General features: G+C 41.4%; 20 protein-coding genes across 28 annotated transcripts; 10 read left to right on the top strand and 10 right to left on the bottom strand.

Moving 5' to 3' along the window:
* The first annotated feature begins 17484 nt into the window (after window positions 1–17484).
* Window positions 17485–29567, top strand: csf2rb (colony stimulating factor 2 receptor subunit beta). 2 transcript variants are annotated; one of them, XM_028599968.1, is made up of 16 exons: window positions 17485–17563; window positions 19224–19306; window positions 19470–19624; window positions 20323–20440; window positions 20557–20738; window positions 20874–21028; window positions 21537–21681; window positions 22464–22596; window positions 22685–22833; window positions 24740–24879; window positions 24993–25167; window positions 26075–26171; window positions 27967–28033; window positions 28143–28222; window positions 28395–28557; window positions 28979–29567. In XM_028599968.1, the coding sequence occupies exons 3-16, from the start codon at window positions 19510–19512 to the stop codon at window positions 29375–29377; spliced, it is 2118 nt and encodes a 705-aa protein (XP_028455769.1). In that variant the 5' UTR covers window positions 17485–17563; window positions 19224–19306; window positions 19470–19509; the 3' UTR covers window positions 29378–29567. The 2 variants fall into 2 exon arrangements, with proteins under 2 accessions (XP_028455769.1, XP_028455770.1); XM_028599969.1 differs by lacking the exon at window positions 19224–19306 and having other exon boundaries at window positions 17556–17563.
* A 7809-nt stretch (window positions 29568–37376) lies between these two features.
* On the bottom strand, window positions 37377–51088 carry pdgfbb (platelet-derived growth factor beta polypeptide b). Its single transcript, XM_028599484.1, has 8 exons — window positions 50138–51088; window positions 44492–44588; window positions 43690–43746; window positions 42120–42313; window positions 41789–41971; window positions 39759–40566; window positions 39083–39233; window positions 37377–38945 (listed from the first exon to the last, which is right to left on the bottom strand). Exons 1-7 carry the CDS (start codon window positions 50201–50203, stop codon window positions 39100–39102), a joined length of 1539 nt encoding a protein of 512 aa, XP_028455285.1. The 5' UTR covers window positions 50204–51088; the 3' UTR covers window positions 37377–38945; window positions 39083–39099.
* Window positions 51089–86779: 35691 nt separating this feature from the next.
* Window positions 86780–90971, bottom strand: tmem150b (transmembrane protein 150B). The gene is made up of 6 exons (XM_028600711.1): window positions 90907–90971; window positions 89760–89819; window positions 89558–89625; window positions 89139–89266; window positions 88829–89006; window positions 86780–87119 (listed from the first exon to the last, which is right to left on the bottom strand). The coding sequence occupies exons 1-6, from the start codon at window positions 90969–90971 to the stop codon at window positions 86911–86913; spliced, it is 708 nt and encodes a 235-aa protein (XP_028456512.1). The 3' UTR covers window positions 86780–86910.
* Window positions 90972–92806: 1835 nt separating this feature from the next.
* adsl (adenylosuccinate lyase) lies at window positions 92807–105629 on the bottom strand. Its single transcript, XM_028599466.1, has 12 exons — window positions 105143–105629; window positions 99643–99846; window positions 99367–99411; window positions 99026–99105; window positions 97330–97501; window positions 97161–97207; window positions 96802–96892; window positions 96102–96171; window positions 95477–95624; window positions 94237–94417; window positions 93511–93687; window positions 92807–93004 (listed from the first exon to the last, which is right to left on the bottom strand). Exons 1-12 carry the CDS (start codon window positions 105284–105286, stop codon window positions 92918–92920), a joined length of 1446 nt encoding a protein of 481 aa, XP_028455267.1. The 5' UTR covers window positions 105287–105629; the 3' UTR covers window positions 92807–92917.
* Window positions 105148–112735, top strand: si:dkey-110g7.8 (GTPase IMAP family member 8). The gene is made up of 7 exons (XM_028599464.1): window positions 105148–105777; window positions 106340–106957; window positions 107810–108365; window positions 110693–110790; window positions 110913–111044; window positions 111321–111911; window positions 112038–112735. Exons 2-7 carry the CDS (start codon window positions 106927–106929, stop codon window positions 112109–112111), a joined length of 1482 nt encoding a protein of 493 aa, XP_028455265.1. The 5' UTR covers window positions 105148–105777; window positions 106340–106926; the 3' UTR covers window positions 112112–112735.
* Window positions 112736–117700: 4965 nt separating this feature from the next.
* Window positions 117701–120688, bottom strand: atf4b (activating transcription factor 4b). The gene is made up of 3 exons (XM_028600393.1): window positions 120521–120688; window positions 119275–119730; window positions 117701–119115 (listed from the first exon to the last, which is right to left on the bottom strand). The coding sequence occupies exons 2-3, from the start codon at window positions 119624–119626 to the stop codon at window positions 118115–118117; spliced, it is 1353 nt and encodes a 450-aa protein (XP_028456194.1). The 5' UTR covers window positions 119627–119730; window positions 120521–120688; the 3' UTR covers window positions 117701–118114.
* Window positions 120689–120930: 242 nt separating this feature from the next.
* LOC114570147 (uncharacterized) lies at window positions 120931–126648 on the bottom strand. 3 transcript variants are annotated; one of them, XM_028600391.1, is made up of 9 exons: window positions 126613–126648; window positions 125444–125530; window positions 125119–125214; window positions 124628–124723; window positions 123897–124022; window positions 123274–123348; window positions 123092–123131; window positions 122877–122931; window positions 120931–121742 (listed from the first exon to the last, which is right to left on the bottom strand). In XM_028600391.1, the coding sequence occupies exons 1-9, from the start codon at window positions 126631–126633 to the stop codon at window positions 121004–121006; spliced, it is 1335 nt and encodes a 444-aa protein (XP_028456192.1). In that variant the 5' UTR covers window positions 126634–126648; the 3' UTR covers window positions 120931–121003. The 3 variants fall into 3 exon arrangements, with proteins under 3 accessions (XP_028456192.1, XP_028456191.1, XP_028456193.1); XM_028600390.1 differs by having other exon boundaries at window positions 120932–121742; window positions 125414–125530; XM_028600392.1 differs by lacking the exon at window positions 126613–126648 and adding an exon at window positions 126242–126315 and having other exon boundaries at window positions 120932–121742; window positions 125414–125530.
* Window positions 126649–132786: 6138 nt separating this feature from the next.
* Window positions 132787–143667, top strand: napsa (napsin A aspartic peptidase). The gene is made up of 9 exons (XM_028599055.1): window positions 132787–132991; window positions 133353–133506; window positions 135350–135473; window positions 136474–136592; window positions 136757–136956; window positions 137543–137665; window positions 139144–139288; window positions 141332–141430; window positions 142491–143667. Exons 1-9 carry the CDS (start codon window positions 132924–132926, stop codon window positions 142650–142652), a joined length of 1194 nt encoding a protein of 397 aa, XP_028454856.1. The 5' UTR covers window positions 132787–132923; the 3' UTR covers window positions 142653–143667.
* Window positions 143668–145680: 2013 nt separating this feature from the next.
* On the bottom strand, window positions 145681–149194 carry mief1 (mitochondrial elongation factor 1). The gene is made up of 5 exons (XM_028600710.1): window positions 149104–149194; window positions 148669–148822; window positions 148350–148530; window positions 147663–147934; window positions 145681–146982 (listed from the first exon to the last, which is right to left on the bottom strand). Exons 2-5 carry the CDS (start codon window positions 148813–148815, stop codon window positions 146143–146145), a joined length of 1440 nt encoding a protein of 479 aa, XP_028456511.1. The 5' UTR covers window positions 148816–148822; window positions 149104–149194; the 3' UTR covers window positions 145681–146142.
* Window positions 149195–152576: 3382 nt separating this feature from the next.
* On the bottom strand, window positions 152577–159957 carry LOC114569288 (uncharacterized). The gene is made up of 4 exons (XM_028599111.1): window positions 159884–159957; window positions 157794–158256; window positions 157260–157661; window positions 152577–156862 (listed from the first exon to the last, which is right to left on the bottom strand). The coding sequence occupies exons 2-4, from the start codon at window positions 158235–158237 to the stop codon at window positions 152957–152959; spliced, it is 4752 nt and encodes a 1583-aa protein (XP_028454912.1). The 5' UTR covers window positions 158238–158256; window positions 159884–159957; the 3' UTR covers window positions 152577–152956.
* A 5089-nt stretch (window positions 159958–165046) lies between these two features.
* LOC114569287 (asparagine--tRNA ligase-like) lies at window positions 165047–166003 on the top strand. Its single transcript, XM_028599110.1, has one exon. It carries the CDS (start codon window positions 165047–165049, stop codon window positions 166001–166003), a length of 957 nt encoding a protein of 318 aa, XP_028454911.1.
* Window positions 166004–167668: 1665 nt separating this feature from the next.
* mpst (mercaptopyruvate sulfurtransferase) lies at window positions 167669–169612 on the top strand. Its single transcript, XM_028599893.1, has 2 exons — window positions 167669–168314; window positions 168896–169612. The coding sequence occupies exons 1-2, from the start codon at window positions 167726–167728 to the stop codon at window positions 169192–169194; spliced, it is 888 nt and encodes a 295-aa protein (XP_028455694.1). The 5' UTR covers window positions 167669–167725; the 3' UTR covers window positions 169195–169612.
* A 2422-nt stretch (window positions 169613–172034) lies between these two features.
* Window positions 172035–180127, top strand: LOC114569929 (SUMO-conjugating enzyme UBC9). Of its 2 annotated transcripts, none has more exons than XM_028600087.1 (7): window positions 172035–172377; window positions 172659–172744; window positions 173695–173778; window positions 174898–174970; window positions 175746–175855; window positions 176693–176772; window positions 177553–180127. In XM_028600087.1, exons 2-7 carry the CDS (start codon window positions 172679–172681, stop codon window positions 177614–177616), a joined length of 477 nt encoding a protein of 158 aa, XP_028455888.1. In that variant the 5' UTR covers window positions 172035–172377; window positions 172659–172678; the 3' UTR covers window positions 177617–180127. The 2 variants fall into 2 exon arrangements, with proteins under 2 accessions (XP_028455888.1, XP_028455889.1); XM_028600088.1 differs by having other exon boundaries at window positions 172044–172125.
* A 447-nt stretch (window positions 180128–180574) lies between these two features.
* Window positions 180575–183621, top strand: cimip4 (ciliary microtubule inner protein 4). Of its 3 annotated transcripts, none has more exons than XM_028600612.1 (4): window positions 180575–180866; window positions 180966–181089; window positions 183266–183376; window positions 183509–183621. In XM_028600612.1, the coding sequence occupies exons 1-4, from the start codon at window positions 180822–180824 to the stop codon at window positions 183580–183582; spliced, it is 354 nt and encodes a 117-aa protein (XP_028456413.1). In that variant the 5' UTR covers window positions 180575–180821; the 3' UTR covers window positions 183583–183621. The 3 variants fall into 3 exon arrangements, 2 of the variants coding, with proteins under 2 accessions (XP_028456413.1, XP_028456412.1); XM_028600611.1 differs by having other exon boundaries at window positions 183504–183621; XR_003694487.1 differs by lacking the exons at window positions 180575–180866; window positions 180966–181089 and adding an exon at window positions 182550–182589 and having other exon boundaries at window positions 183504–183621.
* Window positions 183622–185522: 1901 nt separating this feature from the next.
* il2rb (interleukin 2 receptor, beta) lies at window positions 185523–198933 on the top strand. 2 transcript variants are annotated; one of them, XM_028600686.1, is made up of 10 exons: window positions 185523–185714; window positions 189867–189964; window positions 190430–190574; window positions 190709–190775; window positions 190968–191061; window positions 191334–191479; window positions 192762–192945; window positions 193927–194029; window positions 194169–194238; window positions 196340–198933. In XM_028600686.1, the coding sequence occupies exons 2-10, from the start codon at window positions 189886–189888 to the stop codon at window positions 197114–197116; spliced, it is 1665 nt and encodes a 554-aa protein (XP_028456487.1). In that variant the 5' UTR covers window positions 185523–185714; window positions 189867–189885; the 3' UTR covers window positions 197117–198933. The 2 variants fall into 2 exon arrangements, with proteins under 2 accessions (XP_028456487.1, XP_028456486.1); XM_028600685.1 differs by lacking the exon at window positions 185523–185714 and adding an exon at window positions 187756–188064.
* A 7856-nt stretch (window positions 198934–206789) lies between these two features.
* On the top strand, window positions 206790–213460 carry c1qtnf6a (C1q and TNF related 6a). Its single transcript, XM_028599984.1, has 3 exons — window positions 206790–206924; window positions 210386–210582; window positions 211600–213460. Exons 2-3 carry the CDS (start codon window positions 210399–210401, stop codon window positions 212151–212153), a joined length of 738 nt encoding a protein of 245 aa, XP_028455785.1. The 5' UTR covers window positions 206790–206924; window positions 210386–210398; the 3' UTR covers window positions 212154–213460.
* A 4144-nt stretch (window positions 213461–217604) lies between these two features.
* Window positions 217605–226011, bottom strand: chst12a (carbohydrate (chondroitin 4) sulfotransferase 12a). Its single transcript, XM_028600203.1, has 5 exons — window positions 225935–226011; window positions 221625–222267; window positions 219612–219764; window positions 219144–219323; window positions 217605–218803 (listed from the first exon to the last, which is right to left on the bottom strand). Exons 2-5 carry the CDS (start codon window positions 221991–221993, stop codon window positions 218255–218257), a joined length of 1251 nt encoding a protein of 416 aa, XP_028456004.1. The 5' UTR covers window positions 221994–222267; window positions 225935–226011; the 3' UTR covers window positions 217605–218254.
* A 2236-nt stretch (window positions 226012–228247) lies between these two features.
* card11 (caspase recruitment domain family, member 11) lies at window positions 228248–252317 on the bottom strand. Its single transcript, XM_028600630.1, has 25 exons — window positions 251947–252317; window positions 244692–244891; window positions 244404–244541; window positions 242954–243130; window positions 240849–240997; window positions 240214–240393; window positions 239990–240136; window positions 237462–237587; window positions 237126–237320; window positions 236835–236990; window positions 236137–236200; window positions 235858–236057; window positions 235033–235139; window positions 234823–234863; window positions 234572–234692; window positions 234277–234478; window positions 233773–233899; window positions 233432–233675; window positions 232821–232902; window positions 232438–232533; window positions 231722–231836; window positions 231307–231489; window positions 230080–230201; window positions 229233–229348; window positions 228248–228630 (listed from the first exon to the last, which is right to left on the bottom strand). Exons 2-25 carry the CDS (start codon window positions 244879–244881, stop codon window positions 228426–228428), a joined length of 3483 nt encoding a protein of 1160 aa, XP_028456431.1. The 5' UTR covers window positions 244882–244891; window positions 251947–252317; the 3' UTR covers window positions 228248–228425.
* Window positions 252318–253999: 1682 nt separating this feature from the next.
* On the top strand, window positions 254000–269872 carry ap5z1 (adaptor related protein complex 5 subunit zeta 1). 2 transcript variants are annotated; one of them, XM_028600601.1, is made up of 18 exons: window positions 254000–254161; window positions 258398–258535; window positions 259325–259505; window positions 260311–260461; window positions 260565–260677; window positions 260792–260966; window positions 261160–261207; window positions 263100–263240; window positions 263426–263463; window positions 263909–264071; window positions 265029–265207; window positions 265336–265478; window positions 265596–265714; window positions 268348–268475; window positions 268595–268692; window positions 268806–268938; window positions 269156–269370; window positions 269471–269872. In XM_028600601.1, exons 1-18 carry the CDS (start codon window positions 254121–254123, stop codon window positions 269721–269723), a joined length of 2457 nt encoding a protein of 818 aa, XP_028456402.1. In that variant the 5' UTR covers window positions 254000–254120; the 3' UTR covers window positions 269724–269872. The 2 variants fall into 2 exon arrangements, with proteins under 2 accessions (XP_028456402.1, XP_028456403.1); XM_028600602.1 differs by lacking the exon at window positions 261160–261207.
* Window positions 269873–269953: 81 nt separating this feature from the next.
* mmd2a (monocyte to macrophage differentiation-associated 2a) lies at window positions 269954–285673 on the bottom strand. Its single transcript, XM_028599958.1, has 7 exons — window positions 285323–285673; window positions 281759–281840; window positions 280411–280571; window positions 275387–275461; window positions 274271–274372; window positions 274021–274090; window positions 269954–271587 (listed from the first exon to the last, which is right to left on the bottom strand). Exons 1-7 carry the CDS (start codon window positions 285349–285351, stop codon window positions 271387–271389), a joined length of 720 nt encoding a protein of 239 aa, XP_028455759.1. The 5' UTR covers window positions 285352–285673; the 3' UTR covers window positions 269954–271386.
* Window positions 285674–285900: the final 227 nt, after the last annotated feature.

Raw genomic sequence — 285900 nt, 5'->3', positions numbered from 1 at the left:
GCTAAATGTACTCGGATGAAAAGATGGCAAAGAAGAGAGAAAGAGAGGAAAGAAAAAAGAAGTTTGAATGGAGGATAATGATATTGTGAAAACCCACTGATCTGTCATGTGCCTTTCAGAAAGTTAAGGGAGGGTGATGTAAATGGTACCATAATGTCACTGACTGCATGCAACCATTACGAAACAACAAGCCACTGGGCACAGACATGTGAAAGGCCCCCCACCCCTCCTATATATATATAGGAGCAAGACACACTGATTGAAAGTCATGCAAGATAATGGTTGCATCCAGGGCTTTAAAATGTCACCCGCCAACCTGCCAAATGCGGGTCAAAATTAACTTTGGCGTGTAACATTTTAAAGTTACTAGCCAATTTGACCAGGCGATGAATGTAGCGAAGCGTCAGTTTGAATCGTCCGGCTGCAGAAACGACGCGACAAGTTTTGTGTGTCTTTGGCTTGGAAATGTAACCTTTATCTGACAACACTGCTTGTAGCGCTAATCCTACCTATTTCCCATGAACACTAGGTTGTGACACGTCAGACAACCGGTGGCTATGTGCCTAGCGTGCATGGTATTGATTACGAGCTATGCTGGAACGGAGAAGACGAACGGAACGGCGCAAAACAAACCAGAGGATCTGAAATTAAGTAGTAAAGTTAGTGAGGAAAAAAAACAAACGTTGGAAAATCTGATGTTGGCTGGTGAAAGCCCTGGCTGCATCATTTGTAGTCTTTTTGAACCTTTTTCTAGATGTTTTACATCTCTTTATAGTCGTTTTTGGTCAGTGTAACGCTTATTAGTTCAATTTTCTAAGCACAAACGGACATTTGGAAGAACAGAAAAATGGGTTCCAATTTTCTGTTTTTATTCAGAGGATCAGCAATTTAGAAAATTACAAATTTGCATATTCCACAAAGTAGAGGAAGAGAATACCATTGCAGTATTGAATAATTGGAGCTCAGATGCAATTTTGTAATTTTCTTAATTTCTGATCCTCTGAATAAAAAACAGAAAATTGGAAAAACAGGTTAAAGATCCAATTTTTTGTCGAGGTGGAAAAAAATGAAAAATTTGATATTTCAACCCATTTTTCTGCTTTTCCAAATGTCCGTTTGTGCTTAGAAAATTGAACTGATAAGAGTTACACTGACCGTTTTGCATCTCTCTGGTGTTTTGTGTTTCTTTATAGTCTTTTTTGTTTGTTTTTGAAGTAGTCTCTGGAGTGGTTTGTGTCTCTTTGTGGGTGATTTGTGACTCTTTGTGCTTGTTTTTGTAGTCATTTTGCATTTCTTTGCGGTCGTTTCAGCCGAGTGAATCCCTCGCTCAATTCACTGAAGAAGCGTAGCATGGTAAAAGACCTTCCGGACATGGTTTTGAGAAAAGGTAGTGATTTACGGGTCAAGTCTTATTCATCTTAGTACAGCGAAGAGGTCCGGGTCAGCTCCGGAGCTCTGGAGCTGACGAGGCGAGGATTCATTTTCTCAAGGTGAGGATTAATTTGCTCAAGGACACTTCAGCAGGGTGGATGATGGCCAACACAGAGCTTAATCTTGGGACTCCTGTCTCGCTTTCAAAAATAGCTTTAGTCAGCTGTTCAGTGGCAGTCCATTTCCACGAAAGCCTACTAAAATCAAGCTTTAAAAAAAAAAAAATGGCCAAAGGCTTCCCTGTAACATGTTGTTTTCCACACACAACGCTGCACCATGGGACTCTCAGGCGAACCATCCTCAAGAATGTGTGTACATAGAGTTTTGCTGCGAGCGAAAGCCCACTTCCATATTTTACGTTTGTAAAATAGATAAAAATACTGTATGGGCGCAGTTCCAGCTTTGAGGGATTTCAAGTTGCTACGTTTTAGTCGACTCCAGAGCTGCAGATCAGACGCTGGCTGTCAGTCGTGCACAAGCACCACCGGCAATACAAGAGCAAGTGAGTGCACACTCTCCGAAGTCAAACAACACAAATTATTTATCATTTGTTGGATTCCAGACTGTTCTCAATGATATCTGGAGCAGAAATTGAGAAAAGTAAGAGAAGTGGTTGTTCTATCATTGCTCCCAGGCTATTGCGTGCATTGTTAAGTGCTCATGTCATTTCAATGGCTGCACGCACCAGCGCTGACACAGGCATACATTTCAATGTGATTTTTAGTCTTGCTTTCATTGTTCTCAAGCAAGTTTGGGAAACAGGCAGTAATGGAAGGCAACTGTGCCTGTGTGTGTGTGTGTGTGTGTGTGTGTGTGTGTGTGTGTGTGTGTGTGTGTGTGTGTGTGTGTGTGTGTGTGTGTGTGTGTGTGTGTGTGTGTGTGTGTTCTGTGATAGAAAGAGAAGGCAAAAATTAATGAGACAAGAGGAAGAGAGCAAGACGTCGCTCCTCCAGCTGTTTATCAGCCCAGAGCACTCTGCTCAGATTAAACTACAACTACTTTATAATTACTATAATGCATTCTTATTGGACAAGTACAGTTTCTTTTTTTTCCTTTTTTTTTTAAAAGTAGTCCAATAATTGACTTTCTCTCTTCCCTCTCCCGCTCTAGTCCCCCCCTCTCCCTCTGAAACACTCACTATTGATCTCATTAATTTACATTACATTCTCATTAGCCTCAAAGACTATTTAGTTTTACACCAGCAGGATGATGGCTGTGCAATGGCGAAAGCAGCACTATTTCTCAACAACAACAGATGGGTCCAATCATTCGGACCATGCTGTGTATAAATACCATAAGGGCTGATTTCGATGAATTAAACTCATATTGTGGTTACCGATCAATTGATATTTTTTGTTTAACCTGTAAAACAAAATCCGCCAAAACAATGATTGCAGATGTCGGATCCAATCCTTGAATATGACTTGTCTGTGTGGAAACCAAACTGCTGCTGCCTGTTTTCAATCGCATGGCTTGTTTATGCTGTGAGAGTTGTTCGGCGTCTTCATAAATGAGATTCCTCTCTCCGAGGTGAAAGCGGAATTCCACCCTAAAACCACATTTTGCAGACGATGCTCTGATCCCTGACTGTGTGAAGCCATCAAAATCTTTAGCATGTGAATTACGTTTACTTAACTCTCGTGCAAAAATGCCAAAAGGGTGAATATGTCTTCATAAAAATCAAACAAAGACCTGTAATTGAGATCATAAACTCATGTTCGGCCCTGTAAGAGCTACAAGGCCAGATTTGTAAGGGCACACAAAGTGGGACAGCAGTAAAGGAGCACTACATCCACAAACAGTGTACAAATTTATACCTTAAGTAAAAAGCTGTGACGTGAAATGAACAACCCTCATCGACCAAAAAAGTAATCTAAACAAACAGGACAGCTGAAGATGTGAAAGGGGAGAGAGAGGGGAAATGCAAACAAAAATATGTAAAAGAATATTACTTTATTATTATCTCTTTTGTTTTCTGCACATTTGCAAACGAGGCTGAACAGGATGTATAGTGGTGGAGCGGTTAGTGGTGAAGAGGAAATACAAGTTTCCTGTTGGTTCACGCTCAGACATGTAAACCATGTCAACCTGTAGTGTATTACTGGAAATTTCAAGCAATTACCTACGCTATTATTGCTTGCTCTCTCCCCGACCTTTAAAACCACCCTCAAAACTCACCTCTTCCGAAAGGCCTACCCCACATAACTCCACTCTCCATCGAATGGAGTGTGTGTGTCTGTGTGTGTGTGTGTGTGTGTGTGTGTGTGTGTGTGTGTGTGTGTGTGTGTGTGTGTGTGTGTGTGTGTGTGTGTGTGTGTAAACACACTGTGGCTGTTGACAGTTCACTTGGTGATGATGGTCTCTGGGACTGATTTTATTTACTGACAGATAAAAATCATTCAAACAGAAAGCGATTTGAACCCCCAGAGGTAGTTTGCTTAAAGGTGCCCTGCCTGTCGTGATGTCTGAAGTTCTACCATTGACTCTGTAACATTTTTTGTGGAAAAAAATGCCTTGGTTACCTTGTGTCAAGCCATTCTAGCATGGTATAGAAAGCCTACAGGAAGACTCAGCTCAATTTCTGCCAGTTCTCATTACAGTTTTTGCCCATTGCTTGAACACATTTTGCAAAACTTCGCTCATTGTGCCAAAACTCTACACACAAGTAAACATGACACAACACTGGGAAATATACCATTCACATCTGTGTCAAATTAAACTCTACTATCAAAACCTAAACTCTGCTATCAAAACCTAACATTTCTTTGTCAAAATGTAACTGACAAAATGACACATACTTGCATCATATGCATACACTTTCAGATCAGGGGGAACACACTAGTCTACTTTATATAAAACACTGCAGTCTTTGATTTTCAGTGTTTATTCAGAAGGCATATTTTCAGGAGGCACATTTTCAAACAACCATTAAAGCATATAGGCCTACTCAATATTGTACATTGCAGCACTGTACATTGCAGTAAGCAAAAAAAAAGAAAAAATAGAAAAAACACTATACTGTAAACACAGAAAATCTATAGGGTTTAAAAATGGTGAGTAATTGGGCAAGTATACCACTTCAAATTGATTGTGGTTGGTGAACCAGGCCTGGACCAGAGCAGCCCGATGGAAACTGCAGACATTATCCCATACCACCACAAACCTGGGCTGATCTGGTCTGTTCTGTATAACTATATTATGGAGAGCATCTAGAAATGTGAGTATATGTCGGCTATTGTATGGACCTAGTTTTGCATGATGATGCAGAAGCCCTCGAAGGCTTATGGCGGTACACAATGTGATATTACCCCCGCGCTGCCCCGGGACATTAACAATTGCCCTGTGGCCAATTACATTACAACCCCGTCGTCTTGTTTTGCTCAGGTCAAATCCAGCTTCATCAATGAAAATGAATTCATGAGGCTGTGCAGCTCCATCCATGGCCACAAAAAAAAACATAGTACTGTACTACAGTGCTACACATACAGAACCCTCACCCCATCACACAGGTACCTGTTTAGCTCTCCGAATGGATCCATGTGGTACTGATATGGTACATATTCAGCTGCTACTGGATTTCACCAATACTGTATTGTAAATGTAAAGGACAGTTACACTTACCCGTACATATTCAGCTCGAAGTCCTTTGACCCGGACACTGTTCCTCTCAAATGGGACCCTGTAGCACTGCTTCATGCTGATGTTGTGTTTTCCCAAGATGCGTCTGATGGTGGTGATGCTCACATGGTTTATGTTGTTGAACACTTGCCTGTCTGCAAGTATTTTCTGTCGTAGCTGGTGGAGACGGATGGCATTGTCTGCCCTCACTAGGTCCACAACGGCAAGTTCCTGCTGTTGTGTGAACAGGCCTTGGCGTCCTCCCCCAGAAGGTCTTCTAGTCATTCTAGAGAAATACAACCACAAATTGTCATCGGTTTGCTTCTTTTTCTTATTGTACTTTACTGTATCACCCACTGTAATGAAACATCTCAATATAAGTAATCATGGTATTTTTCACAAAAACTACCACTTTCGCTGCAAAAGGAGCACCTTGCAGTACCCTGTACACATGATGTGGTAATGTGATATACTGTAGTACAGTGCTGTAAATACCATCTGAGCAGAGTAGAAGGTAGAGAGGTGAAGACTTACCTGTTTTCTAGTCGGAATGTTCTTATTACAGATGCCACTGTGAAGCGGCTTAGATGTGGGTGGACTCTCTGCCCAGCTTCCCTCATAGTCAGCCCATGGTTGATGACATGGTCCACCAAAGTTGCTCTTATATCATCAGAAATAGGGGTCCGTGCATGGCCTCTTTGATCTTGACCTTGTCCTCCTCCTCCTCCTCCTCCTCTTCTTCTTCCTCTTCCTCTTCCTCTTGCTCTACCTCTGCCTCTTGCTCTCCCTCCATCCATGCTTGCAAAGTTCTTGAAATAGCTAAACTGAGGGCTTTTTGTAGCTGGCGGATTGGTATTCACAAGTAAGTGCCTTCAGGTGTGTATTTGAGTGGTTGCAATTACCCGATGTGTTTTTTATTTTGGATACATGTGTTTTCCAAATGGCACCCTGAGATTTCATTTTTGAACGAAGTGTCTTCTGTATGAAATAGAGTGTAGTATGCAGGACCAAGTGTGTTGCATAAAGGAGTAAGTGTGTTGCAGAATTGCAACTAGAGTGCGCAGCGCTTTTGTTTAAGGTATGGGTACATGTGTTTGAGGTATGGTAAAAAAAGCTTCAAATTTGTTACTTTAGTCAAAGCATGGGTCTATAGTGTTCAAGCAACGGGCAAAAACTTTAATATTCAACAAGCTAAGCTGTTTGAATCTGATTGGCTAACAGCTAGCCAATGAGAGCCTGGCTGTCAGAATCCTTTACCCAGCACAACTGGGCGAGCTACTGAATAGTAATGAGCTCAGGCAATACGATGTCAGACTGACCAGCTTTTGTAATTGGCCTGATTTCTCTGCTCATTTCTTACAGAGGAGGTAACAGTTCATGTTTACATTCACCACATAACACAAACACATATGGACCTAACAGATTTCAAAAAATGCAAGTAAAAACGGTTTTGTATGGCAGGGCACCTTTAATTAGATAACCCAAACCTCTGGCACTCAGCAGTTTTTTTTGCTGTCCTGCAAATGTGTCCAATTCAGTCAATTCTTTAGGAATGTAAGGCTTTGTTCACTCAAAATGAGAACAAAATATTTTTGAACAAAGATCGAAATATACCCACTACAATCATTTACATTTTCTAAAATCAGTTATCTTCCATCCATCTAAAGCAGAGATGTCCTACTAAACAGCAGTTGTGGTTTGCGATCACTAGGTGGCACGATTGAGGTTGAAATGGCACTGCTGCGCTGCCTGGAATATTCAAAGTGACTTTACTATAATGTTTAGTTTAGTTTAGTTTAGTTTAGTTTAGTTTAGTTTTTTACTGTTGCATTATTGTATGATTAACTAAGGCATTCACAAGAGTGAACGGCTGAATGATATGAAAATAAGCAAGATGCATGTACAGTAAGAAGTAGAAGAGTGACCTATGTGCAGTATCTTAAAATATGGTGACATGTGCCACATTTTCATGCGGCTTGCAAGAAGTACTTCCTGAGAAGTAACATACTGTGATGCATTGTGCGACACTGAAGTTACAGTCTGATCACTCTACTGGCAATATTCACCTCGCTTTTATGTAGCTCATGTTCTACATAATTTTGGGAAGCACAAGATTTATTTAAGGCAAGCCAAGGCAGCTTTATTTATATAGCACATTTCAGCAACAGGGCAATTCAAAGTGCTTTACATAAAACATTAAAGAGCAGTTAGAAAACAATTAAAAAACAATAATAAACAAATTAAAAACATAAAAAGACAAGAATAAAATTGATAGTGCAGTATAAGAATAAAGGTTACAGTGCAGTATATGAAATTAAAGTTAATAAAATAGATTATTTAAAGATAAGCAACATCAAAAAGAGAGGTCTTTAGCTTAGATTTAAAAGAACTGAGAGTTGCAGCGGACCTACAGGTTTCTGGGAGTTTGTTCCAGATATGTGGAGCATAAAAACTGAACGCTGCTTCCCCCGGTTTAGTTCTGACTCTGGGGACAACAAGTAGACCTGTCCCAGACCACCTGAGAGGTCTGGGTGGGTCATAATGTAGTAACAGATCAGAAATGTATTTTGGCCCTAAACCGTTTAGTGATTTATAAACCAGTAAAAGTATTTTGAAATCAATTCTTTGAGGCACTGGAAGCCAGTGTAGAGACTTCAGTACTGGAGTGATGTGATCCACTTTCTTGGTCTTAGTGAGGACTCGAGCAGCAGCGTTCTGAATCAGCTGCAGCTGTCTGATTGATTTTTTTAGGGAGACCTGTAAAGACACCGTTACAGTAGTCAAGTCTACTGAAGATAAAAGCATGGACAAGTTTTTCCAGATCCTGCTGAGACATAAGCCCTTTAACCCTTGATATATTTTTAAGGTGATAATAGGCAGATTTTTTAATTATCTTAATGTGGCTTTTAAAATTTAGGTCTGAGTCCATGACTACTCCAAGATTTCTTGCTTTGTCTGTTGTTTTTAACATTGTCGTTTGAAGCTGAGCGCTGACTTTCAATCGTTCCTCTTTTGCTCCAAAAACAACCACCTCCGTTTTTTCTTCATTTAATTTAAGAAAGTTCTGGCACATTTAGTGTTACATTTAGTGTTTCTTTGCAAAATACCATATTCTGACATATTTCTTCCCATTGTTCGACCATGCCCGTTGACCATATATCATATCTTGACACCAAAAACCTCAAGCACTTCAGATAAACCGCACATAAAAATCATCGGCTGCCCTCTCCCCCCATTGCAAACAGCTGCTTCCTCTCCAGAGCAACACTTTTTTTTTTGCAATAGACAGTTATCACCCCGGCCTCCATCTCCAGGGAGATGCTACAGGTCCATCAGAACACCAACCACCTTCCTAATCCAGAATCCATATTCTCAATCTACACACACAATGATCCTGCACCCCATATTTCATCAGACTAAGAGTGGCAGACACCAGCAGACTCAACAAACTGATTCACAAGGCCAGTGATGTTGTTGTTGTTGCTGGACTCTTTAAAAACAGTGTCAGAGCGGAGGATGCTGTCCAAAATACACTCCATCCTGGACAACTCCTCCTACCCACTCCACAATACACTGTCAGTCTGAGGAGCACCTTCAGCGACAGACTCAGACACCCACGATGCACCACAGAGCGCCACAGGACATCGTTCTTGCCTGTGGCCATCAAACTTTATAACACCTCTGAGTGTTACACGCTTAGAGTTAAAACTGGTCTCACAGCACGTATCTCCACATCACATCTCAAAATTCTTGGACAATTATGTAGAATAATTACTTGGTGCAATAATGTATCAGCCACAAAGGTGCAAAGGTGTTATTTATTCACTGCTGCTACTTACATTCACACTGTACTTATTTATGTTCGTACTGTATTTATGTTGACTCTGCACTTTATGTTGACACTGCACTACAATATAATTCATACAATCCATTTGAAACAATCTTTTTAACCTAATCTTACTTGTAACCTAATCTCACTTACTTCTACTTAACAGTTTTATTTATTTCTTACTGTAGCTGTTACTTCATTACACTTTTTGACTTGCTATTTTCTTACTCTTATTTTACCTTGAATTTGACTGAGCAACTGCAACTAAATAATTCCCCTGAGGGGATCAATAAAGTATTCTGATATTTCACATTCTGTTGCTCTTTATTATTATTTTTACATTCATTTTACTGATCTGTGCAATACATTTATTATGAACTGTTTTATTAACTACCTGCCCTTATTTTATGTTTTATAATGAATGTTTGTCGTTGATGAGTGTTGTTTTTATATTGTGCATATACGGATGTGTGCAATATATTTTATTTTAAGCACCGCTGGGAGAGGTTCCCACCATTTTGTTGCATTCATTGTAATATAAAGACAATAAAGGCTTCTTCTTTTTCATAAAGAGCTGATATGTACAGATCAGCAAGTTGATTGGCAAGTTCCTCATCGTTTCTGAGAACAAGAGGAAGGTTGATTTTGTTTAAAGGTCTCTAGAGAAAGAAGCTATTCTAGTCTTCTCACCTTCAAACCAACTGTGAAGTGCTAATACTGACAGCTTTAGCAACAGTTGCCCGCGGTTGAATATATGTTTGTATTGCAAGACAACCTGTGCATATGGCCAAGAAAGAAATAGAGGGCATTTCATGTTGTGCACATGGCGTCTAATAGGTTTTACATCTATTTTGATTCAAAACATGTTTCCACTGTACAGTTAATACTGTACGGCAACAGTCGTTAGATTTAAATTAAAGTGTAAAGTATTGCAAATGTGAATTGCGTGAGTCAGCATAGTGGCAGCAGTTGAAATGAGGAATTGTTTTTTGCCATAGCTTCACTCATCATCAACTTTTCTCAAGCTGAGGCATTAAATATGTTCGTTAGCAGGAAGTCAGAGGTCAAGACAGAGAAAGAGAGAGAAAGAGAGAGAGAGAGAGAGAGAGAGAGAGAGAGAGGTCAACTTTGAATAACAAGTAGTGCGAATAAAGAAGTTGATTTGACATGAACTGGCTTTTCGATCTGAAACAATAAACAATAAATTCACCAGCTTTTAGTTTTTTTTAGATCCAGCCATAAACATGTGATGCAGTGCATGCATGTTTCTGGATTTTTTGGCCTGAAAATGTCCTTTACATTTTTCATCTTTGTCACATTCTTTTTGCCGTTTGTTTTTTCTTCCTCATGACTCAAAGGCATCAAGCCAAGACTGCAAGACGACTCGAGACAAGTAAACTGCTGATGTGTCGGACAACATCAAGACTTTAAAGCCATATTGAAATGACGAGTGTAACTGTAGCATACATGTAATGCATAGCGTGCTGCAACAGTGGATCCAATCCAATTGGCAGCAGGGCTGGGTGGGGACAAGACAGTGAGGACTCAAAGAGCTCTTTTTGTATAAAACTGTTAATGTTTCAGAGAAAGAAGATCTGAAAGGCATGTATGAGTCAGAGTTGTTTCTCATTTGTGTTTGAGGAATTAATATTGATTGGTGAAAATGAAAGGGGCTGCAAGTGATGATGCAAACAGAGAAAAGCCTCATTTTTATTTGTGAAATGTTATCCTATTAAATGCAGTCACTCCAAGAATTATTTTATTTATTTATTTTATGTCACACAAGCACAAGTACAATCATGTGAAATACTTTTGCAGGGAGGCTCCATTGAAGTAACACAGTCAGTTCCATTATCTTTATTGTGACTATGATTGCCACTGTTCATCACACCCCCAACCGGCACGGTTAGACACCACCTACCAAGAGCCTGGTCTGTCTGAGGTTTCTTACTAAAAGGAAGTTTTCCTCACCACCCAAGGTTTCTCCCTAAAAGGGAGTTTTTGCGACTGTCGCTCTAAATGCTTGCTCTTGGGGGAATTACTGGAATTGTTGGGTCTTGGTAAATAATAGTGTGTGGTCTACACCTACTCTATCTGTAACTTGTCTTGAGATAACTCTAGTTATGATTTGATACTATAAAAAAAATTGAATTGAATTTAGTGATCGTGTAACAAACATGGGTTGGTGGTTGATCGTGTTCTGACTCACTATTCTTGAAGCGTCCAACCAGTATCTCAACAGAAAGAGAAACAGCAATGAGCTCTCACCCACCTACCAATAACTTACATAAAAGGCAAGGCAAGGCAAGGCAGCTTTATTTGTATAGCACATTTCAGCAACAGGGCAATTCAAAGTGCTTTACATAAAACATTAAAGAGCAGTTAGAAGACAATTAAAAACAATCTAAAAACATTAATAAACAAATTAAAAACATTAAAAGACAAGAATAAAATTGATAGTGCAGTAAAAGTCTTATTAGCTATTATATTTGAAATGTAACTCATACTTTCAACAACATACTCAACATTTACTTACAGCTATCACATACGTGCATTTTTACATGTTACGGGACAAGTCTTCAACGTCACAAATAGCCAAACTTTTTGATAAAGATTTGTTCAGATCTTACCATTACCAACTGGGGTGAATGCATGATCGTTATAAATATATCAAATCCCAATCTGTTTTGAGAAGTCTTTCATAATGTATCTCCCTGTGTGTATGTAGGGGTTGAACAGTGTAAATGTACACTAAAAATGTATTATGTATTCAAAATCTCACTTAAGTAAAAATACACAACTATCAGCAAAATATTATTATACATAATATTATTATTGATGCTTTCAAACGTAAGAGCCAATTTAATGTTGTAGCTGGTTAAGGTGGCTCTAATTTTAACCACTTATATCCTGTTTCTGCAGTTTGCTCTATATTAATACACCATATTTTAGAAGCTGATCATATGTTTTGTTTGTAAAATTATAACAGATAAATGTAGTGGAGTAAAACGTACAATATTTCTTTCTGAACTGTAGTGGAGTAGTATGGGGGAAATATTTATTCATAATTCAAATTGAAAGTCCAAAGAGAAATTGAAAGTCCACAGGGAAAACAAAGCGAGATCAAATTAAAAATATTATTATTTTTTAAATTTTCCATTTGGCTTTGGCTTTTGAATTTCAATTTATCATTGGCTTTTAATTTTCATTTAATATTTGGCTTTTGAATTTCAATTTAACATTGGATTTTAATTTTCATTTAATATTTGGCTTTTGAATTTCAATTTAACATTGGATTTTAATTTTCATTTGGCTTTTGAATTTCAATTTAACATTGGATTTTAATTTTCATTTGGCTTTTGAATTTCAATTTAACATTGGATTTTAATTTTCATTTAATATTTGGCTTTTGAATTTCCATTTAACATTGCCTTTTCATTTGGACTTGACACATGTCAATGTAAATGAGGAGGCGTGGCCCAAAGGCTGGTGGGAGGGTCTGAAACCAAAGGGGTGCAGAGGCACCTTATGAGCAGCAGGGGGAGCTTACTGCTGAGGAGCACACTGTTAAGCATCTGTCTGCAGATTCACCACTAGGCTGGGTCTTGTTTCACATGATAGAAAATGATGATGTAGGCTAAACACAAACCACATTTCATCCTACAACCGTGAAGTTTTCATGTAATTACTATAATTGGGCCCGTGTTAGTGAGGACTAGATTAGGACTGGATTTAAAGCTGATTCTGGTTCCCAACTTCGCCCCAGGTGTGTCTGTTTAAAACACGACTCAGACAACTTCTCTCTTTTGATGTTATATTTAATTTATATATTAAATTTATATATATTTATTTAGCCTACATCATCATTTTCTATCATGTGAAACAAGACCCAGCCTAGTGGTGAATCTGCAGACAGATGCTTAACAGTGTGCTCCTCAGCAGTAAGCTCCTGCTGCTCATAAGGTGCCTCTGCACCCCTTTGGTTTCAGACCCTCCCACCAGCCTTTGGGCCACGCCTCCTCATTTACATTGACATGTGTCAAGTCCAAATGAAAAGGCAATGTTAAATGGAAATTCAAAGCCAAATATTAAATGAAAATTAAAATCCAATGTTAAATTGAAATTCAAAAGCCAAATGAAAATTAAAATCCAATGTTAAATTGAAATTCAAAAGCCAAATATTAAATGAAAATGAAAATCCAATGTTAAATTGAAATTCAAAAGCCAAATGAAAATTAAAATCCAATGTTAAATTGAAATTCAAAAGCCAAATATTAAATGAAAATTAAAATCCAATGTTAAATTGAAATTCAAAAGCCAAATATTAAATTCAAAAGCCAAAGCCAAATGGAAAATTTAAAAAATAATAATATTTTTAATTTGATCTCGCTTTGATTTCCCTTTGGACTTTCAATTTCTCTTTGGACTTTCAATTTGAATTATGAATAAATATTTCCTCCATAGAGTAGAGACCTAAAGTAGCATAAAATAAAAAGATAATCAAGTACAACTACGTCAATATTGTACTGTACCTAAGTACAGTTCTACAGAGTACATTCTAAGTACATTCAAATGTTACTTTACGCCTCTGCAAATATGCTCAATTCATTGATAATGAAATAATATAGATGGGATATTTTAGACTTTTATCTCCATCATCCAGATTATTAATAGATATTTTATCCTGTATACTAAACTATTTTACGCTCTTAACCATCTAATCTAATCTAATCTAATCTAACTCGTGCTTGAATTCTTAAGACAAAATTCTACATTTTACTAACAGAGTTGTGAAACTGTTCCCCCTCAAAAGAAGTGGGTGCACCACATGATCACACTTTGAAGATAAGTTCAAGTACACCCATCTTTGATTGACAGCAGTGAGGTCGGGCCAGTTCTGTGGGGCGTTTAAATTCACTTAAGTAAGACAGTTTAAGGAACAGTAGCTGTACACAATAATATAATTGTGGTCATTTGTAAGTGTTTCAAAATGTAAACAAACATTCTGAGCAGGATATCTTAGAGACAGAGGTTTCGGTTAGATGTGGCAGAGCTAAAACAAAAAAGGAAATGTGCACTTATCTCAAAGCATGCGGTCGATTAACCACTGATACTTCTATTTAGCTGGCAAATCTTCAGTAGGCTGTTTAATGAAACCAAAAGATGTAGCCATGTATCCTCTGTGTAACCAGAAAGTAAAATTGCTTGTGATTTATTGCATTTAAACAGGAAATGTAAAAGTAATGTAACACAACATGTGAGTGGCCTGAGTAAGGTAAAACTGTTCAAATTTAGCAGGTTTCTTGATTCAGCAGATTTTATTTACAGTTGTTTTCTTCTTTCGGCTCAAGTCAACGTCAATTTATAGTAATCTGCTTAAACGTACAATATGTAACTTTCTGCCGCTAGGGGTCGCTCAACCAAAACAATGGATTGTAAACACAGACGTTTGATGACGTTGGGAAGTTGCGTGGAATTATGGAAGTTTTTATTGCTAAACACTATCGTCGATTAGAATGCATCTGTTCACGGACGAGTTTACCCGTTCGAGTTTATTCACGTTACGTTTAGTAACGTTTATTCATGTCATGCTAATAAAATAGCTGCAGTTTCCCCAACATAATTACGTTTTTCTTGATTCAATCTGTATTGGTAGCAACATTAGCGGCTAACGTTAGCAGGTTTTAGCTGCTGGCAATTAGTTAATTAATTTAGCTAGCTAACTGTAGGCAGGCAGACCGGAGTGTTTTAGCCGGCTATATTAGCATTAGATTAATCGTCTATCTATACAGCTAACGTTAACGTTACCTGTGAACTTATTCGTGGGTTAGCGTAGTGCTGCTTTTATCCATGGTCAAAACAATCATACTACTAATAACTTTATGAGCGTGTTGAATGACGTTGTAACCCTATAATGTTATCCACCAAGCATTAGCTAGTATTAACATTAGCTACTTGTCAATCAGCACATACATTGTAGTAACATTAAGCAGGATTAATATTGATATGTATCAATAAATAAAGTTTCTGCTGTATTACTGTGTTGCAAAGTTGCATGTAATTAATCACAAAATGATGCCTTTTGGCAGAAAAAGCAGTGTTACCAGTATTTTTTTCTGTGACATTGTATAATTTACAATTACTCTCGAACGTAGCATCTGGGTGCCCGTGTTTTGACAGAAGTTACGAGTAACTGGTTGGTAAAAGGTTATATGACGCCACTGACGGGCGACCAAATGAAACGTGACGTGTCTGAAATAAAATAACAGATTTCTCTGGGTTTGTCATTTGATGGAAACATTTGGGATAGTGTAACTATACACAACTCAAAAATATATATAATATAGGTATGGTCGTTTTAAGACATTTTAATGCAGAAAAGTTACATATTGTACCTTTAAGGCACTTTACTGCAGTGTTTACATTACATACACTGCTACATATAGCTACATGCTAACATCAGGAAAACCCGTAATCTTGGTTGCTAATGTTAGTAAATTTCTCCAAATTCACATTCCTGCTGGAACATGTCTAGTTGTGTAGTTTCTTATATAGAACCCAGATAGCAAGCACATTTGGGCCGATTCCGGCTGAAAAGCGCTACTGTCGGCTCAGTGTCGGCATCGGAGTAAAGATAATGGGCCAGAGTCGTGCCAACTGTGTACACAACACTTCTGGCTGACATACGGCTTTTTATGAAGAGCCAGTGTCGGCTTAAAGCAGTTTTACTCGCGCTGCCTCATATACAGCGTTTTATAAATGGGCCAGTGTCGGCTGAAAGCAGTTTCACTCGCGCTGGCTCAAATACGGCGTTTTATGAATGGGCCAGTGTCGGCTAAAAGCAGTTTTACTCGCGCTGGCTCAAATACGGCGTTTCATTAATGGGCCAGTGTCGGCTAAAAGCAGTTTTACTCGCGCTGGCTAAAATACGGCGTTGTATTAATGGACCAGTGTCGGCTAAAAGCAGCTTTACTCGCGCTGGCTAAAATACGGCGTTTCATTAATGGGCCAGTGTCGGCTAAAAGCAGCTTTACTCGCGCTGGCTAAAATACGGCGTTTCATTAATGGGCCAGTGTCGGTTAAAAGCAGTTTTACTCGCGCTGGCTCAAATACGGCGTTTTATTAATGGGCCAGTGTCGGCTAGAAGCAGTTGTACTAAGCCTTAATCTGCAATTTTTGGACAAAAGTAGTAGTGTTTTTACCACACCTGCTGTTGGAAAGGTCTTTTCTTTACAGAGCTGTATTACCCACTGTATTACTGAGTTAGCATTAAGGGGAGGTCACATAGGCCTACTGTAGTTTTGCTCAGACAGAAAATCAAAGGTCACATGACATGGTGCTATTTGGATGCTTTTATATAGACCTTAGTGGTCCCCTAATACTGTATCTGAAGTCTCTTTTATATAGACCTTAGTGGTCCCCTAATACTGTATCTGAAGTCTCTTTTATATAGGCCTTAGTGGTCCCCTAATACTGTATCTGAAGTCTCTTTTATATAGGCCTTAGTGGTCCCCTAATACTGTATCTGAAGTCTCTTTGCCGAAATTCAGCCTTGGTGCAGAATTACAGCCATAAGAGCCAGTCCCACAATGAGCTTTCCTTAGGATGTGCCATTTCTGTGTGTGTGGGATGGGGGGCAAGGTGCATGGGGGGTGCTGCCTTGACCAACTGCCACTTTGCTCGTTTGAAAGCCATGATCTCTCTCTCTCTCTCTCTCTCCCTCTCATGGGTGGGCCAAATTCTCTGGGCGGCCAAAGCATAGAAAGGGGAGGTAACCTTTCTCCTTATGACCTCATAAGGTGAAGATTCCAGATCGGCCCATCTCAGCTTTCATTTTCTCAAAGGCATTGACCATTGGCCAGTGGCCATTTCTAGCCACTGGGGGACCATAGGCAGGCTGGGGGAACGCATATTAATGTTAAAAAAACTTCATAAAGTGAAATTTTCATGCCATGTGACCTTTAAATCATTTACAATCCCGTAATTGTCTCTGTTAAAAGCCTGACTTTCACTTTCCCTTTTAGCTTTTAGTTGTTCTTCGTTTAATTTCCTTTTTTTCCTGTGATGGACCTGCCCCAGTATCAGCCATAACCGATAACTTCTAAAATAACATGAAAATACAATTAGGTCTATATAAAGAAATCTCCTGCTTTACCTGGCTCCGCTGACATACGCTAACACAAAAAAATCTGTGACCCGTTAGAATGTGTGACTGTAGCGCAGTCTACCTGCCGCCAATCATTCTGTGACTTTGCAGGAAAAATCGGACCCGGCCAGATGCCTTACTAAAAACTATATAAAAATAGCATTCTTTTCACTGTTAGTCTCGTTTGTTGTTACAGGTCATTTAAGACCATTGTATGAAAAATGACAGATCTTTAGAAACATTAAAAGGTTACACAGTCACTTTAAAGCTTTAGTGAGGAACTTTTTGATATTAGTGAATGGCCGTTACATTCAAGCCATTGCCAAATGAGTTAATACATAGCTAATTAAGACTATCAGCTCCACAAACCGTGAAAGAAGAAGGAAAAATGGCATTAAGTGTCACAGTGGACAGAGAAGGGAAACTGAACTCGTCACAGAGGAAACTCCCACAGAGTTCCCGACAATGGAGGAGCCAGTTGACAAGAAGGCAGCAACAGTGACAGACAGACAGAGGAAATCCAGTCTTCATTATGTGAAGTAAGATCATTTACTGGACACAAATTAAGTCTTGAAAGATTTGTCATATTGCTCACATTTATTCTTTAAATTAATGTTTTCATTTCACAGCTGTAAATTGTCTGTATGCTGTAAATATCACTGTATAAAAGTAGTTCATGTGTATTGATATTCAGCTCTAACATGCCATCATGGTGTCAGGACACGGTAATTAATCTGAAAAGATAGGTTAGGTGAGGAAGGCAAAGCTCTTTATTACAGCTGTTAAAACGTGTTGGGGGAATGAGTGACGACATTTCGACATCCTGTGAGTCAGACGTGACTTGAATTACAGTGAATTTTACAACGAATTTTGTAACACAATGACACTGGAAGAAATGCAACAATTTTGCACGTAAAAGCTGATCATATCGTTCAAAGACCAATGTTAGCGTACACATTTGTAATTTTGTAATTTAATGTAATGTCTACTCAGATGGTTTACGCATATTGTCATTTGTCTATGGTTTTCCATCGGCTTGCATTTGGGTTAATCTCAGTTTGCCTTTGATTTCAACAGGCTGATAGTTTTTCATGTCAGCATTGCTGTCAGACCTGCTGCTGTGCGACCTGCCGCACCACATTTTTTGGTTTCAATGTCAGTTTTGGATTTCCACATTCTCCTGGAGGGGATTTCCCCCAAAACTGCTACTGTAAATAGCAGCTAGAAAGGCAGAAGTGAGGGTGTCTGTTATGCCTGAGTGACCTTTACAAATCCCCCCTTTGTTTTATCATTGAGCTGAAATGACCACATCTCTCTTTCATTTTTCTCCATTTTCTTAACTGTGTTGTCTTTTCATGTTATTTTACTTTCTTTAAATGCATGTTGCTTGCTTTATTTGAAGCTATTCTTACTTAAGAAAGGGTTCTACACATACTAAGATGTTGTGTTCAATGTACTGATTATGTGTGTCACTTGGATCTAATCAACATTGAAAATATTTAGAAATCTTTGTAAGATAATGATTTTATTATTGGGAAGCTATTTAACTGAAAAAAATTATTCCTGGAAAGTAAATAAAGAACTAAACGTGTCACCCTAATGTGTATTCAACATTTCTTAAACATTTCTTTTCGTATTCAGTTTATAGTTATAATCAATAACCATTCAGAATTGTAGAAATGTTGTTGTTTGTTATAAATGTGTTATCCTCCATGGAAGAGAAGCTGTGCTAATGGGGATCCTACAATAAACTAAACTTAATATTATGATTATTAGAACCCGATAAAGAATCTTAATGGATTTTTATTTATTTTTTATTTTAGGGTGCTGGATGGATTTACATTTTGAAACCACACAGTTACTTTAAATAACTGGGCCACTTACAGGTGCTTTTGGGTACAGATAAGCAAATGTTAAAATAAAAATAAAATAATAATCTAAAATAGGAATAAATTGGACACTAACAGCTAAATGGAAACAGAATTATTATCGTACTATTTAAAAAAAATATTTTAAAAAGACTATCAGTCCAGGACAAAATATTTAATTCTAAAATCATGCAGTACTCCACAAAATTTGGGCAAAACTGAGAGAATGTTTTCATTGTACTGTGTCTGCTACGTTGTATCAGCACTGCTAAGATTTAACTGCCCAAGTCCCAGTGAAAGCATGTGAATTTTTATTTATTTTTTCTATCAGGGCCTATCACATGTGAGAAGGAGAGATAAGAGGCAGGCGGATGTGTGGTGACATATCATAATAAGCAGACTCTTAAAGCGGAAGTGAGTACTGGTAGTGTGGTCATGAGTCATTTCTTCATTATTTCTAGTAAATGAACTCTCTCACTCACTCTCTCTCTCTCTCTTTTTTCACTTTATCTGTATATGCCCAACCTCTATGTTATCTACGGACTTTGGGATGATATGAAAACACTCAATTTTATAGAGACCGGCTCAGAAATAAAGAGGGCTCCTACCTGGTGTGTATGTGTGGAATTATGCCTCTCTTCTGGGTTGTGCTTTGGTCAACGCTCCCTCCTCTGGCTCTCTTCTGTGGTCCAGACTGTTGTACCGTCCACGAGAACAGCGGCTTACAGAACGGTAAGTCTCCGCAGTATTCACATTCGGGATTGTTCAGGAATTCATTGTTGAAAATGTCTCAGTTTGAATATTTCAGATTATCAATTGGATAACTGCTCAGCTAAATCTGTATGTTCTGGGATGTGTTTTGTACAGTTTGTGTGATACATTGTATATATAATAATAAATAAAGATATACAAATATAAGGGATAGTTACAATCAGTGGTTGAATGTAACTAAGTACTTTTACTCCACCACATTTCAGAGAGAAAAATAGTACTTTTTACTACACTACCTTCATCCGACAGATAGTTAAATTGCAGATACGCAAATAATGATTCTCCAAACATGTAATCAGCCTCTAAAATGTGATCAATTGTTCAGTGAAAAAAAAGTTAACGTTTTCTTTTCTTATGAAAATTTAAAAAGTGTGCTGAAGTCATATTTAAACCTGTTTTCATTGCAAATCAATTTTTTCATCACACATTAATCATATAATATACAAATGATTCTATACTTTTACTTGAGTAAGATTTTGAATGCAATACTTTTACTTGTAATTGAGTATTTTTTTTACAATGTTGTATAACTACTTATACTTAGGTAAAGAATCTCACAGTTTGTCAACCACTGGTTACAGTATAAATCCCACACAAAACAGTTATTTTGCACAGTAATTGTCCAATTACCTGAAAACATCACATCTTCCTCCCTACAGCGTCTCCACTGCTGGAATCCTTACAGTGCCATAATGATTACGTGTCCTATGTCTACTGCAAGTGGAGGGAACACAAAAACATGAAACTGCAGCTCTGGTTCAAGACAGAAAACAACAGGTAAGGATGTTTAGCTACGAGGTAGGGTGTGGCTGGTTGAAGAGACGTAGCATATAATGTAGGATTATGGGGGGATATTTAAATTGCTGTCCCACGGCTCTGTGTCCTTGTCGCAGGGAGCAGTGTATGCCTCACGGTGCTGAAGTACAAGATGCAAGTGAGCACAGGACTGTCCAATGCAGATACGAAACCCGTGCATTTTCCATTGGCATCCAGCACACTGTCTTCTTCCTCAAGAACAAGACACTCAGCCCTTGCTCATCTGTCCCACACAAGCTTCTGGATCTTTCTCAGCACTGTGAGTTTATCTGTCAACCATAACTGTCACTTGTACTGTGAAGATAATACTGGAAATAAATTGTGCTTATGAGTACAATTTAACACTTAAATACTAATAATTTGTATAACTTGAACCGTTGCCTCTGTTTTTTAGTGAGAGCACGGCCACCAGTGAACCTGTCCACACATGATGAAGGTGATGGAGGCAGACGGCTCAGTTGGTCCAGCGCCTATGCGTCCTCCTCCTCCCTTAACAAAAACCTCACATATCAGCTCAGCTTTAAGACAGACAGACAGGACAACTGGACGGTTAGCATCAAACATACTGTACAATAGCTAACGTTACCCCGCCAGCAGCGTTTGACCACAAGACTCTAGTGGGAAACACGGAGTGGGTTTCAAACGTTTTTTTAGAATGGCATAAGTTTTGTATGCATACAAATTTCTGAAACATTTTGTTTTTAATACATTTATTAGTGAAAACAAAGAAAGAAGAAACGTGTATAAGAGCATGGTCTACAGCCATGCCAGCAGCTCGGTGAGGCTGTAGTTCAACACAAACCTTTAGCTAAATGCCAACGTCAGCATGCTAACACGCTCACAATGATAATGCTAACATGCTGATGTTTAGCAGGTGTAATATTTACCATGTTCACCATGTCAGTTACCATGCTAAAAACTAACAGTATTGTTGACTTTTAGCTAGCTGCTAACCCTAATTCTTTTTTTCCCCACAAACTGAAGCAGAAAAAAAAGTGGTCTACTGTACTTTTGACATTGACTCAAACTCACACATCTATTTTCATTCTGTCCACAGTTTCAGGACGTCACAAACACCAGTATGAAACTGGAGAAGCCGTTGTTGCTTCCGGATCGAAAGTACGAAGCCAGGGTGAGGGCCCGGGCCAGTGTGGGTCAGTGGAGCGACTGGAGTCCCGTGGTGACCTGGAACACTGAACAAGGCAAGTCAAAGAGAGCATTCAGCATCGTTTACAATCTAAATGCAATCTATTAAAAGGTACTCTAAGCGATGTTGGGTGACATTATTCTCGTTGACGTTCAAAATATTTTCAAACTCACCCCCCCCTAACCCCTCTAAGTAAAACTATTTGGCTCAGATATTTCATGTACCACATTACCCTACAAGGGTCTTTTCTTCTAATACAGATCAAGGCAAGGCAAGGCAGCTTTATTTGTATAGCACATTTCAGCAACAAGGCAATTCAAAGTGCTTTATATAAAATATTAAAGAGCAGTTAGAAAACAATTTAAAACAATTTAAAAGCATTAAAAGACAAGAATGAAATGTAAAGAGCAGTTAGAAAACAATTAAAAACAATTTAAAAGCATTAAAAGACAAGAATAAAATGTACAGTGCAGTATGAGAATTTAAAGAAAGAGCAGTTAAAACAATTAAACATATAAAAGATAGGTCTTAAAATCAAACTGCCAGTTTAGGATTGTGGTTCCCAGGTTCTTAGTGAGCTAATGTTGATATGCTGAAGTAGGCCAACGGTCAGCCATAGCTATATTGTTAGCTTCTAGCAAAAAGTCAGGTACTGCTAGGCACTGTTACGCACTGCTAGGCACTGTTAGGCATTGTTAGGCACTGCTATGCACTGTTTTAAGATCAAGCTCCTTATCTCTTTTCCTCACATTTCGAATCTTCTCTCTCTGTCAATTTCCATGAGAAAAGTGAAATTTTGCAGTTGTTGTTATTAGCTCTTTGTCTCTCTGGCTCTAGACACTGGGCAGTTTCCCAGTTTACACTGTGTGCTGGATGGAGAGAAGGAGGTGACGTGTAGCTGGGAGGTGAGCAGAGAGGTGGCTCTCTTCATTACCTATGAGCTGGCATGTCGACGCAACCAGACTGCACTGTAAGTCAACTATACCACCTGGATGAGGCTGAAAAAAAGCATCCAGGTATAATCTTTTCAATCCTCTCCTTATAATCCCTGCCTTCAGGTCTAACAGATGCTGTAAGAACCCAAAAGTCAGCTCTGACCTCAGCAGGGCGGTGATGAGGTACAGCTGCTCGCTGACAGAGCCTTCACATCTGCTGCTGGAGCTCCTACCACTACGCAATGCCAAGACTTTTAAGGCCGACCAACACAGTGAGTGGACACAAGAACGAGGGCACGACATATAGGAGACATTGAGAGTGTTGGGGGGTGATTCATCTGCAGGGAGCTTTGCAGAGCAACTGTGATGTTAATGTGTGTCCCCACCTAGTGTTTGAAGGGCACTACTGCATCCCCATCCCCTTCTGCTTATAACCAAGGCCCAGTTTTTCAAAAACATTTTAAAGGAACATTGGATTGGATCACTGTGATCCAAATCCCAAATTTCAGGATTACCAAATCCTGTTTACCAGAGCCTTAAATGGAACCAGCAGTGTAGCCTAGTGGCTTAGCAAAGAACAACAGGTAGGCAAAATACCGGTGGCCACAAAAAGTTTGTTTTAATTTTAAGAAACAGCAACACTGTAATAAACAGAAACATTTGACATTCCTTATTTTGTTATAATGTTAAATAACAAAACAAAAACAATACTATCCAATAGTCAAAAGTCATTTACAGGACAGATGATTTCCATATCTGCCTTTAGGAGATGTATCTCCATCTGCACTTTTTTTTTGCTGCATTTGTGTAAGCAAGATTTGTTCTTTACCCAGTTCAATTTGTACTTCTGCTCTTTTGGTTTTCCGTTTGCGTGTCATAACTACTTGCGAGTAAAACCCAAGGTGGCATTCAACATAATCCTTGCCTGTATTTTGCATAACATCGCAACCAAGCGTCATGTCCCTCTTGATGACAATTTTGATGGACCTGAGCCTGATGTAGAACCAGAACAGCCAGCCGTGTTCTTACCTAATGAAGGACACACTGGACATGCAATTAGAGATCTAATTGTGAGAAATTACTTTGAACTAGACTACTGTATTTGTTACTGTCACTGCCATTAATATACTGTGGAATTATAGAGCTGTGAGCAACAGTGACATTTATTTAACAGCTGTCAACCATTTTATTTGGTTCGAAAAATCACAACTGAATCCACCCTTCTGATGGGATCAGGATAATCCTGTTTTTTCGGATCAAATATATCCCAAACCGAGTTAAAAGTTTTGAAAAACCCAAAGCGCAGGTTTGATCCAGATCAAACGTAAGATCGGATTACGTGATCTGATCTTAGTTTGGAATCCCTCTTTTGCGTTTGAAAAACCCATTTCCAAGATTTGATCCAATCCGTGATCCGAAATCCCACTGGATTACTTTTGAAAAACTGGGCCCAGGCAATAAGATACAATCAGACAACATGGTTTTGGTTTAGTTTTGTTGTCATAAAACAACTTAAACACCCTTATTTATCCAAATATTCACCAAAAAAACAAACAGACAAAGACTCTTTCCATTTACAGAGAAAAACAAACTCTGATAGATTCAAAGTAGCATCTGGTAAACTGTTCCAAATGACAGCCTCCCCACCCTGAAATTATTTAGATCCAAAAGAGCCATATGTGTTTTGATAAAATATGTGTATACCCAGTATTATACCCATATATTATACCCCATGCTGATCTATAGTAAGCTCAAACTGAATAGACTAGTGTCTGACAATTTTAATTAATTTTTAATTTTAATTATTTAAAATGTGCTATACATAAACGGGTTGTTTTATTGGAATAAGAAATGTAACATATCATCTTATTTTATACAATCTTTAAATTGTGTGTTTTAATGGAAGACCATTAAAGTAGAAATGACTTTCTTAATTGTATCAATTACATTTTCTTGTAACTAACATTTGGAAACATTCTTTTCTATGTAATTAGAGATTAGATTTTGAGACATTTTTGGAACCACAGAGTTACTAGATAGACCCATATCTTAAATTTGATATGATGTTATTGGGGAAATGATGTTGCAAAAATAGGAAAAGCTTTTTGAAAACAAACCAAAAAACAACAAATCTTTCCATCATGGCTCATTTATGCTACAAACTCTCTTGTTGCGCAGTTCGTCCCAACCCCCCGCAGCAGGTAAAGGTGAAGAAGAAAGACATCAACTGGGTGGTGGAATGGACTAAGCCAAACACAGCAAAAATGAAAAAAGTCAGACTGTATTATCAGGTCTGGTATTACATGACACAGGAACAGGTGAGCTTTTATTAAAGTGATTTCCTCCTGTCCAGCTGTACGCCTACATTGCAATCCCTTTATGCTAACCATGAAAAACCATTTAATGGATTCTATATGCATTCGTTTTTCAGGGATCTGATGTCCTGCTGAACACTTCAGTGGGGTCCATGTCAGAGAGCATCCTGGACGCCTCTCTTGTCCCGTCCCAGTGCTACCAGGTCAGGGTCAGGTCGCTGGTCGGCCCTTCCAACTATAAGGGAATTCCCTCTGAATGGACTGATCCTGTGGAGTGGACCTCACATGAGGGTATATACAGTAGCAGCATGCACAAAAATATAGGCAGTGCCAATACATTCCACATGATGTCGAAAGTACATTGTCTAGTTTATTTTTTTTGTTATTTATCTCGAACAATCAACACACTTTAAAAGAGAAAAAAAAAGAAAAAAAATCAAACAAAACAAAGACAAAACACCACATCATCATCATATACATCATATACAAATCAATCCGATTCCGTCAAAGAACAAAAAGAGGTTTCTTCCTAAAAGGGAGTTTTTCCTCGCCACTGTCGTAATTGCCACTGCTAATGCTTGCTCTTGAGGGAATTACTGTAATTGTTGGGGCTTTGTAAAATATAGAGTGTGGTCTAGACCTACTCTATCTGTAAAGTGTCTCGAGATAACTCTTGTTATGATTTGATACTATAAATAAAATTGATTCGAAATGAATATACAGCATACAAAAATTGTAAGTCATACAACAACTGTGTGTACATTCCCATTAATATATGCAGGTCCCCTTTCTGTAATGGTCAAGTAATGTTTTCTTGAATCTATTTTTGAACTGTGTAATATTATGGCTCTGTTTGATTTCATTGTTTAGTGCATTCCACAAGGTCACCCCCTACAAACTGAAATACACATGCTTTTAAGAGTAGTTCGTACCAGAGGTTGTTTAAACAAAAATGTACCTCTTAAATCTCAAATAATATCCCCCTTCATTATCCTTAAACATTGTTCCTATGATACAGAAACAGATGTCACTTATTCTTGTGGGAATTACTTTCTATCCTCTAATTGTGTTTTTTTATTTTTTTAGTGTCCGGGTAATTCAAACGTAAACGACATGGGCCAAAAACAATCATCGCAATACATATCATGAATGATCATCGTCATTATCATCATTACTTCTGTTTTCTGTTCCCTGACAGCCACCTGGTCCCTATCAACCCTGATCTATTTCATCATCAGTGTGTTTGTGGCCGCAGTCTTCCTCACACTCTACTGCACCATTCCGGTTTGTCAAAGGTACTTTATTTATGTAATACTGCATTTGTGCTTCCTCCTAACTACAGCCATCAGATAAATGGGTTAGAGTCATTGACTGCAAATATTAATGGACAACGCATCCAGTTTGTTGAAGTGCTGCAAATGCGGAAGTGCCTTAAACCTGCATTCTGTCTGAATTGCAGCAGGGGGCGACACGTGCAGTTGCAAAAGGAGTTCGGTTTCTGTAGAAGTCTATGAGGAAGTGATCCACTTCTCACTTGATTTATTACCTCTGTAAAAATTTTCATAATCAGTGTATGGTCTCAATCGCTAGTTTTAAGTCTTCTGCAACATGGAAGGATGTTCGTTTTTTTAATTATGGTCTCGTTGATTTTAAAAATCAAATAAAGCAGGGGGTGTTTTAGGGCGTGGCTATGATGTGATTGCCAGTAAAAGTGTGTAACGCAACGTGGCTCCTCCCTCACTCCTCCCTCACTCCTCCCTCTCGTCTAAAATCGTCACATCCGCAACCAGGATGGCTGCGCGTGTAAGCGAAATTACGAATCCCACTATGGCCACGCCAAGACCCGCCCTACGAAGCAGCTCGATTGGTTGGGGTTAGGCATTTGACCTCGAGGGGTTAAGGTTAGGATAGCTGATTGGTCAGGGGATAGGACCTGAACAAATGGGGTTACGTTACCCTGCGTAAGCATGGACGCCTGGCCAATAAATGCTATTGAAGGGCGGGTCTTGGCGTGGCCATGGTAGGATTCATAATATCGCTGCCCGTTAACGGCAAACTCGACGAATAGCAGATCTCCACAAACCAATGGGTGACATCACACATGCTCTGTCCATTAATATTAAAGGTCCCATGGCATGGACATTTCACTTTATGAGTTTTTTTAACATTAATATGAGTTCCCCCAGCCTGCCTATAGTCCCCCAGTGGCTAGAAATGGTGATAGGTGTAAACCGAGCCCTGGGTATCCTGCTCTGCCTTTGAGAAAATGAAAGCTCAGATGGGCCGATCTGGAATCTTCTCCTTATGAGGTCATAAGGAGCAAGGTTACCTCCCCTTTCTCTGCTTTGCCCGCCCAGAGAATTTGGCCCACCCATGAGAGAGAGACATCATGGCTTTCAAACGAGCAAAGTGGCAGTTGGTCAAGGCCACACCTCCACCTTGCGCCCCCCCCCCAGCTAAAGACACAGAAATGGCACATCCTAAGGAAAGCTCATTGAGGGACTGGCTCAAGTGGCTGTAATTCTGCAACAAGTTTGAATTTCGGGAAAGAGACTTCAGATCCAGTATTAGGGGACCACTAAGATCTATATAAAAGAGACTTCAGATACAGTATTAGAGGACCACTAAGGTCTATATAAAAGAGACTTCAGATCCAGTATTAGGGGACCACTAAGATCTATATAAAAGAGACTTCAGATACAGTATTAGGGGACCACTAAGGCCTATATAAAAGAGACTTCAGACACAGTATTAGGGGACCACTAAGGCCTATATAAAAGAGACTTCAGACACAGTATTAGGGGACCACTAAGGTCTATATAAAAGCATCTATGGTTAGAGTACATACACATGAAAAAAATCAATCTAAAATGCAATCAAAGTAAATCTAAAAAGTATAACATTTAATACTAATACCACATTACTTTGCACCGCTACGTACAGATGTTGCCATTATAGAAATGTATTGCTTTGTAAAAGATGAAAAAAAGCACACTAAACAGGCTGTACCTACATGCCAAAGAAGGTGTTGTGAATTACATGATGTTTCATCTTTAATAAAACTCTCTTTTTTATATTTTGAACAAACAGGAGGGCAGTTCTGTGGGTTGACTCAGTTCCGTCTCCTGGCAAAAGCAAAATCCTGTCTCAGTTCAAGGTGAGACTGAATAATTCCACAGTGTGATTGAATTATTTCCATTTCTGCTGTGTGTTTGTCTGACTGTAGTTTGTAATGTGTAAACCCTGATGTACTTTTTGTGATCCAGTCTGGCACCAGCGGGACTTTCATGCAGAATGAGAGCACGGCCATCTGCAAAGTGCTGCGTTTGGACAAAGCGTTGATAAGGTAATGCGTTTCACACTCGACATTACCAGACAGATGATGATAACAAATTGTTCTATCATAAGAAGAAAAGATAGAGAATGTGTGGAATACAGACGTAATCATTCAGGCAAGACATGAAAAGATCCATTACTAGCAATTCTCTGCTCTCTCTCTCTCTATCTCTCTGCTGCAGCTCTTCAGACGCTTTGCTGTGGCCAACCAAGGACACTGAAAATAATTGTCTGGAGCAGGACGGCGGCTGCTGGAAGTGTGATAGCCTGCTCTGCCCTGGTGAGAAGGTTAAAGCCTCTGACACGTCCTCCATGAGCTTCAGCGGGCCGTACATCTTCTGTCAGGTCAGTTACTCCCAGCCAGTTTCAATTGTCAGGTATCCAGAATTTCTCAAGCACTCAAATGCAAATGAGAAATTATTTCTTTAATTGAAATAATGTCAGATAAAATGCTATATTATGACTTGAGTGCTAGGGAAATATGGTGAGAACAGAAACAATTCAGAAGAGCACATACTGATCTAAGTATAGACTGTTGTGTCTATATGTGTCTACATGTGTGTCCTGCTATGAATGCTTTGTTTTTTTGTAATGAGCACACTGCACCGAATTCCTAGCAACTTAGTTGGCATTGAAAAAGCATTCAATCTTGAATCTTATGTCTACTATATATCAGTTTATAGATTAGCAAATGACAATCATCATAGTATTCATTAGTTTGCAGCGATGAAGTGTCACACTGAGCACCATTGTTCCTTTCTGACAGTCACCGGAGCCAAGCTGCAAGTCAACGGATGTCAAACGTGAAGACAAGGAGAAAGAGCAAGAAACCCCATCGGGTGACTCGGCGTCTCCTTCCCCGGTGAATTTCAGCCTTTACGGGGAAGGTTATGTGTGTCTGCCCAGCCGCAGCGTCTCCAGGTCCACACAGGATCTCATATCTCACAGCGAAGCCAGCACAAACACACACAGGCACGACAGCGCTGAGCAAGACCAACAGTGTCCCGATAAGATGGACGGCCAGCCGGGCCTCAGCGAGCCCGCCAGCAGCCACCCACCTCCAGCCTACATCTCAGGACTTTTCACTCCCTGGCCGCAAGGGAGCACCGCACAGCCCTCTGGGTACTGCCACCTCCCCGCAGCTTTCATGAGAGCATCACATTGACCTGCAACGTGCAAGGGAAGAGCACATCAAGGAGGACCTTATGAGGCTTTCTCAGCAGCTATAACAATTAATCAATTTTTTTTTATACACTTTCCACTTTATGTTAAGCTACATCTGCTTCAATGTGGAAGAGATGCATTTATGTGTAATAATAAATAGGTTTTTACTAGGGCTGTCAAAATTAATTAATTAATTAATTAAATTAGTTCATTTTTTAATATTTAACTCGTTAAAAAAAATTAACGAAATTAACGCAGCTGTGTTTGTTTACTTCATGTGGCGGCTGAGAAACGTAATACATCTACATAACAGCAGGCGGCGCTACTCTGTATTGTTGCCCAAGTAATGAAAACCGGCAGCTGATTGGACGAACGCGTCACATGGGTTTGTTTTCTCCGGAAATCCAAAGCCAGACTGTCATGGCGGCCGTTCAGAATACAATCTCATATTGTACTAAAATAGTTCACTGAAACGTGTTTCTGAAAACATTTTAAGCGAGAAATAGGCCGTGCAGTTGCTGAATCTGTCTTCATTTCAGCTCAACAAAGGTCAGTTTCGAAGATTTTCGTCAGATTTTGAGAGACTCTAGTCACCTCATTCCGCTCGCCATTTCCGGGTGAGTCCCGACTGCCCTGCCGCCGACTGAACTCTCGGCTCGTTGGAGATGAACTGAACATAGGCTCGTTGGAGATGAACTGAACATAGGCTCGTTGGAGATGAACTGAACTCTCGGCTCGTTGGAGATGAACTGAACATAGGCTCGTTGGAGATGAACTGAACATAGGCTCGTTGGAGATGAACTGCTCCTCGCCTGTAAAGTAGACGAGAGCAGGCGACAGCAGCCGGGGACGGTGACAAAAATCTGCTCTCAAGTCAAACAGTTTCTAGCCGTTTCAGCAGCCTTCAGCAGGACTAAATAAGCCAAATTGTTGCTGCTGTTGTTCTGAAAGATATTAAACATTCTGAACTTAGCAGAACCTTTCCTTGTTTGGTTTTTTTCTTCATATTTGCAAAGTTAAGTGATTTAGCATTTAAATATCCATTATTATAAGCTTCAGTCTCAATTTAAAAAAGCGATTAATCGCGATTAATTACAGCAAATTGTGCAATTAATTAGTTAATTTTTTTTAATCGATTGACAGCCCTAGTTTTTACACATTTGAAAGGACCCATTTTGCATGTCTTATCAGACCAACATCAGGTTGGATGTCTGACCAATGGAGGGCAGTAGTGAGCTGAGCCTGTGAGGGCAATGCAAGTACAGTAAATCTAAGGGATGGACTTCAGTAGGGCAAACTAAATAATCCTGTCTTTTTGGAAACTTCCTCACACATTCCAGAGCAGAATGAAATAACAATAGCACCTTGAAATCTTATATAATATAAATCAACAGCTTTGCTTGATTGGAATGTTCTATGGTCAGAGAGATTCTCAGAAAAGTAATTATTTACTTCCATGTGTATATTTCCAAGCATGTAAGGCATTGACACACATAATGTACATGTCTAAGCACCGATTCTTAAGAGGTGTGTAGAAACGTCTTCTTTTTTAGAACTTCCTTAAGGCTCTGTCTCTCTCACAAAAGAGGTAAAAAGCAGAACTATGTCAACTGCACTCATGGAAAAAATGTGTAATTTGTGTTGACTGTTGTGTTTGCTGCGGTCATGTATGCATGTTTGCACAACGGTGTGAGTTAGGACCTTGTTGTCAATGTTGAAGCCTATGTGTTGCTGAATGTATATACAGTATATATATATATATATATATATATATATATATATATATATATATATATATACAGTATGCTATCTACATGCTGATGTGCTGATACTGCTATGTTGATTGGCACTGTGATTATGAGACATTTAGAATGAAACTAGAACAAACTAGTGAAAATACTGTATTGTTGAAACTACCTTTAAGGTTATACCTCTTGCAGTTATAAAATAATGTAAGTTTGCTGCACTTTTGTATTGTGATCATTTAAACTTGTAAAATGTGTGTCTACTGAGTGTGTGTGTGTCTGTTTTTTTTTTTTTTTTTAATGGCTTACACACTCATCCCCACAAACATTTTTAAAGTTCTGGGTTTAAAGTTTTCAGGCTGGCTGGCAAACTGCGCAGCATTCACTCAGTTGTCAGTTTATTAGGTACACTTAGCTAAAGCTAAGGTAGTCTGATACAACAGACCTGCAATACATTCTACCTTCATGAAGATAATAATGTTCCGTTTTTGTTGAAACTGTTTTAAAGAGGTGTTATTTCAACTTCATGGTCATTTTGGAGGATGTAGTTTGTGGTGCTGTGGAATTGTAATGCTCTATACAGACAGGTTTTCTTTTAATCATTTTGCCCACTGCATCAATGATTACATCTACTATTAATACGTATTCATATTATTCCACTTAAGATTAAAACAAAACATGAGATATTAAAGCCTGTCGCAACTGACATGCTCAATAATGTAACGACTTCAAAATGTACACAAACATCTCTCCTAACTCTTAAGGGGAAATTACCACAGGTGACAAAATAATATTGACTTCAGATGTGATATTTGTTGTATCAAATCTACACATTAATACGTTTAAATATGCAAAATTGAAATCACATGAATTAGTGTATAGAGTTATTCCTGACTCGTTATATATTATACATACATACAAACATACAACATATGACCCGCATGTCTTTATTTGTTAACAGGTGTAACATTTTCAGGTTAGACGTTGTAATTTGGCAGCTGACTTCCAGATCAGAAGGTGGTTGTCACTGCGAATGCAGAACTGTGTACAGCTAGACCCTCTTTCTCTCACTCACACACACACACACATACACACACACACACACATTCACATTGTACCTAATCTAATTTATTTCTCTGTTTATCTAAACATCTGTCTGGCCTGACAGGGCTGTGCGGAGTATTTAGGGTTCTGACCGTTTTTGGAAGCAAGTGTGAGTTGTAATGCAGTATTACTGTAACACATTTACTGTATATCATGAACATATTGTGCATAAGCGATGCACAAGTCTTTCTTGTCTCTGTAGAGAGAACACAATGCTGGAATTCCAGGCATGTTGATATCGACTTCCTGTGTTTTCAGCACATCGCTAGGTACAACTTCCTGTCTGATGAGGCTGAGGGGCAGTCTGACACACACCGACTGAGTCATGATGCCCCTATGGTGCTAACGCACTCCTGGATTTGGCCAAGACCGTGACAGTGGAAGGCAAGGGTAAGGCGATTCGATGCGTTTTCCCAGCATTCCTGGCTTTTTAAGATGCTCGGCCCCAATAAACAGTCACATTCCTCGCGGTCTCCGTCTGTCGGCTATTGTTCCCTGGAAGGCAAGGATGCTGTGAGTGAGTGAGGGAGTGAGTGAGTGACAAATTCATAAAAGATAAAAGAAAAGGACAAAGGTGTGTGTTGATGGAAAGGCCAGAGTAAGTGTTTATGTGCTCGATGACAGGGGGAGTTGTGTGGTCACCTGTGTACAGCATGTCCCTGTCCTTTGTAGTACATAAAAACAGGAAAATAAAAACGCTGGAAGGTGTAGGGAGTGTGTGGCGCCACACGGATGCTTGTGTAACCTCCTGTTCAAAGGCCTCCGGTTTCCTCGCTACTGTACATCAGGGAATCCAGGTCATATCAAAACACAGACAGTTATGTCTTCGTTTGTTTGTCAGGGCAGTATAGTGTAGTATAGTCGTTGTTGTTCACATACATTTTCCATTTGATTTTTTTCTCCTCAAAGCATCTGAAATACATGTCCTCGTTAACCAAAGCATCCTTTTGATACCACAGATGAGTAATCATAGAAAACCACATGCTCTGTAACACCAACTCATTAAAAACTACCACCATTCACAGCATGGAAGTTTAAAGGAGTTATGCTTTATGACCTTTTCACTATTTCCTGTGGACTAAATTACTTTTTTGTTGATGGAGAAGACCTATAACAAGCATTGATGTTTAAAAATGTACAGTTTCACATTTAAAAAAAAAATGCCCTCTGATAAACGAGATAAGAGAAAAGAAGAATAGAACTTAAACTGGCTTTTAGTTAAGTAACGATGAAGCTGCTCCTGTTCTTCATGGATGCACATTCCCAGAGGCCCACCACATGTTTCAGTGGCTGATTTCACACACAAAAACACACACACACACACACACACACACACACAAGGTTTGTGGCACTATCTTTGTGGGCCCCTAACCCTAACTTTAACCATCACAACTGAATGCCTAACCTTAACCCTTACCCTCACCCTAACCATAACCTTATTCTATCCCTAATCCTAAAACCAAGTCTTAACCCTCAAACAGCCCTTTAAAGTTGTGGGGTCCAGCATTTTGGCCCCACAAAGCTGTCGGGAGCCCACAAGTATACTGGACTCCCGGTTTTTGGACTCCACGAATATAGTTAAACAGGCCCACACACACACACACACATACACACACACACAACTTGTTTCTAGAGACTTACACTGACATTCACCATATCCATACCCTGAAAATGAAAATAAGATGGGACCTTTAACCCCTTAACGCTGTTTGTTCCAAAAGGTGAGATGAGTCCCCACAATGTGACTGTGTGACTTATGTCCCTACAACATGAGTACTGTAAAGCAGGGTTTCTGTAGGTTTCACCATGTCAAATTTAAGACTTTTTAAGACCTTTTTAAGACCATTATGAATGAAATTTAAACAAATAAAATCAGTTTTATACAATCCGAAAGAGACCAATAACACGAAAGCTGATTGGCTTCAAAATAAGATGCATGTTGATCTCATTTGTAGTCACAATACAGCAAATTATATTTGGACTAGCGAAAGAAAGAACTACAACACAACAGAACTAAAAGATAAATCAACACGAAAGCGCTGCAGGAGCATTTCAATGAGCATTAGAGGTAGCGTTACATGGACGTAGGAAAATGAAGACCTGTATTGTGAACAAACAATACTTTAATGGATTTAAGACTTTTTAAGGGCTAAAATGTTGATTTCGAAAGACTTTTTAAGACCCAGCGGAAACCCCGGTAAAGGCATCAGTATGCCCCACCAGTGAAGCCCAACACAGTTAACATTATGTAACAGGCTTTGATTGAAACTAACTCATGATAATGGTTAGGTCACGGTTGATAATCAGTTTTGTCTTAGTTAAATTGATCGCCAGGTTCTGGTCTCGATTGCGTAATTATATTGTTCCATTGGTTGTTTGCTGGTTAGTTAAAAGTGTTGTTGAGACCCAACAAGCCATATCGTCCTTTAAGGTCAATCAGTGAGCTATGGACCATTTCGTGTCTTTAGTCACAGTCTCTGGTTCCTCAGAGACCCTACCCCACACTGTCATGGTGGTTGACCCCTGTGTATGTTTGTCACAGTCAACAAGCCGACACGCACTTCTCTTTCCCGCTCCTGTTTGAAGCACGTGGGGGGAGGGGGGTGGGGGTTGGGGAGCTGCTTGGACACCCGCGGAAAAACAGGCATCCCACCTCCATGCTGAATTTGGAGATGGTCTGCTGTTTAGAAGTAATACGTCCGTGTGAGATTGACAGTAGTGCAGCTGGAAGTAATGCATGAGTTCCAGAATACACATTGAATTTCAGGAGTCACGTACAGGGAGATTTAGGGTGAGGCGCAGATGCTTGAAGCTTAGTGCAAAATTGTCATTTGGCGCAGACATCAAACCTAGTGATTAATGCAAATTCCATCAAGTCAAGACCAAAAACGTGACTCTTTAAGCCCCAAATGTGTGAAGACCATAATTGCAACTGCAATACATGTAAGTAAGCCCCTTAAATATGGTTTAAATCTGAGGACATGTATTGTGTGTGTCAAAGCCATTCCTCGTATGATTTCATTTAGACAGAAGAGTAGATGACTTCTTAACTAGATAATTAGCAGACATAAATGTGCAGCTGGCTGCTGAGTTGGGGAGTTTTTGCAGCCAAGAGTCAAGTTGCTAAATGTGAAAAACAAACCACAAAGAGAGTGTGTGCCAGAGTTCACCTACAGTACATCAACCCCCACTCTTTCTTTTCTCTCCTCCCTTTGTCAGATAGACAAACCTCATTGTGCATCACTGGGGCTAACGTTCGATACAAGGCAGTGCTGAACCTCAAAATGAATTTCAGGAGTCAATATGATGTCTCTGGAGGCTGCAGATGCTCTGTGTAGACACAACATGCCAAACAGGCTTAGTAAACAAATCCACCAGGGTTCATAAGGTGGTATAAAGTCAGAGAGTTCATGATGTCATACAAAAGTCAGGTTTTATCCTTCCTTTTAGAGTTTGGAGTTACAAAAGAACTGTTCTCTGCTTTTGAAATATCTCAGCCATTGGATGAATTGCCATGACATTTGTTACAGACATCCATGATGCTTAGGGGATGAACCCTAACGACTTTGGTGATCCCCTGACTTTATTTTTGGATTTTAATTAAATGCCTTAAAAACTATTGGATGGATTTCCATGAAACTTGTCACATCCATTAATGTGCCCCACAGGATGAATTGTAATCACTTTGGTGATCCCTTCACTTCCTCTAGCACGGTCATCAAGTCAGCATTTAAATTTGATCAAATCTTTAGGTAGATGCTAGATCGTACCAAGTGAACGACAACACAGGCATACTGCGTAGGCATCAACACAGACAATTTAACTCTACCCCTGCTACAACGCGACATTCTAGTGAATAAATATGATGCCAAACGCAGCAATAATCTACTTTATAATTTTACACGTGACTCACTTTATAAGTAACGAAACGTAAACCTTACCCAAACCCTGTCTTCTCATCTAACCCTAACCTTAGTCTATATCCACAACGTTCCGCTCCGGTGCCCCCGGAATTCCGCCGGATGTCCTTCTTTTCGTCCAGATGTCTGTTAGCTTACGCTTTCTTTGTGTTGGAATTTTAAACTCCGGTGGATTTATGAGGAATTATGGTTAACTGCTCCTCAGATCTCTGCAGGGTAAATCCAGACAGCTAGCTAGACAATCTGAGTTTTCTGTTGCACGACTAAAACAACCTTTGAACGAGCAAATCTTCCACCAAAACAAGTTCCGTCCCAAGGCTATTTTGCAGCGGCACCGCCCAAGACGATTGTGATTGGTTTAAAGACATGCCAATAAACCAGAGCACATTTTTCTCCCATCCCGGAGTGCTGCGTGGACTCGCCAGACCCTCCTACGCAGTGCTGTGGAGGAAGGTCTGGCAATGCCAGACTACCCTCACCTTAATCCTAACAACCAGCTAGCATGAAAATAGACACTGAAAATCACTTTTGCTTCATTTGTCTGTTGCTCATCACGTGTTGACATTCATTGTTGGCGCAGCTGAGAGTTTCTTTGAATAGCATATTGCACAACTTTGGCCTTTTGGAAGCTAATTTGTGAATATAGGAGGGTAACTGTTAAAAAAGAATAAACAAACACAAAACAAAAGTAGATCTAAGCACGTTAGCTTCTTATACCCATTTGACAATAGCATTAAGTGACAAAGTTCTCACAAATATTCAGTTTTTTTCATCATATCTTATAATAAAATATACAAAATCAGTAACAGTTGTAAGTTGGCATGGAGAAAGTACAAGCCATGTTTTTCAATAACTTAAGATGTTTGATTGATTATGGATTATTGGTCACAAACAGCATCACCAGTGTGTTTCTACGTCTTGTTACAAATGGAAATATAAAGGACACAAAAACAATATCTACATTTGAAATGTTTGGCTTTTTGATGTACTTGTTTTGACCCTTTTAGTTTTCTGTAATGAAAATGTCAAAAACAATGTGTAGTAGATTAAAGCTATAGTGCGTAGTTTCTGTCTCCCGCATGAGGCGCGTCCACATGATACAAGCCTTCTGTGATTGTGCACGCGACCCCACCCCTCTCCCCCACGCAGTTGCTAGTAGCCAAGGAGGACACGGAGGATTAAAAAAAAAACACGATGGACTCTTCAGAAGAGGTCATTATCTTCACTTGAGTTTCTGCGCGGGAAAGTCACCGGACGCCACAATCTTCTGAACATAGCCATACTGAGAAATACAGAGAGAGGTTTATGGAGTTGATAGCGTTAATTAGCTTTGTATCAACTCCTTTGGTAATAGCTTGAATGAAACGGACGGTCATTAATATCAAAAAGTTACCCACTAAAGCTTTAATTAAACAAAAACAGTAGGGGCACTTAAAGAAAAATGTGTTGTAGGCTAGGTGTCTTTCCCCTCCTCCAAGAGTTCAAAAGGAATGTGATTGTTTCAGTGGAAGAGAGACATGTCTTTATCAATGAGAGAAACAGATACATGCTTCTACATGAGTATTGAGATGCATGACACAAGTGTACAGTAGCTGTAGGCGCAATCCCTTGCACACACTACACCACACACTTAAGCATACAAAACAAACACACAGTTGTTTTTTTTACATATTTTTTTACATAGAAGTTAAACACTGCACGATCCTGGGAGGACACCGAAGGTTTTTATCTTTTTTTTTTTGTTCTGTCTTTCTTTCCGTTTGAACCACCCAGCCATCACAAAGCACTGTTTCGTATCTCAACCACATCTTATATGCAGTATTCGTATAAAAAGTTAATCCACAGTAATGGCAGAGATAAATAAATAGGAAACATAGCACAACGTCAGGTCGCAGGTGTAACGCTATCACCTCGTGTTCAGATAGCACCTTTTTCTTCACACCTACAATGAGATTTTGAAATGCAACATTTTCATGTTTTTACCCTCCAATCACATCTGTGTAATTCCAGTGTTTGCAAGGAGTTAAATACAATTTAATATTGTTAAAGAGAGACCATCACTGTTTTTATGGAGCTAATAAATGATATCAGGCCTTAGTAGGGTAAATCTACACAGCTTTATCATCCCAACACTGAGCCCTCAGTATGAGTTTTATCACACGTGGAAATATACTGCTCATTTTAGTCAACATCCTTTGTTGTTGCAGTCTATCGATGATTGTCTCTAAGATTATCCAATTACAATACAACAGATTCTTCAATGACACAAAATTGTTATGTCCATTTTTCCACCAAATCGTCCGTCATCGTTGTCATCACAAAGGTCTTTCAGCAACAAACGTCTTTTAAACCCTATGTAGACTCGGTTCTGTCAACATACGTATAAGTGCATTTTCTCTCTGTTGATATCAAAGCAAGGTTTCAAAAAGAGTTTTGAAATTGCACCATGTCCACAGTTTTACAGCGATGCAGTTTCACGTCCCCCACAGGTTCTGTGCTCGCACACAATTAGTCAGTTTCCGGGTGAAACTTGTAACTTCATACCAGCAACTGTTGTTGCAGAGCCAAGCATTTTCTTGACCAGGTCCACCTTTTTTTTTATTTATATCCCATTTTCTTCTTGCCCTCCTCTTACTCCACACAGGTGTAGTTACAGGTTCACCAGTCAGTCATTAGTAGTGTTACGGAGGAGATCTCACAAGACGAGCAGGTTACTGACACGTGAATAAATACTTATATGAAGGGAGTCACTCTGCTTCACCTCTGGATCCAAGAAATACACCAAGTTTGCTTTGTGTCCCTGAAGGGGGAAACATAGGAAGACGTATTTTGAACTGCGTACATACTGGCACAGTGAATTGAATATAAAGCACCTTTATAATCAGTAAATATAAATATTACATTCACTTTATTATGTAAATATCCGGGGGAACTCACCTGGCTTTATTTTAGCTTTACATTAGCATTGCTCTCATAGCTGCCTTGCTGATTCGTTTGCGATCCTTCCTCATCCTTTTCTTTGGACGGGCTGGGGGTCTGGGGCCTGCTGGAGCTGATGGCTGCTGTGTAGTTGTCGTAGATGTTGTCGCTGTCGGAATAGGATTTACATATTATTAAAATGACCAAAAGTCTATAACTTTTTCTCTTGCAGCTCTGGTTATTGTTAACGATAGTTAACAGAACAAGAAAAATAAAAACCTGTTAATGAGTTTCCTTTGAGCACATTGTTTTATCAAGACAGTAAATGTTAGTATTCTTTAGGGCTGAACAATTTGGGGGAAAAAAATTATTGCGATTTTCCTGCCAGATATTGCAATTATGATTCAGTTTGCGTTTTTTTAACTACATATTGCACCTTCTACGATCCTGTTAAACAAACTAATACAAAATAAGTGAAAGATCCACTGTTTCTGTAAACAATCAGCATGTATCTTAAGAAAAAACAGTTCATATAATAATGAAAAGAGAGATAAAAAATGTTACTTGCGGTGTTCACGACTAGCTAATCGCATTCTTTCAAATCGCGATTTCCATTTGAAAGCTATTCATCGTTCCGCCCTAGTATTCTTATTTGTGTTTTTAGTAACCCACAGTTTTCAATAACGTATTATACCTGTTTTCTGTGTTGTAGTTGTTTGCAGATGATGATGATGTTTACCATGCAGGTGATGTTGTCTATCCGTTTCCTTTTCTTTCTCCCTTTCCTCCGCTTCACGTTTCATCTGCTGCTGTCTCAGGATCTCCTTCTCTTGGTCCAGCCTCTTGTGGAGAAGTAGAAGCTCTTTTCTCTCCTGCTCCAGTCTTTCCTCCTCAATCTGTAATATCCTCACCACCTCGGGAGTCTCATTGTCTCTTCGTCTCGCCTGTTCTCGTGGCTCTGGATTTGGCTCTTTGGTCGGTCGGAATCTGCTCCCAACTCTCTCACCGGGCGCCTCAGTAGGACTGAGCTTGGCTCGAAGATTCGGAGTGACAGGGTGTGAGGAACCACTCGTTTGGCTCTTTGAAAGTTTGGATCTGTCTTCTTGCCATAATGGACTGTGCGTTTGCGTGCCTTCGTCCCTGCTCTCGTTTCCCTCGTTAACTTCCCCTTCAGTGTTATTGAGCAGCAACAACTCCCCACCTTCAACTAACTGGTTCTTTCCCTCAGCACCATTGTCCACTGAGGAAATGTTGTCCTGATTCTCAGTTTGGTCTTTAGTCCCAAGGAGCCTGGTGGAGTTATGTGCCCAGTGTGGAGCAAAAGGAATAGCCTCTCCAGTGCGAGATGTTTCTTCCCTAACCAGGCTGTATCCTTCTCCAGGCTGAGTGAAGGTGTCTCCTCTGGGGCTCCAGTGATGCTCCAGGAGGTCCTCCAGATGGGCCCTCTGGTTCTGCTTCAGCTCATCCCACTGATGGAGTTCATCCTTGGAGTGCACCTTGACCTTTCACAAAAAAGCAAGTTAAAAAATGTAATTCAGCTAGATCTCCGTTTAGTCCATTGATGCTCAACCAAAGTGTTAGTCCTACACATTTAAAGCTTTAGTGCGTAGCTTTTTGATATTAATGAACATCTATTACATTCAAGCCATTGCCAAAAGTTTGGCAAGTTGCTACAAAACTAATTAAGACTCCTCAGCTCCACAAAAGTTGATTATGCCTTTAATTGTGAAGCAGGTGCCAGAAGTGTTGAGGTATCGTAACAGTGTGTACAAGCTTAGAATAGTCTGGTTTTAATCAAGGTTAGAGTGGATCTATATATGCATTTACACACAAACACTACGTAGTAGGGGTGGAACGGTACATGTATTCATATTGAACCAAAACGGTACGGGCGTCACGGTTCGGTGCATGAAAATATACAGTATAAAAATAAATAAAACTTGCGTGCAAATTAATTAATGTAATGCGGAACTAATGTAATGCGGAACTACTGTTAGATACGCAGGTTCTTTACGGACACATGATCTGTAGCCCTGCCTTGGCTCTGAATCTCTGGCGCGCCGCCTATGTAGCCGAGCTCCGGCAGTTTAAAGAGTTAGAGGACCTGCCGGCCTCTTTCAGATCGCAAGTTTGGGAAAACTTTGGTTTCCCAGTCAGTTACAGTAGTACAGGCAAGAGAGTGACGGATAAGACTGCTGTTGTAGATTAGTGTTACGTTTTCAGCGTCGCGGCTCCGAACCGTAATGAACAGAACAGACGCCTTGTTTCTTCAGGCTAACTATATTAGCTTTAGCCAGGTAGGGCCAGCAGCTTTCTGCGGGAGACGTCATGATAACGTTGCATTAATCAGGTAATTTAGTTTGTCTTTTCAGAGAACAGAGATGCTGATTTACAAGTTACAGATGGAGTCTGGCGATGATGTGGGGTACTTATTGTTTACATCTTACTTTACACACTTCAGGCTGTTGCAGCTAGCTCAGGGGAGAGACTGTATGACAATAGGTGGTATACAGCCTGAGACATGCACAATAAAAAAAAATTGCCTTCTGCATTTTTGTTTTGCTTTTTCCCTCCATTGTACCGATCTCGTACCGAACCGTGATGTCTAAGCCGAGGCATGAACCGAACCGTGACTTCTGTGTACCGTTCCACCCCTACTACGTAGTGCAGTAAAAGCATTCCCCCAACACCAGGTAGGATGCAAATTAGCATTTTATATTGTACCTGTCCATGTCCTTGGTTGAGTGTCTGGTTTCGGTGCTGGTGGTTATGCTGTCTGCGAGATGATTTTTTCTTGGGCGCAGAGGGACGTGGAGCGGGCTGACATCGGCACTCCACATGATCAACCACTGACACCACAGCTTTAGCGTAAGTGGGTCTTTTGTTGATGTACTCGATCTTCATGACCTGGAGAGGTTGAGAAGAAGATGGGAGTCAGATCAGAGTCAATTCTGAGTATAACATAAAGACGGCGCAGCCTTTCCAGGATGTTGTAGATGTGCGTGTTTGGACATTTGTGTCCTGTATGTTTATGTGTGTGTGTGGTAATGCTTACCTGCAAGTATCTGGTGTGCGTGACGACAGGGACGCACTGCAGGCTCTTGGTGTTGCAGCAACCAGAGCAGCGCTGCACCTCGACGCAGGGCGGCCATAACAGGAAGTTAGCGTTGCTACGGTCCAACATCGCCCTGGTGACCTCAACCACCTCTGTACGAACTTTACACAGAGCCTGCTGAGCTGGCTGGGCATCTGAGGGATGAGATATGACTGTGTGTGAGTGTGAGCATGGACGGATTATGAAACAAAGGACCCCTGGGCACTGACCCTGAGCATTTCCCCTACATAAGAAAAAAGTCCTTTTGCATCTCTTTTTAGACAATTTGTATGGTTGTTTTGCATCTCTTTGTCATCACTGTAAGTCTCTTCATAGTTTTTGGTGTCAATTTACAGTTGTTTCTGCATTTCTAGTCATTTTGCATCTCTTTGTTGTCGCTTTGTGTCTCTTTGTTGTTGCATGAGTTTAAGTATGACTGGTTGTATATTTGTTCGTATTAGCATTAGTATTCAGAACATGCATGCATTATAAAAATGATCTTTAACTCTATTTAAATATTGAACTAGCCACTGACTTAGAAAACCTCTTCAATTTGTGTGTTTGTTGAAGCAATAAGTAAAAGACAAAAATCTAAATGCACATGGGACTCCTCATGATTTGCCACCAAAATCTAAACCTTTCAAGTTGCTAAGAGGTCTAATTACTTATTTACAATTCCACTACGCTTACTCATTCATCCACAGTGACTCATCTAGCTTGTTTGCATGGGTATTTTGTACGATAAGAAGCTCTCATCATTGAAGCACAATTCACCATTTTATACAATAGTGGCTTAAGACTTCTTCATCTGCTGCGGATTATAATGTGAAACTCATGCATTTCAAATGAGTATACTACAACTTCTTCAAATCCGACTTGTTTTGATTTTTGCATTGTATTGGTCTGTTACACAGAAACTTGAGGGGCTTTCATTCCACTTTGCATCACTGTTCAATTCTGTTTGAACATACAAGGACACATAAAATATTGGACATAGTTTGGGAGCGGTGATTAATGTAGAGCCATTAGTATCACCTCATGCTAGAGGGAATCCAGGAAAGTCACCCAGACTGTTGTAGATTAGTGTCGAGTAATTCAGACATCTGTTTTATCGTGATTGCGAAAAAAGGTTAATGGGAAGAATTTTACCGTGTCACTAGAGCCATACTTGTCACATCAATCAACTCCCAGGAAGGCAGACTGAACACAACCGCAGTCCTCCACTAATGAGGATGGAGTACTTTTACATTCATGAGGAAAATCAGGAATCCTCCATGTCAGCACTCCAACCTTCTATTAACATGTTTATGAGTATGATATCCACAGTATACACACAGATATCCATCCACACAAACTGTCAGCCATACCATGACAATGCTCTTTAAGATCTAAAGAAGCCACGAGAGTAATAGCAGTGATGTCTCTGTATTTTGTGACGTACAATAAATTCACATGTTGAGAGCAAAAAGAAACCCTTCAACTGCTACACTGTGGGGGAATAAAAAAAGGAAGAAGGGGGGGCTTGGCTCACCGAGGCTCCTTGGTAGTCTATGGCCTCCATTTGCTGCAGAAATCCCGTCCTCCTCATCTGAGACAAAACAATAAACAAACATTATTTGACTTAAATAAACACAATTTATTCATGAATGGTTTGTTTTCGGCATGTGGTTTATATTTTATTCTAAGGCCTTCTAGCGCCCTCTGCATGTATAGAGATAAAACAGGAGCTCAAGACCTTGCATGCACAAGAGGACAAAAACAGGAGAGAGAGACACAAAGAGGGTGTGGGGGTAGTTCACGTCGCTTATGAGCATGCACATGCTGAGAGAGAGAAATAGAGACTGAGATAGAAAGAGTTATAATATTTACTCTAGTGTATTTTTTATGAGGGTGTGTGTGTGTTTCTAAGATCATGCATTCTCCCTGCTCCTTGTTTCTCCGTTTGTTTGTCTGAGTTGTTGATGTTTACAAGTCACAATTCTGGTAGAAAAGTAGCCACTGATTGATAGTTTTCAGTTCCTCATTGCATTGCCCACACGCGGTTTATGTATTATTTAGTGAACTCTTGATCACACGATGTTGAATAAAAAATGCATACAAAAGATTAGGAAACCCACCAGTGTTCTGGTTAGAAATACCATTAATACATTACATTAGAAATGGTTTAGGAAAGATTCAGTTAGCTCCATGTGGTTATAAAGTTGAAAATGGTTAAAATAAAGATTTGGACAGAAAGTTAACTGTGTTAGGATCCATAATACCACCCCAATACGGAGTCCGGTGTCAGCATACTGTATTTATCAACAGTAATATGAGAATGCGCTGGTCTTTACCTACGGAGTCAGTGAGCAGCAGCAGCTGAAGATCCTCTATGGAGGAGATGGGGCTGTTTCTAACCAGCTCCACCAGGGCTGCAGGCAGAGGCTCCCCCTGAAAAACACAATGTATAGGAATTAATATAACAGAGCAAATAAATAACATACATTACTCTGGACCGTCTTAGAACATGATTATGGGAAAAAAGGAAAAGGCACATAACCATTTAGACTTTTTTTTTTTTTTTTAAGAGTGCACAAGACTACAAGAATAGCTTTTTGAGGATTTCCAAACAACTCCTGTGAGGAAATGGAATAAGACTGCAGCACGTCTGGGGCACAAAAAAGGGTGATCAAAATATAAACAAAATGGTATCCCTTCTATCAAAAACCGAGATTACCCGAGATTAGAAACATGAAGCTGCTGTCAGCCTTTAAAACTAAGACTAACATAAGGTTACCTTAAAGTCTGTGATGCTCTCTGGGGCTATGAGAGTGACGGCCGTAAAATACTTCAGTTACGCTGAATTAAAAAAAAAGGGACAAAAAATGCAGATCTTTCTCAAACTCAAATTCAAATTCAGTTTACTGTTACTGTTCAGGCCTTTAAACGTCATCTACACTGACTCGTTCCGCTTATAACAATGGAGGAATGTAACACTCCATGCCATGGTCTGGCTTTTATGTAGTTTTTTTTGTTTTTGGAAGACAATGGTGCTTCATAGCGTGGAGGCTATAAACAATATCAGGTTGTGGCTCCACAGGAAATACTTGATAGTAGGAAAATTCATTTCTGTTTTTTTTTTTTTTTTGTGTGTGTGGATAATAACAAAAGGATAAGATAACACCAGCCTTAGCGCCACACCAGAAACCAAGCAACAGCTCAAAACTGTGACTGTCTGTGGGTTTAACCCCCCCCCCCACCACCCGCCAACCCCCGAGTCATTAATGGTCAAGAGAGCTGAGGGGTGGTTGTTGGTGGTGGTGGTGTGGGGGGGGAGTATTAACCAAAGCAGACACACAATGGTCACTAAGAGCAGGGTGAATGACTATTGGCGTTGTGTCTTCTCATCTGCTAACATTTAGGGGTCAAAGGAGCCAGGAAGGAGTCAGGAAGTGGGGGAAGGAGTGATATGGAGAGGAGAGAAGGGAGGTGCATCTGAAAAAAAGAGGGATAATAGATGAATAAAAGACGGGTTAAAATGGAACGAGGATCAGACGTGGGTCGAGACACGTCCTCACATTGGTTTAAATGCTGTGGATGTGCTTCATTTGGCTCGCGGGCCAATGGAGATGATCTCAAAGGAGCAAATGTGGTCTGGTGATAGTCTTCACTGTCTTATAATTAACATACATAAGCAAATATATATAATATGTGAAAGGTTGCACATCTATTTTTTTTTTTAAACAGTTTGATTTTATAATGGATGTCCAGTCCAGTCAACTGTGTGTACGATTCCCTTCAGGTTCTGGAGAATATAATGAATCCCTACGGGAAGCAGGTTTTAGCCAAAGGAAGCAGCCATCCATGCATGGACATGTATTCTCATCCTGCCCGTACTATACGCCGTTGACTTTCCCACATTGTTGGTTGGCTTTTCATAGAGTCAAATAATACAGCGGGGAAATGCCTGCCGCATTACACTTCCATCTCTGTTTCAGAGCTGTCTTTGCCCCTGAGGAGTCATCATGATGATTTCTTTCCTTCGCCAAACGGAGCAAACCCGTCTGCTTGGCTAATTGTGGCTGATGTTAATTATAGGAAGTGTGCCTTTGTTCACAGTGGTGCCTGCCTGCTGTCATGACAATTTGTGTCTAAGCGGGAAATACTAAATAAACACTTTGGTTCTGATAAACAAAACAGATGTAAACAGATTCAAAATCCACAGACAGAATGTTTAAACACACAATGGTAATCTTCAACGTGCAACCACGGGATCAACATTACGATACATTCAATATATCAAGTTAATAAAATAGGTGCGTAGAAATAAATTTATTATGACCTTTACAAGATCATAAAAGGATGATATCAGTAAGTAACAGCAGGACCCTATTCATTATAAGAGAGACAGCTGTTTGACAGGCATAATACAAATGTTGGCCTGCTGTCAATCTACAGCAACACAGGAGACCTAGCAGTACCACTTCTCAGAACTAGGGCTGGGTATCGTTCAAAAAAATGTTGATACCTGTACCGTTAACCATACCAATTCCTAAACGGTACGGCAAAAGGACTTTTCGATATCAATTTCATAAAACAAAAATAAATTACAACATCACACGTTACGGCACAAATCTTTTCATTTATTTTTCAGCTCCTAAGTGAGCCCCGTCTCTGTGCGTGAAGTAGACATTTTTCCTGCGTGTCTCTACAACGTGTAACGTTAGACAGCCAATCACCAGCATTATTAGATCTTGGTAGAAGCATGCTGCATGCCTATTGGCTCACTGACGCTAATGAGATTTACTCCTTAGGTATTGAAATTGGGTATTGAATGACAAGGCATTTTTCGATACTCAGATACTAAGGAGGTAGTCTATATCTAATCCACTTCCGGGATTGCTCCGGTGCCACTCTTTTCGGCCAGAGGTCCGATACCTTTTGTGTCCTTTGTGTTGGCATTTTAAACTCCGGTGGATTAATGAGGACTATGGTTAACTGCTCCTCAGATCTCTGCAGGGTAAATCCAGACAGCTAGCTAGACTATCTGTCCAATCTCAGTTTTCTGTTGTTCGACTAAAACAACTTTTGAACGGACACATGTTCCATCAAAACAAGTTTCTTCCCGAGGCTATTTTGCCGCCCATGACGATTGTGATCGGTCTAAAGTTATACCAATAAATCAGAGCAGGTTTTTTTCCCATCCCGAAATGCTGTGTGAACTAGCCAGCTAGCCAACTCCGCAGCGCTGTGGAGGAAGGTCTGGCAAAGCGAGACTACTGAGGAGGCAATTCGGTAGGTGCCGACCCAGCCCTACTTAGAACTGTATTGTATAAGCAAACTGCTCCCTATACTGCCATATGATAACATTTCTGTTTTAATATCATGAGAATTCAAGTTGTCCCGTATACTGTTTGCCATTTTACATGGTCCAAAGGAAAATAAATTCTGACATAATTAAGCATTTATCACTTAAAGCAAGCTCCCGTGCCCTGAAGGTTTGTTGGACATATTGAGGAATGCCAGGTACAGGCAGCGGCTGCAGTGGCCAGAGGAGGAGAGGAACATCTAATAGAACATAATTAGGGTGTCGAGTTTGCTGCCGGCGCAGCAGCAGCACACATGTGAGGTTTTCACATGTAATCCCTGAAAGTGCGCCTACACGTGCGCAAAACTGGAACGTGTGGATGAATGTGACTTTAATTAATTCCTTTGTCATAATTTATCTCTGAGTTGGAAAGGCGCCTGATGCAATTAAGGATAATGATGAGTTTGTGTTCGCTAAATGCAAATTCCTCTTTGGTGGTCCACAGCTGAATGTACATATGCACTTCTTCATACATTAGCAGCTTTTAAATTATCATTCACTCTTAAGACTAGACGTGTTTTAAACCCATTCTCTTATGAAGTGTGTGTATGTGATTGAACCTTGCATACAGGCCCCATCATTTCACAGCTGCCATACTATAACTTTAAAATTCGACATGGGGGAATTCCTGGTTGTATACCTCAAAGCCTTTGTAACGTTCTCCCTTCAGAACACTTGGCCTGTCAAATTTGAGTTTTCTTTTACGTGCGCCTACACAGGCCGTAAAATAAAAAGACAGGTTGATGACAGGAATTTAAAGTGCTCTATCATAGCTGTGTTTCACCCTAAATCTAGCGTTATGTGAAGTAGTCATGGTGATGGTAGACTACATGCTTACACTAAACTGTAAGGGTTCAGTGAATTAAAGGAGGAATTAAAGACGCCAGTTCACATCCTGGAAAAACTCTGCTTGTGTTCCCCCCCCTTCTTTTCTAGTGGTTTTACTTTAATTTAAAGCAATATCCATACCCCTCCATCTGTCTGGATGAAAAAAAAGGCAAACTCACAAAGGGTTGTGCCCTCTTTTTGACTTGTTTGAATGTCCACTTCCCATGACTGACTTGTTAACTGTGTGTGTTTGACCCCGTTTAGTTTTAAGTGGCTGAAACTGGTGTTACATTGTGGAGATGAATTTCCTCTGTCGGGAAACACAGATAAAATGTCAACGGAGGCAGAAATGCAGATATAATCTGATTCAATGTGCATCTGAACCTACTTCTATAGACGTTGTTCAGGCAAAAGATGGAAAGATTTTTTTTTTGTGTGTGTTATAAATGAACATAACAATGTCATTTATCATCGAGCCTCACTTGACCTAGACGACACCCTCAGTTAAGTTTGGTCTTCCTGTTTGACCTCAGCAGACGGTCAGACTTTGCTCATCTATCCCACATCCATATATCACTACTGCCTGTTCATTTTCACAAGTTTTAAAGAACACGTTTCACGGACAAATGTGTATTAAAATGGAGCAGCAGTGCAAAAGTGGTTCACTGGAGGTGGAAACGGCAGTAATACATGCATCATCTGTGTCTATATGGCAATATCCCTGTCACAAACTAAACTACACTTTTTGCTCAAAATGTAATGGGGTTCTGCACTTACAACATCACTAATGTATGTTTTAGATACCCGATATTTGGCAAGACAAGTGTTTTAAATTGTGTTGATGCATGACAAATACTTCACACCACAACACACGTTTTGTGTCATCTTGCCTAAATTTCACCCTGGGTGTCAAAAAAGTGTCACCGCAAGTGCGGTATCTCCTGCTCGTCTACTGTAACTAACATTTGGCCTTTGCGGCGTCATGTCACAGTACGATGAATCTCGCTGACTGATTTATGCACTTGCTCAACATCTGGAGCCGCATCCATGAGTGCATCACCCCACCACGTGGGGCATCCAGCTGTAGAATGGCCTATCATGACAGCCTCTGTTTCCTGGCTCATCATCAACCACAGAGGACGAGCTCTGCGTGTGTGTGTGTGTGTGTGTGTGTGTGTGTGTGTGTTTTGCGCCCCTGGGCGTCCATTCATAATGCCAGTTAATGGAAGGAATAACTGTTATTTTCTGCGAGGATGCCACCCCTCTCAGAGGCAATAAAGGAAAGACTGGATTTTTATTATCACACTAGACTGAAGCAGGTGCACTAACTCCAAAGTTAAAACTAACACAATCACCTGGATTTGATATCATGTTGGTGTGTGTGTGTGTGTGTGTGTGTGTGTGTGTGTGTGTGTGTGTGTGTGTGTGTGTGTGTGTGTGTGTGTGTGTGTGGGCGTGCGTGCGTGTGTAAGGAAGGACACATACTCTTGATAACGTTATTCATAATTTAGTCCAAAGGAAAATAAAAAAAATAAAACTATTACTATAGGCCTATACGTGTTCAAGTGTAAAACGTAAAAAAACATACTTTAGGCCAAGTTCATTTTGAAGCAGGCTAATGGCTAAGGCTTAGTGGGAAATTTGCTACATAGAAGCTTTTAAACTGTAGCCTAAGTTTATATTAGCCAGCATACTTTTGTATGACAGTATAGGCTCTATATTGTGTCAGTGCTCGTGTAAAATGTCCGATAAAACTCACTTGGTGCACTAAGTGCTCGTCAAACCGGGACTGACGCCAACTCACCTCGGCTACGCCACACTGCAGACACGCCGCCAGCAACGCGAGCAGCAGCTGGACCCACGAGCTCATCTTGGTGCCCAGCCTCGAGCCTCTTCGATGGACCGGGCATTTATGGAGGCGCGAGAGTCCCTCTCTCCTCAGCACTGCGCGCGCGGGTGGGGGGGACAGCGGCTCGCCCTGTGGAACTGCGCGCGCGTATACGGTCTGTGCACACTGTTGTCTCTCCGTCCGAGATATCCAAAGAAGAAGAAGAAGAAGAAGAAAGCGCTCGAGCTCGCAACGTTTAAGTCCCCCTTGTAAAAAAAAAAAAATAATAATAATAATAGAAGACGAAAATATAGAAAAAGAAGAAAGTCCACCGTTCTGGGTGAATTATAAACCTCCAAGTTTTCAATTCAGGAGTTTCTTCAACGTGTTGTTCAGGCTTATCTATTTAGTTCAACTTGCGCACAAGTGTGCGTTTTCGTCTAAAAGCGCAAAAGGCTACATTTAATTAGCAGAAGACGTAACGACAAGTGACAAACTACACAAGACTAAACTATTCAGGACACTCAGAAAGACCGGCGAAGTTCCAAGGAGTTTCTTCAAAAATATATATATATATTAAAATAATATATCCAATGGACTTCTCTCTTTTCCCAGTGCGTCTCTTTAACCGTGATGCGTCCCGAAAGTCCAGCTCACAGGCTGAACGTCTGAGGAAGAAAAAAAACGTCGCAGGTCAGCACGGTAGTTTGCAGTCCTCTTCTTCCAAGGAGTCTTATCAATGAGCAAAGCGCTGTGTGTCTCGGTGCGCCTCAGCCCTGGACCTGCCTGATTACGCAGCGGTGGTGGCTGTGGTGGTGGTGGTGGTGGTGAAGAGTCTCTCTCCCGCCCCCTGCCTGAAGAATGGGTGATAATCTGCGCATTAAGAAGCGACATTAGTCCACAAACAACCGCCCGTACACCAGCCACTCTGAGCAATATTTCCTCTGCTGTGAATCATTTATGCAGCTATTCCCGAGGCTGGGCCAAGTCCTGTGGGCTTGTCTGTTGATCTGAATTCTGTTTCTGCCACATGATCTGGTTTGAAAGGTTAGTATTATTTACTCTGAGGGTGTAACAAAATATCAACCCAGTGTCAGTGGGTATAATACTTGAGTGGTCTTCTCAGGTTTTGTACTTAAGTTCAGTTTTGAGGTACTTAACTTGAGTATTTCCATGTTGTGGTCCTTTATCTACTCCACTACATTTTTAGAGAGAAATACTGCAATACTCCACTACATTTATTTAACAGCTTTAGTTACTGTTACTCTTTAGCTCTTTAGCTTTGTATATCTAATACAGATAGATATACAAAGCATATGATAAGGTTATAAAAGATGATGCATTGTTGTAGATTAATCTACCCAAGTACTAACTTGACAAACTACAATAGTAAAATGCTTCTTACACATTAATTCATCACTGGTATTAATTATAATATATATGTTGTATTTGTATTTTATTTTATTGACTATTTTTACCATGTTTTTATTGTCTATGCATATTGTAAAGCACTTTGTGACCTTCTCTGTGAAAAGCGCTGTATAAATACATTTTACTTACTTACTTACATAATAATCCAATAATATATGATAATTAAAGAGGTTAGTTTTGGCAATTTCTTCGCTTTTTGATCACAGGTTTCTCTATAGAGCTCCCCCTACAGCTCCGGAATAGGTATTTGGCAACGCTGTCGTAATAACTCATTGGCGACTCTCATGTGCATTTGGTTTCAAAGAAGCCGACGAATGCACGGAGCCATGTCCACTGTCCATGTTCTCCAAATATTACCCTTCTCTCCCAGGTCCGTAACATTATTCTATTTTCCTACAATGGCCTTAGAACGCTGTCGGAGCAGAAGGAACTTGCGTTTGCCAACATCAAGCTAACAAGAAACTCTGTGGCGGATAAAGATTCCGATTCAAAGATACTTACAAGTGCAACAGCAAGAACGCCAGGTCAGCGTCAGATTTGCAGGCTTCCGTTTGTCTCAGTTCTCGCCATTCTGAAAACACAGCTCCGATGTTTACTCGGGTCTGAGTCCATGCTCGGTCAGTCTGCCGTTTCCTCTTCCTCTGTTCCTCCGACAATGCTTTCCTAGCTTTCTGCTTCTTTTTTGCCAGTTCAGCCATGGCGATAGTGTAAAAAACTCCATCGCTACCTTGTGAGCCGGTTCCTGGATGGGGGCGTGTATGTGTGCAGTGCCGTGAAGCAATTTCTTACATTGAGAGACCTGATATCACGCGATACATCCTGACGCTGAGACTGGAGGCTCGCCAGCCAAAAGTTGCGAGGGTGTTTTTTCCGCTCACAGGCGCTAGGGAGGAGCGAGACGACCACCATTCAACCCGAAAAAAAAGTAATATAACCATTCCAATGAATCCGAAGCTGTTCAGTTAAGGTAAATTAAGCTAAAAAAAACAAAACTGCATAGTTCCCCTTTAAACACTCACATTCATTTGTCTGCACCCCAAGTACTTTTACTTATACTGCTTTAAATACATTTAAGTAGCCTACTTTTACTTGAGTAAGATTTTGAATGCAACACTTTACCTTCTAATGGAGTAGTACTTCCCCATTGTGGTAATGCTACTATTAGTATGATTATTGCTAAAATAAAAAAGTCAAAAAGAGTCGATCTCCGAATGCAACTTAAAGATGGAAAGCTCCTAAAGCTTGGTTCCATATAAATCAGGGGTGTCAAACTCAATTCCACCAAGGGCCACACTGCAAAACAAGAGTCAAATCCAGGGCCAGACATGTTTAGGTTATTCACATGCGTAAAAGTCAAGCATCTTTTATTGTATTAAAGATCTTTTTTTTTTTTTTTTGCCTCAAACATTGTTCCTTTGTTGTTTTATTCTATGTTACATTATGAATTCTTTCTTTGCCTATTTATATTCATGGTACCTCGCACATACGATTATGTATTTTTAAGGCATATTGTCTCTGCCTTCCCTGCTCTACCTGTAAAGCACTTTGGGTCAACAGTTGTTCGTTTAAATGTGCTATACAAATAAAATGACTTGACTTGACTTGACTTGAATGTCTCATATAATCTTCTCACTTACAGCTCAGTCAACATAAAGACCCCAAAAAAGTCAACAAAAAAAGTAACTTAGCCATCAAAGAAAAAACAACATCAAAGTTGAAAAAAAGCAACAAAAACGTCATAAAACGGGCCAAAAAACATTGGAAAAAGTGGCAAAAAAAGTCGGAAAAATGGCCTTGTAGTTGAAAAAGGAGCCTCATATAAAAACACAAGATGATGGCGAGCGGAAAAACCAACTGCTAAAGTGATGCAACCTTTTTTTCAGTAAACTCTGTACACAAACAATCGAGGTCATGTGTAGAGCCCCTGGTGATACTTCCAGCAAAGTTCCATGTTGTGTCGACCCTTCTTAGTGTTTTAAAAATAGCGATTATGATGCGATCGTAGCAGCGCCCCTAGCACTCCCATTCAAAACGCCATTTGACCGAAAAAGAAAATACGGTCAATCTTAAAAGTGGCGCTTCCGTCCTAATTATGCTTTTAAACAAAAGTTTGACTCGGGTACATTCACAAAAAGACCCTAGGTTGCATTTTGGCGAGAGTTACGCTTTAAAGGTGTATGATCAACTTGCATCCCGTTGTAATTAATTAAATATGTGTAAAACAAAAGATGCTTTAAGCAAAGTCAACATTTATGAATAACCCATGACCCTAAACTCAGCCTATTGCATAACAGACCTTTATGCAGCTATTGCTGGAGAGGTCACAGGGATAGTTGCCATGCCAACTGACTCTTCTTGTTACCTCAGCATCACCGCTAGCTGGGCTATCAGGAAACAAAAGGTGTTTCTAAATATCACAAGAGTTATTTTCAGAGTCCTGACCTTTGACGGTCACTTATGTTTAGGGAACATTTTTAAACAATGTCTGACGGCGACTCTGCTTGTTGAAACTCAGATGACCCAGGCCCAAATATAGCATATCAGCCAGCCAGCCTTGTGGACTTCTAACGATATGTGACAGGGGAGAAAGAGCAAGAAAGTTTTTATCGTGGAGGTGCGTTCAAGAACAAATCTGCTGAATGATTTCATACGTTGTTTCGACCAAAGGCATTTTAGACCATTTTTTGATCCTCACAGTTCTCTCAAACACTGCAGCAATGAACAATGTCCCCACAGTTAAGTCTTTTCTTCCACTTCAACCATGGCCTGTGAATAATAGGATGCTTTTGTTTTTCTAACAAGAGTCAATGGAGGAAACAGCATGAGCTATGGAGCTATATTTACACTCCGTTTCATATTCACACGTTTGGCCAAGGCCAATGGCAGTATGGGTAACAATTGTGACTAAGGATACCAATGCAATGCAGCACATAGGAAACGGTGGTGATCAAATTGTACAGCAAATCGTCTTGTATAAATAGCTGTAGAAACGTGCATATGTTGCCATTCGTTTTCAGCCTAAAGTTCAAAAGATACTTCCAATTTTTGAAACTGAAAATACATTTTAATACTTTACTCTGGGAAGTCTGTAGACATGACCACGGTGAGTAAAACGTGGGCTTGATTCTCATCACTAATACTATAATGTAATCCTATGTAATCCTATTATCATTGTCGCCAGTTTTACAGCCATGTACACGTCATAACATATTTTTTATTTTATGCTCAGGTTGTGGCTCTTAAAACATGTGTGTGGCGTGTTTGGTTTCTAAGGAGAAGGAAGAGGAGGAGAAGGAAGAGGAGGATGAGGAGGGAGGGGGCAGGTTCTTGACTAGAGGTAGGGATTTTCCCACCGGGACCTGCATTCGTTTCACACGTTAGCGATCTTTCTCTCACAGACACACACTCACACACACACGCTCACACCTGTGACTATAACATCTAACCACAATCCCACAGAGAGAAGGCCATCCATCATTATCTGCAGAGGCAACAACTTAATAAGAAACATTCATAAAAATACTGTACATGCAACTGTATCCTAAGACATGGTACAAGTGGGTTAGGGCACACATGTATCTTAGGAAAGTTAAATTTTGATATATTCAAGCAAATACACTCTTGCATGTGCACACACGCACACGCACACGCATAACTGTACACACAAACACACAGAAACTCAATGGAATTGCACATGAAGAGCATTCACAAACATTAAAGCACTGTTGTGTGGAACAGATCACACCCCTTCAATGGCTCACACACACACACACACACACACACACACACACACACACACACACACACACACACACAAACTCACTGTCCTGAGCTGACAACCAATTTCACCATGAACGAAGGGACAGAGGGCCCTCTATGCTTAACAATTGAGTGACAAATGACAGCACTCGCTCAAATATTTAATAGCCTTTCAGAAGATCCGGAGAAGGTCACAGCACCCTGAACTAATCTCTCGTATTGAACAATGATGCCATTTGATTTTGTGCGTTTTTTCCATCGTTGGCTCAAAAGCTTCAGTTGTTAATTTGACGCAGTAATCGCATAGTTGGGTCCTCTCCCCACAGTCAGCTTTTCTAGATGAAAAACTGTATTTGTACTGTACTGTAATGTACTGTATTTGTGTTGTACAAAAGGGCCATGGGTTTGTGCATGTGTGTGCATGTGTGTGTGTGTGTGTGTGTGTGTGTGCGTGCAGAGGTGCACTTTTGGCTGCTGTCACAAGCATCAAAGTTAAGAGGGGAGACAATTGACCCTCCATAAGACGTGAGGATAGACTCTCTCCAGCGCGTGTCTTTGAGATAATAGAGGATCATGTAGACCCGATGGACTAATGGGAAGTCATTAGTTGGCCCATCGAGCTTCGAGTATGACCGCTCACCCCGGCTCTCAGGTTTCCCAATCTCAGGAGGAGGAATGTGGCTGAATCAGATCAAAAGACAAAACAGAGGAAGATTCAGATGAAAAGACCAGTGGCTGATTGGTTTTCATATTTAGCCACGGCATAAGCACAATAGGTAAAAAAGAAGAAAAAAAAACTCTCTCTGAGCAGTCAGATCACAGTAATAACACAGGTTAGATGTGGGACTTTTATAATGATTGACCAATGATCAGTTTGACAGAGTTAAAGCAGCTCAAAGCCTTCATGTCTCAGCAAGGATCTGTCAACAGCATCTAACGAACGGGTCTGAATGAGAGAGACTGACAGTGAGGAATTGTTGGAATGCACTCTACTGAAACGAGGACGGAGAGAGACGACGGTATGGAAAAGGAAAGACAGACAGACTAAGATAGGCTTTATAAAATGACAGATTAGATTGAAACCCAGAGGAAAAGAGGCACAGAAAAAAAAATGACACAAAAAAAATGACAAAAAAGTCACAGTAAATCTATGTGGAAATATATTGGGGTACATTTATGGAAAAGAACACACAGTCAATTTCTCTCAGAGTTCCTCTGGACAGGAGCCAACAGCAGTCCCTCTGATATTTGTAACCCCGGTGTTGCAACTGAAGCTAATTTAAAGGTCCCATGGCATGAAAATTTCACTTTATGAGTTTTTTTAACATTAATATGAGTTCCCCCAGCCTGCCTATGGTCCCCCAGTGGCTAGAAATGGTGATAGGTGTAAACCGAGCCCTGGGTATCCTGCTCTGAGAAAATGAAAGCTCAGATGGGCCGATCTGGAAGATCAAGGTTACCTCCCCTTTCTCTGCTTTGCCCGCCCTGAGAATTTGGCCCACCCATGAGAGAGAGACATCATGGCTTTCAAACGAGCAAAATGGCAGTTGGTCAAGGCCACCCCCCTTCTCCTCCTCCATAGCTACAGACACAGAAATGGCACATCCTAAGGAAAGCTCATTGTGGGACTGGCTCTAGTGGCTGTAATTCTGCACCAAGGCTGAATTTCAGGAAAGAGACTTCAGATACAGTATTAGGGGACCACTAAGGCCTATATAAAAGAGACTTCAGATACAGTATTAGGGGACCACTAAGGCCTATATAAAAGAGACTTCAGATACAGTATTAGGGGACCACTAAGGTCTATATTAAAGAGACTTCAGATACAGTATTAGGGGACCACTAAGGTCTATATAAAAGAGACTTCAGATACAGTATTAGGGGGACCACTAAGGTCTATATAAAAGAGACTTCAGATACAGTATTAGGGGACCACTAAGGTCTATATAAAAGAGACTTCAGATACAGTATTAGGGGACCACTAAGGTCTATATAAAAGAGACTTCAGATACAGTATTAGGGGACCACTAAGGTCTATATAAAAGAGACTTCAGATACAGTATTAGGGGACCACTAAGGTCTATATTAAAGAGACTTCAGATACAGTATTAGGGGACCACTAAGGTCTATATAAAAGAGACTTCAGATACAGTATTAGGGGACCACTAAGGTCTATATAAAAGAGACTTCAGATACAGTATTAGGGGACCACTAAGGTCTATATAAAAGAGACTTCAGATACAGTATTAGGGGACCACTAAGGTCTATATAAAAGCATCCAAAGAGCATCATGTCATGGGACCTTTAAAGCCATATACTGTAGCTCTCCCAGCTGATATTGACTCTTTCAGGCTGCATCCTATGCCAGTCTGTACCCTCCGTGCAATTAAAGTCACGGTTGACCGCACTCATTACTGCCCCATGGTGTTCTAAGTGCTGCAGTAAACATAGATTTTTTTTTATAGTTCAAGGGGACACCTAAACTTCTGTAACTTATTTATCTGTAAACAAGCATATGGACGTGCAAAACTAACTCATGATGTATTATGTTACAGACAGTACTGACTTTTAATGGGTGTCAATACTCAGCCAAAATATAAGCATTAGTCGGGTCATGTTTTTGGGTTGGATTTATCCAAGAAAATAGCCGTGTCATGTAATCTGATATTAGAAGTCTAAAGGTATATTGGTAATATTGTGGGAAAATAACGTGAATTATCGTTGACATGCATGAAAAATCTTCTAAACGATCACCACAGTAGAAAACCAATTTGTAGATGTTTTAAAAATATGTTTGATGTATTTCTCCAATGGCAGGTTTATGGGCTTACATTGAGATTGTAATTCCCTCATCTAATTCTTTATTTTTCCTTCAAGCTTTGCCAATATTGAGTGTATGTCAACATTTCTTGTCTAATTTAGTTTTATTTCTGTTGGATGAGCATGCTGCTGACGGTGTCATTATGAGGACACTAACAGCTCCAGTGAGGATGGACCACACCGTGCTGCAGAATATAAACACCTCTATGAGGAATGCTTGGTTTTGTTCAGCTCCAAGAGGCTGCATTCAGCAGCATTCCTCTGCCAGCGTCCCCTCCCTGTCCTGGTTCACAGGGGACTTCCCTGCTCTCTACTGTACTACTCTAATGAACACCACGTAGGCTTACTGTACTGTGAATGTCTGTATACTTAATATTGCCATGCACAGGGCACTTTAAGTGATTTATCCTCAAACAAACACTCCAATATACTGGAGGGAATTCAACGCTGTCATTCAAGTGGGAATGTGATCCTTTATTCCCAACATACTGTACATGTGCCAACTTGTCAGTCATAAGTCACATCTATCAATACTGAGCCCACTCCTTGGCTAGTTACTCAATTTCAAAGGCCACATTGCAGTAGGCCTAATACAGGGGTTGGCAACCTGCGGCTACCAAGTCTCACGCAGCTCTTTAGCTCTCCCTGTGGTTTTGAGAAAAAGTTATATGGAAATGAAACTTTGTTATTTTTTTTTACATTTAAAATTGTATTTATTGTTGTTGTAGGCCTAGAGTGATTCTCCATTTAGGCTACATAACATTTCAGTCAAGTAAAATGTGCGTGATATCCTACGTACGTCTACAGCCTGGCGCCTTATCTTCTATAGCTTCTATATATAGACTATAGCTATGGATTACAAATCCAACAAAAACAAAAGTCTTGAAAGAAAATTAAGAAATGAATGCTGCGTAGACAGATTAATTTGCTTGCTGCTGCCTTACCACTATGCTTTATCTGTGGCGAGAAATTGTCAAATTTAAAAAGAAAATAGTAATATTAAAGACATTACCATAGCTGCAAAAAGCAGAGCAGAGCAAAATGTACTTTAAGAGTTGGATCAAATCTACAAACTCCACTACTGCTGCTAGTTTGTAAATTGTGATTGTTCCGAAAAATAAAGATATGCTCATCTCCGCAAAGACCGTCAAAGACAGGGCCATAAAAATTGCAACAAACATCACCATATTAATGAATGCTCATTTAGACCTATAAAGTAATGTTGATTGGCTAATTTACACTTAAATAGACTGTCTTTATAAGGCTCAAATATGTTCTGCGGCTCCCCATAAATTCCCTTTAATTTTTTGGGGCCAAAAATGGCTCTTTTGATAGTAAAGGTTGCTGAGCTCTGGTCTAATGGATAAAAAAATGCAAGCATTAGTGCAAAATGAGCAAAAAGATGTGTGCAAATATAAACATATTAAAGTTATTCTTAAATCAAGATAGATTTTATGATCCGTTTTATCTACTTAATTACATATTCTTTATGTTTGTTTTTAGCTGTGGCTCTAGGAATAGCAACCTCTGTCTGCCACTTTGGTCCAGAATGAAATATCTCTACAACTATTGGATGGATTAGCATTCAATTTGGTATAAACATTCATGATCTCTCTTCAGGATTAATTGTAATAACTTGGGTGGGGGGGGACAGGATTACAGATGAATTTGTAACGGTCAATCTATAAATGCCTCCATGAACTTTGTTTCTCTACGTTTTTGTTTCTGCAAAGTGGCGGAGGCTCCTCCCAGCCGTTCCTGTTTACAAGGTTGCTTCCTGATGACGTTGTGCTGAGTGTGTCATGGTCCGTCATCTGGTATTCCTCTCAGAGAGCAGGACCCCTGTATGTATGCTGTGTGTCTGCGTTTGTGTGTGTGTGTGTGTGTGTGTGTGTGTGTGTGTGTGTGTGTGTGTGTGTGTGTGTGTGTGTGTGTGTGCGTGCGTGCGCAGTGGTGTAGTCTACTTGATACGCAGGTATACGCAGTATACCCACTAAGAAAGCTCCAGGATTTCCATATACCCACTTACAAATGTCCAATGACATTCAACAACATACTTTCCATTATATTTTTGATATATTTTGAATTGTCATGTGTGTTTTTCTTTTTTACATAGGCTAAATAAGGGAATTTCCCCCGTAAATTGGTGCATAAAAGTGTATCTGAATACAGGAAATTAAGTCGTTGATGCTCAAAACTTCCCTGGGGGAGGACACCCTGACCCCTCAGATTCTGTGTTTTTATTAATTGATCCTGCCCTTATGAATTGCTCCACAGGACTTTTTTATCATAGATTTCAGATACACTCCTTCCATCTTTGTGGTTGAGGATCGTCAGCAACCCTTTGGTGACGTGTTCACCTCAGCTGTAGGCTACACATGTTCACATCCTGGAACAGAGGACATGACATTGTTCTCTGACTTTATGAAATGACAAATTTGAAATTGTTGCTGTCATACTGTCATAACCTCACCCGTGGGGCAATAACAAAAATGGGGAATGGACACACAAATGCCAGCAAATAATAAAGTTTTAAAGTTTCTATTTTGACAAAGAAAATAGACCAAAAGGAGCATTAAGTTGTGAGGTGTATTGCTTTAGTAGTGTACAAGTTTTCAACATGTGTTAAACACAGAATATGTGACGTGACTGTGGAGGTTTTGGAGTTGTTTAAAGTCACCTTTATAATACAGTTTTTTTTTTTTTTTTTTTTTTTACATTATTATTTTTTGGGTCATTTTAGGCTTGTATTACATAGCACAGCTGAAGACGGGAAAGGGGGAGGGGGGTGACATGCAGCAAGGTGGAGGGTGGTAGGTTACACCTAAACCAGACACTGGTTATTGTATAAAATGTTTTTCCATTGTGCTGTTCTTGCATTTTTGTATCTATTGTTATCACATGTGCATGGTTGTCTGAAATGTCTGCTGTGATTTGCTACTTCAGTTGCTCTTCTTGCTTTAAATTTGAGGCCACGAAAAGGTGAAATTTACTGATAGATGTTCAGTTTCATAAAAACTCAGTATTAACTCCGCCGGAGGGTCAGAGGGGTAACGATCATTAAAGACCTGCTTTAAAAGTCTTCACAAAGGCCTGCTGGTTAGTAACTATCCTCTATAAGCACCTCAGTGTGCCGTATGAATCCGTGTTAGGTCTGTTTAATGGAAAATAAAGACTCTAAAGATCCACTGTAAAAGTAAAAGGTCAGGAGGTAGCAGGTAATTCATGTGACACAACCACGCTCGACACCTTTGTAATTTGGTAGCGCTTCTCTTTGTTGCTTTGCCATGCAGCTGCGCACCCAAAGTTGAAAATCCTTAGAGCGCCATAAATTTCACAGATGTCAAGTCCTCCGCACAGATTCTTGGAAGGCTTTTATACAGAGCGTGCACACCTGCATTCACAGCCAAATGTATACTGTACAGCACAAACACACACGTGCCTACAAACACTCACCCATCACTGCAGTCACACACACTCGGTGCACGGTATCTCACACATACTTAGTAGGAAGTTTTAATACTTTGGTTGAGCCGAGGACCCTGTAATCAAAGCAAACAATCAGGCAGGTCCAGACAGCACAGGGAACCCTCAGCAAATACCAAACTGCATCCGAAAATGCCTTAAATATCTCTGCCGTACCTGCTTATTACATTATAAAGGTAATTACTTATCCAATGGATTAGAGTGTGGCAAGAGGAGAGAAGAGAAGGAAAAGAGCAAGCAATGTGGCCACTTTCTCTCTAGGTGATTGGAGGTAGAAACGTGTATTGTGGATGAGAAAAGAAACGAGAGTGAGGAAGATGTACTCTCGCACAATACACACATTTAAATATGAAAATGTGTCTGTTACCACAACTTTAAAACAAAGGCTGGGAATATTGTTTTTTTACAGGTAAGTAATGAGATTTTGGTCAGATAGGATTGGTGCAAAGAGGAATGGAGGAGAAATCTGCTGTTGTTAAGTATCCAATAAATAATGCCATGTGGACAGGTTCAGAGCAGGTAGGCCCAGATGAGGGGGGAGGAGGAAGCTTTTTGAATAAAAGGACATAATGGTTTAACAGGGGAGGAGAGGAAATGAGAGGAGTGGTGCTAAATGAGAGGGTGAGAGCGAGGCGTTAGTTGTTAAAGAGCTAGGGAGAGTGGAAACGGGGAAATCCAGGCTTTACCTCCCAGAAGACGGGGCTGGGGGGGGGGGGGGGGGGGTGTTGGCAATGGAGTGTTGGTAGCAGGCAAGAAGAAGACCTGCAACTGACTCTCTAAACTGCCCATGAGGGTCGTTGAGTACAAAACCGTTTGGCGTCTACTGCAGCAGTGATTTCCATCCCCTCCTACTCCAGATACAATGAAAATTGTGTCTGCAAACAATGCCATCTGCAGAGACAGAGTGGGAGAAACTTTGGAGTGGCCCAGTTCAGCTGCACGGCAGCCAGGGAACTGTGTCAAGGATGTGATGTCTGGACAACTACAACAGAGCAGGGCCTCTGTGTTCCTTAGGGAAGGGCCAGTCTACGGTGTGTTTGTGTGTGTGTATGTGTTACTTTGTGCCAGTCTGTCTGAGGTTTTTCTTTTTTTTTCTTTTTTAAGTCAACAAAAATGATTTTCATTATTATTCCTGTTTTTATTTATTTCTTTATTTCTTTATTGTGTCCTGCAGAAAAGCTGTATTTTCTTCGACGGCTTTGAGGGCAGATAGGCGTCGGTATGCTTCTATCAGCTTCTTCAGTTAGCTACTTCCATCACTTTTTGTGACTATGAATACATTTCAAGAGAGACTGTCTAAAAATTTTAACCAGTGTCCCCATATTTAAACCATTATTGCGTCTCACCCCCTCTCAGCTATAAACACTTTTGCCATCCAATTGAGCGTCATGCTAACCAGTTCTTTTGAGCATACCATCACCTTAATGCCTGGTGCAAACTAGAGGATTTTCAAATCTTAATCTTAACCGATTTTAAAAAAACGTGGGAGACCACAGACATACGGACAGGGTTAACTGATTTTTTTTTATATTTTATTCGTGAGAACGCAAAGACCGGACGATCAGCACACAGGACCACACACTTTGCGTTATCCTAGACGATTTCAGAGTGGCGATTCCAGGGACTTTGGATCTCACCGAAACTCAAACACGTAGAGGGGACTGTTTGGGACTTGTTGCACTTATGTGTGCTGTATGTTTTTTTTAAATCGAAGACATGGCTGAGAAGACGGAATCAGCATGGCTTATACATTTTGCAGCACGTGACCTGGAGGTGAGATGGAAATTTAAAAAAAAAGTGTCAAACTGGGCTGGTGCATGCTACTGCTACCAGCTACCGTTAGAATATTGTTTTCTGTACACAAGTGGAGGGGAGAATGAAACTTGTGATCATTAGAAATATAATTATATATTATAATATTAGATATTGGTGATGCTTCCCGGTCAGCTCGCTCTCATTGGCTATTGCGGGTTTCTGCTCCATATTCCATCGCTGTTCCTTTGACACTAGTGGATTCAAAATTGGGAGAGTTCGATCCAGTCGGTAACATTAAGATTATGTCTGTAAACTCTTCAAACGACAGGATAATTTGGTCAGATCATCTGTTCAGACCAACCTCAAATTAAGTACAGCCCTGCGATAGAATATGTCCGTTAAAAGCAGTATCGGTAAACTCACATTTAGCCACGACTTTCTGGTCACTGACGCAACTGGAACACTTGCACAACTTGTCTCCAGTTAACACTGTATTAATTTGGACCTAGAGAGCAATTTGAAAGCGTAGCTGAAAGATAAGCTTTAAAGGTCCAATGTGTGGGAATTTTCCTTCTTCAAACTTGCCGGGGCCGGGAAGCTACGATACCCATTAGCAGCATTAGCAGCGAACAGTGAAAACGCTAAAGGCGGAGCAGTACGTCCTGTATGTCCCTTACCGGCTAACGTATTTCAAGATGGCGCATGAATATGGAGCGTCTACCCCAGTTTCATGCAAATGCAAATGTAAAATTTCAAGCCAAAAAGGAATACTTGGAATTGATGGTGGTGGTAAATATTTATGAAAAAGGACAAGTTTGTGAACGGGCAACACAGATTTTGAGAATGACAAACTAAACAGGTTACACACTGGACCTTTGCTCTGCTAACTCACAAACCAGCTTGTTCTAAAGCAGCTCAATCGCGATGATGCTTCACTGACGTGTAAACCGGAACTCTCTCTTCCGCGGCCTTCTTCCTGGACTTCACATGGCTTCAACAGCAGCTGCTCAGCCTCTCTCTCTCTCTCTCTCTCTCTCTGTTTAATTCCCCTCCTCATCCTGCCTCTCCTCTCCCTCTTCTTCCCCTTCCCTCCTCTGGGTTTGTTTGTTCTCCCTCAGCTCCCAGGTGTTTTCCTGCACGGCTAAGCTCCTCTTCCGCTCTGGCTCAGGTACAGCATGGCGATTGCTTCCCCTCGCGGCGACGCACGACACGCTGATCAATACACACACGCGTGACACATCGTTTAAATGTTAAATCAGAGCCATAAATCACACGCACATACCAAAAGTATGTCTCTCTCACACACACACACACACACACACACACACACACACACACACACACACACACACACACACACACACACACACACACACACACACAAGCTGCCTCACTCTTTCTCCCTCATCCAACAATAACACAACAAACCTTGCTTCCTGTGCGTGGGCGAACAATAGTGGGATAGCTTTGATGGCCAGAGGTGGTTTGTTGTAGATACTTACCCTTATCAGCCCCCGCATCGCCAGATCAGCTATAGATCCTGTCAGCATCCCATAGTATGGAACAGTTTTATTCTTTGAGCGCTGTCAGGATGTCAGGATGTATGGACGACGTGCAACTGCATTAACAGACAGCACATCAAAAAAATGGCTTGTTATTGCAAGCGTTCTCTAATTAGCTTAGGTGATTTCAAGAGTGTATGCATATTGTTATGAATATCCCCACGCTAGCCAGTTACATGTAAAGTGATTTTGTTCTAAATACCGACCCTATGAGTGTTACAGCTTAGTCTTATTCTATAGTTTTTTTTTCCCGATCATTTACAGTTTACCTCTCCCAGCTGAATATTTTGTTGGTACGTGCCTGATTTCACAAAGCATTCGCTTTTTATACGAGGTACTTGCAACAGTTTAAACTCATTTGTCATTGTCAAGCTGCACTAATCAATATTCTATATTGAAAAAATAATCAAATGACTATATGTACGGTATGTGATAGGGTTCGCACGTAGTGATGAACAAACAGAATTAGCATCAAGGTGTTTCCCACAGCGCTATGAAGCTTTTTAAGCATATTTCAGCTCATTTCTTTTTATAGTTTTATGACCCACAACTTTAATGTTTTAGTTTGTTTAAGCATTGAGCACCACAAGCCGAGAGCCATTTAGTCATATCATATTGGAGAGAAGACAGACATCTCTACTGCCGATATATCTCCAACACTGGGCAACTCACACCAAAACAATCTAAATCACGTGTCAAACTCAAGGCCCGCGGGCCAAATCCGGCCCCTCGCACATTGTGATCCGGCCCGCATATCAATTTAGGTTCACAATAAATTTCGGCCCGCCTGGTCGTGCGCCAAACCAAAAACATGGGAAACTGTTTTTCAACTTTTACGCGACACTCAAAGCAGAATTTGGCAAATTTGCCGACTTTGAGACTCAGAATTTCCCCCAGAAGCAGAGAGTTTGCATATTCAGGCTGTGAGACAGGCTGTTGTGAGTCAGCTGGGTGGTAGCCTACTTAGAAAATGTAATCATTGTTTTGCTCGATTTGCTAAATTCTAGGATGGCTTTGGAACTTTTTTGCTCATTTTTTCAGGGCTTTATGTGGACCAAACTGTAAGTGAGAAGACTATATGATACATATCTGGCCCTTGGTGCGATTCTGTTTTTCCAGTGTGGCCCTTAAGAAAATTGAGTTTGACACCCCTGATCTAGAGTGATAAATAGCACTAAAGGAAAGAGGAAAAATAAGTTTTTTTATGTTAGTTGTTCATCATATCAATAGGTTGTTTAGGTAATTTAGTAACCTCATCAACTCTGGACTCCCCCATTGTGCTGCACATCCAGGTTTAATAATATAGACAACCAAGTACAACGTTTTCCTCAATAGCTGTCAAATATTGTGTTGGCTTTCATGATATAACTCTATCTTATACTCCTGTATTAAATGCATTTTATCCTGGTTGGATTGAGATATTTAGTTCACCATACTAGCACATATTTGTTCACACACACATATGCACACGTCCTCACAAGGTTAGAGAATACATATTACATTACATTACATTACATGTCCTTTAGCTGACGCTTTTATCCAAAGCGACTTACAATTGTTACATATCAGAGGTCACACACCTCTGGAGCAACTAGGGGTTAGGTGTCTTGTTCAGGGACACATTGGTCATATGGGGGACATACATATGGGGGACATACACAAACACCAACACACATGTTCCATCTCATCAACACATACACACACACACACACATCATATAGGGTTCAGAGTTTCAGCATTTTCGTAAAAACAATAAAAGTACACAAACACATGTAAACTCAGCAATACATAAAGCATACAGACTCAGCAACTAATCACACACACACACATACACACTGTCCTCTGTCCCCTCGTTCCTCTACCTCTGTTGTCTCACTCTCTCCATGTGTATCAATACTACCATTGATTCAATGAGGCACAGGCGTTAACGGGGTCAGAGCTGTGTTGGGATATCAGTTGCCCCTGGCAACATCTCCATCGGTCCGCCCCCACATCCTACATGCAGCCCCTGTCTCTTTTGTCCATGCACTGCACCCCATACCCAATGATGCACCGTGTGTTTGTGGATGTGTGTATCACTATGGAGCTCTGGCTGACAGCAGCTGTGTGCGGCTGTTCAAGTGTGTGTGTGAACGGCTGCGTGTGTGTTCTGCGTGGGAGAAAGGAGGCGATGAGTCATAGCACACATACCACCAGGACACAACAGCTCCCCCTGTTGCCGGGGCAGGGGAAGCCCCAGAGGTGTGGGTGTATTGTCTGGGAGAACAGAGCTGACCGTGACATCATAGGACGTCTCGCTCCTACACCAGTCAGTTGACAGGGGGGGGATGAGGAGGAGGAGGAGGAGGAGGAGGAGGAGGGGGGGGGGAACAGGTGGAGGCAGTGGTTCTTTCTTTCTTAACGTTTCTTAACAGACTGGTGAAAGCAGAATCTGTCACTCATTCTTGAGTTGTAGTACCGTAATACTTTGAGAACTGCAGCTATCATCAGCTATTAACTTTTATGAATGAGCCTCACTGTTTTTATTTCAGTAGGATTTAACAAGAGCACTGATTGAGATGTGATGCCGAGGGAAGAAAACTCTTACTGTTGGAACTTACTATGACATCTACTTGGTGTGTGTGTGTGTGTGTGCGTGTGTGTGTGTGTGAGATCATATTTATTCATTCTCCCATGTAATGCGGTTGCATCAGTCACTGATGATATCATTTTCGTGTGTTGATAAAATCATTTTAAAAATGTGTAGTTTTATTACCTCCGCAAAGAAGGTTATGTTTTTGGTTCGGTTTGTCCAATTCCTTGTTTGTTTGATTTTGTGTGTGTTTTTCTGGTTGTCTGTTAGCAGGGTTACCTGCTACTAAAGTACTGGCCTGATTTCCATGAAACTTGATGGAAGGGTGTAGCATGGGCCAAGGGAGCGGATCCGGATCCGAATTACGAGGCGGATGCACAAATAATTTTTCCCTTTGTTAAGATTGCGAGATGTGGGCATTGTGAGGGCAGTTGTGCTGCATTCATGAGGTTTCTGCGCTAGGGTTGGGTACCGAAACCCGGTTCCGCAACGGGTAGGAATCAGACCGGATTAGAACGCAAATTTCGGTTCCACTTAATGTGTCGACTGAAATATTTTCCCTCTGTCGCTCCGAAACAGACCTAAAAATAGCACACTTTCTTTGTAGTCTGCCATTAGCTAGCTACCGTAAATATAGGCTACTTTTAAAATGCCACATTTTCCCCTCTGGGCTCACCAAAGCGGACGTAAAAGCATATTAACCATTCACTGCACATGATCGCTAGTAAACATATTGCACTTGTTCTGCTAGTCTATCTTTAGCAAGCTAGCTTTTAGTGTATTTAAAATGCATAAAGCAAAGCGGTTGAAAGCTTTAAACTCCATAAAAGAGCATTTCTTTGATGTCATTTTTCAGTTTTTCAAGAATCGGTTTAGGAATCGGAATCGTTTTAAAAGTACCAGTTCGGCATCGGAATCGTAAAAATCCAAACAATACCCAACCCTAGTCTGCTCTCCCCGAGTGGCCTAGTTAATTTAGGTTGTTTTTTTTTGCTTGACTCATCTAAGTGTTAGCTTTGTTTTTTTGTTTTTTTTAAATGGTGCAAAGAAAAATAATAATTCTTACTGTGACATAGTGGAATACAGAACAATTACTGCAACATGTAGGCCATTAAAATGTATTTTAAAAAGGCACATGCCATGCTGCTACACTATAGTGTTGTATCTGTTTTTAGTGTTACATGATGTCACAACATGGTGGCAACAAGTGATTTCAGAAAGTGTAACATGTAAACGTATGATTCAAACATTGAAATCAGACACCGTTCGTGCGTGCGTGCGTGCGTGCGTGCGTGAGAAAGAGAAAGACAGGTCCAGTAAGTGCGAAACAGCATGTATCGCTCTTCAAGCCTCTGTACCTTTGTTGTAAGCCGGCCCAGTTCACTAAAACACAACAGACACACATTTCTACACAAGGACAGGACCCGCGCACGCGCATCAACTCAAACACATGCACACGCAGCAGGGAGAGGAAACTGCAACACAATGATAAGGTCTGGAAACACAATGGGCTCAGCAGTGCACAGACAGAAGCCAGGACCAGTTTAGCTCGGAAAGGTCAACAAGCCTCTCCAAGCTTTCATTCAGTTCCCCTAGTTATTATTGTTCCACATTATAATGATTACTCTGATGGCCTTTATTTTGCAAATGTGGGAGCCATCCAGAAATACCAAAGAAATATGAAAATGCTGGCCGTACCAGCAAGGAGAGAAAGGGGGGCGTACTAATTCTGGAGGGTGAACTTCTTTGACGTCAAGTTTCCCATGGATCGGCCCAGCCTTGGATTGGACTTCAGGTTCATCTGAGATCTCTGGTGCGGGGTCAATATACTGCTCATCTGCTTGTATCCACACAAAAGACTAATCCTTTCTATCAAGATAGTGAACGTACTATTAGACAAAATAGAAGAGCGTGACATACTATTTTGGTTTGTTATTTGTATATTTGGTATTTGGTTTGTTGAATTGCAGCAAATTGTCAACAAATGTCAGATAATAAAATATACTTTAAAGCTGCACTTGTTTTTTTAAAGATTATTTTTGGGGGCTTTTCCCTTTATTTTGAAAGTGGATAGACCAGAAAGAGGGAGAGAGATGGGGGATGACACGCAGCAAAGGGCTGCAGGTCGGATTTGAACCATGCGCCGCTGCAGGACTCAACCAACATGGGGTGCACTTACTAGGTGAGCTAGAGGCCACCCCACGCTGCATTTTTGTAGTGTCTGTAATTTGTGTCTGATAGCATTTCTACAAAATGAGTAGAAAGCAACACACACACCACTTGCTTTATCTCCTTTGTGTTGCAGGGAATTAATTCCAATTTCAAGAGTGCAACATGTTAACATTTGATTCAAGCATTGAAATCAGAAACTATGTGCATGCATATATATATATATATATATATATATATATATATATATATATATATATATATATATATATATATATATACACACACACACACACACACACACACTCCGTTCAAAAGTTTGGGGTCACTTAAATACTTAGTATTGGGGTTTTTTTTAATCAGGGCAGCAGTTTTCAGATGACATTATGTGCTTACATAATTGCAAAAGGGTTCTCGACTGCTGTAGAAAGAAGTGGCTGATCTTTAATGCAATATCTACATTGCCCATTATCAGCAACCATTCATGCAATGTTCCCAAGGCACGTTCTGTTTACTAATCTGATAGCATTTTAAAAGCCAACTGAGAAAACATTGGAGAACCCTTTTGCACTTATGTAAGGACATAATGTCATCTGAAAACTGCTGCCCTGGTTAAAAAAACAATGCAACTGATCTCAGCTGGTATTCTGTCTATGATTGAGTGGAATGGAAATTTCTAAGTGACCCCAAACTTTTGACCGGTAGTGTATATACACACACAGACACACACACACACACAGACACACACACACACACACACACACACACACACACACACACACACACACACACACACACACACACACACACACACACACACACACACACCTAGAGCGTATTTCCAGTAGGTGAGTATGTGTGAAAGGGAAAGTGTAGGGAAGAGTGTAAAAACTCTAAAACTTCTAGTGTCGAAACTCTGCACATAAATCATTCTGCACAGCGACGGTTAAACATTCAAGCAGCGTAACAATAAGCAAAGCGCATTCTGTGGAGTGGAGGACGACTTCAAGTTTCATCAGGGATGAATAACAATGCATTGCCAATTTGACACATTATGTACCGTGTGGCAGTGATAATGACGTCTTTGTTGTCTCCCACCGCACAGAGTGAGCCTGTGACGAGACACTCTACTGTAACTACCGATGCTGCATCAAGACATCAATTCAGCCCACGAGTGGCGCCGACCTCGGGGGTCCGTCTGAGCCAACGTCTGACTGATCCTCAAAGCAGTGAAGGAGCAGAGCAGGTCACGGCCCACTCCAAAATGTCACAGCCCTTACATAATTCTGCCCGCTCTGAAGACTTCCAACAAGACAAAAAAGGTCAAGACATTAGAGAGGGGAGAATGGCTCTGGCATGCTCGCTTAGCATCATGTAAAAGGTTATCAAGGAGAGTGGGAATTTGGACAATTAGAGAATGACCTAGACCTGACTTTTAATGCTGACTTATTGATGATGTCACAGTTATTGTCTGTAAGCGACCTATGAAGTTGCGTATTCAAGTCTGAGTCTGGCTTTGTTAAACTGGTTTGCTGAGTGGGCAACTAGAAGCCTGTAACCTCTCAGATCACTGTCATACCAAGTGACTCATTTGTCAATTTAGTCATTTTAGGCCGGCTACACACAGGATGTGTCACGTGAGCGTGTCAGCTGCGTGGCGTGTCCGTTTATATTTCGGCTCCCATGTTAACAGGTTAGAGCTTACACACTGCCGGCGTGACACACGCATCTCAGGCGCGGCTCGAGCCGCGGCGAAAACGCGCGCCTGCTAGAAATAGAACCAACGCCTATTTTTCATGCAACACGCAAGCGTGTTGGAAGCGTTTCCAGGCAAAATAGAATAGGAAAAGATGTTTATATGTCGTTTAGACACAAATACATATTAATAAATGACATGTTGATGTTTGAAAGTCTCTAGGTTTTGATATAAATGCAGATATAATATAACAATACAGAACGAAATGTTCTGTAGCTTATTTGGCCGTCAATACTGCCGACGTTGTCTTTGCTGTAATCAGATCAGTATACATTTATGTTTAACATGGTATTTCATTTTATCAATGGGAAACATCCATGTGTACGGACAAGGCTAGCAGCAGCAGCGCCGCGTCAGACACGTTCCTGGTGTGTAAAGACGTAGAAAAATCCACGCAGCCGCCACGCAACAGAAACGCCACGCTCACGCCACGCAAGCAGTGTGTAACCGGCCTTATAGTCTGGATCAGTGTTTCTCAAATGGGGGTACGTGTACTCCTAGGGGTACTTTGGAGGACTGCAGGGTGTACGTGAAAATGTTTTTCAGTTACAAGGCTGTAGTTACGTCTTTTTTCTCTCCAAGTTTGTCACCTTTTTTTTTTTAAAGGTTTTGTCGCTTTTCTTGACCTATTCTTGCCTTTCTTCCTTACTTTTTTCTACTGTTTTTTTCTTCAAAGTTTTTGACTCTTTTTTTTTTTTTTTTGTCGCTTATTTGAATTTTTTGTCACTTTTGTCGCCCTAGTGTTGCCTTCCTTCTTTCTACTTTTTTTTTTTTTCAAAGTTTTTATGACTATTTTCAACCTATGAAAATAATGCCTTACTTCCTTCTTTGTACTGCCTTTTCCAAGGTTTTGTCATTTAAAAAAAAAAAGATTGTCGCCTTTTTTCATCAGCGTTTAAATGTTTTCCAGGTCCAAGGCTGTTGTTTAGTAAATCTATCGCTGACATCGCTGTATTGTTCCTATATCATATAGACTTTTTTTTCTACCAAAGAATTATTGCCGCTGGTTAGGGGGTACAAACAACAAACATTATTAAGCTTGAGAACCACTGGTCTGGATCGACGATGGTTTATTTACCGGATGGTTCCGGCGCCGCTGGAACTCCGCCGGATGTCCCTCACTTTGCTTTCTGTACGGTCGCATCGACGAACAGCAAGCGGAACCTCTGAGCAACATTATTATACGCTGAAAATGGCAAGTTTTGAAGAAAATTTGGATTGTGTGACAAGGCAGGCCTGCTTGGTTCTTCCAGGGAATGATTGTAAAGATGGACCCACGGCGGGGGCGTTTAAAGGTGCTGTAGGTAGGATTGTGAAGATCCAGGACTTAGCCAAAGAATTTGAACTTTGACAACTTCTCAGTCCTTCCCCCCCTTTCTGCTGAAGACCAAAACGGTCTCCTAAGCCCCTCCCCCCACAAGGGAGAATGAATGGGTGTGCATGAGCAGTGATTGACATGCAGTTAGACACCCCCCCTGGCCATGATTGTAGCATCTGAACAGGGAGTGTGGATTTTTGCAAATTGCACTACAGGCTGTAGGTGGTTTTTAATGACCTGCTTTATGTAGTTCTACTGGAACATAGGGTCAGTTTCAGCAAATATGACAGAAAGTTAGTTTTATAAGTCTTACCTACTGCACCTTTAACCATGCTAATATAATAATATAATAGATCACGTTACTGGAACAGTTAGCTTCATTAAATATTGTATGTGGCGTTTTTTGTTTTGAGGGGTGCAAATGTTCCACCAAAACAAGTTCCTTCTCAGGACCATTTAGCAGAGCCGCTATTACTGCGACAGGAGCTTAGTGCTGCCCGAGACGACCCCTGACTGTTTTTTCTCCTATCTAGCAGTAGGGTTGGGAATCGTTTGGATTTTAACAATTCTGATTCCAATTCCGAGTCTTCCTTTCGATTCGGGTTCTTATTGATTCTCAATTCTCGATTCCTATTCTATGAGGGGTGGAGTTGAAACGGGTCCTATTTTATCAAATAAGAGGAACGTTTTATTTTGATTCAATGGTGGTTTGCAGTTTTACCAGGCTTTTTCAATGTAAAATAAAGCCACTCTAGAGCGCTGCTTACTGTGCTCCAACACAACAAGCGCCTACCCGCTTCGGAAAACAAACCATGCGCATGTTAAATTGGGAAGCGATGATCAAATTTGCAACCAAATCCTCTAAACGATTCCAATAAAGAAACAACTCTACTGGAATCGTAATTTTTGAAACGATTCCAAGTAAGAATCGGTTGTCGATGCCCAATCCTATCTAGGAGTGTATGCTCCTGTTGCCAGACCTTCCTCTGCAGCGCTGTGGAGATAGGTCTGGCAATGCGAGACTAGTCATTTTATATTATTAACACTGAACACAAATTATGGATTCTATCATTTACTTTTTATTGTCACCAGTCATATTAACATGGCATGCCATGAAAAGTTGTATTTTCTTTTTTAAATCATTGTTCCATGCCAATAAACCTGACCTCTGCCCAATTCCTCTTTTTTTCCTTGGATAATGTTTACCAAAGCTCCAAAGCAATGCAAACCTCTGGGGACAAACAAGGCTTAAGATATTGCTGCCAATATCTAAAAACAGAAAAGCCTTATTGGTGATGGCAGCCATTTCTACTTTGACAGTAGTTTCTCACCATCTGAAAAACGTCTAAAGCCTAAATATAGTTGTGCAGCCCATGGTTACATGTGAATATCTTCTCCAAGCTGGATGAGAATCTGTAATTGAAGAGGGTTGTTTTTGTTGCCATGAGAGTGATATTTTCTACCGTATGAAGATCTGTTTTTCCACGTGCTCAAAAGCAGTAATCTCAGCAATGAGGCAGACGAATGGAGCCTCATAAGTGCTAATGACTGTTTGCTGATGTTACAGGCAAACAGGCGGCTGCAGTGATGTGAAACAAAGGAAATCTTAACAGTTTCTCATGCATGCATGAGTGCATGCGTACGCTTAAGTGTGTGTGTTGAGTCAGAAAACATCAAGCATGCACGACATTGCACGTTCTAATACTGCAGGATACAAGGAGAAGATACCATGTGTTGTAAAGGGAATGCACCATATGCTGGTTCTGCATGTTTTAGCTGACTAACTACAATGGGACACATTACTTTTCCAAAGTAGTCCGTGCGTTGCAGATTGATTTTCTACCCATCCAGAAAATGGAAGGTTGCCCAGAAGCTAAAAAATCAGTCGAATAAAATCGATGCTGCGATTTGAAAAATGTTCAGACCTAATGTAAATGAAGTAAGTACATTTCAAGTTTAATGGCTACCCACCCACATGGTTCATGTAAATTTCCAGAAACTGAGACATTTACACAAATTTAGAGTTGCGTTTTGACAAAGCCGAATGACTCTTGAACACAACACAGTCTGTTTAGTTCCCTTGATGATTAGGACGGTGGGGACACCAGAATGTTTTATCACGAAATGATGTATGTCCTTGGAAAACACTGAACATCACAGATTGTTAAGTTACAACAGTGTGGCGGTAGCCTCAGTTTTCACTTTAACTCTGACAGGGTTTGGGTTTGCTTAAGATAGGTGTCATTTCAAGACAGCTATAGTGTCGTACATGTTGGAAAGTTCTGATTTGACATACCCTATGTTGTTTTCTTTCTATTTTCAAACTTGTAAAACGTGGCAGCTTTGCTGGACAAATCTCTCCTAAACTGTTCATCAATATCGGTTTCTGTATAAATATAAGGGTTTCTGGCGGGAACGTTTTGCACCAGTAAAATGAAAGACAAATGACTAAAAATGACATTTATATGTTACATATATATATATATATATATATATATATATATATATATATATATATATATAATTACGTGACGGTATGGTCAACCATCAAATGGTGTCATTTAGTAGGCTATAATGACATCTTGTGCTTTGTATGGTGTTATAAGGTATAAGGAACACAATGGCATCTAACAATGTCCCAATGTCCTCTGACACCTACGGATTCTTCATAACGCTCCCCTCTTAGATGATAATATTTCTAGACACTGCCAAACTAATAGAAATAAGAAAGCTTTCACAGGCCCTTCACTGACCCTTTATGAAAGTGTATTTCCGTCGTTGTCCATTAAAATAACGGTTGAAGAATAGATTTACATCCCAGTACATACAGTTTGAGGTGTAAGACAGCAATACAAGAAATGGTTTAAATGGTTGCTCATATTATGCTCATTTTCAGGTTCATAATTGTATTTTGAGGTTGTACCAGAATAGGTTTACATGGTTTAATATTTTTGTAGTAGGCTACTGCACATTGCTGCAGCTCCTCTTTTCACCCTGTGTGTTGTTTTGGCTACCGAGTGAGGCATCGCACTTCTATTCAATCTTTGTTGGGAGTCGCACCACATGTGCAGTACCTAGGTAAGGACTACTAGCCAGTCAGAAGCAGAGTATGAGGGCGTGCCCTGACAGTACCTAGGTAAGGACTAATAGCCAGTCAGAAGCAGAGTATAAGGGCGTGCCCTGACAGTACCTAGGTAAGGACTACTAGCCAGTCAGAAGCAGAGTATGAGGGCGTGCCCTGACAGTACCTAGGTAAGGACTACTAGCCAGTCAGAAGCAGAGTATGAGGGCGTGCCCTGACAGTACCTAGGTAAGGACTACTAGCCAGTCAGAGGCAGAGTATGAGGGCGTGCCCTGACAGTACCTAGGTAAGGACTAATAGCCAGTCAGAAGCAGAGTATGAGGGCGTGCCCTGACAGTACCTAGGTAAGGACTACTAGCCAGTCAGAAGCAGAGTATGAGGGCGTGCCATGCTAGCAGCTAGGTGAGCATTATAACGTGTGTTCCAAAGTGACCACGTTTGTCTCTGAAGTAAAGGCTGGACTACAATAGAGCTGTTTGGAGCAGTTGATGAACAGTGTTTTCTGTTGGAGATGGTAAGTCCCTTTGGGGTGGACTTTGGGCTTTTTCACTTTGTAAACATATAACATGCACAAAAAAGATATATAACACAATAAAGGAAAAGGGAAAAAGCCAAAAAAGTATAATATGAACACTTTAAGGTGTTTGTGCTGAGCTAACCTAACAGGCTGCTGGCTGTAGCTTCATATTTATCAGAAAGATATGAGAGTCGAAGCAATCTTCTCGTGTCTGTTGGCAAGGACACAAATAAACATTTCCCAAAATGTTGACGTTTTTCTTTAAAAGGGATCTGGAAATGTGTGTGTGTGTGTTTGTGTGTCCGTGCGTGAAAAAATGTCCAGAGGCTCTGCATCAGTGCACATGCATGTAAATGGGAGGGGAGCCATGCTTCATTGTCCATGTGCTTTTCTCTCGCTCGTTAAAAGCTAATTTCTCCCCCCACCATCTCTCCCCGACACCCCACACCCCCCCCTCCTTCTTCCCCCAGCTCGCTGTCTTGTGCGATCAACAATAGTCTATTCTGTGCTGTCCCGTGCGAGTGGAGACACACCCAATGCCAAGGCCACGGTGCAAGGGGAGATTGTTGGGTGGTGGCCAACTGAGCGGGACACTGGCTCAATTCTCGTCTGGGAGCGTGGATCCTGCCTCGACGAGAGGGAAGAGGTGGTCTGTTTGGCAATTCTAGTGGTCATTTAGTGCAGCGACTCCCCAACCAGGCGGACTTCTACAGTTGCCAACGGTACATGGAAAGATTGGGGATTAGCCAAACTCATTTGAAAAAAAATATGATTACTACTTTTCAAAACAAATATCCGTATTGAGCCAGCTGTCTAAACATTTAGCTAAAAGAAATGGATACATTGTTTAAATAGATGAAGCAATGGATAAACAGATAAAAGGGCCCTATTTTAACGATCTAAGCGCATGGAGGGAAGCGCATGGCGCGTTTAGGGCCTGTCCAAATCCACTTTTACTAGTTTGACGGCGGAAAAAAGGGTCAGTGGCAGCGGGCACATGGTTTTGGACGTAACATGCAATAAACCAATCAGAGTGTCCTCTCCCATTCCCTTTAAAAGCCAGGCGCGTTTGTACCTTGGCACGCTCCTATTATGATGGCGGATTTGCAGCGTAATATTTTTATTTTTAATCTTTTGCATGTTTGTGTGCTGCTGCGCTTCCCCGTGTGTGTAACAAGCATAGTGTGCGCGCGCTGTGCACGAGCCTAGACGCATTTTACTAATTCACTGTTAAAATAACAATGAAATGCTGCGTTATTGCCTTTAGACCAGGTTTTTGTTGGTCAATGGCGCGATCACTTCCCGCTGCCTCAACATAGCAATACGCCCAGAATGCACCTGAACACACCTCCCTGTAAGACCAGCACGCCCATGGGCGCAAAGATGGGCGCAGGTGCATTCGCTATTTAAACGACGTGGGCGCTGGATGGGAAACTGACAGCTGCGTCAGTCTTTGTGCTGCGCCGGGTGCAAGATAAGGCCCAAAGTGGACAGTCGTTGAAATTGGCTAATTAGCTAAAAAAGGGCGGAGGGGGGTCATACCTATGTTCACAGAGCAACATTTTACGTGATTGGTAAGGGGCTAACTTCGCAGTTCAATTGCAAAACAACGGAGGGGGATGTTCGTTTCTGCCACAGTGGAGATATCAATGTCTAAAGTCAAGAAAACTGTCTTGCCCCCAAATTTGAGGCCGTATAGAGGAGTCTAACGTCAGTAGGCCATAAGCTGTGGATGCTTTTAACTTGTTGACCAAGCGGCAACCTCCCGTGCAAAAAATAAATAAATAAAGCCACCGCGCAAGTGCCACGCTTCACCTCTTTGGCCATTTTTGGATTAGCCCTTAGTTGCCAAGATGGCGACGGCCGGTTCCACCAGGAGCCGCCCATTATAAGCTTCATTTTGGCTCTTCCGAAACTTCTAGGTGATGTCACGGAGACTACATCCATATTTGATGTAGTCTATGACATTGATCCAGGCAAACGTTGAACATTTAACCTAGGAAAAAATATTGCTGGGAATATAAAACCGTTTCAAAGGTCTCCTCTATATGTGTTAGGCGGGGGGGAACACAGAACTCTTGGAACATAGATACGCTCCCAAAAATAGTACTGGATAAAAGGTTAAAATAGATTGAGTAACGGATAGTCTCGCATTGCCAGACCTTCCTCCACAGCGCTGCGGAGGAGGGTCTGGCGAGTACACACAGCATTCCGGGATGGAAGAAAAACTTGCTCTGGTTTATCGGCATTTCTTTAAACCAATCACAATCGTGTTGGGAGGCGCTAAGCGCCCTACGGAGCATGGTGCTGGTGCCGCTGCAAAATGGCCTCGGGAAGGAACTTGTTTTGGTGGAACATTTAAAGGTTGTTTTAGTCGTGCAACAGAAAACTCAGATTGGACAGTCTAGCTAGCTGTCTGGATTTACCCTGAAGAGATCTGAGGAGCAGTTAACCATAGTCCTCACAAATCCCCCAGAGTTTAAAATGTCAACACAAAAAAACCCAAGGCGGAATTTCCATCAGCAACGGAGCCATCCCGGAAGTGGAACGTCGTGGATATAGACTAAGTAACGGATAAACAGATAAAAGCATGTAGATAAATGTAATGGATACAAGTTGAAAAGGCTAAAAGGAGTGGAAAAATGGTTATAATATCAAATGGAAAATTGCTGAAATTAGCTAATTGGCTAAAAATAAAAAGTAATGGATGCAAGGTTGAAATGTCCACCATGGTAACTCAGATCGTCGTAGAGTACAAATGTAACTCAAACTGACCTAAACAGGGACAGTTCATATGAAAAATCATTGTGACAATAGCCACTTTAATGCTTAATAACATCCAGCACTGGGCGTCTATGTTTCCCCTATCTGTATCTAGTTGTCGTAGCACCAAAAAGTCCCCACCTCTTCACATATCACAGGATCCCAACACACACACACACACACACACACACACACACACACACACACACACACACACACACACACACAGGAGGTCATTCTATCGACCCGTTATTCTCTATGATGACAATCTGTTCCTAAGTGCCACAGCTGGAGCCCCCCCACACACTCTGCTGCCTCCTCTGATAAGACCAGACTCTCTTCATTGTCTAAGAACATAAATGTGACACACCAACACACCATCTGAAGGTCCCTGTCTGCACCAAACAGCCTAATTATATAATTATCCCTTGTCTGATTGTGCCTGTGCAGCTGAGACGAGGGAGGGTCTTTGTGTGGCCGGTGGAATGCGGTGCGCTTGGCATTTTTCAGCGAAAGGGCAGCTTTTTGGAAGCCGCTGCCAGAGGAGAGGAGAGGAGAGGAGAGGAGAGGAGGGTGAGATTACAGCTGCTGGTGCCCACTCTTTTTTTCTCTTTTCTGTCTCTATTACTCACTCCATTTTTCTCTTGCCTGTCTCTGGGTCTCTATATCTGTCTCTGGATCTAGCTCTCTCACTTCTGGACAATTCCATCCTTCTTCTGTGTCTGTCATTCTCACCCTGTCGCTTTTCTGCCAGATGTTCATTAGCTTACGCTTTCTTTGTGTTGGAGTTCTAACCTCCGGTGGATTTGTGAGGACTATGGTTAACTGCTCCTCAGATCTCTGCAGGGTAAATCCAGACAGCTAGCTAGACTATCTGTCCAATCTGAGTTTTCTGTTGCACGACAACTTTCAACCAAAACAAGTTCCTTCCCGAGGCTATTTTGCAGCGGCACCGTTGCTCCTTCCGGTCACTTACCCCCGCCCAAGACGATTGTGACTGGTTTAAAGAAATGCCAATAAACCACAGCACGTTTTCTTCTCCCAATCCGGAATGCTGTGTGGACTCGCCAGACCCTCCTCCGCAGCGCTGTGGAGGAAGGTCTGGCAATGCGAGACCCCCTCCCCCCTCCCGTCCCTCTCAGATCCAGCCGTCTTGCAGATGAAGTGGCCTTTTCGAGATGGAATGCAAAGGATTTGGCTCCTCGATGATAAGAGCTGACAGACTGTTTCAGAGAAGCTGAGCGGCGGTGTCTGATAGTGAACTTGGAGGCGACTGCTCCGCTGCATGATAGGAAAGCACGGCTATTGTTTCTGGTGGAGAGCTGTTGCGGGGATAAGAGAGACTAGAGCGCGAGCAGGTGTTGGGAGAGATTACAGTACGCTGAAGGTCTAGAAAGCATGCACCGCTTTCTTGAATTAAAGTCAAAAGCAACAAGGCGGGCGTCACATAAACCATGTTCTCCTGCACTAGGCCTACAATAGAGGATCCAGACCTTTTTTTCTGACATTTACATCAAGGGCCTCCCACTCTTTGCACCCCGCTACAGGTGATTTTATGAGTTGTATTACTTTATCAGCCGCCTTTTATACTCACTAATGAAAACAGCAGGGCTAAGGGTATTTTGGCGCCAAGGCTTTCCCTCTGAATTCCTCAGTATGAGCTGCTGTATAATTTAAGAACATATTGTCATTTCAGCAAAGCTAGCCAAGACAGAATGCACTTTCAAACTAAGTATTCACACAACCTGAGGTGCTGCGTCAGATCCTTGACATCGAACGTTTATATGCAAGGTACGGCCAAGCAAGTTCTCTCAGCTTTTCCCCCAGCGCACGTCTGCATTGTGGAGTGAATGCAGGCGTCACAAGAGCGAGCTGAAGTTCGTGTTGCCAATCAGCTGCAGTAAACAAGTTGATCAGAGACCCGAGACTGCATTGTTTAACCACAATTGTAAAAATCTGCATGCTGTCTGCAGCAGAAACACTGGTAACCAACAGCACTTGAGAAATTCCCATAGAATTCCGAGCTGTCCGTCTGATCCCTGTGCCCACTCGTCAAAGCCCCCCTCTGGTGATCACACAGCATGGAGTATGTGAAAGAATGCTGCCGGGACATAGCAGGACACTGGGGGCCCAGTATTCCCAGCTCTAGCTTCCCAATATGCTCACAGTGATTTTATAATGACATTAATAAAAGACACAAACAAAAGTGAGAAATGTGATGACAAAGCAGGACCAAAAACAGTGCCAATAGACCCTCTAGACAATACGTTTAGATAAACAGAGAAGTTTTGGATGAGAGAAATAGTTTGAGTGCCGGAGCCAAGAGTAGGACCTCTCCCACTATCGCCATAGCTACGAGAGCCCCATTGTTTTGCCCAATCTCTCAAATAGCCCTGACAAATTGTGTTGAATGTAAAACCTCGGTCTAAACTCGAGGCATCTTCCAAAAACATGGTGGCACGGCGCCAGAGCTGCATTTTCCCATCAGTGAAATGCTCATCAGCCAGCATCGCTCCACAGCGCCACCGCTGGTCAGTGCACTTACTGCTGATGGAAAGGGCATCTCCAATGTGCAGATAAGATGTATTATTATGGACCAACATGCAATCTGATTGAGAGTACAGAGCTTTGATTAGTAACGTTTGCAAAGCCCTTCAAAATAAAAAGCTTGAATGTATCTAATTGTGGGTTCCTGTTCTGCTTATGCATTATCAAGAAAGACAATGTTGTGCACATCCATGTAGTTGCTGGTGCAGGACACAAAAAAAATGAATATTCAAATAAAGTGAAATAAAGCCTTCAGGACAAATTGTAGGCCGAAACGTTGTGTGTGCGCCTTATTTGCACAATTCAAGTATTTTTCCAGAGCATCCAGCTCACTTTATCTGATTATGCATTGTGTCATAAGGTTTATTTTTTTTCTCTCGTTAACAAAACCTTTCCCTCCATCCTCCTTTTCTATTCCCCGTCTTCTATTGTATAACCCAGCTGACAGGTGGAGAGTGACAAAGAAAAAGGCCAAAAGACTTTTCCTGTCATTCACCGTCCATGCACTAATCCTGAGTTCACGTCACAATCTAAGGATGAAGACTATAGCGTATAGAATACAATGCTGAGAGAGTGATGTGATGGATCTGTGGATACATTTCTCATATATAGTCTTATTTAAAAGCTGATATTTGAATAAAAGGCAACACCCTGTGCAGAGTGAATGATAGTTGCATAGTGCCACCATGTGTTAGTTTATATGTATTGCTGTATAGGCCCAAGACAAGTTTTATAAACTCATTTCAATTACATTTTTTTTTATACATCACCATTTTTAAAGCTAAAATAATTAGTCAATTACTCAGACACTATTTTGAATTATTTACTAAGCAATAATGCCCAACCATCTCTTGTTCCTGCTTCTCAATTATGTTAAATTTCTACTCTCTCTGAAGCCACTCTCTCTCATTTTTAATCTAATGTGAGTAAACTCTTATCTTGCTGGATCTTGGGGTTGAACAAAACAATCCATTTGATGACATCCCCTTGGGTTTTTGAATACTATGTTATAAATACTGGCTATGGTTATGGTTAGGGTTAGGTGCGTTGAAGTCAACGGTCGCAGCGCTGCCTGGAAGGAGACGTTGGGGGCTTAAAACACCATTGAGCACGATGATTGGTTTTATCTTTTACAAGTTGTTGACATTTTAAAGGGCAAACGATTAATCAGTTAACTGTAAAAAACAGAACACAAAGAATCAGATTATCATTTTACAGAAATAGAAAGACATCTTTACTGTGTTGATCATGGAATGGAAAGGTGACACAAAACGTTAAAGGGGTGATAGAATGATTATATGGGGTATTTCACACCGTTCCTTAAGGTCTCCTAATAGGGTATGTAACATTGATTGGACTGAAAATTGCCCGCTTGCTATTTTATGGGCCCTTATGCATCCCTGTGTTTTGGCCCTATTTGGAACGAGAGCTTTTCTTCCAAATATGGTATGCTCATGAATATTTAGATGAGCTGCGCACTGATTGGTTGACATACACATACATTGGAGACGAGACAACCTTGAAGAAATTTTATGAGTACAACATGAGAGTTAGACCAGGTTAACACGTAGCCTTCTTCTGATTACTGAAGGGAAATTAAGTAGTTTAAGTAATGATTTACTCATAAAGCAACAATAGGCTTAAAGCAACTACTAAAAAACACAAGATTGAAGCCTGACAGAGACAAAATTATAGGCTAATAAATAACCTGGGTCAGATATAGCCTAACTGTTACCTTTGTCTTACGTTAATCAGCACCTGGCCTGTCTAAAACCGTTTAGTTTTCAAGCCATTCCACCACTTTTGTAACTGCCCCCAACTAATGGGAAGGATGGACGGTGTGATAGGCTAGTTAATTCCAAAATGTAATACGTTATTGATTACTAGTTACTGTTATTTGAGAGTAATTAGTTATATTACAATATTACTGTCTCTGAACTGTAATGCTTACACTACTTTTGCGTTACTTTTGAGTTACTTTTACCAAAATAGAAGTGGAAGTAGTCTTGGCAGGTAGCTTGTGAATTTCACCACGGGGTCAACAAAGTCTCATCTTTATCCACTTTAATACATCATAATTTATTCATATTATTTTGTATTATTAATCTGACGCTGCAAAGTAACTAAAGCTATAAAATAAATAGTTAAGTTAAACGTTCAATAGCGTACTTGACTCTGAATTGTGGTGGACTAGAAGTAGCCTAATAAGTAGGAGAAAATGAAAAATACCCAATTAAAATTGAATCGAAGTAGCAGACGGTAGGCTATAGTTACTTTCCACCGCTGATAAAATTTAATATTACATGTAGCAAGACTAAACATTAATTCTCGACATGTTATCAGTCAGTTTCTTGGTCACATTGCTGTCGCCACTGACAGGACACAGATGTTGTCAGTTACTGTCTCTGGTTCTGACCAAGGGGGTAAGCTTCGCTTCAGAACTCGAACCTCCTATGGCGCCATTTTGATGCTACCTAGCCATCACCTCCTGTTAGCATTCCACTGACTAGCATTCCTTTTGACGTCACTTGACAGTGAATAACTTTACATCTGAAGCGTTTAAAGACTTGAAGAATTGTCCATTGTTTAGTTCTAAAGAAACACGACAATGTGTAAAAGGTTCCATTACCTTGTAGCGCACGTTATGGCTCCGTAGCAGACGTTTTTGTAAAAATAGGCTAACGATTGTGTCACATAGTAGAGGAATTACCGTATAGTACAAGTGAAGCTTGCAGGCAGTTTCCACTTATATGAGCTGTTTAGGTTTAATTACTAATGTTAACTAGCATTTTAGTGATCAACAATTAGCCTGTGCCTATGTTATCTCCTTACATATACCTACACTCTCCGTCTCTGTAAGATTGGGAATGATTGAGATTTCTCTTGGCACAGCTACCAGAAGACTTACAACTTTCAGACAGGTTGCTCACGTCACATTTATGTTGTCCCTCTCAGTTGGAGGCTGCGCAGTAAAGCTGGCCATCACCGGAAAAGTGCTTCTAATAGCCTTCACTGGTCTCCGTCCAGAGCAACGGGGTCTGTTGGTCCATTATATACCGTCTATGGTTTAGACCACGGAACATTGACGGGACGCGATATTACGAATCCCACTATGGCCACGCCAAGACCCGCCCTTCAATAGCATTCACACACTACTGTTGGCCAGGCGTCCATGGGTCCTATCCCCTGATCAATCCCCTAACCCTAACCTTAACCACTCGAGGTGAAATGCCTAACCCCAACCAATCGAGCTGCTTCGTAGGGCGGGTCTTGGCGTGGCCATTGTGGGATTCGTAATTTTGCTGACGGGACAGCTCGCTTCAACGCAGCGTAAACAACTCAGGAAAATAATGTCCGTGTCGCAAATGTATCCGTCTCTGCAGTCATTTCAACCACTGAATTGTAACGCGTTACCCCCATCACTGATGGACACTATGAACGCTTTTTTCTTATCATAAATTTATTTTTAATATCATTGTGTTTCGGGGGTGGGGAGTATTTGTTTATGGGACTGTGTTTGTTACCTGATGCCCCTTGGTGACTGATGTATGTCTGTCTTGCACACGGTGCAGAATGTGTGATGAGGTTCTATATACTCACTCTGTGAGGTAACCTGGACATGTGGAGGAGAAAGTCACTGTTTCGTGGTTACTGGACAACCGGGGCTCCGCGGAGCTGGCCGGCTGCTGGCATAACTATAGTATATTTACAGTTTGAATTTCATCAAGCCACTTATATTACAGCTACCCCTAAGGTCTTACAACGCTTGTGTCCGATTTCAATTTAATGCATTTTTGTGAATAGGAGGGGTTTCGTTAGCTGCTAGTGTCCCTTCCGTCAGGGCCTCTGCATTTGGTAGTCCAGTAACCCAGAAACGGTGACTTTGCGCGGGTATGGAGCACCGCGGGCTTCCGGTCGTGACGGAGATCCATCTAGCTCACAGCGAGCCGGGGTCTGTGAAGGAGGACACGCCGGGCAGCGAGGCAGCACAGGCCGCTGTCACGCTAGCCTGCTGAGCTCCTGCTGAACTGAGACACACAGTCGGACAAAATTTGCAATTAGCCATCAATTTTCGTAAAACGGCCCATATTTGAGGTCTATATAGTTGATTTCTCGCATAAAAAAGTCTCAGAAGTGAATTTAGTAATTAAAAAGCGGTGGTGTCAATGGGATTTTGAGGTTCTATGTATGTCCTATTTACCCTTCAAACTGACGTTTTTCAATGATATGATAAGGTAAAATCGGTTTTGCATTCTATCACCCCTTTAAAGGTGTTAAGTCTTACAAACACTTGAGACAAAGTATTAAATAAAATGTTCAAAAAGGCTAAAATACAGCTTTTGTTAAAATATTTAAAATATACAGATATCAAATAAATGGGTTATTATTGCATCTAAATATAAGTTGATGTGTACATTATGAAACTAGTGCAGAGGCATTGTGACTACACTAAGGGCCATTACAGAGTCAACGCGAACAAGCAACGCGAGCGACGCGCTCCCTTTCATAGTCTGAACAGCGGATGCAAGTAGACGCAAGCGTCACGGACGATGCGTGAAATGCAATACACCGCCCACGCAACAGGGGGCAGCAGAGTGCTCCACGGTGCTCGGTCGGCAGAGCCAGACCCTCCCGGAGAGTGGCTCTCGTCAGGGAGCAGCTGGCTGGCTGACTTCTTTTTATCAGATGCTGGCTTGTTTCCCCACCAGTACAGTGTACTACGATTGGGTAGCACTGACCAATACATTTAGCAGGTTTAGCAGGTTTTAAAAATATATAAATACATGTGGGTCCCTCTCCTGCTGTAGGCTATTTCAGCCTCTTGAGGAGGGCACACAGCATAGACACACACACAGAACGTTGATACATACCGAAAAATGTGACTCAGTAGTCCTATGTTTGATGAATTTGCTCTGCTAAGTTGATTCAATATTTTTTGATAATGTACGTATAATGTACGTATCCTATATTTAAATATAGGGAACTACTACAATACGTGCAGTGTCGCCCCCACCGACAACGCGTAGTACTGTGCGCACCGGCGCGTCGTGTGTCAAAAACTAGGACGACACATTTGGCTACGCATCCACGCATAATGGTGGCCGAAGCGTAGCGATGCGTAGCCTTGCGGACACGTATGCGTACCGATGCGTTGACTCTGTAACGGCCCTAAAAAGACAAAACGACAACTGTAGGTACAGTCCAAGTGTTTTCAGCTATGTGCATTTGGGACATGACCATTGATTTCTATTGAAGCGGGGCTGCAGTCATTCCCAATAGCTTGTGTCCGTACAGTGAGGTGGCAGGTGATGTGTCTGAACTCAGCCGCAAAAAGGCCAAACAGGCCGAAGAACAACATGACCAAGGCCCATTCACACACAGCAGCCCCAGAGGGAAAGCCTGTCTCGGTGAGAACGGTCACTGAAGGAGGGGAGAGCAGTCAAGGAGAGCAACGATAAATAAATGCACATCAAGTTAAATCAAATAGTCCCAATTATTTTCCCTTGCAGGTTTGTTGACAAAATATATACATCTAGGGCTGGGCGATATGAAATAAATGAACTATCACGATATTCTTGAACAAAAACCTCAATGTCAATATTGCGACAGTGATGTAGGGTTCACAACTAGTGCTTTAACTAAATATTTTCACAGTTAGATTTTAGATTAATAATCTAACAAACAAAAGTGTGGATATAATGACTTAGTGGTTCAGAACAGCTAGAACAGTCTGGTAAATTCACATTTACATCACTTTACTGTAATGCAGCCTTTGGAACCAGGAAAAGACAATACTTACCATATAACGACATTAGATCACGATATTAATATATCAATATATTGCCCAGCCCTACTTGGGTGAGTGTTACTTTTATGTGACCAATGAGATGTAATATTTTGTGTTTTTATTCTCAGCCCGAATTAGTTGACTTTACTAGACATTTGTGTGGAAACCCGTTTTTAGCCTTAAACCGTCTTAAGTTTTTACACAAGGTGAAATTTAACAGGTCAAGTTGTATTAACAAGGAGCGGTAAGTTGATGCAGTAGACAAATCAAGTTTACATTAGAAGTCATTACTTAAAAATCATTACTAAACAAATATTTTTTTCTGGAGTCATGTTAAAGTTTTAGTGCGGAACATTTTTATATTAATGACCGTCCGTTACATTCAAGCCATTGCCAAATGAGATGATACAAAGCTAATTAAGACTATCAGCTCCACACAACTCTCTCTGTAGTTATCAGTATGGTTATGTTTGAAACTGGTGTCGTCCGGCGACTTTTGCGAGCAGAAAATCAAGTGAAGATAATGACCTCTTCTGAAGATTCATCATGTTTTTTTTTTAATCCTCCGTGTCCTCCTTGGCACTACTACTTTGGCAACTAAAGAAATAATTATTTAATATAAATATTGTTTTTCCTTGATGATGGTATGGTTTTTAGAACATTGTATTCAGTACATATGTTCCATAAAAAACTTACACTTTAATTAGGACTGAAACTGTTCAGAACGTATTTGTTTTCCCATGAGCCTTTACAATCTCTTCAGCACAAAACAGTTCCCACCCAGAAACTTAACATCCTTAGTTATCTCTGTGCACTGCATACTTAAGCTGATTATTACAAACAACTAATGTGGTTTAGTAATGAATATGGTTTTTAACAAAACATGAACGAATAAGTAGTGACCACTAAAAAGTTGAATTACAACTAAATCTGGGTTTACAGTGTGTAGTTTACTGTTCTGTAGATGCAAACAATGTGAGACTTTGGAGAGATGTCAGAGAGAGAGAGAAGGGAGGGGGGGTGGTTGGCTCAAGAGCACCTTGGCAGTGCCCAGGAGGTGAACTGGCATCTCTCCAGCCACCAGTCCACACTCCGTACTTTGGTCTGTACGTGGATGTCAACTAGCGATACTCTGGTTCCCAACCTTGTTCCCTATGGACTGAGCTACTGCCAAAGACTTTAACACTTAACTACATGTGCATTCATTTTTAAATTGTAAAAAAAGACATCCCTTGCATTCATAATAATTCTGTATATTCTTCACATGGACACAAGTATCACTTAAGCTTGGATTTTCATATTTTACCGAATATGTCTTAATGCAAACAGATAGGAAGGATACTAACGATGAGAAGGATGGTGCAGAGGGTGCAGCAGGTGGCCCTGGCAGGACCGACCCAGCATCGGTCCTGAGACAGCGGAGCTCTGTAGGTTAGAAACAGCTGGACCCAGAAGTAGGCCAGGCCAAGGAAGAAAGACAGGAACGCTCCCAGAAGGTGAATACTCTCTAAAACTGATTGCTAAATGGTAAAGGCAGATGAAGAAAGGATTTTAGTGAGCATAGAGTCATTATAATGTGTTAGATGAAAACAAATAGCTCTTTTATTATTATTATATTACTATGTATTTTTTTTCTTTTTGTGGGCTGTTACCTGGAAGTTGCCAACGATGGAGATTCCTACAGAGGAGATGGATCCCAAAACAATGCTGGCTGTGTTGGCCTTTCCGTGGTTACCAAATTCCCTAACATGCTGGAAACTGATCAGCACAATACACAGGGCTAAGACACACAGAGAGAGAGAGAGAGAGAGAGAGAGAGGGCAGAAGAAGTCCAGAAGTTACTTGAAAAGTATTAATGAAAAGGAAAATTGAAAGAAAAACAGTGCCAACTTGAAATTGTACTGGTCCATTTGTTTTCATTAAAAGCAATCAATTCTAAATATGTCAATACAAAATAAAATGTTCAAGATTTCAAGAGCAGGTCCACCAAGAGTAGAACATGTGATAGACAGAACTTGAGTAAATAAGGACTCCTACTCTCCAAGAATGGCATAAATATATCTGTCATTACCTAAAAAGGAGCAGATGTTGCAGATCTGGGAGAAGAAACAGCTCTGAGGGATGTAAGAGCCACACTGACTAACGGGAGGATGAGAAAATATAAGCATTATCATTCAACGTGAACTTGTTCACATCCATGTTTTGCTCAACATTTTGCTGCATCACTTTAACTACTTTATTTATTCATCATCTCTGAGTGCAATCATACCAACCTGATGTAAGGGACTCCTTCTGTGAGGTTGACTGATCCATTTGTTACAGCTACAGCAAATCTAATGGGACAAAAACAACCGTAATGTGTTGTAATGAATGAGAGAAGAAATATTCCATGAAGTGCGTGTATAGGATAACAACCCTTTGTCATATTTATATTTTTAGTGCAGTGCCCGTTGAAAATGTGACTGTTTGGTCTCCGACAAGTCTGTCAGGTTGATTTTAGGTTTGGTCTGTCTTTGTCTTTCTCTTGGTGGGGTTGTTTTTCTATGATTATTTGTAAGATAGAGAATATGATTGTTTCATGTTATAACTGGAAATGTACAAATAAAGTGTTTAAAAAAAAAAAAAAAAAAAGAAAATGTGCCTGTTTGGAACGGGCAATTGCCTGACCTGTGGTATTGCTGCTTGTAGAATTCTTCAAAACCAAATTGTACCCTAAAATGACTTACAGAAGTCATATGCAACTCCACTGTATAGCCTACTACTGACTTACAGTGTAGGCTACTTCTACAGTAGCATCAGAGGAAGACATTACTTAAACCGGGCAGACACATGAGTTTTCATCAAACTCACCCTGGATCGGATTAATTAAGACTACTGCTAACTTATGTACAACATTAATATCATTACCGTGTACACACACACACACACACACACACACACACAATCCGGTTCTGGTGGTTGATTAATGCAGATAGGTGCTGATTAGCTCTCATAACAGGCCGGACGGGTAGCGCACTGCCATGAGTCCATGAGGCTAATGTCTGATTACTCCACATTTTCATTGTGATATTTTGTGATTACATTCTGAATCTGCCCGTCCTCTGTCAGGTACATACAGTAGCACAATGTCTTCCTCTGATGTAGAAGTAGCCTACACTGTAAGTCAGTAGTATAGGCTATACAGTGGAGTTGCATATTAAGTGGTTTGGGGTCCTTCTGTAATTCATTTTGGGGTACAATTTGGTTTTGAAGAAATCTACAAGCAGCATTACCACAGGTCAGGCAATCTCACCTGTTCCAAACAGGCACATTTTCAACAGGCACTGCACTGGTTTAATACAATAGCAGGAAAAGATAGAAGATAATTATGATGAAATAGCGAAACTCTAAGTGTCATAAAGGAGAAAGCTTAATACTCACACAGTCCAAATGCCCACAGTGCCAAAGACTGCCAGGCAGATGGGGAGCAGTGCCCACAGCCACATGTTAGTCCAGCTGCTGCCTGGTTCATATGGAGGGAAACATACACCACCACCACCACCTCCTCCTCCTCCTCCTCCTCTCCCTCACAAAACAAAGGTCATAGGTAAAGTTAAAACACCGAACCACCAACTGAAAGTCATAGTGTAAAAGTAGAATGTAACATTAAGTTAACAGAGTGAGAGAGGAGACATGTGTACCCACCGGTTGACATGCAGATCTCTAATAAATCTTAGTAGCTCATGCCATCTTTCTCATTACCGTAAGCACACTAACAGATGATGTAAGCTTGGACACTGCTGCACTCTTCTGTCCTGATGGTACACACACGCAAGTCAACTTTGTGTCCGCAACGTACCATCAATACCAGTGGTTGTGTATGTGGTTACTGCAGGAGGAAGGGTGTACTTTGAGAGGGTGAACAAAGCAAAACAAATATTTGAAAAAGTTGAGATTTCAATTATAAAGTGGTCCACTACCCTGTAAGGTACGGTAACATGACTGTTTCAAGGGAAGAGCTGGGCTGGACTTTGAGCTGTTTTTTCTTTTTTAGATTTACAACCTCTTGCACAACTTTCCTCCCAACTCTAACATGGGTTTCCTCTCCTCGACGGTTTACCTTTTCCTTTCCGTTTGCTGAAAGCAAACCACAAAGTCTAAACACTCTAAAAAAGGTTCAGGAAGTTCCTAACGGTTTAAATAGTACCGGGTGAAACACATGCCATATTAAGGTCTTGGTGTCAAGGGACGGTCATCATAATAGTGAAGTTATAAAGTGGTGGATTAGAAATTCACTTCACAAGTATTTATTTATTTTTTTAAGATAATTTTTTGGGCTTTTCCGCCTTTAATCGATAGGAGAGCTAGGTGAGAAAAGGAGAGAGAGGGGGAAGACACGCAGGTAATCATCACAGGTCGGACTCGAACCCCGGACCTCTGCATCGAGGCATAAGCCTCTCAGTATATGTGCACCTGCTCTACCCACTGAACCAACCCGGCCACGGCACTTCACAAGTATTTGATTAGCATTTTTGTTTTAATGACGAAGCCGGTTGTAAAACCCCGCAGCACAACATATGACCCTTGGTTTCTGTCAATAAAGATGATAGAAGCATTACTGACATAATTGATATTATAACATTATAATAAACATAAACATCATATAAACATTATAAAGTCTGTTTTAGTTAAGGACAATTCCGGCGCAAAATTAACCTAGGGGTTAATAACACATGTGTACCTAGTTGACAGTTCTTTGGGATATGTTTTCATGCTAATGGAATGTGTCTCTAGCTAGAAACAAGCTAGCGCAAACCACTGATTAGCTTATAAACGAACGCCGTGCAACCAGTAACGTAGCTCAAGCACGCCGTTCGTGGTTCGACTGGTCATGACTGTTTTCCCAAGATGGCGCCTGCTTGTATGTGAATACTACGGGCTTCATAATCTTATCTTTTTAATAAACTGTCTGTACACTTACAAAGTTCTCAATGCTTCGGTTTACATGTAGGGACCCTCATTATGCTACTGTGGAAGTGTGGTGCTATTTTGAGCCTTGTTAGTGGTGTAGAAACCCCTTACTTTACCCTCTGCCCCGATGACTAGCTTTATAAGCTAATCAGCGGTTTGCTCTATCTTGTTTCAAGCTAGAGACACATTCGATTAGCATGAAAACATATCCCAGAGAACGGTCGACTTGGTACACGTCTCATTAACCCCCAGGTTCATTTTGTGACGGAATTGTCCTTTAAAAAGTGTATGATTTTGAGTTTATCACATTCTATTTTATAACTTTTTAAAATGCAGCGGGCAGAAATGAAAACACTATGATAGGGAAGAATTCATTCAACAACTGTTCTTTATTGAGGTGCAGCGTTCAGCATGGCCACGCACAACCATGAAGTCTCCTTCTTTGGATTTGTGTGCGAGTCATCGTCTCTGTGTGCGCCCGTCAGAGCTCAAGCTCGATCTTGACATCCATCTTAGCCTTGTAAGGCTCCAGCAGGGGGCGGACTTCCTCAGACAGGAACCTGGCCACCTGGACCAGAGGATACATTACTCCCCATTAGTATACATGCTGGGTATAGGGCAAACATTTTCGATACCAAGACAGTGACTTTGATACCGGTTCCTTAGCGATACTTTTTTCGATACAAATTTTATGAAAACCATTTAAAGAAAAAGAAATTACAGCAAAAATCTTTTCATTTATTTTTCAGCTCCTACTAGGTGAGCCCCGTCTCTGTAACAGAGTTTTTCCTGCCGGCCTCTACAGCGTGTAACGTTAGACCGCCAATCACCAGCAACATTATATCTTAGTAGAAGCATGCTGCATGCTTATTGGCTCACTGACCCTGATGAGATTTATTTCTTAGGTATTGAAATTTGGTACTGAATGACGAGGCATTTTTCGATACTCGATACTTTAGAGCAATTCCGTCTGTGCCTAAAAAGTATCAAATTGGGTACCCAGCCCTACTGAGAGCTCTTGTAATGGTCAGGAAGGCAGCTAGAATAAAGACCAGAGGCGGTTCACGTTTGTACCTGCTGGGGAGCGCGGCCGATAAAGGTCTTAGGGTCCAGTATGGCGTCCAGCTGCCCCAGAATGGGGGCGAAGTAGGGGTCTCGCTGGACTCTGGCCAGCAGGTCGTTATCCCCACCCTCCTGTTTGACCACAGCGGCTGCCTCCTGGGAGAGAACACGGATCTTCTCGTGGCAGTCCTGAGGGAACAGAAATATGTTGTCTTAAGCACAAAGGCTGATAACACAAGGTCAGGACACGCTACACATTTATACAATCCAGAGCTGCACGATATGAGGGAAATATGCGATAACGTTGTTGAATATTGCGGCAACGACATTACTTACGATAAATAAACAGATATTAAAGTGTACTCTGTTTTGCAGTTCTGCTGAGGTCAGTGTTCTGCTTAAATACAACAAATTGCTTGTTGAGTTAAAAACAAAATGAAAGGAAATTTCCAACATTAACAAATTGAACATTGAATTGAATATTAAAAGGCATCTTTTAAAAAAGAATGAGTTACATTTTAAAGTGCAGTTTTTTTAATGATATTTTCTTTCAACTTACACAAATAAAAATCTGAGCGTTATGTATGGGTTTCGTGATATGTCGCAGCTTTTCGCAAAGTGTTTATTGTGGCAGTTGATATCGCGATGGCGAAAAAAAAAAAAAAAAACGGTAAATTGTGCAGCCCTAATACAATCACAATTTAATAAATTATTTAAACCAAAACTCCTCACTAGTACCTGTCTGTTTCCTCCGGCCTTCACCATGGCCATAATGATGTTCTCTGTGGCCATGAAGGGCAGCTCATGGCGGATGTGTCTCTCGATGACTTTAGGGTAGACCACCAGTCCCTCGGTGATGTTCTGCAGAGTGCTGAGGATGATGTCAGCTGTCAGGAAGGACTCAGGCAGGGAGATCCTCCTGCACACGAGAGCGGGAGAGAGCAAGAATGAGGAAATGTGAAGGGGGTAAGAGAGAGAGTAGAGCTGCAAAGATGAATCCCTTAAAGTGCTCATATTATGCTCATTTTCAGGTTCATCACTTTATTTAGAGGTTATACCAGAATAGGTATATGTGGTTTAATAAAAAAATAAAAACACCATATTTTTGTTGTACTGCTCATTGCTGCAGCTCCTCTTTTCACCCTGTGTGTTGATCTCCCTGTTTTAGTTACAGCGTGAGACGTCACACTTCTGTACCATCTTTGTTGAGAGTCGCACATGTGCATTACCTAGGTAAGGACTACTAGCCAGTCAGAAGCAGAGTATGAGGGCGTACCATGCTAGCAGCTAGGTGAGCATTATAACGTGTGTTACAAAGTGACCACGTTGGTCTCTGAAGTAAAGGCTGGACTACAATAGAGCTGTTTGGAGCAGTTGGTGAACAGTGTTTTCTGTTGGAGATGGTAAGTCCCTTTGGGGGGGGACTTTGGGCTTTTTCACTTTGTAAACCTATAACATGCACAACAACGATATATAACACAATAAAGGAAAGGGAAAAAGTCAAAAAGCATAATACAAGCACTTTAAATCGATTAGTCAGTCAACTATTACATTAATCGCCAACTATTTTAGTAATCGATTAATTGGTTAGTCATTAAAAAAAAAAAAATGCTTTGATTCTAGCTACTTAAATGTTAATATTTACACTTTCTTCACTCCCCTGTGACAGTAAACTGAATTAAAAAAAACTGATCGTCATTTTTCACCATTTTCTGACATTTTATAGACCAAACAAATCGAGAAAATAATCGACAGATTAATCGACAATGAAAATAATAATCGTTAGTTGCAGCTCTTAGAGAGAGAGAGACAGAATAGCCTCTGCAGGATCCAGTACCAAATCAGAACCTGAATACCTTTAGCTCATTCAAAAAACAACTTCTGACGGAATAACTGAGTAACACTACGGGTTGCCAACACAAGCACATCACAGTATCTCACACATGCGGAGCATTTGTGTGTGTGTGGTGGGGCCGACCTGTTGGCGCTGTCGTCCAGCGTCCTCTCCAGCCACTGGACGGACGCCGTCTGCAGCGGGTCGGCCATCAGCGCCACCAGATGACGGGCCAAGCTGCAGCAACGCTCTGCTCGCATCGGGTTCCTCTTGTAGGGCATGGCACTGGAACCTGGAGGGAGACGACAACTTCATGGTGACGGTTTTGCACACGAAATACCTGCAATTAGGACTGGGTGCCGAATTCAAATCATTTTTAAGCACCGACTGAATTGCCTCTAAAGTATTGAGTATCGAAAAATGCCTCGTCATTCAATACCCAATTTCAATACTTAAGGAGTAAATCTCATCAGAGCCAATGACCCAATAAGCATGCAGCATGCTTCTACCAAGATCTAACCATGTCTGTGATTGGCTGTTTAACGTTACACGTCGTAGAGGCACGTAGGAAAAATTCTATGTTACACACAGACGGGGCACACGTAGCAGGAGCTGAAAATAAACAAAAATATGTGTGTGCCGTAATGTGTAAAAAATTATCGTTTAGGAACTGGTATCGACGTCACAGTATTAGTATCGGAATCTTTTTAATGATACCCAGCCCTACCTGCAATACAGGATTATATGGCAAGTAATGTAGTGAATGTACCAATCTGCTCTTTCTCAAAAGGCTCCTCAATCTCCTTCAGGTTGGCGAGCAGGCGGATGTCTGTACAGAGCTGCAGCAGACAGACAGCACAGTGAGAAACCAGTCCAAAGCATACATATTCTACTTCATAAGTCAGGGAAAAGAAAGAGCAGGTTTATCAGAGCACGTGCCAGAGTTCCATCTAACACCACTAGATGGCAACGTTCCTCTACGCCAGGGGGGGTCAAACTCATTTTCACTAAGGGCCACACTGGAAAAAGAAAATCACACCAAGGGCCAGACATGTACAGTTTATTGATGTGCTTTTGTTATTGCACGTCACTTTTTGGTAGCTTTTTTTCCTCATTTTTGTTCCGACTGTTTTGCCACTTTTTGTAAATTTGTTGCTTTTTGTCGCATTTTTGTACAAACAACCTGTTTCACAGCCTGAATATGAAACCTCTGCTGCTTCTGGGGGAATTTCTGAGTCTCAGAGTCGGCAAATCTGCCATATGTCTACTTTGAATGTCAGGTAATTGCAGTTTTAAAAAACACTTTCCTGTGTTTTTGGTTTGGCGCACAACTAGGAGGGCCAAAATTTATTGTGAACCCAAATTGATATACGGGCCGGTTCTTAATCTGCAACGGGCCGGATTTGGCCCGTGGGCCTTGAGTTTGACACGTGTATTCTACGCGTCTCCAGCTCCGGCCGGCAGCTTACCTTGTGGACAGTGGCTCCCAAACTGGCCAGGCTGGCCACACAGTCTACGTCCACCTTACGGCTGTATGTCTGTCCAGTTACCAGGTAGGCTCTGTGGAGCGTGGGAACAACATCATCAGGACTAATAACAGAGAAAAGTCTCCACAACCAGTTTAAATAACACCACCCTTTTTGTGGCCGTGGCATTTAACAGTTTACACAATAACCGCATATCATCTCCACGTCTGCTAGTCTTGTGTTAATAATAATAATAATAATAATAATCACATTTCTTCCATGATACTGAGAGAAAAGATATGATTCTTCTCAGTATTAGAGGAGGAGAGTGTAAATCTCTTGTACTTTACTACAGAACTTACTTTTCGAAGCCAGCCATCTTTGTCACCATTCTGTCAAGCTCTTCTACCTGATGAAAGAAAAACGATTTTTAACGTGAGCATTGCTACATTTATAATCCACCATAATAAAATGCTTCTGAATTCTAAATCTTCATCATTGTCTACATGCCAATTTATTAATGATGTATACCTTATCATGGTCCCCCTGAAAGAGCTGCAGGAAGCTGGCCTGGGTGCCTGTGGTGCCCTTAACCCCCCGGAAACGCAGATCATCGCGGGCTCGCTGCAGGTTCCGCATGTCCATGGCCAAGTCCTGCAGCCACAGACACGCTCGCTTTCCTACCGTGGTCAACTGGGCAGGCCTGTAGGCCGAGCAGGAGGAGAGGGGAAATATGTAAACACTGCAATGTTCTTTTAGGGGTGTAAATCACAGGTGCTATCACGACACAATATTATATTGATTCTTTGGACAGCGATACAATATATGCTGATATCTTAAAGTCTGTCACAATGCCATTTCGATTCCATTCAATTCTGGGGCCTGCGATCGATATGAGACGATACCACGTGTCCATTTACACGGTTACATTTATAGCAACTCAAAAAAAGTAACTTAAATAGGATTTGACAATTTCATTAAGGAGTACTTCCAGACATTTTAATTTAAAATATCTTTTTAATAAAAAGAATAAATATAACGTGGGAATCTAAAATAAAAAGGGCACCTTACAGACTATATGTATCGATATTTTCACTTTGCATCGATGATCTTGGATTGTAGGGGTGGGGGGGAATGGATACAGCATTGTATCGCGATATTTTCCGTGGCAATACTGTATGGATACAGAGACGCCAAGTATCGATCTATTATTATATATGTCTTGGTATGTTTTTCTGCTTGACAATCCCATTTTGCAGCAATAAAATTCAAGTGAGATGAACAAACAGAAAAATGTATCTTTTTTTGGGGGGACATCATTTGAAATTGGGAAAAAGTTGGAAAAAAAAACATTGTATCATTGTATCATGACATACTCTAAGTATCGTGATGATTTTGTATTGTGAGGCCTCTGGTGATTCCCAACCCTATTGTATAGTGGTCCACTGAATCAATATTTGATCCAGATCGATGTATCATTACGCCCATAGGGGCCCTATCTTGCACCCGGCATAGCGCAAAGCCCGACGCAAGCGTCTTTGCTAGTTTAAGACCGACGCAGTTGTCAATTTCTCCGTCCAGCACCCACGTCGTTTAAATAGACGCACCTGCGCCCATCTTTGCGCCCACGGGCGTGCTGGTCTTACAGAGAGGTGTGTTCAGGTGCATTCTGGGCGTATTGCTGTCTTGAGGCAGCGGGAAGTGATCGCGCCAAAAACCTGGTCTAAAGTCAATAGTGCAGCATTTCATTGTTATTTTAACAGTGAATTGGTAAAATGTGCCTATGCACAGCTTGCGCACACTATGCTTGTCACACACACACACACACACACACACACACACACACACATCATAATAGCAATGTGCCAAGGTACAAACGCGCTTGGCTTTTAAAGAGAATGGGAGATGATCTCTGATTGGTTTATTGCATGTTATGCCCAAAACACACCTATGATTAATGAAGACACTTAGTACAACCCTTTTAAACCATGCGCAGGGACCCTTTTCTTCTGACGTCAAATAGGCAGAAATGGATTTGGACACGCCTTAAACGCACCTGCGCCATGCGCTTCACGCCGTGCTCTTAGATTGATAAAATAGGGCCCCTAATGTTCTACATCAGCAAAATCAGGTACAGAAGGAGGCCCAGGCCAAGTGATGAAGACAAACAGTGTTTGAAAACATGATGAGGCGAGCCTCAGAGAGGGGCAGCTGTATTCAGACTCACTGGTAGTGTGTGAAGCCGAGCGTGGGAAGGTCAGCGTATTTCTCTGCAAAGTTTGCCAGCCTGTCAATGACTCTGGCCAGCTGTGGAACAAGAGAACAAAGGGTTTTAGCACTGAATTATTGCATAAGACGTGTAACTGTTACGCATGTTAAGCTCATTTATGTATTTTGTGTGTGGTGTGACAAAACACTGCAAAGAAATTATTGCAATGATTATTTCTACATTGTTGACTTGTTACTGAACAGCTGAGGCTTGCAAAGGAAAAAATAAATCATATACCAATTTCATAGATGCACAACTGGATGGGTGTGCGTGTTTTCTGGCAAACAGCTGAGCCTCACCTTAGGCAAGAGAAGGTCAAATCCGTCACGCAGCATAATGAGATCCTGGGAAAAAGAAAACCACTTAAAGTACATAAGAACTTAAAAAAAAAAAAAGAAAAACATGCTTAACCCCAATGCAGTACTATAATTTCTAGCTGGGAATTATTTTTTCAAACGCCAAAGCTACTGATCCTTGTGGATGCTTTTTTATATCATTACATAATATGAGAATTCTGATGTTGCACGTTATCAAAAGATTATCATCATCATCATCAAGATGTCCATCATAATTACAGTATTGTCTCCCACGTAGCAGGAGGTGGCGCCGAGGTGGATGATGGGAGCAGCAGTGGGGCAGCAGTGTGCGAAGGTGTGGACGTGGGCCATGACGTCGTGCCTGAGCTTCCGCTCCTCCTCGGCCGCCATGGCGAAGTCAATGTCCACCTCATGGCTCTCCATCTCCACAATCTGGGCGTCGGTGATGGGCAGACCCAAAGCCTGAGGAAGGACATGGATGAAGACAGGGAGAGGAGGGAAAGAGCGACACAGTGAGAAAAAAACAAAAGGAAAACCTTTCCTTTTCTTTTAAAATACAATATTATCACATCACTCTAAGAGGTTTGAACAGGAGACAGACAGCCGGATAATGACATTAGTTATCCTCCTGGCTTTTCTACAGGCATGTGCTCTCCTCGTGAGATCCTGATTAGATTGGAGTTTTTTTGGGATAGAGCAGTCCTGTGATGGAACTACGGAATGGGTTAATTGGGAAATTGAGCCCAACCACTGAAAGTACCTCCCTCCCCCTCTGTGTTACAACACAGGACAGTGATCGGTCAAAAGGTCAGACATGTGGCCAGGCCAATTCCAAGCAATCAGTGGCCCAACATTAGACACGCAGGGTTCAACAATAAGGGTTGCCCAATGGCCCGGGGCAAGTAAATGGAAAAAACCCACCCGCTTGCCCGTTTGGGCATCATGGTATCATAAATGACGTTATCGGTCTCTTACCCTCGTCAGAAAAAAGCTTGTTGAATGATTTGATTTGAATGTGCCGTTGGCCAACAGAGAATTTAGTTGGTTCTTTTGACGTTTTTTTCTTTTTAAATCGCTATTTTACACTTTTTTCAGCGTTTTTTCACTTGCCTGACCGGACAAGACAAAAACACTACCAAGGCTACAGAAGTTAGGCTGGGCTAGGCTGAGGCTACTAACATGCAGCCTCTCAGGGGACGGTCTCCTGTTACTGTGACATTCTCTGCATGCTATTTTCACACACAAGCCACACAGTGGCAGACACAGGTCTCACTAAACTCTGCACAGGCTGACTGTAGCAGAGCTAACCCCCTAAAGAACATTCTCGGAGTACAGGAATAATAGAAAAGACGGACTCTGATCACTTCTGATTAGTGCGTGGTCATGTGAGGTGATGCATGTGAGAGAGGGTCTATCGCCAGATAACCAATTATAAGATTTGCCGAATTACTGTTTTAGCATGTGTGATGCCTACAGAGTAATGTTAGCCGAATAGATCTTTTGAAATCATCAGCAACTGCAAAATTCTGCATGGTTAAACATATCATGTGTCTTTTTGATAAACCTTGATGTTCAGTTCAATTTTATTCATACAGCACGTTTAAAAACAACCATACTTGACCAAAGTGCTTAACAAGCTTAGAAAAAAAAAAAGATAATTATACACAAACAATACAAAATAACCAACAATAGAGAGGAAAAAGAAAAAAAAGAGAGGAAAATAAAAAAAGGACAAGGTGTCAAAGCTCAACTTGAATTGAAAGCCAACGAATAGTAGTGGGTCTTAAGCAAGGACTTGAACGTTTCAACGGTCCGAGATGTTCTTATATGAATCGGTAAACTATTCCAGAGGTTTGGAGCAGCCACTGAAAAGGCTCGGCCACCTTTATTTTTCGATGACGCCAGTGTGCTAAACATGAGCACGGGGACCTTAGGGGGATCGCATGGCTGTTTGGTTAGGGAGCTAAATGTCAAGATGTTTTTAGAGGGCATTTTCTATTAAGCCCTGAGGCCATCATTTACAGACTCCGTCTGTGCAACTAAACATTGTTCAAACCCACATTCCTTTATTCTTAATTCTAGTTTAGACCTCAAGTTTCCAAAGAAACCAAATACAACAAACATTTGGGGGAATGTTTCTAAAACAATGTACACATGTAGAATATTTCCATTTTTAGCGGTGCAGCGATTAAAACATGGAGTCCTGGGTTTGACTATTTCAATCAGTGTAAACATTATAGAGCTTACATATATATTAAAGCAACACCAAAGATTATTTTGTACCTTAAAATAATGTTTCCAAAATCGTTTCAGTGGTTCATCAACTTGTAACAGGGTGAACGGCACTTCTGCATTCGCTTTGCGGCTCTCTATCGGCTATAACCGCGCTATGCAAGTTTGCCAGATCGGGTAGCGGATCTGTAGTTCAAATGAGACATACGCCGGTAATGGACAATGCCGCTTCCAACCTGTAGGGGGACCGAAGAGGAAAAGAGCTTTGGTGTTGCTTTAATGGTCCCATGACATGGTGCTCTTTGGATGCTTTTATATAGTGGTCCCCTAATACTGTATCTGAAGTCTCTTTTATATAGGCCTTAGTGGTCCCCTAATACTGTATCTGAAGTCTCTTTTATATAGACCTTAGTGGTCCCCTAATACTGTATCTGAAGTCTCTTTTATATAGACCTTAGTGGTCCCCTAATACTGTATCTGAAGTCTCTTTTATATAGACCTTAGTGGTCCCCTAATACTGTATCTGAAGTCTCTTTTATATAGACCTTAGTGGTCCCCTAATACTGTATCTGAAGTCTCTTTTATATAGACCTTAGTGGTCCCCCATACTGTATCTGAAGTCTCTTTTATATAGGCCTTAGTGGTCCCCTAATACTGTATCTGAAGTCTCTTTTATATAGACCTTAGTGGTCCCCTAATACTGTATCTGAAGTCTCTTTTATATAGGCCTTAGTGGTCCCCTAATACTGTATCTGAAGTCTCTTTTATATAGACCTTAGTGGTCCCCTAATACTGTATCTGAAGTCTCTTTTATATAGACCTTAGTGGTCCCCTAATACTGTATCTGAAGTCTCTTTTATATAGACCTTAGTGGTCCCCTAATACTGTATATGAAGTCTCTTTTATATAGACCTTAGTGGTCCCCTAATACTGTATCTGAAGTCTCTTTTATATAGACCTTAGTGGTCCCCTAATACTGTATCTGAAGTCTCTTTTATATAGGCCTTAATGGTCCCCTAATACTGTATCTGAAGTCTCTTTTATATAGGCCTTAGTGGTCCCCTAATACTGTATCTGAAGTCTCTTTTATATAGGCCTTAATGGTCCCCTAATACTGTATCTGAAGTCTCTTTTATATAGACCTTAGTGGTCCCCTAATACTGTATCTGAAGTCTCTTTTATATAGGCCTTAGTGGTCCCCTAATACTGTATATGAAGAAGTCTAATGCTTCTAATGGGTATCGTCTAGGGCTGGGCGATATGAAGAAAATCAAGTATCACGATGTTCTTGACATACCTTGATGTTGATATTGCGACGATATTGTAGGATGAACAATTGGTCCTTTAACAAAATATTGACACAATGAGATTTTTGATAAATAATCATCAGAAATGTCAATTTAAAATGAGTAAAGGCAAAGTGTAAAGGCAAATAATAGAACAGCTAGAACAGTCTGCTAAGTACAGAAAAACTTTACTCTAAATGCAACCTTCAAAACCAGGAAAAGACCCTAGTATGTTACCATTTTACGATATTCAAAATCTAATCTAATCTAGTCTCATATCATGATATCGATATAATATCGATATATTGCCCAGCCCTAGTATCGTCGCTTCCAGGGCCCTGCAAGTTTGAAAAAGGAAACATGGAGGACCACACGTATTCAAAATCCAATTATCAGGAACAGGAGTCTTCTTCTTCGCCCAGAAAAAGGCTAGATGGGAGAAAATCCTACACATTGGACCTTTAAGTAAAAATATGTGAGTATTATCAGTAAAATGTTCTTAAAAGGAACACGCCGACTTATTGGGAATTTAGCTTATTCACTGTAACCCCCAGAGTAAGACAAGTCGATACATACCCTTCTCATCTCCGTGCGTGCTGTAACGCTATCTGACGGCTCCAGCATTAGCTTAGCCTAGCACAGATCCTGCAGGTAACTGGTTCCAACTAGCCTACTGCTCCCAATTGTGACAAAAGTGACAAAATAACGCCAACATGTTCCTATTTACATGTTGAGATTTGTAGAGTCACAGCGTGTACAAAAAACAGCGTAACATGAGACACAGCCATCTTCTAACAGTAAACAAACCGGGAACTATATTCTCAGACAGGCTTGCTGCGAGTATATCACTCCACCCAAGTAGTATAGTCTTCCACCTGAGAATATAGTTCCTGGTTTGTTTACAGTTAGAAGACGGCTGTGTCTCATGTTACGTTGTTTTTTGTACACGCTGTGACTCTATAAATCACAACATGTAAATAGGAACATGTTGGCGTTATTTTGTCACTTATTCGGAGCAGTAGGATTACTGGAACCAGTCACCTGCATGTTCTGTGCTGGCCTGATGCCGCTGGAGCCGTCAGACAGCGTTACAGCACTCACGGAGATGAGAAGGGTATGTATGGACTTGTCTATCTCTGGGGGTTACGGTGAATAAGCTAAATTCCCTATAAGTCGGCGTGTTCCTTTAAAGTATTAAAAGTACTCAATGCAGAAAAATCCTTGCATGTAGAAACTGGAAATGATCCAAACAGTTCTGTCAATCAACTAGTGTTTAATGGTCTAATCATTTCAGCTGGACTTGTAGGCCTATTTACTGTTTGGTAGTTTAATTAGTAATAAAATATCATACATGGGATTTGTGTGCAAAAATCTTAATGTGTAAAGTAACTAAAGCTGTCAGATGTATGTAGTGGAGTAAAAAGTACAATATTTCCCTCTGAAATGTAGCGGAGTAGAAGTAGAACGTGGCATGAAAAGAAAAGACTCAAGTAAAGTACAAGTACCTCAACATCTGTACTTAAGTACAGTACTTGAGTAAATGTACTTAGTTACATTCCGCCACTGCTGACAGGCAAAGTAACTATCTATCTATCTATATCTATATATCTAAATGCAGGACAATATAACCTTTGTACTCTTACCAGCCTCCATTTTTATGAGCGGTCCATGGAAACAAGTAGTATTCTCGGAATCCTAAAATACAAATAATATGAGTTTGCAGCTGTAAATAAGCTGTATATAAACGGATATTCCTATTGTAATTGCTAAATTTCATATTCAAAAGTTAAAATGGGTTGATGGAAAAAAAAGGAAAAGTACATTTTATTTATAAGATAAGTTAAACAATATTTTCATTTAAGTTTTACGTGATTTTTGTGTAAATTAAAGCTGTTAAAATTGAAAAAACTTGAATTAGGATTCCATATTTTTAGGAAGGCAAGTCCCACCTCGCCTAAAACTGTTTGTTATTCTTCATACTTCGTAATGTGTTTTTTCCTGCTTATTGTATGGTACAAGGAGTAGTCCTAACTCTGCTTAGCTCAGGACCTGACAACCATGCCTAAAGCTCTGAAGGGGGGTTCTCCTCAAAACTATATTTAGAGCAGGGAACTTGAGAAGGGCTCTGTGAAGGTCGAAAAAGACCTATATAAGACTTATAAAGCATTAAAAGGTGTGCACTTAAACACAACACTAGCAAGAACACGGGGTTGCCATAGTACAGCTACAATATGTCCAACCTTCTCAGCCTTAGCCAGGTAGATCCACAGCTTTCTCCAGGTTGTGAATTTCTTCCTGTCACTGAAGTTGTACGCCATTTCCTTGCTGGCATACCTCGACACCAGCGGGGAACGGTACTTCATGAACTCGTCCGGTCCCTCCATTTTTGTAAAGACGAAGTGGTGTCCGCTAAAACACAAAAAGTCTGCCCTGCACCTTCACCAACACACACTAGCTTCCCAAGTAACCCGCGCCGTCTTCGGCTTGTAGCATCACATGGAACTGTGTCAGTACCCAATCCGTTCCACCGGCACAATCCGTTCTGCGCATGTGCAAGATGACTGTATGCCATGAGGTAGGCGCAGATAATAATACTGTTTTACGACCTGCCCAATCTGTTCCACGCTAGCCTCCACCGGGATAGCTAACAGCTAATTTGGCTAACCGCTAGCCGACAGCGATTCAGTCTAAAATTAATAAACTGCCAGGGAAGCTTTTTATTTTACGACACTACAAGTCGGCGTACGGCGGGAGGTAGGCTCCGTGAGTACGACACTTTTGACAACGTACGGAAAAGTGGCGTCATCGCTCTAATTGCTCTTCAATTGTTGGTTCGAAACAGCTGCGAGTTTAAACAACGCCCCAGTCCGTGAAAGTACGTCAACAAAACGTTACGAATTGTATCAGTGTGGTTATTTTTATTCTTTAAAGTGTATACAACTAATGTTTGTTTTTAAACGTGATTTTACTTGGGTCCGTGAATGTATCCCGCCACACAGCGTACATGATCAACCTGTTAAGAGCCAAGGATGAGCTCAGACATTCAGAATGATTTTATCATTTTTTGAGTTCAACATCCTTCAGAAATGACTCACATTTTGATGACAGTGCTTAGAATTCAATGCAATTAACGCCTTACCGTCATTTGCTATTTATGGGAGCTTGTATGCATTATGTAAGCTGTATGGCTGCATGTCTTATATCAATATTTAAATGTATTCATGCAGTATAAATCCCCTCCCCTCCCTCGATGTTTCTATGTCTGCAGGCATCATATAAATAGTTGTATTTGTGCATGATGCAGCATCTGGGGAATATGTCCAGCTGTAAACAAAGAACATAGTGCTCCCTCTCTCGCTTTCTCCCTCCCTCTCTCTCTCTTTCTCTCTCTCTCTCTCTCTGTCTATCCATCTTTCTATCTGTCCTCCTGACTGCAGTCTGCATACAGTGCCACGCTGCTGCTGCTGCTGCTGCTGCTGTGTGATACAAGCGAGTGGGAGGAACAGCTTCCTCTGTTTTACCTAAGAAAAATGACGAGACGTCTGCCTGGAACTGCTGCAGCAAGGATAGATTTGGCTTACAGTCTCCTGCATTGCACAATCTTTCCCCTCTTCTTGGCCAGATAAATAAAAGACGGAGCACAGGGAGACGAGGAAAAGGGGAGAGAAGCTACAGGGTAAAGGACGGAAAAGAGCCATAGTGGGTAGAGGGGGTGTGGAGGAAAACAGATTTAAAAAAAAAAGAGAGAGAGAGAGGGGGAGAGGTTGAATGGCAGAGGAGGTATGAAGAGAGAAAGGAAGGCAGGGGTAGAAACAGAGAACAGAGGATAGAGTGAGTAACACTGCAGTAGAATGAGGGTTAGAGTGAAAGAGAGAGCCAAGAAGCATTTGAGCTGCCAGCCTTTCGCACGCCACTCAGGATCCATTGCTTTCTGAAGAGGCAAGAAGAGGAAGCCACCGTGGAGGCGAGAAGGAGAAGGAGGAGGGGGGCTGAGGAGGAGGAAGCCAGAGGTTCTACACACAAGATGGCTGCTGTGTCCTCTGCCTCTGACACTGGTGAGTGGCTTTTCATTCTTAGCTGCACACCTCGCCGCATGTTCCCCGTCATTACCATCATTCATTCAGTTGCAACATCCGGGCTTAACTCTCAGAGCCACTTCATTATTTGGACCACAACATCCATAATGCTGTGAAACTGTTGCTTGAGTCAACTTTCTGTGTTTAGCAGCTCACACTGAAAGTGTCAGCAGTGGTGAGTAACAGGGGTAAATCCATAAACTTCCCTCTCCTCCCTCTATGTTCTCCCTCTCTTGTCATCCACACAGGCCAGGCGTTGTTCCTCTTGGCAGCCTCGGAATATTCATATTCTTCTGCGATGCCGTTAATCAAAACTATATCTTCTTTGTGTACCTTTTTAGTAAAATTCATTTTCTGTACACGTCATTCTCTCTGGGAGTCCGAGGTTCCACTTCTCTGACCCAATTTTCCCAAAGGCTATAAGGACGGATGAAAACAAAGAGGAGGCAGGCTGGGAGGGAGGTTAGGGGGAGAGAATGGGATAAGGACAAGAGTGAAAGTGTAGGCAGTTAAGGAGAAGAGGTATAATGTTACATGCAACTCAGATAAGAAGTGCCCTTCTCAGAGGAAATCTGTCGAGTGAGGACAAAAATGAGGCAGAGTGCACGAGTTGGACAGGGTGTTGAAGTGAAAAGAATGCAGGATTTATGAAAAAGCACTTTGTGGACCATCATTTAGAGACAGAACCGGAGATTAAAGCAAAAGAAAGGATAAAGAGCATTTCCTTCGGGGGGGGACAACTGCTGTGATTCATGTAGCGGCCAGAAAATTAAGTCAACAAACCCATCCTTGTGGGGAACCTCCAAGTTTAATCTTGCCGTGTTTCAACAGGGGACCCCAGGGGCCGACACCCCCCTGAGCGCAGGCTGCTGATCCTGGGGGGACCACAGTCTGGTAAGACCTCCACCGCCAACAGCATCCTGGGGGATGAGGTCTTCGACGTTGGGACAGAGACCACTCACAGCAACGTTGGCCAGACGGAGATCTACGGCCGACGGGTCACTGTGGTGGACACCCCGCCGTGGGCCATCCCCGGTGACCCAGAGGACAACGCCGAAGCTGACAACGACGACAATGCCGGCGCCGAGTCGGACAACCCGCCACGGGCCCCGCAGAGCCTGGACAGCGAGGGGCCGTGCATGGGGGCCATTCTCTGCCCTCCTGGGCCCCACGCCATCCTGCTTGTGGTGTCGGTCACCCAGCCCTTCAGCGAAACGGAGAGGAGGGCCGCAGAGGAGCAGCTGGGGGCCCTGGGTGGAGGGACCTGGAGGTACTCCATGGTGGTCTTTACTGGGGTGGACAAGCTGCCCAAAGAGGTCTTCATTGAGGAGCACATAGAGAACACCGGAGAGTCCCTGCAGTGGCTGGTGGAGAGATGTGGAAGCAGGTACATTGTCTCTCTTCTGTCTTTGAGTTAGCCATCTGTAAACAAAGGAACGTGTCTTTGTTAGTGCAAGCAAAATGATCACAGATAATTACTGAATCTTGTGGTTGAAGCAGCAGTTAAATAGACAGCTTAAAGGGAGGGTTCCGCCATCAATTCAGACATACCCCCACTCCGACATTGACGTCTAATTGTGGGAGTGGCGGCACTTCCGTTGTTTTCAAACGTCCCACCACTCCGACAATTTTTGTTTCGGTTAGGGTTAGGGGTTAGGGTTAGGGGTTAGGGTTAGGGAATAGCAGCATGTCGGAATAGCAGCATGTCGGAATAGAAGCATGTCGGAGTGGCAGCATGTAACCCTGTAGCAGCAGTTAAATAGCATCAAAGCCTCTTTACATGTCTCAGGGGAGTACTACTGCATATGTGCAAAAAGTTGTATAAAGTCTTTTGCAAATCCAGAAGGAGCTGTGCAAACTCTGTAAAATGGCTCATGTCACTTGAATCAGCATCGTCAAGTTTTAAAATGAATAAAATCTGGGGGTGTGGAGCAACATTAGCCGCTACTAGCATAACCACAGACAGTGAAAGAAATGGACACAGCGACGCCACAGACTTCGACGGAGACCAGTGAAGTCAATTAGAAGCGCTTTTCTGGTGACAGCTGAGCGTTACTGCGCAGCCTCAAACTGAGCTTGACGACGTAGATGTGACATGAGCAACCTGTCTGAAAGTTGGAAGTCTTCTGGTTGCTGTGCCAAGAGAAATCTGTTCGTGGATAAATGTTACTTCATATGAATTCACTTGCCAGATACCAAAGTATTTCCAATCCATCAAAACGTTGCTGAAATAGTTTGTTCCGATGCGTTCACGGACTCTCTATGGGCTTCTCCCTTGACTGTATGCCTCCACGTCCCTCCAATTGCCTGTGAGCTTCTCCTGATTATACAGTAATTTATCTACTGTGCGACAGAAAGTTGCGTGGTTATGATACAATCGTTAACCTATTTTTACGAAAACTGCTGCTACGGGGCCATAACGTGAGATACAAGGTAATAGAGCCTTTTATACATTGTCGTGTTTCTTTAGAAATAAACAATGGACAAATAGTGTCTTTAAAATCTTCAGATGTAAAGTTATTCGCTGTCAAAGTGACGCCAAAATGAATGGGAGTCAATGGAATGCTAACGGGAGGTGATGGCTTGTTAGCCTCAGAATCTCCCCGTAGGAGGTACGCTTTCCGGATGCTCGCTTACCCCCTTGAGCGTAACACACCCAAATCAACTAAACTGTTAGCGGTTGAGTTGCATTGTGGGTAATGTAGGTGGAGTATTCTTTTCACAGGCTAACTTCTGCATCCATACACATCTGATCTTTTAAACCTGGTACTCCAGCGATTTAGTATTGCATTTCTGTAAAGTTAGATGACTCACGACATACTCAAAAAAGAAGAAAGCAGCATAGATATCCCGACTTTCTAGTCCCTATTATCTACGTCCTACATTCACTTGATAGTGTCAGGCGTTAAAGGACAATTCCGGCGCAAAATGAACCTAGGGGTTAATAACATATGTGTACCGAGTCAAACAGCATCTGTTTTCATGCTAATCGAATGTGTCTGTAGCTTGAAACTAGCTACCGCAAGTCGGGGCTTAGCTGCTAACGCTAGCTTTCGGGGCACAGGGTAAATCACTATTTCTACACCACTAACAAGGCTCAAAATAGCACCACACTTAAACGGTAGCATAATGATGGTCCCTACATGTAAACCGAAGCATTGAGAACTCTGTAAGTGTACAGACAATTTATTACAAAGATAGATTATAAAGACAGTAGCGTTTATGTTTACATGCGGCCGCTGTCTTGGATAACAGTCATGAGCAGTCGAATCACGAACGCTGTGTTTGAGCTATGTTACTGGTTACTGGTTGCACCGCGTTCGTCGTCATGACTGTTACCCAAGATGGCGGCCGCATGTAAACATTAACGCTACTGTCTTTATAATCTACAGCTACAGACACATTTGATTAGCATGAAAACAGATGCCAGAGAGCGTTCGACCCGGTACACATATGTAATTATCCCCTAGGTTCATTTTGCGCCGGAATTGTCCTTTAATTCTCAAGCCCAAGCTGATGATCACCCCGATGACATCACCGGGGTTATTTTTTTGAAATTTTTGAAAGCTCCCTTCAAAGCCTCAGAAGACAGTATAAAACTGGTTTCACAGGCTGAGTATGACTCCTCATGATGAGTGAAGTAACCTTTATGTGTAAAATTGGCGGAGTGCCCCTTAAAAAATGTTTGTTTTGTTATTTGATTTTCACTCGCAGGTACCACGCCTTCGATAACACTCGGAAAGACACAGAAGACAACACACAGGTACCCGAGCTGATGGAAAAGGTGGAGGAAATGATCACAGACAACCAAGGTTTGTTTTTCATATTACGTAATATTCATATTAAGTCGTATTATTGCATTATGGATGAATACACTGTTTGTGTCATAGACCTGATTGAAAACAATAGATAATTTGTTGTTGCTGTCGCGCAGGCTGGTACTTTGAGGTGAATGAGTTGATTTTACTGGAGGAGGAGCAGGCCAGGAGAGCTCTGGAGGAGGAGAGGATGAGGATGGAGGAGCACGCTAGACAGAGGGACCAGATGATCGGAGGACCCCCGAGAGGTGTGTGTGTGTGTGTGTGTGTGTGCGTGCGTGTGCGCTCGCGTGTGCTTGCCTGCGTGTGAGTCACGCAGTGAGGAGAGAGATGAGTGCATGTGTCATAAGGCTTCTCCAGAGAAAACAAAAGTCCTGAATTGGTGTTCTAGGAAACAGCTTACTCATTCTGGTCAATGAATATACAGTAGCCTATATATATTTTTCTTCTATTCCTCACGGTTTCTCTTTATCTCACTATCTTCTACTTCATATCTCATTCTTTCCTTGTGTCCGTCTTGACAGAGTTGAGACTGCTCTTGTTAGGCTGGAAGGGTGTCGGAAAGAGCTCGGTGGGGAACTCCATCCTAGGCCGCCGCTACTTTGAATCGGGCCAGGAGACGGAGCTGTGCCTCAGGAGGCAGGCGCTCGTATCCGGCCGTCGGATCACAATCGTCGACACCCCTGGCTGGGATTGGTTCTCGGTGCGGCGGACCCCGAAGCGCATCCGCCAGGAGTCCCAGCGCGGAGCCGCCCTCCTGCGACCTGGACCCCACACCCTGCTGCTGGTCCTCCCCGTTGTCTCGTCGCTCACGGCCAGGAAGAGGCGGACGCTCCTGGCTCACATAGAGACTCTGTTTGGTGACAGCGCGTGCCTCCACACCATGGTGCTGTTCAGCTGTGGCGATTGGCTGGGCCGCACGCCCATCGAGGAGCACATTCTTCGGGGTGGGAGGGAGCTGCAAAGACTACTCGAATACTGTGGGAACTATTACCACGTCCTGGACAGTAAGATACCCGGCAAGGACAGGAGTGTGTCAGTCCTGCTGGATAAGATGGAGGAGATGATCAGAGAGAACGGTGACAAGGCCTTCCTCCCCATACAGACAGAGTGGTGTAAGTCGCACAAGTTTATTTTCATGAATATTTTCCAAACTTAATAAGTGTTTAGGGTGGTTTGTGTCTAAACACTGATATGTCATATTATACTCCTGTCTAACATACCTGTGTTGCGTTTGACAGTGAGCGAGGACAGCTCTTACTCTTCTGACAACACCGAGCCGGAGGATGACTGTCGAGGATGCCAGCTACAGTGACACGATGGCACTAAAAGGAAAGTGGTCCGGCTTTTCATCCACGAGACCAAACGCCACCTCGCGTTACTTAAACCTCATCGAGATACAGTATCTCGCTCTAACTCCAAAGAGTTTTATGGGAAACAAATGGCTTGGAACGGGGGAGTCTCGCCACAAGTAGCTCTTTGTTAGAAAGGCCGAACTGATCACTGAGCAAAAGGGCCAAGCTGGACTGAAAGTGCAAACTCTCCTCAAACCCCAAGAGGAGGGGACATATTCTGCTTTTGCTTCAAGGGATCAGAGATTGATTCCTGTTCGTGAGCATGTACACAAATATCATAACTGCTGCTATAGAGACCCTGTTTTAACACTGCAGAGTAAATAATTACTCGTCATTGTAACTATGCGTTCAGACCACCCTGATACAAGTTGAAAGCGTAAAATCAAAACTAAGAGAAGACAGATTTGGCGGTAGGACTCACGTCTGCAGTAGGCATCACTCTTGGTTATTGTAAGCAAGAGGACTTAGAGTAAGTTCTATATATATATATATATATATATGACTTGTATCATGAATTTGGACGATGTTTTAAAATACAGTACAGGCCAAAAGATTGGACACACCTTCTCATTCAATGTGTTTCTTTATTTTCATGTCTATCCAATTGTAGATTCTCACTGAAGGCATCAAAACTATGAATGAACACATATGGAATTATGTACTTAACAAAAAAGTGTGAAATAACTGAAAACATGTCTTATATTTTAGATTCCTCAAAGTAGCCACCCTTTGCTTTTTTTGATAGCGCTGCAAACCCTTGGTGTTCTCTCAATGAGCTTCATGAGGTAGTCACCTGAAATGGTTTTCACTTCACAGGTGTGCTTTGTCAGGGTTAATTAGTGGAATTTTTCCCCTTATTAATAAAAAAGCAAAGGGTGGCTACTTTGAAGACTCTAAAATATAAGGCAAGGCAAGGCAAGGCAGCTTTATTTATATAGCACATTTCAGCAACAGGGCAATTCAAAGTGCTTTACATAAAACATTAAAGAGCAATTAGAAGACAATTAAAAAACAATAATAAACAACTTAAAAACATTAAAAGACAAGAATAAAATTGATAGTGCAGTATAATAATAAAAGTTACAGTGCAGTATAAGAAATTAAAGTTAATAAAATAGATTATTTAAAGATAAGCAACATCAAAAAGAGAGGTCTTTAGCTTAGATTTAAAAGAACTGAGAGTTGCAGCGGACCTACAGGTTTCTGGGAGTTTGTTCCAGATATGTGGAGCATAAAAACTGAACGCTGCTTCCCCCGGTTTAGTTCTGACTCTGGGGACAACAAGTAGACCTGTCCCAGACGACCTGAGAGGTCTGGGTGGGTCATAATGTAGTAACAGACCAGAAATGTATTTTGGCCCTAAACCGTTTAGTGATTTATAAACCAGTAAAAGTATTTTGAAATCAATTCTTTGAGGCACTGGAAGCCAGTGTAGAGACTTCAGTACTGGATTGATGTGATCCACTTTCTTGGTTTTAATGAGGACTTGAGCAGCAGCGTTCTGAATCAGTTGCAGCTGTCTGATTGATTTTTTAGGGAGACCTGTAAAGACACCGTTACAGTAGTCAAGTCTACTGAAGATAAAAGCATGGACAAGTTTTTCCAGATCCTGCTGAGACATAAGCCCTTTAACCCTTGATATATTTTTAAGGTGATAATAGGCTGATTTTTTAATTATGTTAATGTGGCTTTTAAAATTTAGGTCTGAGTCCATGACTACACCAAGATTTCTTGCTTTGTCTGTTGTTTTTAACATTGTCGTTTGAAGCTGAGCGCTGACTTTCAATCGTTCCTCTTTTGCTCCAAAAACAACCACCTCCGTTTTTTTTTCTTCATTTAATTTAAGAAAGTTCTGGCACATCCAATCATTAATCTGTTCAATGCACATATTTAATTGTTGTATTGGGCTATAGTTCCCTGGCGATAAGGTTATGTAAATTTGTGTGTCATCCGCATAACTATGGTAACTTATTTTGTTGTTTTCCATAATCTGAGCCAGTGGAAGCATGTAGATGTTGAACAGAAGAGGCCCCAGAACTGAGCCTTGGGGAACTCCGCACGTCATATTTGTATGCTCAGATGTATAATTACCTATAGACACAAAGTAGTCCCTTTTCTTTAAATAGGATTCAAACCACTTTAGTACTGAGCCAGAAAGACCAACCCAGTTTTCCAATCGGTCAAGCAATATGTCTCAAATAAGACATGTTTTCAGTTATTTCACACTTTTTTGTTAAGTACATAATTCCATATGTGTTCATTCATAGTTTTGATGCCTTCAGTGAGAATCTACAATGTAAATAGTCATGAAAATAAAAAGGAAACGCATTGAATGAGAAAGTGTGTACAACTTTTGGCCTGTACTGTATAGTCATCCCCTTCTACATCAAGTGCCATTTTTGTCATTCACTTCGAATTAGTTTGGTTAAAAAAAGGGTTCAATAGAAATCGTGTGAGTAAAAGCGACCGATTGAATACCAAACCGACAGTGGGACAAAAGATAATGTTTACTGGAATGTGTGCACTCAAATGTAAAAAAAAAAAAAAAAAAAAAAATGAGTCTTGAGTTTGCGCACTCCAGTATCATAAAAAGTACACATTCAGACATGAATGGTATTCAAATTCTGGTCATTAACATTTGATTAGTTGCTGCTCAGGGAGTCAGGGTTGAATTTGCTTCCTCCAGGGCAAAATCTGGTACATTTACAGAAACGCTGATTAATGCCGATTGCTAAACAGCAGACGTAAGTCACATATTAATACAGTTAGAGTGGAGTTTTTTTTGTTTTTTTTCTTTCAGCATTTGCTTTGGTTTGCTGGAAGTAAAAGAGAGTCAGTGTTTGCACTTTGGTTGTAATTGGTTCCTTTGGTTCTCTAAAAGAAACTAAATTGAATCCATTTACAGACGTAAATGTAGTCATTCTGGAACAGTTACAGGAAAGGCTGTATTGAAACTGTGTGCAGTCTCAGATCCCTGCGGAGCAGCTCGAGCTGGCTCCGCTTCGCTGTCTGTGCTCATGCATCCAGCGCATTTATCGACAAGGTAGATTCAGCTACGTGCCTCAGCATCAAAGCGGGAGATTGGGAGTACTGTACAGCCCTGCGGCAGGCCAGTATCCTATACGCTACATCAAGCTTTCGCATGCTACAGAAACAACGTAACCTCATGAACCATTTGAGCTCACATACTGTAGGGCTTTTACTACCTTTTTCTACATCAGTGAGACATCTGTTCCTGACATCAATAGCGATGTTTTGAAATAATTAAAATATATATATTCAGCTCTCAGAGGCATGTTAAGACAACGCATGCAGATAAACGAGTGCCTATAGAGTTGAAGGCAACCTCACTTCTTATTGCTCTGACTCTTGCTTGAGCAAGTCTATGTGAATTTCTGCTGTGACATTACATCCCTCTACCTTTTTTGACTGCAAAAAAAGAAAATAAAAAGGAACAAAAGTACCCACTCTGAAAGGTAAAAATCAAAGCATATATAATATGTGACCGATACCACTGCCGTGCTGTAAAATGTTATTTTCTACCAATGATGTAGCCTACAAAAGGAACCCTGACACTGCTTCCCATATGCTTCACTGACTCTGTGCTTCATCTAGTGATGTAGGATAGCCTACCGCAGCACTTTGTGTGACAAGCATGACTTTACAATTTGATATGAGGATGTTTCAGACATTCATTTGGAGTCTTAGAGTCCCACTTCACCTGTGAATATGTTGTAGAAGCCGTGTATATTTGCAGTGTCAAACATTGTACGCTTTTAGCGAAGCATTTTGCACTGTGTAAGTTCTACCATTTTAGTGTGGCCAAAGTGATGTTACTTCCTGTGTGGTCCTTCCCAAATGGTGATTGTATCATCAGTACTTTGCTCATCCTCAGACAATAATAAAAGATATGGATATATTGTGTATTTGTGGCTTTCATCTTATTCCCATATTGTAAAAAGTGAGATTTCCATGTTCTTTTTTTTTTTTTGTTAATATAAAGCAGGTCTAGGTGTTCAGAATCTGTGCCTTTAAACAAGCCGTCAGGACTTCTGTACGTTTGTGATGTCACAACTTTGCTATATAGGTAGAAAGTGCCGTTACTGTCATTCCCTGGCTTCAATGACGGTGCATATACGCAGATGTGGAACGCCAAGAAACGCTGACCAAACAGAGCTGACTGGGCCTTTTTCGTGAGAGGGACTTAAACATGTTCTAATTGAAACCCAAAATCAAAGTGTGAACCCGAATATGAGCATATGGGACTTTTAACCTTTTTTTAATTTATTTGTCATGTACATTGCTCCCACTAATGGACTGTAATACTAAATACTTCCCTGTGTACTACATGCTCTGTGGTGAAAGTAGTAAATGTGTGGTATCGTCACTAGGTGGCCCTGTGGCAAGCAAATTTGCCTGCAAGAGCATACCTACGGAGTACTGAGAATAATGACACTAAGAACGATAGTTTAAAAATATAATTGAATAATACATCTTGATGATCATATGCAATTACAGACAAAAAAGCCTTTCTTTAATTAAGTCTCAGGCAGTACAAAGTACCTTAAGGGCAGTAAAACAAAAAGGGTTTTAATCTTTTAACCTATCAATTATTAAGTTTACCTTGCCAAAGAAGCGTTAATACAATAGAGCACAAGTACTGTATTTTTCTAGAGGAAATGTTTTTTCTTATTCTGAATAGCTCTGCACCATCTTGACTTTGGCGTGCCTCCAGGTAAAGATTGTCTCTAAGCTATCTGGATGAAAGCCTGGACCGATTACAGTGCACATTCAGGGCCAGTTGTAAGCTGAACGCACCCATTTTTGTTGGTAATATTATTCAAGCTTTGCCGAGGTCAGCACTCCCTTTATCGCTCTCTCACATGCTCTTCTCTTCTCCCACAGACTGACAAATACACTACATCTTCAGCATCTTAATTAGGTGATCAGCAGAGAGACAAAATACACTGAAACATGACGTGTTTTTTTATCTGAAACTGGTCCATTGCACTTAAAAATTGCATTTTAAGCTCAGATGACCGTTGGTTGATTGAATACATGTGTCCGCAGCACGCTGCTGGTCAGGAGGGCTCAATTATCCTCCTCTTGTTTAAAAAAAGTCCCCACTCACATGGACATCCACAGGCTCATTGTAATGTATTACCAGACTGGGAACAAAGAGTCTTTGTGCGGGACAAGGTTACATTCAGAACAGACTGAAAACACTTTCAAAACCGGTCATAGACTTGTGCTTTACCAATGTAAACCAGTTGACAACACAAATCACCTGCAGTGCAGTGTAACATTTGACCGGGGCCACACTATGCAGTATGGTACAGATGCCGTATAAACTGGCATTTATGAACTTGAGTACACTAAATGAGTACTTACACTGTATATACCCTCAAGTTTGATTATTCTAGCATGTTAAGTGAAGCATACAGACATAATTAATTACCCAAAGAAAAAAAAAAAGTGCCTACCACTATCCTCCCAACATAGCCTACATAATAAGTGTCCCAGAAGTAATCACACCAAATGACACTGGATTAGTTTTAAGACTCTTTATTAAGATATTCATAATACAGATGGTCCAGTTATTCTATAAATACACAATTTTTGTAATACATCTTACTGGCAGGTTACTGAGGCCCAGAGATAGGGCACATACATTATAACACATTTCATACACTGTGGAAAATACTTCTTTCCATATAACTACTCTAAACGTGACTAAATTATTCTATATTTAATACCAGTGTTTGATATTTTAAAAAAGGAATTCTGAAAAAAAAAAAAAAAATCTGTTTTACTGGATTGTGAATCCAAGACATGCTGTGTGGACAAAACACATACTTTACAGATACTTGTTTGCACAAAAGAAAGAAAATCTGCTGAGCTCGCTTTCTCAATTGTCATTTCTGATTACACACATCGTCTGTCATTGCTGTTAGGTCCAACCACTAGGGGTCTGCGCCAAGACATTTTTTAGTCTTGGCCTGGCGGACCTCCTCCATCAGCTCTTTGAGGTACTCTATTTCCCTGGCCATGGATTCAGCCTTCTCATTCAGCTCCATGTTCTTCCTCTCCAGCACTGTATGCTCTGCAAGAAGTGAATCCTGCTCAGCTCTCTTCTTCTGCCTGTAACGTGTAGCGGCCGTCTTATTCTGCTCCATCTTCTTTAGTTTCTTGGCCTTTGGTGCCTTCAAAGTTGCCCTTACATCTCCATCTGCAACCTGGAGGGACTTTACTTGGTCACCAGCGGGACTGGGAGATGGTGGACTAGCTTTATAGGTGGGCTCAGGGTATGGTCTGCTTTTGGAGGACTTTGGCAGAGGGGAGGCAGGAGGGGAGGAATGAATGATCTGTGATGTAGTGGTTACGGTGGTGGTGGTGATCCCGATTTCATTTTTGGGAGCCAGCACGAGGACGATGCGGGTTGGTGAAAGGGAGAGCACAAGCCTCGGGACCTGAGAGACGACAGTAGCTACCGCTGGCTTCACCTCGCTCTCCGAGACATCCACCTCACTGCCCAGGTCCAGGGTGTAGGCTGGGGAGGAGGGAGACTCAACCAAGGGGGAAAGGGGTTCTGGGGAAGTGGGCTCAGACTTGATTTCCAGCTCTTGTTGTGGCTCAGGGACACACAAGGGAAGGTAGGGAACATCCTGTGCTCCAACGTAGGATTCAGGCTCATCAACTGTAATGATAGAAGGATCTGAACAGACAGCGGGAGGGGGAGGTGTACTTGGAAGAGGATCAGAGGGAAGACTTGAGAGCGCAGGAGTTGACAGAGTGGGCAATGGGAGGGAGTCGAGCTCCATGGGGCAATCCAGGGAGGCTAGGAGATCTTCTGGACAGCTGGGGGACTCTTCAGTAGGACTGCAGGAGCCAATCAGAGAGTCCAGGTCAAACTCGCTCAGATCCACTCTCTCAGCCATCCAGTCCAGGTCACCAAACATATCCTCTGTGGAGGCAAACAAGGCAATATATTAATGAGCTGTCCGATTTTCCCGTTACACTGGCAATGATTGTCATTACAAAGAGATGGTGCTCAAAAAGGATTTTGAATATGTTAATGAGGGTGCTCAAAAGATTGCTTTCCAATTCATTTTACACTCATTACCTTTACTGTCATCTGAGACTGTCTGTCTCAGCTGACCATGGTGGCCCAACCAGTGGAGGGAGAGCAAGTCGGACTCTGTCCCAGCTTTGTCCCCCTGGAGGAGGACGGCCGGAGGTGAGGGAGGAGGAGAGTAAAAGGGAGGAGGAGAGGAGGAAGAAGACAGTGATGAGGAGGTTAGGGGTGACACTGGTGAAGCGTCCCCCTCCAATGAGGTTCCTCCTCCTTCCTGATTTTCTAGCTCAAGGCCTGAAGATAGGAAGCTCGCGGCGTCAGCCATGGGAGAGGAAGGTCCCCAGAGAAGGGCCTCCATGTCTTCCAGGCCAAACTGTGAGTTTGTCATCATCATGGTCATAGTGGCTGTTGTTGGTCACGAACGGAGTGCGTATCGATGATAGCAAAGTCTCGAACTCTTTTATGCTGTCGAATGCAGCAGTGCTGAGGGTTTCCACGTAGGACCTGAGGATGGGGGGGAAAAGAAAAAAAAACAAGACATTAGCAATGAACATCTGAACATCAATATGGTGGAGATATATTGATCAAAAGATCTAGACTTTAAAACTGGCAACACAACTCTCATAAACAATTATGTGGGTATATAACATTGTTTAGTATGAAAATGATTCTGATCTCAAAAAGGCAAATCCTATTTTGGCACAACACTGCCCCCATCACTGCAATGCTCCCGTTGCACGTCACATGCTTCCACCCAGCTACCAGTCTTGTGACTCTGACGTCAGTCTGTCTCCGAACAGGGTCACAGAGTTCGTCATCGTGCCTCGCTATGCAAAGCCACACTTTTGTTCTCAATCCGCCAACGTGAAGCCGCCATTTTAACACAAAGAGGAAACTGACCATTTTATAGTTGCCACGTAGACACTCGGGATAAAACAATGATGCTTTAACGTTATACAAATGTAGCAACGGAGTCTTTCACGGTTAGATTTGTTTAAATGGTCTCGGCACATTGTATTAAATACAACCTGTAACCTTTCATATTAATTTGACGTTTTACGTCATCTCTGCTAGCTAATCCTGTATTATGTATTATTCCTGTAATACATCCCCACGTCACTTTCCAAACTATTCGACGATTCAGATAAAGTCAAATTAGTTATAAATGTCAAAACTAATTGTAACTGGAATGTTAAACGATGTAGCTTCGTGCTAGCGGTAACGTCAGGTTGCAGATGCGCGTGGCCACCGTAGGCCGCACAGCGGTCATAGACCAAAAAAAAATAATACTTACGACATGTTGCTGAATTAGAAGTAACTCAGTGCACTGGCTGGATGCACTGTTTTGTTGGCTGCTGAGTCGCGGCACTTTCACACTGCCATTTCGGCCAATAGAGCGATGTTCAGCAATGGCGTTTCCTCGGTTGTTCGTTCCTCGAAAAGGAAAATGGCGCATGTGGTGGCGCAGTGCTCATATATAGTTTAAGGAAGGACTGGCGGTATCCTTCCGCATAGCCCATGTTATCACTCCGCCAGTGTTTTTCTTCCACATTCCATGCATACAGGTACTCTATGACAAACTAAAAAGTAAACACTCGTAGGCCCTACTTGTACTACTGGTGTTATTTTAACAATGTGGGTGATTGCCATTCATTCTGCGCTTTTATTTAGCACAATCATGAATGGTAGAAGAACTACAATCTTGAATTTGTTTAGGTTTTAACAAATATTCAATGTTTATTAAAATACAAGACAGACACACACAGACACCTTTGATTCAACTAAACACTTCCCACATACGATTCAGATGATCTAGCTCATCTGCTAGATTCTTTGCCAGCAGGCGAACTCTACCAGAAAACCTGCTCCTGTTTGACTTCTTCAGCTTCTGATCATCTTTTTCTGTAAAATACTGATCCATTTCCTTGACAAAGTCTTGGAGCAGCCTCTCCGAGGACATCCCGCCTGTGTGTGCATTGGATGTCTTCCTATCATTGTTCATGTTAAACACTGACTGTGACAGATGTGCCGTCTTCAGTGCATCAGGCTGGGCTCCTGCCCTCTGTAACCTGGCAATGTCGTGCCTTCGCAACTCATTCATCCCAGAGAGGATAAACCCCAGACAATGTTCCAGCTCTACAACATTTCCCTTATATTCATATACTAGTTTCTCAACAGTCATCTTATTCACTATCTTCTTGTTGATTTTAACAGTGTGGGCGCCCATGCCCCCAGCGGACGCCACCATACCAGCACCAACAGCTGTAGCAATAAGCGAGGTACCAAAGGTGACCGGAGCGAAGACGACACCCAACACTGCAGTCACCCCTCCAACAGCACCTGTGGTGCCTCCAGCAATGCCCATGGTTTTGGCCGTCTTCTTTATCTTGTCCAGGCTGTCGGAGATGGAGCTGAACTCACCAATGATGGTCCGCAGGCTTTCATTGCGCTTCATCATGAGAAGGTTGTAGAGACGCAGAGCCTTCCTCACATTTATCGCCCTCTGATTAAATGATCTGCATAGGGACAATGACAAAAATCTTTTTATTTATCCAGCTCATTTGGTTAAAGGCCATGTTGTATTTAGGTATCAGTGTTTCCCACAGATTAGAAAGCAATTTGTGGCGGCGGTGTTATTGTATTTTCATACAATAAAAAAATAAAACTGAGGCGGACACGCCGTTGGATGCTGTCGTCCTCTCCTACTCTTTCTTCAATGCCTAATGAATCTATTTCTCTCCCTGACCCGGTCTAACTGCTTGAGCAGCACTGGTTGAAGCCTGAAAATATTGTAAACAAAATAATAACATAACCAATTACACTGGCTCTGTTTCAGACCGATACCTCCGGTTCAGGCTGGTCCTCATCCTCAACACGTGTCTTTTTCAGTTTAAGAGTAAAAAAAAATGACATAACATTATTTATAATGAGTTTATTTGATTCACAGCTGCTACATATAGTTTTGACCTCGACAACCCAACTGCATTTTACCGCAATCTTGCGACTAGTTAACTTTCTAAAGCAGGGGCAATCGCTTGTTTGCTAAGAGTCGGGTCGGGACTCCAACATTAACACACTGACAACATTGTATTCAGAATCTAAAATATTTTTATAGCACTTTTTAACGTGCGATTGTGTAAAGGTGTTCACGAGATTCCAACCTTTCGTGAAATTGTGAATTTCGCCAGCCGTCTTCTCTCATTTTCATGGAGACAGACGCTGTGTGCATGGGGGGAGGGGCTGTGTGTGCGTGTGTGTGTGTGTGTGTGTGTGTGTGTGTGTGTGTGTGTGTGTGTGTGTGTGTGTGTGTGTGTGTGTGTGTGTCACAAGTGACAGAGACATAGGAGAGCAGGGAAAGGAAATGTTTTAAATTGCCTTCATTTTTATTAATAACGAAACGCAATGCGCGGCGGCAGGTGTTGGTTGCGCGGCACACCGCCACAAATTAGTCTGTGTGTGGGAAACACTGGGTATTCAAAACTGTTCACTAGAAAATTGTAGCTGTTCCAAACTGTACATCTAATTTAATCTGAAGCATTATTTTCCTCTTAAAAAGTATGAAGTACACTTAAATTCCTAGAAATATTGTAACAGGAAACTAATGGCACCAAAATGACGTCGCCAGTACAAATATGCATCTGTGTGGTTACCTTATTTCCTCCTCTAGAGTGAGGCCATACAATGACGGAGCCATGGAATCAGAGTCTGTTGGAGTGACAGCACAGATTAGATAATGTACACTTTGATTATGAGCTTTGTTCCTGAGGACAGTGTCATGTTTTGCTTGGTTACAGGTGTATATATATTGCACATTTCTTCTTTAGTTCTCAAGAAAATATCTATCTAGAAAACAAAATGTACTTACTTGACACGCGTATCAACCATCTCAACATCCCAGTGATGTCCTGAGGAAAACAGGTTATTATTTTCAATAAAAATCCATCGCAGAAACCTCCTTACACTTAGTACAAAATTAAATTGTGCAAAAATCACTGTTTATTTGCAGGTGAAGGAGTGGATAAAGTGAACGCTTTAGAAAAGCCGTACCTCTTTATCCACGGGGGTCTGTTGAGGAGGGGAGCAGCCGTCACTCTGGTAGCGTACTGCTGGCCTCTCTTTGGTCTGGTAGTATGTAACACACAAAGATTAATGTATCAGAATATTATTAAAGCATATTAATTGTCTACATCAAGGGTCTTCAATGTTTTTTTAAGCCAAGGATCCCTTAACTGAAACAGAGATGGGAGAAGGGACCCCCTACTACATATATTGTATAAAATGTTGCATAATAAAAAGGGGCCTACAATAACGTGTAGGGCCTAATAGTTGTTGGCATGATTTTATAAATCATATTTTAATGTTAAACATACAGTGGCACAGTGAATCGTTAAGATTAACTATCTGTGCGAGGTGTGTGTGTGTGTGTGTGTGTGTGTGTGTATATATATATATATATATATATATATATATATATATATATATATATATATATATATATATATATATATATATATATATAAAATAATAATAATATAATAAATTAACAATAATTTTGGAGGCACCCCTGCATTGACTCTGGGGACCCTCTAGGGGTCCCAGACTCCCTGTTGAAGATCCCCGGTCTACATCTATGTGTGTGCATGTGCGTGTGTGTGCACGGTCTCTCTCACCCTGTTATCTACATCCCCTGGCAGTATTTCCAGGTAGGGAGGATCCCGTATCTCACAGTACACGGACTCCAATGCTTTCCCTTTTAAAGGTGGGGATGGCGGGCTGAATGAAGGCGGTGGAGGTTTCTGTAATAGACAAAGAAAATGAAGTTGTTAATTGACTGTACTGCACAAAAATACAACATTTGAGTATAAATTAATAGTTTTATGTTTTCCTTACACAAGACAGACTGATTTAGGCCAGATGATGAATCCTGCTGACTTTTTTCTTTAAGGTTACCATGAGATCTATACTTGTGTTTTTGAGTGAAATGTTCATGAGAGCTCACTGTGTGGCCTTATGTCAAAAGGATGACGAAGAGAGTTAATTGTAATAATGTTTTTCCATTTGCACAAAATGAACACTTACGACGATATGTTGCTGTATTAGAAGCACACTGGCTGGATGTACGGTTTTGTGGCAGCAATTCATAATGGTTGTTGTTGAATCACCAAAGGTGGATGTCACATTCTGTTAAGAGCACAAACAGCACTTGGGCCGGCCCTACCAAAAGTCTGCATTTCACACTGACTCAACAGTGGAAAATGCAGCAAAAAAGTGAAGCCATACGCATCTCATTTTCAAAGATAACAGCATGAGAAACACAGCATCCTGCTAGTTTTGCTGCGGTTAGTTTGCACCTGGCCAATATGGTTCATCACCTGGCTGTAGTCTGCAGTAGCTGACAAACCTGTAAAGGAGAGGTTTCACAGAAGGAGGCGGAGCAGGGGAGTGAGGACTGCCTGAGTCGAGGCGGAACTGCAGGTCTGTCAGTGCGGTCTGTGGCCTGAAAATACAAAGACATTCCTATTGTGGTTGCATAATGCTGTTGAATATAACCAAAACATAGATTGTATTCCAACAGATCTAGGAAACTCTTTATACAATAGTCTCAGTTTCTCCGAGTCACAATGGCTGTTGTTGAATCACCTTGATGCACCAAAAGGTGGATGTCACGTTCTGTTAAGAGCACAAACAGCATTTGGGCCGGCCCTACCAAAACTCAGCATTTCACACTGACTCAACAGTGGAAAATGCAGCAAAAAAAGTGAAGCCATACGCATCTGAATTTCCATGATGACAGCATGAAAAACAGAGCATGCGTTTTCTGCTGCTTTTATTGCTGTTTTTTGCACCTGGCCAATATGGTTCATCACCTGTAGTCTGCAGTAGCTGACATACCTGTAAAGGCGAGGTCTCACACAAGGAGGCAGAGGAGGTGAGGGGGAACTTCCTCAATCGAGGCGGAACTGCAGGTCTGTCAGTGCGGTCTGTGGCCTGAAAATACAAAGACATTCCTATTGTGGTTGCATAGTGCAGTTGAATTTAACCAAAACATAGATTGTATTCCAACATTTCTTTTCAAACAACTTGATGGGCTTTTATCCTGTTTATTGTTGAGTTGGACTATTTATTTATTACCCAAACGCACAAAAACAAACAGTCAATAATGCATAACTTTTAGCTTGCAGTTTACCGTTGTATTAAAAGTCCCGCAGGGGTTCACCTCTTCTGAAGAAGCAGCTGAGGCAGGAGATTCTCGCATAAAGCTCATGTAGTAATGGCTGGATTGCTGACTCTCATCAGTGTAGCTCTATCCAAGACAGGGGTGGAAAAAGTATTCAAATCCTTTACTTACAGTAAGTAAAAGCACCACTACATCATTGTAAAACATACAAGTACAAGTTCTGCATTGAAAATGTTAGGGGAGACCGGGGATAGCTGTAACATTTTTGACATTTCTGTCTGTATCTTGGAGCTCTTTTAAGCCAGTGGATTCAAAATTAAATTAATAAATTAACAATTGCATGTGTCTGCTATTAAATGGTGTAGCTGTTATACCTGCAACCCTAACAGAAAATGCATGGTTTAGGCTACTCTCAAACACAAGGAGGAAAATGTTACAATGTAACCCATTGTCCGGGTTAGTTGTAGGCTACCATAGCCTGGGGTGATATGTAACATGATATACACTGGCGGTGAAATGTAACATAATGAATGAGTGTGTGTGTCGAAAGGCACTCCTCGGTCAGCCTCTCTTTTCCATGACCGAAATGTAAAGAAAAAAGCATAAATACAACCAACATTTTGCTTGGGGTAGGTGGTGACATTTCGTAGCCGCAACTAACCCAGACTGTTGTCATGAACTAGCTTAATTTACAGCTAACAGCTAAAACATTAGCACGAACAACCTGCGTGAAAGATATCCATGTAGACACGCAATAAACATAATTTAACTTTTTTGAGTTTAACTACAAAGCTGGCATTGCTATCCCAAAAATAAGTTAAAAAAATACTTTTCTACCGTAAGAGTTTTTTTTCCCCACTTTCTAAAATGCGCAGTGTCTGTCACAGGGAGCTGATTCTTCACGTGTGTATTAGGGACTAAACCGAGCATGTTTAGAGTGATACAAGTGATTCGGAACTTTTTCCTTATTACATAAATTGGACGTGTTACAACTATCCCCTGTCTACCTACTTAAAGCTTTAGTGCAACTTCTTTTATATTAACGCACGTCCGTTACATTCAAGCAATTGCCAAATGAGAGGATACCATGCCAATTAAGACTAATATAGCTTCACAAAACTCAAAGTGTATTTCTCAGTATGGCTATGTTCAGGAAATGGGGTCTTCCAGCAACTTTCGCGCCCAGAAACTCGAGCGAAGATAATTACCTTTTCTGAAGAGTCCATCATGTTTTTATTTTTGAATCCTCCGTGTCCTCTAGACTACTAGCAACTGGATGGAGGAGGGGGGGGGGGGCGGTGCGCGGTCACGGAAGGCTTTTATCTTGTGGACGCGCCGACAGTTTTGTTGTCAATAGGCCTAGAATTCCTCATGGGGGCGACAGAAACTACGCACTATATCTTTAAATAAACGTATATAAGTATCATCAGGAAACTTACTCAAATAATAAAAGAAAATATAGGCCTACTCAATGCAAATATTTATTTTTTTTACATTTTAGAAACTGGAAACGATCCAAACAGTTCTGTCAATCAACCAAGTGTTTAATTGTCTAATCATATCAGCTGGACGTGTAGGGCTATATATTGTTGGGTGGTTTCATTTTTATTAAAAGATCTTATTTCATAAACTACATGTGTTTTGTGTGCAAAAAAATATTTGTAAAGTAGCCTAACTAGTAACTAAAGCTGTCAGATTAATGTAATGGAGTACAAAGAGGTACAAATTTACAAAGTACAAATTTCCCTCTGAAATGTAGCGGAGTAGAAAAGAAAAGACTCAAGTAAAGTAGGTACAGTACTTAGTACTTAAATGTACTTAGTTACATTCCACCACTGAGCGAAAAAAAATATTAGTATGACAGGGAACATTATTAAACATATTTCACATTTTGAAATCAGCAACAGATGATTCAAATGTCTGTTGATGTCTAGAGGTTTTTGGGAAAAGTCCAAAATGACTGTCAATCACCATCAGATGTGTCTTAAAGAAGTCTAAGAAGATGTGCTGCAGAAAGGTTGGGATGCAGTGAAACACGTCAGAACTTACCTCAGATTTTGGTCCCATTGTAGAATGTGGTCCATAAAAGCTGGAGGGAGAAGGGCGGCGTTCAGGCCGAGGCGGAGGAGGAGATTGTATTTCCTCAGGAGTATCAGCTGGAAGCTTGCAGAGAAAATAAGATACATGAAGTAAGCGTTAATAATAAATCAGACATTTGGAAAAGTAAATTGGTATAGGCTATATAGGCTATAGGGTTTAGTTGTAACCAAAATCATCATTATAGTCCGTAGTCATTATTTAAAAAAAAAAACTGTAATAATGTGAGCAACATTTTAAAGGAATCGTTCAACTTTTCTAAGAAATGTGCTTTTTCGCTTTCTTGCAGAGATGTGTTGCCTCCTGTTTTTACCTCTTATGAGTTTCTCCTAATGTCAGCAATTGAATTTTACTCTCATATCTATCGGTTAGAGGAAACTGCTAGCCTGTTTACCAGCACCTCTAAAGCTCACTAATGAACATATTATATATGTTTTTTGTTTCATGCAAAACTCTGAAGGGGGTAATGATTTCTTGGCCAGAGGCAGTGATTTCCTGGTGTCTCTGATGATTGCCTGTCTACCAACCTCACAGTGACAAAAAGACCTCAGGAGTGCAGAGTGGTATTGATCTTTTCATTGAGAAAGCTCATATTTCCCAGAATTTCAAACTATTCGTTTAAGATGAGTCATATTTCTAGTAGTCTATATAGACGACATTCCATTTCCGAGATTACTCCGGTGCCACCGGAAAGTCCGCCGGAAGTCTTTCTTTTTTCCGATGTCCGATGTCCGTGCTTTCTTTGTGTTGTAATTTTAAACTCCGGTGGATTTCTGAGGACTATGGTTAACTGCTCCTCAGATCTCTGCAGGGTAAATCCAGACAGCTAGCTAGACTATCTGTCCTATCTGAGTTTTCTCTCGCATGAGTAAAACAACCTTTGAACGTACACACGTTCCACCAAAACAAGTTTCTTCCCGAGGCTATTCTGCAGCGGCACCGTGGTTCCGTCCAGCGGTTAGCTCCGCCCATGACGATTGTGATTGGTTTAAGGAAATGCCAATAAACCAGAGCACTTTTTCTCCCATCACGGAATGCTGTGTGGACTATCTAGACCCTACTCCGCAGCACTGTAGAGGAAGGTCTGGCAATGCAAGACTATTTTTGCTAGTATTAAAACACACATTTGGCAATGTTTTCAGAAGTAAAAGAAAGCTTGTATTTACATATCAAATATCAAAAATATCAAAAACAAACTCACAGTTGGCTCATAGTTTGAAATTATACAGTGACTGTCTTCTTCGCCTGCTGCTTTAAGGTTCATGGAGAGCATACATTTGCTCAGTGGTGGTCTGGGAGGAGGACGAACAGGGCGAGGTGTCTTATAGTCTGCAGGATATTCACCGAGTTGGGAATTCTGACGACAGAAGGACATCAAAAATACATACATGCTGCTAAATGAATACGTGCTATCACAAGTTCATTTTATAGAGACAATATCACCACTCACCACTGCATTGGTTGTATTGCTAGTTGTTTCTGCAGAGTAAACGATGTTGATATCGTCATACTGGGACTGGGATCGTCTGGACCTGGGAGGAGGTACAGGCTTGGCTTCAACCTCTGACTGGCTTCCATCTGTGACAGCAGGCTGACAAAAAAAAACACAAGATGCAAATAACAGCAGACACAAACAAAAACCATTCATGCATTCAAAAATGGACCACAATTAGCTGGTCTTCATGTTTACCTTTGGCGCATCCAGGTCTTCGTAGACCGGCTCTAGGACGTCACTGGAGCCGGAGATGGTGGAATTCATCAAGTACTTTGTCCTGGGGGGTTTGAGCAGACCGGCTCATGTAGCAGGAATGTTCTTGTTATCTGTTACCATGGGCGTATCAGCATCCTGGAACCCGTCACTGGAGCCGGAGATGGTGGAATTCATCAAGTACTTTGTCCTGGGGGGTTTGAGCAGCTATGGGGTTAAATAATGACACAAATTAACTGTTTAATATTATAACTACTTAGATAAGAGCAAAGGCTGACAAACAACCAATCATTGGTTTGGAAATGCTACCCGTGCACTTCATGATTACATAAAAACATGTAGCAGGAATGTTCTTGTTATCTGTTACCATGGGCGTATCAGCATCCTGGAACCCTTTTTTCTCTAGAAAGCAGGGGTGGAGAGGTGTTATCGCTCACAAACATAGACTGTAACTAAAACTCCTCAACACATTTGAGTAAATAATTACCACACATACTGTATCCCCTGTATTCCACTTCATCAGTTATCAGTCCTCTCTGTTATTTAGCATTTTCCCAAGAAGCTAGTAACACGTCATGGTGGTACTAATGGATCCCTTTATTGGAGTCTCCCAGCATAAGAGTTTCACTTTTTGTTCTTGTATAACCATTGTAACACAACACATAAACATTTTGAATTCTAACCAATACTGTCTTTTTTATCTGACTGGTTATTCAACATGCAACCATGCAATGACATTTAAGCACAAACAATAAAATATGATTGTTATGCATTGAGGAAATCGCGTGACAAACCAGTCGAGGTGAGATCAGAATTGTTTAACAATTGCGAAGTGTAGTTACATTTTGATTGTGTGTAATTTATTAGTGTCCAGAGCTCCAGATATAATATCCAACAAGTCATAGTAATATATTCAGTGGTGGTACATGCCACACCAGTGCTGGAAGAAGTATCAGATCTTTAACTTAAGTAAAAGTAGCTATACCACAGTGTAAAATACTCTGTTACATTAAAAAGTCCTTCATTTCAAATCTTACTTGGTAAGTTCAAAAGTATTAGCATTAAAATATACTTAACTAAAAGAAAAAGTACTCATCATGTGGAATTACCCATTGTAGAAAAACCTATATATAATATCCCTGGATTATAATTAGTAGTGATGCATTGATGTTGCATCACTATTAGTATCATTATTATTGCAGCTGGTAAATGTTGGGCTCATTTTTATTACTTTATAAAATGCTGGGTATCTCTATACCTAATAACATTTATTAGTTAATTTATATTTTGTTCTTAATAATCTGAACCTGCAAATTAATTATTGTTGTCAGAGACGAGTAAAAAGTACAATATTGGCTTCCAACATGTATTGGAGTAGAAGTATAATGGAAATACTACTACTAATAGTAAGTTGAAGTACCCCAAAACTGTACAGTACTTCCATTTCACCACTACATGTGTCTCACATGTGAGGCTTAAATTAGAGTTTCTCTCTGTCATGTATCCTTTAGGCCCAATGCTTTTCCCAAAACATATTTGACACATTTGACTATTTATATACAACAGAACAGAAAGAGCTTATTCTTACCGTCATGTTCCACTTCATCAGTTATCAGTCCTCTCTGTTTTATTATTCTGTTTCATCCTTTATTTATGGAGCCAGTGTAGGAAATGGCTTCGATTCTCCCGTGCGTTTACATGCCTTTACTTCCGTCAGGCCACAGATACCATAAATGCCTCTGTCTCTGTCGTCAAGTCTGACTGGGTGCGATCTCCCTGAAGCGTCATGACAGAGAGAAGAATGTGTGGGTGTGGAGCTTCTTTTTGTAAAACGTCCACATTGACATTAACAGGTGGAAAGAGTCAGAATCAGAATCTTTTGCCAAGTTAAACTAACAAAGAATTTGCCTTGGTGTTTGGTGCATACATAAACAAACATATTAAACATTATTATGAAATAAACAATAAATACAGAAACAAATATATACAAAATACCTGTTTAACATAAGAAAATAAGAGACCAGCTTTTCTTATTGTCAACAGCTCAAAGTCGGATTGATAGTGATCAACCGTGTGTGTGTGTGTGTGTGTGTGTGTTTTTATGCATGCATCAGTAATAATGTTTGAGCATTTGTGTTTTCTGTGTTAGGGATTCCATCCAAAGCTCGTCCAACAGGCCAAGTGAGTGTCTCCTTTGTGATCGTTTCTGCGAATGCTTTCACGCCATTCGGGGCTGGGTCAGGAAGGGCAGCTTGTTGAATGGTAGTTTGGATGACTCATCAAATTTGTATTTGCAGTCGTTTGGATTTGAAACTCTTCATTTATCATTTAGAATTGCATGTTGTTACTTACTGAGTGCGCAAGTTAGTGATTCTAGCCCATGGCATGTTTTTGTCTCATCTTAAAAAGAAAACTGTATGTCAACATTTTGGGAAAAATGCCCACTCACTTTCTTGCCACTCTTGCATGAGAGATTGGTATACATCTTGTCATGTAAATCATTGGCCTCTTTAACAGAAAGCAAATCGGTGGGATCCTGTTTTTTTAAAGCTTGACCCATGTTAGATACTATAAGTGTAAGTAACTATTTTTGAGTTTCTCCCAAGGCCCAAATGTAATGGAATTGCAATCCTAAACCAATGGAGTACCTCTTTCATTTGTTTAAAGTGCTCATATTATTTTTTTTGCCTTTTTCCCTTTCATTTATTGTGTTATATATCTTTTTTGTGCACATTATAGGTTTACAAAGTGAAAAAGCCCAAAGTCCACCCCAAAGGGACTTACCATCTCCAACAGAAAACACTGTTCACCAACTGCTCCAAACAGCTCTATTGTAGTCCAGCCTTTACTTCAGAGACCAACCTGTATCTAATGCTCGCCTAGCTGCTAGCGTGGCACGCCCTCATACTCTGCAACTGACCAACTAGCAGTACTTTACTGCACATGTGCGACTCCCAACAAAGATGGTACAAAAGTGAGATGTCTCACTCTGTAGCTAAAATAGAGAGCTCAACACACAGGGTGAAAATAGGAGCTGCAGCAATGTGCAGTACAACCAAAATATGGTGTTTTCTGAAAATTAAACCACGTAAACCTATTCTGGTTCAACCTCTAAATACAATTATGAACCTGAAAATTAGCATAATATGAGCACTTTAAGTGTAGTGGCATTGTCATTCATTAGGCTTCCCAAATGCAAGTAATTCTTCACCAAAATTTCAAGATTTGATTAAGCCGAGCCAAGGCAAAAAGCATACTGACAAAGGCCTATGTATGATTACTGAACATCTGTAAACTTTAGTCTGTGTGGTTATGTTTATAGATTATCTGGGGAAATGTATTCAGTAAACTGTTAAAAGAATGTTGTCTATTATATGAAAAGTGTTCTCAGCTGGAGTTTCAAACATGGACACTATTGTGTGCCTTATCATTCGCATTTCACAGTCACAACAGCCTTCAACTCGTGACCCTGCAGAAACCTTTTTACACCGGTGTGTGCGGGAAGGATGGCCATCCTCTTCCACCAATAGGAACACCTTACTGATTATTTTCTCCTCCAATCACTGAGCCGCATAACGGGGAATAGCCTACCGAGTAAATCCGGACATTGCCGAATCGCTTTCTGCGTCAGTTGAAATAGTGGTCTGTGTCTGTGCGCTCGTTAGTTGCGGAAACAATTCCAAAGTGTGAGTTATTTTTTTTACGAGGACAGAAATGACACAGCTAACGTGTTTTTGTATCGTCGGGGCGCTGCTGATAACCCAAAGCGCCGCCATCTTCAGGTAAAATACTGTACGCTGGTATTTTGGCAACTATATATGAGCTAATATTACATTTCAGGCTAAATATATCACTTCATTGCAACAGACAAGTTGGCTTGATTGATTGCAGTCAATGTATGCGCGCGCGCGTGTTAACTTCCTTATTTTGTTCTCTGGTATGTGCACATGTTTCCAATGTAAAGTGTCTACTTGTAATAGTGAGACCAGTGCACTTGCACTTAGCCTAAATGATAGCTTAACAGTTCACGGTTACACCATTTGCATGAAAGTAGACGCGAGCGCTCTGTACCAGGAAGCTTTTTTTCAAGTGCAAGGCGCACGTTGTGCCCGTGACATTTAATTGAATTTTACCTCATTTCAGAGTTCCCCTTTATAAAACCAGAAGCCTACGCCGCCTGATGAGCGACAATGGGATGTCTCTGGAGGAGCTTCAGGCTTTAGCGAAGAGCACCGGAGCACCGGACAGCTCTCCCTCCCCCAAAGTGCCCGTAGAAAGGCTGACCAACTTCATGGATGTATGGATACTACACAGTATACTTCATTTGGCAATTAGCAGTGAAAGGTCCCATGACATGGTGCTCTTTGGATGCTTTTATATATACACCTTAGTGGTCCCCTAATACTGTATCTGAAGTCTCTTTTATATCGACCTTAGTGGTCCCCTAATACTGTATCTGAAGTCTCTTTTATATAGACCTTAGTGGTCCCCTAATACTGTATCTGAAGTCTCTTTTATATAGACCTTAGTGGTCCCCTAATACTGTATCTGAAGTCTCTTTTATATAGACCTTAGTGGTCCCCTAATACTGTATCTGAAGTCTCTTTTATATAGACCTTAGTGGTCCCCTAATACTGTATCTGAAGTCTCTTTTATATAGACCTTAGTGGTCACTTTCCCATAATTCAGTCTTGGTGCAGAATTACAGCCACTAGAGCCAGTCCCACAGCTTTCCTTAGGATGTGCCATTTCTGTGTCTGTAGCTATTGAGGAAAAGAGAGGGGGGCAAGGTGGAGGGTGGGGGGTGGCCTTGACCAATTGCCACTTTGCTCATTTGAAAGCAATGATGTCTCTCTCTCTCATGGGTGGGCCAAATTCTCTGGGCGGTCAAAGCAGAGAAAGGGGAGGTAACCTTGCTCCTTATGACCTCATAAGGAGAAGATTCCAGATCGGCCCATCTGAGCTTTCATTTTCTCAAAGGCAGAGCAGGATACCCAGGGCTCGGTTTACACCTATCACCATTTCTAGCCACTGGGGGACCATAGGCAGGCTGGGGGAACGCATATTAATGTTAAAAAGCCTCCATAAAGTGAAATTTTCATGCCATGGGACCTTTAAACCCAGAATGACAATTGAGTCATCCTCTGTCCCCCTGATGTCCGCAGCAACACACTGAGGTTAATATAAGTGTGTGAGTGCAGCCTTATTTGAGGGAGCCAGCTTCTTATAACCCCAAATATATAAAATGTAGGCCTACATCACATCACAATTCTTCACTTAATCCAAGAGTTTACTAGCTACACAAGGCAATGTAGGTGAAACAAAGTTCAATATTTGAGCAGTATCGCCAGTGAGAAACAGGAGGGAAATAAGTAAATATTATAGTTGGGCACCCATGACATCATGGGTTGACATTGGAGCTTAGAGCTGGGTGATATGGAGAAAATCAAATATCACAATGTTTTCGACTAAATGCATCAATGTCGATACTGCAGTGATGGGTTGACTTAACGCAATAAGAGTTTTGATAAATATATCATTAATAATTGTCGATACAATGACTAAGTGGGTAAAGGCAAATAATAAAACCGCTAGTAAGTCTGGTAATTACATCACTAAAACCAGGAAAAGACACTTGTATCCTATCCCGATGTTACGATATACAACATTTAAGACGATATCTAGCCTCACATATAGACCTTTTTCACGGTAGACATGGTGACATGTCATAGTAGGAAAAGCACAGGTGTATTCAAACCCATTACTGATGGCTGCATTCCACTTAGGAGAGGCCCTGGTGTTGTGCATGCTGACTCACTGAAATAGCTTACTGGGACACTTGATGGAATTGAGCCATCATCAAGGTTATCAATTTCAGCTGTGCTTTTCCTACTATGACAAGTCAAAATGTCTGCTGTGAAAAAGGTCCATTGATAGAAGTATTGATATATTGCCATGCCCAAGTTGACATTTCTTTTTTTTGCCACTTAGTTTAAATAATTGGAATAAGGTTGGAATCAGAAAAGGCTCTGCATTTCTTCCTGTATTTTAAGTCTTTTTCACTTATATATGTATATGTATATATGTATATGTGTTATTAGTTTCCCAGCCCATCTCAGTGTTATGTATCGTCTCCTCAGGCCCAGTACTATGGGATGATCAGCATTGGCACCCCTCCACAGGACTTCACTGTGCTGTTTGACACCGGCTCCTCCAACCTCTGGGTCCCCTCCATTCACTGCTCCTTCTTCGATTTGGCCTGCTGTGAGTTTTGGAGAACTGACTCATTCAGCATGCTCTATACGTGTGAATCTGTGGGCTACTTCCTGGAAGATGCTCGCTGTATTTACCAAACAGCAGTGACTAAAATATCACACTTCTTCTTTGTTAGAGTTTGCTTTTTACCTGAAGTATGCATGCAAACCTTTAGCTGTATCTTAGGGCTGTTTTGACTTCTTTAATGTCATTACCATTAACTGTTGAGTAATACTTATCCACAGGAATGTATATCTAACATACTGCTGACTTGTACAGTTAAGTTAGTTTTCTTTTTTTCTGGCATCATTGCAATTAAAGTACAATACAATGTATAACATTACAATGTACATTACATTGTAAGTAGGACAGACGTTCAAAAGACAAAAGTTACACAAAGGACTGTCCTATTTATAAAAAAAAAAAAAAAGATGTAAAACCAAACCTTGACCTTTTTCTTTTTTTAAAAGATTCCAAGAAGCGGGCACATTAAGGTAATGAGTAAAACTGTTGAGACTCAAATAAATTTAGAGCTCTAATTCTTGGTAATAATAAACATGATTAATAGTTACATTGTTTATTCTATGTATTAATTGAAAGTCAAACAACTTTAAACATTCTAATATTAATAAATAGCTGATACAGACAGCCAGAGCTTCTTCTCCAGTCTCTTGCATTCACTTTCTTGGAGGTGTGTGTAAAGGGGGCAGGGAGAGGGGGCTTTACGGTTTAAGTTATTGGTTGCATTTGCAAAGTTTTAACACACCGGCCTAAATCAGACGATGCACAGGCAAATTGGGGAAATCCCGAGACAAGACAGAGGAAAAAATGTGGTTGATTCCGAGATGAGAAAATGGGTCTTGAGACCAAGACCGAGTTTGAGTACTGCAACATTGAAAGCCCCTAGCTCTGATTCAAACTGTTCATGGTGTATAATAACTAACGATCAAAATGAAAATGTTCAGACTACAAGGATTCAGGAAACCGATCGTCTGTCCTCTCTCATTAGGGCTTCATCATCGCTACAACTCGAAGAAGTCGAGCACATTCGTCCAGAATGGCACACAGTTTTCCATCCGGTACGGCAGAGGCAGTTTGTCTGGCTACATCAGCGGCGACACCGTCTCTGTGAGTTTGAGAAACGCTCACTCACATTCCCTCGCTCACTCACATAGCCACTTTTGTTTAACTGCATTCCTCAATTTTGGTGGTCACGCCATTCCTATCATTTCATTAGAGAACCTTTTTATTTTATTTTTCTACGCGCATTGATATCTCTCTCCTGCTTACAGGTTGCAGGTCTGCCTGTTCCTGGCCAGCAGTTTGGTGAAGCGGTGAAGCAGCCTGGCATCACGTTTGCAGTGGCACGGTTCGATGGGGTCTTGGGCATGGCCTACCCCTCCATATCAGTAGCTAATGTCACCCCGGTGTTTGACATGGCCATGGCTGCCAAGCTGCTGCCCCAGAATATTTTCTCTTTCTACATAAGCAGGTTGGTGTCTGGCAGCAGAAAGTATGGAAGAACAGGCTTTGATTTTTCTAAATATTATAATCAGCCAGCTTGAAAATTACTGCCTTCTGCATTAAATGTTGGTCAGAGAAACTTTGGGGTTTATCAACTTGGTCTTTACTTTGTTTTTCTCTGCTACTGCCAGTTATTAATCCAACAACTGTGGGGGTTTCCCAGTTGTGAAATGAGTTTGCACATTTGGGCGTTTCTTTTAAAGGGATACGCCACCATTTGTTGAAATAGGGCTCATCACGGTCTCCCCTAGCTGTAGATAGGTGGGCCAACGCATTTTTTGTGCATGCACTGTTTTAGTCCGGTGCAACACCGGCAGCGCCGCTGCTAGTTAGCTTAGCGTAGTGAATGGAATCCTATGTTGCCGGTTAGCATGTTGTGAGTAAAAGTGAGCCAACAAAAGACAAAAAAACAACCTAATTACTTGCACTGAGACAAGAAATGCGTTGGCCCACCTATCTACAACCAGGGTAGACTGTGATAAGAACTATTTCAACAAATGGTGGCGTATTCCTTTAACGCAGCGAGTTATGCTTCCGTCCACCCTGTCTGTTAGAGACCCCAAAGCAGCAGTAGGAGGAGAGCTGATGCTGGGTGGGACAGACCCCCAGTACTACACCGGAGACCTGCACTATGTCAATGTCACACGGAAGGCCTACTGGCAGATCACGATGAGCGGGTAAAACAAACCTTATTTTGGCTACATTGTTACTAGGAACAGAAATAGAATAGTGTTTGTTTGTGTTTGTTATGGTACGATGCATTTCTTTTACCTTGTAATTAAAAAATAGTGTATTCACTGATGTGTGAAAACTTGTTCTTCTGGTCAGTTTTCACGTAATAGAACAACCCCTGAGGGAGGGGGGAGAGAAGAGATGAACAATGTGTAAGGGCTCCTGCACGCTGCCTGCATGGCGGAGCGTGGCGTTTCTGCTGCGTGGCGTTTCTATGTCTTTGCACACCAGAAACGTGTCTGACGCGGCGCTGCTGCTGCTAGCCTTGTCTGGACACACATTGATAAAAATGAAATAATAGCGTGTTCTTCAACTTTATTTTTAGTTTAGTTTGTACATTTGATTTGTAGGGCTGCTCCCTCTTAGTCGATTAGTCGACTAATTTTGTTTTGGTCTTAGTCAACTTAGATTTCTTTAGTCCATTAGTCATGTTTGATGCTTTTTTTCATGCTGATGACTTCTTTCCAAGAAACTTACGAGCACATCTCTGGTAAACACAAAAATTAAAGTGGTGCTTTTGCATGACTCCTTGCGGAAAAACTCAGATTTACAGATCTGTTGATTAAATCAACTAATCGATTAGTCGATACAATTGAATGAGTGTTAGTCGACTAAGAATTTCTTCAATCGAGCTCAGCCTATTGATTCGATTACAGCAAAAGTTACGTGGGCAGTATTGACGGGTGCAGTATTTGAAAATGTATAAGTATTTATTATTTTTTTTAAATTACATTTATATATGCATTTATGTCAAAACCTAGAGACTTTCAAACATCAAAATGTCATTTATTAAATGTATTTGTGTCAAAATGACATTTTCTATTTTGAATGGAAATGTGTACTTCCAACACGCTTGTGTGTCACATGCGTGCATGCTAAAAATAGCATGCACGCATTTCCTGAGATGTGTGTGTCACGCAGGCATTGTGCAAGCTCTAACCTGTTAACACGGGAGCCGAAATAAAAACGGACACGCCACGCAGCTGACACGCTCACGCCACGCAGGCAGTGTGCAGGAGCCCTAAATGTGGGTCAAGACAGTTCTATGTTTATCATGGGGAGTCGGGAACATCCACAAGGCCCTCATCTTATCTTTACCTCCGGACACACAGAGCCTCCTCACACTTCAGTATGCCAAGTGTGATCAATTCCCAAATCATACATTCCTTAATGTAATGATAATTAATTAGATAATTAATTTCTGCCACGGGTGCATGCATAAAAAGTGAATTACTCATAAAAAATGGTGTCTTTTGGATTGCTTAAAATCATAATCTTGTTTAAATGAGTGTTTTCTTGGTCGTTAAAGGCTGCACTTACAGTAGCACGACAACACTAATTTCTAATGGTTGGTAATAAACCTAACGCCTCTTGTCTCTCCTGCCTCGTCCTGCTGCTGCTTCCTCTCTAACCTTCCCCGCAGAGTTGATGTTGGCAACCAGCTGACTCTCTGCAAGGCCGGTTGCCAGGCTATTGTCGACACGGGAACTTCCATGATTGTCGGTCCTGTGGAGGAAATCCGAGCGCTGCACAAAGCCATCGGAGCTCTGCCCCTGCTGATGGGAGAGGTAGAGCTGACACATGTCAAACAGAGCTATTTGACAAAAGACACGACGCCATGCGGCGTGTGTCCATTGTCAGCGTCATTTCCACGCTTCGCATTCATTTCTATGGAAGCAGCCAGGGAGCAAGTTTACGAATCCCACTATGGCCACGCCAAGACCCGCCCTACGAAGCAGCTCGATTGGTTGGGGTTAGGCATTTGACCATGTGAGTGGTTAAGGTCAGGATAGCTGATTGGTCAGGTGATAGGACCTGTACAAATGGGGTTACGTTACCTTGCGTAAGCATGGACGCCTGGCCAATAAATGCTATTGAAGGGCGGGTCTTGGCGTGGCCATAGTAGGATTCATAAATTCACAGCCAGACAATGTGTTCTGGTAGCGTCGCGGGGAGAAGCGGGGTGTTGAGTCGCCTTCTCCTCATTTACATAAAGTTGAATCCAGCCTACTTTATGCAAATGAGGAGCGGCCGGCTCGGCTCAACTCTTCTCACAAGCTGACGAAAATCTTTTAAACTGACCTTTGTCGATCTGAAATAAAGACAGACTCAGCAACGGCACGGCCTATTTCTCGCTTAATGTTTTCAGAAACGCTATTTTCGTAAAATTAGAGAGTATTCCAAACAAGCTGCGAATGTGGTCGTTTTTTCAATCCGGGAGCAGACAGACCCACGTGACGCGTTCGTCCAATCAGCTGCAGCCATCGCGGTTGTAGGAGGGTTTAGACTGTTTTCTTTGACACGTACTATTAGTTGGTTGTCTGTAAGTTGGATTTATGTTTCTGCATAAATCCCTGCGTGATGTGTACCTCTCAAATGTACAGTAACTTTACGTCGCGGCTTCGCAGACCGCAACAACTGTGATTGGTCGGCTTGGCCGTGTTGCATTTCCCTTACTCATCTACCAAACACTCCCCCATGTATACACACTAGAAGGCCAGAACGACGCAGACACCAGCACACAAGTATAAACTTCAGGCCACTTGCGTAGGCTACGGTATGGCGTAAGCTCTGCGTAGAGCCCAGCAGAAGCATCAATCCTGCTTCAGTCAGTACGTTTGGTGACATTTAGTATGACGCCACTCTCCTCAACTGGTGTCTCACGCGATTTCCTCAGTGCATTACAATCCTATTTTATTGTTTGGTTGGTAAACAGTGCTTAAATGTCATTGCATGGTTGCATAACCAGTTAACTTCCGTCCATCACATAAAAAAAGAATTGTTAGTGTTGGTTAGAATGCTGGGAATTTTTTTCTCCCACCCACTAAACATTTATTAAAGCAACACCAAAGCACTTTTCCTCTTCGGTCCCCCTACAGGTCGGATTCATGGAATTGTCCATTACCGCTGTCGTTTTCTGTCATTCAAACTACAGATCCGCTACCCGATCTGGCAAACTTGCATAGCGCGGTTATAGCCGATAGAGAGCCGCAAAGCGAAAGCAGAAGTGCCGTTCACCCTGTTACGGGTTGATGAACCACTGAAACGATTTTGGAAACATTATTTTAAGGTACAAAAGAATCGTTGGTGTTGCTTTAACACTTAAAGGAACACGCCGACTTATTGGGACTTTAGCTTATTCACCGTAACCCCCAGAGTAAGACAAGTCCATACATACCCTTCTCATCTCCGTGCGTGCTGTAACGCTGTCTGACGGTTCCAGCATTAGCTTAGCCCAGCACAGATTCTGCAGGTAACTGGTTCCAACTAGCCTACTGCTCCGAATTGTGACAAAATTCAAAAAATTGTAAATAGGAACATGTTGGCGTTATTTTGTCACTTATTCGGAGCAGTAGGATTGTTGGAACCATTCACCTGCATTCACCTCTGGGGGTTACGGTGAATAAGCTAAATTCCCAATAAGTCGGCGTGTTCCTTATGTGCTTATGGTGAAGGCATCCACGAAATGTCATAGGTCATGTTATATCTAGACTTACTCTTCATATTGCACAACACCAAAAGCTGCATCTTTGACTCTGCTGTGGTTTGATGAATTGTCTCGATCTTGAGATCACTTCAGCACGTTTTTCCCTCCTCTCCTTCCCCTCTAGTACTTGATTGACTGCAAGAGGATCCCATCCCTCCCCACCATCTCCTTCACCATCGGAGGGAAGACGTTTAACCTGACTGGAGAGGATTATGTCTTGCAGGTAGATATTACTCATTTCATATGGATAACATTCACTTTTATTTTGTCACGGCAGTTATTTAAACCAATTCAAAAGGAGGCGTGTACTTTTTCTCAGAGGTGCTGTAAATAAACGTACACGTGAAGGTCTTTGGAAGAGAATATGGTAATATATCTAGAATGTAATGCAATCCTTATAAGCCTTAGCCTTGCAATAAACCCCACTACTTAACTTAGAGTTGCTACTTAAACAACAACTTTAAAGTATTGCCAGCCTTATCCCTTTTTTAAATGTTCAGTGTTTGGTGATGTATCTGTGTGGTCATTTGATTGGTGGGGTTGGTGTATTGATCTGCACCATATTGATAGGTTTCTAATAGACTGTCTCCCTGTTGTATGGCGATAGGTTTGGAACAAAACATTGCATTGCTATATATTTTACAGGTGTATTTATGAGACTTTGAATATTGCTATGGATGCAGTCACTAATTTTTAAAGGACAGGTTGACATTTTTCCGAGTCTGTCCTAATAGGGCTGCTCGATGATTGAAAGAATCATAATCACGATTATTTTGGTCAATATTAAAATCACGATTATTTTACACTTGTTGACTTTTGGAAAGACGCGATTATTGAATTTGAAACCAACAAACAGTGAAAACACCTTGAACTGTGAAATTTCCCACTAATACTTTTCCCGTTTTTGAGCTTTTTTTTCTCTCCATTCAGAACACAGGACAAAATAAGAGTTGACTTGCAAAACGTAATGTGCAAAATAATCGTTTTTCTCAATTACTCTTTTTTTTTTTGGGATGGCTAAGAGCAGAAATCATAATCACGATTAAATACCGATGAATTGCACAGCCCTATGTCCTAATATAATTTCCCCATGTACGATGAACATATTGGTCGCTGTAATTGTTTCTACTCTCCATACTGAAGTGATCACATGGTGAAAAATGACTTTTCAGCGTACATATTGGCATGTTGAGTACTGTCTTAATAAAAACTTTGATAAAAGTGTGACCCTGTCTTGAAGGTATGCTCGCGAAACTGAATTTTTGTTGTTGCTTTTGACGCAGGAGTCTCAGCTGGGTAGATCAATCTGTCTGTCAGGCTTCATGGCCATGGATATCCCGCCTCCCGCAGGGCCCCTGTGGATCCTGGGAGATGTATTCATCGGGAGGTACTACACGGTATTCGACAGAAACGCCGATCGTGTGGGGTTTGCCCCCGCCAAGTAGATTACCGAACTCTTTGTTTGTGTGAAATATGTTGCACTATTCTGTTTTTTTGACTTTCATGTCACACCATGCCAAGCTTACTTTTATCATCACTGTTGCGTTAATTCATTCGCAGCAATCAAAAGCATTTAATGGTTGTTGTACATCACTGCAAGACCTGGCTTGCCACATGAATATCTCACTTAGAATGTTTATATGAGAAAGTGGCTGCTGATGAGCAAGTGTGGATGCTATATTAATACTTGAGATGTTTTGTGTCACTGGACAAAGGCACGGATGCACTCAGTTTCTTTCAGTTAGGCTTCACCTTTTGATGTGGCAGGATTCAATCAGAGCTATGCATTTTAAAGTGTTTGTGCTGTTTTCATTTTTGTAATCGTTGGGAACAAATGCAACTTTTTTTTTTATGTAACCATTTCTAACAACTGACCCACATTTCCAGCTCTCAATGTATCTCAGCATGCTTCTCTTTATATGCCTTTGTGTTATCAACACTCCCTGAAGAAAGCTTTAAATATTTTTTTTTTGGAAATTTTGAATGGATGAGTTTAGATTGTGATCTGCCATTGAGTGTAAAAGAAGTTTTTCACACTGTTCCCTTGGGAAAAACAAACAAAATAAACCTACAGAATGTTATTTATAACATTTAATGAAGTATACAAAGTGCTGCAACGTCCCATCTCCACTGCAAAAAATACACAGCATGCAACAAAGCATATGGCTAGTATGAACTCCACAACGTAGAGGTAGTGATCTACTTTGGGTCTTTGTTTTACAATAACGTTACAAAGGTGGCACAGTGACTTCCCTTCCTTCAGAACAGCAGTCATCGGTGGCATAAAGTAGGTCTGCAAAGTAAGACTTAATATGCAAACAAAGATCTACTGTGGTTTCATTTTTATATATCAGTACATCCAGGACTTAAGCACAATAAGTGGTACTTTACATGTTTAATGGAACGGAAATAAATAGTCTCTTTTTGGTTACAAATGTACAATAAATACAAAAATATTCACCTGTTTCTCCGTTACCTGGATGATTAACTCAATGCACAAGAGAACTAAACAACCCTTCATATTGTACACAATACAAAACAGTGGGCTGGGGATTGAGAGGACACTTGCTCCATATCACTGCATTTCCTTTTCATTGTAAGGCTACAAGTGAGAACAAAAAGCATGTCATTATTTTTGGACATCACGTTAGGATGTCATTTAGAGAGAAGACACAAACTCCACTTGACAGTCTGGCAGCTATTGCTGTAATGACTCCACCTGCTGTCACCTGCAATGACTAGCAGGCTAATCTAACGTCAAGAACCTCTATCAAAGCTGCTTTTATATAACGGAGGATCTGTGAGTAGATCCCTACCAGTTCATGATTTAAAAGAGATAAGCACCTGTAATCTATTAATATACACGTAGTCCTGGCAGACAGAAGCAGCCTGTGTTGTCGGTACACTTCATGTACAGGGCCAGGACTGACCAACAGCATAGCCTTGTGTATTCCACTAATCCATGTCTGGCTACCTATTCTAGACAGACTGGGCACCTATAATGTAATCAGGGCTTAATGTAGACTTAAAAACGTGGACTGGTGTGCATACAGACACGGTACTGAAACTACATAGACTGGCTCAAGGCTCTAACAGCAATCAAGCCAGGAAGTTAATACTGAGACTAATTCACCAAATGACAAACATTAGTACAATGTTTTTCAGCAGTGCGTTTTTGTATTCAGCCAACGGTGCAGGATTTGAAGTACCCATGGCAATATTAAAAAAGGTTATTTAGAGACAAGAGGATCTAAATTGGATTTTAAATTAAAGCAAAAACCAGTAGACAAAAGCACTTTTGAGTGTCCTACAGAAATCTTTTTGACCAACTTACTAACATTTTGACAAAATAACCAGTGTTGGAAAAACAATTAGATAAAGCATATCAGACCTGTGCACCAATGTAACAAATGGTGAGACTGAAGAAGAAACCTCCTTTTCAGAACAAACAAAGAGCAGCTCTGTATTAGACAGTCAGTCACATGGAAACATTTTCCGTTCTCGCCTAAATAAGTGTATGAGAAAATGGAGGCGCTGTGTTGTTCAGACTTCATGACTCCATAAATGGTAGTTATGTTCCACTTTTTGGAAGTATATTCAACTTTTCAGATTTATAGTTGAAAGTTAGAAATATTACAAAGAGACTGCTTCTAGATTAGGTAAATATAACACATGCAAGCTACACACATTCCAATCACAGCCTAATGTCAGTTTTCACAGATCCCAGGAAACATGGACAGCATCATATGTCTTGACCGCAGCCACTGTATTAATGAAGTTCTTACAAAGCATTCATTTCAAACTCAATATCAAAAACACTAGCGGTACTTTTTATATGTACTAACAAAAAGACAGCTTGTCTCCTTAGGCCGATATCAATTTATTAGCTTTTGGGTTGGCATACACACAATCAACATTACACTCTGTCCCTTGGACTTATCTCAAAACAGAATATACAACATTTACCTGCATTGGACATGTCCGTCCTAAAACTCCAACAAGTTAAAAATAACATACCCCTTCCACTTTAAAAAAGGTCCCATGGCATGAAAATTTCACTTTGAGGTTTTTTAACATTAATGTGTTCCCCCAGCCTGCCTATGGTCCCCCAGTGGCTAGAAATGGTGATAGGTGTAAACCGAGCCCTGGGTATCCTGCTCTGCCTTTGAGAAAATGGAAGCTCAGATGGGCCGATCTGGAATCTTCTCCTTATGAGGTCATAAGGAGCAAGGTTACCTCCCCTTTCTCTGATTTGCCCGCCCAGAGAATTTGGCCCACCCATGAGAGAGAGAGACATCATGGCTTTCAAACGAGCAAAGTGGCAGTTGGTCAAGGCCACACCTCCACCCTCCTCCTCCTCCTCCTCAATAGCTACAGACACAGAAATGGCACATCCTAAGGAAAGCTCATTGTTGGACTGGCTCTAGTGGCTGAAATTCTGCACCAAGGCTGAATTTCGGGAAAGAGACTTCAGATACAGTATTAGTGGACCACTAAGGTCCATATAAAAGCATCCAAAGAGCACCATGTCATGGGACCTTTAATATGATCAACCAATGCAAAGTACAATCCCTATATTCCAATGTATCAGGCCCTAACGCCATGTCTACTCTTAACTTCATTAATACAATGGCTTTAGTGACTGTAACTGTAATAGGGCTTTGCGTGATCACACCACATACAGCTTTCACGTCAACACTCATACGGTTCTCAACATTAAGTAACTGCTACGGTTTAGATCCCATTTTCTTACGGGTGGCATTTAAGACTGAAGAGGCCGAGTGTTTCAGGACAGAGGACCATTCCATGAAGTTGTTATTTTCCCCCCAGGAAGCTCAGCATGACTCGAGTCGAGGTTGATGGTTGTTGCCCAAAAATCAGTTGCTGAAATTTGAATGCCATGTTGCTGTTTGGTGATGTCATTATACGAGGTTGTCAGGGTTGGGGCGGCTGAGCCACGGCAGTTCTCAGCAGCCCTTCGGGATCTGAGAGGGCGCAGTACAGCGTGTATCCCAGCTCGTCCACTTCTTGTTCAGTCAGCTCACAGAATAAGTTAACTTTAGGGCTGAGGGCACATTGCAGCCTCCCGGCCTCCAGGTGTCCCACTAGCGCTCGTAGCAGCTGTAGGAAGCGGTCGGCCAGCGCTTCCTGGGTCCAGTCGCCTTCTTTTTCGCATAGCAACAAGATGGTGTTGGTGAGTTGGCTTGCGTTCAGTCGGTTAAGGGCAGGGTTGAGCTTGCACACGGCCTTCGCCAGCTTTAGGCAGGCGCACCGGCAGCCTCCGTCCTCCTGGTCCAGGGCCCTGAGGCGCGCCGTCTCAGCCACACGGAAGCTCTGCCGCCACAGGTTTTCGTGGCGCTCTGCAGCGAGTCGATGTGGTTTGGCGATCAGCGAGGTTCCGTCCTCCATCACAAGTAACGGTAGGAAGTCCACGTACAGTTTCCGGTCTGTCTCGTACTGCACCTCCAGGGTCAGCGTTTCCGAGGGAACCACAGGGCGAATGATGTAGTCGAGGACACTCCCTATAGCTGGCCAGTTGATGGAGCCAGCCACGAGCTTGTCAAAGACCTCGAGGACTGATTTAGGGGAGAGGTAGCCTCCAACCATGCAGCGGTCCCAGTAGCTGCTGTTCCGCGGGAAATACTCCAAATTCTCCCGGCGGACAAGCCAGAAACCCGGGACGTTCATGATGGTGTCCTCCCCGGGGATGGACGACCACAGGTTCTTCTCCAAGATGAGCGGTACCATGAGCTGGGCGTGGTCCGCTGTCACCACCTAAAAGACGGAGGAAGGGGATAAAACTGAAGAAGGCACGGCAGGTTTTCTTTTCTCAAAATGACCTCACTATTAGGGGCGGGGAAAGAAGTCATATGTATGGGGATATTATTTTGCGACAATTTTTAGAATTGGTTCTTTTACCTAGAATCTGTATTTATTTATTTTTTACCAATGATTCACCTAAATATTTTCTGTTTATACGGTACCGCTGACGGCAACTACATCATATCAGTTTCTAGCCAAATGGACGGAAAGCAGAAAATACATGTTATGTTCTTCTTCAAAAATTAAATAAATAGACTGACGTGCATTCTTTAAAAAAAAAAAAAAAAACTATTTGTTTTTAGTAATGTCGTACGATATATCTTCTCTAGAAGTGTTTTATTCAACTCTTGTTTTTGTTAAAAAAAAAAAAAAAAAAAAAAAAAAAAAATCGCAATACTATCTGATCGCAATACTTATTTATAAAACAATACTTATAAATTTATAAAAAAAAAAAAAATATTCGCAATACGAATCTATTGGGCACCCATGTATGGTTAAAGAATGAAATTGGGACAAAAGCATATCGTCCCATTCTTACTAACTATGTTGAGAGGGAAGAAAAATTATATTTGGCTCTAAGCTCAAATTATGACTCTTATCTAAAGTAGGACCAAATGTCAGTAAGCTCTTACCTGCAGGTCATCATACAGACTGCCACTCAGGTACATCTCTCTGAGCGGCATGTCAGGCAGTTTGGCATGAAGGAACACTCGGAGTTCGGCGCAGATGTCCAGCGCAGCCCTCCTGGCCACAGCCTGCTCCTCAGTGGGGATGTTCACATTATTTTGGTAGAACTCCCACAGATGTTCCTGCAGGGACAAACGCATTCGGGCCCGCTGCCGGTCTGACTGAGTGGCACCGCTGCCTCCCACAGCAGCTCGACCCACAGCCCTCCGCAGACAGTCTGAGGAGATTAGAAGCAACTGAAAGTTAAAATATCTTCTCTCTTCCACCATTTCAAATAGTGTTAAGTTAAACACACAAACACACACACGTTTTCAAAATATGAATCTACAAATACCAAATTAAGGTGCTTTTACAGTATCTGAGGAACTATAACATTAAAAAGGTTCTACATCATATCAAACCAATATTAAAAAACAGCTGGATGACCAACTACTGGACTACAGAGAGCCAACACCCACTGTACAGGAAGAGCAAGAATCCTCCAAATAGGCTGTCTGTCAACAGATAAAATGACAGCTGGCTGAAAGTCTAAATAACAAAATATGCTGGTTAATACTGCATTATATAAACACGAAAAAGACATGAGACAATGAAGTGGGACAAATTTAACTTAACTTTTAAAGGGCACTTACCGGGTTCAAAAGCATGTGAGGAAGTAGGCAGAGACTGCAGAGACCTGCTAACTGTGGACTTCATGTCATGGTTCAGTACCCGTGGTGACGAACCCATCCAGGCGGGCTCCTCCCAGCTTCTCTGTCCCGTCGGCTCCATATTGGTGGGGCTGGTGGGAGCGCTTATAGCACGGTCATACATCTGCACGACAAGGAACTGTGAGCACATTGTTCACGCTGCCATGTAGGCTTAAGTAAGAGCATTGTTTTTTTCCCCCCTTTCATCATACATGGGAGTGAAGAAAATAAACAGTTGGGAGATAAATTGCTTCTCACTTACTCTTTTGACAGCAAGTGTTGCAATGCCGAGCATGGCTGCTCCTCCCACTCCCAGCACAAGCTTAGCATTGGAAAGCATGAAGTCAATGGCTGTGCCAATCCCATTGTCATCTTTCTTCCCTTTACGGTCTCCATTCACCCCTGCCATCCTTTCACTGAACACAGAGGAGATAAAGAGAGTAAGACAGGAGGATACTGACAAGATAAGGACAGAAAAAGCACCTTTTTTCTGTTGCTGAGCTTAGAGGCACTGATTGAATGTTGCACTTACAGGAGGAAAATCTATGAGTAGCCACAGCCAACATGGTCTTACTCATGACCTGTGATCTTTGCCTTATCCTACATTTAAATAGTCCACCATTCCCCACAAAGAATGTCTCAGATCTAAACATTTGCATTGCTGACATAAAGAGTAGTTTCTTATATGCAAACCCACCTGGGAGATAAACCTCCAGAGGACCTTTAACCCGTGACCCGTTCCCCTACATAAGCCCACCCAATCGGCTGTTGAGGAAGAACTGGCCCCTCTTCAGTGCGTCCTCCTTATCTTCAGGTACCGTCAGGGCTTGGCAGCGGCGAAACTCGCGAGCCACAGCACGACGATAGTAATTGCGGTCAGTGTACTGAAGTTGACGCCCTGCGCGGAGCAGCGCCCGGTACAGCTCCAGCACGGCACTGCGAGACCAGCCGCCCATTAGGGACCACACATGGAGAGGGGGGACACCCTGGCACCTGGGAAAAGGAGAGCAGAAGTTGTGTGATGAAGGGACAGACGTTAACAGATAACAACATTGCATCATTTTTTATTGAAATAAGCATTTAGATTACAAAGCAACAATGTCTAAAATATTAAAAAGCTCATGTGGGCCACAAATTCAGGTCATCATGCTGGATCAATGGTCATGGAAGGATGCAACTGGTAGAAAGAAAGAGTCACAGATAGTATGGGTGGAAAAAGAGAGAACCAGAGTTTGCTGCTGTAGAAATAAACTTTACAAGTGTATGCATTGCACTTAGAAATTATGCAAAGAGTCCCAGGGAAAGCTACCTGCCTTTCACTCTTGGTTGGTTACCACTCTGTTCTGCGATAGAATAGTAGTATTTAGGGATGCAAAAAGCGAAAATCATCCCACAGCGCATCGACGACCAATGCAGCACATATTGTTGTTTAATCTGTCTCTGCCTTGCAAAGAGTATGGTCATAAATTAGATTCACATTAAGAGCACGCCACCTTTATACTAACGTTAAATGCCAAAACAACCTGCTCCTTTGCCAGCTTATATTTCGTCTATGGCACACATCCAGTCGCACTCAACATTAACGTTACTGCCTCTCAAGTGCAGTGATAAGCTTTCGCTACGGTTAGCAACCATCCAAATGTGATCACTTAGCTAGCTAGCTTAACACCGTGGCTCACTGTCTCCTTACATTTCCAATGACTGTTATGTGACCACTGCCTCTACCCACTGTACAATAATGGCACTTAAATCTACAGAGGTTCATTTGTCTTCAGAAAATGGCTGGCTCAACGAAAAGTCACACATTCGCTCACTCTTGAATAGCATGTTAGCTTAACGCGCTAACTAGCCGTTAGGCTACAACAGCGCTGACCTTACCTTTAGCCAGCCTTATTGACAAGACACACAATCGTAAAAATGTGCGGAGGATAAAGTGGAAGCAAAAACACAAGCACAGAGAGCAAAGAAAAGCACGCGAAAACCTACGTTTCAGAAATTAGAGTAGAGATATGTCTTCAGACAGAGGCAGCGCTCTGCTCGAGCCGGGGGTCAGATTCGACAGTGACAAACGGAAACAAATACTACTACTCACATACTACATCCGGGTTATTATCTTTTTTTTCTTTTCTTTTTTTTTACTGTATTTAGCATAGAATAGATAATAGATATAATATAGAATATTATGTCTATGGTATTTAGTATAACCTTATTTTTTATGATTTAGTTGCCACATGTGATAGATCTTACATGATGCATTCAAGAATTTTGGGAGTTTGTATGTCTCTATCATTGAGTTGTTTTATGATGTTATGGTTATTTCTGGTTTTTGCTATGTATCAATAAAAAAAAATAAAAGGTAAAGTGATGGAAAAAAATCTAGACTGAGAGGGGTAATGTAATTTGTTTTTTTCTGAAAACAGATAGTCAACCCAGGATAAAAAAAAAAAAATTCTCTCTAACTGTTATTTATTGTTCACATGAAATATCTATATCCCACTGGAAAGCAAGATAATTGCAACAAATTTCAATCTATAAGAGATAAAGCGCTACACAACTGAGCATCCTGCACTGTTTTTTCCTATTTTAACCACACAAATGTTGCCAGATAGTGTTTCTGTTCATATGTCATATTAAGTGGTTCGCGCTTGAAGTTACACCTCCACTATGCCAGTGATGTAAATGGTTTACAGGACAAAATGTGTGTGGTGTAATTGTTCACACCACACTATTTAGTGTTTCTAAATAGTCGATCAATCAAATATTCATCACTCAAATATTCATCAACATATTTGCAGTGTTGGACCTTATGGTGTTTATTTCATATCAGATGGCCACATGCAAATCACAGGCCAGAGACGTTCATGTAGTGCACATACTGTTGGGCTTGCTATGTTTGATTTTATTCATAAACATTGTCTTGATACTTAGGTAGAATAAATGGGACAAACCTTGCAAAAGTTGAGTTTCAGGTACAATGGAAGCCTTTGCAACGTTACCTTGGAAAAGGGTGATGAGTTTGGGGAGGGCGACATCTTCAAAGCATTCTTTATAAGGTCAAAGGTGAACTGAGCCATTTTCACTGAGATTGTGTAGCATTAATAAAAACATCCAAATGATCTTAAATTGCATAAAAAAATATTTATACTTCGAACATTGAAAACTGACTACCTGTAATGTCAGAGTGTTGACAGAACTGGTGACCCAACTTTGTAGATCAATGCAGAGTTCAGCCACTTTCATCACATGGCTCAGGTATGCAGGGTAAACTGATAAGTTGTTGTACACTGACATTGATCAATCAGGTCTGTTAACATCAAACTGAAAAGATGTTTTTCACTGCCCTCTCTGATTGAGTATTTCAAACCTGTTTCACCTCTGACCACATCAGCAACACTGATGAGTGTCGTTGGGTGTGGTCACAAGTGTGCTTTCCTTGGTGAAACCAAAAAAAAATTAAAATAAATAATAAGTGTGCTTTGGAGTACCTGTTACCGCACCCAGCTGTGATGTCATAGGGCCCTGGAGTACAATTGTACATCACAACAGCAAGGTAAGAAATTAAACCACTAGGAGGTGTTAAGTTACTCTTTAAATAGTTGGTATACACTGTGTAATGACCTCATTGTCCTTGAGACCATGATACATATCTTTACCAATCACACTCTATCCTATCATTCATTATCTAAAATTGATATTGATATTGATTGAATACATTTATGCATACACATCTTAGCTTTGTGATATTTGTCCCTATGCACAGGGACCTATGAATGTCTGATCAGAGGCTTCTGGGAACAGGTCCTATTGACCTTGTCATTATTCCATCCAGATGGTGCTATCTGTTTCAAAAGTCCTTATTGGTTTAGCTTAACGATCCATATGACTTTCACAAAAATCCTGGAATACAAAGACTATGATAGATATAAAACAAAAACATATAGAGGAACAATTTGCTTGCATAAATAATGATAAAACATCTAGGGCCAAGGACTTAAACACATGTTCACCTTCATGTTGTCTTACATTGTCTGGAAAAAAAAAAGTATCCATTCACTTTAATTATTAAATAGTTATTAAGTCTTACACCAAGAAATGAATATGCTGAAACAATTCAAGTTGTACTTACACAATTTATGTATTCTCACTTTGCATTTACATTGGTACTATAGCTTTACCACCAAGAAAAGAAACCAACTCTAAATGTTAACATTTAACAAACAACTGCTGAGTTACTTCCTGTAACCTCAAATTCAACTTTCTTTATCAATTTAATTTACTGCAATGACACCTCCAGTTTTTGTTGCAGTGCCAAAGCACACGTTTTCAGAAACATTATACTTTGAAGGGTACAAGGGACAGGTAGCTTAAAGGGTTGTAGTAAGTTTTCGCTAGCCTTGGGCAATGAAGGATTATAGGACACTTAAAGCTGGATGAAAGTCCAAAGTCTGGACTATTGAGGCGTTCTTATGTATAAAATCCATATTGTATAATATTTGGCCCCATTATTACAATTATATCACATCTAATGGCTTGTAGACCTCTGGAGTACATCAGGGCATGTACTTCATTCCTTTCATCCTAGGAATGATATGTATATCTCTGATGTCATTATGCTGAAGCAGCCAACACAAGTAGCGCTCCGTCCCCATGCCCCATCCACTGGTGAGGAGTGGTTTCACTTGACGCATGTTAGTGTACCATTTGTAGGACTGCTCTGGTACTGCATGGTGCCTGAGGGCCTCCAGTACCATCTCAGGGGTGGAATGACGTTCACCTAGACCCACAGTCTCACCCAGCCCCAGGAGAAGGTCAGCAGCTTTGGCTTTGCACCGTCCAGTTCCCTCCACGTAAGCCTGGTAGAAGGGAACTCCTAGATGGTCCATCTCAGTCAGCCAAACAGCGCCACCATATTTCTCTATCAAGACACGCTCTCCTTTGCGTGTAAGCTTTCTGCCAAAATGCGGCTGGCCATCTTGTACCCAATCTAAGCAGTCAGCGGATGGCATCATGGGAATGGCCTGGTCTAGAGGGACTCTTGGGAGTGGGGTTTTTCCATCCAGCTTACTTAACATGGCTTTGACATGTGTAAGGGTCCCTGCAGTGTTGAGAATCATATCAGAGTGTTTCTTCAACATGGACTTGGTGAGATGAGCCAAGTATCCCTCTGCTATGGAAATGGCATTGTCCATGTCACCCAACAGTTCACACTCCACGTGGTAGAACTGGTTCAAGTGTGTGGCATCAGGATCTTCCCCTCTAAAGCTGGGGGATATGTAGTACGTCCCCGGCAGGTTGTCTTGGAAGCGAAGGAAGTATTCAAGTACAAATTGCATTGAGTCAGCCAGGTAGATGTCCTGTCCCAGCAGGTTTACAGAAACTGGTTCTGAGTCAGATCCCAAGCCCATTGGCGAAGAGATGGTGTCTGTGGTGAGAGGGGTTAAAGCGTAGGAGTACTGGCAGGAACTGTGGAAATATTCCACTGTGCTGTGGAAGAGAGTGTTTTGAATCTGGAACAGGTTGCGATACCACTGGCTCTTGATGGCCAGTGTGGAGTGAGACTGAGGGTCTTGCCATGAATGAGAAGGCCTACACTGGGTGATTTTTGTGTGGATCTTTTTGAGGGCCTCCGGGTCAGCAGCTGGGCCATCCAATGATGACACATATCCAGGGTAGCTTTGGTAGCATTCTGTTTGCAGCTCAGAAGGCTTAGTGCCATCTGGTGAAGGTAACAAAGGGATTAGCTTGGCATGAGCATAGTCAATCTCAAAGCCCTCAAAGATCAACGCAACACCTCGAGCTTTCATTCCGTCTTTTAGAAGTCTGGCAACTTTATAAGTGGCTAAGATCAGAGTGTTGAAGTCAGCTTCCTCCAGTTTAAAGATGTCACTGGACAGTTGTTTGCGTGGCACTACAACTGTTAGTCCAGGACTGTTTGGGTACGGTGTCAAGAAGGCAACATGCTGATTGTCTTCCCACACTCTCCACTGTTGCTGCTCTCCACGTACAATACGACTGAACAGGTTATCATTGGAAGTGTCTCCAAAAAAGTCAAAGCAAGAAGGTGCATTTGGTGTTGGCAGTCCGTTTCTAATCTTAGCTTGAACCTGGGCCAGTGCCTCCTCATCCCAGCGGGGGCCACTTTTTGAGGTGCAGTAGCCAGGATTGTGAGTGTGGAATTCCTCTTCATTGGCAAGATGGGGCTGCCACTTTGGCTCTATGCCATGAAGCGGGAGTAGTCTGATTTGTGCTGGCTGATCAGGGGTTGGATTGAAAACCAAGGCACAGCGCTGCACTCCCAATCGTTCACATAGCAAGCTTGACACAGCTCTTGCTCCTTGTAGCAATGCCACAAAATCAGGTGGAGCCAACTGGAAGATGCTGCTTGCCCCACTAAGAGTCTTTCTAGTGAGAATGGTTGACCCAGGTATCCAGGGGTTGGGATTTAGGTAGGCAACTAGCTCATCTGTTTCCCAGATCACATCAGAGAAGCTCTTCAGGGGCCGGAGGACCTCTACTCGTGAAATGCCACCTATCATTGAGGCCACAAACATCACTCCAGCATTCGTTTCAATGATAGCATCACCTTTCGTGTCCACAGCAATGATTCCTGCACAGACCCCATCTAGATTTTCACCCATCACTTCTCTACATGCCTGCCTAAGGCTATAGCCTTTGTGGTGGTAGAGACTGGCTATTTTCTGTGCAACAGTCTGCCTCAGAAATACATCTCCATCTCCAGAGCAGGTTATAGCTAACTTGTCATCAGCATATATTCCTGCCCCTACTACTGCTGTATCCCCAACTCGCCCTTTAAGCTTTCCGACTAACCCCCCTGTTGACGATGCAGCAGCCAACCCATGCCAACGATCCAAGGCCACAGCTCCAACTGTCTGAGGATGATTGTTTTTTGAGGTGTTTCCAACAGTGAGCTTTGCAGTTAACTGTCTGTAACGTATATCGGTGTAGAAATACTCAGGCCCAACAGGTTTCTCCTTCTCCTCAAACCCTTGCAGAAAGTCCTCAGCTCCTCCTCCCACTATGAGTGAATGTGAGCTCTTCTCCATGACACATCTGGCTGCTTTTATTGGGTTCTTCACACTTTGCACACAAGCAACAGATCCTGACCTCATTGCATTGCCATCCACAATGGTTGCTTCCATTTCATTTTTGCCATCTTTGTTGAATACTGAGCCTTTACCTGCATTGAACAGGAAGCAGTCCTCCAGAGCTTCTACTGACTTCTGAACTGCATCCAGACTCCTTCCGCCTTCTTGAAGCACTTGGGATCCAAGGGTTAAGGCTGTCTGTAGAGCAAACTCAATAACGCCAATCACTTCGGTGTTCAGCATTATTTCCTCTCCAGCACCACCATGGATCACCAGAGAGTAGTCTGTGCTCATGCCAGAGGTGAAGTCAACAGCAGTTTTGCCATTGTTTGGGATTGCTGAACAGTGGTTTGTCTCTCCATTGATTTTCTCAGTTTGACCCTGATTCAGTAGATGCTCCAGGGCTCCCATTTGGTGTGCAATAGCATATCTAACAGCTAGAAGCATCACTAACTTCAGATTTATCTTCAGGCTTTCTTGAAGCTTTTCCAGTGCCAGAGCAAAGCTCCCCTTCCCATTAAGCACAATGCGGACCTTGTCTCTTTTTCCAAGGTAGGTTACAGCCAGCTGATCTTGTGCATAAACATTCCCTACTCCACACTCCACGCCCTCCATCCGATCTGTACCTGTGAGGTACACAGATGGACATCCAAAGGGGTCCAGGTACTTCTTCAATGGGTTGTCAAATGGCAATAATCGGCGCAGGGCAGCTAGGTGGGGTCCAACTCCTTGACCACTTTTGGTGTTTCTGATGAGGCTCTTATGCTCCAAAAATGCAACATGGAACAAGCGTCGGAGGTCAGTAGTGTATTGGATTGTGTTATCTGGGCCAATGCAGGATGTCAAGGCACCTACTAACTTTTGAGAATGCATAGTGAGTGAGTACGTAGGATCACAACGGCCATGTTTGTAGTGGCGCATATGGGTAGGTGTGACAAGCATGTGACTGGAAGCAGATTCCCCAAGAGTCTGCCTCAGGGAAAGCTGCAAAGAGAAGTTGATCCAAGCATCATACAGGCCTCTCTGCCCTCTGAGAGCAGAAAAAACATCAGGATAGGAAGACACATCAAAAGTGAGAACTGGGTGTGTTGCTTTCAAGTCACGGCTCAGTTTGGGGGTAATTACTCCTTGCAAGGGGAATGTTAGGGAAGTGGGACAAACACAATTAACATTATTTACTGTGACAGACCCATTCACATTTACTGTGTCAGTATGGATTAGGTCTAAGTCAGCAGTCTCAGACAGATTGTACACATGCTCAGTCATAAGTCCAGCCACCATCCCATCCACAGCGCTGTGCTCAAACACCATCCCAGCTGTGCTGTCCTTAAACACCACCAGGTTCATCACCTGTCAAAAAATAGAAAAACAAAAGACAGTTTTATTTCATTAATATATATTAAAATGTGTGATTTGCTGACCACCTCTAATAGCACTGATAACATACTGATGTGTTCAGTCGTTGAATTTAGCCTGGTATGAATATTAAAATGCACATTGAACCAATTTGTGACACACTACCATTTCAGTGAAGGCAGCAATACAATTCCCAATTATTGCTACTCTGGGGCTTTTTATGCCATTATTATTATTAATAAATGCAAAGTTCAAAAGTATGAGAGAGAGGGAGAGAGAGAGAGAGAGAGAGAGAGAGAGAGAGAGAGAGAGAGAGAGAGAGAGAGAGAGAAAGAGAATGTGTTTGTGTGATTTGTGTGTGATAGAATCTGATCCAGATCCTATTCAATACCTTGTCATAGTATCTCAGATATGGACTGTCTCTTCCTCCTCCCAATCTCACTGCGTTAAGAATATCAGCCAGTTCAGAGGGTGCGTTGCAGTCTTCCAAACAGAGTGTCAGCACAGCACTCTCCATCAGCCTCAGGGATGCCGCTGCGTCCCCTCCTTTCCCCAAGATCTCTTCCCTGGTGGCAGCCCAGACTTTGCGCTCCAGAGCTGAGAGGCTGCAAATTGCAGAGGGATCATTCTGTTTTCCTGCACTGGGTTGATCCATCACCTGAGCCAGCTGGTTGTAGATGTCAATGAATGGTCGAGCAGAAACTGGCCCACCAGTGCTGGGACGCCACAGTATGTCAACAGGGAACACTCCTCCAACACAGGTGATGATGGCATGTAGGCTATCTGGGTAGACCTGGAGATAACAAAGCTACAGATTAGAAATAGAGCCCATCTGACAAATTGATAATTGAAAACCTTTAACTTCTCTTCCTCTTTTATTTTGCTTTGATAAATCTTACCAGTTGTGCCCTACCAGTAATCTCACCTTAATCTCATCTTGACTCCTGCCAGGAATCCGACTGGCAGCGAATACCTCAGACTGCTGTGTGCGCTCCATTGGTGCATTGCCTTCCAGTAACATGGGCTCACTGTACAGCTTTGCTGCTGCCCAGAGCAGAGCGGCTGCCCTCCCCAGTTGGGTACTTCTCTTTGCTTTGGAAGGAAGAAGAACAACAGGGAGGGCAGTGGAGGTGGGCAGGGGGTCATCACAAGACAGAAGACTTCTCTTGAACTGCTTCGTCACCCAGTTTTCTTGGCCTGAAGCAATGGCTGCCAATTTTTGCTGGGCCTCTTGAAGGATCTCCCTCTGCTGTTCCAATGTACTTTTGAACTCTGGGTAAAGGTCTGGACCTAAAGTGAGCTGCAGGACACGGCTCACCTCTTGCAAGGTAGCATCCAACTCTGGAACAGGGTAGTCGAGAAGGGTCATCCTGTTGATATGGAGGAGGCTTTATAGAGAAGGAACAGAGAGAAAGCATGAATGGTGATGCCAGGTTACTGGTTCTTTGATGGGTTATACTGTGAAACAGAATAAGAAGCATTTGAAGAGCACAGAAAAAAAGTGTATATGACTGTACTGCAGCTAACGATACTGATAAAAATTATACTGAAAGCTGTTTTACATGTATACAATGTTAGCAAACAACATGCATTTAGCCTTGAAAAACAAATGCCACTCAAACACAAGCAGAAACAACATATTTTCACATAAGAAGGAGTTGAATATAGGCACTATAATCAGCCAAAGTCAGCACGACAAACTCAAAATCGTCAGAAGCTGCTCTCCGCTCTTTGCTTGGACAACGGTTGCATTTTTTGGATATATTTGTGTGAATGTAGTCTAATGTAAGGCTCCATTTTTTATTTTGAGGTGTACAGTATTGTGGATTTAGTATTATGTAAAAATGTAAAATATACAGTTTTTTAAATAGAGATGGCATGTTAACAAATCTTGTTTCATGTGCCCTTTTTTGAATTTGAGCCCCTGCCCCTCAAAAAGTTTCTGCACGGCCCTGCCACTAGGAACGGCAATGCCAGTCTATTCCAGTTGGTTAATCTGTCCACTATAGTCTATTGAGGATGTCAGAAATGTTGATAAAAAGGGTTGGTGATGTAATGTAAGGGATGCTGATATTGTTGTTGACGATGGTCATTGTTAATTATATTGTGTCAATGTGGTAGGCTGATATGCACTTTTTCTTTCCTTATGTAGGTTACTTTGACGCTGCTATCCATGCACCTTGTACCGGTATTTATTTGTCCTCGTACTGTTACGGTTGTGTTCCAGTTGGACTGTGTTTAGAACTTGTATGTATTTATGTGTCTTGTATGTGTTTTATACTTGCTGCACACCTAATCGCCCTTCGGGGACACAAATAAATAAAGTTGAAGTTGAAGTACTATAGTGGGACTGGAATATGGGTCCTAATGACTTTGGTGACTCCCTGACATTTCCTTTTGCGCCACCATGAGGTGGACTTTTTTGTTGTGTTTGTGTGAAATGTGTCACAACAGATAAGGATATTGGCATGAAATCCTATACTATGTTCCTGCAACAGAAGAAGCTGCAGTTTCAGGACTGCAGTCCTAGTATAGCTTTTTCACAACCGTTACCAAATGAAATGGTCATACTGTGCAAGTGCCATCACTTACTTAAGTTAGCAGCTAGCTAGCTATGAAGGGTTAATGTAAGGTTCAGGTTAAAAGACAGGGTTTGGGTTATGTCTTCATGTAACCTATAATGAATTAAAAAGTAGATTATTGCTGCGTTTAGCCTCATATTTATTCACTACAATGTCGGGTTGTAGCAAGGTTAAAAAAAAACTGTCTCATGCCAGTTGTGTTTGGTAACTACATTCTAGCATCTACCTAAAAAACTAGGGTCCTAGGAATACGGTACTGAAGCTGCAGCTTCCTCTTTTGCAGGTACATGCTAATCATACAATTAAAAAAAATAAAACATCCCTGTTCCCCTCAGGATGAGTTTTGACAGCAGTTTGTTGAGCTGTTAACTTTTCACCTAGCGTCAAGTCAAACATTTTATTTCTCCAAAAACATTGGACTATGATCAAATACCTGCAAAACCGTTGACATTCCAATCAGCCTCATCTGTGCTTTGTTGTTTAATGCTAATTAGCGCATGTTAGCATGCTAACATACTACATGTAGTTGTGGGGGGGGGGGACTAGTGGCGTGACAGCGATTGTCTTAGGGCAGCTGTCCCCCCTTTTCCCCCCCTTTGTGGCACCACAGCATTGTCATTGTGAGCATAGGCATGTGGACATTAGCATTTAGCTTAAAGCATCACTGTTCCTACATACAGTCTCACAGCCACTAGCTGTAGTAAAGCCTGAAGTGTCAGGTTTACTGACATACAGTACACACACACACACACACACACACACACACACACACACACACACACACATACCAACTGGCATGGGCCGATCTCATTTCCCTTTACATTTCCTTCACATGATGTCCAACGTTTCTCACATTAGTGTATCTAGTAATTCAATTATCTGATTTTTGGTAAGGGACAGCTAATGTCTAACACTGGTGTCTTTGTGTATTAATGTAGTAAACAAGAATGGAATGCATCCAGATTTTACTGCTTTGTGAGACAATACCCCCTGGAATCAGTAGCTATACGGACCCAAGTAATGACCCATCTGCTCTCACGTGAAAGCAGTTATTCCCTTTAACCACTCCTCTGCACGAAACTAAAGCTGGGCAATGTTTGTTGTTGGTTGTCAAGGGAATGCATCTCACGCTGTATGGAAATTAGATTTCTCCTGATTTGTCTCATCAGTTCGAGTCCTCCACACAATGCTGGCTGTCTGTGCTCTATCTGATGATGGATTCAGGTTTTGCAATGATACTGGTCTTGTGATTCCATTAGCCCATTTATTCAATACAAGCAGTACTACCAGTACTACTACTTTCATAGGTTTTTTTCTACATCTGGTCTATATTCCGCAAGATTTGGATTATCAGATTTTGTGGACATTAACGTTTTTTTTTATCATTCTTTTTTTATTTGAAATTATTCAAAACATTTAATAAGTTTCTCTTTAGTGCTCATACTTTAAAGGGCCAGTTCACCCAAATTGCATGAAGAGATTTTTTCTCATTTAGCCCCAGTGGTGTCAAGCCATGCAGATTTTTATTTCATCTGCTGAGGTTTTGAGATTTCCATCTATGACTTTTCGTTGCCATTGCTCCAGTGCAATCAAGGTATAGTAAATGGGATTTAGTTTGTGCTCAAGGCATTGCAAACTTGAAGATTTTTTTTACAGCAACCCTTCTTTCCAAAACCAATATCCCAATATCTCGGGATAAGCCACAGAAATGGCTGTCAACAGTTTACTTTTGAGTAAAAAAGAGAAAACACTTTTTACCAATGAAATAGTACCTATAAAAAGCTGTTCACAGTGAAGACTGTGGATTCATGACACTGTTTGTGAAAAGACACTGTGCTCTTCAAATTGTTAATATGCAATATTCATAAATTTCAGGTTTCATCCTGGTCTCCTTTTTCATTTAACCCTTGTGTTGTCCTCGGGTCAAATTTGACCCCTTTTCAAATTGCCTATATCAAAAATATGGGTTTCTTTCAACCAAATTGCCCAAAAATAACATGGATAGTTCCGTACACGAAATGGGCTGTAATTATGCATCCACATACATTCCCCTGATCGTAACTAGTAGCTAAAATAATTCAGAATTCCTGGGTCTTTTAACAAAAAATGTATGCAGAATTTAATATGAATTAGTTTTATTGCCCATGATTTCAAAAGAAAAGTGTAAATCTAGCGGTGATAAGTTGGAATGAAGTCGGCTAAGAAGATTTAACACAGAATTAGGTGATAATTTATACTTTAATGCTTAATAAAACAAGCAAAACAGATCGCGTCAATTTTTACCATGGTTGAAGACAACACAAGGGATAAAACTTAAAGAAACAAAATGCAATTTCTGGTATAAAAGAAAATTACTCCATCGCCAATGAAAGAACTGTTGACAATTATAGAGACGGTGATATTACTGTAAAATTTGTAAACATGATTTGTTTTCCATTTAAAAACTATTCTAAATAAAAAAAAATCCCAAAATCCCCAACCACAAAACTGCCAAAATGCAATCAAGTGACAGTGTTTTTCATTTTGGTCATTAGTGATATATTCCAAAAAATATTTCTCAAGTATTTTCTAAAGTACAAAAACAACAAGATTTCAAGTTCCAAACTATTCATTCAGAAACACGTGCTTCACATCTGAGTACATCATTATAAATACATCATCTATTCCTTTATTTGAGAGAGAAAATCAGCTTACCTCAAAATGGAAATTTCTGAAAGATCTGGCCAGTTGGTAGGATGGAACAACAGTCCGTGGACGGAAAACTTGGTTGGACTACAAACACAAGGGTTTGTCTATAATATAGAGGCAATGACTCCAATTAAGCAATTAAGTATCTTGTCCCTCTCTCTTTTTCTCTCCCTCTCTCTCTCTCTCTCTCTCTCTCTCTCACTCTCTCTCTTCCTCTCTCTCTCGCTCTCTGTCTCTTCCCTGTTTGTTTGTGGATTTCACATACAGTTGCATGTATGTTACACAGTCCAACTTCCAAAGCATCCTCACCATCATCATGTTTAAGGCAACTTTTAGACAAACTGTACATAACAGGGAGTCTTGTCATGGCAAAAGCAACACTCCTCACTGGGATACATACAACTTGGTCTTCAATTTTGTTAAAAGTATGCCTCAATCTACAGACATTAATGGGTCCAATGTGCTCCCAATGTGACCTACCAAAAGCCAGCCTCCACAAAACACAAACAAATTGAACAAGGTGTCTTGTGATCATGCAAATTCATTGTATACCTTTGAGATTGTCACAATGAAAAAGCCTGTGGCATTAGTCTCTGAGGTCCTCATGGCACCCACAAATGCAGTTCCAGTCATTATTTTAGATTGGGTGTTCATACAGTAACTGTATCTTATTTTACCAGCATGTTGTACAGCCACATCTCAATTATCTGTTTTATTTTATGTTTTGGCCTTTGTGCGTCTCCCTCAGTGAACACAACCACATCTGATCATGGAGCTAAAAACCACAGCAGAGTAAAGTAGTGCGCATAATGATATGTATTTACTTACTGCAGCTGTTTAGTTTTTTTTTTAATGATAATCTTTTGGGGCATATTGGCTTTGATTTTTGACAGGACAGCTGAAGACATGAAATGGGAGAGAGAGGGGGAATGACATGCAGCAAAGGGCCGCAAGTCGGAGTCGAACCCCGGCCCACTGCGTGAAGGAGTGAACTTCTGCATACGGGCGCCCCCTCTACCAACTGAGCTATCTGGGTGCAAAACAGCTGTTTAGTTTTATATCAACTATTTTCCTTAATTGGAAGTACAATTTAAATTCAAAATGTCTGTTTTTCACTTTTTTATTTAACCTCAACATTACACAGAAGCGTGTCTAATGAAGCGCAGTGCAAGTTCATTCAGGAATCTCTCTCTCTCTCTCTCTCTCTCTCTCTCTCTCTCTCTCTCTCTCTCAATCCTATCAGCTTCATTGTCATCAGCTGACTCTGGGCGTTCACTCTGTCAGTTTTAACCAACCAGATTTTGCCACAATGTCTGTGATGTCAAGTTGTTGCATTCAAACTTTTGACCTGTTTTACTCTTTGCTGCTGTCATTTCAGGAAAAATGAGATCTCCAGTTCTCATCATTCCCAGCGCCCGGGGTTCCTCCATCATCAGAAGCCCCGCTCCACATCACATCCATGCAGATCTTCAGGCTCTTCCTTCATCACCACCAGTATCTAGACTCCATCGGGGGAATATTCCTTGTTTATCCATGGCTTCTATACATACATATATCATTTAAAGCTAAAATGGAGTGTAATTGCCAAAGACTGTTCATTTAACTTATTTCACTCTTAAATTAAGTCTCTCCTGATTGAAATGTCTGCTGTTTAGATACACTGATATATTTATGATATATTTTGTTTCAGTTTGAACTCACATCCAGTGGCAGAAGAGATATTCAGATCTTCTATACTAGATATACGTCAGCCGTACTACAGAAATACTCTTCTACAGGTAAAAGTCCTCCGTTGAAAAATGTCCTGAAGTAAAAGTACAGAAGTATTATCATCAAAATATACATAAAGTACCAAAAGTTAAATTACTCTTTTTTTGCAGAACTGGACTGGAGTAAATAATGCAGTATTTCCCCAATGAAACGTAGTGGACTAAATGTGTAAAGTATCAGAAACTTAAATAAAGTACCTAGTATTTGAGTACCGTGTGTATACTCAAGAAACTGGTGTACTACCAACACTGGTGTACTACCACATCACTTGGTCGTGCAAAGGAAGGACACAGACATCACCGGCAGGAGTTATTTTCACTCTTTTTAAAAGCATAGACTGTGGTCAGCAGTGGTGGAGGAAGTATTCAGATCCTTTACTTCAGTAAAAGTACTAATACCACACTGTAAAAATACTCCTGTAAAGTAAAGATCCTGCATTGAAATGTTACAAGCCCATTATACAAATATTAACGTCACCAAGTTTATATTTGTATAATGGGCTTGATTTCTTTCTTGATATGCAGTAGTTAAAAGAAATCTCAGGGATAAGTCAGCCTCCAATAGCCTCTATTATAGTAGTACTTTCATTCCATTTTAATTCCACACAAAAGAAGGTGATATATATGAAATATTGAATATCTTATCCAAAAAGTAGCCAAATAACCCAAACCAGTAATGGGAGTATAAAAATAAAAGTGCATGATACAATACACAACAACCCCTTTCAGAGTCTTTTATTACAATATTGTATTATATTAGTGGATTGTTATTCCTACTGCATTCAAATCAGAATCAGAAAGAGATGTATTGCCAGATAAGTAGCACTTACTAGGAATTTATCTTGGTTGAAGTTGCATAAAATAAAAACAATATAAAATAAACAAACTATATATACAGAAACAAAAAGCACATACATACATAGAACTATTTAGCAGTACTGTAATTGGGTTAGTACAGAATGTACAAAAATGTAGAGGGATGTACAAAAGTTTAGGATATATGGAAGAATATCAAAACACGTAGGAAACATTTTAATGGTACAGTGTTGTAGTGGAGTAGAATTAGCATGAAGTACTGACAGTAGGTGAAGTAAAATGCCTGGAAATGATTCTGTATGGCTTGATATCTCAAGGATTAAATGAGAAAAAGGTATATATATAGCACAGTGGAATATTTCCACAGTTCCTGCCAGTACTCCTACGCTTTCACCCCTCTCACCACAGACACCATCTCTTCGCCAATGGGCTTGGGATCTGACTCAGAACCAGTTTCTGTAAACCTGCTGGGCCAGGACATCTACCTGGCTGACTCAGTGCAATTTGTACTTGAATACTTCCTTTGCTTCCAAGACAACCTGCCGGGGACGTACTACATATCCCCCAGCTTTAGAGGGGAAGATCCTGATGCCAAACACTTGAACCAGTTCTACCACGTGGAGTGTGAACTGTTGGGTGACATGGACAATGCCATTTCCATAGCAGAGGGATATTTGGCTCATCTCACCAAGTCCATGTTGAAGAAACACTCTGATATGATTCTCAACACTGCCGGGACCCTTACACATGTCAAAGCCATGCTGAGTAAGCTGGATGGAAAAACCCCACTCCCAAGAGTCCCTCTAGACCAGGCCATTCCCATGATGCCATCCGCTGACTGCTTAGATTGGGTACAAGATGGCCAGCCGCATTTTGGCAGAAAGCTTACACGCAAAGGAGAGCGTGTCTTGATAGAGAAATATGGTGGCGCTGTTTGGCTGACTGAGATGGACCATCTAGGAGTTCCCTTCTACCAGGCTTATGTGGAGGGAACTGGACGGTGCAAAGCCAAAGCTGCTGACCTTCTCCTGGGGCTGGGTGAGACTGTGGGTCTAGGCGAACGTCATTCCACCCCTGAGATGGTACTGGAGGCCCTCAGGCACCATGCAGTACCAGAGCAGTCCTACAAATGGTACACTTACATGCGTCAAGTGAAACCACTCCTCACCAGTGGATGGGGCATGGGGACGGAGAGCTATTTGTGTTGGCTTCTTCAGCATAATGACATCAGAGATATACATATCATTCCTAGGATGAAAGGAATGAAGTACATGCCCTGATCAAAAGCACACTAGATCTTTGGGTCCTTGGATGTGATATATGGGAAATTATACACTTTAAGTTTTGGGAAGTTCAGGGTAGAACAAACTAGAGATTTAATCACAAATCCCAATTGCTACTAAGCAGAAATAACTAAAATAATTTTACAAGAAAAGATTAAACGTGAATATGCATAATGTTTTTTTTAATCTATGTTCAAATGCCTATTTGATTGATGATATTGATTGTTGTGGTTAATTGCTGTGTTTGTCAGATACTACAGATCAAATGAAATACAAATGCAAATTGTCTATAGGTTTACAACAGAGAAACATGTTTGGTATGCTTTGATAAATGTGCAGTTCCTGCTATAATTACATCAGATGCAGGACTAGTGTGTGAATTGTCAAATGATGGATACTGTATTTGTGTGTTGTGTTGGTAGTACTGTAATGAAATCATCAATAAAAATCAATCAATTTATCTAAGTTTTGTCATTGCTATCTGGAGCCAATTTTAACTAAATGTTTCTAGAATAGCTAACTTTGTAAAAACATTTTTTAGAATTTTTCAGAATTGACACAGATTGTCTCTGTGATCATACTGATTTACATGCTGAGAGAGAGAAAAGGCGACATACTTGTCATACACTACTAGTATGCAACTTCATAAATACCAGCAATTCCTTCCCAAGGTGACCATATAAAACTGAAATGGGTTATAATGTTGTGAAAATATAAATCTCCAGTTCAACTCATTTGTGTCTGTCTACACCACACTCTGCCTTCCCTCTCTTTTGACTCCTCCATTTCCATTTCTCTTCTCTTGTGGGAAGAGCTTCTGCATATATTAAATGTTGTTTTAGTCTCTTGAAAATTAATTAGTAATATTAACATTAAAAACAAAATCTAGTGTCTTGATAAAACACGGCCTTGTAGTTTTATGCATTTTGGTTTGAGATCATAATTCCAACAGAATTTTGTATTTGATAAGCTTTCTTCTCCTCTTGCCCCTGGCCTCTTTGGGATTTCAAAGAATCAACATGGCACAACCTGCTGGTGCTTCAGAGGAAGTGCACTTTAAAAAGATGTTTCTTGGAAGACTTTGTAAGTCCAGTTTGTTGTTACTACTTCAGTTGAAGCCTAAACTACCTTTAAAAAAGGACCTTAAATCAGGTAAATATATTTGCTCCAATGAGTTTTGATATGTGATTTACAATGAATCCATTGTTTTTTTATGTTCACAATGTCTTCTTGCTTATTAAAAACACATGCAATAATGTGTGGATCTTTTTTTTAATTTAGCCTAACTTGTTGTTGTAGCCTACATACAAAAAGCTGCTTTTATTGTTGTAGGCCTAAATTTCCATGTTGTCTTTTAACCCTTGTGGGGTGTTCATATTTTTGTTACACAGCCAATGTTACCGGGTCTGGTGGACCCACCATATTATTAGGCTTTTAAATCAATACAGCCATAACAATTTATGTAAAAATACATATGATCATTTTCGTTTTTTGTGAGAAAATAAGGAAATTCAATTATAAAAATTATTAAAATGAGCCAAGGCCAAGGCCAATGAGTTTGAGTTAGAAGAAATAATGAATAGCATCATTTTTCTTTTAGCAAACATTGAAAACGGGTCCCACAGCACAGACCCGAACAACACACAAGGGTTAATAAGAGCACAGTCACATTTCCCTCTAGCGTTCGGAGCTTGCATTAGCCTGTCTAAGCGCCTCGTCATGGCGGCACAGACCCGTGCTCTGGTGTCCTGTAAGTGGCTGGCCGATGCTGTCAGAAATAACCTCGTCGGGCCCAAACTTCGCATTCTCGATGCTTCATGGTACCTCCCGAAAACGAAGAGGGACCCGAGAGCTGAATTTTTGCAAAAGCACATACCGGGCTCCTCGTTCTTTGACTTAGACGACTGCTGTGACAAGACCTCTGCGTTTGATCACATGCTGCCAACTTCCAGCCACTTCTCACAGTACGTAGGAGATCTGGGCATCTGGAACAACACGCACGTAGTTGTGTATGACACTAGCGACTTTGGGTCGTTCTGCGCGCCCCGGGTGTGGTGGATGTTCCGGCTGTTCGGACACAAGTTGGTGTCGGTGCTGGACGGGGGCATGAGGAACTGGCTGGCTGACGGCTATCCGGTGACCGCTGACTACTCCAAGCCCGAGTGTACAGGGTTCAAGGCGACTTTAAATCAGTCGTGGGTGAAGAGCTACGAAGACGTGCTGGAGAACATCGGGACCAAGCAGGTCCAGGTTGTGGATGCCAGGTCAGCAGGAAGGTTCTGGGGAACTGAGCCAGAGCCCAGAGACGGTGAGAAGGATTTATAAACCAAAAAGTTTTCAGTGGGCAGGATTTTTTTTTAAAAAGTGCACAGCTTAGAAAGTTGCATGACAATATATCATTTCTATTCTGCAGGTTTCAGCAATGAATTAAGCTATTTCTGGTTACAAATTTAGTTTAGTAGCGAATACGTGATGATTCTTATATGTTATGAATATAATTTGTCATTATTGTTAACATGTTATGGTCTTGTGATGCATCAAAAAGTTATTAATGCAGTAACATCATGCATCAAGCACAATATTAAGCTGGAAGTTAGTTTGATGAAAAAAAACTTTACTCAAGGTCCACTTATTAGATTTCATCCAGGGCTTTCTGCCACATGTCATGGTCTTCATCAGCAGATGGAGTTTGCTCAGTTGTAGATGGTTTAATTGTCATGGATACAACTGAACCATCTCCATGACAACAAAGCAAACTCTATCTGAAGGCCATTAAATGGGGCTGAAAGCTCCAGAAGAAGAATAATACTAGTAAAACTAGAATCTTTTTTGAATTGTCATTATTGCCCTAAAATTTTGCATTGTTTCTCCTCCGTCTCATCGCCGCAGACACGCTGCCAGGCCATTTCCCCTGTGCAATCAACATGCCGTTCAGTTCGTTCTTGGATGCTTCTGGAAAGGAGCTGGGAACTGAGGGCCTGTCCAAACTGTTCAGAGAGGCCGGGGTAGACCTGAAGCAACCACTCTGGGCTTCCTGTGGGTCCGGTGTCACAGCGTGTCACGTTGTTCTGGCCGCTCACCTGCTTGGACACCCTGGAGTCTGTGTTTATGACGGCTCCTGGTCTGAATGGTTTAAAAGGGCATCTGCAGAGCTTATCATCTCAGAGGGAGAGGAAAAGAAGGTGTAGATGAAAGTCGACAGGCAGTGGACTACTACTACAAGCAAGGATGTGATGCTGCTTTTACATGAAAAAAAGCAGTGTGTTTTCTGCCAACAACAGTGATGGAACAGTTGCAAGTTTTAGCAGCTGTCAGAAAATTGTAATGGAAATCTCCTTTTACTTATGCAGATTATCTGACTTTACTAAGAAAAGTTGCATAGTTTAGAAAGCTTTACAATATCCTGAAATTAAATGAGGGTTTTGTTTATCACTTTTATGTCTCAACATGTTTAAAATGGTCCAGTTATGGGACTCTTTTCCAAGAAGGCATTAAGATAGGGGACGTTTGATTATTGGAAGAAGTGCACTTAGGAGGAGGTCATGTGGATATAGATGAATTATTTTGTTAAAATAAATGGCAAGGTCCTTGTCTTGTTATGCTACATATGGGTTCAGTGTCATATCTTTGTATCCCTTTAAAATATGTCTAGCTCATGACATGGTCTGAAAAACTCTTTTATTCAGTAACCAGCAAAGTAAATATTTAGCTTTGTTAGAGGGCCATGGAACAGAAGGACAAATATGGATTGAAGTCTTGATCCCTCACAATCCATGGGATTATAGGAAACTATTTGCTTTTTCTTCCAGTCTTATGCCTATTTTAATGTAAGTCCAAATATTTTGCTGTTGTTTTTCCACATTAAAACATTTTAATCGTTGCAAAGTTACTAAAATGTAACTTGATGTGAATCCAAAGCATGATAATAGGACTACAAAAAGACTGCAGCTTTCGTACAACAGGTTTTTAAAAAAAAATTGGGATGCTGACGCAAAGAAAATCAAAACCAGTTCAGTCTGGTTCCTGCTTGATTTGAGGTGTCTGGCAATATGCCCGATTTTTTTTTTTAACAAAGTTTATGTATTTTAGCTTTTGTTATACCATCGTGGTACTATGTGCAACTGTACAATGAACAGAAACAGTTTTACTCATATGCGACCAGAAATGTGTACTAATGTGAAAACATTTTTTTAAAGAGGTCCCATTTTGAGAGTGGCTTAAGATTGCTGTGAAAGGTGTGGACTTATTCCAACCTGTTTTATCGTCTTTTGTTACAGACAATTTGGCATTGTAATCTTTAAACTGTTAAACATTGCAACTAATGAGTTATCATAATCATGGTTTATCAAGTCAGCTGTTGAAATGTTCCACTGGGGTAAAAGAAAAAAGAAGAACAAAACCGTGTTACCACTGGGCAAAAGAGAAACGAACAACTCTTTTCGAACAATTCTTCTAGAGCTGTGGACTTTGCCTGCTGTATCTGCAGAGGTATGTATTGCTTTCAGTAATTTAATAACATTAAAATAATGTAAGCACTGAACCCAAATTTGTGAAGTTTACATCAACCCATTATATACGCTCACAAATTATTGCAAAATAAAACTACTGAATGGTGGAAGTGCATAAGGCCTGCAGATACATGGCAAGGTGATTGGCAAACATACTGCTGCAGTATTATTTTGACTGATCATTTTTGCATTCTATATTAGACATAAGGTCAAACATTTGTGAAGCAGAGCCGGGTACGTCTGGTTTAGCGCTTCGGCTAACTTGAAAGGGGATCAAACGATTTAATCTTGCACCTCTTCAGACCAAATGGCTCAAATTCTGATTTTGTGGGGGTTGTGACGCTTGAAAAAAAAATGATCCATTGATTTACAGGCATGTCTTACGTAAGTCTATAGGGCAAAGTCTTTTTGGGACCCATGGCATCACGTGATTGACACAGAAGTTGTAATTCCACTGTTTGGCCATTATGTAAATGTTTTTTAATTTTGTTTTTTATTGAGGAAATTCATGTACAATATAAAGGCATAGAAAACATGACGTTAACATCTCTCAACATACATATAAGGCACACAGGATAGAAAAATAAATATTTAAATAAATAAAATAATATGTAAAAAATTAAAGCGTATAGAAAAAAATACTGAAAATAAATAATTAAATAGTAATCATAGTGAATCTGACTTATTTTGTGGTTGCTAGGGATCCTCAAACACCTTCATCTCCTTATAAGCATGGATGAGAGATCTTGCATGTTTCCCTTTCATTAGTTTCAAAGCACAAAGCTTGGTTGGCTACAAGGTCCCGCTTAAAAACAGAAAAAAGGGCTTTGATTTCCTCCATTTGGCGGTATGGTTGAAAAGCTTTGCCATCAATATCATATTGTTCAAAATCAAGTCTTAATGTCCTTCATAGTAACACCAAACCCAATATTTTCTCTTGTGAGAAGAGTGAGTAGTTGAATTTTGGTTGAGTGCCAGTCCTGCAAATCCTCCCAAAAGGCTTTGCAGTACATGGAAAAACAATGGAAAAACAGGTCATCAGTAGTTTTAATTACAGTTATTATGATCCACGTCAAATCTCTAGCAGGTAGTTGGATGGATAAATATTACTCATAATTTTAAAATGGACTTCTTTTGTTTTGGGGCTTACAGGATACTTGATATAGCCTAGTTGATTCTAAATTTCTCAATGTCTGATTCAGAGAACATTATGTCAATTTAGCCTCAACGCCCGGCGCACTTCCTGGGGTCTGCTTTTTCTCTGCCATTAGGACGCCATTACTGGACTATATTTTTACATAGCAAATATTTGTTTTGTATATATATTCTGAATATTGAGTACAGCCCCTTTCATTTAGAAACAAATAAGAAACAGAGAGTGAACGGAGATTCATTAAGGGGGCTTGATTCAAAATGATTGAATCATCCAAAGACCTGAACTACCCAAAACAAATGCCACAACAAAGATGGCCGACCGTCTCTGACGTGTGTCACTCGAATGTCCCGAAAACTGCCTGAAGGTCCTTACGAAATAAACAAATTGGGGTCCTTTCTTGCGATAGGCTAGCTGTCGAAACCGTGTTACGAGTCACATTGTTTTACACAACTGTGGTAAATTAACAAAAATAACACCAATATATGTCGATTAGATTGTTTTGGGGATGTTGATAAAATCGAAGTTTCCTTTGGTTTGGTCATTTACGCCCTAACTGTCCCAGTAGTTGTGTTTTATAACGTCGAAGGGTTTTTTTTTCGGTCGCCGTCAACACAGCAGTAGCGTTAGCAAAGCAACCAAGCTAACGTTGTCAAAACCCACGTAACGTTAATTCTGATATTTAGCTAGCTAGCCAAACAAAATAAGAGGTAAGTTCAGTTGAAATGATGCCGTGTATCGATTGTTAGTGTTGTAGATGTATATATTTTTTTTCCTGTTTAAGGGATTACAGTGGCAAAATGTAACGTTACCTTGTAATTTCTCATAGTCGTATAAACCAATAAATCAATGTCGATGATATCTCGTAAATGGCCAACATGTAACGTTAACGTCTTCTGCAATGTTCAGAAGAAACCATTTGGGCTACGTTACTAGTTCGTGGATAGTATTAATTGAATAATTAATCTGTTTTGGGGTTGTTTTTCCACAGGGAGGCGTTGATGAGCAGTAATGTCTGGCATCGCTCTTAGCAGACTGTCCCAGGAGCGCAAAGCCTGGAGGAAAGACCATCCGTTTGTAAGCAGCAGCCCCTTGATCCCTATTCACTATCAACTCTTTTCCCCGTTTCTGACATCTCATAGGTTTATTTCCAGACGTGCATTACAGCTACTGACACAAAGCAGGTTACATTTTAGTAAAAGGTCCCATGACATGATGCTCTTTGGATGCTTTTATATAGACCTTAGTGGTCCCCCATACTGTATCTGAAGTCTCTTTTATATAGGCCTTAGTTGTCCCCTAACACTGTATCTGAAGTCTCTTTTATATAGACCTTAGTGGTCCCCTAATACTGTATCTGAAGTCTCTTTTATATAGACCTTAGTGGTCCCCCATACTGTATATGAAGTCTCTTTTATATAGACCTTAGTGGTCCCCCATACTGTATCTGAAGTGTCTTTTATATAAACCTTAGTGGTCCCCTAATACTGTATCTGAAGTCTCTTTTATATAAACCTTAGTGGTCCCCTAATACTGTATCTGAAGTCTCTTTTATATAGACCTTAGTGGTCCCCTAATACTGTATCTGAAGTCTCTTTTATATAGACCTTAGTGGTCCCCCATACTGTATCTGAAGTCTCTTTTATATAGACCTTAGTGGAGGGTGGGGGGTGGCCTTGACCAACTGCCGCTTTGCTCATTTGAAAGCCATGATGTCTCTCTCTCTCTCATGGGTGGGCCAAATTCTCTGGGCGGGCAAAGCAGAGAAAGGGGAGGTAACCTTGCTCCTTATGACCTCATAAGGAGAAGATTCCAGATCGGCCCATCTGAGCTTTCATTTTCTCAAAGGCAGAGCAGGATACCCAGGGCTCGGTTTACACCTATCACCATTTCTAGCCACTGGGGGACCATAGGCAGGCTGGGGGAATGCATATTAATGTTAAAAAACCTCATAAAGTGACATTTTCATGCCAAGGGACCTTTAACAAGCGCTCAGTGATGTTCTATGTGTGTTGTTAACCACACAGGGTTTTGTTGCTGTGCCCACGAAGAATCCTGATGGGACCATGAATCTGATGAACTGGGAGTGTGCCATTCCTGGGAAGAAAGGAGTAAGTTAGCTACAGTTGCATATCAAAGTGTTTTGATGTTGTCCGCCGCTTTCACACTTTCGTTCAGGATCACTTTATTAATGGCAGATTGTTACAGGATTGTCCTTTTGTTATGGTATTGGTCTTTCTGCATGTTAAACAACACACGCAGCTCATGCTTTAATAGCTGTCTCATGCATTTGTAATATTAACCACATCATATGGCATGACGAATAATTGTAAGTGATAGAGCCAGCTCATTGCCCACTTCCTGTTTAGATCTAGCCAAGAACAACCTACAAATATCACATTTACATTTACACTGGCCGACTACAAGAGAAAGCTGGCTGTGTCATAGAAAAAAAACTCACTCACTACGTACTGTGCACTTTACTATCTGGGTACAAAAAGGATTGAATGCAGGTATTGTTTGACTGGAGAAGTTTCTATACTATATTATATTATATATTATTTCGGCCAATAGCCAGGCCTACTGACGTTTCCACAGTGTTACTGAGGAAGTCTGTGACAAAGATGATGTACCTTTACTTAAACACACACACACACTCTCACACTCACTCACTTATTATGCACTTTACTATCCTATTGAACACATATTGCAGTATTGGGCTTACCACCATTGGTCACTTTATCTTGTTTTTGTAGTTTGCCTATATTTTGCTTTCCTTTTTATTTGCCTTTATTCTCTATTTACTTTAATTAGATTTTCTTATTGAACTTTGATTACTACTTACTTATTTACCTGTACTTTTGTGTTGCACAGTGCTAAAGAGCTACTAAACTATTTCCATTGTTTTAGGCACAAAGACAATAACGGTCTATTCTATGAGCAAGAAATTGTAATACATGAAGCTCATTTTATCTTTTAAACCTTGCACTAGAAAAAAAGTTTTGGAAATAAAAGGAGCAGTATCTGAAGTTTCCAAGCTTCCAAGTCCTTGATCCAAAACAAAAATTGCTTGGGTCATCATACAGAGAAAGGCAAAAGACAAGCTGAATTTCATGGAAATATGCCTCTAAGGTTAATCTTATATCCTGTCTTTTGGTAAGTCGTTTGCAGTAGTTTCATATTGTTTTGTATTTGCTTAAGCAGTTATTATTTCCATATTCTTTCATTAGACCTTGTGGGAGGGAGGACTTTACAAACTCAGAATGCTGTTCAAAGATGACTACCCTTCTTCACCACCCAAATGTAAGTACCACTCCACACCTGGTCCATAGTCTGATTCTATGTTCTAAGGGCAGACATTGACATGCAGCTCTATATCAAAATAAAAGAGAAAAGCTCAGGAAATAGGAGTTTTGGCAACAAAGTCAGTATAGCGAGTTCAGTCGGTACACCACCTTGTGTAAACAAGGAACCCTGAGCAAAAGATGACACTTTTTTTTTTTTTTTGATTGCTAAACGACCCTGGGCTCAACTGGAGCCACATGTGCAAAACTCTGACTCCATTCTGCACAGCAGCAGTTCATGTGGACCAAACTCTAGTTCGTTTTTCATTGCTTGAACACAGTTTTCAAAACTCTACGCACTTATCCCATGACTTTATCCACAACGTGCACAACATTGTAGATTTACAGCACTTTGTTCAAATGCTAACACACTGCTGTCAAAACTGTTAACCACACATTCAAAACAGAATAGATTTCAGTCGGGTGCCTATCAAACACTGCTGACTGCAATTTTAGCTGAAAGCCTAAGCAGGTGTCTTGTTTTAGACTAGTTAGTGAACATATACGGTATTTACGTATACAGAGAAAGTGAACATATACAGTATTTACGTATATAGAGAAAGCTCAGAAAGCCGATCCCAAACCGACAGCACTTTCACAGATCCTTTTTGTGTTTTAGAGACATTGACGGGGTTTTTTTCTACAATGACTATCATACTATGTCATTAAAATCTTCAGTTGTCCCATGTCAGTCTCTCTTCAGGCTTTACAGTTCTCACTTTCTTTTCACTCAGGCAAGTTTGAGCCACCAATATTCCACCCAAATGTCTACCCATCTGGAACAGTGTGTCTGTCCATCCTGGAGGAGGACAAAGACTGGAGGCCTGCCATCACCATCAAACAGGTCGGAACACTACACAGTCTCTCTTCTGCTAAACGTTAAGAGGTGTGACGAGATCTCTCCAGATTAAAACGTGACAAGGTCAAAATTGTCTCGCTGTCACAAGTGCAGAGCAGCAGCCAGTAGACTGAGTCTGGCCTGGTTGGTCTTAGAATACATTTGGCTTGAAAATGAGTCTGGCTTGGACCTCTAAATTAGCATAGAAGATCCCCCCCCCCACCCGTTCGCCAAAGTTAACTCTGAGTCCACTATTGCAGAGCGGTAGCGGAGTTGAAGTTGTAAAAAGCTGCCGGTAAAACCCAGCGTTAAGAGGGTACGGCCTCTCTCTCGTGCGGACACACACACACACACACACACACACAAACACAGTCTTCAAATGGTCATAAACCAATACAAGAGCAGCCTGCTTTCTTGTTTACTGCTGCAATGGAACGCTTGGTTACGTTACTGAAGACTATTTTTCCAGTCATATTTTTAATTTAAGTTTTTTTTTATTTTTCTAAATAGTGTTAAAATCTTGTCTCGTTCTTGTGAACCCAATCTCGTGTCTCTCCTCGTCTCGTGAGCTAAACGTATCAACAGTGGAGTTGGTTGCTTTACTTGTTAACCTGTTTACCATCAGGCTATATGCAACTGTGGCCATTTGCTCCCTGACTAGGGACCTATCATTGTACACTGCAGTGACTGAACGCAACTTTTTCTTCGTACTGTGTGGATCCAGGAGGGGGGGGAAGTGCAGTGAAGAAATGAATGCACGGCTAGTGAGCTTTCAAACAAACCAACAGACTATCACGCAGACTATCTGCACTCTGACTGGAGGATTGTTGACTGTGTTTTCAGATCCTGTTGGGTATCCAGGAGCTGCTGAATGAGCCCAACATTCAAGACCCAGCACAAGCAGAGGCGTACACAATTTACTGGTAAGTGTGGCTGCTTTGATGAGGAGAAAAAAACCTGTTGTCGCCAAAATATGACGAGGGACATTCGAGGCTTCAGTCAAAACCTCAGTAAAAGTTTTAAGGCCCTGTTTACACAAATACACTCGCGGGTGAAAACGACAAAATATTTTATCAGATGTGCCTTTCGTTTAGACGCCGACGGCATTTTCGGGGCTTAAAAAAGAGAAAGTGGAAATCTCCACTGTTCACGTTAGGCTAAGTGTGTGTGTGTGTGTGTGTGTGTGTGTGTGTGTGTGTGTGTGTGTGTGTGTGTGTGTGTGTGTGTGTGTGTGTGTGTGTGTGTGTGTGTGTGTGTGTGTGTGTGTGCGCGCATTGTTTTGAGCAATAACTCCACCTCCTCATCTGTCCAGACAATATTGTCAGCTTTTGTTGATCGCTTTGCGCTATTAGGGAGAGGAGAGGGAGAGAGGAGGAGGAGAGGGAGACAAGTAGAAGGAAGGTTCTACGCAGGCGTGGAATAAAAAGTGAGAACGCAACGCCACCTTTACGTTTCCGTCTAAACATAGCCTAAATGTGAAAAAAAATAAAATGTCATTCGGTTCTGCCCTACAAACGGCCATGACATGTCAGGGCAGTATGTCACAGACCTTTTGAGACTGAAGGCAAGTCATAACACAAAAGAGGAGCGAAATGTTTCTTGTTCTTTAGTACTGATATGTTCTCTTGGAAATGGAAACTCTAAATAAATTTGCATCGTGCATTAGCGTGGTTTAAAATGTCTTTATCTATTTTGTGTTCCAGTCAGAACAGGATGGACTATGAGAAGCGGGTAAGGGCACAGGCCAAGAAGTTTGCCCCCACATAGAGAGGAGAGCTGGCCTCGCCTGAGCAGCCTGGACGGACTGCTGGAGGTTACAAACTGGAGGCAGGCAGCACCTGATGGACCACTCCAATAAGAATCCAGTTTAGAGTATTATACTATTACACAGGTTTTCTTCTTCTTCTTTTTTGAAAACAACAAAACGTTCATTAAGAAATATTCATGCATTTTTAATGCATAGCTGGTGATCCTAGAACTCTGCTGTCAACACAACCTTTTGCTATTTGTAACTCTTGTATAATTCATATCTCCGGTCTTTTCATGAGTGCTGCTCAGCTCACTCCTGCCTCTCATTGATTCTGTAAGTCCTATTAATTTATCGACAGAGCTGTAGAGATAAGAAGTCCAAACCACTCTGTGTGTAGTTCAGTCGGTTGTGGCGGAGGAGGAGATTTTGTTTATTCTTACACTTCCAGTTTTTTTTATTTTATTTGATCAAACCCCAGAAGTATTGTAGATAGTGGCCGTGAAACGGGGACAAAGCAGTCAGACACACGAGGGAAGTCACTCCTCCCGTTGTCAGGGTTGGGAATCGAAATCTGGTTCAAAATTAGAACCCAATACAAGATGCCAAGAAGTGTGTGTGTGTGTGTGTGTGTGTGTGTGTGTGTGTGTGTGTGTGTGTGTGTGTGTGTGTGTGTGGAAAAAAGAAAAGAGAGGTCTAGTTCCTAAACAACTACACATTGGCAAAGCGATACATTTTGTGTTGTTTAGACAGTATTGGGAAGAGTTGCAAGCATGCGAGTCAGCTGTGCGCCATGAGCCACATTTTCTACTTTGCTGTCGTCGCAGCCCCCCCCCCCTCTCTCTCTCTCTCTCTCTCTCGCTCTCTCTCACTAAAACACACACACACACACACACATCATCACCATTCTCAACCCAGTTGTATGTTGTTTTTTTTCCCCCAAAGACGCAGTGAATGTTCTTTTGCGTTTCGGCTCGTATGTTGTTTTTATTGACCGCCACCTCGTGTATGAAGTAAACGTGGCTGCCTGTGTCTGTTTCTGTGCAGCGTTCTGAGCAGACACGGGCAGAGGGGAGCGCAAAGTCTCGGCGAGAAAACGCAGGTGCAGTAATGATATGAATAAATATGAACTGTGTAAAAGTTTTTTTTTTAAATACACCCCGCCCCTCAAATAATCGGGAATCAAGAATCGTTAAGAACCTGAATCGATAAGCAGAATTGGCATCAGAACAGCTGAAATCCAAACAAGACCCAACCTTGCTCGTTGTTCTCCAGATCCCTTGTTTTTGTTCCCGTCACATACGCCTCACATTTGAGTTCCCAGAAAGGCATCAAAAGAATACTGTCAAGTCGCCAACTTCAGGTAAAAGACAATCCTGGCACTTTTTATATCGGTTAGTAGCGAAACCAACTCAGAGAAGGGAAGACTTGCGAGAGATAAATGGGGCCCGTGAGCCAGGGCTTTGCTTTAAAATAATCTTACATTTCAGCGGAGCTAAGATAAGCTTACAGTGTGTTCACACCCAGGCGAAGCGATGTTTCACATCACTTTAATCGCGTGAGTTTGATCGCAGAATCACATTGGGATCATTTGTTTACTCACTTTACCCGCGTTGCTCGTGCCGGTGTAGAGCTGTAGAGCTTACCAGGTAGTCCAACTTCCTTGCTTACTTTTCCTTCTCTTTTGTCCGTTCTCTGTACAAATAATGAGGTACTATAGAGCTCTGGGTGCAGACAGCTACAGTTTGTACCTTCATTTCTGATACCACAATTTCAGGACATCAGGAGGATCTAAACACTGATTGGCTTTCGCGACACAGCGCCATGCGGATTTCTCCCTGCATTTTTGGCTGCAGGTTTGCGTCTTTGCATTGACTTTGCATGTAATGGTGTCGCCGAATTCGGGCGAAAATGCTTGGGTGGGAACACGCCATGAGTGTTCAGATTCTTTTTGTGAATCCAACTGGGAGTAAAGCTATTTGTCAGTTACAGTTTCAGTGTTGAACTACATGCACATTCAACACCAGTTTGTCATTTGCTTCCCAAAGCGCTACAATATGAGATAGAGGAGAACTTGTGTTGTAAGATAGAGAAGTTGCATTGTTACAAAAACGTTTGCTGTGTGTGTTTTTGTTTTGGCGCTCAATCAGTTAGACATAGCCTAGCATACCATCACTTGTGGTTATTTTCTCCCACAATGCTCACAAAATGAATACAAACCTGTATAAATCATGAAGCTATTAAATGTTCAAGTCAATCTGGCAAACAGAAGCTGAAGGATCCTCATTGGAATGGCCTCTCAACCAGCAAGGACGACATTTGAAAGTGCACTTGAGAGTAAGCGCAGACCTGAGATTTTTTTGCCTCTAAATATACGAGTGCATGTACATAATATAAATAATGACAAATTGTGGAAGTTATGTTTTATATTGTTTTAGCCAGTTGACATTTGTGTGTGGTATTATAACAAAGAACACAATAAATGGCATAAAATTGTGAAATAAAGTTGAATAAAAGGAATGTTTTGTGGTTTTCTTTTCCTGTGAATTTCTTTTCAACATAACTGGAGTTTCTATGGGAAAAGTCCAGGGTCTGAATTACAGGGGAGTCTGGGGCTTGGCTTTCCCAAAGAGACAAAAGTTAGTTTTTGTGTTCGCAGGTGGTCTGGAAAACTGATAAAATTAATTAAATGTAATGCAATGAATGATATAAGAAATATATCTGCATGCAGTGGCCAAGAATGTGTGCATTTGCAAACCCTTGGCGTTTCAGTTTTCACTGGTAGGGTACCGAAAGAAGTCTTTATTTTTTTTCTTCGTTTTGTCCTGTCAAATTTTTCTTCTACACATTTTCAGCACATATTTCTACGTCCCATATTTTCTGATATAAAACAAAATTTGAAAACGGGTCAATTTTAACTGCGCGATTTCATCCTGCACTTTATTTAACAAACTATTTTTCTTCCAATTGTTCTTGGTTTTTGTGCTCTTCATCAAAACAAGGCGTTCTGAATAGAGACTAACATAATTGTGCTAAATAAATGTGCGTACCATCTGTGGTACAACGAGGATGTTCGCTGCACATTTCTCTTAAAATGTCAGTTTTTGTGTGTTTTGTATTTCTTGTCCAGAGGTGAAACCTTATATTGGGTGTCTTGCGTGACATTCTTGAGAAATTTAACACCTTTTCGTTCGACTCGCCTCTCCCGCGGTGTATTATCTCAGTATGAGCTCAATTGGCCAAAAAGGTACAAAACCAGCAAAGACAGAGGTGAGAACATTGGGGTTGGTTTTTCTCTCTTTGGCTGCTTGCATGTTAACAAATGTGTTGTTGTTACTTATGATTTCCTCTGAACATGCTGTTCTTTAGGTGAGGGCAGTAGAAAGCCCTCAGGTGCTGTCCCTGTCGCTGCCTCAGCGTGTTGATCCTGGACCAGCCTTTCTGTGCAGCTATCACAGCCTGGGCTGCTGTCTTCACACCAACATATTTCCAGGTCTGTAAATCAACGTCCAGTCTCTTTTTAGTACGTTTAGTTCTATAAAAAGCCTCCTTCTATGCAGACTACCATGGGTGTGAGTGGTGCACAGTATATCTTCAGCTGTCCAAAGTACAGCTTCTGTGATATTAACCAGTTATTCAGTACTCATGATGTTAATATGTTGTACGGTTAACGTGACATTAACATCATTTTAAAGGCAAAGGCCACATGGACAACGTTGATAGTAAATCAAGGGAATTCGGAGTAGCCCAAACATGATCTGTCTTATCCTGCTGAATTATTCAGCTCTGAATGTTGCCAAGTGCACGGTTTGTGACACGCTAACTTACTCGTGCTGTTTGTATGCCATATTTGGTATGTTCAGAGGTGGAATTTACAGGGGCGATTTGGGTATTATAATATATTATATTGTGATTATACAACAAAATAAGTTACCAATCTGTGTTCATATTGTGGAGCAATACGCTCTTGAAATACAAAAAATGTATTTATCAAACTGAATAAATCCAGCCTGCACATAAAGACAAAACTGCTTTGCTTGCTCCATGGTGTTGTAAGTAAGACATCTGCTGAAAAAAGTTATTGTATTCATTAGCATGATTGCCGTACTGTTGAGTTCAAAAACATCCAAAACACCAAAGGAAGATGAGCCGACCAAACGCGAGCTTTTATTTTGAAAAGTCGAAGCTCGAGCACGGCACCAGCCTCCCGGCTGAGACGGGAGCAGAGACTGTATATTACTAATATATTATATTATGTTATTAATAAGGGCATGAGACAGGAGTTTTCTTTTTACTATGCAGCCATACCCGACTCTAATAAAAAGGCCGAAAAGGGGTAGAAAATCCAGCTGATTATCTGTTCCCTCTAGAGGTCTGGAGAACTTCCGTTGTGGAATCTGGATGCAGCGTTTTTTTGTTGCATTTGTTTTCGGGGTTTGTGTGCTTTTCTTTTTGCATCGTTTTTTATTCGCATCGCGTTTATGTATTTGGTTGTGTTGTGTGTATTTGCATCGTGTTTGCTGAATGCTGCGCATGTGTTGTCAAATTAATGAAGTTGTTTTTCTTTTTGCGTCGCTTCTTTTTTCGGGGTTTGCTTTTCTTTTTGCATCGTTTTTTAATTGCAGCGCGTTTGTATATTTGGCTGTGTTGTGTGTATATGCAGCGCGTTTGCTGAATGCTGCGCATGTGTTGTCAAATTAATGAAGTTGTTTTCTTAATTTGCTTGTGTTTTGTCTATATGCATCTGTTTTCTGAAGTTGCAGGGCGTTTGCACCTGTCGGCCACCGTACAACTAAACAGTGTAGGAAAATAAAGATGATGTACTCCTCTCTTTTAGAATTGTTTTTATGTTGACTAATAAAACACAAGACATTTTTTTTATCCAAAGCAACTTACAATTGCTATTTACGTCACACCCAGCAACTATGGGTTAAGTGTCTTGCTCAGGGACACATTGGAAGTGGGAATTGAACCCGGGTCTCCCACACCAAAGGTATGTGTCATATTCACCGCACCATCACCACCCCTCAAGTTTCAACAATGCAGTTATTACAGCAATGTGCACGTTGTCTTATGCTCTATTTTTACTTGGCTCATGAATTCAAAATAGCTCATAATCATGACCTCAGTCACATTCAACAATACTTGACAACATTGAAAAAATACAATATATATGTATACAGTATAAACAGTCTATATCTAAACCATTAAGCCATCTTTTGATGTTTGGCCCCAGAATCCTGAATTAACTGGATCGCCCACTCTTCTTCCACCATTTGAGATCAGAACAAACATGTCCTACTGAGGATGAATTGTAACAACTTTAATCATCTAACACTATCATCAATTCAAAAAATATTAAGCTGTTACTTTGGTTTATGACCTGCAAAACATTGACCTCCCCGTCAGCCTCAGCAAACGTGTTCAATTTGAATTCGCAAACGTTAACATGTCAAACTAAGATGGTACAGACATGGTCAATGTTATACCTGCTGAACATTAGCATGTTAGCATGCTGACGATAGCATTTAGCTCAAGGTGTACGTGCCCAAGTGCAGACTCATAGTTGCCAAGATGGCAGTACATTCTTAGTAAGTTCTGTTTAATTTTTCCCACTTTTTCTTCACTTTCCCATCTTTAATTGAACCCACTGAACCTTCTGTCTCTAGGGGCTCCTTTAACATGGAAATCCCTCTCCAGGGACTCTTACATCAGCCACCCTCCGACTGCCTGGCCTCCTGACCCCCACCTCTGGTACGGCCACAAGACCAATGAAATGGGTAGGTGCTCTATCTTCACTCCTATTCCTCCATCTCTCTCTGATTATTGTTCTGGTCCATCTGTTCTGATGTGCTTTTTGTATATCTTTCTCTGTTTGTGACTTGCATTTCTGTGCCTTGTCTGCAGTCCAGTGGACAGAGAGAAACATCGTGAACCAGAAGCTCGACAAGACACTGACGGAAATGAAAAAAAAAGCACCGCATAATTAGGCCCTGCTTACCAACCCGGAGACCACAACACACACTGCGCCCTTGTGATTCACACTTTGGGTTTCTTTGGAAACGCTGAAATAAAGTGTGATTTCCCACCTTACATGTTGTTGTCCTGTTGCTTAACAATAAACAAACAAAAGGAGGATTATGTTAGAGATGAAATACCACTAAAAAGATTATTGGTTAGACTAAACATATCCCTTTGGTTTAGGGTATACCAAACTGTAATAATTTCTGTTACCGCGTGGCCGCAACAATATCATGTGGGTGCATTTATTTATGCACTTTAAAATGTTTTTTATCTTTTAACTGCCTTTTTCTTCTCTTACCTCAATATGAGATCATCAATGAGGGATAAGCAATCAAGTAAGTAAAGTTTATTTTTATAGCACATTAAAACACAGCTCGCGCTGACCAAAGTGCTGTACATATAGCGCCTTAGCCACAGAATAATAAAATAAAATAAATACACTTACAGATACAGGGATGACTGTATGTATAAAACACAGACACAGCTACTCAAACTAAAACTAAAAGTCCCTACTCAAACTAAAACTTAAGGACCTAAACCGCTGAACGCTAGCAGCAGCAACCGAAAGGGTTACTCTCTCTGTGATGTGTAAAGGCAACAGAATGGAGGTGGTTTCAACAAAAACCACTGAAACTTGCCTTTTTGTCACAAACTGCTGGCTCTTCCACCAAGCCAGAACTATATAAGTATCTGTAGACGTGATCTGGTTTGTCCTTTGCTACACACAGAAAGGAGGTCGAAGGGACTGTTTGAAGTTGCACATGATTCAACAACGCACAAAAAAACTGACAAAATCAGTCAGCACAGATAGCATTGACAGACTGTTATTCACATGATCCTAATGTTAGGTGGAGACAGTTTACAGAACCTCTCCCATTCAATTCAATTTCGTTTATAGTCTCAAATCACAACAAGAGTTATCACAAGGCACTTTACAGATAGAGTAGGTCTAGACCACACTCTATAATTTACAAAGACCCAACAATTCCCCCGAGAGCAAGCATTTAGTGCAACAGTGGCGAGGAAAAACGTCCTTTTAGGCAGAAACCTCGGACAGACCCAGGCTCTTGGTGGGCGGCCATCTGCCACTGCCGGTTGAGACCGTAGACTGTATAATATTAATGGACAACGCATCCGGTTCGGCGGGAAGTGCCTTAAACCTGCATTCTATCTGAATTCCAGCAGGGGGCAGCATGTGCGGTTGCAAAAGGAGGTCATTTTCTGTAGAAGTCTATGAGAAAGTGATCCACTTCTCACTTGATTTATTACCTCAGTAAATATTAGAGTTCATGGTCTCAATTGCTAGTTTTAAGTCTTCTGCCTCACAGAATGATGTTCATTTTTTAAATTATGGTCTCGTTGATTTCAAAATCGGCGATAAAACGGGGGGGTGTTTTAGGGCGTGGCTATGATGTGATTGCCAGTGAAAGTGTGTAACGCAACGTGGCTCCTCCCTCACTCCTCCCTCTTGTCTAAAATCGCCACATCCGCAACCAGGATGGCTGCGCCCATAATGTCAAACTCGACGACGGATAGCAGATCTCCGCAAACCAATGGGTGATGTCACACATGCTCTGTCCACTAGTTTTACACTCTATGATTGGGACACAGAGACACTGAAACAGAAATACAGATATCTGTATCATGTCAAATGACCTATAAAGAGGGATTAAATAAAAGCCAACGCTTCACTATTCAGAATTGCACGTCATATTCGTAATGTGCCTGTTACACTGTGTGATTCCTGATATGCTTGATATTAGGAAACCAAAATGTGAACTATTTTCACTCTTGCACAGAATCAGTTATATTGTTAGTATTCTTAGTATGTTGTAGTTTGATAAGTTATCTTATTTTAGGTACATGGTATGAGTTCTACATGCCTTTGCTAGCCTCAGTTTAGCAAAGAATGTGTGTGTGCGCATGCATGCGTATGTATGACATTAAACACATGTAATGTACGTAGGATTATTCGGAATATTTAGCCATTATATGGTCAAAGTTGTAATTTGTCCAACTCAATAGTTGCAAAACTAGAATTCCAACATTCCCGTCAGCCTCATCTACACTTGTGTTTTGTGCTAATTACCAAAGGTTAGTATGCTAACACGCTAAACTCAAATGGTAAACACGGTAAACATTAAACCCGGTTAACATGGGCATGCTAGCGTTGTCATTGTGAGCCTGTTAGCATTTAGCTCAAAGCTAACCACAACAACAGCCTCTCATGAGTTTAGTGAACTCTGGCCTCTACTTCTACAGGAATCGTGCAGACTTAGACTTAGAGGTATAAAAAAACAGTGCATCATGTTATAGACTTTTTCGAGTTTTTTTAATGTGAGTGTGCCCTCCCTTGTCTGTGTCCCCCCTCATCAACAATCTTTGTGGTCTGTTGATGAAGACACAAACATAACAATCTATAACTAGCCGTCTTAGCAGCAGCCCGCCTCAGGCACCGTGCCTGACCTTTCGGCGAGAGATGCATACGCTCTTCCTTCTCTTGCACATCCTCTGCACGCTTCAGCCCTCTCTGCCCTTGTCTCTCCTGCTATCGCTGCTAGTTGATGCTGACACCTAAGTCATATAATGTTGCAACAGTTGTTTTGCTTATGCTTTGTGGTTGAAGGCCTATGTACAGCATGGATGAGTGTTGCACAATGGCCCTTCATTGAACTTTAAGTATAAGATGAACACTTGGAGATACTAGAAGATTGATCACACCTATTCTGTTTGCTGTGCCAGACTTACTGCACTCACATTTTGGCATTTGAGTGAGGGTGAAAATACACTCCTACAAATGTTTCTCTGTTTCGCCATTACTTTTTCTCCCCTCTCCATCTGCAACATGACTTTATTTTCCATATTTAGTTTGATTGACTTTCATTTGCACGGATATTTTTTGTCGATCAAATTCTCCAAGCAGCATGTCTGAGTCTTACATCATATTTTTATGACAACACGGAGGCCCTGACAGGATAACCAAAGCACGTTGTTGAAAATTAGGGACTGTGCGAAAATTATTGGGGTGGGATGCGGGCTGAACTTTATGTTTGAATTTAAAAAAAAATCAAGATCCTCAGGGATATTAGTATTTGGTTTGGATCCTCCCTCTGACTTGGGGAAAAAAATGCATTTGATTGGTTGTCTATTCAAACGAAGTAGATAATCAATCAGATGTTCCACTAAAGAAGTAATATCCTTTTGTATCCTAATGTATTAGACACTAAGAGCGACAATATGACAAGCTAACAGCCCGTTATTTCTCAACTCAACCCTGATTTGAAGCTATGGAACAATAATTCTTACATATCCCAAACCACACACTTTTTGTGGGATTAGCATTTGCAGAAATGATGGGAAACATAAATGGTGCATTATGTTTACTGAGCTATTTATTACCACTGTGAATGTACATAAGAGCACACACAAGGCGTGTTTTTTGCATGATCTTTTCTTTTACAGCAACTCTAGCAAGAAAAAGGGTAAATACAATATAAAAAAGACCATATCCTGCCCTCAGATATCAGACCACCCTACGTTTAGCATAAACAGAAAGATACATAACACCACCTCCCCTAATCATTTTTTTTATACATCTACTGTATTATTCCCCTTTGAAATGAAATGGTTTGTGACCTTTAAGTGAAGAGCAGGCTGCTGCTTTAACTTTTAACCTCATTGTCACTTTCCCGCTACAGAAGCACATGAGTAGTATATGTGTATATGTGTCTGCAGTGGTTGTGGCTGTAACAGCAGCGGTTTTGACGCTATGCAACTTTTTTTGTGTGTGTGTGCGCTGTTTGTATTTTAAATAACCCCCAAGGTTCCAAATCTGGTAGCTTTAGCCACTGTAATCCTCAGAATCTTCAGTTTTAAGATCGTTTCATTGACATCAACCACTTCATAAGACGTTGTACGATTCCCTTTGTACAACCCACTTTACGTTGTGATTGAAACAGGATGTGGTGTGCTTTGTATTTCTCGTTTTAGTTCAATTAGTATCCTAGCAGCGTCCAGGTATAGCTGCTGCTGTTGCTGGTGAGCAGGAGGAGGTGCTCTGCTCTACGGTCCCCTTCACCGCCCCCCTCCACCCCCTCCACCCCCTCCACCCCCACCCGTCCCCTCACACCATCACACACAGCTTCACGCGAGGCTTCCTGTAAGCCTCAGACACAGGCTGTGGTTACAAGTGGAAAATGTCACTGGGCACTCACAGAAGAGAGAGGGGCGCGAGTGAGGAGACAGAAGGATGAGCAACAGAGAGCGAGAGAGAGAGAGTTGCACAAGTGAGTGAGATAGTGATGTGCGAGTAGAAAAAACAGAGGGACAGAAAGAGACAGAAGAAAAAGGGCATCTTTTAAACTCGTCTGTCCAGCAGAGGAGAGGAGAATGTGGTTCCTCTCAGAGACCCCCCTGCTACCCTAACTGACCCGACGCTCATGAGGTACTGTATCACTTCCTACATACACTGATGCTATTCAAAAATAATACAAGAATAATGTTGTAACAACTTGAGTCTATGCATTGTACTACTTTCAATTTTGTACAGTATTGCACCTGCTGTTCAATTGCATTTACTGTAGATGATGATATGTCATTTCCCCGATCTGCTGTTATTATTAAGAACAAGTGGTTTTGTTTCTCCTGTACATTATGTTATAATATTAATCACGGTGACTCATCTGCACTTTCCATAAAGTTACATCCAGATCTGCTTAGTTCAGGCTTTGACGGAACGGCAACGACCGATGAGTCAGACTGGTGACGAACTGTGCGACGTTGAGGAAATTTATGTTCTTTTTCTTTGGGTCATATATTTATAATTTGTATATATAATCACATTATTCTGTTATAATCCTCACTGTTTTATTAGCAGAAATGCCTCCGTGTATAACATGTAGTCAGCCACAATAAACTAAACTAAGCATGACACTTAATATTTATCACTATGGCCGGTATAAAGTTCTTAATGTGACACACAGTTAATATATTGTCTGTAGTGCACCAGCACAGCTGCCTTTAGCCTCAGTCAGGTTTCACTTATAACTGCTAGTTGCCGCCTTCTCAGTATGAGTGGGCTGCTCAGTGTGGATCTACTATTGTTTTTTCACTCTCAAAACTATACAGCACCCTGATGATGATTAACTGATGCAGTTTCAGAACTGAGTTTCTCTCCATTAAAAAAAAATGCAAAAACATTTTCATACAGCTGTATGAACCTGTTTGGTTACCTGGTTACTGTTTTTAATCCGCCCAGTTGCTATGTGGTCGTAACCACCAAAATGTGTCAACTTTAAACACAAATCCCATGTGTTACTTAGATACGCTGCAAGCGCTACATACAACCCTTGTTGTTTGTTAAGTCTCATGTGAAAAATGTTCTGCCGAATACGTTCATGTATTTAATAGGGGGGGGGGAATCAATACAGCATAGCGTTGCGATATTTTCCGTGGCAATACTGTATCGATACACACACGCCAGCTATCGATCTATTGTTATATACGTATGTGTTGGTCAGTTTGTCTGCTTGACAATCCCATTTCGCAGCAATAAAATTGAAGTGAGATGAACAAACAGAGAAATTTATGTTTATGTTTATTTATTAATTTTTGGGGAAAAATTTGAAGTTGGAAAAAAAAGAAGGTAATAAATTGCAATGTTGTTAGGATAATTATTTATCAAAGAATGGACAAAATCACTGGCGTTCTCTCAAAGTTCGTTTTTCCTCGCAAGTAGAGTCAGTTTTACAGCACTTACAGCGCAAGTACAGAAAAGTGGCTGAAGATTGTTCACAACAGCGTCTTTTTAAAGGAGTCAAGGTAGTTATTCGGTTCATGCAATCAGTAGGTTTCTTCTTATCTCTAGTCAGGCCCCGGCATCTCCTCCACATGATGCACTCTGCCCTCAGGGATACAAGATCACTCAGCTTTTATGATTAACGCATGAAGGACAGAAATACTAAGACAGAGAAATACTAAAACAGCAGCAGATGGTAAGAAACTGCAGCAAAAACCGTTCTAAGGATAATGTTTCTAACAGAGATGAACAAACAGAGACATGCATCTTTTTAGATAAAATTGCAATATATCGCAGAATATTGCAATATGTTTAAAATCGTAATAATATATGTATCGTGATGGTATTGTATTGTGAGGCCTCTGGTGATTCCCATCCCTAGTATTTAATGGTGTTGATTCAGATTCTCATTCTAAAGTACAGCATGTATCGATCCTTTCTGTTCACAGTCCTATTGTGGTCAAGGCTATGGAGATCCTGGTGTCCTCATACGTTCTGCTGGTTCTGGCTTCAGTGCACGCAGCCCAATCTCACAAAGGCTCGCAAGGTACTGTATAACCGAGTGCGGTTGCAACTGAAACCGTCTCTATATTACTGCCCTTTCTCACTCATTCGAGCAAACATGCACTTGACGTGAGTCCATCTGCAGATAATTGAATAAACCCACGGAAAGACAAGTGTTGCCTCAAAGTGTTTATTTAAACAAGAATAGCCATCACAAGGCTCCAAAGATTATGTTCTTTCATTGAGTTCGTTTTGTCTTCCGAGTGAAGTTGTTATGTTTGAAGCGAAGTCTCTTCTCTGCAAGTCATAACATACATTTATGAATTACAGTGAAATAAGCGAAACATGACCACTTTCAAAGTTGAAAACTAGATCCCTCAAAAGGGAAATTTACTGATTTCGTTTAACCTTGCAACCGCCACTTGAGTATGTACAATGACACTGATAGAGAGAGAGACCTAGAGAGTCCTAATCTCCTTTTCTTTTTGTTATGTCTCTGTCACTCAAGGACTGTCCTGCGTAAATGACTTTGTCAACAATGTCAGCTGTACATGGGACAGCTCTCCAGTGGCTCCTGGTGTGGACTGCTGGATCGTTGGTGTGAAGACAACCTGGATCTCTGAGAACAACCAGAAACTACGCGTAAAAATGAGGTAAGATGTTAGAGATGTTATACGCATATATGCTTGTTTCCATTTTTATTTTTTATTTTGGAGTGGAAAACATGATAACAGCAGCTTTTCTGCAGCCATTAGTGGTGATTGTTGTCCCTTTTTTTTTTACTTAGTCGAAGCTGCAAGCTAAAACAACACAGAAACTCTCCTCCAGGCTGCAGTTTTGTCTTTGAAAATGAAGTAAGTCACTAGCACATCATTCATAAGAACATTTCAACATCTCTATCGATCTTACCCCCCCATGATCTTACCCTGTTGAATCTTTTTTGTGCAAATGTTGCTCTAGAAAAAAGAATAAATCCATAACGATAATCACAACACTCAACTTCTGTCTTCACTGTTTCATTGAATATATATTATGGGTCCCTCCAGGAATTCAACAGTTTTTCAGACATGCCCTACATCAGCATGCAGTGTAACGGGACGTTGGTGGAGAACATCACAAACTATTCACCATACAATCACAGTGAGTTTCCCTTTTTAGGTTGCTCCTGAAAAGTTATTCACAAATCTGGTTATAAAAGACATTTGACATAATTCATTACAAGGAAATCTTTTGAAGTCTTTACCAGGGTAACATGTTTAGGATTTGTATATAGGTTTATATTGGTGGGTTTCAAAACAGTGGTAAAGAGCAGGAATTAATTAAATGCGGGCTTTTCTTTTTGCGTGTGTGTGCGTGTTGGGCATGTGCGTGTTTGTTTGTGTGTGCATGTGCGTGTGTGTGCGTGCATACAGTCAAAATGCATCCTCCAGGAGTTCCCAATGTCAGCAGTACTGCCAATGAGACCAGGATATCATGGAGTCAAGACAGTCGTCGCTCTCACTTCTTCACATCCTTTGATTTCGAAGTTCAGATCAAAGAGAAAAAACAGACGTGGAACGTGAGTGGTCACTCATCATTCACTTGCATGCAAGAATGGCCATTTTATAAAAAATACAGCTCATATTTACTATAATCCTTTTTCAAAACATGCTATATGAGCATGATGGTATATCATAGGCATAAAATAACAAGATTAAGACCCTACAGCAGAGATCTTCAACAGGGGGTACGGGATCCCTAGGGGGTCCTCAGAGTTACTGCATGGAGGACACCAAATTGTTAATAAAAAAAAAATAGAAAATCCAGAAATATCCAAAATATTATTTGCAAATATAAATCAACATATTTGTGAAAAACACGTTACAGTAATGATAAGCTTACTGGCCTATAGATAAATATAAATATATATATATTTTTTTAAGTGTTCATATTATGCTTTTTGGCTTTTTCCCTTTCCTTTATTGTGTTATATAACTTTTTTGTGCATGTTATAGGTTTACAAAATTAAAAAGTCCAAAGTCCCCCCCAAAGGGACTTACCATCTCCAACAGAAAACACTGTTCACAAACTGCTCCAAACAGCTCTATTGTAGTCCAGCCTTTACTTCAGAGACCAACGTGGTCACTTTGGAACACACGTTATAATGCTCGCCTAGCTGCTAGCATGGCACACCCTCATACTCTGCTTCTGACTGGCTAGTAGTCCTTACCTAGGTACTGTCAGGGCATGCCCTCATACTCTGCTTCTGACTGGCTAGTAGTCCTTACTGTGCATGTGCGACTCCCAACAAAGATGGAACAGAAGTGAGATGCCTCACTCTGTAGATAAAACAGAGAGCTCAACACACAGGGTGAAAAGAGGAGCTACAGCAATGTGCAGTACAACCTCTAAATACAATTATAAACCTGAAAATCAGCATAATATGAGCACTTTAAGATTATTTTTGCGGCATTTTTAGGCCTTTATTTTCATAGGACAGATGAAGAAATGAAAGGGGAGAGAGAGGGGGAATGACAGCAAAGGGCTGCAGGTCAGAGTCGAACCCGCGGCCACTGCAAAGAGGAGTAAACCTCTATACGTGGCCGCGCGCTCCACCAGGTGAGCTACCCAGGCGCCCTCAAAGTTGAAGTTAAACCTGCAATAACGACATTGCCATCCATGCTAGCAGCGTGGCTAAAAGGTTGTGAGAGGCGTTCATTCTTTGATTTTCACTTTGTAGATACCTCACATTATATTTTATGGTGAGAATAAATTTACCTCGTGATTAGCTGAAGCATTTTGACAAATCCTTTCTGGTTGTTAAGATACACCCTAATTTTGATATTGGATTCCGTTATCAGGAGGCCAGAACTTTGTACACACAAGAAGAAGAGCTTAGGATATCTGCTTTGAAACTAAAGGGTCACCACGAGGTCAGGGTGCGAGTCAAACCCACTGAACCAGCCATTTGCCACTGGAGCAACTGGAGTCCAACAACAGCCTGGGTGGGAGCGACAGACATGGTGGAAACATCACAGGATCATGGTAACAACACTTTGCATTTCCAGGTTGTTTGAGGGACACAAGCTTACAGTTCTCATTGTAAATAGGAAACAGATGATCCCAGACCTGTCAGGGAAATGTAGTCATTCACCGTGCACAGACAAAAAAAAAAGCTACATCTGGGGTTGCTTCCTCGTAGGCTCTAGTAGGGCTCTGGTGAAATATTGGATCCATTGAAAGGAGTAAATCACACACAGACGTTTTATGAGGTTTTTACATTTGAAACCCATAATGAAATAATGTCAAGAGCCATTTATACACAGCATCTTTCCCTTAAAGGTCCCATGGCATGAAAATTTCACTTTATGAGGTTTTTTAACATTAATATGCGTTCCCCCAGCCTGCCTATAGTCCCCCAGTGGCTAGAAATGGTGATAGGTGTAAACCGAGCCCTGGGTATCCTGGTCTGCCTTTGAGAAAATGAAAGCTCAGATGGGCCAATCAGGAATCTTCTCCTTATGAGGTCATAAGGAGCAAGGTTACCTCCCCTTTCTCTGCTTTGCCCGCCCAGAGAATTTGGCCCTCCCATGAGAGAGAGAGAGAGAGAGACATCATGGCTTTCAAACGAGCAAAGTGGTAGTTGGTCAAGGCCACACCCCCACCCTCCACCTTCAGATACAGTATTAGGGGACCACTAAGGTCTATATAAAAGAGACTTCAGATCCAGTATTAGGGGACCACTAAGGTCTATATAAAAGAGACTTCAGATCCAGTATTAGGGGACCACTAAGGTCTATATAAAAGAGACTTCAGATACAGTATTAGGGTATAGTATATAAAACAGTATATAAAAGCATCCAAAGAGCACCATGTCATGGGACCTTTAAGATGCTCAAGGGGCAAAATAATATTCACAGGTTAGAACAAGTTGTAATGGTAAGACCTGAGGGAGAACAAAATGGATTTTCTGATTTACTTGTATACATGCATTTTACACATTGTAACGGCAGCTTTCTGTTTCAGACTGGCTTCTGTTTTGGACATCATTGGTAATATGCGGAGTGATGTTGAGCTTGGGTCTCATCACTGTAATGCTGGTCGTTTACAGGAGTTGTTCAAGCAGGGGGTGAGTATAGTGTTGGCGTGTGTGTGTGTGTGTGTGTGTGTTTGTGTGCATGCATGTGTGTGTGTGCATGTGTGTGTGCATGTGTGTGCATGTTTGCATGCAGGATGTCTAATTTAATGAATCCCTGTTGCCGTTTCAGGCTCCTCAAAGGGAAGCCAGTACCAAACCCTTCAAAATACTTCCACTCTGTCCACGGAGGAAATCTAAAGGTAAAATGAAATGTTCTCACAAAATATTGAGCATTGTTACCACTACATCCTACCACATAGAACATTTTTTAACAAATGTGCTTCACAGACTGCAAGCTTGCAATATTCAAGTATGATTAACTTTTCACTCCAATTTCTTATTTACATTTTTTTTCCTTTTCTTTCCAGCTGTGAGATATGGTAAATAAACTTGTTAGGCTTTCTATTCAACATTCGTCTGTAGACAATGATTCAATTGACTAATTGTTGGCTTTTTAGTCTGCTCACATAGACTAAAATGATAATATCTTGCAGCTCAAGACTGTGATTCACAGCCACAACAGAGACATTTAGGTACTCATCACAAACCAATCAATAGGCTGGGGCATTGGGATGCCAGAAATAGATTTTGTCTCTAATGTGTCTCCCCTCTCCTAATTGGAGTACCCCAGGGCTCAATGCTGGGACCAATTCGCACCTACCTGATTCTCACTGTACACAGTATGCTTACTCATGGCTATATCCTACAGTACATACTGCTAACACTCCAGTGGTGAAACAAGTATTAAGATTATTTGGTTATGTGAAAGCAGCAATACCACACTATTGACAAAACTTCTATTAAAAGCATTTAAAGTCTAAATTAATTTGTATTCTACAAATAACTATAGCTGTCGAAAAATAATGTTTCCTTCTGAAATGTACTGAAGTAAAAGTATCATCAAATGTAAACTCTTAAGTAAAGTACCCGTCAGTTTACTAGCCTCGAGGAGTACTACTTGCCCTGTGAAAACAGTATAATATCTTTTGGGGCTCTGGAGGAGCTTTGTCAAGTCTAAGAAAATAACCCAGATGATGTCATAGTGATGTCATCAGGGTTATCTGAATTTGGGCTTGTAGACTTGTAGATTTATAACCAAAATCCTGTGTTACACAGAGCAGGATTTAAGATGTGGGTGTTTACCAGGAAGGTAGGGGATGAGACAAATATGTTAATGGTTGCATTATGGGAATTGTAGGATCCAGAGTTTTTGGGGCTTGACCCATACAGAGGACTAAGTTACAATATCTCTGCTGATTCAATTTTGACAATGTTTTTTTTTTTTTTTTTTAAATCTGTCTTGTGTGAGTCCCACAACATCATAAACATAAATTCAATACAACTGCTTTTGTCCTCTAATGAGCATAATTCCCCTGCAAGTATACCACCTAAACTGTCACCATCCGTGTATGAATGGGCGAATGAGAGGCAAATTGTAAAGCGCTTTGTCCGGTAAGGTAGAAAGACGCTATATACATGCAGACCATTTACCATCAAGCAGATCGGGCCAAGGAAGTAGAGACTTTGCTATTAGGGACCCCTCCGCTATTAAATTAATTTCTTGCTTATTTTCAGTTTGGTTTCAGGTTAATAAGAAGTAAAGGCGTGTCACTCGCCACTCACCACTGACTACCAGGAAAAGGACAGCGTGTATCTTCTTTAAACCGCAAAAAAAACGACCTCTTGGTGTGGTTTGTCTCTTGCTTGTATTCAAACGAACCCCCGAGAACAAACTCAGACTTACATACAGAGCACTTTCCGAAAATCAGAGATAATGGCTCTCACATACAGTACAGGCCAAAAGTTTGGACACACCTTCTCATTCAATGCGTTTCCTTTTTATTTTCATGACTATATACATTGTAGATTCTCACTGAAGGCATCACAACTATGAATGAACACATATGGAATTATGTACTTAACAAAAAAGTGTGAAATAACTGAAAACATGTCTTATATTTTAGATTCTTCAAAAAGTAGCCACCCTTTGCTTTTTTTGATAACTCTGCAAACCCTTGGTGTTCTCTCAATGAGCTTCATGAGGTAGTCACCTGAAATGGTTTTACCTTCACAGGTGTGCCTTGTCAGGGTTAATTAGTGGAATTTTTTTCCCTTATTAATAAAGAAGCAAAGGGTGGCTACTTTGAAGAAACACATTGAATGAGAAGGTGTGTCCAAACTTTTGGCCTGTACTGTACATAAAAAACACTCAGGACTCATGACTCCAAATATAAAAAAAACACTATTGTGTCATTCTTCAGGTGTATTTTCTACTCTAAATCTCTCTTTCTTTTTTCCTAGAAATGGCTGAAGCCTCTGCCAGCTTCTGAGTCGTTCTTCGTGGCCCAGCCATGCGACCGCATCTCCCCGGTTGAGTTGTGCGAAAGCTGGGATGTGGTCCCCTCCACCTCTCCCTCCTCCAGCACCACCAGCGCCCTGCTTCACTTCAGGAGCTACCCCTCGGCTAGCTCAGCCACCAGCAGGGATGTTGACCATTCCTCCTACTCTTCATCCTGCTTTTCTAACAAGGGCTACTTCATGTCCACCTCCTCCGGGAGCTCAGCTCGATCTGACCCCAATCCTGCCTACTTCACCTATCATGATGATTTCTACAATCTGCACAACAGCCACAACCTTCACGTCTCCCTCTGCCCTTCGTTGGACACCTCTCAGACCTATGAGAGCTTGAAGAGGGAGCCGCAGAGCCCAGACTCTGGCTTTGGCCTCGGAAAGGAAGATGAAGAAGGCGAGGACGATAAAATGGTCGTGGATGTGGAAGGGAAAGAGGTTTCGAACGATCACCATAGCCCTCCTCTTTTCATTCTCCCTTTCCATCTTCCTTCCCGGATGTGCCCCCCCTCCTCTGCTCCACCCCCTCCTAACGCTCCCAGTTTAACTCCGATACCCTCTGATAGCGAACAGGAAGATGTACCTTTGGTGGCTAGTAGTGGCAGCTACGCCGCCTGGCCTATGGCTGATGCCATGTGCAGGTCTTCCTCCATGCCTGTGGAGCCCTGTAAAACAGGGTATCTGACCCTCAAAGAGCTCCAGACAACATTCAGCAATAAATCAATCTAAAAACGTACCTGGAATAATCCCCGTGCGATCATTTTAAAATGGAATGTGTTTGCATCACTAGCGACCCGACTGTTTATTCTAATCTGATTGCGAAAGTGAGTATCTCTGACTCAAGAGCGTTTTGACAAAGAAAAAGAAATGCATTCATGCAAATTCAATGATTTTCATGCTTCAAACCTGCAGTGATTCGTCAGTTGGTCACATGGGGGCAGCAGAACAAGACTGAGCTATATTAGCATTCCTTTTGAGTCGTGTTTCTGGCCACTTGATTAATGTAAATCCGATATTAATTCTCTTTTTTGTTGCATTTTTGCTGAAAAAAACAAACAAAGTTAATAAGAGCGGTGAGAGTGAACCAAAACAGTAAAGTTGTGGAGCGGGAAATCTGCAGGGTCGGGTGGTAATTCAGTGCTGGTACAACGCAATAAAGGACCCCTTTCACATTACACATGGTCTTTTGATCAAGAAAAAAATGATTGGAGCAGCTTTTAAATGAACTTATACAAACTGACATTGTTCTGTCATTGTTGCTATATTCACTCCAAATCAACATTTGATTGACTTTGCTTACTAAGAACAATAGTTGTACAGGAATTTGTCTTCATGAGATTGGTGTAAATGAAGAAGTTCCGAGGGACGGTCAGGCACAGAAGGTTCAAGAACAACCTGACTTTAAAAGAACAACGTGGCTTTGAAGCCAATGTGAAGGGATAGAGCCAGACATATGAAGGTGAGTAAAAATCAACCAGTTGGGCGCCTGGGTAGCTCACCTGGTAGTGCATGCGCCCATATACAGTACAGAGGCTCAGTCCTTGGCGTGGCAGCCGCAGGTTCGATATGGACCTGTGGCCCTTTACTGCATGTCATTCGCCCTCTCTCTACGCTTTCATATCTAAGCTGTCCTGTAAAGTAAAAAAATAAGGCCTAAAATGCCAAAAGAAATAATCTTAAAAAAAAAGAAATCTACCAATTGTGTATACTGTTGCAGAATGGTGTACGGTACCTAATTGTTGACTATACGTTGAAAGTTTTTTTCAATTGGCTTTATTTGCATTAGTGTTTAAATACATATTAAACATTGCACGAAGCAGAGCGTGAAAGTAGACATTACTTTAAACTAAATGCTACTGTCTGTTATTAATGACTGACACAGTTTTGTTGTTTGCTTTTTATTACTTTAACTTAAATCTTACTTTAGACATTACATTGTAAGAGCTCTTTAAATCTACTAATATTATCGCAAAATAAAAAATTCTTCATTCCTGCAGGCAGATCTGGGATTTTTTTTAAGCAGTGAAACGTGATTTAAATGTGTTTTGATTATGTAAATAAATAATAAAAATAAATTACTTTTAATAAAGAATGTATGAGCATCCCTTTAGAGTCGCATCGTGCAAAAAGATATATTTGTAGAATATGACATCTGTAATGGTTCGCATGACTCAAGCTGTTGAATACATTAAATTAATAGATTTTAGTCTGTACTGATCTACTGTCAAAATGAAAGGCAGCTGGTTTGTCATTTGTTTGTACATCTTTATAAAGGATTTCATGCTGTTTAAGATATCAAATCAACTCCTAATTAATCATCATTAATCATGTTTCCACCTGGTAAAGTTTACTATCTACAATAAAAAAAAAAATCTTTGTGTAAACAAGCATTGGTATCATATTTATTAGATTGCTATTTCTAGATTCATGTAACTCATTGAGGTCAGTGGTAAATGCTGCTGCTCTTGTCGCCACACATGCAGTTTATTTCCGTTGCACTCAGTGACATCTGCGCAGAGACCAAACAAAATAAAACTTCTGGTAAAAATGGGTCACCCTTTGACTTCCTGTGTCGTTGTGGAATGAGGGCTGAGGGGTGGGCATGTGCGCTGAAGTGTGAGAAGAAGTGTGTGTGTGTGTGTGTGTGTGTGTGTGTGTGTGCGTGCGCGCGTGCGCGCGTGCGCGCGTGCGTGTGTGCGTGTAGTTTTGAGTGTTTACATGTCCTGTCAGGTGGTCCTGGCAGTGTGTGTGTGAGCTGTGAGCGTGTGTATTAGAGTGTGGTTTGACATTTAACTCTGACACAACCTGCGACATCCGTTCACCTCAAAGAGAATTTACGCTATTTAGCCATGTCGGTAAGAAACAGCACAAGACGTTGCTTTTCATCAGTGTTTCTACACCTCTTTTTTTTTTCCATGTCACGAGAGCCCAACTTGTACCCAAATTATGTCAAGCCATTTCTTTAAATTACACACAAACGCAGAGACATTTGCAATAAAGAAAGCGCTTTTATGTACCTGCTGTACCTTGTTACTCATAACCTATTTGGTGGCCCATGGGCTGACCCAAAATGGGAAACATTAGGCAATATAGGTAGAATTGGCATCTTTTCAGCTAACAGAAGACACGCTCCACACAAATGCAACTTATTCCTGTGCAGAGCTGTTAATGTACTCACTGATTGCTCACAGGAGGTTACCCAGTCCTTGACCAACTGCCACTTTGCTCATTTGAAAGCCATGATGATGCCATGATGATGTCTCTCTCTCTCTCATGGGTGGGCCAAATTCTCTGGGAGGGCAAAGCAGAGAAAGGGGAGGTAACCTTGCTCCTTATGACCTCATAAGGAGAAGATTCCAGATCGGTCCATCTGAGCATTCATTTTCTCAAAGGCAGAGCAGGATACCCAGGGCTCGGTTTACACCTATCACCATTTCTAGCCACTGGGGGACCATAGGCAGGCTGGGGGAACTCATATTAATGTTAAAAAACCTCATAAAGTGAAATTGTCATGCCATGGGACCTTTTAAATTGTCACAAATGCATTGTGAATTGCACAAAACGATGTGTATGTGACAATGAAAAAAAAAACAGTGAAGGATACACGTTATTAAAAAATAAGTCAAAAACAAGTACCACAGCAGTAAACCTATTGCACTCCACTGTATACTGCCCACCTGGGGTGTAATTTTAGAGAGTCGAAATTGAAAAAACTTCAAGTGGCTTACAATGATGCACTGAGAATTGTGCTAAAACTTCCTAGGGGGAGTAGTGCCAGTGAATTGTTTGTGTCTAACAATGTGTTAATTTTATGTATAGATTCATGTGCAGACTGACAGGGTCTAAGAATATGATCATTGTGTCCATAGTTGATGTTTCTAAGAGTGACACAAGGTATACATCTTGCTTTTGGAAACATTGGACTCGAAGCCTGTGTATGTTTTATAAATGATGCCTCATCGACACCATTCTTAAATGTTTTGTATTGTTTTATATTTATATATATATATTTGTATTGTGTTGTCTCTATGGGCCTCTGTGTCTTGAATAAAGTTGATTGATAATATAAAAACTATCACTAACACTGGGTCAAAATACCCCATTGTCTTCTTGGGTTTGATTGGTGACCCAATGGTTTTCTAGCCATGGGGAAAATGAATTAGCCCAGCATTGCGCTGTCAAATTTTGTGTTTTTTAGCGTAAATGTCTGTTTTCATTTATGTCCCAGAATAGACTGAAGTATCTTTGATGCACTATATTTATTCTGCCACTAGGTGACATTAGAAAACTGAACAAACATGAATCAGGGAGCCAGCGAGTTCTTCTTCTTCCTCATCCTCTCTCTGGGATCTGTTTAGTGTCACTGTTGTCTTTGTCTGTACAACCGAATTAGCACCCCAATCCTTATAACATTTATACCCTATGCTATCTTCTTCTGCTGAGTATGCTGACAGTGTCCAGCTGGAAGGCTTTCTAAAGTCTCAGCTTGTTTAAATTTCCTCTGCTTGCTCCGTCAATCACACAGAGGAAGCGTTGACCCAGCTGGCCAGACAGAGACGGAGAGAATGAAAAACATGCTTTGTAAATGATGTTGGACGACAGGGCTTGTTTTGGATCTAACCCCACGGTGAAATAGGAGGATGTGGGGTCAGGCTGACCGTGTGTGATTCCCCCTTCTTTATGTCGAGTAGAAACAGAAAGCCAGAACCATTGCTGTCAGGAGAAGGAGACACACACCATCAACCCCCTTCACTCATGCAGTTACTCTTCCACGGGACCACCGTGTGACTGAGGGAGGGTCGCCACTTATCCACTGCTTTGAAATACATCTCTGAGCCGGGAGTAGGAGTTTGTCACATAGTCTGAAGTCTACTCAGGGTAAAATGTTTTTTGGATGGCGAGCTCGGTAGAAAGAAGCATGGATCTTTGGTAACTTTAAGTGAGAACACAATTTCTTTTCTTTAAGATCATTTTTTGGGGCATTTATTCATACAGGACAGCTGAAGACATGAGAGAGGGGGAGTGACATGCAGCAAGGTGCCACGGGGCGGAGTCAAACCTGCGGCTGCTGCGTTAAGGAGTAAACCCTTTATATACGGACGCCTGCTGTACCAGGTGAGTTACCCAGGCGCCCCGGTGAGAACATCTCAACCAAATTTTGTGCTATGTTAATCCAAAGGTTTTAGATCCCAGAAACTGTAAATCTCTGCCCCAATATTTTTTCTTACATTAAATACCAAGATGAGAGGTTATTCATTGTATTAAGTATGATGATCAGCGAGTATGAATGTGAACGACAATGTTTTGTATCTCTTCCCTTCAATAAAAATAATAAATGAGGTTGCTGGAAGGACATTAGTGTAGTGTGTTGGTATAAATCCCTGATAAGCCTTATCCCTCTTGTATGCCATATTATATCAAAAACTCTATTTCTATCTCCCGGGCCAAACTCTTCATAAGTCATAAGTCAGCGGTATTAGTGCATATGATGGAATGTTTAACCCTAGATATTTTGTCAGATTTTGATATTGCTTGGAATATCCTTATTTTCAGGGGTTGTCTTTTTTCATAGTGAGTCTATAGTTTATAGTTTGTGCGGTTAATAGTGGAACCATTCATCTATGTCCGTTTCTGATTTTAAATAAGACTGTAGCCATTCCCAAACTATGCGGATATGGCACACATTGTGGATTGAAATTTACTACAAGATAGCAAATGATAATAAAATGTGCATGTGCAGAGATCGATTTATAACCATTTTTGGAGCAACAGATCTGTGAGTTTCTTGTGTTCTTCCTGAGCTGAAACACAAGAATGCTTTGAGGTCTGAAATGTCAACCCACCTCTGGTTCTCAACTTTGAATGCAAGCCTCTATAATTATGTAAGCCACTAACAATACGTTTTGCCTGGGAAAATGGGGGGTGAGGTTGTGGGGGACAAATACAGTTCTGCTTTCGGGCCCCTAAAGTCTCCACCATCTTAGCACAGGGGAGTGCAAATATCTGGTCAGCAGCAGCCACACCCAGAAGAGCTAATGGTTCAACTTTCAACTTTATTTTGTGCCCGGAGGGCAATTGATTTTGCAGCAAGGTACAATACATGAAAAACAACATGGTCATACAATTCAGAAGGAGATGGGGAGGGGAGGTGACCCCAGTACCAGTGGGCTAGAAGATTGTTAGGATAATTACATTATCAAGAATAGACAGAAACCACTGAAGATCTATCAAAGTTCGTTTTTACTTGCGAACACAACAAGGAGCCATTTACAGCACTACTCATAGTACAGAAAACGGGAAGCCGTCTACATCGGCTTATTTACACAGTCATAATACAGAGTTTGATGTTGTAGGTTGTTATCTGGTCAGAGTCGATGACGTCTCCCTTATCTGGTCAGGGAGTGTGTGTTCTTTCCTCAGCGTCACACCGTGCTCAGACCAGATAGCCAATGGTCCCACGTTATCTTGTGAGAGCATGCAGGGTTTTGGTTTCTTACTATGCAGAGAAAAGAGTAATCAACAGTTTTAATATTAATGAGACAGAAAGAATGCAAATCACAATTATTCTAACAAAGTCACTGGTGTACAAAGCACAGCATCAGTGACATCTAAAAAAGCGGCATAATGAGGACAAAGCTACAAATACCCAAAATAAAGTGCAAAGTGACCAGACATGTTGAATACATGATCAACATCTCTTCCATCATAACAAAAATCATAACATTTTCCACATCAGCGGCATAGACATCATCATCATCCTACTCATCATCATCATCATCATTATCATCATCATCATCATCACCATCACCATCACAACCCACATCCATTTTGCTAACTAAACTACAATGGCTGGGGAGATGAAGGAGTGCTTGTACCTGTTACTCTTAATCACAGGGAATCTGAACCTAGAGCCAGAAGATCTGAAATTCCGAGTAAAAGGGGTGATCGCTGTCGGACAGAATGTGTTCAGCCTTCCTCCCTACTTGTCTGCTGAACAAATCGTTCATCTGATAGGTCAAAGGTCAGGGGACTTACTGTATTTACTCCGAGATCAGAGAAGAGGAAGAATTCCACGTGTGCAATGATGTGGTGTTTGTGAGATGATGCTGCTGCTGCTTCTGCTGAGACTTGGGAGTTATGACTGCAATGCTTCCAAATAAAATACAACCCGACAGATCACCAGAGGAGGTTTACTGGGGTCAGACGGAGAGCTGAATTATGAATGATGAGCATCTGATTCCCAGAGACAACAGATAGTAAATGTTTACAGAAAGATAGCACAGGTGGTTTCAGACGGGTCTCGTAGTAGTTTACATGGAGAGGAATGTTTATCTGATGTAACTGCGGAGCAGCCTATGAAAGCTCAACCCTCAGGACCAAAGACGGTAATGTTCAACAGCTGTGCTCACGTTACACGTGTGCACAAATTCTGCCTCATCCGCCTCTTGTTCCCTGACAGGACTGCTGCGTTCTATATCCAGCAACTGCAACACGTGCTCATAAAATAGGTAGATGGAGTTATTGCAGCACCCTCTGCAATTTTCTTCGACAAGGAGTCAATGTAGGCTACTGTAAAGGTCTTTGTTCCTTGTATTGTATTTCAGAGTTCTCTCTCATCTCATCTTATGACTTTTATTGTGAAGTACTGTATAGTTTTATGACTTCACCTCTTAAAACTGCTCTGACAGGAAAACTGTGACCTGGGGTTGCTAGTAAATGTTGCTTCGCTCAAACGGAATAGTTTGACATTTTCGGGAAATACGCTTAATCGCTTTCCTTCCGAGACTAAGATTAGAAGATTGTGTGAAGCTAAAGACAGCATGCAGCCAGTTAGCTTGGCTTAGCACAAAGACTGGAAACAAGGGGAAAGCAACTAGCCTGACTCTGTCCAAAGGTAACAAAATCCACCTACCGCCACCTCTAAAGATTAGATTGGATTAGATTAGATTAGATTAGATGTTATTGTCATTGTGCAAAGTACTAGTACAAAGGCAGCAAAATGCAGTTTGCTTCCAATCAGAAGTGCAAAAAAAAGCAGAAAGGTGCAATGCGATATACAGGTATAGACAGGTGGTGCATAGACAGGACATGTGTCGGGGGTCAGAGTTGTTCTTAAAGTGATCCTCAATCCTTAGGTTGTGCTTGGCTTTTTTGATGCCCCTATTCAGGTTAGCCTTGCACGAGTCATAGGCTTGAGCATCATCTGATATGAATGCAATGTCACGTGCCTTCAGCAGGAGTCTGACCTCACTGTTCCTCCATGGCTTCTGATTAGGGAAAGCGGTTATCAGTTTGAAGGTGGTGACACTGTCGATGTTTGAGTTGATACAGTCCAGAATGGAGGAGGCATACGAGTCAATGTCCGTGTGGGAGTCATGGGGGGCCTGAGTCAGTGTTATCAAAACGCTGCTGAAGTGCAGAGTCAGCTCCCTCTGGCCACACTTTGACCGTCCTCACTGTTGGTTTCACACGTTTGATGAGTGCTAAGTACTTGGGCAGCTCACAGATTAACACTTTATATTGTTTGTTTGATCTGAAAAACCAAAGTGTGAAAACAGTGGCGTAACGAGCCAACACCGGGCCCCTATACAGGATTATCAAGGCGGGCCCCCCTAGTACAGCACGAGTAGGCTACCATGAATAGAACAGGATAGGATCATAGAGACACAGCATATAAGAGATGAGAAATTAATTTGACCCGTTCTCACTCCCGCTTGGTCAGTGGCTGCACGTGGGACTGCTGGGATCGTCGCGTGTAATGAAAATGCGATAGGGGGCCCCGGCTGTCAATCAATATCTTCCAGTGATGCGGGCCCCTAATTGGTCCGGGCCCGTAAGCACCGCTTTCCCTGCTTACAGATAGTTACGCGTCTGTGTGAAAAGGATTAGTTGCTGTTTCCAGTCTTGATGCTAAGCTAAGCTAACCAGCTCCTGGCAGTAGTATATTATATCCTCAGAACAAAACAGAAGAGTGTAATTTCCTATTTCTCAGCAAGAAAACTGATATGTGTAGCCTATTTTTCTAAATGTTGAACTGTTCCTTTAATGGGCCACAAACCATAATGGTAAGGTGCCACTGCCCTAAAAGATAAAAGGCTACTATTAAAATGTGGACCATTTAGCTGTAAAACTAAGAAATTCCACAAATAAAAAAAAGTGTACACTACAAGAAAAAAACCTGACTGGCTCAATTAACTTTGTCTTTTGTTCCAGAACTTCCGCATGTTGTTCTCTACGTAGAATGATAAAGGGCCATCACCAGAAGCATCTATTAAGCCAAGTGGTAGCAAGTCCGACAGCCAAGACATCTTTCATTCATTCCTTTTTATTTTTTATAATGCGTGATCTACGGCAAATAACATTTGATCTTTTTTAATGTGCCAAGAGGTAGCATGGAGCACTGGTGTCACTGATGGTGGTCTGGGAACATTCATATTCATTGTTAAAGGAGAAACCCATCATTTCCTGCAACACACGCCCTTTTGAGGCCCAGGGCTGGATGTTCTTCCTCCGTCTGGGTTCCCCTCTCATGCTCTACATCTCATCCACGGCAGTCTGTGTCCCTCACTTTCTCCCTCAATGCATTCTTTATACGCTGTCCTATAATCACATTTCCCTGCCTCTTGCCAAAACAAACTTGAAGCAGAGTCTTATTTCAGGTCTGGAAAGATTATAGTGTGTGTGTGTGTGTGTGTGTGTGTGTGTGTGTGTGTGTGTGTGTGTGTGTGTGTGTGTGTGTGTGTGTGTGTATATCTCTCTCTCTGTCTCTCGCTGTCTGTCTGTCTCTCTGTCTGTCTGTCTGTCTCTGTCTTTGTCTCTCTCTCTCTGTCTGTCTGTCTCTGTCTTTGTCTTTGTCTCTGTCTTTGTCTTTGTCTCTCTCTCTTTGTCTCTCTTTCTCTCTGTCTCTGTCTCTCTCTCTCTCTCTGTCTTTGTCTCTCTCTCTCTCTCTCTCTCTCTTTCTCTCAGTGTCTCTGTCTCTCTGTCTCTGTCTCTCTCCCTCTCTCTCTCTGTCTTTGTCTCTATCTCTCTGTCTCTGTCTCTCTCTCTCTCTGTCTCTCTCTCTCTCTTTCTCTCTCTCTCTCTCTCTCTCTCTGCAGCTGCAGCAGATAGGAGGAAGGAATGAGGAATGGAGGAATTCAGCACAGAGGAAATGCAGACCCGGGGGGTGGGGGGTGAGGGATGGGGGGTGAACTATGTAATCAGAGCCTGGAGGGTGGTCTGCCACAGTTCTATATGCTCAAATGTACACGGATGATGATGGTGGCATTATCCAGTCGAGTTAACAGAAAATGCTTTACCTAGTAGACTCGGTTTTGTAGCTTAATCTTTAGATCAGGGTCACCGGCCATCTTTTACAGCCCCCCCCCCCCAGATGTTATTGACACTTGTTGCCTGAGTCTGAATGGAACTGGGAGGGACCGGTAGGACACAACTCCACACATCTCACACAGAAACCGGGAGAGGGAGAGAGGGCAGCTGACTCGTCCGTCCTCTGTGGGTCTCACCGGACTGAAGCGGCTGCTGAGACGTGGACGAGGTGAGATTCTTTCCGATAAACATGTGTTACCAGTCGGCAGGGCGCTGCAAAGGAGCGCTGATGGGGGTTATGCTATCAACTTCCGATTGCTACTCCGTTTGCGCTCGAGCGGACCCACAAGGGGCTGCACGAGACCACAAACAGATAGAAACACGCGCCTAGTGCATGGCAAGCTGAGACATGCAGCCTATATTAACTATGGTGTTTTCACTGTTGATATCCCGGCTTGTGTCTTCGCTAAACTTTTAAGATGATAATGTCAAAATGCAAAATGAATAGTAGCGGACACGGGGTACGTCCCCCGCACTTTCCACGTCGGTGCCCCCTCTGTCCCCCGCACTTAAAACACGTCTGAGCTGGTTTTTGAACGCACCATAGGTACAGTAGGTATAGGTGTGCACGTTCTTCAGGTTGCATCCGTTGATTGATAGACTCACATAGATGTAGGCAATATTAACTTAATATAGGCTATAATAAAAAGATATACGAAAAAATATAGGGAGGAGGAAAACTCATTAAAATATGCAATAATTAAGATCAGTGTATATGATGGAATAGTGGCAGTAGGCCACCAAATTTGGGGTATTACAGCCAAAATGGGGGGGGGGCGGGGGCGGCACACTCCTGTACACTACACAAGTTCAAATGGGTTATGTAATATCCCTGGTCAGTGTGGTTCAGAAATCCAAACAGAACCTAAACACAAGCAGCAGATTTCCACTGCAAGATGAATCATACATAAAACACTATTAGGACCAACAATAATATTTTGACACACACACACACACACATTCTAGGGCACACAACTGAGATGTGGTAGGCGTGCCGTGTACAGATAACAATCTCTATTCAGAGTTTCGACGACTGCAACAGCTCTAAACACTGTTTCTAAATGATTCTTCGGTAGGGAGAGCAAATGGCACCAAAGCAAGTGTGCATGGATAGATTATAAGCCATGACATGTAAAAGGCCAAATACATATGGCCAATACAATCCTATGTATGTTTGCATCTCTTTTTTGTGTCTGGTAGTCGTTTTGCGTCACTTTGTAGTCATTTTGCATCTCTTTAGTGGGCATTTTGTGTCTCTTTTTGGGCATTTTGCAGATTTCTTTTTTTTGTGCATCTCTCAGTTGTCATTTTGCATCTTTTTGTATTCATTTTGCATCTCTTAGTCACTTTGCATCTCTTTGTAATTATTTATTTTCTCTTAGCAGTCATTTTGCATCTCTTTCTAGTTATTTTGCATCCCTTTCATATTAATTTTACGTCTCTTTGTAGTCATCTGATATCCTCCATCCTCCAAATGACCAATATTTCTTTGACACAGTTTAAAAAAAAACTGTTGTCTTAGAGCCGATGTACCTAATAAAACTGGTAACTCACTGTAAAAGAGCGCAAAGTACAATCTGGTCCAGTTTTAGAATTCCATTGTTAGGGAACAGAATCGGTCCGAGTTTTGTCTATTGATCATAGCAAAACTGCAAGAGACAATTAAGTTTTTAAGTTTGTGGTCTTTGACTGAGTTGTCAGTTATGTATGAAGGATGCAATAGTCAATATGGATACAGCTGTCCTGTATAAACACAGCAGGCAGCACACACTGTTCCACTTACAATATAGACTGATCACTGAGAGTCTGGCAGACGGCCATCACTTTTCCAGTGAAAACTACTCAGCTTGGCTGAAAAAACACTGATGACATCCATGACACATAATGATCCTATCTTCTGAGCAGCTGCTGAACAACTGATATTTCGGCTAGTACATATGTTTTATTAATTGAATAAAATAGTCTTCGCCTCTGGTAACTCATCTAATCCTTGATCTCCTCCTGCTCTCATTTCTTCCACTCTCTAGTTTAAAACTATTTTTATTTTTTCATAGCTCTCCATGGTTTTGCTTCCTCTTATACAGTATTCAAACTTTTCAATTCCACGTTCTGCACCAAGACGACTTAGATCTGTGAACCAAATGCCTTTAAAAGTTCTGTTCAATTTACAGTTTTAGCTCCAGCACTGTGCTCTGCCTCTTTGTATCAGTATCAGCTGTGACATTGTGACATTTTATAAATATTATAAAGCTGCCTGTATAGAGTGACATTTCTAGCCATATAGCAGAATGGATCTATGGATGACAATGTTGGTCAGTCGGTCGGTCATACTTAAATAGATCATCAACTATTGGATGATTTGTTATGACATTTTGTACAGACATTCATGGTCCCCAGATGTTAAATCCTAATGACTTTGGTGATCCTTAGACTTTTCCTCTAGTACTACCATGATGTTGACATGTGCTTTGAGTAAAATGTCTACTGTTTTGCCACGAAATTGGGTTTATTGCGATATATTATTTATTACAGACATTCATGTACCCCAGAAGATGAATCATAATGACTTTGATCACTTAACTTTTCATCTATAGCGCCATCATCAGGTCAAAATCTTAATCTGTCCAATAGGCTACTTTGCTTTTTGACCAAATACCTTCAAAACTAATGTCGTTCAGCCTCAGCTGTACTTTGTGTTTAGTGCTAATTAGCAAATGTCAGCATGCTAACACGCTAAATAAAGATGGTAAACATGCACAGGGTTGAAACATTATACCTGCTAAACATCAGCATGTTAGCATTGTCATTGTGAGCTTTAATAGTGCCGAAGTTGGGAATGAATGCGTTCCATTTACAAGTCCGATTTTTTATTGTGGGGATAGCTCTAGCCAGGTTAGCCATTGTTAGCAATACCAGTTGATAACAACACATTAGGCTGTACTTTCGTGCGCAGAAACTCGAGTAATGCATTTTACGTCACAGGTGAGAAAGGACAACAGCAGCGTTCAGCTTTGAAGCCAAAAGGAACATAAAAATGACAAGATAATGACCTCTTCTGAAGAGTCCATCATGTTTTTTTAATCCTCTGTGTCCTCCTCATGGATGTATTAAGAGAGGAGGGGCGGTGCGCGATCACGAAAGGCTCGATCATGTGGATGCGACGACAGTTTTGTCGATACTTAGAATTCCTCATGGGGAGACAGAAACCACGCACTATAGCTTTAAACATGCAAAGAAACAGAAAAATATAAAACATTAGGCTACTTATAACTACTAATGAAGTAACTGGCCTATATAAATATTGATTTTTCTTTGTAACAGTATAATTTTAAGAACAATTTATTCAACAAATTTGTTCCAAAAAACAGATAGAGAAGAATGCACTTAATAACACGGACATTTCTAAGTGAATTGTGCTGCGTGGAATGTTTCCCTCAGGAGTAAGAGTTGCTGATTTCCAGACTAGGTTCATGTTAAAATAATACGGTCACTGCTTGTGCACTGCATACTTAAGCTGATTATAACAAACATCTGATTTTGATTTAGTAATGAATATGGTTTTTAACAAAACATGAAAGAGTAAGTAGTGACCACTAAAAAGTTGAATTACATCTACATCTGGGTTTACAGTGTAGGCACAGCTATGTTGGGCGTCCTCATCCTTGTGTCCCTCCCCTCGCTGGTGGCCCTGGTGCCTCCTCCGGTCCCCTGCAGGCACTGCTGTGATCACCTGGAGCCAGAAGAGGGCAGCGGAGCCCAGCCTCCCACAGGACGGTTCAACCATGTGCCAGAGGTCCGCACCTACATCAACATGACCATCCTCAAAGGTACTACACCTATGCCATGCCATTTGTAGACCCTCAAATACTATACATATCTATGGTAACTCTAAAGATCTATAAAAAGTATTATAAAAAAAATAAAAACAATACAATAGGGCAACGCAATAGTGCAAAAGGTGCTGGAATAAATTAAGAATTTTTAATATAACAGGTTCACATATGCTGATTGACAGACAGAGCTTTCAGAAGATTTCAGAGCATACTGCATCTAAATTATGCAGAAAATATAAATATTATAGGACTTTAAAAATCATAGGTTAGTTCACTTTATAAAATGAAAGCTCCCACAAGTGGAATTTAGTACTATTTGCAGAATACTAAAAGGACTCAGCTCCTTTTCCAGATATGTATATGAACCCGTCGAGGTCATTGGACAGCTGAGACAAAAGCAAACTCACACCAGGCCCGGAGGTTCTTGACAGTTTCTGTGATTTAAAGAAAGCTCCAGCCCCAAAACACATCAACAGTTATCTTGAATTTATTCTCGCATTGCCAGACCTACCTCCACAGCCAGAGGCGGGGCAATTAGGGGGCCACGGGGTGGCACCGATCCCCCCCTGAAATATGATTGGTCCCCCTGGTGCCCCCCATCCATTGGGCTAGAGTGCTGTCAATCTGAAAGCTGTGGTTTCCATTGGATCAGAGCACTGTCACTTGGCTGCCTTTTCTGCCAATCTTCCCAGCCCTTGTCACATGATCAATTAATGTTTCCATGATGACTATCCAGAATTCTGAAATAATGGAACCAGCACAGACTGAGCTCATGGAAAATGGGTTTTGTATTCGGATATACAATTTTTTTTAAATGAAAACAAGTGAAATGAGTAGTGAATGTGATGTTAATTTAGCAGAATTATATTGTGCTGTTCTATCCTATCCAATATTTCCTGTTTATAAGCAGATATTCTATGCTCTATCCCACATAGACTATCTTGAATTGAACTTAACCAGGGAAAGAAATGTAGCTTTTGACAGTGGTATGACTAATATCCCTCTGTGCAGGTGACAAAGGAGAACGTGGCGACAGAGGAACACCGGGTAAAGCTGGACAAGAAGGCCCTCCAGGCTCCAGTGGTCCCATGGGCTCAAAAGGCACAAAGGGCCAGGCAGGTCTCCCAGGAGACCCCTGCAAAGTCCACTACTCCGCCTTCTCCGTCGGCCGCCGCAAATCCCTCCACAGCCTGGAGTCCTACCAGGCGCTTGTGTTTGACACAGTCTTCGTCAACCTTGACGACCACTTTAACATGTTCAATGGGAAGTTCCTCTGCCAAGTCCCGGGGATCTACTTCTTCAACGTCAACATCCACACGTGGAACTTCAAAGAGACTTATCTACACATCATGCACAACGAGACCGAGCAGGCCATCGTGTACGCCCAGCCCAGCGACCGCTCCATCATGCAGAGTCAGAGCGTGATGCTGCAGCTGGAGCTGAAAGACGAGGTGTGGGTCCGCCTGTACAAGAGGGAGAGGGAGAACGCAGTTTACAGTGATGATGTAGATGTCTATATCACTTTTAATGGATACCTCATCAAAGGCAGTATAGAGGGAAACTGAATGAGAGAGGGAAGGCAAGGCCGAGGATGAGACTGTTGAGCTCAGTTGGATGGAAAGCAAACAAATTGAAGTGACATGGCAGCAGAATGCTTAAAAGATTCAAAAAAAAGTTGATTTCACCGTGGTGCTGGAATTTAAAATGGTTGCCCAGAGAATGAGCAATACCTCTTTAAAGAAGAAATACACTGAGTACCTTCATCATCCTGATAGAAAATTGTCAGAATTTTGAAAGCAGATTCATTCTCTTTATACTGCATACATGTCACAACAACACGCATGGTTTCATTAAAGGAATAGTCCAACATTTTGGGAAATAAGCTAATTTGTTTTCTTATACCGACTCTAACCTAGTGGAATCGATCTTCTCGTCTAACTCGCCAAGAAGTGTATTTCTTAATGCGAGTCAGTCCTAAATGTGTAAAACTGGATGGATTAAATATAATAATATTATTTTTAGAGATTAAGCCCAGAGGGCAATTCAAAAAGACATCATCTGTTTACTTTCGGTGACAGAAAATGCAAATTGAAAGATGTCTGATATTGAATATTCTCACTCTGTAATGAAGAAACTAACCAGTGGTTTGTGTAGGCTAATAGAACGTGGTAAGAAGACACTTGGTTTCATTTACAATGGGGACTGATATTGAGTTTTCTATGTGGTGCTAATACATGGTGCTAACTGAACTTTTACTGTGTATGGATTTGAGTTTGAGAAACTGCAGGAAACATAATGTTCTCACTCAATAAAATGTAAAGGAAGCTGTAGGTAGGATTGTGAAGATCAAGGATGTAGCCAAAGAATTTGAACATCGACAACTTCCCAGTCCCTCACCCCTTTCTGCTAAACGGTCTCCTAAGCCCCTCCCCCCACAAGGGAGAATGAATGCGTGTGCCTGAGCAGTGATTGACACACAGTTAGAAGTCTATATAAATCTTACCTACTGCATCTTTAACGTATTGGATTAACTTTGATATTTTAATACTAAATTATGTTTTACTTTTAAAGTGTACTTGAGAGTTTATCAGAAGGTGCTTATTCCCCCCATTTTGCTTGTTTCTAATCGCTTCTATTCAGTCTGACATGTTTACCTTTTGATTTTAACCAAAAATGCTATGTATTAATGCAGTTATTCCAATTTTATAATACTCTTAATTGTAGTAATTACACTACTGTGTTTGTACATTGTTGACACTGATATTAAAGTTGTGTTTCAGCCACAAATTTAATGCAGTTCCTCACTGTGACTCAGTATTTGAAATGCGCTCACTTTCGGTCAAAACTTTTAAAATAAAACAAGCAAAACAGACGACAGTGTTTCTATTTATTTGAAGGCTGTTAACACGGGCATTGATACCCCTAAAAAGCCACTGATATGATGGTAGCTGTCTGCTTGTTATGTTTTATGTTTTCTGCCCGCTAGTCAGTCAACACAGCTTCACAGTGTGTTAAACTGTGTTTTAATTTACTATAATTTCTGATAGTTGCGGATACACGTTTGTATCAGTTCACCCTGACTTAAAGGTCCAGTGTGTAACGTGTTTAGTTGTTCATTATCAAAATCTGCGTTGCCCGTTCACAAACTTGTCCTTTTTCATGAATATTTACCACCACCATCAATTCCAAGTATTCCTATTGTCTTGAAATTTTACATTTGCGTTCGCATGAACTGGGGTAGACGCTCCATATTTATGCACCATCTTGAAATACGTCAGCCGGTGAGGGACATACAGGACGTACTGCTCTGCCTTTAGCATTTTCGCTGTCACATGATAACCTCACAGGTGCTGCTAATGCTGCTAATGGGTATCGTAGCTTCCAGCCCGGCAAGTTTGAAGAAGGAAACATGGAGGACCACACGTATTCAAAATCCAAATTTCAGGAACAGGAGTCTTCTTCGCCCAGAAAAAGGATATTGAAAAGAGCAAGAGACCGGTGTCATCAGCATAAAGCGTGAAGGCTACCGTAGCTGTAATACGTACTTTGAACTGCGTGGCGCGACAGAGTTGATTGCGATATATGATCTCAACGCTAGATGGGAGAAATTCCCACACATTGGACCTTTAAAGCTACAGAAAAATCTCCCAGGCACACTGGCGGTGTAGGGCAAAAAAAAAACTTGGCCCAACATCTTCAAATACTGAAAAGGTTGGTGGGTGGGAAGCCAGTGAGGGAGCACATCCGTTTGGTCTGTCTATACTAGTCTCCAAAAGGCCTTGTAATGAAGATTTCTTTTGATAAAACATGTACACACCTTGAGGATAACGGAGAGTTGCTTAGTAATGAACTGGTTCCCCTTCCCAAACTTTGTGTTGTAGCTTTAGCGTTATGCTACGTTTTCTTTGACCCCCATCAGCTTTCTTAGATGACAGTTGTTTGGTGTCTCACACACGATACACATTATAAACTGTTATATACGTGTGTGGTAGGTTGGCATGTGAACCTTTAGGCGTAAAGATCCAGATGTTTCCTTGATTTTCCTAAGATGTCCCCATTTCCTGATAATGTTTTTTGTGGTGCTGCACTGGTCTCATGTTCTTTTCCTGTTTTCCTGATAAGAGATATTTCCCTCCCCCATTTCTACAAGGCTTTCATGTCAGTCCTCACTGCACAAAGAGGCTATTCTGCTCCATGGTGTTGAGACAATAACATAATTCATTATATGAGGGACATCTTTGTGCAAACATCATCTAATATGAATTATGAGTTAGAATGGATACTTCACAAAGACAGACTAATACATTTTCCATTATGCCGCACATCCTTTATTTCTCTTGTACGAAGATGATGCATGACACCATAACACTGATGAAACTGAATGAATACTTTGCATTTTCTGTATCGATGAGAGAAGGAACGAGTTTGTCAGACTGCAAAGTCTCTTTTGACTTTTTTTTTTTTTTTTTTTTAGAAAAACATGAATCACAAAAATAGATTTGGGGTTTTTGGTCCGTGACAGCATTTAATATTATGAATTGGCATGAGGTCAAAATGTAGGACAAGCAGCACTGAAGCTACAACAAGCCTTTTAGCTGTTCAAAGCATCGAGGCTGTTGAAGCATCAGACCACTATGGGCGGAAAAAATAATACATACCACCAGTCAAAATTTAATCTTTATAAAGATTCATTAACACTCCAAAGACTTTCCCATTACAAAAACAGCAAGTACTCATTGGTTTTATTCTGCCAATAAATAAGCTGTTTTCTTATTCCCTTAAAAGTATTCCTTCTTACGGTGTTGTTGTTTGCACTTTTAAAGAAAATACAGCCCAGAGCAACATTTCCGACATAGTTTACATCAGGACAGTAACGTAAGAAAATATGAAAAAAACAACAACAAAAAAAGAATTAACAAAAGAAATATAAAATAATTAACAACAGAAATATGAAAATCTGACAATCCAAACACTGGTGAGGTGGGAGTGCATGATGACTAAGTGTGTTTTCTAATTATCATTGTCTTGCTTAGCATAGACCTGTTTTTCTGTGTGTGCATTTAGAGCTACATGTAAAAAAAAAAAATGCACCAAGTGATGATGGGAAAACCAGCCATAGATGGTAAATATTTCCAGGTGTTAACCGCACCTTTACAAAACAAATAAACCAAAAGGCAGTGAGACAACACTGAGTCAATAGTGCGAACACGTACATCTTGCAGAATAATCACATAAGAGTAAAAACCACACAGTAATCCTGTGTGTTGCACGACACACAAAGCAATCCGCTGGTTACAAGCACACTAAAGGAGTCCTCACATGAATCATAATTCATACAAATTCCCATGAAGACAGTTTCCTTTTCTTTCCAAAGAATATTCCCACAAGATAAACAAAGGCCCAATGGCTTCATACAGCTCTCACTGTATTGTGTTGAAAGTAAAAATTGAGTCCTTCTACAAAAATACGTTTTTTTGCTGTGTAAACTTTTGCAACCAAAGGCACTATCTTATCTTCCCGCTCTTCTCATATAAAACATGTAGCCTGATCCACGCTCAGATTGTGTGATTGATCCTGACTCTAACCATGATTACACTCCTTTACTTGGAAAGTCTGACATTAATACTGACTATAGCCTCATCTTGCACCAACCCAACTTGTGGAGTGAAGTATCTTCACTGCATATACTGAAAAACACTCTGCGTTGGCTTCGCTTAATGCGCCCAGCTCCTTGCTACAAAATACTGCGTCCAATGAAAATGGTGCCCTTGAAACGTGAACACAAGTGTTCATCATATTTAGAGGGGGAGGGATAGCAACGCTGTTGCAGTCTCCAGGGTTACCCAATGTACAGTAGGTCAGTGTTGAAAGCTACAGTCTCTGTGTGTAAAAACACAAAAGGTGTTGAAATGCTGATAATAACAGTGTAATGGCAACACAACAAAGCAATAAAAAAATGTTCCCTTTGGAAAACAGTTGTGTTTAAATATACACAGAGGCTCACCTGTGTATGTCCGGCTGAGATGACATTAGAAAATAATGTAGAAAGAAACAGACAAGCTGAGAAAAATCCAGCTGTGCAGTCTGATGTTCACTGGAGCTGCCATGCTTCTATATGAAGAAATGTGCAGTATGAGTTGTGAGTATCCTTTTAATCTGTGTATGAGGTTTTGAGCTGTCAGTATGTATCTTTAAAAGAAACCTAAAAATCCCTTTCATGCTTGAAATAAACATTGCACTTACACAATGCAAAATAAATTAGATGGCAACAAACACTGTAGTCCAACTACACTTAAAACTAATCTATTAACACCTTGTTTTAACTGATCGCCCACCTTTCCCCGTCCACTGCATCTGTGTTGGTGTCACTGACCAAAAAGGGTTTCTATGACATCACAAAACAGAGCGTGGCTCTGTGACATCTCTTCGACATCCTGCTACAAAAGCCTGGGTGATCCGTCGCAGTTTGTCACACAACACAGCTGTGGCCTCGCAAATGACGTGGCGTGGCGTGACATCAACGTTGGGAGTGCTCGACACTCGGCGTGTGGGGGGGTTCGAGTCAAGGACTACACTGGATGCACCACATGTTAGGGTCACGGGCTGTGTGCACAATCCCTTATCTCAGCTGTCTCACTCTAACTTGTGTGCTTCTTGTTGTCTTTGTGATTACAAACAATAAACAATAATGCATAATGGTTATTAACCGGGGTTGCCCTCGTTAAAGCAGTGTCATGCTTCTTGCGCTCTGACTAGGGTTGGGTACCTTTCGCATCTGAACCAATATCGGTACCGATACCGGTACGTTGAAATCCGGTTCCGGTACCCAACGGTTCCTTTTTTCTGTACTTTCCCTCTGTAATTACAAAGAAATTATTTCAGTTGCAAAAATAATTCCAAACCTATTTATCCTATTTACTTAGAACATTATGTTATTTATTTAGAATATTTTACAATCTAAAGAAATTAAACAAAAATAAAAATAAAACCCCTCCCTCTCTCCTCCCAAACCCGTCCCTACAGTACAACCTATTAAATTGAATAATTATTCATTTCTCACTCACTGTAACTTTTATTCTCTATTTGTATATTACTCTATTTATTTTCATCGTGACCATTTTTAATTGCTCTTTAATGTTTCATGTAAAGCTCTTTGAATTGCCTTGTTGCTGAAAGGTGCTGTAGTAAGGTGCAAAGTTGCCTTGGCTTACAACCTCAGCCTGTCAGTCAGTCACCGCTTTCCCCTCGCCGTTAATATCATATCACAGCGAACGCTGTCTGTGTGAAGCTTATGCGCTCACAGGTACCGAAATTTAACCGTTTGATTTAGCATGAATCGGTCCTTGGTAGTACCGACGTAATTCGGTCAGTACCCAAAAAAGTTAAGAGCTCGGTACCCAACCCTAGCGGTGACCATGCTCGCCGTCCACTTCACCCCGACAGCGCTGAACGCAAGAAGCATGAAACAGCTTTAAGTGTGCTTTTCTTGGAGCAGTGAGTCCCTAATAAGGTGCACATTCAGCGTAGGACACCCAAGACCGGAGGACACACCTGCGAAGCCCAGAGCAACGGGAGGTGTCACTGTTGTTGGAGTGTAACATTATTTCATTACATTAAAAAAACACGTTGTCTGTGTGTGGCCGGGTCAGTTTTGTAGAAACGCGAGTCACTCATTGAGGATTGAGTCTGGTCTGTCGTAGCCGAAGAGCCTGAAGTCAGGTTCGTACAGCTTGTAGAGTTCTCTCCGCGCCTCGACGGGCACTGTGCTGAACCAATCGGCCTCCCAGCTGCTGGCTGTGAGGTTCCTGTGGGAGGTGGGGAACTCCACCACATTGTCCACCCGCAGCTGGCGTAGCAGTTGCTCGGCATCCTCCTCCGCCGTCTCCAGGTGGCCCACAAAGTCATACTGAATCTGGCATGGGTGGCAAAGCCGATACACCTGCCGCCAGTGCTCATTAAAGGGCATCTCCTTCTCTGTCTGAGGGTCCAGGAGGTACTGGATGAAGTTGGAGAAGGAGGGATGGATGCCCACACCAAATGCCTCGTCCACGGAGGCGGGAGGCGTCGGCTGATTGGCATAGCGGCGCAGCATGACCTGGGCAAAGCGGCGATAGAAGTCCTCATTGCGCAGCTCAAATTTATTCCGGTAGGCCGAAATGAGACGCACAAAGGGGTCCCGCACAAAAATAAACTTGGTGTACTTCTTCAGCTTCACCTTCAAAAATGAATGAAAATCGTATTAACACATGACATATTATCATCGCACCTATAATGGACAATTAACTAATTGAGATGGTGGAGGAAATTGAAAATAATAATTAGCAACTAATAACAGTTCACTGTGTGGTGAGCGAGCTTTTGGGAATATTTTATTTTGTGGCCAGAAGCACATAGTGGCAAAGATTGGGTTTCACTTGTTTAAGTGGCCTCTGCATTATTAAATGACCTCTGCAGTTCCACCCAAACACTAAAAGAATTAAACTGATGTCCTTGTGTGGGAAGACTGAATTCAAGCTAGCAGATGTAATAATATGATGTAAAGTATTTGAACAGACCTTCATGAGGTGCTTTGCAAACTTTCCGTAACGTTTCCAGAACTTGTTGAAGGTAAAGTGCATGCTGTTGTTGTGGACCAGGTCCCTGGGGATGGCCAGCGGGTCTCTCTGGGGAACACCGTCCCGCAGCAGGCTTTCACTCAGAACTATCATGATGCGCTTCCAGTTACTACACGCTACCTAAGAAGGGGAGCACACGTAAAAGTCTAAAGTAAATGTTCAGCTATTCCAGGGAAATGGGTGGAAACTGGAAGAAATTGGTGGAATTGTTTAGCATAAAAACAATAACCCAGGGTTCCAGCTCTTATTTACCATTTATAGAAAAGATCACAAATCTCCCCATTAACTTAAAGTTTTTGATCATTTTCTGTGAGCAATTGAAACATGTTAAAGTTCTGCCAGATGTGCATCAGAAGTTAACTAAAGTTAATGCTAACAAAGCAGTAAAAGATGGAGGCGTTTGCGTACCTTGGGAACATAGCAGTAGATGATGCCGTGCCTGTCGTCCACTATAAGGTGATCCAGCTCCTTGTTGGGAATGTCGTCAAACGAACGGTTTTTGCCAGGAAACACCACGCTGTCATTAGCGCACATCTCCTGAAGTAACCGCCGCCTCTGATCCTGGTTGTACCATTTGGTAAAGCACAGACAAATGCATTATCGATTAGCAAATGTTCATCATGCACAAGTAAAGGAGACATTTGGGAATTCACTTTCATCTACATATAAATTAATTGGTATTGTCTGGTCTGACTGGTAGCGAAACACAAATATTGTGAATTGAAAGAAAGACACCCACCCCTGTAAATACATACAACATAAGAATGCTGTAATCCAATTCTGGTTGCGGAATTCAGTTCAGTTTCAAATTATTGCGAGTTTATTTTATATCCATCACTACTGCGTAGCTTTAAAACTTACCACATCACAAATGATTTTGGTCTTGATTAGTTCCTTTTAATATTAGCATTATTTGAATGAAAGGAGTTGCTGCGATCAACCAACCAGGGTCCAAAACTCTGATTGTTCTGAGTGTGAGCACTGACAGTCCTCCCATTTTGACTTATTATGCAGCATGAAAAGCAAAAGTGACAATTACGATGGCTGTTCGACTTAAGTATGCCAGTGAATCAGCATGCAACTCGCACACAGGCATACATACTATTTATACCTGTGCCTTTTCTGCTGTTGGAAAAAGGATCATGTATTTCAATAAACCCAACCCACTATAACATTTAAAGGAAAATGCCGACTTATTGGGACTTTAGCTTATTCACAGTATCCCCCAGAGTTAGATAAGTCCATACATACCCTTCTCATCTCCGTGCGTATCGTAACTCTGTCTGACGCCCCCAGCGCTAGCCTAGCTTAGCACAGATCCTGGAGGTAACCGGTTCCATCTAGCCAATAAGTGACAAAATAACGCCAACATGTTCCTATTTACATGTTGTGATTTGTATAGTCACAGGGTGTACAAATAACAAGGTCACATGAGACATAGCTGTCTTCTAACCGTACACAAACTGGGAACTATATTCTCAGAAAGGCGAAGCACTGCTACTTCTGCTACTTGGGCGGAGTGATTTGCTCGCAGCACCTGAAGCCCCGTGGTGAGGAGCAGAGAGTTCGCTCAGAGTTGGAGTAACAGAGTCAACAATTACTAAATAGTAAAAGCATAGTCACCTTGTTATTTGTACAGGCTGTGACTATACAAATCACAACATGTAAACAGGAACATGTTGGCGTTATTTTGTCACTTATTGGGAGCAGTAGGCCAGTTGGAACCGGTTACCTCCAGGATCTGTGCTTGGCTTAGCTAGCGCTGGGGCCGTCAGACAGAGTTACAGCACGCACGGAGATAAGAAGGGTATGTATCGACTTGTCTAACTCTGGGGGATACTGTGAAGTCCCAATAAGTCGGTGTGTTCCTTTAAAGGTGCCCTGACACACGTATTTTATTACTTTGTGGTAATGTCTGAAGTTCTACCATGGACTCTGTAACATTTTTTGTGGAAAAAATGCCTTGGTTACCTTGTTTCAAGCCATTCTAGCGTGGTATAGAAAGCCTGCAGGAAGACTCAGCTCGATTTCTGCCAGTTCTCATTAATATTCAACAAGCTAAGTTGCTGGACTCTGATTGGCTAACACCTAGCCCAATGAGAGCATGGCTATCAGCATCCTTTTCCCAGCGCAACTGGGCGAGCTCATGAATAGTAATGAGCTCAGGCAACATGATGTCAGACTGAACAGCTTTTGTGATTGGCCTGATTTCTCTGCTTATTTCTTTTCAGTGGCTAGAGCTGACAGAGGAGGTAGCAGTTCATTTTCACATTCGCAACATAACACAAACACATATGGACCTAACATATTTTAAAAAATACAAGGAAAAACGGTTTTGCGTGGCAGGGCACCTTTAAACATTTAATCCTACCACTATTATTAAAGAAAGTGATAATAATGATAATAATTTCAGACATCAACCTGTCTCTCACGGAGCTCGGCTGCCACGGGAGTCAGGTGAATCTTCCACTCCCGCCGCGGAATATACCGCTCCTCTGCTTTCTCCGATTGGTTACTTGTGTCAGCGGGGACGGGGTCCGTGGGCTCACCAGTTCCCGGCTCTAAGAACTGGTTAACGAAGGCATCGATGTCGGACAGGAAGGATGGGGTCCGGGAGGTTTGAGGCTGCTGATGAGGAGGAGGGGGGTGTGGGATTTTGGGGCCCGGTGACACAGGAGTGTGCAAATACAGATGAGAGGCTCCGACGTCGTCCCAGTAGATGATGATCAGAAGGATCATAAAGGCCGAGCCCAGGACGACAAAAACGCGGAACATCCTGGACGTTCCCATAGTGACTGTTGCTTCTTACACCATCACCATGGCAGCAGATTGAAATAGTTACCTGCCTGGCTCTTTTTATGTGATCACCGGGGCAACAGATTGGAGTCACTGGGTTTTTGCTACAGGGTCACCATGGCAATAGAGTCAAGGTCCACGAGCTCTTTCTCACCATGGCGATAGATACAGATAGATGGCAGCTACTAGCAGAGTCTGTGGTGGGCTGATAACGATGCTGCTGCACCCCATGAATAAACTCTCACCTGTGCTCCATGCCTGCAGCACCCTGCACACAGAGACAACACACACACACACACACACACAGAGAAAATTATCTTCTGGCTAGAATATTGAAACTGTGTTTTCCCTAGGTTTAATTATACGTATTTAGGGGGCTTTAGAGGTCCTCTCTCAAGAGAATGTTACATTTCTCAATAATAATAAAAAGTGATTTCACATGATTTTGGACCATTATTATTACTATATCTGTGTCTAAAACGTTGGACAAGCTAAAGCAGAAAATTAATATATAACACTCAAAAAGCTTAAAGACAAAGCTTGCTAATAAGTCCACTTGGACCATCTACAATCATTAGATCTGAGAAAAGTCCTTTTGTTAGTTTACAATCATTCAGCTTGGTGCTGACCAAAACGGCTGAGATGCTGAGCCTAAAGGCCGATTTACGGTTCTGCGGAGGCTCCACGGAGCATTCGCCGTGGCCTACATAAGTGGCCTGATGTTTATACCTGTGCGCCGGTGTGTGCGTCGAGTGTGTGTGTGGGGAGTGGGTGATAGAGCGAGGGAGAAGTGAGAGAGTGACGGCGATTAGCTTCGGAGCGAGTAGTGACTCCAGAGTCATAGTGAGAGAAACAAAGTGTCTCCTCTGTTCTTTCTGACCACGGTGGGAAATCTGGAGCAGGAGAAGTTAACCCTCTCCTTGATTTCATGTTGTTTATGGAGAAGGAGAACCAGGAAATGAGTCGGGGGAAATGCAACGCTACCAAGCCACGGCCTAGTGACGTGCGTCGCTGCGACGTGTAGTTACATTTTTTGAGAGGTGCACGTCAGGCCACGGCGTAGGGTCCAGTGTTCTGCGGGGGTACGCCGTCGATTCTACGCAGAAGTATAAAAAGGCCTTAAGCCTTACGATGGTAGTGAAAACCTTGCATTATTTCATCTAAATTGCAAAAGCACATTTAAACAAGAAGAATCACTGGCACACAGATAAGCTCACAAAAACGCAGGGAATCTAGCAGCGAGAGAGAACAAAGACGCTTTAATGACAAACCATGTAAAGTGTAATAAGAGACAGCTGTTCTGTGGACCAACACTTCGGAGCTATTGAACTGAATTTATTGCCTTTTTAAATTCCTCCTATTCAAGCATCTAGGTAGAGTTTCACACTTACAAAAGCAAAGAGATTATCAGGCAAAAATACAGGCAAAGGAAAAGATTTTTATGTCAGGGAGGTAGGCTTGCTCTTCTGTCGAAAACTAGAGCAATGTGAGCACGTCTGACAGTATACTGGCTTCACATTTTTGAACTGAATTTCTCCTTCACCTCTCTCTAGATGACTGAACTCCCACTCAGCAGTAAAATCACAAGTGGTTGTCAAATGAGTGCATGCCAGGGGGCTCTGCTGCATACCATGAAGTAATAACTTTTGCATTGCACAAGTATCCTGCTGTACTTATACCAGGCTTCCTATGGATTATGGCATACCATCGGCACACTTTGATACTGAGCACTCCTGAGTCCTGAAGTAATAAAAGCCAAGTTAGCAACCTTTGAGAGAGGGCCAATAGCAAAGAATTTACACACCTAACCAAGATACAAAAACACACTGAAGCTTACTGTGCTCATGCAAGGCACAAAACAGTCTATTACTGTATGGAGAGCTGCAGAAAAGATGGCCTGTCTGTTTTACCTGTGGCTTATCTCAGTCTCAATTCATGTTCCCTAATTCCACTTTATCTACAGTCTATCTTCTCTTTCCTGTACAGTTTAAAAGTCGCAGGGCGTCGCTTTTCCATTCCGATAAATTTGGAGCTCTCGTGTAACAGTCCTCATTTATTTCCTCTTTCCTGAAGCTGAGAGGAGACCATTGACATGGAAAATCATGATCCCCCACTCCAGAGGCTGCAGACTACACTCCTCTTTCTCTCTGCACACCAACAAATTAACTGCTGTCCCATAATATACATTAAATCAGGCATATCAGGGGCACAAAATATTAAAATGTTTTGCCAGTGGTGGAAATTCAATGTACTTAAATCAAAGTAACAAAAGAAAGTACTCTACATTTTTACTTGTACTTTATTTGAATATTTCTACTTTAAACAACACATACTCGTGCCTAATAGCAGTAGACTAAAGGTCCGTAAAACTCGGTTCATTTCAAAAAGTGAAATTATGGTTTCATAAGGGGACAGGAACCCAGGTCTCCTGAGTGAAAGTCCTGTGTTTGTTTGATCCATCCACCAACTCAACCTGCCTCTTCAAGTCAAATGTCTTGCTCTTCTTTGTCACCTCTCTTCGTTGTTTGCACTTGCGAATCAGCAACAAGAGGTGGCCGCCTAACAATAATGGTAATTATGGGACATCATGAGCTGCTTAGAGACCATCGATCTACATGGCTGTTTTCTGGGTGAGGACGGTTTGAATGTATATTTCAACTCCACTACAATTCAGAGGGAAAATTGCTGAGCTGCAACTAAAGATTATTCTGATTATACACTGATTATAACACTTTGTCAATAAATGCCAGACAAATGCCTGTTGCAAGGTGACATCTTCAGATGTGTTCTTTTGTCCAACCAACAGTCCAAAACCCAAAGATATTAAGATTACATAAAACTACGAAAAGCAGAAAAATACTCACACTGAAAAAGTGACTTAAACAATTAATATATCATGAAGATACTTAACAATTCATTTTTGACTAATCGATTCTAAAATATACGTTATTTTTTTTACTCCACTATAGGCTATATTTATTTGACAGCTATAGTGACTACTTAATATACGAATTTAGAGTTTATGTACAAGATATTAGGACTATTAGAAGTGTCCAACGACCAGTAAAATGCTTTTACTTTTATTATGCTGTTTAGACTTTTACTTAAGAGCAATTGAAATGAAGGATTTTCGCTTGTGGTGGAGGTTTTTTGACAGTGTGTGTCTACTGTAGCTGTGGACGGCAGGCTGAAGCATTAAATTAATATCTGGGGATATTGAGGAGAAACAACCCCCTTAGTTACACGCGCCTTTTTGTGTTGACATGAATATTTTCGGATGCACACTCGCAGCGCCAACATCACGCCAACAAGTCTCACGCTACATCTATAGGCTGTTAATTGCCACATAGGCTATTAGCGGTCGCCTCTACTACTCGTCCACGTTTGTTACGTTCGCCACAACGTCAACGCAGGTGTCAAACCAACAGATAAAGCCCCCCTCCCCAAAAAAAATAAAATAAAAATAAGCAGCCGAGCAGCAGCCCGTGCTCACCCGACGATAGATAAATCACACCGTCCTGGCCGCAGCAGCCAGCGGATGCCAGACCCGGACACAATGTAGCCTTTGACGGGAGAGCAGCGCCGCGGGAACGGGCTGTTCCTCACACCGGGGAAGCTTTCGGCATGTGGTTCATTAGAGTGTCGCGTGTATAGTCTTTTAAGTGAAACTGACGTGGAGACCATGCAGAGAAACAAAAGAAAACAACGAGCTTCCTTCCGTACAGCCTGTGGTTTTATCAGTATACGCTGCCAGTGTGCCTACAGCGCATAGACTGTATAATATACAGCGGTGTCAAAGTAGTGCACAGCATTGGAGCAAAGGTACATGCAAAAAAAACACGTTGTTGCTACTGAGAGGTGAAACGTTACGTTACTTTACGGAATCCTTGTTAATAACAAGAAAGACGAGTAGAAAAAAAACAACACCTTCTCACCTCTTTTTGAGCCCGCGAGCTCCGAGCGCCGCGTCAGCCTGCCTGCGATGCGAGTCCCCGTTTTTTTTTTCTTGGAGATGGAGCGGGAGCACGCAAAGCACCGCGAGAGTTTGTAGTTGAGGTTTCTGCAGAGTGAGCTCATGTGAGGCAAAAAAAAAAACAACACTTTTCTGGGTCAGCTCCAGCATAACATGTCCCTACTCAGGGATGATTTATGTAGACAGTCTCCCCCTCTCCTCCCTCTCACCCTCTCTGATCCCTGCCACAGAAGCTGTGTGCTAAATATAACCTGCTGTACCTGCAAGAACAAATGTCATCTTCACTCAAAAAATTAGACCAAAAGAATGATAATAAGGAAATGTTGCTGTGGGGATCTGTGTCTATTTCTGTTGCATCAAGCTGATGCGGTTAAAATCGTGTTATTTGTGAACTCTTTTCATCCTGTGACATCAAACATAGCCAGGAGCCCCTACTGAGCGGCTGATTCACTTTGCAGCACACTCACACACACACACACACACACACACACACACACACACACACACACACACACACACACACACACACACACACATATACACACACACACACCATCATCATCTGTTTTCCATCAGCATCACACATTTAACCCCCACTCCTGAGTTTACTCGCAGCGCTGAGTTCTCATGAATTTGCTTAATATAACTTTGTACCCTGGCAGCCATTCTACTTTGAACACACACACACACACACACACACACACACACACACACACACACACACACACACACACACAGACACATACACACACACTGAACATGAACACACAAGAGAACAAAAGAATTCTCAAGAGAAGGAAAATACGGTACAATCGAGATTATTTCGAACATCATTTCTAAGCACTGAGAGACATAATCATATTACATTGTATCATGTTCATTACTTTCATGTATTTTATAACTTTTTAATGATACATTTTAGTCAAAGTAGTTTAAATATTACCCTTTGTATTTCACTACATGAAGCAAAAATGCAGGAGTATTGACTAACGTAAGGCTGATACAGTGTTTTAGGTTTCTTAGACACAGTATCTGGCTGATTTGAGCATTTGTGGGAATACTGCATGTTGCTTCCTGGCAGATGAAGAGATTATCTAGCACCCTTATGAAACAGGTTACTCTAAATCCCCCTCTGGCTTGCCCATTTATGTCAAATTTGACCATCTGGTGGCCTTTGAAAACTGTCTAAACACAGATTTATAAGCTGTAGAAATCAACAAAGTGACCAGAAGCCATGCAGGTTTAGTGAGTTATAGATAATACTGCCTAATGAACCCAGAAATGTTACATCAGTCTGTGTTTCAGATTTGAAAAGAGGATATTTTGTTGATGGTTACCCTATTTAAAACTTAAAGTAATGCATATTTGCATGAAATACGTTATTGGCAATCAACAACATCAGGAGGAGAAAAGAGAGAAAAGAGCAGACAAGGGGTCCAATGCACAAATCACGATGTAATAAAAATAAAAGAGCAGTGCCACCAAAAACTCAAATCACATAATTGGAACCTGCTGCCTCTTCCATAATTCATTAACAGGCCTCTTAAAACACACTAACACCAACAGCTAAAACCTAAGTAAATGTTAAGTTATCGTATAAAGAACATGATTTCTGAAACACAAAACCCTCTTTATTTATCCAATCCTTTACTCTTTCTTGTGAAATGCAGCATAGTCTTTTTTTTCTTCATTCAATCAAATGAAATCTGAGAGGAGAAAATCACTTTTTGACCGAACTGCTTACAACTCATAGACATTGAACTGGTGACAATGAGCCAAAAGGAGCTATAGATTCAAATTAAGAGGTCACAAGTGTAAAAAAAAAAGGATGTTATATCACTAATGCCTATATTTGCCTTAAAAAAAACTGATTAGACCATAAAACCCTTGTGTTCACGTAAAGATGTCAGTTTCCTGTTGCCTTAAATTGTTGTGACCTTGTAATGTGTTCTCTAAAACATTAAGCCTTCAGTTGTATTCCACTTCATTTTATGCAAAGAGCAATGCTTATGTAACATTTTATTTCTGTAACATTTTAGGAGAATCACTGCATAACAAATTTGCGCAAAAAAATCCTATGTAAATAAAAGGTTGACGTGATTTAATTTAATTTGACTTGTGCGAACGCCCGACATTAGCCACTAGAGGACAGTATAATTAAAGTTAAGTTGGATCAGACTGAAACTGAAAGTATGCTCACGGAAGTGCACTTTATACACCTTCCCTTTAAAGTAGAAAAAAACCCAACTCTTTTTGATGTTTTCCATCTGTTTATTTCTCTAAATCAAAGTAAAGGCAAACATTTACAAAATATATAACGTATTTATTTAAGTATATAGCAGTGTGAGTGTCCACATGTCCGTTTTTGATAAATATGTATGCATAAAAGCACGATATACAGGTGCTTTATGGTGCTCAGCTACACATTTCTATGTTCATGTACAGACTATTGTCTACAGGAGGTCTTGCTCCACCCAGACCGTCTTCTTCTGCTCCTCCAGTATTCGGTCTTTGATGACCCTGATGAGATCGTCTGTCCCGGCCCAGGCCTCATGCTCCAGGCTGGCGTAGAGGCAGGGAATGCCCTCCAGCTCCTTCAATTTTGCCCGACACAATTTCACAAACTCTTCCTCCGACTCCACGCGCAGAGGCAACTTCCTGTGTAGACAGGAAACAGGAAGGAAGCAGCGCTGCGGTGGTGAGTGTGGTCATGTTTGGAACCCATTACCTCTGATAAAATCCTGTAAGACACTTTGCAATAGTGGTTTGTGCACTTTGTTCTAATTCTGAGAAAGACTGACAATAATGGGTCAACTTACTTTGTTGCTATTTACAGGCACAACCCACCAAAATGTATACGTCACGCATCAGGTCTTGTTGACACTTACGTGTGTATCTCCACTGACATTATCATCAACACACAGATGGAATAGCCATGTCATATTCTGAGTAAGGTGCCTAATTCTCGCCTTTGCGAGAAAAAGCTCTCGTTCAGCAACTCCTATCACTGTTTCAAGTTCACAACTATTGTCTGCAGGCTGCTGAATTTGGTTGTGCATTAAACCACACATATGCGTAGTATAGGAGAGTCAGCGGACTTGTCCTTTACTGTAACTGCTTCAGTCTCACCTCCTGCTTGGAGTCAAAGTGTCATGCAGGGATTGACGTCTTTGCATTTGGAAAAAGGGTTGTGGTATGCAGCTGTGGGTAACAGCCACTGGGTATATGTGTGCAAATAAGTGAGGTTTGTCAGGCCTTACCGTAGCTTCTTGACATTCTTCTCACAGATCTTGATGTAGATAATGATCGGGTAGATTTCTCTCCGCAGAAGGTCTTTGACGCAGCTCAGCTCAGCCTCCAGAAGGCAGTGTTTGCCCTGGTGACGGGTGGAAAAAAAAAAAAAAAAAAAAAAAAAAAGGGCTTTTACTAAAAAACACAGAATATACTGTGTAATGTGGACACGTGTAAACATGATTGAACGCAGAGATAAGCATGCAAGGCCTCACATACAGCAACACAATAAAAAATCTAACATAATGGCTTCATTCACTGGTATTTTTCACATAACACGGATAAAAGAAACAAAATTAAGTCAGAAAATGACAACTTTTTTTCCCCCTCTGATGGCCAAATAAGGACAACAATAACTGAATTCATGCATGAATCTATGAATTCAATAACATCAAAAATAAAAATGTGAACAGGGTAACATACAGATACTATAAAAAGGGATAGTTCAACATTATCGGAAATACATCACGGTTTTCTTACAGAGTGTATAATGTGTAGATTTGTGTTAACAGCCAGGGGGAAACAGCTGGCCTGGCTCTGTCCAGTGGTAACAAAATCCACCTACCAGCACCTCTAGAGCTGACTTCTTAAAATCCGTGGCCAGAACCAGGCTAGCTGTTTCCCCCTGTTACCAGTCTTTATGCTAAGCCCACCGACTGCTGGCTCCTGCTACATATTCACTGTACAGATGTAAGAGTAGTATTTCAAACTATTCTTTGCATTTTCATTATGAAGGGCATTTTCTAAAAAAAGAACACATACGTAAATGCATGTGCGTACACACACACACAAAAGCCCTTGTCACTAATAGCTTACCTTAGAAGCGACAGCCTCTATGTTTTCTCGGGTGATGCATTCAAATGTGGCGTGTTTCTCTTTGTAGTGAACGAAGGGATCCACCTTCTGTTTCAGATGAAACTCGTCTTTGGACAGGGTGTCTAAACAATGGAATATAACAGAGTAAAATACAACAGGATAGAATAAAAGGACATTCTGAAACAACGTTGTGAAAAAAGTTCCATTTGTTAACGCACAGAAACACAGAAGGAACAGAAACTTTTGAGGGTTTTTGCCCTGGGGAATCTCCATGTAACATCACACAGTCTCTTGGTTTGCCAGATGTTTGACTCTTGTCTGACCCCACTGTCCTGGGAGCAGTTTGGTTGTCATGGGAGTGGAGTGTGCCATCCCTGTGTCCCGAAACGGAGATTTAACCCTCGTATTGTCTTCCCGTCTACCATGCAACCCCTTTTTTTTTTTTTTTTTTGATGCTTTATTCATTGAGGTTTTCGCTGCTTCTTGCTGCACTTTTTCTTTCACTGCCACCGGATCAACTTATTACCACCAGTTTTACACTTTTCTTTGGAATGTATGGTCAATATATCTAATTCATATGAAATTATACCTACATTTTCAGTAAAAAAAAAAAAAGATAAAAAAGCTGAAATTAAGAATTATTTCGACAGTTACCATTAAGTGGATAATCACGCTGTGATCGACAAGTTTAGTTAGGATCTTGGTTCATTGTTTTTTCAAATGCTATACAATTTTATAAAACACCCAAAATTCAATCAAAGTAGTGATCTGATCCTTCATTTTACTTTGCGAAGAGAGTTGTATGGAACAATCCATTTTATTTTCAGGCTGTTATTTTCAAAGATATATAGATATATTCTAAATATAGAAACTTTGAAAATGGGTCAAGTTTGACCTGAGTACAACAGGCGGGTTAAACTCCTCTTTGTAGTCATCATAATGCATCATCATCCTAAATCTCAACTAGGCCATCTGCCATCCTGCCTCCGCCGTCTCTCTGGTTACACGCCTTAACATTTACATCACAGTGTAGCACAATATCTGACCTGAATCCAAACAGTAGCTTCATTCTCCCTGCCCTAAACTATCGACTATCTCCTCCATCTTTGATCCACAATAGGTGAGCACCCCGGGAGTAGTCCAAAGAAATGGAAACAACAAACCCTTGTGAAGACATTATGATGACATGTTTTGCAGTGAGCTTGCTTACTCCCATCACACACTGACCTGGTTTGCAGATATTAAAGTCCATGGCTCCCCCCATGTTGAGTATTTTCTGGATAATGGTTTTGGCTAGAGCACTAGGAGAGAATAGGACCGGTCTTCTCCTCTGGGTCCGCTGGGGGGTGACGGGACTGTAGGGAATCAGGTTCAAAGTCCTGCTCAGCTCACTGTCTGGTTCGGCAGCGTCTGTTTACAGCCACACACACACACACACACACACACACACACACACACACACACACACACACACACACCCAAAGAGGCACACTCAATGATAGACCAATGGGCAGTTTTCAACTATTTTAAAAGGTTCAAGTGTGAATTTTTTGGCAGTGTGCCTGTGTAAATTGCCTTATCCAGATGTTTCTTCTGGTTGCTCATGTGAGGTTTTGATCCCCCTGCATCACTATGTACTCACCTTCTGGTCTAAGTACCTCAAAACCTGGTCTGGGTAGTGTACTGCCTGAATTGATGATCCTCACGCGCTCATTGCTGTTCATTCGCTTGTACTTGATATCCACCCTGCTGACAAACTTCAAAACAGACACCGAAAAGTATTAACGGAGGCATCTGAGCTAATTCTTTCTTCAGCTATCCTGCCATTTTAGGAAAACAATGTTGTGAGATTACTTTGATGTTATCAATAATTCCAACTGGGGGAAACATTTTGGCGTACAACCTCCTCAATTACTCATTACTGTGACTGCTCACATCTTAGTTCCACTAGGTCATACTACATCATGTTAGCCAGTGTGGGCTGCTCAGGATACCTGCTACTCGATAAAAGTTGCAGAGTGGCATGGTTTAACAATATTTTAGCAAAAAATGTGTTTGAACTATACCGAGCATACAAAATGATGTTATAAGGTTTTTTTTTATATTATTTTTTTGATATTGTTTTGCAGTTGTGAAATTGCTCACATTTTGCAAGGATGTGGTAACAAAAATGTGTTATCTGGAAGTAGAGGCTTACAGGGCGTAAGTCATTGATTAGAAAATATGTTTCTTTACTTCACAGTGATGTTCCAGTGCGTTCAGCACAAGACATCTGAGCTGGTGACAGAGGTGAACCATCGCGCTAAAGAGACTAAAGTCTTGTTCAACAACAGGAGGTTTTTGTTTGCACTTCATTACCTGTAGTATTTGAGTGAGGAAGATGCTGGCTCTAGACAGGCGTGGGCTGGCTTTAGGATCAGGTGACTGGCTGGCTTCTTCTGGCTGTAAATTGCTCTACACAGGCACATACACACAACTTATAATGCAGAATTTGTGAAAAGTGAAAAAGTAGAGCTGATACAAAATGATAAATATGAAGAAAAAAAATGGATTGTGACAAATAGATAAAGAACAGTGAACGGTGTGCCTCTAGATGCCAGAGGGGAGTTGCTTAAGCATTTTTGCTTTAATCAAATGTGAATGTTTGGCTATATTGCAGTACTGCCATTCACATGTATATTGAAAATTTTTTTTTTTTTTACTTTGCTAAAATTTTTTTTTTAAATAGTTCAGTTTCTTACCCTAGTGCGATGGCTTTCACTCTCATCTCTCCCGCCTCGACACAGTAACTTCTGAATTTTTACCAGGAGCAGCTGCTGGGCCCTACACACACACACACACACACACACACACACACACACACACACACACACACACACACACAACACACACACACACACATACGATTCTTACTCATGATTTTGATACAATTAGAAAAGTTAATGTGTCATTTAAGTGTCTGTCCTCGATCAAGCTGCTTCCTGTGCTTCTTGGTGAAAACAACAGGTTGTGGGACTCAGTGTGTGTGTGTGTGTGTGTGTGTGTGTGTGTGTGTGTGTCCGTGTGCGTGCATGCGTGCGTGTGTGTGCATGCATGCATGTGTGGCTGGACTGGATATTGAGCAACTTTGCATGGTTGCTCAACTGTTTCATCACTTTTGCATCATGCTCAGGTTTGTCTTCGGCACACGCTGTTTTGTGGAATGTGCTTTACATGTGCAGGCTACATATACGAAACAAAGGTTTTCATGTAACTTTCACTCTTAATGTCGGAATGTCTTTTTGTTTTAAATGCCCTTTAAAAAATGAAAAGGTAGTGGTGTGGACGTAGCCTTTAAAAAACTTGTGTATACCGTGAGTTGCTGGGTATGGTGCCACGTTCGGCCAAGTCGGAGCCGTTGTAGGGGTCGACACGAGCGCACAGCCACTCACAGCGGCCCTGGTGCCTGGTGTCCAGCACGTGCACCACCTCATCACAGCGCACGCTCAGAGAGCAGCTGTCTGATTGGGCGGAGATGTTGAGGTTGACCCGTATGTAGAAGGAGTCGCCAGAAACCTGCGGGCCTTCCGCCAAGTCCCTCTGAAGACGACGATAGGCTAGAGCGCACACATGCACACATTTGAATTTAAATACACAGTATATGTACACTACACAAACGCACATATACACAAGTCCAATAAAAACAACACTTACAGTCAAAGTTGGCTCGATAGTGCAACTTGACTGGTCCAGAGCAGTGCTGCAGCGTCCAATGGGCTTCTTCCTGAGTGCTGGTATCCAATGAAATGCTTTGGTTCTCCTCACGTATGCAGCCCTCAAGCTGGCCAGGCAATCACATCAAAGACAGATGAATGACAGATTTAAGTATTAATATTTTGGGTGTTTCATGTCAAATTTTGGTTTGTAATTAGTCCGTTGATTATAGATAATATTCAGTGTAAAAGGGAACTGGACGAACAAACAGGCATTGAAAAATAAAGAGCTGTCGATGGTAAAAATGGGTTTTAGCTTCTGGATTTGTTACCCTTTCATCTGTAAATGTCCATGCACGTTTGTCAAATTTCTAGGTTCTTACTGGATCTTTTCCATTTGTACAGCCATTGGTTTTATTGGACAAAAATGTACCTCACTGAACTTTTACTCATCTTGCAGCCCTGCGTTAACTGAGTTAACCCACACAGTAAGTAAACTACATACCAAGAGGAGGTGATGGCCCTCTCGTAGCCCCGCCTTCTCAGCCATGGAGCCCGACTGGACAGAAGAGATGAAAATCCCGCTGTCGTTGCCGCCTACCAAGGTTATGTCCCTCAGCAGGTTGTCGCCTAGCAACGTCAGCTCCTGCACCGGCTTCAGGGAAGCGCTGATCCTAGAGAAGGAGGAGAGAGATGGACGGAACGGCCTGCACACACACAAAAAAGAAGAAGGTGTTTATACGTAAGTTTGACATGCAAAGATTCTTGTGCATGTGAGTGCATGAGTATCTGCACTGTACCGCTCCAGAGAGAGTTTCCTGAAGATATTGTTGACCTGCTCCAGGTCATAACTGTCCATCCCTTCTGACTGATGCGACGAGGAAGATGAGTGGACAGAAGGTGGGCCGTGCGGTTCGTCCTCTAAGGAAGGGACGGAGAGACAGCAACAGACAGAGAAGTTATTTAAAAAACGGTAAGACAGAAGATGTATACATTCAGTTCAGATACGTTATTAGTACGATTTTGGGCAATGTGTAAAAGTATTCTTTACCCAACTCCATTTCCATGTTGTCACTATCATAATCCGAGAGGCTAAAAGAGACAAAGCATCAGACTATTTTGAAGCCATTCATAACAGAAAATTGAATTCAAACCAGCCCAGATTCATAAAAAAGGACAAAATACGTGTGGCACATAACCATCTACATCTAAATAATATAGATTTACAGACATGTATATTCTGGTATGGTGATGTAATTACCTGCGGGGGTGGAAGTCATGTTCTTTTTCCCTCTCTCTGCGGTAAAGCGATGCTTTTTCTGGTGGCTCAGGCAGTGTGGACAGGATGCTGTCGTTACGGTAACGCAGCTGTAGATGTTACAAGTGAACAAAGTAGAAGTTGCAAGGCGGGTCGACAACAGAACTGTTCTATTAAATCCTTTTGGCTTATTCGGAGAAAACGCATCAGATATTCATTTTTAACCAAACACAATACTGCATCATTTCTTTGTGTGAAAAAAACAATGAACTGTATCACTGTTTTAACCCTTTAAAGGGTTTAACCCCTAATTTGACCCGCTTTCAAAAGGTGTATATCAGAAATATGGGTTTCTTTTAACTACCTAATTGTAATTACCCCAAAATAACATGGATGGATGATTCCATACAGCACGCAAAACATCGGATCTATACTTTCATTGAATTTTGGGTGTTTTTTTAAAGCTCATTGTGGGACTGGCTCTAGTGGCTGTAAATCTGCACCAAGGCTGAATTTCGGGAAAGAGACTTCAGATACAGTATTAGGGGACCACTAAGGGGACCACAGTATTAAGGTCTATATAAAAGAGACTTCAGATACAGTATTAGGGGACCACTAAGGTCTATATAAAAGAGACTTCAGATACAGTATTAGGGGACCACTAAGTTCTATATAAAAGAATCCAAAGAGCACCATGTCATGGGACCTTTACATTTTGTAGCATTTTTTTTTTTCTGAACAGTATCCTCACTGAACGGAAACATTTTTTTTTAACTCAATGATTAGGTACAATTTCCTCTAAATGAGGGTTAAGAGAGTAGACCTCACCAGATTTGGCCTGTTGGACTGTTCCACCATACTGAAGGTTAGTGGGTTGGGGCAGGAGGAGGAGGAGGAGAGGGAGAGAGCTGAGAAGGGTGCATATGTGGGGGACATCAGGATGCTCGGGGAGGGAGGGAGGGAGATGCTGTTGCCGTTTGAGTTTCGCCTCTGGATTCCCAGAAAATCTCCTCCGTTGACTGACAGAGCTGAAAGTTGGAGACAAATAGGGATCACCAGGGAAATGTCACTGGTGGAATGTGAATTAACTATATGATCATGTGTTACCTGCAGATTGAGTGGCCTCCGGGTTGCCTTCTTTGGGTAAACAGACTGGAGACTTAACTCTGTTCTAAAATACAAAACATAAAAGTTACTGTTAGAAATATTCTGTTTACCAGCAGCTGAATGTCTTGACTGCTTCAGTTAGGTTTTCTTTTCAATTCCATTTCATTGTTATTCACTATTATTTCATCTCCATGTATATATAATAAAAAAAAGGATTTTATTTTTAAATAAAATTTGATATGTTTTGGCAGAAAGACATCACCAACTAAAATGGAAGGATTTTTCAAAAGAATCAACAATATGGCAGATGTAGAGTCAATCTTTTACTTTAATTGGCTGTTCCTGCTCATACATGTGATTAAGTGATTATATGATCACTCGAGAGTTGCTATCAGAGGTTTCTCTTAAACTTGAGAGTAAGACAGTAAGTAGTTTAATGTGTGGTATAATGGTAAGTAAAAACATTTTTAGTGCTAAGTTGGGTCTTAAATGTAATTATTCCCTGGCATTTGTTATAATGCTTAATGCCATGGCATGACAATGTCACTTTATGAGGTTTTTTAACATTAATATGAATTCCCCCAGCCCAGATGGGCCGATCTGTAATCTTCTCCTTATGAGGTCATAAGCATCCAAAGAGCATCATGTCATGGGACCTTTAATAAATAAATAAGTGTTAGTAGTAAACAGTGGCTGACCACTCCCTTGAGGTTGGGTCTGCGTTTGAGGCGAGGCTCCTCAGATAAGAACTTTTCCTCTGGCGACTCATCACTGGACCATTCTGATTGGCCCTGGATGGGTTTAAAGTCCCCCGCTTGAGAGATGATGGTCGGAGGCAGGTCCCTCGGCAAACTCTGCTAAAAACCGAGAGGCACAGGAATTATTGGCAAGTTTTCAAAATTAGGAACTGGAACTACTGCAAATTCCAGAAATGCAATGTGAGCATTATTCACACAAATTGCACACTCATTTATTCTACTGTGTCTAACCTGATCCAAAGCAATGTCCTTGGACCGCCGCCGTAGCCGAGCCTCCAAGGTGACCAGCTTGGCTTCTTTGCGTACCATCTCGATATGGAGCTCATCGCTCCTCTCCTCCAGCTCTCTGATCTGCTTGCGATATTTGTCTTTGTCAATGAGACTCTGGGAGAATTGGTGCTGGGCCTCGTCTCTGGCTCGAAACGCCTGTGACAGTGGGGGGGAGTGGAAGTAAGAAACACAAAAACAACAACATTCATATTCATCAGTGTGTGTGTGTGTGTGTGTGTGTGTGTGTGTGTGTGTGTGTGTGTGTGTGTGTGTGTGTGTGTGTGTGTGTGCTTTCACCTGGTCCCTCTCCTTCTCCACCTCCTCTAGTTGTACAGTGATGGTGTCCATGCGTTTCTTATACATCTCACAGTCCTTCTGCAGTGTGGAGGACTTCAGCTCCAGATCCTCTTTCTCCTCCAGGTACTACACACGCACACACACACACACACACACACACACACACACACACACACACACACACACACACACACACACACACACACACACACACACACACAACAGAAGTGGGGTTAATTATAGTTTATTAGACAAGGGCAAATACAGGAAGAGAAACACAAGAATGTTAGATACAGGTTACAAAGAAAGAGGCCTTAGATGGGGTTTTTGCACAGGGTGTGTTTCACATATGGTCTCCTGGGCATTAAGCTCTCTGGTCATGGGTTTGTGTTTCTAGAGTCTTTTTTTGCTAACTTTTTCGGTTCCCAGCCTCACTCTGCTTCACATTCACACAGTTCCAAACAACCATGTCTTGTATCTGTTTATACTTGCTGCACTCCTAATCGCCACCAGTGACGTGTGGTGATGTCAGTAAGAGGCTAGGCACTGAGTTATGAAAGCCAGATCACCTAATTTATTGTTTAGGCAAATACATCAAAACAGTAAACGAGGAAAGAAGATAGATCCAGATCCTTTGATTGGTATATTTGGTGTCTTTGGAGATGGAAGTGCTCTCAGGGGAGCTAACGGTATGGTGGCAGCCTTTATGTTATGTTATTAGCACGAAGATTGGTTCTCCTTAACTGGAAAAACGCACAGCCTCCCTGTTATATTGTCTGGTTAAGAGATGTAATGCAGCACTTGAAACTAGAGAAATTAAGATTAAAATTTGAGAAAATATGGCGTCCTTTCATAGTCTATGCTGAATCTAAGCTTTAAATCTCCTCTCATGCAATTATTAGTCCCTAGTCATTGTCATTATAAGTGTATTCAGATATTTATTTATTTTATTCCTTTTTTTTACATCACACCAATTAATCCTTTCATATTGAACTGGTAAGCAACTATTTTTATTTATTTATTTTTTTTATATTGATTGTAATTTATTTATTAATGTATGCACATGTATGTATACTATATGTATGTGTATATTCATGTATTTTGTGATTTATTTTCTCAGATTTTCATTATTATTATTTTTTTGTCTCTTGTTTTTTCCACCTTAAAAAAAGGGAAAAAATGGTTATTTGCATTGCATAGATCTGTAAAACTTATGTGTTCTGAAAACCAATAAACACAGTATTAAAAAAAAAAAAAACAGTAAACGTCACACACAGTCCTTCTGCAGTGTGGAGGACTTCAGCTCCAGATCCTCTTTCTCCTCCAGGTACTACACACACACACACACACACACACACACACACACACACACCAGCAGAACCAAGACCACATATCTAACTTCCAGATACCTTACCTCCAATGTTAAGCAAGTAGAAAAAAATTGTTCTGCAGTAACATGGCCCCTGTGTAATGTGTGATTAAATATGACCAGTGTTTCCCACAGGTTGAGAATTTACTTGTGGTGGTGGGTGGTGCAGGATGTGACGGTAAGTAAAAAACTAGTCAAACAAAGGTAAGAACAATGACTACATTACATTATCAGATCATTCAGAGAGAAATAACCATTTACATATTAAACAAATTAGACTTAAAGAGGATATAGATACAGATGAAAATATTCCGACACTGTGCTGCATCTGACACAATTTCAGGGTAGTTATAATGGCTGCACGATATGTGAACGTGACACGTGAAAATGTGCGATATTCCCTAACGTTGTTGAATATCGCGATAATGACATTACTTTTGATAAACAGATATTAAAATGTACTCACTTCTGCCTTTCTGCTGCTTTCAGTATTCTGCTAAAATGCTGCTTTGTCAATTAAATCAGTTTTTTGCCAAATGTTAATGGTTCAGCAGATAAAATACCTGTAATACTCTGACCCATACAGAAAGTTAGGTTATTATAAGTCTCAACACTGTTCCCTCCTAACTCTTGTTGAATCATATAAGGCTAGGGCTATCTAAGTAAGTAAGTAAATTCTTGTTCTTTTTGTTTTTTAGATCATTGTTCGTTTTTTGAAGTGTTTTAATCTGTGTTTTTGCTTAGTGGGGTTTATATTTTTTTTTTTTTTTTTTACTTGTCTGTATCAATGACATGTTGGATAGTTGCAGTTTTTAAAAAATCTGAGAAGTTGAGAGGGGAAGTCGGTCTTTAGTGGAACTGCCAACCGGCATCTATGACAATGGGCTCCAACCAGACAGTATTTTTTTACCTGTACATTCACAAATTTCCTTTTTAACAATGTCATTTATTTAATGAGCTTATCATATGTTTTCTATGTCAAATCTTAATCTGAAAGATAACATGTAACTGGAGATATCAGATCAATTTAGTGGCGTAAAAACTACAATATTTGTCTTTGGAATGTAATAAATGTAGTATAAAGTAGCCTTAAATAAAAATACATAAAGTAAAGTGCAAGTACCTCAAAATTGCACTTCCTAGCTTGTGTGTTTGTTACCTTATCTCGTAGTTCCTCTGCCTGTCGTACTTCTTCGCGGAGATTGTAGAGGCGGTTGACCAGATCCTGCCTGTCTTCTAGTGCTTCCTGTCTGTCATGCTCCAAAATGTCAACGATGGCCTTGTCTGATGCAGGTAGTGGGCCAGGCTGTGTAATAAGACACACACATTGTTGGGTACGAATGTATAACTGGTGTGTGGCTGTGCATTTGAGGCAGGCCCTACCTGTATGATGGACTGTAGCTCCTGTAGTTTGATCTTGAGCATTTCGTTCTCTCTTTCGAGCTCAAAGATCTGCTCTCTCTTCGGCCGGTTCTCAATGTCGTTCTTCAGCTTGAGACTCTGCCTCCTCTCCATCTTACACTCTTCCTCCACCTTGTTCAGCCTGTGCTTCAGCTGATCAACCTATACAGACAGTGAGGACGCAGGATGAATAGCAGGGGCGGGGCTAGAAGGGGGGGTACAGGGAGGCACCAGCCCCACCCCCTGAAATATGATTGCCCACCCAATCCATTGGGCTAGAGTGCTATCAATCTGACAATTGTGATTTCCATTGAATCGGAGTACTGTCACTGTCACAATTTTCCCAGCCATGGTCACATGACCAAATAATGTTCCCATGACAACTATCCAAAATTCTGATACCTCCCCTCCCCCCATGCCACTTCACACAAAACACCCTGGAATGGCCCCTGGGTACTAGCATGGTAAGTGAGAGTGAGCTGGTTACACCCACTTATTAATGTCCTCAAATCCTCACATTTCCTCCAAGCTCATTGTTAATGGTTATCAGAAATGATAATTTCTTTACACAATGTAACGTTATTGGTATTTTCGTGCATTCCCGTGTCCATCAGTACCTCCAGCTGCAGGTCTCGGCTCCTCATCACAGCCATGTTCTTCTCCTCGCTCAGCGTGGCGTACCTCATGGCCAGTTTGTAGTTTTCATCCTTCACTCTCAGCAGCTCGTCGCTGTAGGTGTTTCTTTCCTCTCTCAACTTATTGTTCCCTGGAGAACAAAGCGCAGTCGTTTATACAGTAGTACGGGATCTATGAGTTTAAGCAATTATTGCAAAATTTATGAAAATGTTACGCTTAAAGATAAATATAGAAAATGCATTTACATGGAACCCCAAAGAGTTTTTTTAAAGATAACAAATCATGTGACTAAACTGTTTGAAATATAAATGAACCAATCGTGTAAAATAATAAAATAATAAAATAAAGTGTTCAAATGTTGCCTTTAACTGAGTGTTCGATAATCAAGAGAAGATGTGGAGTGCCTTCTCGGTTCAGAAGTAGAATCCTGTGTTTTTATTTTATAGTTCTCCTGAGTTATGCGATATATAAAACCCTCAGTTACATATATTTATATATTTTGACATATTAAGTTTTATGAGGGACAGATGGGGTTTAAGGATAGTGAGATTTTGCAAATTTACCCTGACCAGGAAATTTGCAATAAAGTTGCCATGATAACTTTGTCCTCCTCATTTAGATGTTCACCAACAGGCGTCAGAGAAACATGGGCTGAAATTTAATTCTTCCATTTTTATTTTATTTTTTATTTTTTTTATTTAACGTGAATGTGCTTGTTGTACCAGCTGCAGGTTTCAACTAGCCTACACAGGACATGATAACATATACCACAGTTTCATTAATAGGCTTTGGTCGACATTGTGATCGCCTTAATAAAAAAGAAACAACAACTGTGGTGACCTGAGTAGGAAAAACCCATAAACCAAGCATGTGTGGTGAGGTATCAGTTTCTGTAAATGGTGGCATGTTTTTGGTTAGGATGTAATCGTAGACAGTAAAAGAAATGGACACAGCGGCGTCATAGATTTCGATGGAAACCAGTCAATTAGAAGCACTTTTCTGGTGAGCGCTGAGCGTTACTGCGCAGCCTCAAACTGAGCTTAATGACGTAGATGTGACGTGAGCAACCTGTCTGAAATTTGTAAGTGTTCTGGTAGCTGTGCCAAGAGAAATCTCAATCATTCCCAATCTAGAGACGGAGAGCGTGAGTGGGAGCTGTCCATGAGCGTAGGAGCAGGAGCAAAACGTTGCTGAAACATTTTGTTCCGATGCTTTCATGGACTCTCTATGGGCTTCTCCCTTGACTGTATGCCTCCACGTCCCCCCAATTGCATGCAAACTTCTCCAGACTATAAGGTAATTTATCTAATGTGCGACAGAAAGTTGCGTGGTGATGACACAATCATTAGCCTATTTTTACAGAAATATCTGCTACGGGGCCACAACGTGAGATACAAGGTAATGGAGCCTTTTATACATTGTTGTGTTTCTTTAGAAATAAACAGTGGGCAAATAGAGTCTTTAAACGCTTCAGATGTAAAGTTATTCGCTGTCAAAGTGGCGCCAAAATGAATGGGAGTCAATGGAATGCTAACGGGAGGTGATGGCTTGTTAGCCTACAATCTCCCCATAGGAGGTACACTTTTCCGGATGCTCGCTTACCCCCTTGGATTTAATGCTCAACCATTTGAGACACTAAGCATCTATCATTAATGATTTTGCCATTCATTTTAAGTCTTATATGGAAAGAATGCAGTGGAGACACACAGATAGAGAGGAGCTTGCATGTCATAAACACAACATATCTAAAAATATCTGCTCAAAAGGGTTTCTCTTAACTTTTTATTCTTGAGCTTAAATGTACTGGCTTAATTTAATGAATTTAATGTCTATTTTATTTTATTATAATGTTTCCAAAATGTAACTATACTTGGCATAATTGTGCTTTGTTTCTTGAATGTACTTTTATTGTTTAATGTTTATAATGTGTTTCTATGCCTCTGTAATGCACTTTGGGTTGCCTTGTGTATGAATTGTGCTATAGACAAATTTCCATGTCTACGGACAATAAAGTGTTATCTTATCTTATCTTATCTTACAAATAAACCTGCCCTGCCTTGCCTAAAATAATAATGTGAATTTTTACTCTGTTGGAAGGCCTGAAGCTCCTGATTGGCCAGCCGTAGTTTCTTCTGCTCGTCCTCCAGGGTGCAGTTCTTCCTGCTGAGCTCCACCTGCTGCAGGGTCTTGACTTTGGACTGCTGCTGCAGCTTCATCACTTCGTTCATCAGGAACTGGGTCAGACCCTCGTGACCCTCCTCCACTGCCGTGAGAAAACAGGTGGAGAGGAGAGGAGGGTAAAAAAGACACATCACAGAGTATGATACATCATATGATACATCATCTACTCCACATAACACAGGACTGAACCAGCCGAGATCTATGAGAAGTGTTGTAGGGTTAGACTGTCTGTGTAACTGATGAAAGTTTCTCCCACAAAACCAGCTCTACATCTGGCAGTTAAATGTGTTTATTTTTCACGTACTTCTTCTTCTCTGTTACTTTTCCCTCCGACAAGGAGGTCCTGTTTTCAGTTTGTTTCTTTTTTATCTGTTTCTTTGTCAGCAGGATTACAGAAAAACTATAGGTCTGATTTCCCTGAAACTGGGTGGAAGGGTGTAGTATCGGCTAAGAAAGAATACATTAACATTTGGATAATTATTCTTCATTTTCAATAACATTGCGAGGTCTTCTAGTTTAAAAACGCAATCACCCTGTAACAGGTGTAATCAGTCTCCTGCCAACCATACTTTTGGTGCCAAACGTTTTGGATGAGCTTTTTTGACACCATGAGTATTGCCTACGGGCACACTATCCCCCCTAACCCTTTATCAGCCATTTTTGGCATTTTCCCTGACGCTGGCCTCCCTGTTGCACTGAGGCGGGCCCTGGCATTTACATCTCTGCTAGCTCGGAGACTGGTCCTGCTCAACTGGAAGCTTTCTCGTCCCCCCCCCACACACACACACACACACACGACCGTTGGATTAAAGAGGTGCTTGACAATTTGAAGCTGGAGAAGCTCCGATCTTCTTTGAAAGGCTCTAGCTTGATATTCCTAAAGACATGGAAACCTTTTCCTAGAACTCCCTCAGATTATCTCCTGACTTGGAGGACTGAGCTCCTTCTGGACTGCTCGACCCGACCTGTTGTGTGTCCTTATTGGTGTGTGTTTGTCAGCGTGCATGGGACACCCCCGTTTATTTTGGACTTGAACTGGGTTGGTTTGTGGGTGGGTAGGGGAATTGAAGGGAAGTGACACACTGTTTTCACTATGCTTTGTTTACCATCGACTGTGCTGTATGTCACGTACTGTAAACATTTTTAATTTAAATAAAGAGTTGGAAAAAAATATCAAATACTCAAGGTTGCCTATAATTTTCAGATCTTTTCTTCACTTAGTTTGATCCAGTCAGTTCAGAAAAAACCTATAATAGTCAAACTTTAATATGAATTATCTGTGCGGTAAGTAAAAGCTGTGTGTCCATGCATACATGTGTGTGTCGTGTGTCTGCATCCGAAGGTGTGTGTCTCACCTACGATGGTGGAGAAGCGTCTCGTGGGCTCCTTCCCTGTGACCAGCTTGTACAGTTCAGGATAGTAAAATTCCAGACTTTCCAAAAACGCCACATACCCCCGCTCTCCTTTAGTGTGAAGGATGTCAAGTAGACGGCCTGATAGATTGAGTGACATACTTTAAGTTCAACACAAAGAAACATGAATGCGCTTACTCTCACTGCACATAAACTCAGGTCAAGAGGGTGAGAAAACTATTGCATAACATGACTGATACATACGGTATGCACACACATCCCTCTACCTACTTGTGCGGTTTGCTTTGGAGACCAGCAGCATGGAGTTGAGGATCTCATCCTCGTCCTGTTCATCCAGGACTTTGCACTGGCGGAGGTAAGGGGTGAGCTTTGCCGGGGAGATGGTGCGACACAGTTCGTAACGTTTGCACTCCACCTTCTCCCACAGCGCCTCCATGTCATCATATGTCCCATTTTCCATCTCTTAAACCCTGAAAAGTAGTAGTACTTTCTTTTGTTCATGTCATTTTGCATCATCACAACTGATTCAAAGAGATGCTCACTCCAAGGGCAATGAGCACTACAATGTATGTGTGTGTGTGTGTGTCTATTACTATAGATAGATAGATAGATAGATAGATAGATAGATAGATAGATAGATAGATGGATGGATTTTATTAATCCCAAATTGAGAAATTACTCAGATACAAGCAGCAAGTAACAAGAACATACACGCATCCTTACTCACACACAAATAGAAAAAACAAGAAATATACTAGAAATAATAAATAAGATTTAAAAAAATAAGATAAAATAAAATAAGATAGAAAAGATCAAAAATTCCAGAACAACTAGTAAAAAATGGATGAAAAAGAGCATATACAAGTGTAGAATAAAATGTACAACCTACATAGTATATCTAACAAAATACAACAAAACAACAAAATAATATTAAATATGAAGTAAGCAGTGTGCAAGTAGCATAATAGTGCAATACTGTATGTGTGAGTTAATGAGATAGTTATGTCACACACAGCTGTGAATTGTTGTATGGCAATGTATCTTACTCAAATTAGATTACAACATTACATTCAAGTCTATTAATATTAAATGTTGAGGAGGAACTCAAATATGTGGTTGTTCTCTGAGTCATTTCTCCTGTATCATATTGAAACGTTGGCACAAAATGGTGAATGCAAACGTGACGTGATTTTTCTTTTCTTTTTTTGTGGGGATTGGGGGGATCTGACGCACCACAAGCTGTAATCATGTCTTAGTTTACATGTGGTTAGTTGTGTACAACTAAGGGAGATTAACCGAATCAAAAAATGGGCTGTGAAACACTAACTGTTGTGTTTTGTTAGCCGTGCTAGCTACGCTACGGGCTTTTCCTCTTCCTGCTTTGAGGGAAAGCAGGCTGAGGTAATCACAGCCGCACAACCAAAAACAATGGCTGTAGACATATTTCTATACGTTTTCATTCATGCCAAAGTGAACAATTAAAAGTTATAATAAATCATTTATGGCATATGGCTATATTTTTTTTTTATAGCTATGCTAGGTTTAGGGTAATGTTTCAACAACTGTTGGATGGATTGCCATGAAATGTGATACACACATTTACATTTTCTCCCTCAGGATGAAGTGTGAGCCTATGTTGACTTTAATCTAGAGCCAGATGAGCCATTTTAAAGTCATCACATTTAGTCGTCACTTTTTCTTGTACCAAATAATGTCATTGTGGTTTTTAAATGTATTGTTAATAGTTATTTTTTTAAGATAACAAAAGATAAACCTTCATTGTCATTGCACAGAGACCCATACTGTCCAATGAAAGTGTGAGTGCCAATAAATGTTCATGACAATAAATAGCTGAAAACAAGAATAATTTCAGACATAAAACACTAAGGACGGTACAGGAAAAATATAGCACATGATGTATGATTATTGTAATATTGTTGTGTAATAATAAAGGCAAGTTTATCATAAAAAGAAAGAAAAAAATGTCTTTGGGGGAAAATCTGAAATGCTCCTTTTTGTCTCAGCTGACTGGAGGGGCGGTGTCTGTGTTTGATTGACAGCAGCTAGCAGAGTGCCGGTGTCACCATAGGTAGTCTCGCTTTGCCACACCCTCCTCCAAAGCGCGTTGGAGGAGGGTCTGGCTACTCCACATAGCATTCGGGGATGGGAGGAACTTGTTTTGGTGGAACATGTGTACGTTAAAAGTTGTCATGCAACAGAAAACTCAGATTGGACAGATAGTCTAGCTAGTGGCTGGATTTACCCTCAGAGATCTGAGAAAAGTCCTTATAAATCGAGTTTAAAATGCCAACACAAAGGAAGCCCAAGGCAACTAAATGACTGAAATCCGGCGGATTTTCCGGCGGCAAAGGGGCAATCCCAGAAGTGGAATGTCAAGGATATGGACGACACCATAGGTAACATGAGACAAAGAAAACTAACTTGACAATAAGCTACATGAAATGGGCAGACAGCCTTTTGTTAGTGGCAGTTAATATACAAATATTAAAGCCAAAACACAGATTTTTGAATATAAAAGTAATTATTTGGACCATCTCTATAATTTGATTAGTACGGATGAATATGAATATGAATATGAATACAAATAAAGATACAAAGACAAATTACAAATACAAATACGAAAAACTTTATTGTCCACAGATGTGAAAAAAAAATTTCGGTTTCACCAAGAATACAAGAGAGACAGGACATTACAAACCATACATAGCCAAGACGGCAAGGAAAAGTGACATTACAAAGGTTACATTTACAAAAGTAAATAAATAAATAGATACATATAGTCTAGTAAAAATGCTTGCTGTGCATAAAACCGGAAACACAGAAGTCTGCCTGGCTCTACATTCCATTCTTAAGTACGGTTCCCAGTGTTATTCAGCACCTTCACAACACTGGGGACGAAGGATTTCTTACTGTTGAAGTTAGAGTTATAATGTATGTTTTAGATTAGACACAAGTCTCTTAGGTATAAAAAAGGGCATTTCATCTTTGCTCATTTTAAACCACCATTTCGCTACAGCTATACGATGGCTAGTCTCGCTTTGCCAGACCTTCCTCCACAGAGGGTCTGGCTAGTCCGCACAGCATTCTGGGATGGGAGAAAAACGTGCTCTGGTTTATTGGCATTTCTTTAAACCAATCACAATCGTCTTGGGCGGTGCTAAGACAGAGAGCCACGGTGCCGCTGCAAAATAGCCTCGGTAAGGAACTTGTTTTGGTGGAACGTGTGTACGTTCAAAAGTTGTTTTAGTCGTGCAACAGAACACTCAGATTGGACATGCTGCATTAATGTGCTGCATCTGAGCATCTAATAAGCTAGCTAACCTTGTTTGGTCGCTCACTTAACAAGCACAAAACTGTGTTCACGTTTGCAACAAGCTAACATCGGCTAACATTATTTACAACTGACATGCTTCTTGGTCATTGATGATTAACTGCAAAAGAAGCATGTGAGACTTCATGAAGAGTGAGGCCTTGCTCATTTGAGTCCCACACATTCTTCACTTCATCCGTTTCCCTTATTAACAACATATACTTTAACCAACTGACATCTTTCCATTTACCTCTCCTTTTTTTACTTTTCCAGAGACATATTTCTACACTCTTTATCTTCCTCTCACTCCCACTTGATTTCCTCTCTCTTATCATTTCACTCACACTCACAAACACACACACACTGTCCGTGCATCTCTGGGATTTGCATGCCATTTGGCCACGTGGTGTTATCCTACAATCCTGCTTTGTGACTTGTAGCCTACAGATAGGCAAATCAATATTATCTGATGCCATTACTCATGTAAACAAACACAATCACACACACTTTTGCATACAACTGTCATCTGCAACGTGCATGTGGAAATTTGCGCTTGTACGCATACAGACAGATGCTGGTTAAATTGTAAAGGATGCATCAGCAATGCCAGTTTCTAAATATGAACACCACTCAGATTTTCAGTCAAATTCAGACTTTCTCTGTGTTATATTATTACATTCATATATTTAGACCCTCAGACAGTCAACAACATCAATGATAAGCAGCTTTTCAAATGCAGTTTGAGGCAGACAAAAAAAATCACACACTCTCAACACTCAAGCTATTATTTCTGTATAGTGTGTAGTGTGTATGCTGCCACAGTCACAGCAGATGATAAAACCGCAAGCGCTCACACCAACACACACCCGTGTACTCATGCAGAAGTACACAGTGCATGCAGACACACACAGGCAGACCTCTTCAGTAACCACACACATGTTTCCTCTTCTCTCTTCTCTTATTTTGGATGTCATTACCGAGAAAGCTCATCCTTGCTTCCTCCTTTTCAAAACAGATGTGGAGGAGTAGCTCTCTTCCGCTATTCTGTTTTAGTCCTCTCAGTCGGCCACTTTTCTTTATAGTATTGTGGTCAGGAGAGTTGTTTTTTTAGAGCAGTCTACGTGTGTGTGTGTGTGTGTGTGTGTGTGTGTGTGTATATGTGTGTTCTTGTTTAACTATATACGTAGTGTCTAAAAACCGGGAATACAGTGTACTTGTGGGGTCCGGACAGCTTTGTGGGGCCAAAATGCTGGACCCCACAAGTTTAAAGGGCTGTTTGAGAGTTAAGACGTGTAAGACGGTAAGTGTGTGTGTGTGTGTGTGCACACGCATGTCCTTGCACTGAACCTTGTATTTTCCCCTTTTTTTTCAGCAACTGCAGACTTAAACAAAGGCAGACACACAAACACAACTACTTTCTGTCTTGCAGGACTCTAATGCACTGAGCAACGCGGTTGTTGTTTCCATTATTTTCGAACACCCTGCTCAGTATTTCAACTGTTTACCACCTTGTGTTGCTCTGATCACAGTAACCGCGGTTACTACTGCTAACATTAGCACTCTAAATATAAGTTACCCTGCATCTTTGCATCTGGACATTCATACTCAATGTAAAATTCTCACCATGTTGTCAACAAAGAATGTACATTATATTCTCCAACCAACATTATTTATACATCCATATATACTGTACATATCATCTGAGCACATAATGTACAGTATACTTACATTTAACTAGGACTGAAAATGCATCATTATTGGCAAAATCAAACTATTGGCAAAAAAAGTCTGAGGGGGAAATAGTTTCAAAACTAACATTGCAAATTCTAACATTCAAATATCAATGAATTTAGTCCTACATCATACAGATATAAGAAACTGAGAGAATAGATCTGCTCTATTGACTAATTGTCATTTTATTTTGCAGCACATTGTCTAAAAGTATATAGTTCAGTTGGGTTTCAATTCGTCACAGGAGATTTCACGTGCTTTCGTGAAATCTAAAGTGTCAATATCTCATCTCAGATTATCAGCCATCGCGCTCAGTATAAAGCGAGTAAAATTATATCTGCACTGGAAAGCAGTGAAGTGTGCTGAAAATAGCGATTGCATAACAAACTTGTAAAAATGAACATCAATGAAAAATGTGGAAGTACTCGTTTTCTGTTGTGCACATCACTTTGTCGGGGCCACACTGTCTCCTTTGTGATACACGATAAAGCTGCATAACGTATTTATGTTAAGAGCTGCACTTTCTGCTACAAAGACACCTTGCTGGCCTTGCAGCTTGCCTTCTGCATCTGCATCCAATAACCAACATTAGTCTTCATGTTTCCTTCTCATACACTCTAATGCTGTTGCTGCTACAATGACTCGGCATCCTTATAACAAGTCAATAACTTTTATATTGTTGTTTCCGTGTTTTTAGAGGAGACATTAAAGTTGATTTAAAGGTTGGATATTTTCTCTTAGTGATGAATAAGCATCCATGTTTGCTAATGTAACTCAGAAGCCCAAATGATCTGTATGGAGTTACTTATACTATGACACAAATATCACTAATTTCCTCTTTTGTCTTCTTGTATGAACAAACATGTACGAATTTGTCAAACAAAGAGAGCATTATTGTGACCAGATTTATTACACTCTCAACCAACCGCAGCTACGTATATTCTGCCCACACACAAACTAAGGAGGGGGTAAGTGGGCCGCTGACCAATAAGTAAAGGAGTTAAGCATAGGGCCGTCCCATCCAACATCACATAGTGCACCAAATTCACTGAACTTAAAGAATGGTTTGCTTTCCACTGTTGATGACGTTCCAGATTTCTGTAGCACATGCATGATCATGTTTTTCAGGGTTGAAAATATCGGTTTGAAGTCCATGTCAGTGAGACATGCCTCAACGGTCCTGGAATGGCTGTGTTCCAGGCTTACTGTCAGTGCACTGGACTGAAATTGGCTGGCTGGCTAGCTGATAGGCATATATGATTGTTTCAGGTTTACAAACCATGATAAAGGCTCCATTGTCTGGCAGAATAACTGGAGCTCATAGGAATTTGAAATGTGGGCTTTGCGCAAGCTCCTCTAAAGGCTTGCATATGTAGTTGTACTGTATAATTTACTTATTTCTTTAAAAACTAAAACAGACAACCAACAAAACCAAATAGGTATTTTTGATGTTTTTTATGTCCCAGTTAGGACAACCGAATTAAATCTTCCAATGGAGCGTTTTCTGCGTAACATTGTTACGTTTGAAAAGTTAATGCACATTGGTTGTATGGTGTAATGGAAAGCATTGTTGTTGTTTTTTTTGTTCTTGCATAGTTCTAAAACGGAGGATGTCTTTCTATTGCTTAAAACATATTACTATAATCATACAGTCATATTACAACATATTTCAGCAAAAAAATGACACCAAGTTGAGATCAATGCATCGTGCAATCGTGACGAATATGCAGGATGCAATCACCTCAGTGTATGCACCGTAGACTACAAACTGTTCCATGTCAAGCACCGCTAAACTGACACAAATTAGATCTGATAGGATTTTTTGCTTTTAGATATTTTAGTACAGAAAGTGTATGAAACCACTAGGCTACTGTACATGCCCTGTGTGTCTCCCTGCATCACACTCACTGGATCCCATTGTCTTGTGCACCTGCTATTGGAATCCCAAAGATTTGGATGATGCCAGATAATGTTCCAGTGTTGACAGACATTCAGCTAGTGTGTTAGCCAAACTAATACCTTCCTTCATTTACAAGCCATGACTGTATCAACCGAGGCAACATTTACTGTCATTAGACCTAACCAAGGGATATGCTGATAGACAACATTCACAGATGCTGTTGCACATGTGCAGAACTGATCCCTACTGAGTATCCACAAGTTATTTTAAGGGACAAACCTGCAGTGTATTAGAGTTCTCCTGAAGACTTAAGTGACTTGAGTTTGGACAGATGTGTAGGCTATTTTAGTGGAGATGACACACCCGCTGACAGGCTGTTACCGCTGCGGTGATACGGGGTGTAATATCACTTCTCGGCTTCTCGTTTTTTTTTTTTTCCATTCAAACTGACGCACGTTTATAAGCCTGTTCGACCACTTTTCTAACATGAGTTACCTATTTCTGAAGCGATCAACAATTCACTTACATGCAATAAACAAGAGGGGTAGAGTTATTTTGCCTACCTGAGATGCGGAAGGTAAGTTGTCCAAAGAGTGCAAGGGAAATCAAACTTGGCCAAGGTGTTGTAACCTGTTCTTGTTTTTTTTTGGGTGATGCTGTTGTTTTTAAACCGGTTGGTTCACCATCAATGCCAGGGGCTTACAGGTTGTCTCCATTTATCCAAAAGAGAGATGACTTTTAAAGTACCGTAGTAATGATGCGTGAGCGCATGGGAGCTGTGTGAAGTGGAGAGAGAGAGAGACAAAGAGAGAGAGACAGAGAGAGAGAGAGATTGAGAGTGAGAGAGAGAGAGAGAGATTGAGAGAGAGAGAGAGAGAGAGAGAGAGCGGGGGCGGTGTGAGCGCAGATGGAAATAACAAGTGCACTGCACAGAGGTGAGGAAGAGCGCCTCTGTCATCAGGTACGGTGGCCGCGTAGGGACCTATTATACGTTTATAATTGGTCAGTTACTCCTACAGCATGATATTAAGACAACAGGCAAAGGATTTCTTGGAACATGGAAATACCAAATGGGAACTGTAGCCTGCTTCACTTCACTAGGCTATATATTCTACTTTTTACTCCATCTATCTGGTGACTCCAGTTTCACAAAATGATCAAATATGTCAGGCTACACTGTTATAGATTATTATAGAACTACAAACCTCCTGCTTACGCATTCATGCATTAGTAGTAATAATCAATATAATAGTGTGACAATCACAGGGGTCATATGTGTCTGTTGTTTTGCTGATATTACTTAGGCCACACATTTGTTTTCCTATGTGACATTTCCAATGCAGGACTTTTAAAAGAAATGGGTTATTTTTTTATTGCAGTAGGCTTTTGCTAAATTCAAAAAAAGTGACACTGCAAGTCTGCATTATTAGGCTACTTTTACTTTTGATACTTTGTACATTTTGTTTCCAATATAGGGCTACTATATTTAAAAAAAAACTGATCTTCACAGTGGTAGTTTGAGATCCTTTAACTATCTTATCTACAAAGTACGGGGATTAAGGAGTAGTGGGCCATCTGTATAATACTATAGCCTAACTGAAATGTAGAATTATAAGGTATCACAATGGAAATAGTGAAAGGTAATTACCTCAAAAAGAAATTTAAGTAGCTACTTGAACGAATCAAAATAGCCTGTTTCTGTTAAAAAATTGGATGTAGAAGAAACACCTGTAAATTATGGGTGTTAATCACAGACTGTTAATATTTACAGTCTATGGTTTTAATCCACCAGTAGACATCAGGCTACTAAAATAACCAGCTGTAAAATACAGTTGGGGGGTAATTTGTATAACACCAAAATGCTAGTGTTAAAAACTAAATTTTTACTGTGATGAATGATGTGAAACAGAAATTTGAAGTAGGCTAACTATGAAGTTGCCTTAAAAGTGCCCTGCCACACGTATTATCATTAGCATTACTTTGTGGTAATGTCTGAAGTTCTACCATGGACTCTGTAACATTTTTTGTGGAAAAAATGCCTTGGTTACCTTGTTTCAAGCCATTCTAGCGTGGTATAAAAAGCCTGCAGGAAGACTCTGCTTGATTTCTGCCAGTTCTCATTAATATTCAACAAGCTAAGCTGCTTGACTCTGATTGGCTAACAGCTAGCCAATGAGAGCCTGGCTATCAGCATCCTTTACGCAGCGCAACTGGGCGTTCTCATGAATAGTAATGAGCTCAGGCAATAGCTTTTGTAATTGGCCTGATTTCTCCGCTTATTTCTGTTCAGTGACTAGAGTTGACAGAGGAGGTAGCAGTTCATTTTCACATTCACAACATAACACAAACACATATGGACCTAACATATTTCAAAAAACGCAAGTAAAAACGGTTTTGTGTGGCAGTAAAGACAGGGGGTTCTCCATCAAAACAAAAGGGAAAAAAACATGCTTTTCTAAGTATAGGCCTATTATTATTATTATTATTATTATTATTATTATTATTATTATTTACTGGTTGTATAAATATAATCATTTAATGAAGATTATGATTTCATGTTCATTATGGTTTATGGCTATAAACTGTGAGTGAGTTACCATTTGCACAGAGCTGCACCATAACTTCCCCTTGGTGAAGACGGAACTAAAATGACGGTCATGTGATTGCAGTCAGGACTTGATTAGCGACCGCACTGTTTACTTTCCGCTGCAGGAATGTCCCCCGACTTTCTTTAACCATGTACTCTCACGGTGCAGATAGTTTAATTAAACAAGCAAGGTAAGAAAACATAAAAGGACTTTTCTTCAACTTTCTCCGCCATGTTTATCTCTTCTCTTCAGCTGGTTCACACACATAGTTTTAGCATTTCCTCTACTAAGCTAACAAGGCTAAAGCTATGTAGCCTGTCAAAACCGTGCTATGCATTTTTATTATGTTACTCTTTTAATGTTTACGTTCAATAATCGTTGATTTTACACTTCTTTGTCTAGGGTTTCCCCCAGAAACGTTGTTTTTTTTGACGAGGGCCCGCCTGGGGCCGGTCACAGACTGATGGCAGCATTCATGTAGAGCCAAATACTTTCTTCTGTGATAACAGAATCATGGACGTAATCGCAAAATTGACATTTTAAGAAAAGCTTTAAGGCAGATTTATTTGGGCTCTACATTAAGTCAGAGCTAAAAGCTAACTGGAGATTTGAAAATAGGACTACGTCTAATAAGGCGTCTAGACGTCTAATTAAGGTGTTTTTCCAACCGAGCCGCCCCACTGTAACTACTTTAAAAAATGTCTTTAAAATGCATTCACACCAGGCTTGCAATACACTGGGGGGGGGAAACCTTGTTTGTCCATTCAAAAGTCTCAAAGGACTTCACAGAGACATAACCATCTACATCTTATAACTTATCCCCTGTTATATATTGTTCTTAAAGTATATTATTTCTTTACTTGTTGGTCAAGCAATTATATTATGCTTACATGTCTTTTCATAGTCATAGTTAATATTTAATAACAAGCTATTGCACTGTTTACTTTTGCACTACCATCATTGCACACACTCTACCATAGCACCTTGTTATGGTCATTGAATCACATGGTCAGTCTATACCAGACCTTTGTAATCACTTCACAAATTGCTAACTCTTTATATTTCTGTGAGTGATTTTTATGTATGTGTGTTGTGTTATGGTTGTCTAAGCTACTGGATGCATAAAAGTCTATCTATCTATCTATCTATCTAACTAACTAACCAACCATCCATCCATCCATCCATCCATCTTCGTCCGCTTATCCGGTGTCGGGTCGCGGGGGGAGCAGCTCCAGCAGGGGACCCCAAACTTCCCTTTCCCGAGCAACATTAACCAGCTCCGACTGGGGGATCCCGAGGCGTTCCCAGGCCAGGTTGGAGATATAATCCCTCCACCTAGTCCTGGGTCTTCCCCGAGGCCTCCTCCCAGCTGGACGTGCCTGGAACACCTCCCTAGGGGGCGCCCAGGGGCATCCTTACCAGATGCCCGAACCACCTCAACTGGCTCCTTTCGACGCAAAGGAGCAGCGGCTCTACTCCGAGCTCCTCACGGATGACTGAGCTTCTCACCCTATCTCTAAGGGAGACGCCAGCCACCCTCCTGAGGAAACCCATTTCGCCGCTTGTACCCTGGATCTCGTTCTTTCGGTCATGACCCAGCCTTCATGACCATAGGTGAGGGTAGGAGCGAAAACTGACCGGTAGATCGAGAGCTTTGCCTTCTGGCTCAGCTCTCTTTTTCGTCACAACGGTGCGATAGATTGAATGCAATACCGCACCCGCTGCGCCCGATTCTCCGACCAATCTCCCGCTCCATTGTCCCCTCACTCGCGAACAAAACCCCAAGGTACTTGAACTCCTTCACTTGGGGTAAGGACTCATTCCCTACCTGGAGAAGGCATTCCATCGGTTTCCTGCTGAGAACCATGGCCTCCGATTTAGAGGTGCTGATCCTCATCCCAACCGCTTCACACTCGGTTGCGAACCGATCCAGTGAGTGCTGAAGGTCGCAGGCCGATGATGCCATCAGGACCACATCATCTGCAAAGAGCAGCGATGAGATCCCCAGCCCACCAAACTGCAACCCCTCCCCACCCCGACTACGCCTCGATATCCTGTCCATAAATATTACAAACAGGATTGGTGACAAAGCGCAGCCCTGGCGGAGGCCAACCCTCACCTGAAACGAGTCCGACTTACTACCGAGAACCCGGACACAGCTCTCACTTTGGTCATACAGAGATTGGATGGCCCTGAGTAGAGACCCCTCACCCCATACTCCCGCAGCACCTCCCACAGTATCTCCCGGGGACCCGGTCATACGCCTTCTCCAAATCCACAAAACACATGTAGACCGGTTGGGCATACTCCCAGGCTCCCTCCAGGATCCTTGCGAGTGAAGAGCTGGTCCGTTGTTCCACGACCAGGGACGGAATCCGCATTGTTCCTCCTCAACCCGAGGTTCGACTATCGGCCGAACCCTCCTTTCCAGCACCTTGGAGTAGACTTTACCAGGGAGGCTGAGAAGTGTGATACCCCTATAATTGGCACACACCCTCTGGTCCCCTTTTAAAAAAGAGGAACCACCACCCCAGTCTGCCACTCCTTTGGCACCGTCCCAGACTTCCACGCAATGTTGAAGAGGCGTGTCAACCAGGACAACCCCTCCACACCCAGAGCCTTGAGCATTTCTGGGACGGATCTCATCAATCCCGGGGCTTTGCCACTGTGTAGTTGTTTGACTACATCAGTGACTTCCGCCTGGGAAATCGGCGACAATCCCCGTTATCCTCCAGCTCTGCCTCTAACATAGAGGGCGTATTAGTCGGATTCAGGAGTTCCTCAAAGTGCTCCCTCCACCGCCCTATTACCTCCTCAGTGGAGGTCAACAGTGTCCCATCCTTACTGTACACAGCTTGGATGGTTCCCCCTCCCCCCTCCTGAGGTGGCGAACAGTTTTCCAGAAACACTTTGGTGCCGACCGAAAGTCCTTCTCCATGTCTTCTCCAAACTTCTCCCACACCCGCTGCTTTGCCTCTTTCACGGCAGAGGCTGCAGCCCTTCGGGCCCTTCGGTACCCTGCAACTGCCTCCGAGTCCTCCGAGATAACATATCCCGGAAGGACTCCTTCTTCAGTCGGACGGCTTCCCTGACCACTGGTGTCCACCACGGTGTTCGTGGGTTACCGCCCCTTGAGGCACCTAAGATCCTAAGACCACAGCTCCTCGCCCGCAGCTTCAGCAATGGAAACTTTGAACATTGTCCACTCGGGTTCAATGCCCCCAGCCTCCACAGGGATGCGAAAAGCTCCGCCCGGAGGTGTGAGTTGAAAGTCTGTCGGACAGGGGCCTCCTCCAGACGTTCCCAATTTACCCGCACTACACGCGTTTGGGCTTACCAGGTCTGTCCAGAGTCTTCCCCCACCCCTGACCCAACTCACCACCAGATGGTGATCGGTTGACAGCTCTGCCCCTCTCTTCACCCAGTGTCCAAAACATACGGCCTCAGATCAGATGAAACGATTATGAAATCGATCATTGACCTGCGGCCTAGGGTGCTCTGGTACCAGGTACACTTATGAGCATCCCTATGTTCGAACATGGTGTTCGTTATAGACAATCCATGACTAGCACAGAAGTCCAACAACAAACAACCACTCTGGTTTAGATCAGGAGGCCGTTCCTCCCAATCACGCCTCTCCAGGTGTCTCCATCATTGCCCGTGTGCGTTGAAGTCCCCCAGCAGAACAATGGAGTCCCCCACTGGAGCCCCATGCAGGACTCCAGTCAAGGTCTCAAGAAGGCCGAATACTCCGAACTCCTGTTTGGTGCATATGCACAAACAACAGTCAGAGTTTTCCCCCCACAACCCGCAGGCGAGGGAGGCGACCCTCTCGTCCACGGGGTAAACTCCAACACAGCGGGCGCTCAGCCGGGGCTTGTGAGTATCCCACACCCGCCCGGCGCCTCACACCCTGGGCAACTCCGGAGAAGAAAAGAGTCCAACCCCTATCCAGGAGTATGGTTCCAGAACCGAGACTGTGCGTGAGGTAAGCCCCACCAGATCTAACCGGTGGCGCTCCACCTCCCGCACCAGTTCCGGCTCCTTCCCCCCACAGAGAGGTGGCGTTCCACGTCCCCAGAGCCAGCGTCTGCCGCCCGGGTCTGGTCCGTCGAGGCCCCTGACCTTCACTGCCACCCATGTGGCATCGCACCCGACCCCAACGGTTCCTCCCACAGGTGGTGGGCCCATGGGCTGGAGAGATGGGAGCCACGTAGCTTGTTCGGGCTGTGCCCGGCCGGGCTTCGTGGCAAACCCGGCCACCAGGCGCTCGCCGACGAGCCCGCCGTCTGGGCCTGGCTCCAGACGGGGGCCCCGGGCTTCCTCCGGGCAGGGTCACTCCATCTCTACCTTGCTTCTTCATTGGGGTTTTTGAACTAACCAACCAACCAACCAAATAACCAGGTGCTCTTTGTGTCATTTCTAGGGATATTCAGGAGTCTGAGCTGCAGAAGTTTTACAGCAGATTAGTCAAGCTGCTCCAGGGGAAGGAGCTCGGTCATGAGGCTGTTGACTCCCTGCAAAGGCTGCACCTCATCCTCTCCGCCACCAAGTACACCAGGACGTAAGAGCTCCAACCTACACTTCCCATAATAATAATAATAATAATAATACATTTTATTTGTATTGCACTTTACATTACAGCAATCTCAAAGTGCTACAGAGCATATAATAATGCAATTAAAACATTCAAAGTCAATAATTAAAATAAAATAAAAAAACAATCAGGGTCAATAAATAGTTAAAAGGAAAATGTATAAAATACATTTAGTAAAAAGATATGTTTTTAGGTTTCGTTTTAAAAACATCTGTAGACTGTGGGGCCCTCAGGTGGTCAGGGAGGGTGTTCCACAGCCTCAGAGCAGCAGACGAAAAGGCCCTATCACCCATGCTGCAGAGCTTGGTTCTGGGGGCTTGGAGGGTGTTTGTGGTTGCAGACCGGAGGGTGCGTGAGGAGGTCTGGGGGGTGAGAAGTTCTGTAGGTAAAGGGGAGGCATGTCTGTGATACCCATACACCATCCATGCACGACCCTGTGTCCAGTCACCTTCCTGTCCTCATTCCTTTCAGCTTGCTCCATCATTATCCAACTCATTCCTTGTTCACGCCCTCATCCTCCCCTACATCCATGATCCTCCCTCTCTATCTTTTTTTTCTCTGAACCCCCATTTATGTTTGTGGTAATCTTACCTGCTCTCTTTTAGATAGCAAGCACAAACACAAAGAGCCACAGTGTTGAGCTACACCTTCCCAGTCATCATTCTTCTATTTCTGCTCCAAAATCTTTAATATACAGCGTGAGCTTTTATTCCTAACATTTCTGCCATATGTCTCCTCTGTTGTCATCGACCAAAGGTTGCCTCCAGAGCTTCAGAAGAGGGTTCAGTCGCTCCTCTCGTCACCTAAGGAGCATTTTCAGGTGCTGAGCTCAGCTGTGCTCAGGGAGACGCTGCCGCTCTCTGGGCAGGAAGGGAACTACAACCAGGAGAACATCAGTCAACTGAACACCCATGCTGCTGCCCTGCTGCTCTCACAGGTGGGGCTGTCCTCAATCAAAAGAAGTTTGTAGTCGATTAACAAACTTTTGCTGACTAATCAATTATTTGATTTCACAGATCTGTAAAACTGAGTTTCTCCACAAAAACCATGTAAATGCATCACTTTTAAATCTTGTGTTTATTAGGGGTGCGGGCAAAAATCGATACAACATAGTATCGCAATATTTTCCGTGGCAATACTGTATCGATACACAGACGCCAAGTATCATTCTTTTAATATATATGTGTTGGTCAGTCTGTCTAATTGACAATCCTATTTTGCAGCAATAAAATTGAAGTGAGAGACAGAAACAGAGAAATGTATCTTTTTAGATAAAACAGATGTTGACAAAGTTTTCTTTTGGGGACATAGTTTGAAATTGGGAAAAATGTGAAGTTGGAAAACAGGTAATACATTGCAATATATCGCAGAATATTGCAATATCTTTAAAATCTCAATAATATCGTATCGTGACATAAGTATCGTGATGATAGCGTATCGTGAGGCCTCTGGTGATTCCCACCCCTAGTCTTTATCAGAGATGTGCTCATAACTGTCTTGGAAATAAGTCATTTACTATGGAAAAAAAGCTGTAAGGTACAATAATAAAACATACCATAGTTGGTTTTGGTGTGTGTTAATGTATATCATTTTAAAATACAATTGTTTGGTGGCAGTGAAAACACACACACACACACACACACACCTTTCATGGGTTCCACACACAGTGACAAATATAAAATAGAGGAGCTTTTGTTTTCAGATGACCTAAACACTGTCTCTCGCAAACTAAACCCCAACAGGCTGGATCCAGGGCTGATCTGTCGTCTCTCTGCGCTCAGCTCCTTCGCAGTCTGGAAAGCAGACAGTCGGAGGGGCCAGCTCACTCGCTCACACACACCCTGCCGATCCTCAACACCATCCTCACACTCAGCCCAGAGTGCCTCACTGCAGGTAACGGACAAGGACTGGGGCACATTTAAAGTTAAGTAAGTTAAAATGCACATCTAATCAACGATCCCACATATCATCGTCTTTCTCTCCACCTGGCTTACAGATCACGTGACCCTCCTGAGTAAAAAGCTTGTTGATTGGTTGCGTTATGCCAGCATCACTCAGGGAGGCGGTGCTTCCTCGGGAGGATTTTTCACAGGCCCCAGATCACGTCAGGTAAGCGATCCACTTCATTTTTTGATTTATTTTTAACTCTTTCACTAATGTAAAAAGTGGAGAAGACGTTACTTTCTGCTGCTTTGTTGTATATATCTTTGTGTTTTCTATCAGCCGGTACCGACGGCAGAGCTGGATGGAGCGGTGTCAGGGGATTTCTTCACTGTGCTGTGTGTGGGCCAGGGCTTCACAGAGGACCAGTGGATGAACGTGTACTCCTTTTCCATGCTCCGCCATTGGCTCCTCACCTATCACTCTGTTTCGAGCGGCAACGGCACAGCTGACATTGGTATGACCGTCTCTCTCCAATAAATAAAAACACGTCCTTTTCCCTCCCCATGTGACAGAGACTCATTGCTTCATGTCACTGCTGCAAAAAGTACATACAAGGAACATTAGCCTCAAAGTGTCAACCTTGAAGGCTGTAATTCACTTGTATAAGCCGCCTCAGATGACCTGCTCTGTGTTTTCATCATCTCCAGCAAACAGGCTACAGCTAAGCCTCTCCCTCTCCCACTCCTTTTCCAATGGTAAGACTTGTCAGTTTGTGGACCCTCCCTGCATGCGTACGCATCTAAAAAGCTGTGAATAAGCTAAACTTCTTCTTAACTTCGGTATGGCACAACACTTGATCATGACTCAAATGTGATCTAACAAACCACCTAAATCCTGATCTGTGACTTCTTAAAGCAACACTAAAGATCTGGCAAACGTGCATAGTGCGGTAATGGACAATTCCGCGTCCAACCTGTAGGGGGACCGAAGTGGGAAAAGTGCTTTAGTGTTGCTTTAATTACTCTTTTACTGTTTTGTGCACCTTTCTTTAATTTGAGTCTGTAATCCTGAATGAATCAATGTGATAAATGATGCATCAGTGATTAACCGTCTTTTAACCTTTTCTAATGATCTCTGATTTAAACCTCAACAGGAGAAGATAAGAAGCTTATCTTCAAGGGACAGTTTACCCCAAAATCAAAAATATATATTTTCCCTCTTACCTGTAGGGCTATGATATCAGTCTAGATAGTTTTGGCATGGGTTGCCTAGTGTTGGATACATCAGCCGTAGAGATGTCTGCCTTCTCTCCAATATAATGGAACTAGCACTCGCCTCTTGGTGCTCAAAGCGCCTAACAAATACTTTTGGAAAAATATGTATTTTTCATTTTGGGGTGAACTGTGCCTTTTTTAGGAAGCTTTAAAGGAACACTCCGACATATTGACTCTTTAGCTTATTCACTGTATCCCCCAGAGTTAGATAAGTCCATTTCTTCCCCTTTTCATCTCCGTGCGTGTTGTAACTCTGTCTGACCACTGCTAGCGTAGCTTAGCACAGACCCTGGAGGTAACCAGCTCCATCTAGCCTACTGCTCCCAATAAGTGATAAAATAACGCAGGTCACATGAGACACAGCTGTCTTATAAACATATACACACTGGGAACTATATTCTCAGAAAGGCGAAGCACTGCTACTTCTTCTACTCGGGCGGAGTGATTTGCTCGCAGCACCTGAAGCCCCGTGGTGAGGAGCAGAGAGTAACAACGGTGCTTTTCAGGTGTTGCGTTAATCACACCGCCCAAGTAGCAGTGCTTCGCCTTCTGAGAATATAGTTCCCAGTATGTATATGGTTAGAAGACGGCTGCGTTGGGGCGGCCTCTAGCTCACCCAGTGGGAGCGTTCACCCCCATGTTTGCTGAGTCCTGCAGCGGCGCGGGGTCCCCATCTCTCTATCTCTTTCATGTTTATCCACTTTCAAAAATAAAGTGAAAACCCCCCAAAAACGGCTGCGTCTCATGTGACCTTGTTATTTGTACACGCTGTCACTATACAAATCACAACATGTAAACAGGAACATGTTGGCGTTATTTTGTCACTTATTGGGAGCAGTAGGCTAGATGGAGCCAGTTACCTCCAGGATCTGTGCTAAGCTAGGCTAGCGCTGGGGGCGTCAGACAGAGTTACGACACGCACGGAGATGAGAAGGGTATGTATGGACTTATCTAACTCTGGGGGAAACGGGGAATAAGATAAAGTCCCAATAAGTCAGCGTGTTCCTTTAACATTAAAGGAGCTTGGGGAAGTTTTCAACACAACTACAAACAAAGTTTACAAAACGAAATCACGTTGTTGCAAATCATTCTTCATTATTTTTTTTTGTTGCTTCTGGGGGCTAAAGTGAGACGTTCCCCTTGATTGAAGTTGTTGTTTTCTGTAAATCAAGGTATTGGTTGGAATCATAGACTATAATATACAGTCTATGGCTGGGATCTCCATGAACAAAAACCTTTCCAATCATCATAACTCCTGCTCTCTGTTTGGATTTAGCAACAAGCCGTCTGAGAATACATCATGCGGATAAATCATAATTTCTTTCAGAAGGTTTTGAGTCGTGACCTCTCATTCCCGACCTCCCGTGTTGCAGATGACCGGTCGGAGGTGGACGGATCAGTGGTTTCCATGGTTTCAGCGACTTCCTCCTCTGGCCGATTGCTGCCTCCAAAGGAGCGTCTGAGGGAGAAGTCTTTCCAGTACTGCCTTCGCCTCATCGAACAGAGCGATCGCAGTGAGTGTGTGCGCGTTATATTGTGCAATGTGTTTGTGATAAGAAAGTAAGTCATGTAAGTGTAATCCCAGATTTTGAATTAAAAACTTCCATATAAGGTTGTCTTCTATTCTTTTGTATCTGTACATTATATTTGACCGTGTAAGTGTGAACAGTCGTGATGTGTATTCTTCTCTTTGACTCAGAGGCACACAAAAAGACCGATACGGACCTGCAGAAAGCGGTGAGCCCAAATATCATATAATTATTAGGACCAGTGGAACATATAGAACATTCATACACACATACTGCTTCAGTTTCTGACACAACCAAGCCTCCACATCAGTGTCCTACATGTCCTATCCACTATATATAGTATATGGACACTAATCCATTTCAAACACCTTATACTGAAACAAGCTGACCTTTACTAATATTAAGCGCCCCATATTATGCTCATTTTCAGGTTCATACTAGTATTTGTGTTTCTACTAGAACATGCTTACATGCTTTAATGTTCAAAAGACGTATTATTTTCCCATATTGTCTGTATTCACCCTCTGTCTGAAAGGCTCCGTTTTAGCGCCTGTCCCTTTAAGCAAAATGTTGCTTTCTTGATTCTTTCTTAAACTAGCTGTATGTATTTGATACTGGTGCCCTTATTGTGCCGCTCCTGTTTCCTCTCTAAGTGTCTGGTGGAGGCGGTGTGTATCCTGGACTGTGTGTGTGAAGAGGATGCCTCGCTGGTCTTCCGAGCGTTCCCATGCATTAAGGCGCTCTTTGGTCGGCTCAGCTCAGACCTGTCGTTTGCCAGAGTCCTGCTACCCATAGCTCAGTTCTACCTCAACCATGGTTTGTGTTTACATGTCTCTCTCTTTCTCCACATCACTTATGTACAAAAGCATAAAAATGGATTCAGGTTGTAGGATCCATGTACTGAGTTTATCATGTTTTATTTACATTTACCACATCTTTGTTCTATTCGTATGATTTTGACAGTGAATAACTTTACATCTGAAGCCTTTAAAGACTATTTGTCCATTGTTTATTTCTAAAGAAACACGACAATGTATAAAAGGCTCCATTACCTTATATCTTACGTTATGGCTCTGTTGCAGACGTTTTTGTAAAAATAGGCTAACTATTGTGTCATAACCACGCAACTTTCGGTCGCACAGTAGATAAATTACTGTATAGTACAGGAGAAGCTCACAGGCAGTTTGGACTTAAATTTGCTGTTTATGTTTAATTACTAATGTTAACTAGCATTTTAGTTAGCAATAATTAGCCTGTGCCTATGTTATCTCCTTACATATACCTACGCTCTCCGTCTCTGTGAGATTGGGAATGATTGAGATTTCTCTCGGCACAGCTACCAGAAGACTTACAACTTTCAGACACGTTGCTCACGTCACATCTACGTCATCAAGCTCAGTTTGAGGCTGCTCAGTAATGCACAGCGCTCACCGGAAAAGTGACTTCACTGGTCTCCATCAAAGTATATGGCGTTGCTGTGTCCACTCTTTTACTGTCTATGCTTGAGACAGGGGTAGCTATACCAGTTCAACCACAGACACAGTTTTTTGCATCATTGTACCTGAAATGAAAATAAATGGACTTAAAATGGATTTTCATTTTGGACTTGGTCTTTTGTGCGTTGAAATCATACCCCTATGTCGGTAAGTGGCTCTGGAAGATTTTAAGCCACTATACGTGCATAGAGGTTCTTTCACAATGACCGTTCAGTTGCTTGATTCACAAATACCAAAAGCATTTCAATTTTGAAACCGCTGACCGTGTCCCATCTAGGCGAGATGGCGGCAGTGGACTGCGAGAGTGTGTGGAAGCTGGTGTTTGGCCGATTCCCTGCCGAGCTGTTCAACGACCACTTCCTGGCTCACGAGCTTCTACGCTTCCTTCGACTGAACCTCAAGAGCCTGCAGCACCGAGTCCCACAGTACACCCGCTCCTTCCCAAACCTGCTGAAGGTGAAAATCCAGAGATCCCTGTTCCACTGTTTCATCTACACACACACCTACTGATTGCTAGTGGGGAGTACATGCTGTACCAAGTGAGGGCTACACAAGCTTTCTTTCTTTCTTTCCTGTCTCTGTAGTTCTTAGCGTGGGACAGCCCAGCGGTGGTAGATGACTTTGTGGATCTGCTGCCCTCTCTGGTGACAGCTGGAACTGCAGTGGAGCTTCTCCACACTCTGCTGGACCTGCCCTGTCTCTCTGCCACACTGGTCTTGCAAGTCAGGTGCAGGAACACATCAGAGCAAAAAATGTCCAAACTGCAGATCAGACTGATTTAACTATGTTCATATTTTTTTTACCACCATCTTACTGGGTTTGTGTGTGTGTATGTGTGCTGCAGGTCAACTTGTTTGCCCATCTCTGAGCCAGGAGGACGTGGCCTCCAGTCACCTGATGCATATCGAAACCCATCTTTCCGAGGGCTTTTCCTCTTCCTGCTTCGAGGGGATGCCGGCTCAGGTAAACAATATTAAAGCAACACCAAAGCACTTGTCCTCTTCGGTCCCCCTACTGGTTGGAAGCGGAATTGTCCATTACCGTTCTCATTCGACTAATGAAAATTAACTACAGATCAGCTAGCCTGGTCCTACCAGACTCTGGTACATTTCATTTGTACAGAGAGTCTGGCCACTCTCCATTGACAGGTGTTAACTTCCTTGAAGGCGGGTACTCTGTTGAAGTTTAAAACTATTGGATCTGCTCAGAGCTACTCTGGTAGCCTGGCTCCGCCCTCCTACGTACTGTCTGGTAGGACCAGGCTAACAAGAGGGGAGACGACAGCAATTATTGGCTTAGTATCGCTAGCGTTAGCCTTAGCCAACTCCTTCACCACTAACTGAGCGAGCTGGAAAATCCAACTTTTCCCGAACCCCGTGGGGAGGAGGGCCACGACATCATGGCCACCAACACAACTCGGCACAGATTTTTCCTTCTCGGGCTTTAACTTCTGGATATTTGGCAGCGTTGCCACAACGGACTGAATGGCTCGCTCGCATCTTTCTCCGCCGGCATTACGGAACTACAACTCAAACTAGCGCACGTCACGACCCCAACGTCATCATTCTCAACCACTCCCTCTGTTCGCTGATTGGACCGCTTAAGATTTGGCCGGAGAAAACCCAAGAATATACCACAAACCCAGACTGTGTACTGAAGGAAAATGAAAAATGAGGGGAAGTACTTAGGAGGGCGGAGCCAGGCTACAGATCTGATACCCCATCTGGCAAACTTGAATAGTGCGGTTATAGCCGATAGAGAGCCACAAAGCGAATGCAGAAGTGCCGTTCACCCGGTTACGAGTTCATGAGCCACTGAAACCATTTTGGAAACATTATTTTAAGGTACAAAAGAAATCTTTGGTGTTGCTTTAAAGAAATAGTTTGATATTTTGAGAAATACGCTTATGTGCTTATCCGGTATAACAAGTGAACAAGTTATTAATGATCTTTCAAGGTGCTGGTAGGCAGATTTTGCTGTCAGCGCTGGAGTGTGATCCGGCTACACCGCTTTTCTAGATATAGAGGAAAAAAAACGCTCTGGCTTTTTTGTATTTCTTTAAACGAATCACAACCGCCCTGGGCAGCGCTGGCCGGGCCTGCGACAACAGTGCCCTCGCTAAACAGATAGCGGAGGTATTGGAAGTGTAGGGACATCTGGCGCGTCTCTCACGCACCGGATGTCAGGCTTTATCCCAGCAATGTACTGTTAGCTGTTTCACCTTTTTTTATGCTAAGCTAGGCTAACCAGCTTCATATTTACTGTGCACACATGAGTGTGAGTGGGAGTATCTTCTCATTTAACTATCAGCAAGAAAGCAAATAAGCGTGTTTCCTAAAATGCCGAACTATTCCTAAAGCCAGTGGGTTAAATGTCATTTTGTTTTTATTCCTGCCACAGTAAATATGTAAAAAAAATTCCATGGATTTGATGTAGTTATGCTATGACATAACAGTGTATTTTAAATGTAATCAAGCGGTGTCTTGGTTCTCGGCAAGTTTGAGTTATTAACCGAGCCTTGTTTCTGGTGCATCTTAGAGGATTGTGTTCACGGCAATTCACACATTATCGATGGGGAAGTACAGTACATCACATACAAATACACGTCATGTTATCTTGGTAGTTATGTTAAGTTAAATGTTAGAGAAGTGAATGTTGCTACGTGGTAGCTAGGCTAGGCTGTCTAGGTTCTCGGCAAGTTTGAGTTATCAACTGATAGCAGAAGCCTTTATTTCTCGTGCATCTCAGATGATTGTGTACATACAAATTGATGGATATCACATACAAATGCACGTCATGTTATCTTAGTAGTTATGTTAAGTTAAATGTTTGTTACGTGATAGGTAGGCTGTCACCAGGAGACCTGTCACCAGGAGACCTGTCACCAGGAGACCGTGCACCAGACTACTGAACAAGACCGTAACCGTGCCTAATGCATGAGTCATGTAATCAAACGGGTGTCTAGGTTCTCGGCAAGTTTGAGTTATCAACCGATAGCAGAAGCCTTTATGTCTCATGCATTTTAGAATTGTGTTCGTGGAAATTCATATGCTACATTACCAAGGGGAAAGTATTAGGCCTATATCACATACAAATACACGTAATGTTATCTTGATAGATATGTAAAGTTAAACGCGATTTCCCCAGTATTAGGGGACCACTAAGGTCTAAGTTTCAGAAGTGAATTTTGTAATGGAATAGCAGAGATCTGCGTGACCTAGCTAGATTCAGAAGACTACCTGATCTCAGGCCAGTTGTGTAGCCGATGTAAATGTTGGGGCGTGACTGTTCTCTTAAGGTTCCGGATTTTGAGATGCTTGCGTAAGCAACTAGCTTTGTTGAGATTCGCCCGTTTTCAGCGGCAGTTTCAAAATATTAGATTTTCATAGTAAAGGGGTGTCAGTGGGACTTTGAGCTTCTATGTACGTCCTATTTACCCACCGAACTGCTATAATTCTATCACCCCTTTAACAAGCGTTAAGAAATGTTGACTGTGTTTGTTAAGACTGTCTATCATTCCAACCAGTAGCTGGTAAATGTAGGTCTTTGTTGTGGAAACAAAGCTCATTGAATCACTTTTCCTTCTCTCTCCACAGGTGACACCATCGACCGACTGAGCACGCTCCATGAGCTGCTAGCGGAGACTGCTGATTGGCCGAGAGTGGTTCAGTGTGCCCAGACTGTGCCCTTGCTTTTGCACATTTTTTTCAACACGGTCATTACGGTGAAGAGACTAAATGTTCTTTACAAAATCATCACAACGGCAACTACCGCACTTTAGAATGCTGGCTGTTTTTAGTTTCAGCTTTTAGAAGCAATCCGATGTATGTGCTTGTTTCGTAGGGAGCCGATGAGAAGCTTTTATCACACTTGATTCTGGTGATGCTGGAGAGAAGTAGCCTCCTCCTCAACATCCCTGAATACAGTAAAGAGATACACAGGTATACCCAAACAAACGCACACGCACAGTGGAACGTAAAGTGTTACTGTGCTGTGTGTCTTTACCCTGATCTCCTCACTCGCTCCGTGCCTTGCTCTGTCTCTGTGTCTGCAGGGTGTTCAGCAGCCACCTGCTGAGGTTTTGCAAGCTCCGCCCGTCTCTTGTAGTGGACCAGTCTCACGAGCTGCTGGAGTTCGCTGGAGCCACAGCCAACGTCTACAGCAAAGAAGAAATCTACACACATGTGGTAATAGAACACCGTGTGTGTATGTCTGAGGGTGGCCGAGAGGAGGATCGTGCTGATCTAAGGATGATCCTTTTTCCTTTTCATGTGTATTTTGGATCCTGTACTAAACTAAAGCTTTGGTCAAATCTCAGCATCCTTTTGATATCACACCAAACACTAAAATGTGCAACAACAAAAACCTGACACTGAGATAATATTGAAGTTGTTTGGCTTCCAGGTGTGGGTTCTGGGAGAGTACCTCTCCGTGTCGTGCGACTCCCGCTGCTCCGTGGGGCTCATCACTTCCTGTTTTGAGGCGCTGGAGGCGGTGCTGTTTGAGATCACTTCATCTGTCCCGCCACCTGGAGCCGATTGCCCCGCACCCAGAGTCATCACCACGCTAATGAGCACTCTGGCTAAGCTGGCGTCACGATCACACGACCTCATACCCAGGTGACAGTCTTACATTTTATTTTTTATTTTTTTGTTGATTTGTTTTCCTCCTGCAGGCATTATGTAATCTCACATAATTGTGTGTTCATGTCTATTTTAGGGTGTCTCTGTTCCTCTCCAAGCTAAGAACTCTAACCAGAGGCGGATCAGTTGCCTGGTGCTCCGATGAAGAGGACCTTGTTGCCATAGTAACACGAGGCGAGGAGTTGTGGTCGCTGCTGAAAGCCCCCGGTGTGGCTCAGAGCGTCCTGACCCCACCTCCACACGTCACCACACCCCAGTGGCACAGAGACACCAACGTGGCCATGCCCCTGCGACTGCGGGCCCTCACCAGCCTCACACACTCACAATAACACACACACACACACACTCACATACACACACTGAAATGCACATCACACATCATCATTTTGAATTCGCAGCTGGAGATTCCCTCATGAAATCCTAATGAATCTTGATTTTTGCACATTATTCTTGTAAATAAAGACATTATTTGATTGAGTCTTGATGTAATGTGAAGCATTTTTTGCATCCACAAAATACACAGACCCCTCCCAGTGTAATATAGTTTATCGTCTTTAATACAATGAAAATACAATTTTACAAAATAGATCATCTGATTTTTTTTTTCATTAAATCATTAAATAAATGCTCACTTCCTGAGTAATTGCTGTGTAAAACAAACAGTTGAACTACTAGAGGTTAGGGGGAAAAACGGGCAAGTGTGGATCCATACAGCGCTTAAAGAAGTATAAGAATTTAAACGGTAAAAGTAAAAATGGTGTATAACATGCCCATGTGTATTCTGAGGATTTTAGGAAATTTCATTCAACATTGTTGCTGATAGAAAGGTGCTCATGGATAAGAGTGCACCACTTAAACAGGACAACTTGCAACCATCGTCCTCTAAAGAACATAACCAATGCTTATAGCCGCGACATTTAATACACTTAGTGTAACATTAGCTCTAGATTAGACTTTTAATCTTTCAAATAACATAACAAAAAAGGATGAGAATTGATTTTGAGGCAGATTCAACACTAATGTAAATCAAAACAGAATCACAATCGGGCTACTGAGGCCCGTTATCCTCAACAGTCGACTTATCTGGAATAAGAGAGGGTCATCAGTCAATGTGAATTCATATCAGCCAATATATGGTGACTTTAAGTCTGTCTGCCGGTTGCTTAATGCAGTTTAAGTCAACCTAAAACGTTTGTTTATGAAACCGTTGTGTGTTGTTTGTAATGCCAACTCTGTATTTTCATATTTTGCCACTGTGCAAAAATGGACAAAACCAAAATAAAGTAAAGTAGGAGTTAGCAGCACCAACATAGAGGAATGCCTCTGTGGAACGTTTTGGCACATAACTTATGGTTGGAATATGTAAAGGTGTAAAGGGTGGAGTTTATTAGCCCAGGATAGTTTAGTCACAGAGTGTATGTTGTCAGTTCTCTTGTGAAGATGTGTGATTAAAGAAATACATTTCATACGCTTATTTGCTTATTCTTACAGAGAGTTGCTGACTATGTATTTAGTACAGAAATGAGAGTGGTATCAATCTCCTCATCTAACTCCCAGTAAGAAAGGGAATTAAGTGCATTAGCAAATTGTCAAACTACTCCATTTCACTGAACATTGGTCATCTAAGCTTGCTGGCACATTATATGTTGCCCCATTTGCACAAACATCTCCCAGCAGGTGATGAACCCAAATGAAGATTCATACCCAGGGCTGTTTCTTATCTTTCTGAGAGTCGTATTCCTGCGTACGTTTGGTTAAGTCAGTATGAATGTTCACTGGTCAGTCTGTTATGTAATTAGCATGTTAAAAAAAGGCCTTTTAGATTAACAGTAAGATTCCCCCAGGGGTTTTGGCCCCAACTGTGGAGAATTTCATCTGATCTGCAGCAGCCAGTGCGATCCGATCGTCTCAGTAGCGTCTCTCCAGGTTCAGCCTCAGGAGTCAGGTTAGCTGTAGTCGAAACAAAATGGCCTAATGACGAGAAGAGGCTAGTCACCTCGACGTCTGCAGCAGCGGCCCGGGTAAGTACAGGTACCTCCAGATGGCGTAATAATGAATGCATGCTCCCGCTGCCACAAAAAGATGCCAGATGGCGTGGGCGAAAGGGACGAGGCCATCGCTCTTAAAGAAGACCACACCCACCACATAGAAGACACCTCCCACTGCCAGTTCACACACACCTGCACGCTCCACCTGGAACAGTCCAAAAAGTCATGGAAGTGAAGAGCTCAAACAAATCTTTTTCTTTTTTTAAAGGTGCCATGGCATGAACATTTCACTTTATGAGGTTTTTTAACATTAATATGAGTTTTAAGGGACCACTAAGGTCTATATAAAAGAGACTTCAGATACAGTATTAGGGGACCACTAAGGTCTATATAAAAGAGACTTCAGATACAGTATTAGGGGACCACTAAGGTCTATATAAAAGAGACTTCAGATACAGTATTAGGGGACCACTAAGGTCTATATAAAAGAGACTTCAGATACAGTATTAGGGGACCACTAAGGTCTATATAAAAGAGACTTCAGATACAGTATTAGGGGACCACTAAGGTCTATATAAAAGAGACTTCAGATACAGTATTAGGGGACCACTAAGGTCTATATAAAAGAGACTTCAGATACAGTATTAGGGGACCACTAAGGTCTATATAAAAGAGACTTCAGATACAGTATTAGGGGACCACTAAGGTCTATATAAAAGAGACTTCAGATACAGTATTAGGGGACCACTAAGGTCTATATAAAAGAGACTTCAGATACAGTATTAGGGGACCACTAAGGTCTATATAAAAGAGACTTCAGATACAGTATTAGGGGACCACTAAGGTCTATATAAAAGAGACTTCAGATACAGTATTAGGGGACCACTAAGGTCTATATAAAAGAGACTTCAGATACAGTATTAGGGGGCCACTAAGGCCTATGTAAAAGCATCCAAAGAGCACCATGTCATGGGACCTTTAAGCTACATTGTATAAGAATTTCTCCCATCTAGCGGTGTAATTGTATCGGACAACCAACTGAATATTACTTTCTAGCCCTTCCCATTCCAAGCGCGTTTTTACCCCTACGGTGGCCGAAACCCAAAATGAGCTCTTAGTATCTCCATCGTTTACACGCAGCTGTTCTAGCTGTCTGTGTTACAACTGCATGACGTGAGTTGTCTGCCAGGGAAATCACGACATTATGTACAACCATGCTATGGTTAGCCAAGCAACTATAAAACTTTGAATTTACACAAATAGGCAGAAGGAAGGAAGCAGGCAACTTCGGCGTCCCTTTTTAAAATCTTTGCTCCTCTTTCCATCTTGGAAAAGCCACTTGCATATTAACTTTGGTTTTGTTGCTTTGTCTGTCGCGTTGTCGTTTTAATTCTCTTTTTCGCTTCCTCCGTTACATATCCTCGAGAATAGGTGTGATCCTCCATCTTCAACCGGCTTTCACATCTGCCGGCAGTCGCGAGTAATCTCCCGGCTGGCATTCGTCACGGTGCCACTGAGTGTAAAAGTTTGAAAAGCGGAGGTGTGACCCTTTTTGGCTAATGTATTTTAAAGATGGCAACATGGCGGCCGTCATTCGAGCGACTCACTCCTATGTATTCTGAATGATTCTGAACGGCAGGTTCTACAAGAATACTTTGATTAGTTGGTAGAAGTAATTGAGCACATATTGGTTAAAGAACCAAGAATGGACTCAAAAAATTAAACAATGTAGGTTTAAAGAGCGTGTTTAACAAAAGGAATTTCAAGCTGTTTTACTGTAGCAAAAAGATGATAGGATATAAGTGATAATGATAAAAAATGTAATAACAACAAACGAGTTCCAGCAGCATTGATGTTTGGACCCCTAATAATACAATATATTCCAACAACAAAAGCTATGGTGAATAAGTTGTTTTAGTGTGTGACTTACAAAATGTTTTGTGTGTTTTTGTACGTCTGGTTCTGATTTCTGATTCTAAAACCAGGAATTTTAAAATTGTACATACGATGTGTTATTACATTTTTACCAACCATTTTCCAAAGCATACTGTTTTTGGTTGAATCAAAATGTGAAATCATTTGCGACAGGAAATAGTTCCCAACAAATGCTTTACACTCTTTACTCGTGTTTGCAAAAAAATAAAACCTTTCAAGCCCTTTCAAGAAAAAAAGAAAGCAAATTTCCAAACTTATATATTTCCGATCCAAGATTTACATCTTCAGTAGGAATCCATGGGCCTGAGGCTGAGAGCCACTGGCAGGGTTAAAAACTGACTAAAGAGAGAGACAGAATAATCCATTACCTGCTTTTTTATGGGATTTTTAGGCGATGAGAAATATATAAAATATATATACCGTGATTGTTATGATATATTTTAATATAATACAACCTTATACCTGTGACGAAGTCAATCTAAAAACATATACAGTACATTGGAAAGTAGTCGGCAGTAATGTTACAGTAAATGATTTGTAGGTAAGGGGCAAAAACCAACTCCACCATCTGTTTGGTTCTTTAAATCCGGACAGTGTCTGAGTTCACACAATAGCAGGAAGCCGGCTGCAGCGGAAGAGGCCTCACAGAAGAAAGCTTTTTTTCTCAGAAGCAGAGAAACACAATGCTTAGACCTTGACCTACCATAGACAGGATGACCAAAGCCGGAACAACCCCCATGGCCACATATCCAAACAACTCCACCAGCTTGTACCTGCAGGTAAGAAACAAGACCACGTGAAAATATAACACCGTGTTCTACGGAATATGTTTCTGCTTCAAACCGGCCCGGTGTTTGCTGTAAACACTTGAAGGATGCAAGTTTAGTTTCAGGTTAATTGTTTTCAACCCGGGGGGACCCAGAGCAGAGCGACACAAAGACAGACTTTGTTACCTCTCGTGGAAAAAGAAGACGTACACGGATCCTACGCAAGCCATGAGCCATATGAGCCAGCGCATGTGGCACGCCCAGGGGCCCAGATCCCTCAGCATCAGCCTGGGGAGACACATGAGTACATTCACCGTATGGGCTCGTTATTAAAGCGCAACTCTTGCCAAAATGCAACCTAGTGTCTTTTTGTCAATGTACCCGGGTTAAACTTTTGTTTAAAAGCATAATTAGGACGGAAGCGACTGTATAAAAGAGTCGATCTCCGAATGTGAATGAACGGACTCCGTAGGAGGAAATGTCATTCTTATATGAGGCTCCTTTTACAACTACAAGGTCAATATTGTTTTTCACAAAACAACAAATAATCCATGCATTTAATATGGAACTAAGCTTTAGGAGCTTTCCATCTTTACTCTCCTCCCTGTTATGTTGCATTCAGAGATCGACTCTTTTTAAAGGGATACGCCACTGTTTGTTGAAATAGGGCTCATCACGGTCTCCCCTAGCTGTAGATAGGTGGGCCAACGCATTTTTTGTGCATGCATCGTTTTAGTCCGGTGCAACACCGGCAGCGCCGCCGCTAGTTAGCTTAGCGTAGTGAATGGAATCCTATGTTGCCGGTTAGCATGTTGTGAGTAAAAGTGAGCCAACAAAAGACAAAAAAACAACCTAATTACTTGCACTGAGACAAAAAATGCGTTAGCCCACCTATCTACAGCCGTAATAAGCCCTATTTCAACAAACGGTGGCGTACTCCTTTAGCTGGCAAGATGGCAGCGAGCGGAAAAACCAACGGCTAAAGTGAGTTGTTAAAACCTTTCTTTTCAGTAAACTCTGTGTACACAAACAATCTGGTTCATGTGTAGAGCCCCTGGTGATACTTGGAGCAAAGTTTCATGTTGTGCCATCATAGCAGCGCCCCTAGCACTCCCATTCAAAAGGCCATTTGAAAACGAAAATACGGTCAATCCTAAAAGTGGCGCTTCCCTCCCAACTACGCTTTTAAACGAAAGTTTGACTCGGGTACATTCACAAAAAGACCCTAGGTTGCATTTTGGCGAGAGTTACGCTTTAACCAGCTGTATAATCCACCAGACTGTACGTCACTCCTTGACCCACCAGGGAGAGTAGGAGGCAGCTATGAAGAAGTAGATGGCCATTCTGTCACACATGTGGAAGCGCTGCTCCACCTTCCTACACACAGACAAAGAGAAGGAGAGACAAAAGCCCATTTCTATCCTTCAATTCTAGTTGAATCCATATTTTTTTAAACTACACAGGACCAGAGGTGTCAAGTAACCTTACTTAAGTAGAAATTTTGGATATCTATACTAATAGTAATTATTTTACAGCAGACTTTTTACTTCTACTTCTTACATTTTCAAACAATTATCTTTACTTTCTACTCCTTACATTTTAATAATAGCCTCGTTGCTCCTTTTTCAGTTCGGCTTGTTTTCATTCTGGCTTGTCATCGTTCAAACCCCAAAAAAAAAAAAAAAGCCCTATCCAGATAAATTGCACCATACAGATAGAGTGAATTTGATTGTGGTTGGATGAGAAGTATAAACATATACCATTCCAACACCCTATTGGTTTGTACACGATCCATCGCACCTGCACAGACCCGGTGCCTTATTTAGCTGCCACTTCAATGCCTGCGCTTCTCTTTGATGCTCCAAAAACGAACGTTAGAGGGAACCGAAACATCACCGCACGGGACGCTAGTCAACACCACACTTTACAGCAGGTAACGTTAGCCTACCGTTAGCAGCTGGAGTAAACACTGTTAAAATGCTGACAGCCCTTCTGAGTTTGCAGGTATGATTTTATTATAACATTATTATAGTCATTATGGCCTTTAGAAAAATGTTTTTTGTGGAGGTGGGGTAGTGCACTATAGTCCCCTGTGGGGCGGGCTAAGCTTTTGTCCTTAATGGCATTTGTTCCCCCTTACATTACTTTTACTTTTATACTTTAAGTAGTTTTGAAACCAGTACTTTTACACTTTTACTTGAGTAAAAAGCTTGAGTTGATACTTCAACTTCTACATAAATCTTTTCAAACCCTAGTGTCTGTACTTCTACTTGAGTAATGAATGGGAATACTTTGGACACCTCTGCACAGGACCAAGCCTGCAAAACATTACAAAAAGCAAAAAGGGGGACTGTAGTTTCTTTCAGCGCATAGCAGGTCTCACATTTTAGAAGGCACGTTTGGTTGTTGTGAAAAAACACACACACACACACACACACACACACACACACACACCACAAATTCAAACTTCCCCTGACTCTGTCCTTCGACATAAAACAGTGCCTGTTTTGTCTTTTCTGACTATTGTGTGAAAGGCCAGAGGAGTTGTTTAAGAGTTGGACTCTATTCATTCATCACATTCTCAGTTAAATATGTTAATAAAATCATAATAAACACACTAACTTTTATGTTTTACACATAGTGTCGTTTTTCAATAGCTCAGGGTTATACAACTATATTCATTGTGTTTCTCTGTATGGATGATTAAGTTAGCTTGATTAGGGCCGGGCGGTATACAGTATATACCAGTGGTTCTTAAAGTGGGGTTCGGGGACCCCCAGGTGTCCTTGAAGAGGTTCCAGGGCAGAGGTGTCAAGTAATGAAGTACAAATACTTCGTTACCTTACTTAAGTAGAAATTTTGGGTATCTATACTTTACTGGAGTAATTATTTTACAGCATACTTTTTACTTCTACTCCTTACATTTTCACGCAATTATCTGTACTTTCTACTCCTTACATTTTAAAAATAGCCTCGTTACTCATATTTCAGTTCGGCTTGTTTTCATTCCAGCTCGTCAGTCATCGTTCAAAAAAACACACAAAAAAACCTATCCAAATCGCTCCATCAGGAGAGAGTGACTTTGATTGTGGTTGGATGAGAAGTATAAACATAGCTATTCCGACACCCTATTGGTTTGTACGCGATCCATCGCACCTGTACAGACCCGGTGCTAATACGCCATCGGTGCCTTAACGACCGTTATCTACCGGAACGAATAGCAACACGGATTTCGGTGCCTTATTTAGGTGCCGCTTAGATGCCTGCGCGATGCTCCGAAAACGGACGTTAGAGGGAACTGAAACATCGCCGCACGGGACGCTAGTCAACACTACAGTTGGAAGCAGGTTAGCCTAGCGTTAGCTAGCAGCTGGAGTAAACATGATAAAATGCTGAGAGCTAAACGGTGTAAAGGTGTTTCTATATTTCACTGGAGAGGAGTCTGACACCAGACTGTAGCTGCCGTCTGAAAAACACAGAAGAGATGTAGCCCACCTGAGTTTGCAGGTATGATTTTAATATAACATTATTATAGTCATATGATTTTGTCCCCGCGTTTTAGAGTTAAGCTGTTGTCCTTAATGGCATTCCCCCCCCTTACATCAGGGGTCTTGAACGTTTTTTAAGCCAAGGACCCCTTAACTTAAAGTGAGATGTAGCACTGACCCCCTACATATTGTATGAAATTAAGTTGCATATTAAACTGGGCCTACAATAACTGTTAGGGCAACCTAAAGCCTTCTTACATACCTTTTTTCATAAGCTATTAAAATATTAATTGTTGGCATGATTTTATAAATCATATTTTAATGTTACATACTGTATGTAGCACAGTAAATCTAGGATTAACTGTATCTGTGGGCTGATATCTTAGTGACTACCTTACCTATAGGCCAGTAAGCCTATCATCAGTGGGAATTTATATTTGCTAATAATATGTTGTAATTATGTTAAGGCATTTTATTTTAATTTTTTTTAAAGACTCAAAAATGTACAATAATTTGGAGGCCCCCCTGCAATGACTCTGAGGACCCCCTGTTGAAGATCTCTGCCTTACATTACTTTTACTTTTATACTTTAAGTAGTTTTAAAACCACTACTTTTACACTTTTACTTAAGTAAAAAGCTTGAGTTGATACTTCAACTTCTACAAAAGTCTTTTCAAACCCTAGTATCTATACTTCTACTTGAGTAATGAATGTGAATACTTTTGACACCTCTGTTCCAGGGGGTCCCAAACAAAAAGGGGAATCATTTATCTTCACTATAGTTCCATCTGTAAGTCATGGGTTTATTCAATTTCTGGAATGACATGCAGCAAAGGGCCACAGGTTGGATTTGAACTCACTGCCACTGCGTCGAGGAGTAAACCTCCATATATGGGCACCTACTCTACCAGGTGAGCTACCCAGGTGCCCAAATGTTGATGATTTGACATGCTTCTGGAAATCTCAGCTGGTTTGGAAATAATTTGGAGCTGTTGTCATAGAAACAAGTCTTTAACCTCAAACCTGCAAAAGTACAGGATTATTCACATTTAGGTGGATCTGTAACTGGACTGTTTTTGGGGCATACGCCATATATGAGCTCATTTTCAGATACAAATGAATCCCTTTACGGTAGGTTATAATGACAAGTGTGAATATGGTTAGGATTTTATATGAGAACCTTCAGGTTATGGAGAAACCATTATGATTGTTTGCTGTAATTGTCTTAATTCCATTTTAACAATAAGGTCAATATTTGTACTTGATAAAATACATAACAAAAAGAAAAACACCAGTCCAAATCAATAAAACCTTGCGTTGTCTTCCCGTCCAACCATGAAAAAAACACTTTTGTTGTTTTAGTTGCTACGGAAGCGTATTACATTCACCATATAAAAAAACAATTTAGACACCTTATCTCGTAATATTGAGAAAATAACTCATAATTTTGAGAAAAGATCTCGTAATTACGAGATCCTGATCTCGTAATTTTGAGAAAGGATCTCATAATTATGAGTTCCTATCTCGTAATTAGGAGATGAATGCATTTTCGCAACAAGAGAAAACAGCTCTGGCAGCAAATGGGCCAACGTCTCACCTGTTTAGTTTAATCCGTTTTTATTTTGGTTTGGGTTTGAGACATTGGGAGATGCTAATGTCTTTAAGTACTATAGATGGGACTGTTATCAGTTTGTCGACTTTGCACGGGCACCTCAGGCGGTTGTTCCGGCAGAAAGCCCATGCTGATCTGTTGGACACTGTAGTGTTTCTGCAGGATCAGTTGAACAGATATGGCATGCTTCACGGTTATAAGATGATGCATCTGAAATGTGTCCATTTGTCCATTAACTAATACTATAAAGTTACATTAGAAGTATCACGCTAACTTAACCCAGCAGAATTTAATGTTACCTCTCGGTGGTACAGTTGAACACTGCGCCGTGGCCTACTGACAACTAGATATGCCACCTTCCAGGTGTTTAAAATGATCTCATAATAACGAGATCTGTTCTCAAAATTACGAGATAGGAACTCATAATTATGAGATGTTTTCTCAAAATTATGAGATCAGGATCTCGTAATTACGAGATCTTTTCTCAAAATTACAAGCTAGGAAGCTTTTTCTATGGTGAATCTAATATGCTTCTGTAAGTTTTTTTTATACGTGTTTGTGTTTTTTTTTCAGCGTTTTGGTCACTTTTTTTCAACATTGTTATTGCTTTTTCCAACGTTTAATTTTTTACATTTTTGGGGCATATTTCAACAGCCCATATTTTCTGATATAAAAAATAAACAGGTCAAAATTGACCCGAGGATAACATGAGGGTTAACAATAAACCTTCAAACTCAAACCTAATATAGTTTATAATATTTAATAAATTTAATATATAGACCTATGAGAGATTTAACCATCATTTCAGCCTGATAGCATGTTATTCCGGATTAATTAAACCACATTTGAAGAACATGGCTTCCTGAGGTATTTTTTTTATGACTGAAGATTTATTTGACAGGAAAGTGGACCAAGCTGAATGTAGAGTTAGTGGGTTTTTTGACTGTTAATATGTAAGTGAATGCTTTTTAAAGGGTGTGAGTTAAAGATATTAAATATTTCCATTACTACACCACATCTGTTGTTTGCGCTCTGGCATTCTGGCTCTGTCATAATTAACAAACTGTATGTCTGAGTGTGATGTAAAAGTCTACCGGAGCACATAAACACACAACGTGCACATCTGCCAAAAATCCCTAGAAGCGTTTTCTGCTACACACACACACACACACACACACACACACACACACACACACACACACACACACACACACACACACACACACCGGAGGTGGCTGATTTTCCAGGCAGCGGTGTGGAAGAGCGTTGAGGTGACAAACAGGCCGGTGAGACCACTCCCATAGAGCCAGGCAGCCACACTATGCCATTGGTCCACAGACAGGAAGTAGAGCACAGACCCGCCCACCAGACTGGGGAGGATCCATACCTAGAGAACATCAGAATGATACAAAACCCTATAGTTTCATTTTCTCATAATACACACATTATATTTGACATAGTATATATATGATAGAGACTTTCCTTTAAAATGTTCTGATTTCTTAAAAGAGCATTAACGCTAGGCTATATAAAATAAAAATATAAAATCTAGGATTTCACTAATGTAACCAGGCATTTTAAGAAATGCGCTTATTCGCTTTCTTTCTGTCGCGAGTTTGATGAGAAGATTGATACTACTCTTGTGTCTGTACTCTATGTATGAAGCTACCACTAGCAGCCGGTTAGCTTAGCTTAGCATAAAGACTGGAAAAGGCTAGCCTGGATCTGTCTGAAGGTAACAGAAACAACAAACCAAAGTGTAAGAACGTCATTTTGCTGTTTCGTAACATGTTAGGAAGTGGATTGTGTTACCATTGACAGGGAGCCATGCTAGCTGTTCACCCATTACCAATCTTTTCTGTTACGCTAAGCACAGCTATCCAGCTGTTGGCTGTACTCCTATTTACTGTACACACTTGAGAGTGGTGTATTTACCAACTTCTCCTTTAACTGATTCTGTATCTAACAAAAGGTGAACATGATACTTGATGTTTATGGGATACACTGCCCTGCAAAATAGCCCCTTCAGCTGGCTGAGTCCCAGCCCATGTCAGGCTTTACAGTCATTACAGCCATGTTTTCTCTCTGTTTCATTCACTGTCTGTCTTGCTCTGTCGGAGGCAGAAGCGCACAGGGATTACAGCAGATTAGAGAAAAATACAGGCTGAATCACAGATTATAGCCTCTATGGCACGGCCCAAAATCCTCCATATTCCGCCTCATACCTCGCAATCCTCTCCATCTTTTCAGAGTCATCTCTGAACTGACAGACTCGCTAAACACAGGAAACACGGGGACAGTGTGTAGATATTGTAATATATAGAAGAGTAACACACACCAAGGGCTGTTGTGAAGTGCTGATCACTGGAAGTAGACTTAAAAGTAATGAAAAAAAAAAAATGTTGCACACTCTGGCTCCATATGCATTTCTCTCTTTATTTATATATATACATATAGAACGTTTCGGCCCTCAGGCCTTCTTCAAGATCAACAATAGAGATTGCAAACCAGAAAAGCTTTAGGAGGGCTGAAGAAAAAATATCTTTACTGTCTGTCTGTATTTGTTTGGCTCACCCCATGTGTGGCACAGTTTGCGGCATGTTCATATTCAGTGGGCTGGTATCTCTTACTGGCCGGGACCCTGCAGTTCATGAACCTGAGAGAGAGGTGAGGGTTTGGGGATGGGGGGGGGGTGAGTGAGAGAGAGACAGAGAAAGAAAGGGAGGAGAGAGGTGTGTTCAGGTAACGAATGCAGATCTAGACGCAAAACCTGCTTTATTAGTTAATAAGTTACTGTGTGCTGAACCCATTAAGGCCAGTGTGTGTGTGTGTGTGTGTGTGTGTGTGTGTGTGTGTGTGTGTGTGTGTGTGTGTGTGTGTGTGTGTAACGGCCATTCTTGGAGGATTTACAGGTCTCTAATCCACATCACGTTGTCTGAATTTTAGTGTGCCTCATCGTTACTGGGGCAACTGTCTGCGTTGCTATGGTCACCGGTGATGTCACTGCTCGTACTACAACAACAGGATACCACACTGACCACTAACCATTAACTACATTTGCATTATTTGTTATGCTAGCATACACTACTGACAAAGTTACTTTAGTGTGTGTGTGTGCGTGCGTGCGTGCATGCGTGCGTGCGTGTGTGTGTGTGTGTGTGTGTGTGTGTGTGTGTGTGTGTGTGTGTGTGTTGTGTTTGCTTTTTAATCAGTAGTAAATCTCTCAATCCCAGCTCAAAGGGAAAAACACATCTGGAGATGTTACGAAACCACATTTTATACGACAAGATGGACACACACACACACACACACACACACAAACACACACACACACAAACAAACACACACACACACACGCATGCTAATTTGACTGTAGCCTCTCGTTCAGGGGCACAGGTGTGTTTGCGTCAGTCAGCTGTGTTATTTAATTACACATTTAGGCCGACGCATCATCATCACACGCACACAGAGACATCACCCCTCGTTCACACACACACATGTCCCATAGCTTTTTGTTGTAATGGTCTTGAAGTGAAGAAGAAGCAGACATAGTGACACCATCACTCGTCGCAACCCTCACCTAAAAGTCTATAAAACAACCGGATTACCAAAACACTCCTGTTAATGTAGCTGGAAAAAGTCTTGCATAACCTAACAACCTGACATATGGCACAAAAAAAAGTAATTTCCACAGTCCAAACCTTTCAAGCTGCACTGCAGATATCTATCTGCAGATAGGAAACTTATAGTTAAGGCGTCAATCTGTGATAAAAGGCATCCTCTCTCGATTCTAAGAACATGCTACATATCTAATTTATAATGGACACACTATATTACGGGGCTCTACTTCTGACATCTTGATCACCAGTTTTATCTTTTCAAAAGGAGTCGCGTGTGCCTGTGGTTTGGTGGACAGAAAAAGAATGAGCAAGTCAAATTTGTGGGTCATCTTTTTTGTGTGTGTGTGTGTGTGTGTGTGTGCGTGCCTGCGTGTGTGCACCCACCACCAGAACCCCCATAACAAGAATGTCAGTGTGTTTTCCTGTTGTAGGTCAGGTTGGTGGTACAGCAGCGCTCTCTAAAGCAAAAAACACATCTGTCCTTCACACACAACCTCCACAAACCCACTCACTTCTTCCGTATCTCTTTTCTTTTGTTGTTGCTTACTAACACTTACAGTATATAGAGAGTCAATACAGCTCTCTCTGTTGCTTCTAATAGACTTTTATGAATAGCATGATTCCTACTGCGAATGCTTGTGTCGTGCATCTTTCTAAAGATGTTATCCACAAAAAGCAAACATTTAGTAAGATTACATGATTGTTTGGCTGCCATTCCATCAGTTTCCCCTGCAGTTCCACAGGCCGTGCCAAGTGCATAACAAGAGAGCAGCATTTTTCTGAGCACTGTTGTGTTATTGTAGAGCTATCAATGGACCTGAATGTAGCACTCTGATGTCCTCTAATTGGTTATGTCAGAACTCTGTGTGTGTGTGTGTGTGTGTGTGTGTGTGTGTGTGTGTGTGTGTGTGTGTAATGAACCGAAAGGACGGGATAGGGATTTACGGGCTCTGATCAGAGAGGGCATTGTTGTCCTCATCAGCACACTATTCTTTCTGTTTTCTCTCTTTCATGTATTTGTCTTTCCACACACTTCTTTCTTCTTTTCTGCATGTGTGTGTGTGTGTGCGTGTGTGTGTGTGTATGCACCTCATATGGTTCCATACATTTGCGTGGTGGGTTTTTTAACCTCACAACGCGAGCATTTGTTGTGTTATAAAAGCCCATTACAGCACATTCTATACATTAATAGGATTGGTTGCAGCTAAGAGGATCAAAACCTTTGGACATTGTGTATAGGAATGTGTGTGTGTGTGTGTGTGTGTGTGTGTGTGTGTGTGTGTGTGTGTGTGTGTGTGTGTGTGTGTGTGTATACACTCTCTGTAACTCCAGGGCTATTCCTTTTACAGCAGAGATCAAGTTCATCTCCTCTGGGACTTACTCTTCGGTTCTCACAATTATCCCCATACACAGCCATAGAGGCTAACTGACTGACTGACTGACTGACTGATGAATGCACTTAAGCAGGCTTCAGCGTAAGTTTTGTCCCCCCCCAAATTATCAGGGTGGTTCTACTTAAAAATGTAAGTTCAATTGCTGCCTTAAAAATGTGAGTAAAGCCAACATTAAGAATAGTGTTGTTTCAACCCACAAAGTTAGATTATAGAATATGTTTAATTAATGATCATTTATTGTTTGAACTTGATACTGTGATTTAAAACAGCTACCAATACTACATGGTCCACTCAAGGAAATTTGCTTCCTCTTGTCAAGCAAAAATACAATTGTATGCTATTTCAACTCACGAAGGTAAGTTAGAGAAGATGTTTAATTAATAATAATTTATTGTTAGAACTTGATACTGTGAGTTAAAACAACCATCTATTTTACATTGTATATTCAAGGAAACTTGCTTCCTTTTGTTAAACAAACATACAATTTTACACCATTTCAACTAACTGTATTCATACCAATTGTCTTTTCAAGTTAGGTGTACTCATGTGTTTAAGGCAGCAAGTGAACTAATACTTTCTACTTAAGCAGACTAATGTTTTTACTAAAAGATGTTGTTACGTGTTCATATGTATGTTGCTGTGTGTTTGTTATGTGTACTGACTGTGGAAACAAATATCTAATCTATAATCTAAACTGCTGTTTGTTTGTGACGCCATGTCCCAGTAAAATGCAGCAGCACAAGGTACCAACAAACTCACAACTGTTAAACCAAAGCCAGTAAAGGAACCTGGACAGCAGAAAAGATGGAACAGATGACACACGGAGAAGCACTTTGGTTTCAAGAAATACAGCGATTCTGATGGTAAAACTGAAAGTGAAATAGTTAATAAGTGCTCTCTTCAGCTTATTTGGGTACTTAATAAAAGTAGCGATATCCTAGTTCGTTACTCTCTCTCTCGCTCTCTCTCTTTCTCTCACTCACTCTCCTCTCTCTCTCTGACACACACACACAACGCGTGCCAACGCGTCAGTGCGCATGGATGCACAGTATGTGTCACACATGAAAAATATCCTGCCAGATATTAGCAGTCAAACTTTCCTGAGAAAATAAAAAAAAAATTACCTTCCAAATTTTGTCCTCTTAAAGTCCATCTCGTGCGTATGGGCTTGTTTTTTTTTTGCGCGCGCGCGTTGGTGCGCTCTATTTGCTAACAGCACACCAGCGAGCGTCGTCTCCTCCTACGGATCCCCCATTCCGGATGTCCCACCGCCGCGCGTGCAAACATAAACACATAAAGTCCGACAGGGACATCGACCCTGCAGAGTCAACTGCACACAAATACACGACTTTATCTAAAGTCTCGGGACGTCTCCGGTGGTCAAACAACGAGCCATCCCGGTGGGAACACGGAGGCGATGTGTGTTGGGGAACTGTACAGAGATTTTTTTCGGAGTCTCAGATGTGTTTGCAGGATGTTCCGCGGGACTGGGTTAGTAACCCCTCCCCTCCCCTCCCCTCCCCTCCCCTTTCCCCTATCCAGGCTGATGATAACACAAACAGCAACAGCTCCCCACAACACAACTCTGTCTCCTGCCTCAGTTTTAATATTTAACTGGCTCTACTAGCGTGACATTTAAATATTGTTGGAACATAGGGACCTATAACCTACAATAAAAGGGACACAAAGGTGATAAATAAAC

This window comes from Perca flavescens, chromosome 15 (genome assembly GCF_004354835.1).
Source record: "Perca flavescens isolate YP-PL-M2 chromosome 15, PFLA_1.0, whole genome shotgun sequence".
Lineage (NCBI taxonomy): Eukaryota > Metazoa > Chordata > Actinopteri > Perciformes > Percidae > Perca > Perca flavescens.
The sequence above is the reverse complement of the archived record's forward strand: the minus strand, read 5'-3'. Positions and strand labels throughout refer to the sequence as shown.

Coding starts and splice junctions, on each gene's coding strand:
- csf2rb (XM_028599968.1), top strand. CDS start 19,510: ATGTGTGGAATTATGCCTCTCTTCTGGGTTGTGCTTTGGTCAACGCTC. Junction 20,441..20,556: donor TTCAAGACAGAAAACAACAG/GTAAGGATGTTT, acceptor TCCTTGTCGCAG/GGAGCAGTGTATGCCTCACG. Junction 26,172..27,966: donor ACCATTCCGGTTTGTCAAAG/GTACTTTATTTA, acceptor TTGAACAAACAG/GAGGGCAGTTCTGTGGGTTG.
- pdgfbb (XM_028599484.1), bottom strand. CDS start 50,203: ATGAGCTCGTGGGTCCAGCTGCTGCTCGCGTTGCTGGCGGCGTGTCTG. Junction 43,747..44,491: donor GCTGCTCACTGACTCCGTAG/GTAAAGACCAGC, acceptor GTTTTGTCTCAG/ATGAGGAGGACGGGATTTCT. Junction 41,972..42,119: donor CGCACACCAGATACTTGCAG/GTAAGCATTACC, acceptor CAACCTCTCCAG/GTCATGAAGATCGAGTACAT.
- tmem150b (XM_028600711.1), bottom strand. CDS start 90,971: ATGTGGCTGTGGGCACTGCTCCCCATCTGCCTGGCAGTCTTTGGCACT. Junction 89,820..90,906: donor ACTGTGGGCATTTGGACTGT/GTGAGTATTAAG, acceptor TTGTCCCATTAG/ATTTGCTGTAGCTGTAACAA. Junction 87,120..88,828: donor CACCATCCTTCTCATCGTTA/GTATCCTTCCTA, acceptor CCCCTCCTTCAG/TGACCGTTCTCACCGAGACA.
- adsl (XM_028599466.1), bottom strand. CDS start 105,286: ATGGAGGGACCGGACGAGTTCATGAAGTACCGTTCCCCGCTGGTGTCG. Junction 94,418..95,476: donor CTGGACGACAGCGCCAACAG/GTCGGCCCCACC, acceptor TCTCGTGTGCAG/GAGGATCTCCCTGCCTGAGT. Junction 93,688..94,236: donor AGGCCGGAGGAAACAGACAG/GTACTAGTGAGG, acceptor CTGTTCCCTCAG/GACTGCCACGAGAAGATCCG.
- si:dkey-110g7.8 (XM_028599464.1), top strand. CDS start 106,927: ATGGCTGCTGTGTCCTCTGCCTCTGACACTG. Junction 111,045..111,320: donor GATCGGAGGACCCCCGAGAG/GTGTGTGTGTGT, acceptor CCGTCTTGACAG/AGTTGAGACTGCTCTTGTTA. Junction 111,912..112,037: donor CCCCATACAGACAGAGTGGT/GTAAGTCGCACA, acceptor TGCGTTTGACAG/TGAGCGAGGACAGCTCTTAC.
- atf4b (XM_028600393.1), bottom strand. CDS start 119,626: ATGACCATGATGATGACAAACTCACAGTTTGGCCTGGAAGACATGGAG. Junction 119,116..119,274: donor AGTCTCAGATGACAGTAAAG/GTAATGAGTGTA, acceptor TTGCCTCCACAG/AGGATATGTTTGGTGACCTG.
- LOC114570147 (XM_028600390.1), bottom strand. CDS start 126,633: ATGATGGACTCTTCAGAAAAG. Junction 124,023..124,627: donor GTGAAACCTCTCCTTTACAG/GTTTGTCAGCTA, acceptor TGTCTATTACAG/AAACCTCCACCGCCTTCATT. Junction 122,932..123,091: donor ATGGTTGATACGCGTGTCAA/GTAAGTACATTT, acceptor TCACTCCAACAG/ACTCTGATTCCATGGCTCCG.
- napsa (XM_028599055.1), top strand. CDS start 132,924: ATGACACAGCTAACGTGTTTTTGTATCGTCGGGGCGCTGCTGATAACC. Junction 135,474..136,473: donor CTTCTTCGATTTGGCCTGCT/GTGAGTTTTGGA, acceptor CTCTCTCATTAG/GGCTTCATCATCGCTACAAC. Junction 141,431..142,490: donor GAGAGGATTATGTCTTGCAG/GTAGATATTACT, acceptor CTTTTGACGCAG/GAGTCTCAGCTGGGTAGATC.
- mief1 (XM_028600710.1), bottom strand. CDS start 148,815: ATGGCAGGGGTGAATGGAGACCGTAAAGGGAAGAAAGATGACAATGGG. Junction 148,531..148,668: donor CAACACTTGCTGTCAAAAGA/GTAAGTGAGAAG, acceptor CTTGTCGTGCAG/ATGTATGACCGTGCTATAAG. Junction 146,983..147,662: donor GTCTGTATGATGACCTGCAG/GTAAGAGCTTAC, acceptor TCCGTCTTTTAG/GTGGTGACAGCGGACCACGC.
- LOC114569288 (XM_028599111.1), bottom strand. CDS start 158,237: ATGACCCTTCTCGACTACCCTGTTCCAGAGTTGGATGCTACCTTGCAA. Junction 157,662..157,793: donor GGAGTCAAGATGAGATTAAG/GTGAGATTACTG, acceptor TGTTATCTCCAG/GTCTACCCAGATAGCCTACA. Junction 156,863..157,259: donor ATCTGAGATACTATGACAAG/GTATTGAATAGG, acceptor ATTTTTTGACAG/GTGATGAACCTGGTGGTGTT.
- LOC114569287 (XM_028599110.1), top strand. CDS start 165,047: ATGAGAAAAAGGTATATATATAGCACAGTGGAATATTTCCACAGTTCC.
- mpst (XM_028599893.1), top strand. CDS start 167,726: ATGGCGGCACAGACCCGTGCTCTGGTGTCCTGTAAGTGGCTGGCCGAT. Junction 168,315..168,895: donor TGAGCCAGAGCCCAGAGACG/GTGAGAAGGATT, acceptor TCATCGCCGCAG/ACACGCTGCCAGGCCATTTC.
- LOC114569929 (XM_028600087.1), top strand. CDS start 172,679: ATGTCTGGCATCGCTCTTAGCAGACTGTCCCAGGAGCGCAAAGCCTGG. Junction 172,745..173,694: donor GGAGGAAAGACCATCCGTTT/GTAAGCAGCAGC, acceptor TTAACCACACAG/GGTTTTGTTGCTGTGCCCAC. Junction 174,971..175,745: donor CCCTTCTTCACCACCCAAAT/GTAAGTACCACT, acceptor CTTTTCACTCAG/GCAAGTTTGAGCCACCAATA.
- cimip4 (XM_028600611.1), top strand. CDS start 180,822: ATGAGCTCAATTGGCCAAAAAGGTACAAAACCAGCAAAGACAGAG. Junction 180,867..180,965: donor CAAAACCAGCAAAGACAGAG/GTGAGAACATTG, acceptor GCTGTTCTTTAG/GTGAGGGCAGTAGAAAGCCC. Junction 181,090..183,265: donor TCACACCAACATATTTCCAG/GTCTGTAAATCA, acceptor TTCTGTCTCTAG/GGGCTCCTTTAACATGGAAA.
- il2rb (XM_028600685.1), top strand. Junction 190,575..190,708: donor AAACTACGCGTAAAAATGAG/GTAAGATGTTAG, acceptor TTTTTTACTTAG/TCGAAGCTGCAAGCTAAAAC. Junction 191,062..191,333: donor CTATTCACCATACAATCACA/GTGAGTTTCCCT, acceptor GCGTGCATACAG/TCAAAATGCATCCTCCAGGA.
- c1qtnf6a (XM_028599984.1), top strand. CDS start 210,399: ATGTTGGGCGTCCTCATCCTTGTGTCCCTCCCCTCGCTGGTGGCCCTG. Junction 210,583..211,599: donor CAACATGACCATCCTCAAAG/GTACTACACCTA, acceptor CCCTCTGTGCAG/GTGACAAAGGAGAACGTGGC.
- chst12a (XM_028600203.1), bottom strand. CDS start 221,993: ATGGGAACGTCCAGGATGTTCCGCGTTTTTGTCGTCCTGGGCTCGGCC. Junction 219,765..221,624: donor CCGAGCTCCGTGAGAGACAG/GTTGATGTCTGA, acceptor TGGTACAACCAG/GATCAGAGGCGGCGGTTACT. Junction 218,804..219,143: donor TTGCAAAGCACCTCATGAAG/GTCTGTTCAAAT, acceptor TCATTTTTGAAG/GTGAAGCTGAAGAAGTACAC.
- card11 (XM_028600630.1), bottom strand. CDS start 244,881: ATGGAAAATGGGACATATGATGACATGGAGGCGCTGTGGGAGAAGGTG. Junction 232,903..233,431: donor ACCATACCCAGCAACTCACG/GTATACACAAGT, acceptor GTGTGTGTGTAG/GGCCCAGCAGCTGCTCCTGG. Junction 229,349..230,079: donor TAGAGGCTGTCGCTTCTAAG/GTAAGCTATTAG, acceptor ACCCGTCACCAG/GGCAAACACTGCCTTCTGGA.
- ap5z1 (XM_028600601.1), top strand. CDS start 254,121: ATGTACTCTCACGGTGCAGATAGTTTAATTAAACAAGCAAG. Junction 254,162..258,397: donor AGTTTAATTAAACAAGCAAG/GTAAGAAAACAT, acceptor TGTCATTTCTAG/GGATATTCAGGAGTCTGAGC. Junction 265,715..268,347: donor TCGAGGGGATGCCGGCTCAG/GTAAACAATATT, acceptor CTCTCTCCACAG/GTGACACCATCGACCGACTG.
- mmd2a (XM_028599958.1), bottom strand. CDS start 285,351: ATGGACTTTAAGAGGACAAAATTTGGAAG. Junction 281,841..285,322: donor AAGAGGACAAAATTTGGAAG/GTAATTTTTTTT, acceptor CCTCTCTCTCAG/GTTCATGAACTGCAGGGTCC. Junction 274,373..275,386: donor GCTGCCTCCTACTCTCCCTG/GTGGGTCAAGGA, acceptor GTGTCTCCCCAG/GCTGATGCTGAGGGATCTGG.